Source organism: Hoplias malabaricus, chromosome 5 (assembly GCF_029633855.1).
Source record: "Hoplias malabaricus isolate fHopMal1 chromosome 5, fHopMal1.hap1, whole genome shotgun sequence".
NCBI lineage: Eukaryota > Metazoa > Chordata > Actinopteri > Characiformes > Erythrinidae > Hoplias > Hoplias malabaricus.
Window position 1 is genome coordinate 46,363,089 of NC_089804.1, and position 227,387 is coordinate 46,590,475.

The 227,387-nt window shown below is 38.6% G+C and overlaps 14 protein-coding genes, 1 long non-coding RNA gene and 3 other non-coding genes across 27 annotated transcripts; 7 read left to right on the forward strand and 11 right to left on the reverse strand.

Moving 5' to 3' along the window:
• Positions 1-1,885: 1,885 nt before the first annotated feature.
• On the forward strand, positions 1,886-6,571 carry emp3b (epithelial membrane protein 3b (MAM blood group)). Of its 2 annotated transcripts, none has more exons than XM_066672665.1 (5): positions 1,886-1,990; positions 3,763-3,865; positions 5,278-5,380; positions 5,498-5,638; positions 6,123-6,571. In XM_066672665.1, the coding sequence occupies exons 2-5, from the start codon at positions 3,788-3,790 to the stop codon at positions 6,296-6,298; spliced, it is 498 nt and encodes a 165-aa protein (XP_066528762.1). In that variant the 5' UTR covers positions 1,886-1,990; positions 3,763-3,787; the 3' UTR covers positions 6,299-6,571. The 2 variants fall into 2 exon arrangements, with proteins under 2 accessions (XP_066528762.1, XP_066528763.1); XM_066672666.1 differs by having other exon boundaries at positions 3,767-3,865.
• Positions 6,572-8,446: 1,875 nt separating this feature from the next.
• Positions 8,447-15,265, reverse strand: nsfl1c (NSFL1 (p97) cofactor (p47)). The gene is made up of 9 exons (XM_066672007.1): positions 15,097-15,265; positions 12,750-12,847; positions 12,580-12,651; positions 11,751-11,916; positions 11,204-11,299; positions 11,002-11,111; positions 10,624-10,761; positions 9,897-10,067; positions 8,447-9,409 (listed from the first exon to the last, which is right to left on the reverse strand). The coding sequence occupies exons 1-9, from the start codon at positions 15,196-15,198 to the stop codon at positions 9,247-9,249; spliced, it is 1,116 nt and encodes a 371-aa protein (XP_066528104.1). The 5' UTR covers positions 15,199-15,265; the 3' UTR covers positions 8,447-9,246.
• Positions 15,266-18,095: 2,830 nt separating this feature from the next.
• On the reverse strand, positions 18,096-20,358 carry LOC136697944 (uncharacterized). Of its 2 annotated transcripts, none has more exons than XR_010802770.1 (3): positions 20,121-20,358; positions 19,122-19,293; positions 18,096-18,901 (listed from the first exon to the last, which is right to left on the reverse strand). It is a non-coding gene; the product is annotated as an uncharacterized lncRNA (long non-coding RNA). The 2 variants fall into 2 exon arrangements; XR_010802771.1 differs by lacking the exon at positions 20,121-20,358 and adding an exon at positions 19,541-19,957.
• A 30,901-nt stretch (positions 20,359-51,259) lies between these two features.
• wu:fa11c10 (protein FAM110A) lies at positions 51,260-72,622 on the reverse strand. The gene is made up of 3 exons (XM_066672509.1): positions 72,512-72,622; positions 61,439-61,670; positions 51,260-53,394 (listed from the first exon to the last, which is right to left on the reverse strand). Exon 3 carries the CDS (start codon positions 52,835-52,837, stop codon positions 51,464-51,466), a length of 1,374 nt encoding a protein of 457 aa, XP_066528606.1. The 5' UTR covers positions 52,838-53,394; positions 61,439-61,670; positions 72,512-72,622; the 3' UTR covers positions 51,260-51,463.
• Positions 72,623-93,744: 21,122 nt separating this feature from the next.
• Positions 93,745-98,284, forward strand: cox4i2 (cytochrome c oxidase subunit 4I2). Its single transcript, XM_066671650.1, has 5 exons — positions 93,745-93,903; positions 95,535-95,634; positions 96,987-97,151; positions 97,508-97,639; positions 97,939-98,284. Exons 2-5 carry the CDS (start codon positions 95,535-95,537, stop codon positions 98,070-98,072), a joined length of 531 nt encoding a protein of 176 aa, XP_066527747.1. The 5' UTR covers positions 93,745-93,903; the 3' UTR covers positions 98,073-98,284.
• Positions 98,285-98,454: 170 nt separating this feature from the next.
• Positions 98,455-128,351, reverse strand: bcl2l1 (BCL2 like 1). Of its 4 annotated transcripts, none has more exons than XM_066671864.1 (3): positions 128,159-128,351; positions 123,077-123,879; positions 98,455-102,012 (listed from the first exon to the last, which is right to left on the reverse strand). In XM_066671864.1, exons 2-3 carry the CDS (start codon positions 123,647-123,649, stop codon positions 101,869-101,871), a joined length of 717 nt encoding a protein of 238 aa, XP_066527961.1. In that variant the 5' UTR covers positions 123,650-123,879; positions 128,159-128,351; the 3' UTR covers positions 98,455-101,868. The 4 variants fall into 4 exon arrangements, with proteins under 4 accessions (XP_066527961.1, XP_066527962.1, XP_066527960.1 ...); XM_066671865.1 differs by lacking the exon at positions 128,159-128,351 and adding an exon at positions 126,807-126,933; XM_066671863.1 differs by lacking the exon at positions 128,159-128,351 and adding an exon at positions 126,352-126,483.
• A 215-nt stretch (positions 128,352-128,566) lies between these two features.
• Positions 128,567-154,697, reverse strand: arfgef2 (ADP-ribosylation factor guanine nucleotide-exchange factor 2 (brefeldin A-inhibited)). Its single transcript, XM_066670463.1, has 39 exons — positions 154,343-154,697; positions 148,141-148,171; positions 147,647-147,770; positions 147,335-147,481; positions 146,469-146,648; positions 146,011-146,323; positions 145,681-145,824; positions 145,373-145,491; positions 144,202-144,335; positions 143,401-143,635; positions 143,179-143,278; positions 142,908-143,047; positions 142,310-142,418; positions 141,955-142,144; positions 141,757-141,868; positions 141,466-141,671; positions 140,966-141,050; positions 140,694-140,865; positions 140,365-140,516; positions 139,655-139,783; positions 139,336-139,494; positions 139,092-139,239; positions 138,827-138,923; positions 138,691-138,731; positions 138,218-138,387; positions 137,920-138,071; positions 137,633-137,805; positions 137,059-137,219; positions 136,788-136,918; positions 136,570-136,699; positions 135,888-136,023; positions 135,403-135,541; positions 134,713-134,770; positions 134,396-134,510; positions 133,907-134,046; positions 133,093-133,270; positions 132,790-132,928; positions 132,487-132,604; positions 128,567-130,381 (listed from the first exon to the last, which is right to left on the reverse strand). The coding sequence occupies exons 1-39, from the start codon at positions 154,506-154,508 to the stop codon at positions 130,217-130,219; spliced, it is 5,538 nt and encodes a 1,845-aa protein (XP_066526560.1). The 5' UTR covers positions 154,509-154,697; the 3' UTR covers positions 128,567-130,216.
• Positions 154,698-157,794: 3,097 nt separating this feature from the next.
• pard6b (par-6 partitioning defective 6 homolog beta (C. elegans)) lies at positions 157,795-179,114 on the reverse strand. Its single transcript, XM_066673370.1, has 3 exons — positions 178,752-179,114; positions 177,180-177,402; positions 157,795-161,893 (listed from the first exon to the last, which is right to left on the reverse strand). The coding sequence occupies exons 1-3, from the start codon at positions 178,812-178,814 to the stop codon at positions 160,998-161,000; spliced, it is 1,182 nt and encodes a 393-aa protein (XP_066529467.1). The 5' UTR covers positions 178,815-179,114; the 3' UTR covers positions 157,795-160,997.
• Positions 179,115-182,426: 3,312 nt separating this feature from the next.
• Positions 182,427-185,499, forward strand: fkbpl (FKBP prolyl isomerase like). Its single transcript, XM_066672563.1, has 3 exons — positions 182,427-182,555; positions 183,195-183,582; positions 183,763-185,499. Exons 2-3 carry the CDS (start codon positions 183,211-183,213, stop codon positions 184,489-184,491), a joined length of 1,101 nt encoding a protein of 366 aa, XP_066528660.1. The 5' UTR covers positions 182,427-182,555; positions 183,195-183,210; the 3' UTR covers positions 184,492-185,499.
• A 2,171-nt stretch (positions 185,500-187,670) lies between these two features.
• On the reverse strand, positions 187,671-187,743 carry trnaf-gaa (transfer RNA phenylalanine (anticodon GAA)). Its single transcript has one exon. It is a non-coding gene; the product is annotated as a tRNA-Phe (tRNA).
• Positions 187,744-189,231: 1,488 nt separating this feature from the next.
• Positions 189,232-192,659, reverse strand: ebp (EBP cholestenol delta-isomerase). The gene is made up of 6 exons (XM_066673151.1): positions 192,527-192,659; positions 192,164-192,222; positions 191,060-191,369; positions 190,407-190,443; positions 190,189-190,319; positions 189,232-189,785 (listed from the first exon to the last, which is right to left on the reverse strand). Exons 3-6 carry the CDS (start codon positions 191,367-191,369, stop codon positions 189,562-189,564), a joined length of 702 nt encoding a protein of 233 aa, XP_066529248.1. The 5' UTR covers positions 192,164-192,222; positions 192,527-192,659; the 3' UTR covers positions 189,232-189,561.
• A 1,026-nt stretch (positions 192,660-193,685) lies between these two features.
• trnah-gug (transfer RNA histidin (anticodon GUG)) lies at positions 193,686-193,757 on the reverse strand. The gene has a single exon. It is a non-coding gene; the product is annotated as a tRNA-His (tRNA).
• Positions 193,758-194,164: 407 nt separating this feature from the next.
• trnae-uuc (transfer RNA glutamic acid (anticodon UUC)) lies at positions 194,165-194,236 on the forward strand. The gene has a single exon. It is a non-coding gene; the product is annotated as a tRNA-Glu (tRNA).
• Positions 194,237-197,739: 3,503 nt separating this feature from the next.
• Positions 197,740-201,210, forward strand: ccdc115 (coiled-coil domain containing 115). Of its 3 annotated transcripts, XM_066672475.1 has the most exons (6): positions 197,760-197,809; positions 198,006-198,085; positions 198,202-198,305; positions 199,232-199,338; positions 199,438-199,632; positions 200,631-201,210. In XM_066672475.1, exons 2-6 carry the CDS (start codon positions 198,026-198,028, stop codon positions 200,744-200,746), a joined length of 582 nt encoding a protein of 193 aa, XP_066528572.1. In that variant the 5' UTR covers positions 197,760-197,809; positions 198,006-198,025; the 3' UTR covers positions 200,747-201,210. The 3 variants fall into 3 exon arrangements, with proteins under 3 accessions (XP_066528570.1, XP_066528571.1, XP_066528572.1); XM_066672473.1 differs by having other exon boundaries at positions 197,740-198,085; XM_066672474.1 differs by having other exon boundaries at positions 197,740-198,085; positions 199,441-199,632.
• Positions 201,211-201,344: 134 nt separating this feature from the next.
• Positions 201,345-205,845, forward strand: si:dkey-109j17.5 (zinc finger BED domain-containing protein 4). 2 transcript variants are annotated; one of them, XM_066670932.1, is made up of 2 exons: positions 201,345-201,605; positions 203,675-205,845. In XM_066670932.1, the coding sequence occupies exons 1-2, from the start codon at positions 201,414-201,416 to the stop codon at positions 205,448-205,450; spliced, it is 1,968 nt and encodes a 655-aa protein (XP_066527029.1). In that variant the 5' UTR covers positions 201,345-201,413; the 3' UTR covers positions 205,451-205,845. The 2 variants fall into 2 exon arrangements, with proteins under 2 accessions (XP_066527029.1, XP_066527030.1); XM_066670933.1 differs by lacking the exon at positions 201,345-201,605 and adding an exon at positions 202,267-202,786.
• Positions 205,846-206,124: 279 nt separating this feature from the next.
• Positions 206,125-210,560, forward strand: apobec2b (apolipoprotein B mRNA editing enzyme, catalytic polypeptide-like 2b). The gene is made up of 3 exons (XM_066670935.1): positions 206,125-208,241; positions 208,869-209,404; positions 210,448-210,560. Exons 1-2 carry the CDS (start codon positions 207,694-207,696, stop codon positions 209,401-209,403), a joined length of 1,083 nt encoding a protein of 360 aa, XP_066527032.1. The 5' UTR covers positions 206,125-207,693; the 3' UTR covers position 209,404; positions 210,448-210,560.
• An 856-nt stretch (positions 210,561-211,416) lies between these two features.
• On the reverse strand, positions 211,417-215,662 carry oard1 (O-acyl-ADP-ribose deacylase 1). 2 transcript variants are annotated; one of them, XM_066670936.1, is made up of 6 exons: positions 215,524-215,662; positions 214,806-214,847; positions 213,338-213,503; positions 212,964-213,022; positions 212,504-212,616; positions 211,418-212,286 (listed from the first exon to the last, which is right to left on the reverse strand). In XM_066670936.1, exons 1-6 carry the CDS (start codon positions 215,542-215,544, stop codon positions 212,184-212,186), a joined length of 504 nt encoding a protein of 167 aa, XP_066527033.1. In that variant the 5' UTR covers positions 215,545-215,662; the 3' UTR covers positions 211,418-212,183. The 2 variants fall into 2 exon arrangements, with proteins under 2 accessions (XP_066527034.1, XP_066527033.1); XM_066670937.1 differs by lacking the exon at positions 214,806-214,847 and having other exon boundaries at positions 211,417-212,286; positions 215,524-215,633.
• A 625-nt stretch (positions 215,663-216,287) lies between these two features.
• Positions 216,288-218,303, reverse strand: guca1b (guanylate cyclase activator 1B). The gene is made up of 4 exons (XM_066671262.1): positions 218,034-218,303; positions 217,700-217,849; positions 217,035-217,149; positions 216,288-216,645 (listed from the first exon to the last, which is right to left on the reverse strand). Exons 1-4 carry the CDS (start codon positions 218,232-218,234, stop codon positions 216,518-216,520), a joined length of 594 nt encoding a protein of 197 aa, XP_066527359.1. The 5' UTR covers positions 218,235-218,303; the 3' UTR covers positions 216,288-216,517.
• Positions 218,304-227,387: the final 9,084 nt, after the last annotated feature.

The window sequence follows — 227,387 nt, forward strand, 5'->3', positions numbered from 1 at the left end:
GTCCGTAGGTGTGAGTGTGTGAGTGAATGTGTGTGTGTCTGTGTTGCCCTGTGAAGGACTGGCGTCCCCTCCAGGGTGTATTCCCGTCTTGCGCCCAATGATTCCAGGTAGGCTCTGGACCCCCCGCGACCCTAAATTGGATAAGCGGTTATAGATAATGGATGAGTCTGGGACATGGAGGTTGTGGGTTCAAGTCCCGCTCTGAGTGACTCTCTGTGAGGAGTTTGGTGTGTTCTCCCTGTGTCTGCCTGGGTTTCCACTGGGTGCCCTGGTTTCCTCCCACTGTCCAAAAACACACGTTGGTAGGTGGATTGGCAACTCAAAAGTGTCCATAGGTGTGAGTGTGTGTGTCGCCCTGTGAAGGACTGACGCCCTCTCCAGGGTTCCTGTCTTGTGCCCAATGATTCCGGGTTTGCTCCAGACCCACTTCCACTTCAAAACTCAGTGGCTACTCTCTCACCTCCACTGACCAACACAAACTTTGTAGCAACAAATCAGCTATTTTCTCTGACTTTACAAAGTGGATCAACGAGGTATGTATGGACAGTGAGTTAACACAGGAGCACTGCTGTATCTGATTCACTCTCAATGCAATGCACAAACACTACCGTTGCTCATAAGAGGTAGCAAACAATATATGCAGTGATGAAGTCTGTAATTGTAGAACTACAAAGTGCTCCTGTATGGTCAGTGGAACTGAAGAAATGGACAATAGTGTAGAAACAAGGAGGTGGTCGTAGTATTAACATTAAATTTCTTGGAAAAGGTGCTGTTAATCAATAAATACTACTGATTGTTCCTGTATGTTCTTGTAATTCTATTCTGACATCTTTAAGGTCAATATACCAGAGTAGAACATACTTATTAAAAGTCTGGCACTATCACTTTTTCATTTCCGATGTATGATTTTTGTATTAGCCTGTACCACTCTGTTATTTTTTCTTTTAAAACTACAAAGCTGGTGTGGCCTGATGGTGCTGGCGGTAGTGTCACTGTCACACAGCTCAGGGTCCTGGGTGACTGCCTGTGAGAAGTTTGGTGTGTTCTTCCAGTGTCTGTGTGGGTTTCTTTCGGGTGCTGCGGTTTTCTCTCATGGTCCAAAAACACATAATGGTAGGTGGATTGGAGACTCAAAAGCGTCCATAGGTGTGAGTGAGTCAGTGAATGTGAATGTGTGAGTGTGTGTTGCCCTGCGAAGGACTGTTGCCCCCTCCAGGGTGTGTGATTCTGGGTAGGCTCTGGACCAACTATGACCCTGAACTGGATAAGTGCTTACAGACAATGAATGAATGAACTACAAAGCTTTATAATGTGCTATTTTTAATGTGTTCTTGAAGTGTATGTAAATCAAGTCTGTCATGCTCAAGTTGGCTATCATGAGGACTGTGATTTATTTTTTATATGAATTAAAAAAAATAAACAACAACAAAAAACACAGAAAAAAGAGAAAAGTGTGTGCTGTATTTTTTTCAAAAAACATATAGATATTTTCTGTGTAATACAGCATTTCAGTGCACCCCAGCACAAATAAACAGTGCAGTTAATGTAATTTTCCCCATTAAGGTGTTTACTTCCTCCCTATTCAATTATAACAATTTTATATGGTGAAGCCCACCCCATGACTCTAGGCTCTATTCACATGGCAAAGATGGCAGAGCGATATAGCAGGCCTATGAGATCTGGTGGGGTCAAAAGAGCCATGTTTGTAGATGCTTTAATGTGTTTTCATCCAGATGGGTGGGCCTAGTCATGGAGTATCTGTGCAGACGTGGGGGAGTGCAGGACAGCAAAGGGACTGTTGTTACAGCAAAAGGAAACAGCCATTTAGACAGTCAAGAAAAAAACAGCCCTTCCACCTACTGGAAACCTACAAATAAAGAGAAGGGGAAAAGGAGGAGCATAGAAAGAGGGGGAAAACGCTGAGGGATCAGAAGCAGAGAAGTGCAGTATAAGCTGGTGGTAGTTGTTTCATTGACTGAACTTATTTAAGGTAAGCAAATGTTTTTCTTTTCCCATTCATACTTTATTGGGTTGCTTACTTTTAATGCTGTACCACATAATTAGAGCATTGTTTATTTTACAGATGATGTAAAGTGCTTTATATGCAGGAAATTCTGTATGCGATTTAATTATAAAGTGGACATAGAGGAATATTTAATGTTTTGTCTAGGTTTTACTTGAAGAAATGAATTCTTTTAAGATTTTATGGAGATGTCACTATATCATTATTTAAGGTGTTCTTACTTGTGTTCTTTAAATATTAATATACTTTGGTTAAAAAGGATTTCTGGTCTTTACTCAGCATATGTGTCCATTTGCTTGGACATAAAAAATCTGGTTTCCCCTTAAGAAGCTTTAGCTCCCTTACTATCTGATGAACAAACTGAAATGGTCGTGTGGGCAATAATGTGATTTTGATTCACAGCTGATTGTATCGCTGCCTCTGATTATAATGAGAGCTAGCACACCCTAGAATCTCCAGAGGCTAAAAAGAATTTGAAAGAGCGCCTTCAGCTCTTGCTGGCCCAAACCCAGCCAGAGTTTACCCAGCTTTCCAGCCTGTCTCTTGGTGGCCCTCTTTCAGCTCCTGGATCTAGAACAGTGTATTTCAGTGTCATATTCAATTAAGCGCGGTGTTATACTGTAAAATAAATAAATAAATAAATAAATATAGTGGCAAGTACTAGTGTCTTGAATGCACTTAGTGTGTCAAATATTTGCCTTGCAGAATATGTAGTTACATTTTTCAACCTGTTTCTAGAATTTTTTCCCCCAATTGTTTATTTATAATTTTCAACTTTTAACTACAAAAATAAATAAATAAATAAATAAATAAAATTGGGGGAAGTGCTAAAAGGCTAAATGAATAAATAAACAAATAATACAATAAAATAAAATGGACTTACTGACTGACTGATAGAAAGTAAGAAACAAAGAAAGATCTAGTAAATGAAGGTAGTCCAGGGACAGAGAGTTTAACATAAATGACTTCCATGTACTCTGGTTTCTTCTTTTACTTTTAGCACAACTTGTTCCAACTGCTGTGTTTTGTTTAAAATGGTTTAACACAGATTGAATGTTGTGAGTCTTTGTTGATACCAGTTAAGCAAGATACATTTCTTCAATACATATGGCATTATGCCAAGTCTCCTAACAAGAATGGGTTCCAGAGTCCTGTCCTGTTTTTAGACTTTTTAATTATTTTATGCAATTTTGTCATGTAACATGATCATGCTGCAATGGCAAGAGATCATGAATGTGCAAAGGAACAATTCGATTTTCTTGAAGAGATTTATGTAAGCTTTATTTAAGAAAGGTTTGTAAAAATATGTTGAAACTTTATCTAACATGCGTATATCTTACAAGAAGAAATATTACATTTATTTCACCAAATGAATATGCTTTCACAGGTGCACAATATCTAGATTGTCAGCCAAAATGATTTAGTTCTATGCAGTATGGGAACACTTCACCACATATAATCTGCAGATTTCACTTCAAGACAACAACAAAGACTTTAACACTGTGTGAAACTTTTATAATGGCAAGACGAACAGAAATCGTTCCAAATAAAAAAGCCTTTTTACATTAACTTCTATTGTATGTTAAGAAAGGTTTGTTTTTCACTTCCTTTGTTTTTAACTGTTTAAACTTTGTTCAGAAAATAATAACATGCTGTACTTTTCTCAGCAGTATGTTGTATTCTGTGGCTTTTGAGGTAGTAGTACAACTGTGAATAGATTTTTTTGCTGATTTGTCCAGTAAGTCAGAGGGACTGTCCAGCACTATGGCCTACCTGCTGATGTTTGTGACTGTGCTGCATCTCATCACACTGGCTGTCCTTTTCATTGCTACCATGGAGAAGGTAATTTTGAGGACAATGAAGCACATCCACCGTCCCACTGTCCAGTCACTTTGACCAAGGCTGGCATTTTGAATACATTTTAGCTTCATGAAAGAACTGATATATCTCTAAACATACACAGTCAATCAGCCATAAAATTAAGACCACCTTCCTTGTTTCTACACTCACCGTCCATTCTCCCAGCTCCACTGACCATACAGGTGCACTTTGTAGTTCTACAGTTAAAGTCCATATGTTGCTCTGTATACCTTGTTTGCCCCATTTCACCTTGGTCTTTAAATATCAAGACTGGTCAGGACAGAGCAGGTATTTTTCAGGTGGTGGATCATTCTTAACTTTGCAGCGACACTGATGTGGCGATGTGTTAATGAATTGGTAAAGTGGATCAGACACAGAAGTGCTGTTGGAATTTTTACATTTCTTTTTACAATTCTTACTCTCACTGCTAGACAAGAATAGTCCACCAAAAAAAAAAATTAATAAAATAATAATAATAATTAAAATCCAGCCAGCAGAGGATGACCAAGACGAACTTAGCTTACATCTACAAGGTGAACCAATGAGGTAGGTGTGTCTAACAGTGAGTGGGCAGTATTTAAAATCTCAACAGCACTGCTGTGTCTGATCCATTCACACAAACGCAACACACAATAACATATCGTTGCTGTCCAATTAAAAATATGTATCACCACAATAGTAACTTTACAGGAGAAGAAAAATACCTTCTTAACTTTAAGTGGAAGTGAATGTAAAAATATTTTATTCCAAGTAATTTTGGAGCCTTTCTATTGGTCTATACATAATGAAATGTCACACAATGTGAAGAACAGCTGCTGTGTTGAAATGATGTTATAAGCTAAAAATCGACAAAAATTGAGACATGTTTTTAGTTGGATAACGCTGAGAATGATCCACCAACCAAAACATACCTTCTCTATGGTGGCCGTCTGGACTTCCTGACCATTGAGGAACGGTTAAAAGAGTACAAAGTAAGCATGCTGAACAACAGATAGTTCGACAATATTAATTTTAGACTACAAAGTGCTCCAGAAAAGCTGAGAGGATGGACAGTGAGTGTAGAAAAAAGGGGGTGGTTTTGATGTCATGGCTCATGACCCTTTAATCAAATCTAATAACTTATAATCAAATAAATTATTTAATAAAAATCAATCAATTATTTTAATATCTTCAAACAAATAACTTATGTTGGCTTTGGAATGTGTTTAATTCATTTTAATTTTATAATAAAAAATGAGAAACCTGTGTAATCCAGAATATGCTGTGAGTTTTGAGAGTTGATTACATTTGAAAGGGACTGTATAATTGCCTTGATAAGAGATTTGATTACTGTAACATCAGGAGAATCTGTCCCTAATAGTAATCTCATCCATCTTCCTCTCTTCCTGTCTCAGTCTTGGTGGGTGTGGAGTGGAACAGAGAGCACAGATCTCTGGTACAATTGCAAATTTGGCAGTGAAAAAGAGACATGGGAATGTGAATCATCAAAAGAGACAGGTAAGAATGTTTTTAATTGACCTTAGCTTAAAGACTTTGTCTCATATACTATGACGTCATTTCTCTTGCAGATGAATATTTAAAGTGACACTGTTTTTTTTTGTTTTTTTTTGTCAGAGTGGCTCCAAGCTGTTCAGGTTCTGATGGTCCTCTCTGTGGTCTTCTCCTGTATTTCATTTCTGGTTTTCCTCGGTCAGCTCTTCACCATGTCTAAAGGTGGACTCTTCTACCTCACTGGCGTCTGTCAGGCATTCGCAGGTAAAACTGAATGGCTGCCTGGATAACAGCAGCTGATCAGAATCAAGATAATCCCTCTTCTCACAATATAACTTTAGAAATTCAGTTAATTATTAATTAGTTTGTTCCCTTTTTACTGCAGTAACAGATTCTATAGTTTTCACGTCACTAACTGTAGAAATATTTCTGTGAGTATTCAACCAGAAGAGCATTAGTAAAATTAGGTACAATGACAGGAAAACTTATCTTATCTTATCTTATTTAGGATGATTAGTGATTGGTTTTTCATGGTGCTCCAACACTAAGGAGAATTTGACTTATCCACAACCCAGTGTTCAGAAGTAGACAGGCTGTGGGCTTTATACATTTCTAGCTGAAAGAGGATTTCATGCACTTTAATGCCATCTCCAGTTACTCCAGAGACATCTACATTGCATTTTGCTGATGTCATGCAGTCTGATGTATGCTGACTCTACTGGCCTCTTTCTCCACATCTGTATTTTAGGTCTAACAACCTTTACAGCAGCTCTCATCTACACCTTACACAACAAAGAAATCCTAGAGGATTCCAGAGAATTGGACCTGGGCCATTTCGGATACTGTTTCTATTTGGCATGGGTGTGTGCACCATTGTTAATATTGAGTGGAATCATGTACATCCACTTGCGCAAAAGGGAGTAGCTTTACAGCTGAGAAAAATGTTGAGGAACTTAATACAGTAATGTATATATTTATATATAAACTCACCCCATACAAGACTACATTAAAAATTTTCCTTAATCATATAGACAACAATCTAAGCAGAACTGTATACATTAACTGTGCAGAGGAGTAGTTGGCATTTCCTACATTCCTTTTATACATACAAAATAGGCTTTGTATTACTATGTATTTCTTGTGTGAGTGATATTTTTCTATATAATTGTATTAATCTTTATTAAAGCTGTAAAGAGATGCTGTATTTTCTATTAATAAAAATCTTTGAAAAATTTTGAGGCACTGGTGCATAGTCTCCAAATACCATTTACACAGACATTCAAAAAACATTCCAAGTAGATTTTTTTGTTAACTTCAATTTTAATTAATTTTTCTTTAATGTTTGAATAGCTTAACCTCTAACATGTATTAAGAAGAATTACTCAAGATAGATAGACAGATACAGTATTTTTTTTATTGGCAGGGTTAAGTGAGCAAATAATTAAAGGGCTATACCTACCTTGTAGACGTCTACTCACTGACCCAAACAAGGAGTCAGTGACTTTTCTCTATAGTACATCACATTATGTGCATCTGGGGCTCCCAAAATTGATTTTTACAGCACTGTATTGAAATCTATGGACCAGAGGAGGGAAGGGGGGAGGTGGTTTCCTACCCTCCTCCAAAAGTTACATGCTGCAGTTTCTGCAGTGTGGAGCGCAGAGTAGCAATGCTCAGAAGCTCTATTCTCCATATTAAAGGTCAGTGAAGCATCACAATGATTTTGAAGCTGTAATTTTAAGGTAAAACTATTACATAGTGGGGCGGCACGGTGGCGCAGCAGGTAGTGTCGCAGTCACACACCTCCAGGGACCTGTAGGTTCAAGTCCTGCTCCGGGTGTCCGTGAGGAGTTTGGTGTGTTCTCCCCGTGTCTGCCTGGGTTTCCTCCCATGTTCCAAAAGCACACGTCGGTTGGTGGATTGGCAGCTCAAGTGTCCATAGGTGTGAGTGTGTGAGTGAATATGTGTGAATGTGTTGCCCTGTGAAGGACTGACCTCCCCTTCCTGATTCCAGGTAGGCTCTGGACCCGCCGCAACCCTGAACTGGATAAGCGCTTACAGATATTGAATGAATATTACATAGTATTTTTTAAAAACTCTCTGAATTTGTTTAAATCTCTGACAGATTTTCTGAAACTTAAAGGGAATGTGTATGATTGTGGGAACCTGCAGTTCTAGTTTGTTTGATGAGAAATATGAATATTTGGCTGAAGTTTAACTTGTCTGTAGGTTTTCATTCACTGTTTTTAATGGCTGCAGAAGCTCATAACTACAGATGTTATTTTATTTTTTTGTAGCACTTTTGTTCTGTGTTTAATTTCATGCAGTTAGCGCTCTCCTGAATTTAGTGTGTTCCTACCTAAATAATCGGAACCTGCAAAAGTATGGGGTATGTTTGGGGGTCTCGTTGCTGTTTTTCTGCCATAAGCTAGGGTTAGGGTTATAGAGATAGGAAGCCTGGAATGTCTGAATGAGCCACTATGTTGTTGTTTTTATTTATTTAATTTTAATGGAAAAACACACTGGAAAGCTAGCAAATGGTGAGAAAAAAAGTGTGTTTTGATTACTTTCATGAACATCACCTTTAAAAGGGAATCCTGGTTTAAATAAAAACATTTAGAATTAGCTGTAGTTCCTCGCTACAGCTACTTCTAAATGTTTTCCAACTCAAAAATCTGTACCATGACATAAAAAAAGAGTGAAAATGCATCCTCTATAACAGCAAAACAGAGTAAGCTTCACAGTCAGCTGGAACACAAGGCTACAGTAAGGAGGATAATAAACTAGACTGACTTCTGAGACCTTGTGAGGCATGACAAACTCATGACTTGTGGTTCTGGGCTAATAGTTTCCATCACGTTGTCTAATAAGTGAGATATTTCTGAGAGCACAAACCTCACAAATACACCACTCAAAAGGCGAATGAAAAAAAACTCAGCCCTGCCTCACTTACTAGACTAGCTTTTCATTCATATCACTAGTAACTTCATGGTTCCACACCTAGATATTAACAAAGCCTTAAATAAATACCACAGAGGCGTGCCGCAAAAGAAAGCTCTTCTAGAACAGTAAACAGAAGGATTTTAATCACAGGTTTACCATAGCTCTACACAACCACGCAGTGTCTCCAGTTGTACAAGAAGTCGCTGCATGGAGTATGAGGTGGCTGCCAATCTGGTAACCAGCAGCACAGTCCAAATATAAGTGGTTATCTCACAACCAGCTGTTTAATTTCGTTGTTAATATATAATCAGGCAACAGAATCACTATAGTGTGACAGATATTAACTCAAAATAAACCACTTTAGTTTTAAAATGCACAACCCTCACAAGTTTCAAAGAAAGTGGAATAAAATCATTAGAAAAAAAAATACTCTTTTTACATCTTCAACATTTGCAGCTGAACATGGAGGACTCTTGGACTTAGTGTTGGGATGTAAGGCTACTGGCATTGGTACAAAGGATCTGGTGACAGTAGAGAGTAATCATACTGGGAAGAGAGAAAATTTAAAAGGTCAAGGAAGAGCAGCAGAAACATTTGACAAACACTGAGGTAAAACCATGTCAAAACTCTTTAGAAAGCTCTTTATTTTTAAATTGTTTAAGTGTTTGCCAAGTACGTTCAAACAGTAAAATTTGCTGTTAAACTTTCACTCCATTCCTGTCTCTTTCCCTTAATATTTATAACTAGTTTATTTTTTTCCCCAAAACTCCATTTAGTTAATCCAGAGGTAACCACCACAAACTGATGAAAAAGAAAAATGAAAAATGTCACTAAAGAAAAAAGTAATCAGAAGTCCTTTTGTCCATGCGTTTCCTGTTAGGGAGGAAACTCAGAGTGCCATAATAGAACCAGACAATTAGAGGGCACTATCACTTTAGCCGTTGAACAATGACAGCATTCAGCAGGTTGGCCTCCTTCAGTGTCAGGCTCTCATCCATTAGCTCCTTGTTGGGAAAAGTTGTCATGAGAACAAACTCTGCAGCAGCCATGGCCGGGCGAGCATTCACCACAAACTGACGCACGTCAGACACCCTGAGGGCAAAGGGGGGAAAAAAATTAAAAATATGAGGATGCTACAGGGCAAGAAGACTCTCCTTGTATCCAATTCTGGGACAACAAGTGTAATGTACTTTTGAAATGAAAAATAATAATGAGTGACAAATACGATATAATCAGTATTTGCGGATAACACCGGTAATCATGGATCATGATTATCTTTTTCACTGCCCGGACCAGAGCAATACCCAAGATAGTCGTTCAACTGAACAACTAAATATGAGGTACTCTGTGTTTAACTATGGTAACAATCCAGACTAAGCAGGTAAATCTGATCATATAAACAATTACAATTTTTTTAGTAACAAACTCAAACACTTAATATTTTATCAACACAGCATTATCCGCTATAAATAATTTTTGCTCACTAAAACTGGCATCCATGTCAGTCACAAGTTTCATAACAGTCACTGGGTGAATACTTTTAAAACGGAAAGTAGGTCCATTTTTTTCCCTTCTTTACCTGTGGGTGTGATTGAATTTCTGCACCAGTCGCCCTCCATCAGCCAATCTGATCTGGATATTGGTGACAGGCTGGGAGTCATCCACACTTATGGAAGCACTAGCCAGGGCCTCACTGGCAGCTTGTTCCTGCAGACCCATGCGTGGAGCAGATACCAACTCTGGTGTTGCACTAGAAGAGAAAATAAGGGAAGTAGAAAAACAGAATTTCTCATGATGCCCCACTGTGGTCAAACGCTAGAATCACATCTTAACTTTAAAATGAATGCATGCATGAATGAATGAATACACACACACACGTGTTAGATAAATTTGATTAAATTTGGGGCTGTTGAGGTGGAAGAGAACGGCTTCACAAAGACACACTGGAAGCTGTCTTTCGTTTGGTTGCTTAGTAACACAAGCATGAACAAAGCAGATGAATATTTATATAAATCAAGCATGTGTTTAAGGCAGTTAAAACAAATAGACACTAGCTTTTTCATTAACAATAATGTGGATGAAGTCACTATGGAGAAAATTTGTGTCTGCATCAGCTGAGGGGTCTGAACACAATGTGTATAAAATGGATTTTGCAACTGAAGGGAGATTATTTATTTTAATTAGTTTTAAAATAACAATTCAAGGAATTTATATTAAAAAACTTCCCCTTTAAAGCTACAACGTCCCAATTAGGCAATAAAGCTTTAGAATAAAAAAATCTAAACTGAGTACCAACGATTTCTCACCTGCCAAGTTTCTGTCCCTCTCCAGCAAAAGCTTTGAAAACAGGCTTGGGTCGGAAGAATTCCTCATCTCTGTGGTCCTCCATATCCAGATTCACCTGCCCTCCACGAGAGCGCTGCCTCAGCTCCAGGGGAATCTCCCTGAAAAATGAAGAGAGAGGAAGTTTTAATGTTTGAAATTTACTCAGCAATAGCCCTCTCTGAATCAAAAGAGGAAAAAAAAAAAATAATAAAAATAAATAAAATAAAAAAAATTTTTAAAAAAGGGGGTGCAGGCCAGTTTCATTTTCTAAATAAAGGCTTGTAATGTCACAAAACCCATTGTTTTATATTAATTTGTTTGAAATAAGAGTTTTGAAATCATCTTTATAACGAACTTACCCCCTGCGGATAGAATCCAGAAAAAGAGCATTGCCGGGGTCACTGTAATTTCTGAGGTCACCATCATCAAGGCTGAAACCAGTCTTCCACAACTTCAGCACCACATGCACCTGCATAATGACAACCATCACTCAGAGCACATCAATATTGTACTGTATTACTTCCTCCAAAATACTACTTGCTCATGAATGTGTTGACTCACATCTTGTGTACTACCGGAAGCTCTCCTCTCTCCAGATACATAGGCAGACTCTTCCTCTGGTGCAGCTCCCAGACGATAACCACCTCCTACAAATGGCTTTAGAGAGAAGCATGAATGTGAGATCCTATCAGTCAAAATATGAAAAGGTAAAATTTCAAAAACAATGTTGAAACAGAGTCATTAATTATAATTAGGGCAGCATAATAAATAATTTATTGATCCATTACAGAAGACAGCTATATGGAGAAGAACACTGTTCTGACTACAGAAATGTTATTATTGTGTACTGTGTACATCTGGACCAACCTCAGATGTTCCAGAATAGTCATATATGGATAGGTCAGGTCATACATAAACATAAAAATAAAAAATAGCAAAAACACTGTATCACATACAGAATATTGGCTTAGTTACAGTACAGTCTTCAGCCCTGTACTAATTAGGAACAGGTATTACATAGTCATGCTAATTTGACTTAATAACAGTGTGTTATAAACAGGTTTATAAAATAATAATAATAAATAAATAAACGTTTGGCATTTAATACCTTAGACTTGCTAGACTCTCCGGGTCCCCTGCCAGCTCTGTCTACTGGAACAGCCCCATGCTCCTTAGCACCCTTGAACAAGTCCTCAACCACCTCGTTCGTGCTCTTCTTCTTTGGAGGACCAACAATCTGCTGCCCGCTCCGTTCTGAACCACCAGCAAAGAACCTTTGGGAACAAATCAATACCTGTATTTGGCAACAAATCAATACCTGTATTTGCAGAGAATGTATAGACAGTGGCCAAGATTCAATGATGTGATGCAAAGACTCCCAATAAAGATTTCCCCTAGGATTTCCCCCAGCAGAATGTGCTTACATTGCCTGTTAAAAAATTTAGTCAGTCACTGCTGCCTTATTCTGTCAGCAGTTTTGTTGAGCAACTGCTAAAGTGCAGAAATGTTTTGCTGAATTTAAGCATTTGACACTAACCATTAATTAATCACTGTCCCTGGTACTGTTATAACATTTATATACACTGATATAAATAATGTAGCCTTAAATGCAAGATGATAATGATTGTCTTTCAAAATGAATAAGCTTTTATGTAAGAAATTATTAATAAAGTAATTTACATAAGATGCATTTAAAAGTACACGCTCATGCTAAAACAAATGAGAAAAATCTAATATTCAATCAATTCAATACACAAAAATGGTTACTGGATTGCAGCCCAAAAAAAGAAAGTAGTTTCCATTACTCTTTTTAAATACATTAAGTAGGTTTTGAGAACAAGGATACAACTAGAAAACTACTAAATTAACTTTTTCTGTTTGCCATGTAACAACAGCAGCTACTTTCAACCAACAACAATTCAAATACACATACTGACCTCTGTCCTTCATCATCACTCTCATCTTCATCTTCATGCTTCAGGTCTCTGAAGGATGTCACCCTGTGTTCACTGGATCAGCACAAAGTAAAGTCAGACATTAGATCTTGCACTGGGAAGACGGTAGGATAGGTTAGGAGCATCAGCTTTCATCCACACATTTAAATTACCTTGGCCCTGCTGATCGTGAGACCGAACCACTTTCTGATTGAGGGATAGTAATGATATCATCTTCTGCACCATCCTCATAGAAACTGGCAAGAGCAAGCTAAGAAGAAAAACATCAGTGACTCAGAATTCTGTTCACATGCCACTAAATTCTAGTCTAGATAATATTGAGAATGTACATGTGCACCCATGACCCTGTTGCTCTATAATTTAAATGTCATAAAAGAATTCCAGGATGTGTAATCCTTGTGAACTTTTCTCATTGAGATATGGATGTCTGAAATGTTCAAAACCTTAGAAGAATAAATTAGACAGAATTAAAAAAATAAATAAATAAAAAAATGACTCTCTCTCTCTCTCTCTCAAATGCACAATATATGTACTCACAATTTGATTATAGAGGAATTTATAGATATTGTTTTCTTAAATTTGATTGTTGACATGATTGTTATTAATGTAATATGATGAATAACATGTATTGTTCAGAGAAAGCAGAAATTGCACTGAAATCAGTGGTCAATCCATTTCTTCATTGTTAAGAGTATTGTTTTTGTGTGTCTATTAGAGTGTGTTCATATTTTTAAAATACCTAAATCATTTACCTCATCAATCACTCTACTACACTGTAAAAATGAATTTTAAAATGGTTTTAAACCAACTGACCCAATTAGAGATAAAACATTGATGTCTATAACATACTCACTTGCTCAGTACAACAAAAACCCATATTATCCAAGTTTAGAAATTAAATACTTTAAATGTACATTGAGATGACATTTCATATTAAATAACTTATTTTCATCAGTACAACGTCTAGAAGCGTGACTTATGTATTACTTGTCATGCTTTTGTCAATGGTTGCACCATTTGACAATTTAATGGGACTGATTCTTTAATTGCCATAAAATATCATAAAAAAACGAAAATGTCATAAAATACTATGACACCGACAGAAATGCAAACTATACATTTAAACAAACATCCAACATGGTGTTCTAACAGTTTTAAAGCATATTTTTGATCTGGACATCATACCAACCCTTATTTGACCAGAACTGATCTAGATTGTCATTATGGTAAAGCAGAACATACTTTTATTGGGCAAATATTAGCTAAATTCCTGTAGCTAGTTTCCTAAAACATACTACATTATTATTCTTCCAAAAATTATAAAGAAGAAGCATAAGGAGTTTAAACCAGCAAACAGGCATCAGTCAGCAGTAGCATAAGAACATTCTACACAGCAAGATTTCTCATTCATTCAGATACCTTCAACAGAAAGTGGAGCCTGTCCAATAATTTGGCACATTAGTAACTCTTATATGGTGCCTTTCTAGACTCCCAAATGGAAATAGAAATTAGATTAAAGTGCAATTAATTTTTATAGCACTGTACTTCAGTCAGTGGGGAGTGGGAGGGAGTTTCCTACACTCCTCCAAAAAATACAGTGTAGTTTCTGCAGTGCTGAGCCCAGAGTAGCAACAACAGAGGCTGTATCTTTAAGTTAATAATATTACGTAGTGTTCCTTTAAGGAACATTCCTGTTTGACAACACCAAACTTTGGGCTTATTTGTTTAAATAAAAATTATGATTTGTGGAATAAACCCCACATAAGCCGCACCAGGAAAACAGAAAGCAAAAGTATGGTTTATGTTTATTAACGGTGACTAAGGCAAGTCAACGCTGTGGCGAACTGTTAGGCTCTTTAACCAGGTAATGCAGGTTAGTAACAAACTGGTGGTTGTTCAGAGACATATATATCGCGTCCAAAGGCTCATGTTATTGCAAAGCTACAGACTTTAACTAGATACAGAGGAAACTACAGTGGCTGATAAAAAGCTAAGCTAAATATGCTAAACTACTTGGAGTCGTAGATGAACACAACTCATACATCGGAGCTGAATCTATACTGTTAAGCCAAAAAGCTTATAATAATGAAAAGAGCCGACCGATCTACTAAAGCTCTTTCCCACCAAGAGTGACTTGCACATTTGGTTAGCCGCTCCTGTGCTGTGCTAGTGGAAACCGGTTCAGTCCCAAATCGCCCCAAAACTCCTACATAGTGCACAATTCAGATCATGAGTCCATAGCTTCTACGCTTAAATAACGTTCAAACCGTTAAGTGAGGAGTTCTGAGAATTATTGATGAATATACACGGATTTATATTAGACATACAGTACACTTTACGAACGTTAAAACGGTTATTTGATGCCCTGAAACGTACACTTAATAGGGAACAAGGAGCCACATGAGCGTAATCCCGACAGTCTCATTATCCACAATAATTTCTCACACACCACACACGCACAAACACAGCAGGATCGCTACGTTTCTGTGTGTTGCTCACCTGTAAATCCCAGCCGGCAGACTCGAGGAAAAAGCGAGCTCTCTCCTCATCCACATCAGTCACCGCCACAAACTCTCTCACCGCTTCATCCCGCTGCGCCATTTTCAGAGTCAGAAAGTGCTCCGGCCGCTGAGCGGAAACAGCGGCCAAAACACCTTAGTTCCGCCCTCAGCAGACAGCGAGCGAGCAAGCGATATACTGTATTAACCTTTTCACCTTTAAGGCTTGTTTATACATTATTATTATTAGTATTATTATTATTATTATGTAATTAATACCACTGTGTTATTGTTAATGCATTATTTAAGATCTATTTTCTGTGTTTGTTATAATTTGAGAATAATCTATGTTCTCTTTACTTTAGATTTGTCAACACAAGTGTAATATTTGTCATGCCAATAAAGCACCTTTGAATTGAATTGCAAGAGAGAGAGAAAGAGAGAGAGAGAGAGAGAGAGAGTTGTAAAACACTTTATAGGGTTAACAAATCCAGCAAAGATTAAACACTTAATGCGCCACATATATGGAATGTTTGTAAAGACCACTTCAATTAAAAGATTTTTTTTACCTTGCTAGTGCTTTTGATTAGCTAGAAAACGTATCCTAAGTGAAATAAGCAGTCAGCGTTGTGGCAAAATTTTTTATGTGAATTAGTATCCGTAATTTAAAACGGGCAAATTCAGACAGCCAGTGATTCTTTCGTATTAAGGAACATAAGGAAACTTTCCTGTCAACTTGTGGGGCAAGGCTTTCCACATACTGGAAAAAAAGAGTTGTATTACCATTTTAAATCATTAATCAATGTAAATTGTTTAACAGGTATGAGTTTTTAATTGTTTAATTAAATACATGTTGGTAGGTGGATTGGCGACTAAAAAGTGTTCATAGGTGTGAGTGAAAGTGTGAGTGTGTGGCGCCCTGTGAAGGACTGGTGCCCCCTCCAGGGTGTGTTCCCACCTTGGTGATTCAGGGTAGGACCCACCGCAAACCTGAACTGGATAAGTGGTTACGGACAATAAATGAATGAGTTTGTTATCAGAACAAATCACAATCTTGCCGTGAACCTTAAGATTCTCTGTCAAATCCAAACCTCAATATCAGAATTGTAATTTTAGTTACCTAATATATAGCTAATACAACACACTTAATAACAAAAAAGAGTTACAAAATAATGAACTTTTCTTCGCTGTTGTTTGTGTAGTACCACAAGATGGAGACATACATCACAAAAAGGGGGAGAGAGAGAGAGAGAGAGAGAAAAAGAGAGAGAGAGAGAGAGAGAGAGAGAGAGTTTCATCTGAAAGAAACCTCAGCGTCGAGTAGTGTTGTATGTATTATGAAATCATTAGTCCCATAAACTTTTTCAGGAATTCTCCACCATGAAAGCTGTAAAACAATGATGAATTCGGAACTATTTTGAATAGGCTTAAAATACTCAGACATCTGATTCCTCTCAGCACCACTGTAAAAAATGTCTGATTCCATTACATTCTCAAGAATGGTGCATTTAATGTTGAACCAGTCTGAATTATTTGTTCACCTCTTAAGCGTTTAATTATGCAGACATTTTGAAAACAATATGAAATTTGCCTTTAATAAACTAAAGTCGATGCTTGCACATATGCAAAAGCACTGTAGAGAATAAATTAAATGTGCTTTAGAGGTCATTTTTTCCTTAGTCAGAAATATAACAGTAAAACAATAGCCAAGTGAGAAACACAATGGTGTTAATACCCACAGTATTTCTGAGAAAGTTGTGGAAACATTAATTTATTGAGGCACTGATGAATGGTTTTAAGAGGTGTTTTCCTACCACAGGCAAATTCTGAATGTTCCCTGGAGCTTTCTTTTCCAGAAATGGAAATGTTATCTTTCTTTCTTCCTTCCTTTTTTAAAAGAACATTCATTATGCTGTTTGTAAAAGTATGTGATTAATTTATTTAGTAGGATTGCTGAAGTGTTTTAATGATCAGCTCAAGCTGCAAATTGAAGGCCATATATTCAGCTTAAGGGAGCTTGTTGTAAAATTAGTGTCGATATTTGGAAAATAATATCTAAATGAAATATTATGACCAGTATTGCAGCTGAAATACAAATATATGTTTGTTAACATTTATGTTGTTTATGTGCTATCAATAAAGTTTCAGACATTTTGAATTTGTGCTGTCACAGTACATGGGTGATTGGTTGCGTCATGATTGTTTGAAATGTACATGCAGTTCATAAGGTGTGTTATTAAGTAAAGCATATATATAATCATACAATCTATGTGTAAAACTTACCAACTTCTATCTGTTCAGACAACAATGTACATAGGCTAAAAGTGCCAAACATGGCTTGCTGGCCAAATCCAGCCCGTTGAAGGTACTTGTCGGTGATATGAGTTTACAAATGAAAAGTAATAATTAATATGATGCTAAGTCAATGACTGCTTTGAAACTGTGTAGCAACCATGACCTGTTTCCGCAGCGTGGCATGGGTTCACATCATGTTCATTTCTTGGCTCTTATTAGCATTTTATAGTTTTCAAATGCTGTTCAGTATGATATATAGTCCATAAAGCCATTTTTTTCTTTGCAAGAATCAAAATCCAAATAAATAATAATATTGCACATAGTTGTCATTGGAACAAATGTAATTATGACTTCTCACCCAGAATACGTTTGCTACCCCTGTTGGAGGCCATTATAAATGACATGTTTTACAACTTGTGACAAGGAAACATAGTGTCAGTGATGCAAAGAACTGAACAGCATCTCTTCTGGATAATTTCCTAAATATGACTGAACATGTGAGTAAATTACAAGCCAGTTCCATGAGGTGCTTCACATCTAATAATGATAAATCATTCAACCCTAGTTGAACCCTAAATACAAGACAGAGACCAGTGTTGACAGAGGGGGCAGTAGTGAACATGGTTATTTATACTGGTTGAAGTGACCTTTGACACAGCAGCTAGCAGTGAATGTAGACGTTGCATGTAGTCATCCAGGGTGGTTTGATGTGAAATATTAATGCTTTACTAACTGATTTCAATATAATACCCTAAACCTAATGACCAGTGAATCTTTATGTGTTTTTTGAACTTCTTATGTGTCTATAATAATGACAAAATTAAAAAAAAAAAAAAAAAAAACACACACAAAATGTTTTGGGTGAAGATTCTGTTTGCCACACCTGACATGAACTGGTTAAAGATACATTTTACACAAAAAACATTATCTCAAAACAATCATAAAATAATATTTCAGACATCATACTTTGTAACCATCTAATGTAATAATGTTGGGTGAGATAGGCTGAAGACTTTACTATAATCACTGCTGTGATTAATTCTGACTCTGAGTTTTTCTAGAATGGACCATTTCATGTCAAACTAATCTCAATAAAAATGTCTTCATCCCAAAAATTACATTTTGCATAATTTGCAGAAAAAATGGTGGCATTTCCCTTTAATACAAATTATAAGGGAAAGATGCAGACTGTTTAATCTGGGGGCTGCAGAAGCTGATAAGATGCATTTGTCTGATGCTAACACAATGGGAAAGCCATGAGGAATCCCTCCTTCATCATCTCTTCTGAGCAGTGGGGGAGGAGTGTGTGATCTACTCATGAACCCTCACGCTCACAACACTCTGCTCGTAAAATAAAAAGCAGCTACAACTTTTATGACTACACACAGTTCGGACAAGACAATGTCCTCCTTCTCACCTTTCATGACATTTCTCTCCCCCCCCCCCCCTCCTTATTGCTTTTCTCCATCCTCCTTTTCCTGCACCATCCGTAGAGAGGTAGAGAGAGAGCACTAAAAGAGAGAAAGACAGAGAAAGTTAGAGTTAAAGTCCTAAGGAGGGTGAGAAAATAGAGACAAAGTGAGACAAAGGGGAGAAAAAGTGATACAGAAACTGAGAAAGGCATACGAACAAAATTATAGTCATAGTGACTTATACGAAAGCGAGAGTGAGTGAGTGAGTGAGAGAGAGAGAGTGAGAGAGAGATAGAGATGGGGGAAGCCGTGTTCACACCCTGGTCGTTTTTTGCTGCTGGAGCAGTGCCACAAAATCACAAAGTAGAGGAGCAGAAGCCCGTGGAAAGCTGGAACAGGAAAAGCAGTCAGACAGAGGATCTTGCATCCCAAACACAGAGTCTCTCTGCCAGCCTGGCCCACTGAGGATATCAGAGCAGTTTACAGTCCAGCTGAAATAACAACACAAACAGTTCACCACAGGTCTGAACACATTAAAATGCCCACTCTATTTATGCTGAGGTTTTGGAACTGCTCAATGATGTCTAAGATCCAAGACACTGCACAGTAATTACAGTTGTAAAATTCACCATCTAGTTAAGTATATAATGTATATAGTATATAAAGTGTGTATATGTTAAAAATAGCTCAGATTCATTATGCTGTAAATGTCTGATGTCTGTTTCTGCAGGAACCTACCACAGGTCAGAGAACACGCTCCTCTGTTCTTGCATAGCCCTGTTGTGGCTGGATTAGCCTTACTTAAGATATGTACTGCAATTAGTAAGGAATGACCAATTCTTACAAGATATCACTCACTATATGAAAAATATCGGGAAGAAGGGTGGTATCCTACCCTCCTCCAAAAGTTACATAGTGCAGTTTTTGTTGTACTGAGCCCAGAGAAGTAATTACAGAGGCCCTGTCTCCCTACTACACAGTGTTGATTTAATGCTGGATCTAACTTACAAACCAGTGATAACGTTTATCTCTTCATGAAATAATCCAGATCAAATGGCACTTTAGTCTCCATTTATAAGAAAAACCCTTTGACAAAAAGTAAAACGTACATCACTATTGGGCACAGAATTTGTGATGACAGTTTCAACACTTGGAATGACAGAAGTTATAGGAGTGAGAAGGACTAGCACAACCCTCTCCCTCTCCATTTCTCTCTCTCTCTCTCTCTCTCTCTCTCTAGCATAAAAGACACCACACTGGTATGTTAATAACTTACATATCATAACCATAACACACTAAAATTAACACACGTCTTCACCTTAAAATGCAATGATTTATACCGTGGAGAAAAGTTTGTGGTCCCCACAATGTGTGTGTAAACAAATGTTGGTCCCCACAACGAGTGAAACCTGGTACACACAGACGCACGCACGAACATCGCAAGGACAAGCAAACATGCGCGCAGAAGAAAGTGGGTAAATGTAATTGCCGGTTGGAAGGGTTTGTTGAACCATAAACATCCTACTCGTTTGTATTCCTCTCCCTTTACCAATTTTGTTTGGATAGCGAGGCTGTGGTTCACCCTGTCTAAACAGGAAGTAGCAAAACGTGTAGCGGAGGACAGATGGCGAATGGCAGAGAGAGGATCAGAGAGATATGGAGACGTCATTAAAGTGCATCCATATACAGATAAGGTGTGATATACATCCCACTGTCCCTGCTGGGATGGACTTTTATGGCACATGGATCAAAAGGTCAAGGTTCTTGAAAGCATTTCGCACCACCTAAACAGCTCACCGGAGAAAAATTAGTGCTGCGCAGGAGCCCATTACCCCTCTCTCTTTTGCTCATACCGTGTCCCAACTGTACACTAAACACTAGTAAACACTAGCAAAGCAATTTGTGAACATTTTCTCGTCCAACGGCTCTTCGGAAATCAATATTATTAAGTAGTTTTTAGCCAATTAGCAGTGACACATGCTGTATGGAGCTATATTAGGGTCAAAAGTTTTGTTCATTTGAAAAAAAAATTGAAACTGAAAGATCAAATCTTGAGATTGAACTTTGAAAAAATACAACAGTGCATTCAAAATTTTAAAAAGTGTAGGATGATTTTTTTCAATTTAAATAGAATTTCGATTAAATTATTTTATTTTTTTGGAATAAATAATTTTCAATGTTCACATTCCTGTATACCGCGACCCTGAAATGGAGAAGCGGAGAAGAAAATGATGATGATGATGACATTCCTGTATATTTTGATATTTGAAGTCTTATATTTTTCGATTGCAGATTTTATGTTTTCAGATTCAAACCTTAATTTATTCTAGTTTCATATCTTTTTTTCGGTCACATTTTATTTTCACTTTCAGATCCTTTTTTTTCCAGTTTCGGATCCTTTTTTTTCCAGTTTCGGATCCTTGTTTTTCAGTTTCAGACTTCTGACCCTTTTCTCGCGTGGGAGGCGGGACATCAGCGAAGAGGGGCGTGGTCTAACGACTGACTGCATAGCAGTGAAGGCGGAGGAGCTTTCTCTGTGTTGCCAATGAGAAATATCGCTGAACACTCACGTTATATGCAATATTCAGTGTAAAACATTGACTTCAGTGACAAAGTCCTTTATAGTGAGCTCTTTTAGACAACAGTTTGGTACCTATCGTAGTAAAAGAGCTATAAACTGTCAGAGTGTGTAGTTCCACAGCCACACTTTAGTTTCCACGCACTTTGCTGGCGATGGCGTCCGCCGCGTCAGGACAAAGATGCAGTGAGCCGGTAACGAATCTGGATAAGCTCCTTATTCCCCAGGTTCTTAGTCTGATGTTCAGTTCCACATTAAATCGTGCTTTAAATTAAGCTGATCCTATTGCTGTGCTTTTTCCTTTATATTTTACGTTTACACAGTGTTCTATTTCCTCCATAGGCATTGAGCACTGAGATCTCAAGCTAATGTGCAGGTTTGTGGTGTTGGTGTGTTAATGAGTGTGGTGCTACGAGTGGATCAGACACAGCAGTTCTCCTCAAGTTTTTAAACCCTGTGTCTACTCATTGTCCACGCTGTTAGACACATCTACCTCGTTGTAGACGTAAAGTCAGAATCAGTAGCTCATATGCTGCTGCACAGTTTGTGCTGGTAGTGCTATAGTTTTTCATCAGTGGACAAAAGATGCTGCCCACAGGACACTTGGCTGGATATTTTTGGTTCATGGACTATTTTCAGGTCATCAGTGACACTGGGATCTTTAAAACTTCATCAGCACTGCTGTGTCTGATCCAATCATACCAGCACAACATGCCGCCACGCAAATCATACTTGCTCTTTGGTGGTCTTCCTCTGAGGGTCCTGACCATTGAAGAACAGGATGAAAGAGAGCAAACAAAGTCTGCTGAGCAACAGATGGACTCCAATCAGTAATTGTAGAACTACAAAGTGCTCCTGTAGACAGTGGCGCTGAGAGCATGGACAATGAGTATAGAAACAAGGGGGAGGTCATAATGTTATGGTTGATCTGTGTTTACACAAAATAACTTACTATAACACTATACAAACAATATGCATACATTACTGCAAGGTTAAAATATACAAGGTATTAATGTTCAACTATGAAATATGTAGATGTTTACATAACTATTTTCATATAGTTCTAGATAAGATATGTAGTGTGCAATGAGATAAAAGTGAGAGGGGAGAAAAGTTTGAGCTCTTAGTCTCAATTCCAGTAAGTACATAATATAAAGCTGTGGAGAGTTTCGTGTGTTCTGCCTGTGTCTGTGTTGGTTTTCTCCAGATGCGCTAGTTTTCTTCGACACAGTTGGTAGGTGGACTGGCTCTTAGCTGTGAGCATGTGAGTGTGTGGTGCCCTGAGATGGACAGGCACTCCCTCCAGGGTGAGTTACTGCCCATTGATTCTGAGTAGGCTCCAGACCCACCACAACCTGGCAATAGATAAACGGTTACAGACACTGAAATTAAATAAAATATAAAGAGCAGGCTGCAGACTGAGTTATGATGAGATAAACTGAGGCAGATGGTGGACTGATGCTCTTGGCTGTAGCGTTCCTACAAACTGTTTGTCTCCAAGCTGTATTAAATACAGAAAAGTTACTACCGCTTCAGGTATGGGACTAGTGTTTACTAGTGTGTGTGCAAATGTGTGTTTCACTGCACAGATTGGGTTAAATGGGGAGAACAAATTCCTCTGTGTGCAATAGAGTGACCAATAAAGTGATTCTAATTCTAATGTTTGCTGCTCTATTTTGATAGTAATCTGCAGCTTCTGAAGCACTTTGTTGTTGGTCATTTAGTCATGGTCACTTGTCAAACAGCCCTTTCTGTCAAAGTAATAGTTCTTAACCACACTGAGTGTGAAACCCACCAAACCCAGCTGTCCACTAACGTCAATAAACATTAATATTCAGCCAAATATCTATTGATCTTGGTGGCCAGCTGGGAGATGTTCTTGTGGTAGAAAGGGTAGCAACATTGCTCATATATCAGCAATGAATGCTCCCTGGACATACCCGTGAGGCCCTAGTCAGGAAAGGAAGGCTCCGTTAAACTGAGCCTTCATGAGAGAATGGGTGCCAATGTTATGTTAGGAAGCACTGAATGAGCGCCACAAATTAAGATAAGGCTTCACCCACCAGCTCTTATCTTAATCAAGATCTGTGCACATGTCTGTTTATTCAGGAAGACCATGTTCCCCACGTATCTGCAGCTCTCTTGGGGCTTAACTGGTCCAGTGTGTGGCTCTTGAGGCCTACAAGTGTCCGATGGGTAGACTGGACTTGGATCAACAGGAAGAGGCCTGCTTACCCTGGCTTTATCTGTCTTCTCCCGCCTCTCATCTTATCTCTGCTGCTACTGTTCTCCTTTCCGCCACTGCTGCCCTGTTGACAAGCCAGCAATGTATCTAGTGCTATTCCCCCTCTGTCTCTTTCCATCTCTCTTCCCTCTGGGATTCCCTGCCTCTTTCTCATTCACGTTTTCCCTCTGCTTTCTTTCCTGGGCTTTCGGATGCTAGCTTCTCTCCCAGCCCACTTGCTCTGGCCTGTGTGGTCCTGTCATTTTTCACCCTGACACTTTAATCAGAGAGCTCAACCCAATGCCATCTCATCCCTCCCTCCATCCCCTCTGTTCTGTCTTACTCCTCCCTCCATAAATCAGCTTCCATGTCTCTGACTGTAGCTACCTTTCCTCCTGTAGGCCTGTGTGTTGAGCATGTGTGTCAAACTGGGTTCCCTCCAGGACACAGGTTTGTAGCGATTTGTTTTTTTCCTCTTCTGATACTACATATTCAACTCATCAAGCCAATGGTAACATAACACAAGAGCCCTCACATGATACTTTCATCTGCTTTAGCATAACATGTTAGGTAAAGACACATCTATATATAGATTTATTCTGTTTTACAGAATTGATTAAAAAAGTAAAAAAAAAAAAAAACATTAATAAAATTCAAAGAATATTGCCTAACCATTTGCTAGCTCTCTGGTCTGTGTGCGTGCCGGAAAAAAGCTCTGGTGTTTGTGCACAGCGCTGGCTCAATAAATCATTGGAGGTGTTTAGATGGTACAGAGACCACAGAACATTGAAAAGCATGAAAAGAGATGAGGGTATGTTCCTCTGCTCTGTTCCTGCTTCACACTCTTAAAATTAAGGTGATACTAAGGGTTCTTTAAGTGATGCCATAGAAGAACCATTTTTGTTCCATAAAAAAAAAACTATGTTTGTTTAAGAGTGTGAAGAACCTTTAAAAGAATTAGAAAATAACTTGATGCAAAGGTTCTTTACCAATTTAAAGTTTATTAACAGAATTGTGTAAAAAATTATGGAACCAAATGTCAGTGGCAGACTAGGCGACATGGGCAGCTGAACAGAGCATTGTAGTGGGGCAGCACTGGGCATTGACAAAATAAAAAAAAGGAATATGGACATTTGCATGTCAGGTAAATAAATTAATAGAATTAGGTGGCTCAGTTAAATTTTATTATTGGAATGGGCACTGTGTGTCATGTTTTCATGCAGCTTCCCCACGGTTTTGCTGTCAGTTCCATCATATGTTTCTGTTTACATTATAACCTCACCTTGGTTCATGCTGCCTTTGATTCAGAGTCTGATTTATCTCTTTCTCTGGTAATCTGAGTGTAGTGCTTTGATCATTGTAACTGTAAAGAAACACCAGAAGCGTATGTTTGTGCTGGGCATCAGACAGGCTAGGACCTCCACTGCCAAGGTTGGTTCTTCTATGGCATTGTTTGAAGAACCCTTGTTACACCTATAATTTCGAGAGTGCATATGTTGGTAATATTGACTTATTTTTGCTGTTACAGATTACTTAACAAGGAATTAACTCCAAAACCACTCTGCACTGATAAATCTCAGATACTTGATCTCATTCTTTCAAATGCTTTTCTAAACCTTGGTTTCACATTGCGTTCTGCTCACCCATAAAACATCAATAGAACTAAAGCCTTAGGGGTAACAAGAAGGGACTGATCCCTCCTTTGACAGGGAGGGAGTTGTAAATCTACTGCCGAGAGCAGAGCTAACAGTCACTCTGTCTGTTTTACAGTCAGATTTACCCAGCAGGAGACCACCTGCCACCAACATCTCCTCTTTGTTCCTGAAGGACAAGCTGGCCTTTCACTGCCTTAATTAAACAAACGGACAGAGAGTGGACACTGCTTCTGCTTGGATACTTCTGTTAATTGCTACAGAGGCTCAGAGAGGGAAGGGCCATCCACTGGATAAACATATTCACAGTGGCACCATAGAAGACAATGAAAGGGAAGAGTCATTCTCTGTGTCTATCAACTGATAAAGTGGATGTCTAAACACATAAAAGAGGCTCTTCAGAAACTGGGATGGGATGGGATGGGATGGTGGTTTAAGGTCCAGCAAAGTCATCTAGACACTCAAAAATATCTTCATTACACATATTCATTCAAACTTCATAACTTAAGTGAATTCAGCTTATTTAAGGTGCACCCATTGTGTAAATACATCCTACACTATATTCAAACAAATGCATGAAAAAAAAAATTAAATGCCCTGAAGGAGCAACACCTGAGTTTAAGGTCACCATGCAGCAGTTAGAGAGGTATAAAACCCCAGGAATCGCTGAGCTGTATTGCAGTGCATTCTTTGATTTATTTTGAATTATGGAGCACCATCCGATATCTATGAGATCAGTAAATGTTTGTGATCCAGAACTAATCATCCAACATCTCAACCTTACCTCACTAGTGTTGTCATAAAATCCTTACAGCACTGTTTCAGCATCAAATTTAAAACAGTCTTCCCAGAAGCTTAAAGCTTTTACTGCAGCAAAGGAAGTCAAAATCTCATATCCTTGATTTCAGAAGAAATGTTGTCTGAGCAGGTCTCCATATGGCAATATGGTGCATTTTAAAAAGGGGACTATACAGAAGAGACCCAAAACATCCTTTAGAATTTTATACCAAGCACATTCTGGTGAGCTTCTATTTAAAATCCTAAGTCAGTGCGCAATAAACATACCAACTTATGTGAGTTTTTGCAAACATATTTCTCTTGAAAGTTGTCCGTGGATGTTCTTTTAAAATCATTAAAACTATGACTTTTGTTGTCAGTGCTCAGTTACGTCTGTTTATTTTTCTTTATTAACACTGTTTTTTTAAAACCTGAGTTAGTCTTTTTTGCATGATTACTGACATAATTGATATTCATTAAAGGTCCTTTCTTTATTGATTAGATTCATTCTAATGAGACGGCATCTGGCAGACTTTATGCAATTACCAGCACAATAGAGCTCATAAAATGAAGTGACTTCTATACAATCAAATCAGCCAATGAAAATGCCTGGAAAACCACAGAAACAAATCACTGAGCCTTATGGCACAATTTAAAGCCTGTTGTCTCAACGGCACATGGCTTCGTCCCTCGTCCTATATCTCTCCCTTTATAAGCACGGATTCTCTGTGACCTTCCACTTGCCTTTTAAACACACTTTAATGGCCAAGGAGTGATGGTGTCTCCGTGACAACCGCGGTGGACCTCATCTGGCTGGCGTATGGCCTACGCCTGCAAACAAGCGCTGTAGATTTCAGCTGACACTGGCCTGTTTCGTGGCACAAAAGGCTGTGTGTGTGCATGTTAAATGATGTGTATAAGGGGGGATGGGACAACATAAAGGAACTGGCAGGGTTAATGTCTGCTAAGTATGGGCCATGTTGGAATTAATGGAAGTGTCCCGATTAAACAAAGGCCCTTAAAAAAGAGCTCATTCCACATTGCCACTAAAGTGTCCAGACAGGGCCAAGTGTACATTATCCTCCCTTCCATGTGATTTTGTGTGAAAGACATAGATTAATTAGATTTTTGCCATATAACATAAATTATTATCAGTGATTTTGGAAGTGGGAGATTTGTACATCATGCGTCCCAACAAATTTATATAACTTTACACCGTATTAAAGACAATGCCTATGACTGTTGGGAACTGCAGTTCTCCCTGGTTTGTTTACATTCAGATGCTCTGTGTCTTCATGTGGAACGGTATGTTTGAGTAGAAAAATGTTGTTTGTACGTGGCTGAAGTTTAACTTGTCTGTTTAGTTTTGTAGTATTTTCATGCAGCTAGCAGTCGCCTGAATTTACATTGGGTTCCTACATAAATAGCAAAAATGAAACAGCAAAAAAAGTCAGTATTACCCACCTATGGAGCAGGAATAAAGAAATATCCATCCCTTTTCATCTCTCTTTGTTATATATCTCATAGCAGCGAGAGAGAGAGGAATACTTGCATGCCTGACTGAGTCACTTTGTTTTTTACACTCATTCACTGACACTAGGGATTTGTAAACACATTAGACCAGTTTCCTATAACAGGTTTTTTTTATTATTATTACAATCATAGACATCATGAAAATATATATATATCATGTAGTATTCAAAAGTAGTACGATTTTTAGGGTGTGTATAATAATATTTCACTGAGTTAGATCTGGACACTGTGATCAGAACACTGAGACCTGAAAGACATGAATTAAAAAGAGCTGACTGATTCTTGTGTGCCATATGACTAAAAACGTCATGAACCTGTGAAACACTACACAACACTTGACCAGAACATCTCTGAAAGCAGCTGTGGGAATGAAAGGGCTTCTTGTGATGGTATATGGCCAGCATTGTGAGAAGCTCTGTGGAAAGCTTTATCTACATTTGGGCCACACAGCTGCCCTTTGGCTCTGGCTGCAGTGCAGGATGTACATTTGCGTTTAGACACAGAACTAGTCAGAGGAGGGAAGGAGCAAAAAACAGTTGTTCCAAAAAAAAAAAAAAAAAACCAACTTTGTAACCTTACTACAGCTGCACAACAGTGTCCTGCCAGTGGAGTGAAACAAACAGTATTCCCAGAAAGACTAATGTCTTAGTACTGTGCATTAACAAATATTCACAGTGAATATTCAAGCAGAGCAAATGCACCTAAGTCACACATAAACTGTTGGGCTGCAGTGCTGTATTTCAGCAGTCCAGATTTGCAGGCCAAGTGGACAGTGGGAAATTAGGACATACCAGAGGTTCAGATAAATATGAGGTGGTTAGTCCCTTATAGGCTTTGTGGCACTGGCCTAACCTTTATCAACAATAAATAATAATATTAAACAAACTAAAATGTATTTTATATTCAAAGCACCTCAAGGAACTGGCCTGTAACTCATTCACTCTCAGATGCTGATCTGTAAGCCTGTGTATATGTCATTGTTTTTGTCATACTCAGCCTTGCTCGTTCTCTTCCTCACTCTCTTTCACGTCACTGGCCTATATGATCAGGCTGGAAATGCCTTTGAGTGGCATGCTGTCCTAGATCCATGCTGAACGATGATAATGCACGGCAAGCAAGCGAGAGAGAAAGAGACAACTATTTATGAAATATTCAGCAGACACTGGGAAGGGCTCATCCCAACACGCCTTCAATTTTTCATTGAGCTTTTTACAGTACCAGCAAAACGTGCCATGCTTTGCCTTCTGCACTCGTTCATACAAATCAAATTCCCAATCAAACTTTAAACATCCTCGTTATTATTCTGAGATTTTAAGCAGACTATGTTCTACAGCTCTGCACTAAAGGCCAGAACACATCTACCTAATGGTTACCAAATGTGGAAAACACAATGATTACAATGATTGGAAAAGAGTGGATAAACATAGTAAACCAGTAAGTAATACATATTTTAGGTTGGTGATCTTTGGGTCATGTATTAGTGCTAGAATCATTGGAAGGCATGTTCACAGTAACACAGGTTTAAACTGCCAGTGGAAGTGCTATAGTGTTACCAAACAGAACAAGCATTTTTTATAATACACATGATGTGTCTTAGTGTTTTCTGCTTTCTTCTTCTTCTTTTGGCTGCTCCCTCCCATTATGGGGCGCCACAGTGGATCAACCACGATCCGCACCATTGATTTGGCACAGTTTTTATGCCGGATGCCCTTCCTGACGTAACCCTCCATTTTCATATAGGCTTTGGGATTGTCACTGCAACACAGTGGCTAGGTACACACACTCACACCTATGGGCAATCTTCCGAGTCACCTACCAACGTGTGTTTTTGGACCGTGGGAGGAAACCGGAGCACCTGGAAGAAACCCACACGGACACAGGGAGAACACGTGTTTTCAGCTTTCATTCATATACACACACATATATATATATATATATATATATATATATATATATATATGCACACACACACACACACACACACACACACACACACACACACATGCCCCCAATGTGTGTTTCTGTCAGCTAGCCTTTGCTTGCTTGGCCTTGGGGAGTGTTATTTCTTTGCTGTGTTGTAATGAATGTGGGAGAAGCAGGAAAAGTGGTCAGCAACACGCAATTTACAATCCTCTATCACCAGCTCAGTCACAAAGGCATCTGAGATATGCAGAACAGAAACATACAGACCAATCAGCTCCACACTTACAGAGAAAAATATTGTGTTACAAGTCATTTTTATTAACATTGTTGACATAAAATGAGGAGACCGCACCCAATAAAACTCCTGAATGTAAATAAGGATTAGTAAGTTAATGTTACTCATGATATAAAAGCTTTTGTTTCATTTTGAAATGAGCTTTTGTGTTGTTTGAAAAGATTTTCTAACATAAATACATAGGAGTATTGACAGTTGATAAGTTATATATGCTCAACATATATATAAATTTATTCTCCGCATTAAACCCAATCCGTGCAGTGAAAAATTTACACACACACTAGTGAACACTAAGGGGCAGTGGCCAGAGTGGTTGGCAGCCCTAGCCACAGCACCCGGGGAACAGTTGGGGTGTAAGTGCCTTGCTCAAGGGCAGTTCAGTCATGAAGCCCAGTTCCTTAACCAGCATCCCATAGCTGCACCATTTTTAATTAGCCTCCTTGAATGAATGTGTATGTAAATACCATCAAGACAAAAGGGAGCAATGCTGAATGTAAAGTACAGGATAATATGGATTTAACATTTATTGTCACTTGTGTTGCTTCATAGTTATAAGAATAAAACGAGGGGTAATACTTGCGACTAATTACTCCATAAGATTGAGATTTGACCTCATTATTTCATCATATTGTGAGAGAAGATAAGGATTCTTACCCTGTGGGGCTAGGGACCAGGGATGAAACTTCCACCAAGTTACCACAGCCTCTCTACTTCTGAGTATTACTGTATGAATAATGAACCAGACACCTCTGATTACAATTGCATAGTAACTCTAGACCTGTTTCTTTGTATTTGGTAAAATCTGTTCCAACACTAAGTCTAATTTTACATGTTCTGTATAGGGGACATGTGCTGATTCAGCAGCTCACTCCCTCCTCTACCATTGCACCAGCATTGCAAGAGCTGTGTGTGTTTAGTGTGTGGGATGATCACACTGTGTGTAAGCCAGTACAGGGGGTGTGGAGGTGTAGAGATAAAGGGGGGCTTTCATTATCAGTGCCCCAGAAACTCAACACCCTCAGTGGGGAAGAGCCAGCGTGGAGCAGGCGGAAGAGAGACAGAAAGACTGGGTCAGGCAAAACCCACAGTTTTACTCAATCAGTTTTAGTCCATGTCATTTTCACTCACTAGCCAGCTCTCCCCAACCATACAATGCTATAGCTCTGAGAGTGAAGGCTACCACACACCTCTTCTGAACGAAGCGCCACTGATTCTTTTCAAACTGCTGATGACACCAGATCATCAACATGCTGGCCATAATTGACTACACTACAAAAACTATTCTGTGATGTTAGTTAACAGTCACTGACACTGGCATTGACTCGCATAACACTGTATTGTGGGAGAAAGACAGAAAACGTAAAAATACCTTCCCAAATATCAACTTTAATAAAAGAACCAAAGTAGCTCAAAATATTTCAATATTCTGAAAGCTGTAGAACTGCCATAGAATGTCCAGCACCTGGAGTTTCTACGGCTGTTCTTCTGTTTAGATGCTTATTTTTTGGAATAAAATGCTTTACTCAGAAATCAGAGGTGCAGCCAATCACAAAGCAATACACCACCAACAAGAGCAATGTAGCTGACAGAAAGTTTCCATCACTAATAAACCCTTCTTTGTGCTCTTAACTGAAAATACTCAAGAACTTATTGATCCATTAGAAGTTTACACAAGGACGTGTTCCAGAGTTTATTTCCAGGATATAACCATAAGTTGAAAATGCTTGCTGCTTTGAACTTCTTGTTAAAATTTCATGATGAATGGCCCAATAAATATTGTCCAAAATTAGTTTGAAAACATTCATAACTCCAACTCAAAGTTAAGAATGGGTTTTCCTTATTTGGTTAAATTGCTATTTTGGAGTTTTGTTCAGTGAGTGTGTGTGTGTGTGTGTGTGTGTGTTGATGTCTGACCCCACCTAGAGAAAAAAACACATCACTCTTGTGCCTAGTATAAAATGATCCAAAGATACCATCATCTCGTCGTCATCTTGACGAAAGCCTTTGGATGAAGCTTCAGGCAGGTCATGTGCGTCACTAGGTGTGTGTGTGTGTGTGTGTGTGTGTGTGTGTGTTTGGATTGAACCAGTGAGGACTAGACTAGTGCAGGTTTCCTGAGGTATAGCATTAAATATGACAGAACAAGAAGCTCCCAGTAATGAAAAAGTCTCTGTGTGATTATTCTGCCACAGAAGATGAGTAATGCAGTAATCATCTGCACACACACACACACACACACACACACACACAGAGTCCTGGTGAAATTCCACACCTCTCCAATCTGCATGCTGCATGCCTCAGGTTACGTGGCTGTTCTCTGAGGCTCGTCTCTCATTCTCTGCCCATGAACAACAACAAAACCACAGGCCACTGAGCCAGCAGCAGTAAAGTAGACTTGGGTCTTTAGTATTACAGTTCTGAGTCCATATTACCCAAATATGTCAGCAACAACACACTATAACAACAGTTCTTCAGCATTTATACTGTTTCAAGGATAATAATAGGTAGTTGACCCCCCCCCCCACACACACACAAACAGCTGTCTATATAAAACTGGTCACTAACTCCACCCCGGGAGCACTGTCCAGTACCTGAATTAAAGATTCTAATTTTACCTTTGTGTATTGGTATTTTTTTTTCCACCTAACTTCCAACAAAACTTTGTCCTCCTCCCCAGCCTTAAAATAATATCCCAGTTATATTGTTTATAGTCACAGACAATAGACATCATAATCTAGGTCAATAATAAAAGAGAAACAGTCCAAACACAACCTTTTTCATACTGACTGCAACCTTCTACCCTTTAAAACAATGATGAGGAACTCATAGTGTATAAGTCCCACTGACCTATACACACACACACACACTCTCACACACACACACACTGCAGACTCAACACGCTGTTATGACGTCAGTGGAGTAGGGAGGTGAGTGAGATTGGTGACAGAAAACTGACCTTAAACACACACACACACACACACACACACACACACACACACATACACACAGAACTGATATTTTGTGCCAGAAGCAAAGCAGTAACACACACACATTTTGTTATTTCAGACTTTTCCGCCACTCTTTGCCATCCTCTCCAACAGTAGTTTTTACAGTGGCTTTGAGCTTCGGTACTTACAGTTATGTGAAGTTTGTTTCACAACAATGTGGAAGGGATTTGACTCTTCATTTGCCACTTCATCAGCACCTGTAACAATGTTATTAGAGCAGTTTTCTAAATAATAAATAAATAAATAAGTGAAGTAAATACAGAGTGGAAAGACACTATTGTGCAATAATCGTCAAATATTACAAATATAAAAAAAGCATATTTTCTAAAACCTCCAAGACTTGTAAAGCCAGTCACCATGATTATTAAAACTTAACACTGATGCAAAGTCATTGGACAGCTCAACATAGTTGGAGAACAACACTAACAAACGCATGTGCTGAGTAGCATTGAGGAAGAGTGGGAATAGAGCCAGGCTATTTACACTGTCTGGGAATAATGGATGACTGTGGCTTTTTGCTTGTTAGTAGATTTAGTAAAAGCTTCCAGTAATGTTACCTACATTAGCCTCCAGTGAAAAACCTAAATAAATAAACTTCTTACACCAAATATATTGGTTGATATTGTTGGTAAATAGAAACTACGTACAATTCATTTATGAAGACACCAACCAGCCATAAAATTAAAACAACCTTGTTTAATGTTGTGAGGGTCCCCCTTGTGCCACCAAAACTGACTTGACTCATAGAGACATGGAGTCCATGAGGCCCAAGGGCGTAGAATTAGCATGGATGGAAGTGACATGTCCCCACCAATATCCAGCGATTATCGAATTGTCCCCACCAATAATTTGATCTCCTCCAAAAACAAAAAAATAGATCTGTCAATGTCTCATTAAACTAGAGGTGCTGAAAGGGTTAAAAAGGGTCACATTCTCTACCTGAGTCCTACCTCCCCGTAACACATATGACCAGTGTGATTGGCTGTGCCTTTCCCTGGTGTCACATGAGACTCTGTAGATACGTTTGGTTGTTAGCAATGCCAAAACTGAAAAGAAACTTTCCAGTCACATACGAGTCTTACTGCAAAAATCAGGTGCAACGTGGGTGTCAAACGTGAGTGAGAATGGCAGCAAAAGAGAAGTAGGTGAACATAAGGAGCTATTTTTCAAAGAAACGTGTAATGATTTAAAGTCAAGTTTGCTAATGAAATGAGTCCATCATAATAACATTAATGGCAATACTAGGCTTAGGTGCACAGCATACAGCAGGCTACAAATTAATGTATTATAATTCCTCTTCTGTGAATTCAGATGGGCTAGCTTTTATTCTCCATAAACATCAAAGACTCAGGTGCCCATTAACTTGTCAGCAGTTCACTGGTTGTTCTATCTTGGGCACCCTTTGGTACGGACTAACCACTACATCACCCCACAAGACCTTCAGTTTTGGAGACACTTTTACCCAGTCACTTCACTGTTTTGCCCATGTGAGATCCTTATGCTTCCATCAATTAAATTCAAGAATGCACTATTCACTCTTCAACAACTGCAACAGTAAACAACAGCATCCCTCTGTGGGATGTGGGGTCTTCTGTGGACTGCGCGCTGGATAGAGTAAAGGCTTGGGCCCTGGAGCAGTCACTATTAGGCCAAAGGAAGGGGACTGGTCATTATGTTCTGCAGGACAAACAGGCAGCTGTAGAGAGAGTTCAGTTTTCCTTTAATCTGTTCCCCCAGTTCTCACTGATCCATTCAGTAATCCTCTTGTGGTCTTGGACAACAAAACAACAGATATGCCTAGTTCTCTACATAGAAGCAATGCAATGCCTGTGTTTCAAATGGATTACTTCAGTGGTGTACTAACCAGCATTTAAATTTAGTACAAGCTTTTTAACGTGTTCAACCAGGGATATAAATCAGTGGGGTAAAGAGCTGATTTTAACTACGGTTAACCCCACTTCCATTTACTTATCTTTAAGGAGGCACACGGTTTGAAGATGTGTGTGTACGTGATGAAGTCTAAGTGGTGGTCCAGTCCCACGTGTCACATTCAGGAACTAGAAGCTCTCCTCTATAATTCATGAACACTTGGCCAGGAGATGAGCAGCACTGACTAAGAGCTTCCAATACAAAGTTGTGTATTTTCCACCATTCACATAAATGTTTTTTCTTCTGAAGTCCAGGTACACTGAAGTACAGAATTACTGATGTATGACTATGAACCTCTAAATCAGACTAAATACAGTGCTACAGTATGTTCCAAGTAATGCAGTGTCATCCAAAGCAATGAAAGACATTTTGTAACAAGAAGTTGGCTCCTTAACTGAGCTTTCCATTCCATCTTAACTTGTGCAGAAGATACAGTTTGGCACTTTTATGTGCTTCACTTTACTGCAGATATTCTGGGGCATTTTGAATGTGCAGCAATGCAGCATTTACACTTCTGTGCTGTTTTTTGAATCCTTCATTCCACCATAAATTGTGCAGCAGTTAAATACACACACACACACACACACACACACACACACACACACACACACATACATACATACACACACACAGACACACACACATACACACACACACACAAATACACGCACACTCCATGCTGTAAAGTGCAAAACGTACAGTACAGTGAAGCAAAGTCGAGTCCATCAGTGTGGTCATGCACTCTCAAACTGACACACGCCTGGGGAACAGAGTCCAGGCCATGCGCTCATGCACTAACTCATGAGCTAACTCATGCATATGTGCAGTCATGCAGCTCCTGGAGGCAGAAACATGATTTTAAAGGGCCAGTTTGAGATTTACAAAGCAAAGCTGATCAAAGGCTTCTATTCCTCCACTAGTCCCTGCTTCTGACAGGGGTACTGCTATAAATAGTGTCTGAATTTCAAAAACCAAATCAAGGCAGATGGTAAGGTGGTGGTTAGAACTACAGGTAAGCTTCATTTTTTTACTTTATTAGCACAGATGAGGTAACTTTCATTCTATTTGAAAGGCATTTCATTCTATCTGATTAGACTATTTATGAGTAGTAATATAGTATTGAAAACCATTTTAGCATCAGGGAACATTCTGGGTCATTAACACCTTTAGGGCAAGAAATAAATATAAGTCATTTTTGTTTCATTTTAATGTAACAGAATCTTCTTTTTTATTGTATTTAAACACTGCAATTGTTTTTCACAGCTAACTTTTAGGAGCATCTACATGGATGCAGCCAAGCAAACCCTTCCATTGGTTAGGACATCAGGAGCTGAACCGAAGGCCTACTATCTGAGATCATCATCCATGGAAACAACCAAAGATATATTTGGTTTGAGCAGGGCCATTTTGTTTAAAAGAAAACGCTACTGTAAGTGTTCTGGAAGATCTATGTGTGTAACTGTCTGTCAGTGAGTGGAAGTATCAGCCTAAATGAATATGTTTCCACTAGCATCAAAACTAGGGTGACCATATTTGGGTTTTCAAAAAAGAGGACACATGGGGCAGGTTTGCAGCACAAATGTTTCCATAACCATGCAGCTATGCTGCTGAACTTTAATACATACCCTGTAACAAGATAAACAACAAATTACTTTTGGACAGATTCCTTTACATTCAAAATTTGACCCTAAACTAAAATAATAAACTAATATTTTTGTCATTTCTTGACAGTTTATTATCACTGGAAGCCTGTTGTTTTCTGTTCATACCAAACTACAGAACTGAAGCTCTGCATTAAAGAGACTTGTTTACACCAGAAAACGGACGAGTTTTAACTGTGTTTTTTAAATGTTACTAAAAGCATGCACACATCAACCAGAAATAATATATAAATGATCAGAGCATCGCTGGGATCCAGACATAATGTAAAAATTCTCATATTTCATATTTTATAAGGTCTGGCTGATAAAACATGCTGTACATGATATAATTCAGTCTCGCCCCTGTTCTGGCATTTATAATCTGGGGATTTGGCCTATTTTCCTGTAAAGTTAACTTTAATCAGAAAAACTGCGTAGATGTAACTCAATGAACTCGTCAGAAAGTCAGTAACATTTAAGTGTGTCCGTGTATTCATCTCATTATAGGGACAGGAGAGATGACTTTCAGATTTGTAAAATATAGGACAGAAAGTGAAAGCATTATGTGACACAGAAACACTTCCAAATACGAAGATGAGACTATGATAAATTACCTTAACAATTTTCAACACATTTCTGTTCGAGGCTCCAGTAAAAACTGTGAAACTCCTTAAACACTTGATCTCTCGTGCTCCACAGAGGGATCACACACAGAGCTGCTCACAAATAACAACGTCATCAAACGTCATTGAGGTGCACACTTCAAGGAAGGGATTATGGCTTATTGTAAGAATTAGGATGGGGAAGACAGCAAGTCCCGCATTTTTTAAATCCCGAAAAGAGGACATGTCCGGTGGAAAGAGGACGTCTGGTCACCCTAATCAGACCAGATGATGTTCATTTCTGGTTTCCGACAGAGTTTTGACATTCATGGCCCAAATAAATTCCTAGCAAATATTCATGATTTGCCATATTATTTTGAAGATTATCAGTCCTAAAAACCTTAGTGCTTACTTTGGTGTTTCATGTGTAATTAATGTGTACTTACACAGTTATTAAAAACACTTAATATAAGGTGGTAAATTTATGGCTCTATTGGCCTTGAGGGAGGCCCACCTGCTAGACCAACCCTAGACCTAAGCATTCAAACAGCATGCAGCAGTCTGAGTCATTACGGAGTTTTTTTTTTTCAGGCCAGGAATGTGTTCTTCTGCGTAAAAATCTCCTGCCTACTGGAGCGACCCAGTTTGGAGGCATTGCCTTTGAGACATTAACGTTTCCTTTTGAAGATGTGTCAGCTCGCGCAGCATGACACCCCCATTACAGAGAGAGAGAGAGAGAGAGAGAGAGAGAGAGAGAGAGAGAGAGAGAGAGAGAGAGAGAGAGAGAGAGAGAGAGAGAGAGGAAGAGGACGAAGAGAGATGTTTGATGAAGGCTGGAGAGGAACAACAAAATGTGCAGAAATATATCTGTGTTACAAGATGTAGACACAGAGCTCACAGTTTCGACCAGATTTGAATGTAATTTTTTATTTTCGGTTAGTCTGCAGGACCCAGTGGAATTGTTAGAACACATTAGCATGACATGTATCATGAATCTGAGCATCAAAGTCACTCCTTCATAAAACAAGATTCACCCTGCTGCTGCTGATGATGATGATTATGTTGATGTTGAAGACAAGAGATACTGAGAATACGAATATGCTGATATTGTAAACGAGACTCATAACCAGGATCCTCCAGTTCAGTGTTTTATAAAGACTTTACTAAAGGTTCTCCAAGCATGCCCGATTCCCTAAATAAAGAGGTTAGTGAATGTTTAGACGTTTTAAGGAAAACCTTGATGAAAAGTACATGTTCTACACCAATATTAAGCTTTTTTTTCAAGATCCTTTACATTATAAGATAAGATGAGATAACATAAGATTACACTTTATTGATCCCGAAGGGAATTGTAGTGTCACAGCACTGTACATAGTGCACAAGAGAAGACATTCAGAAATAAATAACAATAAATAGTGCAAGGATGTAGAAGTGGGTTACGGGGTAAAAACAGGTGTGGTACGACAATTTTAATATATTTTAATTGAAGAGGGTCTATATATATTTGAGTTCTGTATATGATACAAGAGCAGCCTTAGTGGGTATTGCACTAAGAAACATAAGTGAAAAATAATGTGGACTAGTAACAGATAAAAAGCACTGCCAACGTTATGCAACATTTTTTTAAACATTGAGAGGTCTATTCACATTCACACAACTCTTTTAAAAACTATAGATCCATGCAGTCCATGCACACATTGGTAGGTGGACTGGTGACTCAAAACTGTCCATAGGTATGAGTGTGTGACAGGATGTGTGTGTGTGTGTGTGTGTCGGCCTGTGAAGGACTGGCGCCCCCTCCAGGGTGTGTTCCTGCCTCAGTTTTACAACCGTTTTACAAAATATACATTACAACATTTTGCAACCTATTTAACCCTGAAGTTAAAAGAAGTGTTTCTGGCTCTGTGGCTTTTTAAATTAAAAGCCAGTTCATCTCAACAGTGATCATTTTTGTATGTCATTCTTAAAATGATTACAACTGCAAAGAACCTCAGGAAACAGGGTAACTTCCACACTCACTCCCTCCCTATGTGGAGGTGTGTCTAGGTGTAATCACATACACCCTCTATGATTATATACATTCTGTATATACATAATCACTGTATAATCACATACGGTATGAATCACTGTGTCGGTTACTAATGAAAAAGTTTTGTAAGCTTTTATATGCAGTCAAATAACACACTGCCCTCTCTCTCTCTCTCTCTCTCTCTCTCTCTCTCTCTCTCTCTCTCTCTCTCTGTGTGTGTGTGTGTGTGTGTGTGTAAAAGGCAGGGGTTTAGGGAAGCAGGATTGGGCTTCTGTGGCTGCAGAGTCCCGGCTCTTTTTTGCACGCATTAGCCGCAGCAGAAACTGGGCTAGATTCTGCATGTTTAATTAGAGAAGGGATTTACTCTGAAAGGATCCTCAGCAGTGAATAGTGTGTGTTTATGAGAGAGAGAGAGAAAGAGAGAGAGAGCAAGAGAGAGAGAGACTGTGTGTGTGTGTGAGAGAGAGAGAGAGAGAGAGAGAGAGAGAGAGAGGCACACACTCAGAGAAGGAGCTGTTTATGATGATGCTGTTGTTTATGCATCTCTCTCTCTCTCTCTCTCTCTCTCTCTCTCTCTCTCTTATGCTGCCTCCTCATTTTCAGTTTTTTCAACTGTGTCTAATGTGTCTCTGGATGTTCTCCTCTGGACATTCCCTTTCTCTCTCCATCTCTTCTTTTTCTTTCTCTTCTCTTCATCTCTCTTTCTCCTCTCCTCATCTTTTCTCTTCCCATCAATGTCTGCCTATTTTCTCTGATTGTTTTTATTCTTTTTCCTCTCTCCCTCTCTCATCTTCTTCTCCTTTCTCTCTCTCCCACTCTCTGTCTGTGTGTTTGGCTGTGTTAGTATTTTCTCACGCTGTGCAGACACACAGATCATAAGTGGAAGGGCTTAAAGGACAGCTGTCTGTGGTTGAGGCCAGAACATTCAGCTCGGTCCAGTCACGCTGCAGGACAAACAGTACTGCCACAGGAGCTGGGAAAAAGTGGTCCAAAGGCAGCCAAGTGTGAGCCTCACCACAGATAGCACAGGGTCCAGTTATTACACTGCTGTTTGCATGACTGTGTAACCACACATTAACTATATAGGCATTAACAATGTAACTAATGGTAATATATTCTCAACTGAAAAAATGCCCGAAAATTACTTGGAACAAATCATCTCTTTAATACTTTGCTACAGATTAATATTTTTGCCCTTCTCCCGTAAAGTTACAATTTTAGAGATAAAAGAATTCAGTCTCGATTTATAATGGCTTTCTGTGTAACATTATTTACATTTACTTAGCAGGTGCATATATGTGCAAATTATGGTTCTAGAAGAACACTTTGCATAATTGTAGGGTTCTTTTGCATCGTAAAGTGGTTCTTCAGACTGATGGAGAATGATAGAGGAGGGTCCCATACAGCACCAAAACGGTTCTCTGTTGTAACAAGCTTGATATTGCAACAATAGAAGAAACCTTTTTGGTGCTGTATAGAACCCTTCTCAAAATAGTGCTATATATAGAACCATTTATAATACTTTCTCCACCAGTCTAAAGAACCCCTTCACAATGCAAAGAAACCCTTAATCAGGCAAACCATTCTTCAATGGTCCTATATAGAAAAATAATCCTTTAATAAAGAACCTATGTAGAACCATAATTTTTAAGAGTATAGACATTACTCAGGAGAATATGGGGGAAACATATATACATTTAAAAATAAAAATACATTTATTACAAACTCAACTTCTAAAATGTAATAGAAATACCATAAAGTTATTATAATACTATTGTTCATTCATTCATTCATTGTCTATAACCACTTATCTACTTCAGGGTCCCAGTGGGTCCTCAAGGTGGGAATCACTGGGCGCAAGGCAGCAACACACCCTGGAGGGGGCACCAGTCCTTCACAGGCCAACACACACTCACACATTCAGTCACACACTCACACCTATGGACAATTTTGAGTCACCAATCCACCTACGACACATTACTACAGCACTGTTTTATATTAAAGGGAAATGTAATCACTTTACTGTAATGCATTATTTAATACAGGATTAAACTGAATATTTGTCTGAATAAGATTGTGTACTATTGCTCATATTCCTAAAACAAATAAATATACACACTACCTTTTCCCACACATTATTGTTTTTCATAAACTGTTTTAGTGATCTGTAATAATAATGTCATTGTAAAAATGGAATAATCTTTGAAATTTTGATCTTTCTAATTTTAATTCTGAATGACACTTAGCAGATTGTTGCCTTTTACACGGTGCACTGAATAATAAGGACTGACGTTTTCTTTTTTTAGAAATCCCAGTAAAGTGTTTCTGTGAAAAGTGACTGTGAAAATTATATGATCTTCCAAGAGTGTGTTTTTAACACATTCAGAGAAAGGCACAGCTAGTTTACTGACTAAACACACTCTCTTATTCTCACACTCACACACACTGATGTCTACATACTCTGTCATGTCTTATCTTCAAAACCACCTGCCATCAGTTTGGACTCAGTATCATTAGCCTGATAGACTGATCAAAGAGAATTTCTGTGAGTGTATTGTACACGTGAGAATCCGCGCAGCCCCATAACGTCTATATGGAGAGACTAGAGAGAGAGATATGGAGGCTCAAGGGGGAACCAAAAGAAAATGAAAAAAGTTAAAGACAAAGTAGGGCAGACAGAGTGTGAACTGAGCACAATAACAATGGCAGTAATTAGCAGAGAGACAGATCACAGCAGTAAATACACAAAATGAAAAAAGGAATGCTTCCCAATCAGCATTAATCCGCTAACAAACCAACCAAAAATAAACTTTCCCATCTCAAAAAATACACTAACACTAGCCAGGCCTCAAGTGCTCTCTCATATTCTGCTGACACCTCAGGAAGAGGAAGACTAAACAAATATGTCAATGTGCCTTAAAAGAAAGAAAAGCAGTGAGAATTGAGCTGCTTTGTTGCATTTACATCCATGAGGTTTGTCAGAGGTTCTTGTCCATAGTGACTTTCAGTGGAATTCTTCTGTCGTGATAGGGGTCTAGCTCAAGGACTCTAATTGGTGCAGTGTGGTTTTCCTGCCTGTGCTGGGAATCAAACCCTAGCTTGTGGGACAGTGATCTTACCCACTACTAGTTATTAGAGCAGTTCCTGATTCATGGTTCATGGGTTCTTCGCTGGAATATGTCATCATGTCATGTGATCTGGTTGAGGGATCCAAGTTTCAGTCTGCTGTCCCACTGCCAAACATTATAAGAGCATTGAGAATTAATTTGTTAAGTCTGGGCTCAATAAACAAATAAACAGGCACCCTGAAACAGCTCAGACCTGGACACGCTACTAAAAGCTGACTTTCTGGTAAACTTTATTTACATTACTGTGAGTCCCACAAGACCTCTTATCCATGGGTTGCAGCTGACATCAATATAGAGCAGGCCATGCTTGGACCTACTTATCACTCAGACACACAACTCAGATAAAAACTGTTTGAATTGTTTAAATTGTATGGATCCCTGACTCGTTTATCCAGGTCATGTTTGTGTGTGTCAGTCCCAAATAGTGTCATACTCCCTACATAATGCACATCACAGATAATTAAACTAATAATACAGACATTATATAGATGCTAATTCGACGGGAAAGCGTGAAACTAATAACTGATTAAGTGCAGAAACCATTATTTTATGACACAGATTGTACCCTATATAGGGTATAAAGAGATATTTGCAATTCAGCCTTGGATTCACTGAGGCATAGAAACATTTCTCACTGATCACTCATACTTTCAGACAAGGAGAACTACTTCATTAAATTTTAAGCCAAATCAGAGAAATAGTTAAGGTAAACAGTCTAAACAAAACATTACCCTCCAATAAGCTTTCTGCTCTCAGAGTACAGAGACAGGGGGATCAGATTATTTACCCCATTCCCAGGGGGAAATGGATGAGACAAAATGTCTTGTTTCTTACACAGTACAACAAAACAGGAGTGAAATAAGATGATTACTGGAGCTTGTATATGATCTGTGTATGAATAACTCATTCAGAGTCGGGAAGAAGTGCAGAAAAATGCATTAGCGTTAATATTTTTCCATTAGATCCTATGACAAATATGAGAATGTGGCTAGCAGACTATAACTGTCTTTGTCTCCAAAATGCAAATGACAAAAAGAAATTGATCCATATTTCCAATCTGTTTACATTAGCCCTGCGCTTTGAAACCAGATGGTCCAATGCAGTCCCCAGTAGGGCGCCAAGGCAAAAAAAACGTGACTACTCATGGACAGCAGACATAACAGAACAGTTAGTGTTCTCCTCTGAGTGTGCAGAGCTCTCCAATAATGTTTTAGCAGCAGCATTAGCGAGGACTAGCATTAGCGAGGTTAGGTACTGATGCTGGATAATGCCCTGGATCACAAACACCACTCCAGCTCATCCCAAATTATTTAAAAGGTGTTACATCACATTAGAGAACACGGTCCCAAAGCTCCACACCCAAAAATTGATGGAGGATTTATGCCCTTCCTAGCTAGGCATTGATTATATTAAGCAGGTTTTATTTCGTTCTGATAGTGAGGATAAAATATACTTGTGAGATTAGTTTTTAAAAGTATATAAAAAAATGTTAAAAGATAACAAAATTCTCTGTGCAACATTTGCTCTGTTGGGGCAGTGTCCTGTTTATAGTGAGCTGTAAGAGTAAATAGCCAATGGCTAGTGATCATTAGCATACAATAATGGCAAACAGCTGTCATATATCCTTAGCCTAAGAGTTAGTTGCTATGCTGTATTAAAATACATCATTGGATACTGAACAGAGCAGCAGTACAGCATGATTAAAATGAACATTATAAGTCCAAACGTTTGTAGACTCCCCTGGATACAGATGTTCTGATGTACACACACAGCTCTATAGACAATTTGAAATTAATTGCATTACTCTGGTGCAGCTGGAAATGAGCCTTAGATCAAGAAGTTCAATGCCAAGTGTCAGAGGGGTAGAAAAGCTTATCAACACCTGTGATTTGAGATTTTGGATAGGTGTTTACCAACTCTTGGAAAGATTGCAGTTTTAAGGCCAAAGTCCAGAAAAACAGAACACTCAGCTCACTGGCGCAAAAACCTAACATCTCACAATGTTAAGTCCCGAGCAGATTCCAAACACAAACCAAATACAAAAAATGTTCTACATTTCCTGAGGAACTTCCCGAAGTCAGGGATTGTGGCTTACTCTGAGGCTCGGAGCAGTGGACAGTTCTCAAACAATGAAGCTTAAGAATAGGTTTTTATAGCTCTGGCCAGAAGTAAGGCTCCTTGCTGTGAGAATGCAGCTTCAATCCCAAATTTACTCATTCCCACTACTTTTTAAACCCCTTTATCTCAGCCCCTACATTCGCAGACTGACTGTGGTTATGTGCATGTGGGTGTGAGGGATCTGACAAAGGTTCAGCCCTCATACACTCTCCCATGTGTCACATCTACTGTTACCACACACCTATTACTCACAGGTTGCTACTTTTCTCTAGTTTTGTTTTTGGTTTTATTTTTTTTTCCTGACATTTAAATTGTGGTGGTAAGGTAGATGCATAGACCTATCTGACTAAATCACTTTTATTTAGTCCTCCTCTAAAAATATGCTATATTTCCAAAGAATTGTGCTTGACCAACAGGCTTTCTGAAATGAATGGTATTAATAGTATGTTTGTCCTACTTTAATGAAGTGAATCTCATTATGTAGATGTGAGAATTAAATGCAATTAACCACGAGAGCATCAGTTAGGTCAGCTACTGATGTTGGATGATTTGTTCTAGATCATGAAACTCACTCATATTCATGCAAATGTATTGCCTTTTATAATGATAATAATAAAAAAAGTCATTAATTATTTGAGATAATATAGAAAACAGTTCCACTGCTCCACAGCTCAAAACTAGGAGGCTTTAAACCCTGCTTCAGAGCATCCCATTTAATTTCAAACTGTATGTCTGCAATTAAACACTAGTGACAACAAAGGGGATGCTTTAAAGTAGCAGAACACATTTATTATTAGTGAGTTATAATTACACACTTATTATTATGAATATTTACTATTTACTATTTATTATTATGAGTATTTACAAATTTTTGGCCAAGGCTTGTGTTGTTGACAATAATCCAGTCTATGGAGCTCAGATTTCATTCAGGTACTACAAAGAAATGTAATTAATTCTTCTTTATTGACAAGTGGTACTTCAAAGCAAAAGTAAAAAATGATCAATTATCACTGTCATAAAACCTGTTTGCCAAAATTCATAAATATTATTTTTGGTGGTAAAACTGACTAAAAGCACCTTTTAAATTAAACCACACATATGATAATATAGGACTCTTTATCTCAACATCCTGTAGGGAAGAGGGTTTACTAGAGGAGCTTCAAAATCCGTAAAATGATGATATCTCTGTCCCCATGTGGATGGACCGGACACAGCTTTATGTGGCTTAGTCAACTAATGGTGCCATGCTCTTCGTAAACAGATCAGCGATGAGAGCCTCCTGCACCAACCCATTACAGTGTGATGTTTGGGAGAGTGCACATGCATTAAACAACAGTCAGGGCACTTTCCTACACACACACACAATTCCACCAGGAGACACTGCACCCAGTTTAGCTTGCACACAAACACACAGGCCATCTGCCCCCATGCGTCTAATCAGCTTATCACCACATCCCTCTGGCCCACAGTGGGTGAGTGTGTCAGACTGTGACATACATTGACTGCTGCTGCTTCATTCTCCACTGCTCTCAGTGTCTCTGCTGTGGGACTTACATAAGTGCACCCTCACATTCATCCGCCTCCTCCAACCTTGCCACAAACGTCCCAAATGCCACAACTGTATTTTAACAAATAGTAGTGGAAAGTAATCATTTAATATTAAACATGTTCTGCCACTGGCCAGGTTTCAGAAGTTAATTAAACTGGGGTCCACATGGTGTCCACTTTACTGGAAATAGCTACCTTAGAGTATCACTATACATACACTACATATCAAAATGTTCATCATTTGCTCGTCAAACATAAGGCTGTGGTGACTGTGGAGTTGAACTGTGTGCTCTGAAGTGAACAAGCACAGTTCTGTACCTTTGGGATGAGTGACGTTTTTTATCCAGAAATAATCACCCATGATCAGCACCTGATCTTTCTCATGTTCTCATGGTTGAATGCCATCAAATCATTCCCAGAAGAGTAGTGACACTACTCACTACTCTTTGGGAAAGAGGAACAAGCTTCATATTAAGCCCCTTAATTTCAGAAGAAATGTTGGATTAGATGCTGTTCCCAAACTTTTGATATTATAGTGTGAGCACATAGGTATAGACATACTGACTAAAACTCATAACTGCATAACCTTTACAACAGCACTGGTCAGCTTCCAGACTACAGGACCAATGCTGACCATCTGATTACGTGTTTGCAGGGTTAAAGCCACACTTGGTGTGAGAGTGTTCCAGCACCCACAAAGTTATCCAGCTGAAGGCTGATGAAAAACAAGAAACAAGGGCTGCATTGAGTAAGAATAAAAATCAGTTATAATCTACCAAATGATGGAGCTACAAGGATGATTTATTAAATTTGCATCTATCCATCTATCTGTACATACATATAAAGGTGGTTTGACTAGACTGTTCACAGCTGATCTAAACATACCAGAACTTCAGAGGAGTGTAATAACTCCACTACTACAACTCCCTTCCTCCCTGTTCTTTTCCAACATATCTTCATCACCCTTTTTCCTCTCATGCACCAGTGAAATATTCCTGGATGACGAAACTCATTGGCATGCAAAGAATGACTCCTACTCTTTAATCACTCTCCTGCCGGCCCTTCTCTTGGGTGCATCACTCATACTTCCCTCATCCTCATTGGCTCTTCCATTTCCTCCTCTCATACCTTCTTTGCTCCCGCATGCACACCCCACCTCTCTTTTCCCGCTTTCTCTGTAATTCTCCCAGTGCTTGAGGCAGGACGTAACTCACGCGTGTCCATGGCGACAAGCCCACGCTGTCAAACACAGAAAACTTTGCTGAATCACCACAGCACACAACTAATTTGCTTACCTTCAAAATAAATACAGTATATGATTAAATTTAATATTACAGTTAACACATTCAACACTCCAATATTTCTTCTGAAACTAATGGTATTAATAGTTAGTTAGTCTCCCTTTACTGCAGCTACAGCCTCTACTTTTCTGGGTTGGGTTTACACTAGATGTCTGAACATTTCTAGGGGGATTTGATGGCATTAAGCCATGAGAGTATTAATGAGGTCAGATACTGATGTTGGATGATTAGTTGTTGATCTTTAAATACTTATGAAGGCGCACAATTACTCCAGAGGAAGAAGAAAAAAAAGATCTCCAGACAATTACAGAGCAACACACCAACAAAACACAATGACAGGAAACAGAAAGTAACTAATAGCAAAATATGAATGACTAAGTTTTCATGAGTAAAATGTATATTAGTCACTAAATATACTTGAGCAGAAGTCAATGAGATACAACTTGAAAATTCTTGGGAGTATACAAACCTGTAAACATTGTATTAAAGTACTTGTATGTAAATCCCCACCTCTACTTTGGTTAAGGGGGAAAGATGTTTTTTCACTTAATTATTTGTTAAAGAAAGATTTGTTTTCTTGCAACAAGTAGGTTGGCAGTCTCTCTGACATGTTCAGACAAATGTGTCTGTAATCATTCATGGTCCCAGTCAACCAGACAGACTCTGGTAGGCTAATGACCAGGTCCATTTAGGACACAAATGTATTACATCGCTTATTATATCTATAACCTTCGGGGGTAAGTTGGTTAATCTGAGAATTACATTAAAAACACACCGTGAGACACTGAAACACAGGCCAACAAAGAAGGCAGAATTGAACGTAAGGCCAAATCAGTACAATCAAATCAATGTCCAACGAAGATTCTACAGCACCTGCTTGAGCAGCTCACTGCAGCTGTGCTGGCATAAGGCCTCACCAGCCACTAGCCCTGGCACAGTGAAACCAACACAAGTGCCAGTGAGAAACTCTTTAAACTCATGAAGAGAATCCTTCCAAATCCCCACTCACAGAAAAGCCAGAACAGATGAGCGAGCTCTCCTTCTAACCTCAATGCAGTGGAGGACTTCACTCAGGGAATGCTGGGAATTGATGTCCACATCTGCAGGGATGTCTCTTTCTACAAATTAAATTCCCAAGAGTCAAAGAAAACACTCCTTAAATGAAGGCTGCTGATCAGGGTCATAGGTCACAGGCCTGTAGCTAGCTTTAGCCACCAAAGTTGTGTCTCAATTGGTTTATATCATATATCATCATGTATCTCCAAAACAGTAACTTTACTGGAGAAGGAAAAGCACTCTTAACTTTCAATGGAATCAATGTATTTTATTTAATCTTTTAATTAAATGTGGTTCATTTCTATTGGTCCATACATCATTTAAAGGACAGCTGCTGTGTTTACATGATGTAGTAAACTGAAAATCCACAATGGAGTTTTCTTTGGACAGTGATGATATATAACACATATATTTAATATGTTATGAAACATTATTTTATCCCGCAACCTCATCTTTTACTACAAAGCCCAACATTTAATTCACACATACCACATTCATGTAATTAAGAAATTATGATTGCTAGCATAGCTAACAGGCTAATGATATTTTCCCATGTAGCAGAAAAAAAACAACAAAAAAAAAAAACATCCCACCCTCAAGATTTCACCTCAGAGGGCTTTGCAGAGATTCCTTTTCCCTTAAACTACAATGTCAGATGGTGATTTCCTTAACCTTTTTGAAATTATTTTAGAAAGAGGGTCATAATTTTAACAGCAGATGGTACGCTCATTACATTTTTAATTTTAGCCATATTGTCACTTTAACACGTATTGACAAGGAGGTCTGAATATGAGTGTGAAAAAAGGACAGTTTTTTAGTTGTTGTCAAAAAAAATCTCTCTTTATTGACATCTTTAGAAGACATTTTGCATTAGAAATTCACTGCCTTTGATGTACGTCAAAGCTCTAACAGACTCACTACAGAACCCGACTCTTACTTCATTGTCCACAGAACATGGCTGAGTGTTTATCTTCATGTGTTTTCCACATTAGGTAGTGTTAGCGTGTGTTTATCTCTGCATCTCGGAAGTGTTTCACGGTTACTCCTGACAGCACAGGTGTTACAAAGGTTTGATTTCATGCTCAAAATCAGAGACTTCATGAATTGCTGCTGTGTCTGAACATCAAACTGTCAGAAAACACTTTTAAATAAATTGCAGGTTAAAAAAGCAGCTTAAGTATCCCTCTCTCTTTTCTCGGTCCTCCAAATTCCCACTGCAACATCTACTACCCCTTATTTTCTGTACTTCCTTCAAAATAACATTTCTTCTGCATGGCCTCATCCATCTCTGCAGTAAAGAGATGTTTTCCTCCCCTCAAGAGCTTTGCCCCAAACTGACCCCAGCTCTACCTCTCTCTCACAGGTTCTTCCATTTCCCTACCTCCTGCGTCCATCCTACACATGACGCAACCTCGCTTCCCGATTATATAACCTCCGCAGAGAGAGAGAGAGAGAAAGAGAGAAAATAACACTTTTGCTGCACAAAGTCAACTGAATGCCCTATCAAAACAACAAAATCCCCAGTGAACTCCATTCCTAAATTAGATGCAGAACACACATGTTCACGAGTGCTGGAATGTGCGGTTGGGGGTGGTAACTGTGCTTTTGCTGCAATGGCTTTCCACAAAATATAGCGGCGTATCACCTGTACAGAAATGTGTGCATGCTATCAGAAGCTGTCACATGCTGACATAAAGGTTCAACATTAACGGCCCACCTGCCGTGGTTCAAGAGAAGTGTATAAAGTGTATATGAGGAAGCTCTCGATTTCCTTCACAGTTTCAGAGTTACGCACCTCACTGGCGCCACGTTTCAACAAAACCCTTGTCCCTTTTGACATGTTCAAACACTCAACACAGACAGCTAAGATATGTTCACAGGGAGCAGAGGTCTGTGTGCAAGTGTTCATTGAGTGTATGCATGTTTATGTAACGGCATCAGAGCTGCACAATATACTTTCTGCAAACCATTGCTTTGATATCAGCTTTTAAAATACTGATGCTTTGGAAACCTCTAAGCAAATACTGTTGTCCAACAACACGTAGTCTTCCGGTTTTTGGATGAAATGAGGAATTTGCTTGAACCTACAAGACTCCTCAAAATAATAAAGGCAAGTCTTAAAAAGAATCAGATCAAGGTTTTACCAGTGTTTTTAATATACATTAAAATATACCGCAATATGTAGCAATATCATTGCAATGTGGTGCACTATTCATATTCTGCAGCCCTAGTGTGCATTCTTAGGCTAGACATATACTTGCTTTTGTTGGTGAATGTAACTGTTCACATACTTGCCTATCTGCTACGCTTATAACTGGAGGCTTCCACTAGAGGGCAGACCACAGAAACAAGTGGGTAATTGTGAATTAATTCCTCAATTGTGATGCTGCAACGCTCCCACAGTTTACGTATCGTTAATTTCTGAGGACATGCACAAGCGATGCCCCAGACGGACGCAGACAGCAAACGCAGAGTTAACAACAAATATACCTCTAGCCTTAGCGTCTGGATATTCCATATCCTGGTTGTGGCTTACTAAGCACAGGTCCCTGAGACCCTCCTACCAGCAACTGGTGGACTGTGGCCTTAAAGATCGTTCAACTGCACTTTTTCACCTGGAAGCTCAGCCATTACCTGATTCAAACTGAACAAAACAGGGATGATTCTACTGCTAAACTGTACCTTGCTGGTTATCATTACAAAGCCCTTTCTATTATATCAAAGCCACAGTTCCCATTATTACTACTTTTTATTATAAAGACTAAGTACCTGAACAGCACCATTGCAGCAGATCTACTGCTGTCTTCATCTTCATCATCGTCCTCCATTCAGTCACTCTCACAGCTATTAGCATCTATTCTTTAATTATTGCTTTAAATGACTTCATATAGAAGTCAATGTGCAGAGTCTAAAGCTTACGCCAGTCTACTCTTTCCTTCTCACTTCTTGAGGTAAATTGTCATTACAGCCAAAAGGAAAAAAAAAAAAAAAAAAAAAAAAAAAAAAAAGAACAAAAAAAAAAAAAACAAGAAAACAATCTACAACATAATATTTGCACTGATTTAACACATATGAGATGTATAAGAACCAAAGTCTTTGAACATATTGTAAGGCAAATAAGTTTACTCCGTATGAAACTCAAATATACAGTACAAAAAGTCAGTATCTCCAAGAGTTCCAAAAACATAAATATATTGTATAAAAAAGAAAGAAACAAATAAAGAAAAAAAAAAGAATATTAACACAGGGGTGTTTGACCCAGTCTCTATCCCCTTCATTTCAGTTCTCACTGCTGTTCCACAGAGCACAAGAGAGGGTGCCTACACGTTGGAAACATTTTGCGAGTCCCGTGCCTGCCGGATCCCGTAAAGCCACTTGATGACCCGTGCATTCCTCTCAATGACGGAGATTCCATAAGGAACGCGCTCGCTGGGCCTATGGGGTGCGTTGTCTTCGTCATCTTCATCCTCCTCTTCCCTTCTCCCTTCTTCTCCACACTCCGAGCTGGGTGTGCTGACGCTGCGGAGTTTGGAGATGGAGACAATATCGGAGGCAGCGCGGGCGAATCGCTCCACTCCACCCAGGTCCTCCAGCTCCTCTGGGTCCAGGCCGCAGTAGTTAAAAAAGCGCTCCATATCAGCGGTGGCACGCGACAGTCGGTCACTCAGATCTGACTTGGAGCGATGCAGGGACGGGTGTTTGCGACCCGAGCCCCGCGAACTGGCCGAAGAGAGACGGGTGAAGGCGGGCGAAGCCGGAGGTGGGACACCCGAGCGAAGGAGCAAGGGGCTGGATGGCAGGCAGGGTGAGGGAGAGCGGGCTGGGAGTGAAAGAGGCTTAGAAGATGGAGGAAGCGGGGGTGGTACCTGTGGCTGGGCGACCTGGGGCTGTGCAGTCTGTCTGGGCTTGGTCTGGGGCTTCAGGTGAATCCTCTGGGGTTTCCTGACCTCTGCTTGTGGCCGTACATCCACCCGCCGGACTGTCACAGAGTTGGGGCTGTTGTAGGCACTCTGTGCAGGGAGCCGAGGAACTCTGGCCGGGATGGGGGGAGGTCGGCAGCTAGGCTTCAGAAGCACAGGGCAAGGAGGCTGGATGTGGTTGTTGAGTGCAGAGGAAGTGCAGGAGTTGACAGAATCTGAGGTTGAGAGAACTTGTCCTTTAAAGGTGAAACCTTGCTGAGGCTCTGTTGCTGAGTGTCCACTCCCCATGCTCTTGCCTCCAGATGATGGTGATGAGGACATGGGCGAGGGAGAAGAAGGGGCAGGAGATGAGGGTTGGGGTCCGTCTGTGACGTTAATGAGGTTGTTAAGGATTTCCAGGTTGAGCGGTGGGCCCCGGCGAGTGCTCGGTCCTGGGCTTCCTCCATTGTCCCCAGAATCCGAGGGCCTGCGAGGAACCTTGCGTGCTGGCGGGGTGTTGATCCTGCACTGCAGCATCATGCTCGGGGACAGCAGAGGCTTGCGGATAATTGGTGGCTTGACAGGTTCCTGCCTAGTTAGCGCTACCTGCTGGCTCTTCACGTACTTGGCCTTATCAGCTTCCAGGCGCTCCACGGCACTCAGCTTCCGTGCCCCGGGCTCAGGAACCCTGCGGAAATAGTCTGGACCCTTGTTGAGAATGCGGAAAGGCATGGCCGAGGTAAAAGGTCCCCCTGCCAGACGTCCGTGCGAGGGACGGAGGGTCTCCACGGGCATGATTGGTTTGGTTAGTAACTGTGGAGGTGGGATAAATTCAAAAAGTGTGAATCCGAGGCTAATCGTCAGTTCCCCTTTGAGATCCAAACGTCCAGATCCTTAGAAAAAAACTTTTGTACTCACTCTTGCTTTCTTTTTCTAGTTGCAATGTCTTTTAAACTCCTCACCCACCCCACTGGGCCCCCTTTAACTTTACAAACCAGCTGAACGCTCCTGCTGCTCTTTCTTCTTCTTTTTGTTTTTTTTTGTTCAGGTCCTTGTCTTTTATCCACACTCCTCCTGGCTCTGCTCACTGAATGGAGACTTCTGCGAAGGGGTCACCAGAGGTTGCATTCCACATCAGTCCAACTGAGTGACCCACCAGGACAAGGGCAGTCTGTAAAGTCAGTGCTGAAGCTCTGCTCTTTCACGGCTCTCCCGCTAGCGAAATAACACAGTAAAGCTCCGAAAAACACAGCAAGTCTTCTATGTCTTCTCTTCTCCCATACACAGGCAGTGTCCCACACACTCCTCAAAGGATGGTAATCCTGTAGTCCTTCTCCTTCAGCAGCAGGGCTCTGAAAAGAAGAGAGGGACAGAGAGTAAGAAAAGAGGACAGGAGAAAGGAGAAGTAACTCCTCTCTGTTCCTCAGCCCCACACAACACTGTAGAGCAAATGGGGCAGACACTTGGTTTTAATGCGCTGTCTGGCTCCTCCTACTACACTCTCAGAGCCTCCAGATGCCGTTTCTCCTAGCAGCCAATCAGAGGAGAGGAAGGGGCACAGAGCACGAGATAGGAGAAAGGAGGAGAGACTGAATAGAGCCCTGATTGGCTGACACTAGAGGCTCCGACCAATTGTACCCTTCCCCCCACTCACAACAAACACGCCTACTGAATTTTCATTCAAATGATATTCTTTGAAAGACAACAAAAAAGAAATAGAGAGCAAAGAGGGAACAGCTGCAATCTTTTGTGTTCAGAGGCATCAAACACAACAGGCCTTTTTTTGGGCTGGAAAACAGTGAAAACTCCTTCACATGTGCAGTATTCTTGAGTAAATAAAAGAGCTGAGAGCACTGTCTATACACAGCATGTTACAGACAGATTATCATGTTTTATACGCTGGCCCCAGAGGCTGGATCTAAGCCATGGCTCATTTAAATCCTACTGAAAAACGCTCATGAGATGCACCTCAGCTAGACCCAGACAGGCCCTGGACTACAAACAGACTTGCTGCTGCTGAGGAATACATCACAGGAGATGCTCTGAGACTTCTTCCGTGTCCTCATCATCATAATATTCAAGCCCATATTTTTAATTAAACTTTTTATAGCCTAACTGTGACTCTGAAAGCATGTCCCCATTACACCCCCCCACTCAACCCTCTAATAAGATAAAGCAAATTCAATAGAAAGAGACAAATTTTCAAACCGAGCAAAGATGCACGGTCTAAAACCCTAAATACAGCCTCAGGCTTTAATTACTGGATCAAACGCAACAGTCTCGGAACAGAGACAGAAAGAAAAGTGTCCTGAATAAACATGGGGCATGTACTGGGTGATTTAATGGCCATAATGATGCACAACAGATACTTAAGCCTATTCAAATGGCCTGTGGGGGCAAATGACCTTGTGACTGGAGCACTAGAAGAAACAGAGGAACACTTTCACAGCAAATGTCATTTTAACTCCTAAATAGAAGCATATATATACCAGTAAACATATACAATATTCTCTCAGACAGTTCAAATGACACTGTTGAGTACGTTTATCTGAGTCGTTAATTTTAGTAAATGTATAGAATATGGTATTAGCGCACACGGGACTTCTATGACTGCTGTTACAGCCTTAAAGCAATGTATACACATAGTTATAACAAAACCAAATCCAGGTTAAATGCTGTGCTGCAATTAAAGTCACATACAGACACAAATGTTCAGCTGCTTCTAAGTGGCTGGGCTTTAAATAGAAGTCACAGTTGCCTGGGATCCAGCCAGGGAAGAAATGTGGAGAGGGATCAAACCCAAACAGGTCATTTGTCACTCCAATCCACAGGAACCCAGCCCCCTGTGCCCTTTACCAGGCACCCACATATCCATTCACTGTCTCAGGGTCAGTGTCATGGAGGAAATACACAGCCTGCTTGTATAGGCAGAAGGCAGAGCTCCAGGATAGATCTGTTTTGTAATCATAAATATGCAATCACGTGGAAACTCACCAATCTGTTTTTTTACAGACGCAAAACTAAACTACTAAACCAACATAGAGCTAACGTTCAAACTAATATAGGGTAGGTACCATTTAAGCTGCCAAAACAGCTCTGATCTGTCAACACATGGACCCTATAAGACATTCAAAAGGTGTCATGTGGTATCTGGCAGCAAGATGTTAGCAGGAGATCCTTATGCTTACACATTTTCCCTGCTTCCAATACATCAACTTCAAAATCTGACTGGAATCCTCTTGTCTAATATATCCCATGCCTTGACAGGTGCCAGTGTAATGATAATAATCAATAACATTCTTTACATCTCTCAGTGGTTTTAAAGTTGTGGCTGCTTGGAATTTGAGCTTGTTATTGAGTATGTGTTATTCACCAGTCTGTGGTTTACAGTTGCACAACTCTGTTGGGCTATTTCCCAGCTCGGATTGTCTCAATCATTCACTTTTTAATAGCAACACTTCTTAAAATGTGGGGAAATTTAGACATCACCACCCGTCTGCCTACTCATCTCATGTCCCAGATTTTGCAATATGTACCTTAGTCACTGCTTCAAAGCTCAGAGAGGCATGGCACAGGTAAGTCACAACATAATGAGCCAGACAAGTGCGCACACACACACAGTAGAATGTGCTGGGCGGAAGTGAACCATGACGTCAGGCCAACTTTGGCCATGATCAGAAGTGTGAACTGATCCAGATAACACAAGGGCTTCAGCACCGTGCCATCTGGGCAGAACACGGAGGACATGAGGAGAAGAAGCAACACACAGACACACATAAACAGCATAGATAAAAGCTGATTTAAGTGACGTTTGTCTCAATTTATTTTACTAATATTACATTTAAAATGTGGACCATAATCTACATAATAGAAAATGGTTTACAATGCCCTTTTCAGAATTGTGTCCATTGACAAATCTTTCTAGTGGTGCCAACACACTCATATTTTAGAGGTCTCACCTTTATTCTTGACTATTTCATTAAATAAACTCATTAAATTAAATGTGTGTCCATCTAAAAGACATAGCTGTTTTATTCAGTTCATGAACTAGCCTGTTACATTGTCTTGTTCATGAACTGATTTAAACAGCTAGGTTTTTAGATGGACATTTGGGGTTTGTTTTGTTTTTGTGCACTATAATGGTACAATATATAGTGTTCACTCACTGTAGCTGTATTTAGGAAATGCTTTATGGGTAAATCTGGACTAGGAAAATTTGACGCTACTTGCATTAATGCCTAAAACCACCATTAAATGTAGTTAGAGACTGTGGTTTAACCCCAGCTGTCTACAGCTACAGAGAGAGAGAGAGAAAAAAAAGAGAATGAGTTAGAAAGTGAGGTAAAGAGAGAGAGAGAAAGAGATAGTGTGAGTTAGTCAGAGTATATACCAGCACTCAAATTCCAACTGTGAGAAACTACATTCTGTAATTACAGGGGAATTTTGTGACTTGAAGCAATTTGGTGCTTTTACAGTATCTATCAATTACAGCCTTAAGCAAGTCAGACACACATAAGAAGGCAGCAGAAAAGAAACATAACCAATCAAATAAAAGCTTTTTTCCCCATTTCTTTTTCTGAGCTCTGGCTGGTTGTTTTTGCAATTCACAGAAAAATTCCTGGAGATAGCTGCCTAAATGATGAGGAGTAAAAATAAAACGTCTCTGGTCAGCAGAAGCTAGGCGTGGGCCTCTGATGAGAGGTTCCTAGAGGTAAAAGAGCACAAGAGGTTGTTTTGAAGTGGGGGTACAGACATTCAACTCTAGTTTTTCTGTACCCAGAAATCTCTCTCACTGACCACTGACCTCTCCCTGTTTGGCTCTGGACAACATACCTTACACCCCCCACCCCCAAACCATGAGAGATAAAACACATCCAGGACAGGTCACCGCTGCAGCGTAGTACATACACTTTTATATTTTACATTTCTAGTAGTAATGAAAATATTTTGGAAAAAAAGCAACCTTGGGGAAAAAAAAAACATGCTGATGAGGCTTTCTAATAAATGCTAGAGCAATGTGGGGGAGATGAGGAACGTGTAAATTAAACTCAGGTGGAGTCTGTGCCTGCCCTGCAGGAGCGAGATAATGGGACTTCACATGCAAACAAACTTTAAAAAGGTCATCTCTCTCTGTAAGTCCCAGCACTGCCAAAATCAGCGATAAGAAATGTCTGTGATAAGATCACCATCTACACACAATTCACCTTCGGGCCTTCATTTGACACGAAGGAGCACAGGATCATCTGTTATCTAGCAGCACTGTGAGGCCAATGAGCTAATCTATGACTTCAGGTGTAAACCATCTGTTGGTTTAGAAGTTGGAGAAAAGGCAGTGTGAAAGAGGTGGATTTGTGGAATTAATTGTTATTTCCAGTACTGGGGCCAAATTTCCCTGTCCTAAATTACTTGTTTCTATCATGTATCATTCAGTAGTTGAGGTATAAACATAGACATTGGTGCTTGATTAAGAACAGCACATTGTATACTAACTTGTATACAACCAGGATCAGCTCAGATTATTTACAGTAGTGTTAGCAACCACCACTTGAGTTTGTCGACAGAGAGTTTCACAAACCAATTTGAATGACTTTAGATGTCATTGTCTGTCTGTGTTTCTACTTCAAAAATTCACATTTAAAAGAGAAGCAAACATCGCTTTAAAGTAGCTTATATGTAACTCTGCACCTTCGCCTTCATTTAGTATGTGTGGATCTATGAATATGCAATTACTCACCACTTCTATCTCCACTTACCCCTCGCCCACTTGTCAGCAGCTCAAAGCCCTGCCCTGCAAAACTGGCGGAATTGGTTTCTTAAGTTTATGATGTGAGAAACCCTGGCTGTCTGAATTCATCCATTTGAAACACTATATATTTAAAATGTTCAACCAAGTAGTTGATTGTTACTAACATGTTAACAAGGTTATAAAAATGTTAAAAATGTATAAATATATAAATAATTTAAAAACCCTTGATTTGTTTTAACTGGAGGTGATGCGGTTTAAAAATATATCTTATTAAAGTGTAAAAGAAAGAAGGCAGTGAATAGGTGGCACCATACTGGATCATTGCTCTGTGGGAATAAATGTATTCCCACAATTTTGACTTCTACACATATTTCTGGAACCATGTAATAAAGCAAAAACAATGTGGCCGCTGACTACAATGGTCATACAATAGTATCCAAAAAAGAAAAAGAAAAAAAAAAATTGGCTGACTCACTATAACACCACCTCCTGTTTATCACCTCCACACATTTTGTCATTCCCAGGAAATCAAGGCCTTGTATGTGTAACCTCTGGAAGAAAGTTCTGACCTTAGCATTAAGCCCAGTCAAAATGTGTCTGCCTCATTCAGAGCTAGTCATACATTCTGCACTGTGGTGTCCTTCTGCTGCAAAGGTGGCTGCAAAGTTTCCAGACCCACAGTGCCACAAGAACTAATCCAGAAAGACTCCAGCAGACAACCTGATGAACTTTCTCATGGGCTCAGTCTTGTTCTTCTGCAGTGCTTTATCAGTGAAAGGGGTGTGGTGCAAAGACCCCCAAACGGCCCTATTCTCACATTCAAATATTTAGCACAGAACAATACAGCTGCTCCTTCCACCCACAGCAGGACAAAGTCAACTCTGAGCATGGAGCCATTATAGCGTCAAAGAGTTGTTATAGGGCAACCCCCCTCGCCCGGCAGCCCACACCCCACAGCCTCAGCAAAGCCCAACCCCACACTGACTGTCTGCGTCTACGCCTCCAGGACATTCTTAGTATTCATCGCTCCATTCATAATTACACCCACTACATGCGTCCTGCCATGAAAAAGAGCAAACATTAATCTCTCAGTGTGCAAAGCAAGGACACCAGCATCAATTGTTTGTGTATTAGAGCAACACAATATATCACTGCTAATCATTATCATGACACGGCCTTCAAATTTTTTATATTGCAGAAGTCTGCTGTATGCAAACGAGCTTCTAACCAATGACTGACTAAATATCTTTACTGTTTGCATTTATGTGTATGCTCAATCAATTAATTTGGTCTAAAACACATGTAAAATAATACAGTAAAAAAAAATAATGATGCACAATGTCATATCAGTAAGAGCAGGGATTTTTAAAAAACATGTCAGCACTGATATTTCAAATATCAAATGATATATTTATACAGCTTACTGCTTTTCTGCATAAGGATAATCCATGCAGAATTTTAGTTTCTCATTTTTATAAATTTGTATTTATCTGTATTTGACATGTACATGAAATCTGTATTTTATATGCAATAGCTAAAATCCACCTGTTATATGAATAATTCAACGGTATTAAGTTTTTCTGTCCATTTCACGCAGGCTGAATGTGCACACATTTCTAATAAGCCACTATTGCAAACACATTCTTACAAAAAATCGAGGACCATTTTCAATTGTTACTAAACATTATGCATGAAACTCTGATATATAAATAGAGGGAGTGTGAGTTCATGTGTCATGACTTGATTTTATTAAGTAAATCAAATAAGAGCAGGTGGTTCTGATGACCCCATGGCCTAAACAAGACACCATTTCGTAGACAAACTACCCTTGACAGGCATTCGTCCATATCAGTGCGGGAAAAACACATTACTCAGAAGCTTCACCTAAGGCCACAACAAAAGAACCCAAAATCCACATTTTCAATGAGTAATAAGACCATGATGAGTTTGCGTTCTTCTCCTGACTGTGCGGATATGAGCCAGCCCAAAACCCAGAAAGCTTCCCACAGCCTGGCCCAGTGCTCTGCAGCCAAACATTCTTCTCATGTCTTCCATTCTCTCCTATCACACACTGTAAAGCCCTCTGTTTAAGTGTTAAAGATAAGTCAACTGAATAAGGGTCTATGGGGCCAAATCCACCAGGGTCTCATTCTTCATTGGTGTAGTGACATAACCTAAAGGCTAACAAGAGAGGACAGTTCAATTCAAAGAGATGGATCAGACTTGAATAATACATTAGAGAGCTGTTTGTGAGTTAGCAATTCCTCAGGATCATGATCTATTTATTAGTGGTCTATTCATGGTAGGTCACTAGGGGCGTCTGAGGTCAGTCTGAATATAAACTAAAAGTAGTTTAACTATGAGTCCATTCTTTATCCCCTTAGCAGCACTCTCAGACCACTGCCATTAGGGGAAAAATGAGAACATCTGCAGCAAATTATTGATCAAGCAAGACAGCAGACAAATGGTCTACGCCGTCTATCCATTATAATCACCTTGCCATCTCTCTCAAGCTCTGTATAACACCAGTCAGTCATGGGAAAATGTTGAATAGACAGGGAACAGTAGAGACATACAAAGACATAATTACATCCTGAGTATTGGATCATCAAAAAAACAAGTGCTCACATGAATGTACACACACTTACGAACATAATGACACATGACTAGCTCTAGTCAGAGTATAATCAAAGAGCTATGGTGATGTTGCAAACCTCCCAACAGCCTCACTAAAATATCTACAGAACCTGCCAGTTGCTTGTACCCATTTCCAGCACCATTACCACAATCATGCTCCTATAGTCTTACTGAACAGGAGCAACTGTTCACAAACAATACTTCTAGTGTTCAGGTCTATACTTCATCATACCAGCAACAATGAAAAATCACTAACATGGATAATACAAACATTCAAAAATGACCTGCCCAAACCAGCTATTACTGGTGTTTAATCATCATCCAGTGACTGACCCTGGAATGTCAGCCTGAGTAAGTTTCTGACAAGGAACTTCTCAGAGACTAATGCCCTAGTGATAGAGAGGGTTTCTGTTTGTTTTCCTGTCCACGTGAGCTGAAGAATGTAAAAAAAAAATGAAAAAAGAAAAGAAAAGCCTCTCTCCTGACACTGGACACTGTTGACACTGATCTGTGACAACACTGATGGCCATAAAATATGTGCAAAACAACTCTAAAAGTGATAAGCCTAATCTAAAAAATGAAAGCCTCCATTGCCAACCTGCATGCTAAACTGTTATAACCAATGGCTAAGATAGGAAAATTCCAAGGGCAGATTACAGCCAAGGACAGAGGGCTTTTGTCACTTCTCATTTAGAGTACTGTGTAATGAGCAATAGCTTAAGCCCGCTCATCAAATGGTAATGAACCCTTCAGTGATCCTGCATAGACACTCATTAACATTCTGGGCATGACACTGATCTGTGAGGTAACTATGTGCTCTAGTCTAAATGACAACAGATCTTTTAAAACTAACACAAAGGAGTTTCTTTTTCTACCACTAACAAAACAAAGTTCATGGAGAAAAAGAAAACTTTCCGTTAAAAAGGTAGCAGTTTTATCTTAGAGCTGACTGCTTTAAATGAACACAGTTTTCAGACAAAAATCTGGCATAGCAATCTTGTGAAGCAACTTACCAAAAGAGGTGTAAAGAACCAACTTCTGAGCCAAAAAAGAAAGCTGTAAACGAGTGCAGACGTCTCGTTGAAGGAGATGCTGGTGGAGAAAGTAGCACTCTCCTGAAGAGGCACAGCGTATGTGAGAGAGTCTGTGTGTGTGAGAGAGCCAACAACTCAAATACTCCTCCCCTCGCTCCTGGCTCCACCCAGTCTGTCCAATCAGCACAGCAGACAGGAAGAACAACACTTCCTAGTAAGCACATGACAAAAAGGTTGCATTAATAGACAATAAAGTGTGTCAATATGTCTTAAATCTTGTGCCTATTCTTCTATTCTACTACTGATATCCTGTAGGCTCCCATATTTGTTTTTGGGTTAGTCTAAGTAATCATTTCCCAAAACACCTCTTAATACTTGTTTCCAGCTCTTCCAGCACCTCCACCTATTTCCACCCCTGTGTCACAGTTCAGGAAGTGATATAACAGCTTGGGTCTGCATCATCAAAGAGCCGAGGTTGAAGAATTATAGAAACAAAACACCAGCAGTGTTGCTATAAGGATGTCCTGTCATTAGGCCTGCTGGTTTCTCTGAGGAACTACCTGAACAGGACTGAGGGGTGTTCTTTTTTTATTCTTAGAAAAACCTCAATACTCATAAGGAATATCATACAACAAGGCTGTCCATCTTAGTGTTACAGAATGCCAAGCCTGACACTACTTTGAAGTCAGACATGTTAGAGCAACAGAAGAAGAGTGAAAGGATGGTAACTTGTAATGTTAAGTTATAAAATTCTGAATAAATGGCAGTTTTTTTTACACACAGCTGCAATCTAGAAATTAATTGTACTCTTCACTCTGGGTCATTAAATAGTGTTCACTTTTTTGCACCTAGACCTAGTTCACTGAAAGTACTTAGTACAAATGTAGCCAACTGCTAAATTAGAGATTAACACAAGTATATGCTTCATTATATGCAGCATTTGTCAAAACAAGAAACAGTTAGGAGGCCATTTTTATACTTGATTCAAAACAATTTCAAATCCTTTATATATGGACCCCATTTTCAGTACACTTGAAGCATTTAATAAAATGCAATTAAAAATAAGAATATGTGAAAATATGCGCAATATGTGTATCTCTAAAATGTGTGCTTCCACATTAATCGAAACCTCTCACACATGCAAGTCACTCATGCCATGGTCACTGATGTACCCCTAGGGTTGCAAAATTCTGTGAATTTTTAAAGTTGGGAAATTTACTATGGGAATTAACAGGAATTAATGGGAATAAAATGGGAATATTCTAAGCTAAAGGTGAGAAAAAATGAATTAATACTTATTAAATATTTATTTGCACATGGAGGATACAGAAGTTCAGGACGAAGCAAAAATGCAGAACATGCAGAAGCCAGACTTGAGAAGTTTGTGGGAAAATACTTTTATTTGATTTGATGTTAAATTTGATCTTTTTTTTAATAAGAAGGAAGGCAGCTTTGTTTTACATTTTGAATGGCATTTTTGAGGGGGTGGGTGGTGGTGGTCGGGCATTAATTCTTTTGCTTGCTTTTTTGATTTTTCAATGAAATAATTAAGAATTTTTAAAGTTCTGCTTGCAACTATGTGTCATAGTTATTATTTGTATTATTATGCCTTCCTGTATGCCATAAATTCCCAAAGTTCCCAAAATTTCCATGGAAAGTTTACATTTTGGAATATTTCCAAAGTTCCAGAGCTAAAGTTCCAATGGAAATTTACTGATATTTTATTGGACATTTTCCACCCCTTTGCAACCCTACCCCATACTACTGCATCCATTCATTTTTCATGAAACCTATCAAAAATATGGAATGTGTTTATGCACCATCAGAGATGAACCTGGGCCCATCTAAGACTTCCTACCTGTGTCAGTTTCTGGATGCATTTTTTGATGCAGTGGCAAGACTATTAAGTGACAACAGTCTTTTTAAGTACTCCCAAGCCCATGTGGTTTTATTTATCACTGTAACATGATTAATGCAGTGCCATCTGAGGGCTTGAAGGTCATGCTCATTCAACACTGGTGTGCAGCCTTTCCCTACAGGGATTGGTAATTTTCTAGATATCTTGATGACGATGATGATAAATCTAACGTCTTTTCAATCTTGCCTTAAATCATTTTCTGTTTGAACTATTTGACAATTCTCTCAAGATGTTTGGCATACATTTTTAAAAAACTACCAGAGCCTGTGGGTGAAGTGTGGAAACTCATCAAATGTATCAACTTGTTTGGTTTGTATAAAAAATGACTAAACAACAAACTATTTTATACAACTTTCATAGGAGGTTGGCAACCTTCCAGTTATAATATTGGATTACTTGATTACTCCTACATAATAAACAATGACAGCCTTACTAAGGATTATAGGTTCAAATACTATAGCACTGAGCTCAGTGGTACAATGGGTCCATCCAAAACCACTGTTGAGTGCAGGTGGTTATCATTTAATGCTCTTTTCTGACATAGAGCTTTTCAAACATAGGCTACGCTTTCAGTGCCAGGGGCCCATACCTGAGCAACACAATAAGCAACAATTCTACAGAACTGATACCATTAACTGCAGTGACAGATCCCTATGGAAACGGCTGTAATTCTGTCCACACTGAGGCTACTGGACCCGGGGCTTTCTGCTTCCACCTGTAGCATGAGCCAGAGAACAGAAAAAAAGTATAGAGCATTCCTAAGATGCCAAATAGCAATAGCAAGCTGTAAAGAAGAAGAATGAAATCTCTACAGGAATAGGCTATAAGATGAAATGTCTTAGAGTAAAATCAACACATCACATAAAAGCATAGTGAAAAATACTGCAGGACACCAGCTTTACAAGATCTGAGTTTTCTATAGTTCAGTGTATAGTTTCTGCTTACATAAAAGCAGGATTTTATCTAAAGTTTGTATGCAGTATGTACACCTGGAATTGTGAGAGTTCACAAATCAAATTTGTGCAGTCGGATTTCTTGAGAGTATGAGAGTATTTCAGACCACTTTATACATCCTCACGTATTAACAACAAAAGAACAGGCTCAAAAAGATGGTCAAATATTATGACCTGCGTATCCGAAACTTAATTAATTAGAAATACAATACAATCACTTCACTAAGTTTTGACCTAGGTCAATACATGTTTCAAATTAATAGTGTTAAGCAAAGGCAAAAAGCCATAGTTAAATACAATGTACAGAAGGATTTAATATATTTCACCTGTAATGCCCCCATAAATAGAAAATTATATTAAAAAAAACCCTCACTTTCCAAAATATTCCTCAGCATATTGAATACAATTACACATTTCCATGACAGATGTCTCCAAATGCCCAAAATGACAGAGAGCGCAGTCTTAATACAGTTATATTTACCAAGGCTTTATACTTCATAGTTAAGCATTATATTAACACTGAGATATAAAACACAATTTGTTTTAAGGATTTTTTCCCCTTCATTTACAGAGTCAGTGTCTCAGTGAAATGAATGAACGAAACTCACCTAAAGTAAAGGAGAACGCAAATGAAAACGTAAGACCAAAACACGTTTTATTCAAGGGCTACAGACTCACTTAGGTGTAACTCAAGTGCAAACTTTCTCTCAAACCAGGAGGTTAAGCTTCACTGACCCCTGAACTACCACCTCCTAGACTCCTAGAGTCCAGGCTGTAATTTCATCTCTCCACAAGCTGCTGAGAAGTTCACAGTTCTGATGCTAACACCATAGAGGTAGTCCTGCTGCAAGAATACTCGTCTGTCTCTGCCAGCTGCCCTCAGACCCAGCAGCAGTGAGCTGCCCTGCCATCCATCTGAGTCATTCAGGAGTGGCAGGCTCTTTGAATGAGGGGATTACAGCAGAAATTTTGTAGGTGCAGGATTACCTCTGGATCCCATCTTTCATATGGAAGATCATAGGTCTTGCTTTAGGCTCTGACAACACACACACACGTAAGTTCTGGCTGCTCACCAGCCTTGCTTCACACATGGACCTCTCAGTTTACAACTCAGATTCCACACAGACATGACCAAACAGGCTTTCACACGTCTAAATCAGCACCCACACACCCAGTTTCTCTGTGCAGGCACATGAGCCTGCAAATATAAACATGCTGGCTCATATGCACACAGTATACACTAAGAGTGAATCACACTAATATGAGTATTAATAGATGACTCACTTATACTGACAAGTTACAGCATTGGGATTGACAGCTATTAGGTGTGCACAATATAAATTGGGCAAGAATGAAACTGGACATTTGTAAAATGTTTATTAAAAGTGTAAAATAATTACAACAACTAACCAGAATTATTTGTATTTCGGTTTCTGCAGTTATTCAAATCAAATTCAATTGTTTTATTTGCTCATACTTCACTGTATAGGTTTTCTTATTTTAAATAAATGCATTTGGCTATAGACATAAAAGTGGAAACAAGCTTCATCAAAATGCATTTATTGCTTTCAGCAATTAAAATAATTTATAAATTAATAAATAAATAAAATGCATAATGTCCCCAAGAAATGAAACAGTCAGTTGCCTACACAGGCCATTTAGAAAAACTGTTTCCTTGTTGTCCTTTAGAAAACTGTTGAGGAAGTAAGTTTTTCAATGGAAACAAACAAGAACAACAAGAAAACACAATACAAACATTAAACGGTTTTCTTAAGAAAAGCCTACCACACCATCAGGTGTTTTAAACAGGAAATAGAATCAAATTACTTTTGCTACATGACATTCGTGATGCACTTTTTTTACCTCTCATAACACATAGACTCGAATGCAGTGTAGGCCTGTTGTGTGCCAATATATAAGCAAGGTAAGGCAAACACATTCAGGTCTAAATCTACAATTTAAAGTGAAATAAGTATGTTTTAAGCAGAGATTAATTGTTCTGCTGATGTAAATTATCAACACAAATTAAATATCAATGTTTACAAGCAAATGTCTTTAAAATTTAGAGCATAATTTAGCACATTTATTGAGATTTTCATTAAATAAAAAACAAAAGTATAAGCAGCCCATCATAAACTCAGTAAACACAGGCATTTCTTGTATTTTATACTGACAAACTATAGTATCATGACAGCTGTATTAAAAGCTAATCTTTTGCAGAGAAGCACATGCTGTCAGTAGATCTGTCCTATAAATGTTCATGGTTTGTATTACTTAAAACTAAACAGAATGGTTAACCAATCTGCTTGGTAAATTACTGAATATTACTGGGGTCAATCAAAATGTGAAGGAGGAAATACTGATGATAAGAAGGATAATAGAGATGGATATGCAGTAAAATATATTTGTTTATAAATACAAAAATGCTTTCCTGAAAGCTATAAACTGTTAACTTAATTAAAAGCAAGTTCATTTCACATCCTGCAATGTATGCCCACTCAAACAAATCCTCAATAAAGGAAATAGAGCAACCATCTTTAAATAACCATTTACTTCACAGGGCTTTTTAAACAATGTATAATAGTTGGTTTCATCTGCTGCTTTCTCTTGAACGTTCTTTGGTTATAATGTGTGCAAAACAGAATTGTAGGCAACCAAAGACTGTGAAGTACATTTCAGAAGCATCCTTGAAAATTCAGAATGAAGGCTGCATTTCTTGGCTGTATTTGAAGGATCCTTGTGTTTGGATGCGACCGTTGATGACACAGCAGTCTAGAAATGCAGCCTCTCTGGATCAGGGTCTAATTTAGAGACCACATATGTTCCAACAATAACACAAGATCAGTTTTTTAGGCTATTTAATGTGCTAATATAGTCTAATAATCTAATATAATTAAAAATCTAACATAATTACATTCGTGTAAAGTTAAATACAATTTGATCAACAAAGCCAAATATGAATCATCTTAATTCTTCTGTGACACTATAACCAGTGTACTAATATATTTAATAATTTTAACTGGGGTAAGAGACAAACAGGAAAGTTTCTGTTGAGATTCAGCAGCCTGCACGTTAGCTAGGGTTAGGGTTACACACACACACACACACACACAAAAAGGTCAACAGTTTCAACCTATGCCAGCTAAATGAGTACACAAATGAATGCATGGGGAAAGGGTCAGTGTGATTACAGTCACAGTGCTTTGGCTACAACAGATATGCTTGGACTTGCTAATATAAAAGAAGAAAGGCCTTCATGATCAGCCAGGTAATAACAGAGTGGAAAGGGCTGCTGGGATTTGGCTGTTTATCTTGGGAGGAGGACCTAGTCAGAAAAGAGGCATCCTGCTCACATTCCACAAATCCTGTCAAAGAAACCTCAAGGCTGCAGCCAGCACACAGTATGAGTGTGTGACATATAAAGGAAAGAATTGTGTGGTTAGCAGCCTATATGTTCCATGACTAAAAAAAGGTTCCCTGTGGCAGCTTCTGCAAAACCTGTGTGGTAGGAACAAGTAGAGTCAGCAACTGTATGAAGTAATTAAATGATATACGTCTGAGCCATGTCATACTGAACAGTAGCATTTAAGTGAGCAACGTGTGCAGGGCTGTGAAGAAGACAACACATCCTGTTATCACCAAGAGGCAATTTTCTGTGCATCCTTCAGAATTCACATCACATCTCTTCACCCTCTCAGCAGACGACAGTACACACCATTGCTCTTGGATTGAAGGCAAAATAATCCTATGCGATCTGGCCTGATAGCAAAATGACATCAGAACCGTTTACAGCTTGAAATAAATGCTGCCACACATTTGCAAATTATACAAAGCACTGAAACGGCTGAGAACAGAAGTTGGTGAGGTGGGAGGACACCTTTTTATAAAGGTGTTTTTCACAGAGCTATAACAGCCTACACACTAAAGCATTCCTCAGAAATTTGCTGCTGGTTTGAGCTTCTCTCTGATGGTGTGTAGGCAGTGAATTGCAAAGACTGGTTTCATGTGTTTTGTTGGAAGATACGTGTAAACTCACACTCACTCAGGATGGTTATGTGAGGGAAACTCATCCCAAACATAACTGCGGAATTAAAAGTTTTCCATATACCAAAACCATAACAAAGGACTGAATGAATCCCTTACAAGAAGGCATTCTTTCTAACTGTGTTGTTTAGGGACAGGCAAGGTGTCAATAGATCACAACACTAATCACAACACTGCATTTCCAGAGCAGTTATCACCATCTTTTGTGTTTGATTGGACCACATTCATGAAAAATTGTAGACACAAGCTTGCATATTAAAAAATGGCTTACAAATGCAAAAGGTGGATGCTGTTTTACACCCGTGACAGACAGTACACATCCTTTCCACACTCCTGGTAATAACATCTGACTGAAAAATGAACACAATTTGCTGTGTTTTCTTTCTCTGTATACAGCACAGCCTGTAGACTTCAACTATTCTGCTCTAGCACCACAACAGTTGGATTTAATATTTAAATACTGTATGGGAAAATGAGATCCAATCTGTATCTATCTGCAGAAGCTACATTTGAAAGGACAAGTGCAAACATGCTGTGTTTGATTGGATGATGTTCCAATCACACTTGGCATTGATATGCATGTACATTTACATTTATGGAATTTGTCAGACAATTCCATCAAGAGAGACTTACAAGTTTAATCTTGTTACAGACATATGGCTAACCACCTTCAAATTCAATGAGGGAGGCCTTTAACATTGTTGAGAATGCATCAGTACACGTTTTAGCATTCACATTAAAATGTCATTTGGTTAAAGGATTGCTTTAATCAGCTTGATCATCACAGCATTTCACCCGCTCATTTGTTTTTAAGTATCATCAACAACCCATGTGATATAGACTATTGGTGTATATACAAAAATAAGGACTCATGTGACATCCTTGTCAAACAAGTAGGCCTGTCAAGATCCTAACATTTTTCAGGTGATTAATAATAATTATGATTAACAACACAGTTTTTATTGTATGCAACTACAGGCCTAGAGTGGTCTGGTTGAGTAGCTATCTTGCGTCCTAGCAGACTAATAATAAGTAGTGCCCAAATGACAACAGAAATTGTGTTGTTTTTGTAATTTATGATGATATTCATATACTATTCTCATGTCATCCACCCCTAGCTGCAGTCAAACAGGGAGGTAAGTTTAGGAAGTAAGATGAATGTGGGTGTATTTATGCATTACAAACAAGAACATGTCCAGAAGGGTTTTTAAAAGAGAGAGAGGCTAAACTATAATCATGGGCTCCCCATGGGTGTTTATGTGCTGAGTCTGTACATTTGGTCCTAGCTAAAATACCCTGAGGAAACCCAAGCTGTAATGTAGCGAGGCGGCCTCTATCAGACACCACAAACAACAGTCATTTGAGACACAAAGAAAAGTGATGTCATGAAGAGTCTCTGAATAGAATTAGGATGTTTTCGGTTAATGGAACAGCAGAAGATCCGACATTTCACAAGATAGTGATATCGCTGGAGACTTTTCTCCAAAACAGTGACATCAGCAACAGCATCTATCTGCACAAGGCAAAGTCATCACCATGGTCATCTCTTTAGGCCCTGCTACAGAACGAGCAAAAGAATGAGACACAGAGAGATAAGAGTGTGACTAAAGGTCTGCTTTCGAAAGGCCTTCTCAGATAAAGTGAAATCACTGGAATATTCTAATGGATACTGAGTAACAGTAAAGTTATTGAAAAAAAAACTTTTTTTCACAGCTGTGATGGCTCAACATTTAAGTAAAGGCTGCATACATTGTGGAAACTGCCAAACAAAACACTAACAAGCTTGCCCTCTGAACACACACAAACCCTGCCTTTGAAGCAGCGGAATTCCCTTTGCAGCACACATGCTAAATATTTACTTCACCTTTTCTCGTCAAGTCCAAAACGTTGTGCCTTTCACAAAAAAAGCAGGTTAGAGGTTATACAATAGGCTAAAGATATTCTAAGCAAAAATGATCAAATTTCAGTTTTTTCATACTCAGAAATATCTTTTAACATCACAAATTAAGCAAGGGTACAATTGATTTCTTTACCCATCATTAAACAGGGTAAAAACATGTTTTTTGTTAGGTTATATTTCTAAACATTTAGGCTAAATACACTATATGATTAACTTTAAAGCATTTAATAATTATATAATCAGATAACCCAACAAAACAACCCTGTCCTGAAGGTATAGTCATTCTTGAACAACTCAAACTCAACCCAGCTTCAGTCCTGCAGAAACTAGTTTACACATCTAAAAGGCTTGTTTCCAATCTAAGGGTTAATCAGCTTAGAACTGCTTTGACTTGGTGTTGCCATTCAATACACAGGCTGCAATGCCACATCAAGACACCTAATAATATTAAACAATGAAGTCTGAGGAAGTGCCAGTCAGTTTGCTGTATTCAAAAAGCTACTTAGGGTTTTATCCAGGGCAACGAGGTCACAGTGATAGGAGAACAACACTCAACCAGATTATCTACCAAGTGAAAATGAAACAAAAACATTGTTGAATATAATCCCTTTTCACTACAAGCTGTTTGGTCTGGGTGGCAAAGCTTAATTCAAAGAGCACTGTGTATCACTGTTGAAATGGTGGGAAGTCTGTTGATAGCCTTAATTAAAATGGTTTAAATGGAAAGCAAAAACACACAGCCTGCGTACAGACCTCAACATTCACAACTGTCTCTGCAACAAAGACACGGGAGTATATTTGTGCCAATACCCAAAATGCAAGTCACATAATACAGCTATCTTTGCATATACAAGTTCATAAACCTGTACCCAAGTCAGGCTGAAGTAAAAATTTTGCATCTGCAAGTTTATTGATTATCTGAATGTGTGGTTTTGGTTGTCACTGGTTAGTTTATGAGCATGAAAGAGGAAAACCAAAAGGAAGTTCTCATGCCCTCTAGGGCAGTTTTCCTCATTAGTGAGGAAGACCGGAAGCAAGACGATTTCGTAAATGTAGAGCAACAAATCATTAACAGATGTGGTGTTAAGATGCATTTATCTCCAGGTCCCTGTTTTTAGCATGCCGTTTTAAAATTTTGTGACTATGCTAGCTTATGCTATGATTTTTAATATAATGTCATATCCAGTTACTTTAAAAAGCCAGTAAAATATTCTTGTTCTAAATCCAGTTGCTATAAAAGGTTCTACAAATGTCACAACAAATTTAGTTTGTTTCATTATTGATCAACTAAGACTTTCTTATTTAATATAGAGTCTGGTTTATGAACTTGAGAGGAAAACAAAGAGATAAATACAGGAAGTTATCATGCCCTCAAGGCCAGTGTTCCTCATTAGAGAGGAAGAACACTAGGAATTTGTTCCTCACTACACAGTTTATTTCAATGTAGAGTGATAAAACATATTTAGAAATATCAATGATGAGATGCATTTACCTGGTCACAGTTTGTAGATTGTTTCTATGTTGTATGCCGTTTGATTTGGGTGATAGGACAAATTATATAATCAGGTTTCTTAATGTTTGGGGTGCAACTAACAAATGGTAAAAGCAGAGCTGCTCAAAGCTGGCGGTGAGGACCTTTTGTATTATTAACAAAATATAGTATCATTATATAAAGAACACTGAAACATACCTCTTTTGTATATTTTTTGTATTTTTGGCCCATGGTTCACTACAATCATTACACTCTGGCCCCTGGGCTACAGAATGTTACTGTCTTAACATTTATTGCTTGCCTTATAAAACTATTTACTTATTTGATGGAAAAAGATGCATCTTCTACATGAAACACACTTTGTATTGCATAATTTATATTTAGGTATATATATATTCTATTTTGCAAATAAACATTCTCTGCACGTTCAAATGTGGAGAAATGTGTTCTTTGTAGAGGACTTTGCTACACTTTAATGTAACTAACAAAATCATCAGGGCATTCGACCACGAGCGCCCACACTTTGCATACGACTGTGCGTCTCAGGAGCTAACATTCAGCAGTGAGAGTAAAGGGTAAACATTTTTAGGATATTTTTGACCAGAAGTCTAACAGCAAAGTAAGACAGGAACCCAGGTAAAGAGATGTGCACTGAACAGAAATGTAGCTGACGCCACTCTGTTGCTGAACACTGAGAGAACGGGAGAAAAGTAAATAAATGAAATATAAACTTGGACACACTCACCTGGGCAACACTGCAATGGGTATAAGAACTTCAGCACTAAATATGTGTACTGAAATACACACACATATGTCTGATATTGGCGATAATATTTTCTTTAATAATCCCACCGGCGATGAAGGATTGTAGTTCAGTGATTCAATTTCTGCGGGGAACGTACTATTAGTGTGGGGACTGGGAAAAGTGTGAAAAACAGTTTAAGAGTTTAAATGAGGATCCTTTCCTCATCATAACACAAAGTTATATAATTTGTGCATACAAGGTGTTTACTGCAGTGTTTTACTGTGAGAAACATATAACCAAAACTTTACGGAACACCCCCATCATAGACATAGTATGACCCGAACCCCGCCATTGGTCCTCCCCCAGTTCAGAAGACGCAGGCGGGTTACCGGGGAAACCACAGACAGCTGCGCGTGGGACACTGAGCCGTTGTGAATGACGTCGAGTCCATGAGGCCCGGTTTCAGCCCACCGTGTCCTAATGGACTTTCACTGACATAAAACTTGCAAATACAGCAATGATAGACATTCATTAAATATTGTAGTTTAAATTACAAACAATGCAGTAGAATTAAAGAGGAATTCCACTGCTTTCTCTAAATGTCTGAATTACTGTAATGATAAAATAAAATACAGATAGTTTTCATGTGAGGTGATATATTATAGATAATGTTAACAGACTATGTTTTCTGTAGAGTGGCAGTGACAGGAACCATGGGTCAAGGGGTCTAAACATTATTTTAATTTTCATGATTTCTGTGTAATTATGGTAATGCTATTGATATACTTGTACATATATATATATATATATATATATATATATATATATATATATATATATATATATATATATGTTTTAGGCCAAAATCTTTTAACATTCCTCATAAAAAAGAAGGGAATTGATGCTGCTGCTATGCCCACCATAAATTTGTTTAAAAAGGGGGAAAAAACAACAAAAAGTAGCTAAAAAGCAAACCAAAAACAGCAGGATTCCTTAGAGCATAACTCCCATTGTGTATTGGAGAGGAGCCAGTGTGTGTGAAAGGGGTGTAATGGGGGTGGGGAGACAGGGTTAATTCACTGCTTGACACACTTTTGCTAAAGTGTTGTGTTTGTTTTATCAGGCACCGATTAAATGAAATGGTGGTCTCATTTTTTTTTTTTTTTACTTTAAAGAGTTTATAAATGAAGCATATTTCGTTGAGGATAGACGTGATGGTGAAGAACTCTTGCCTCTGTTTTTCAGAAAAATAATCATTGTACAAATCTAAGCCAGGAGAATGCCCTTCTCACTTTCATCACTGAATCAGAACTAGATTGGGTTAAGAGGGCTGAAGAGGGACTGCAGTAGGAGATAAGGTAATTAATTTGAGAAAAGGTTAGACTGGCTGCTAAGGTTTGAATATGCAGAGGACTATGTAACCATGTTAAGGATCTATTTATAAACATAATTAATTGGATAATAGCCATTTATTTACTCAAATAAACATTAAATCAATAGTGATTTCATTTCCAGACCTCATAATGAGATGGACAAGTGTTAATTGTAATTCAATATGTGGTTTAGCTAAACAATGCTTCATTAAGTTTACTGGTGGCAAAATGTAAAATATAAAATATATCCATGCAACGGCTTGAGAAACATGAGACAACAATTTCTTAAGTACTTTCTTAAAACCTAGAGGCCTGTAAATTAGAGTTTACCTTAGATAAATTTTAACTGTCCTCCTACTCTTAGCTTATCTCAGGTTCAGCTCTGTAAAACTGAATATGATTTAAAAAACAACAGATGAGAAGTGACATGACCTGAGTGAACACCAAAACTACCAAAAACTGCCAGCAGTCACATCTTTAAGCCCTCATTACCAAATCCCACTCTGAGATATTACAAAGACCTATTAGGACTTTACTCCCACTCAGAGCTTTGAGGGACCAAGCACTGTGAGCTCCATTGTCCTGCATCCAGGCTCAACTGTCAGCCCTGAGCATGACAGACGGAAACAGAGAACTCTGGGAAACAAAGGGACTCAGCTCTTTAGGCCATGAACCTCAACCGTTGATCCACTCAAATTACACATACGTACTGTTTATATTCACCACTGTATTTTTCCATAGAGCACAAACACATGCCAAGAGATGATTGCAGAAATGGAAAATAAAAGCTTATCTGGTAACATATATCTGGTTATAGCGGAATCTGTAAAGTCCATTTTTAATATATTCATGCAAAATATTGTCTTCAAAAGAAATTGCATGTTAGATAATCTTCACCCGTAACAGTGTTTGAAACAGAAGTGGATGCTGATGGAATAGAAGAAAGTCAGTGAAAGATATATGAATGCATTTGAGAATAAAAATTTTAAAGCCACAGACAACGTCTAAAAACTGTTGAGAAAAAACATTAGGTCATCTAAGAACATGACAATATACATTTGACATGGAATTTTCTCCTTCATCCAGTTATACTTCTAAGGCAGCAGCCAAAATAATGTTAATATGGTCATTTTCAAACCCTTTCAAACATTTTCCTGATGTGATTTCTTTAAAAAGTAGTCAAAGCTAAAACACCTTTTATAATGTCAGTGTGAAAGGCTGGAGTTTCTTTAAGGTAAATATGCAAACATTTACACGGGTACTGGTGAATATATGAGTGACTTGTTGGTGATGACATCACAATCATGATCAATTTAAATTCATGGCTTGGCCATTGTTGCATAGTTTTCACTGAAAGATTGTTAAAGTTAAATTGTATGTTTGGAAATGTTAAAAATGTTTACACACAAACATTAAACTTTGGTTCATAAGAATTTGCTTTTTTATCAAATTATTATAGAGTAATATGTGCACTTGTTTATCTTTGTATTACAGTGTAATCTAGAAGTTATAAATAAATAATTAAATAAATAAATAAATAATAAATAAATAAATAACATATTTACCAGACAAAACCAAATGTCAGTAACTTACTTGTCCTCTGACTTTAATTTCCCTCAGAAATTTAAATTGTCACCACATAAGAGTGTTTTTTCCGGTTCCAAAAACACCTCTTCCTAAGACTTCCGTAAGACTTAAGAGCTTATTTGGAAAGGGAATGACAGTGTTTGTCTGCTGACACAGAGGAAAAGGAGTTTATTTCTATCGATTCAACTTGAAGGTATCCAGGTTACTGTGTGTTTTCAATGACTTCCAGTCAAGTGAGGCAGGGCTCCATCCTCACTTTGAACTCACACTGATGATGGCCAATATTAAAGGGGAGGAAATTCTCCCAAGTTCCTCATAAACAAAATCATGACTTCCCCTGGTGTTGTGGGAAGGTCTCCTCCCTGAGGAGCTCAGCTTTCTCACAAAAGTACATAACACTATATCATTTATTTCTCTATATGGACTCCCCTGCTATGATTAGCCATCTCAGCTTGATTAAGGCAATCAGCTGCAGTAATAACTGGTTATGAATCAAACAAACTGGCAACAGTTTACAGTTCTTTTCTTCACGTGTTTATGAGACTGATGACTAGTCAGATGTTTAGTGGGAAAGTTGAGACTATATGCTTTATCTCACAGTTATAACATTTTTAAAGAAATTATCTTTGTGTTTTTATCACTTTTATATCCTAATTTACATGTTAACTGTGTCTTTGGACAGCTTAAAATAATATTCTAGTTCCACCACCACACATCACATTTCATTTATTGTTTTTATTCTATTCTTTTCTCAAAAAGTGTACTGCTTAGATAATTAGATTGACATTCTAAGTATGTATACTCTATTTGTGCACTGTTCCCATCTTCCAGGTGGGTTTAATATTATTTTAAATTCATGTCTGAGAAAAAACCTATAAGGTGCGTTTGTTTGATAAAGCACTTAACAAACACTGCTACAGCATCAGAGCTTTTTTATCCTTCTAACTTTTGTAACTGCATTTAATTTTAACTAGAGCTTCCTTTCCCCGTATTGAACAGACTGCAAGGCCTTGCCAGGACATTGATACTCAGTCATAGCTGGCAGACTCTTTTCCTTTCTCTCTCTCTCTCTCTCTCTCTCTCTCTCTCTCTCTCTCTCTCTCACTCTTTTTCTCTCAAACACACACACACACACAAACCTCTTATTTTCCCCGTCTTCTATTCATAGCAGCCTGACTCAGTCCCAGAAGTTAAAAATATGCTGCCACGTGGTTATTGTTTTTTGGCTTTCTTTCGTTCTATGCACTCCATTGCTGTTATGATGGATGGACAGTTATTAGGATGAATTATAAACAAAAAACAAAAACAAAGCCAGAATTTGGCCTTTAACCAAGTGAAGTGTCTAACACACACATACACACACACACACACACACATATATATACAACCCTATTTCCAGAAAAGTTGGGACGCTACACAAAATTTAAATTAAAACAGAATGTGATGATGTGCAAATCATTTAAATCCTATATTTAATTTTAAAATAGAACAAAGACAAATCTTCAAATGTTGTAACTGGGAAATGGTTATTGTTTACTAATAATATTTGCCTATTTTGAATATTTGCCAGCAACACGTTCCAAAAAACATGGGAACAGGGAACAAAACACTGGTAAATGTATGTAATGCTACAAAAAATATATGGTTTAAAAAGAGCTTCTCAGAGAGGCAGATTCTTTCAGAAGTGAAGATGGGGAGGGCAATGTGAAAGAATCCAAGAATAACTTAAAATCATACAGAACTTCATTCAGGATTTCATAATGTACGGCACATAATATCATTAAAGATATCTCTGTATGCAAGGGTCAAGGCCCAAAACCAGTACTGACCTTCTGTGGTCTTCAGGCCCTCAGACAGCACTGGAAATCACTGCGTGGGCTCACACAAAGGCAAGTTAAAACTCACAAAGAAGAAACCTGATCCAGAAATCAGGATCCAGAAACACTGCTGCTTCTCGGGGCCAGAGCTCATATAAGATGGACCGAGGCAAAGTGAAAAAGTGTCCTGTGTTCAGACAGTGCAAAAATTTTAATTATTTTTGAAAATCATGGCAAAAGAGGAGAGGGGTCATCAATCTTGTTATAAACACACAGTCCAAAAGCCAGCATCCATGACGATTTGAGACAGCATTACTGCACATGAGATCGGTGACCTGGGCATTTGTGAAGGAACTGTTAAAGCTGAAAGATAAATACAGGTTTTGGAGCAACATGTTGCCATCCAGACAATGTTTTTTAGGGGAAGGCCTTGTTTATTTCAGGAAGACAATGCCTATAGTCATACTGCATGCATTACAACTGCATGTTACCTTAGTATGAGTCCAGGAGCTAAACTAGTCCAGACCTGTCACACACTGAAAACAAATGAAAACAAATTCACAACACATTTAGCATTTTATTTGTAAGTAGCTGCTGCAGGAGACAGCCAGCTAGTTAGAGAACTGGATAAGTCTTTGGATTTATCATTGTGTTAACAGCATGTGAAATGTCTCAAACAATACAATGTTGGTAATTAATCTCAAAAAAGGCTTTCTAGTTTGTTACACTGTACTGTACTGTGCGACATTTACTTCACCTATATCTCTATTCCTATACAAACATTCAGCAACCACATCTAAATCTATACATCCCTGTAAGATCTCTTCCACCTGTCCCTTTTCTCTCTCTCTCTGCTTCTAATTGGACCCAACACCACCCCCCCACCCCTCCCTGAGGAGTCTATCCTCCAGGCCCACTGGGATCAGCAGATGCCAAGTAGCACTGATGCAGGCGCGCACACACACAGACACAGAATTAAACATAACCCCTCCCCTGGAAACACACAATCTAAAGAAAGATCTCAACACAGACAAAGCAGAACAATAGACTCTGGCTTTGTGTACAATTTCTAAGTTCTAAGCCTGATTATAAAAAAAAAAAAAAAAGGCTCAAGTCAAGACGATTTTCAATGCATCAGTCTTAAAGTAGCATGCTGTATTATTTCCTTAGATAGTGTTAGTGTGATTAAATATACTAGACCTCTTTTGGGAAAGTCCTAAAGGAGCTCCAGAATAAGCTGTGAACTCTACTGAACTGTACACCTTTAAGCACATTTAGAACTATACTTTGTGATTTATTTATAACCTACGTTTGCCCCCCCACCCATAGAAGCTTTGTTTACTGCTATCAGTTAGCTTGTCATGTTGCTAAAATTAGTACTTCAGACATAGGGAAGTCAAGGCAGAAGTATTTTGCATATTCGTTGCGGTAGAAGGAAGAAGTGTTCTCTTGACTGTTTGTGGTTCATGGAACACAAATGAAGCCATGCCTTGCACTGATCCATTGAATTTCAATGAATAAGCTAAAGAGCAGGGTCACAAATCACTCACATTTTTGCTATTAATAATGATGAGTATTGTTTGGCATCATTCATACGCAGCAATAAGCAACATAGAGTGTTTCCCAAAACGTGTTTCACAGGGGTTTAAATCAAAGACAACCTTAAACAAAAAAAAATTGCAAAAAATGCAGAAACAAAAGTGCATTATTATTTTTATCAAATTTTCTTTTCTACACTTTCTAGGTGTTAATTTAATGTGTATACTATATGCTATAAGTTATATTTATATTTGATGAAAAATAAAAAAACAGAACTTAAAGGTATTAGTTACCTTCCTTATCCACTTAATAAATGACGTGCTTGTGTGTGTGTGTGTGTGTGTGTGTGTGTGTGTGTGTGTGTGAGAGAGAGAGAGAGAGAGAGAGAGAGAGAGAGAGAGAGAGATATTAACCTACAATTTATGAAATATATTGTGAAACATCCATGTTTTGAGACATTGATTACAAAATTGAAAATTGTTGTGTGGGATTTTTGGGGTTATTTAAAGGCATTCAGTAAAAGGCCAGCAGGCATCTTCACAGGGGGTCATGAGGGTCAAGGCCTTGGAGTTGTTAGGGTCAGGCCCCGTCATAGAAGAGGACAGATGGAGATTTAAAGTGGGTTCACTGAGGACATACACTGACCACAGTGACAAAGTCTTATAAAGATGAGGAGCAAAATGTTATTGCTGTGTCACTAAAATAACAGTTAATGGTTCATGTAGGTTCATGGTCCTCCTCAATGATGTCAGTCCAACACCATTGAGTGAAATGCTGAAGCTCTGACATCACGAAATAATATCATTACTGCATTAAATCATTTAGTGCAACTGTCATTTTCAGTCTTATTTCACTTGTACTGTAACTGAACACAAGGGAAACCAACTAGAAGCACTGTTCCCTCTGTCAGTTCATTGGAACATTTTTACATTACATTATTTAAGCAGGGTTATTAGCAGAGGTACCAAGATAAGCAAGGTAGGTTCACCAGCTGAAGATAGTTGGAAATAGTCAAATATATGAGTAAACCTGTTCCCAAATAACTTTAAGCTTTCCTGCTCCTTCCAGACATTTTCCAAATGTCTGTGAGTGATATCATATAAACAGCAGCAGGACAAGGGTGGTACAGTGGTGCAGCAGGTAGTCTCGCAGTCACACAGCTCCAGGGACCTGGAGGTTGTGGGTTCAAGCTCCGCTCTGGGTGACTGTCTGTGAGGAGCTTGATGTGTTCTCCCCCTGTCCGCGTGGGGTTCCTTCGTGTGCTCCGGTTTCCTCCCACAGTCAAAAAAACACATGTTGGTAGGTGGATTGGCAATTCAAAAGTGTCCATGAATATGTGTGTGTGTGTCACCCTGTGAAGGATGTCCTCTCCAGGGTGTGTTCCTGCCTTGTGCCCAATGATTCCGGGTAGGCTCCGGACCCACTGTGTAACTGGATAAGCAGTTACAGATAATGAATGAGCTGCAGAATGAGGTAAAAACTGAAATATTTTACAGTGCTGGTGACAGGATCCAGAAGTTGATATTTACAACACATTTACAACTTTAATTTCAAATTTTTTATTTAAAAGTTTAGTTTTTTTTAAACAAACAATGTACATACAAGCTTTTATTTGTAATGTTCATAATGTGACAAAAACATTTGATCTCCAAACTGAAGCACAATATCTAAGGTATATTGTATTTATTGTTATTTAATGTAACCAGCTTTTAAAAGTATTAAGAGATTCAGACATGCGATTCCTATCACAACTACAGTGTTGAACTATTTAATATGCTGTAATTTAGAAGCTACAAAAATGGTCCACACAAATGTACTTTCCTCATTGAATAAACAATAATGGAGTCAGAATTTCAACAGTTCATTCACTCATACATTAATTGTCTGTAACCGCTTATCCACTTCAGGGTTATGGTGGGTCCAGGTGGGTGCAAAGCAGAAACATACCCTGCATGGGGCACCAGTTCATCATAGGGCAATACACTCATACATTTGCAAAGCCATTCCATATAACAACATGTTTTTGACTGCGAGAGGAAACCTGAGCACCCAGAGGAAACCCCTGCAGACAGTGGGGAACACTCTTCCCAGTCACCTGAGGTGGGGCTCGAACAAACAACACCAGAACCCTGAATCTGTGTGACAGTGAAACTACCTGTTACACCTCTAGTTTAGCAATTAAATAGCCCATTTTAGACACGTCTGAACCCCCACCATTTAAAGCACCCCGCCTTAGATAAGAGAGCTAAAGGCACCGAATTAATGTGGTTGACCTTACACATATATTTTGATTAACAGTAGTACAAACAAAGTCTGTCAGTAAAGTACTGTTTCTGAGCAGGTGCTTCCTTTTCAAGCAAATGGGCACAACAAGGTCAAGGAGATTAAAAAATGAGAACATTTGGTTGGTGCTTAATATATTTAATGTAATGACCAACCCATGACACTCCCATTTGATATGTTTCATACAGATTACTTAAATTCTTCTGGGAACTTTTTGGATCTGTGAATGCCTTAAAATAATAATACAATATATTTTTCATGATAGTCGAAAATATGGCTTGCTTTTCCTGTCTCCATGTCATGTACCCTACAAACCACACCCCTCCATCCCTATTGCATCCCATTCACTTCCCTTCTGTGTGTGTGTGTGTGTGTGTGCGTGGTGTGTGTGTGTGTGTGTGTGTGTGTGTGTGTGTGTGTGTGTGTGAGCAGCTGTTCTGCCTCTCCTGCTGAATGGTAAGCCCCAGGAGGGAGAGACAGTGAGGGAGGAAAGCCGGAGAGTGGATGAGAGCGACCAGACACTGAAGGTCAGGGTTAGGGCCTGCAGGCGCTGTCGATCTTTGTGTAAAATCACAGTAGGTTAAACACACACACCCTATACCCATCATCGAAACACAGATAATCAATGCAGTTTAAAGAACATCCACATAAGTTAATGTTCTTATTTAATAGTGTTACCTAGAACTTTACTTACCAAGCTAGTAGAAGAACTGTTTATTTTAAAAGTACACTGTGAAATTAGACATACGGTCATGGTTCGATTACATAATGTACTGAGGGGTCTGACCCTCGCATTTAAAAAGTTAAAAACATTATTTCAGGGGGGTTAAAACATGTACAGTACCATGCAGAAGTCTTAGGTACAAAAGATAATTATATATATTTAAACTAATGCCTTCTCAGTAAGCATGGTGCTTGTATAAACAAACAAGAAATATAAGATTTATATATATATATATATATATATATATATATATATATATATACACATTTATTATATATGTTACATGTATTGTTTATGATGCTATTTGAAATGCACTACATTTTTGATTTACCAGAAACATTAGGTGTATTTGCACTAAGTATTGTTATCGGATCAGTATCGCCGATACCAGACAGAATTTTACACAGTATCGAATCAGAAAGGAAATCAGTGGTATCGAACATCACTACTTCTGTCATTCTGAAAAAGTTTCAAATACATATGAATGTTATCATCAGCTGCTTTAATATAAGGATTTTAAGACTTAAGTTAAGACTTAAGTTACATGAGCAAGTGGAAGTCAAATCTGGAAATCAAACAAAGAATTAAATTCTTAAATGTTTGGTGGGAACATGCTGTTCTCTCTGGTGTGTTTATGTTCAGAAGCTATGCATAATTTAAGATGGAACGGTACGTTTGAGGGAAAAATGTGGCTGATGTTTAACTTATGTCTGTAGGTTTTTTTCCTCATGGTTTGAATTATCACAGAAACTATTTGTAACTCAAGTTGTTTAGTTTTGTAATGCTTTGCAGTAATACAGTTAGACTTCAGCAATAGAGCAAAATCGTCATCTCGGGTAGTGAGGAAACATCGTGAAACAACTTTAAGAGTTCACATCAGTCAATGTGTTTGGAATTTACTTTAATTTTGAGACTGAGATCTTGTGGGAAAACACTCAAGCAGCTGTCTTCTTTAAACTGTAAACGTCTTTCTCCATTTTCCTAAAAAGGAATATAGCCTGCAATGAAAAGGTACTAAATAAAGTAGATGTTTAAGACTATATTTACAGCCATATACAAAGCTAAAACTCCTGAAAATTCTTTAAGCAGCAAAGAGGCACAAGGCTCACCCTCATGTTCAGTACACAGCAGCAGTTTTGTGCTGGTGCACTTAGCTAAAGTATGAATTATGAAGTGATATGAATAATGCATGGAGGATAATGTTTTTGTCCTAGAGCCAAGCAAATACAGCTGAGATTCACAGACTCTCAGCACTGACCAGTGAGATGCGTGTTTGTGTTTGCACGTATCTGATTCTTAAAGGAGAATTCCTAATTTAATCAGTCTACAATATCATATATAAAAAGTATTTCTTGTATTACATATTGTACTGTATGTAACCTACAAACTCAGGATTCTTTACAGTTTCAGTGATAGGAGCCTGGGGTTATCAGAATAGACAGTACTCCCAGAGCCCCAGTCACCACACGTTAATTAATGAGTCTGGAATTGATTTGTGAGAAACAGAAAATGCAACAAGCTGCTAAGACAGATCACAGGACATCTTTTTATTTCTTTGATATACTACTTGTCCACCTTCCCACTGGAAAAACTTGCCCTTGATTTAATATGGAGGCTTTCAAGATGGCAGCAATATTCCAAACATAGCCAAAAAGATAGGCCCCCCTCACCCATTACTTGCTGGGGTATTTAGATAAAAGGGTGTCCTGTGAATTTTGTATTTCTATGAAAAAATGTATAAAAATTGATGTTTTAATGGACAAAGGGGGTGTGTAGATACAGACAAGTGTGACAAATGTTTTTTATTACAATTATTAAAACAGTTATAATAATGAAAGGACTTCATAATTAATTTATTGAATTGTATTGCACTATAGGTTGTAGAAAAATACCAGCTCAGATTTCTGTACCTATCTGTTAAATGTAACCATGGGTCAAAATGACTACAACATAAATATGATCACTGAACTTACGCAAGACTTCATATGTTTAAAAATGTAATGATAATATCGTTAAGATTGTGGTAATTATCACGTTTCACTGGGGAATATTTTGGTACCTGTTTTGGCACCATGCATTTAACTCCACTGCGTATTTGGATTTAAAAGATAAATAATTAATTTCGCATTTTATCTGATACACTTAAACGTTGTAGGTCTACAAATACAAATGTTCTGCATACTTTATTAGGCCTCTTTACGCTGTTTTTCAATTGTTAAGACCCATTCAGGAACACCAGAGAAGGTATTATTTGGGTGGTGAATCATTCTTAGTACTGATACTGAGGTTGTGTTAGCGGAGGTTGCATTGTATTAAACACAGCAGTGCTGCTGGAGATATTAAACCCATCAGTGTTAGTGCTAAACTGAGCGGTGCAGAAAAAAACATCTCAAAGCTATTCTAAACCATTGTGTGTCAGTCATTAAGCAGTATAGCTGTAATGGTTTTGTGTAATGTTTTCATGTGAGTTACCTTTATTGTTTAACATTTCATATCAAGGCTTACCCTCTATCCTGAGGTCCCTGGCTATCTTCAAATGCAGACTGAAGACTCTAGCAGTGTCTTACTTCAATGTTATTTGACTTTAATCATATTGGTACCAGCTAGGACATATTTTCGGAATAAGATGACAAAGCACTTTGGTATTTGATCTGGATATGAGTAAAATGCTAATGCTGTGAAAGTAAATGTGTACCACTCTGAATTTCTTTGTTTCTGTTTTAAGTTAATTACACAGACATTTTGATCAATTGTGGGACTCGAAGATTCAGACCAGAAACTCCTTGCTACAACCTGCTACATATGCTAATGCAGTGTTTCTCAACCCTGGTCCTGGAGGCACCTTGCATTGCATATTTATAGCTTTCCCTTCTCCAAACAAACCCCGTTCAACACATCAGTTAATGAACAAGTTCTTTCAAAGTTGCAGTGGGTGTGTTAAAGCAGGGAAACCACTTAAACAGGGCAGGGTGCCTCCAGATACAGAGTAGAGAAACACTGTGCTAATGTCTACAGAGGTAGCATGTCTAAGTCTATGATTGCTATAAACTGCTCCACACAGAGCATAGGAATGTGGATAAGCTTTAGAAATGTGTTTCCATAGTGCAGAGTCTGTTGCTATCAGTGCTAATGTCGTCACATTAACACATTGATAACCCTGAACTACTGAATCATTAGCATCTTTGTCAATAACACATAAACACAAACACACATTAAACCTGATGAACTGCAGACTAGTGGAAAACATGTCACAGGACTGTATCAGATAGAGAATAGGGTTATTGCTGACTCTGAGGGCAAAGCGCAAAATAATATCTCCATGCCTCTGATATTGCTTTACTATAAATACAATATCATACACTATATATTCAGATGTTTATGGATATCTGCTTATCCAACCAGAGCATCCCGATTCATGTCATTTTTTCTAAGGACACTACACAACCTGCTCATATAACTGAAATGTTAACAATTTAGGGTTATAAAGTACATTCAAGACTTATAGTCAACAGTAATATGCACGCATATTGGACAATGATGTTCAGCTGTATGTACAGCATGTGTATTCTCCATAGGAAAAATACAATCAATTGGAATATTCTGGAACAGCTCATCACTCCAGAATACACAGTTCCACTGTTCCAAAGCCAGTTGCTGTGGGTCTGTATAGGAGCTGCTCATTTATTATAATTGTTTCTAAGGAGACAACATAACTTGTGAATGTCAACTGAATATCACTGTCCACAAGTATAATAAGTATATCACTAATTATAAGGGGTCTCTACAAACCTTTGGGCATATGGACTTTATTTTAAGCATGATAGTCCATAGGGAATTCTGAAACCCTCATTATTATAACTATCATGATAGTCAAGCGACTATTTAAAAAAATGGAATATGTCAAACTCTCCCTGTTCATTCAGGACAAGTTGACCCGCACAGTCAGCAGGACAGCTCAGACACCACCAGACAGCAGATAGAGGAAGCGGACGGAGGGGTGAGAAAACAGGGAAAGGTATGATGTCACACGGGAGAGGCGAAAGGGCAGTGGTGATGGATGGAAAACCTAGACAATGGTTAACTCCCTGCACTTCCCAACAAGAGGAGAAGCACATAGATCAGCCGTAACAAACAAATCTGTGCAATTCAGCAGATGGGTAAAGACAGATACAGGCAGAAAAGAGAAGCGTAAGACATTTCATCATGGAGTCATGCAGAGTGAAGCAATAAGCCTGCAACACAGCTATTCTGAAAGGGAGTTTTCCCTCAGATGTACTCCTGAAGGAGCTGATTTACCCTTTGGCCCATAGTGTTTATGTCGCCTGTATAATCTGAAAGTGTTCTAATATATGCTTGTATATTTATGGTATGTTATCAACTTGGAAGTGTCTAAGAGGTATTTATAGGTCACTGATATAGCATATATGTGAGTACATTGGAGAATATATGGCATTTCTGTAGTTTTTATACATATGGGTAACACATTCACACTTGCACTTTGATACTTTGAGACCTGCTCTGTAGGTTCCAAGCTCCTGCGTCATGCTTAGGTAAAACGTACATGCACATGTGCAGGATCTGCAGATATATACTCACTGTTCAATCAAATAATAAATAAAGTTATTTGTTTCCTTACTCAGTATTTAGAAGGGTTTTCTTTTACTCAAACATTAGACCCCAAATGTTTTCATCAACTCTCATATGAATGTCTGGCCATAACCTTAACCATAAACAAAGAGTAAAATGGCAATAACTGAGCAATGGACAGTATGATTTAATAAAAATAAGAAAGAAAGAAACATTAATGCATTAATTAATTTAATTAGTCAAATGAAAGAATGAATGAATGATCAAACAAACAAATTAACTAACAAATGATCTTACACAGATAACATCAGCTAAATACCATCAAAAAATATTCATAGCCTGTAAAATGCTGTTTAGATGTACATCATTTTAAGGCATCAACTGCCTTAACAGTTAAAAATACTTGTGATAAAATTTTATTACATAAACCTACTTTAATCGCTATTAACATTTTTGCTTTTTGCTTCCATTTTGGAGATTTTTTTGTTGTTGTTTTTGGAACAACAAAAATCTGTTTGTGATCTGAGAAAAAGCAATCGTTCTTGCAACAATTAATAAGACAAGTCATCTGTATTGCAGATATCCACATCCTCATAATTGCTAATGCAATACATCAGCCTACACATACCTTCCTCGGAATTCTCAAAACATTATACATACCATTTCCTTGTTATAATGTACAAACCTCAGAATGTTTCATTTTCCCCAGAGGCAGCACCAAGGATCAAGTGAAAAAAACAAAGCTGACTCTCTTATTGCAGTATACAAATGTTTCTAAGTTCAGAAAGGTTGAACTCCTTAAGCTGCCGGCCTGATACTAAAGGTACAGTAAGTCATTTTTACGACTCAGTGGAGAAAACGATGGACAAATTTGAACAAAATTGTCTTAAGCAGTATCTTGTAGCTATTATCAAACAAAAATGTACATTGTGTAAAACAAAAATATTTAAAATTGCAAAATGATAACAAGCAAAAGTTCTGGAATTTTTTCTACTCTATGATCTTAAAAATGCTGATGCTCTCATGTGATGGCACAGTGATTTGCTGCAATTTGAAAAGAAGATTATATGTGCTTATTACATCAACAACTCCTGTATGAAGCTGAACTTGTTGACCAGGCTTTGACTGTGTCTACAGTGGGGGCAGGGCCCTTCTGATGTCCCTTGAGGCCAACAAGCTTAACCTAATTTGCTTCATTACATATCCTCACTGCAGATTAGAGAGAATATGCAAAAAAAAAAAAAAATTAAAATTAAGCAGCTCTGGCTAAATGATCTCTGTGCCAGGTGTGAGAAAATGCAAGTCATCATTATGGTCATTTATCCTCTGACTGTTTCTATAACAGAGTGGCAAATCTGATGCAAAAAATGGTGCTTTAATGAAGCTGTATGCTGTTGGCCACATATTGAGTTGGTCTATAAAAGAGATAACTCAGGGTCAAGTAAATCTCGTAAACAACGTGGGTCTGAAAGGATGTGTAGCTGTTAAAATAAAAACCTCACTGGACTGACCACATATAAGCTCTCTGTTAAGGTTCTGAGGATGTGTAAATTTATGAGGAAAAAGTGTCATGAAAAGAATGGAGGCTGTAGATAACATCACTTCAAGCCTGGTATTATATGTTATTGCAGCTTTTGAGGTTTGCTAATTATAAACTTTCTGCTTTTGCCCTTGGTTCTGGGAAACAAATAACTTTTACTTAATGGCCACTTGACATAAAATAATTTTATGTTCATCTGAACAATTTAACAACATTAAAAGAGACCAAAAAAAGAACAAATCCTAACATTTCCTAACATACAAACTCCATTGAAAGAGTAGGGAATGGCACTATCCCGCTCCGGACTGTCCTCTTATTAGAAGAGAGCCAGAGGAGGAGGAGGAGAAGAGGGTAGAGGTTTAGGAACAAAGCTGCAGTGAAATGAGCAACAAAAAGCTAAGTGAGTCTCTCAGCCCAGGCTAGAGAGAGAATGACCCATTTACCCAGCATGCCCTGGGGGAAGGCTGAATGGTAGAGCCTGCTTTGTGGTGCCAGGGTTCAAACAGGCTGAGCCGGAAAAGAGAAGAGGGACAGGAGTGTAGAGGGGAAGATGTAGGCTGTACTGCAAGCCTGGACCTGTCACAGCCATTGGTGACAGCAGCAGAGACAGGATGGGGTCACCCTGGGTAGAGGCATATGCCTACTGTCCTCTCCAAAATGTTTAGGAAACTAGCATTTGTCAGTCCCTCACACATGTCTCTTCTGGAAAACATGGAAATGCTGCTGTATCATATTTGTAGATTCTCTGGAATTCACAAAAAGCTGACAGGTTATGAAGGGAACAGGCTGTCATGGATTCCATTTGTAGCTTGTCTTGTTCATCTGAAATTCACTGAAATGTTTATTATATTCAGCCAAGTAAAATAAGGCCTGTCAATCAATGCATAGTTGTTTTATCACAATAAGTATTCAAGCGGACCACTGTTATTTCCCACAGTTTTTAGCATTCACAAAGATATGTTTATTCTACAGCTGCCAGGATGTGAACTAGGAGAATAAAAGCAGAAAACACATTTACTGAGACAGGTCATGCTCTTACAAACACATCAAAGACTGTTTTAACACCTTCAGGGTGCAGCAGTTAGTAACATTTGTATATTTGAGCTTTGGTTACATCTACTGGGAAATGCTATGTACACTATAAGGCTAGTTTCATTTCACCAGAGCCAAATACTAAGGGCTTCATACCCCTCTAGCCAATGCATGGCTTTGGGCATGTTCTGTATCTGCTTCAGAATGTCACATATAATGCCTTTTTCACAGAGATAAAACAAGCAGAGTGGGCTTTAAGGCACTATGCCGAAAGCCAAACTTGCCAAGTTTGATCACTTAAACCCTGTACTGTAATAACTGCATGTAATGGAAATAATAATAATAATAACATTTTAATGAAATTGTTCATCATAGTTATATATGTGGCTGATAATTTATTCATCTATAATGACTTGATCATGACAGTGATACCAACAGTTTTCCTAAACAGTTATCCACAATACCGAACACCCATGAATGCCAGTCTTTCATCTTATCTTGTATGTTGCACTTTATCCTGTACATTAACATGGTAAACTATGCATATGGAAATATGTGAACTAGCTGCAAATATCCTAATTTCCCACTGGGGTTTCATCGGGAGCCATCTAATATGAAAAGTATGTGTGAAAGCGTCTATTTATTATGCATATTAATTTTCTCAAGTCCTGATTTTGTAGCACCCACATTTCCCTTTTGTCTATCTACTAAATCTGTCTGTGTGTGTAATTGTTTGCAAGATCAGATTGCAAACAGAGAACTAAACAGTGCTTCTCTTACCAACGCTCAAACAGAGCTCTTACTCAGGCCTGCAAAGGCTTCCCCCTCATCTCACTGGGTACTGGTTAAAACCACACGTTTTCTTAAAATACTGCAGCATGTCTTCACATCAAACCAATGCCAGAAATAAACCATTACACACTGTTTCTTTTATTATAGTGTGTGATCAGTATGCCTTTTTTGAAACTTCTACATAAAGTGCATAAAGGATATACAGAAGTTATGGTTTTCAAAATTTCAGCATATGTAAATTAGTGGTAAAATATGATCTCAAATGCTCAATTCTAGGGAAATATACCAAACTTTTACCCAAAGAAAACCCACACTATTTTACCTTTAAAAAACTTACCTTTAAAGCTCAACGACTCAAGTATGTTCACTGACTATTTTGATATATTTTGAGGAGTAGACATTATGACAGATGGTTGCTATCATAATACTATGAATGATTTTGCTTACATTTCAACATTAAGTCATGCAGCAATTGTAATACAAATCAGTGGACTCCCTCTAGTTTTGGCATTACCATTAAAAAAAACCATTCTCTTCTTCAGAGCTATCAGATCTGAAGATTAAATATCTGTTCCAATTTTACAATTATTAAAATACCCTGTGCAAATAGGTGTCATCTAAGATATAAATGTTAAACCAGGTAATTTAAAAGGGAATGTTACAAACCTAAATGGGGCTTTTTGTGCATGATTTAACACCAATATGCCAAATTTCCTTGTGTGGTAATTCTAATGGCCACCTGTGTCAAGGCCAGAACATGTAGTGGCTGAGAGAAAGGTATCGGTTAAGAGTCGGTTGAATTCTCATTACATGCTTAAAACGGCTGTCAGATGCATTTGTGTGGGCAGTGTGTTGTTTGAGGGTTTCCCTGGCTGGAGGACTGGTTCTGTTTGGGGCTGAATACATAGACAGACACATCACTGAGGGCCAGATTGACTCCAAGCTCTCGGTCAAGGGGCTAATACCTCCTTCAATCTTCATCGTAGCACTTTTATTGTTGTGTAAAGAGACTGGACAATGTGAGAGGGTATGGAGAAGAAACCAAATGGCTTGAACGTTTCCCCCAGAGAGCCAAATGCTAAATCTGAGATTATAATAAGGCGGGATGGGAGGAAGGGTGAGCTGGGGGACAGACACATAACAATGGGGGTAACGACTGGAGGGAGGGCAGACGCTCTCGATTTAATCTGTGTTTGGGGGTAAATCAGCAGGGACACGTGCCAGGCCTGTTTGAATGTGTTGGGTTGGGGGGGTCTGTCATGTCTAAGGCGGCTCCTGGTTTTGTTCTGCCAGCTGTTAATGTCAGGGTCAGTAGCCTATGTGGCAACTACACATCAGTGATCTGATAAAACACCCGTTCTTTCCTGAGAGCCCCCCTAACAGAAAGAACAAATTTACACTGGCTATCCAACTCACCTCTTAATACAGAATTTAAAGAAATAAAAAGTTTAATTTGCTGTTTTATGCTTATATTGTCTCTCTTTCTAAATAAAAACACTGACTCCTATATCTATTAGTATCTAGATAACTCACCAAGAGTGAACTAATTAGTCTCAAAGACAACCCCAAATCTACTCAGCACTGAACTAGCTCAACAAACACTTCAGGTTTTCATTGCAAGAATGTAACGTTTTTGTACACTCCAGGTGCAAGTTAATCCGCAGTATCAGGAAAAACCAGTAATTCACACATCACCTCTCAGATCCTTCCTGTTAGATCATCTCATCCCAAGCATTATCCAGACCAAACCTAATTCTTTCCCTAAGCCCTTGTTGAAGTGCAAACTTTTATGATGCTGTCAGAAAGAGAACACCAGGGACCTGACTGTTCAAAACACTATAAGCCTCTAAACAGATCTGGGACACACTCAACTTATGCCCCATGATCTGTATCTGTTAACTTCATTAAAGAAACTCTATGTAAGAATTGTTTTTATTTTGCTCCTGGGGCTCCCCCTAGTGTAATTTTACAGCACTGTTCTGCAATCAATGGGGAGGTGATGGAGTTTCCTACACTCCTCCAAAAAATACACAGCGCAGTTTCTGCAGTGCTGAACCCAGAATAGCAACAACAGAGGCTCTATTCTCCATGTTACAGGTCAGTGAAGCATCACATTTATTACAAAGCTGTAATTTTAAGGTACAGTAATTATGTAGTGATTCTTTAAGGCTGAACAGTACTTTAGCCTTCAGCATTTTAAATACATGACCCTCAGAACTCAGTCTTGATACAAAAAATTAAAATGCTGCATATTCACAACTGTGTTGTTTTTTCTTAAGTGATTTTGGGAAAGGTTTACGAGTGAAACAACATGGGATTGCAGGAGATTGTGATTAATCGCATTCTCAAAGTGTGATCTGATGCAGACTTGGAAGAAGGGCACATTAAGTGTTCACAGGAAGTCCTCATGAGCACACTGCTTGGCCTAATTAAAAAAAAAACTGGACTCCATACACTGTCAGAAAAAGGATACCATACAGGTACATCATTGTCACTAAAGTTATAATTAAAGGTAGTGAATATGTAACCTTGAGGGTACCACTGCAGTGACAGTTGTTCTTTAGGGTGTACAGTTTTACAGACGAGGTACATGTAAAAGATGGCACAATTGTGTGTCGGCTTACCATCTATCTTATCTATTCTGTGTGGGGTTACGTTTTACATGTTGATCCTAACCGAATGTGCCCCCAGTGTCTCTCTTCATCTTGTATATGATTGTCAATCTCTTCTTGACATTTGTGCTATATTCCCACGTGTACAAATACGACTTGAAAGAGTGGTGATAAGACCTCTCACAACCTGAACTCCCTGCTGCCAGTCAGTGTGCCATAGAAAATAGCACTATATTTAAAGTTCAATGCTGCCGCATAGAGGTTATACGAGGTATCTGCAATCTGTGTGTTCTAAGTAAACAATCGTTGTTTAAATGTTACATAACATATCATTTAAATGTTTTAAAACTTATTTAAAATATACTGGGTAATTAGTGCGAGAGGAAATGCATAATCTATGAATAATCTAAGAAATCGTTATGTTATATATTTATATATATAAGGTATGACAGAAGACACAGAAACAATGGCATAATATAAGCAGCAATATTTATACTTGCTCTGAAACATGGGTCACATTGTCAGATAGAATTTGGGTTATTTTCCTGAAAAGGGAATAAATGCCTGTAACAATGCCATGAAGGTCAGGAAGCAACAGGATAATAATAATAATTATTTCCATATTTTTGTATTTGTTCTGTGGTTGCATGGTAGTGTGTGGGAATTTATATACAATGGTAAGTTAAGGATTGCCAAAAATATCCAGACAACAATGATCTGTGGTCAGGTGGTGACCACTGAAAAAAGGACAGACAATGGCTGTCTCAAACTGTACCAAAAAAAGAGCATATCCTCAGCCACAATGTAGATGCGTTAAAGTCAGTAACTTTATAAAGCGAATATTGTATATTGGTTTTCTCCACTGATGCCATCTCGATTTTTGTGATTTTTACCAAAGTACCACATGTATGATTTTGGAAACCATTTATTTTTTACTGTAATAATAAATAAAAATCAAATTTAGGCACAGCAATGTTATTTGCTTTATGGAAAATAAACAGACCTATTATTTTGATATTATATGTAATTCTGCTGTGCTTGAAAAAAACATTTAAAAAAGTAATTTCAGGAGTGTTAAAATCAATATAATGTTTTCCTTTTTTAATATATATATATATTTTTTTTACTTCTGAACAATACACCTCTAATCAGGGCACCAAAAGAAAATAAATCTCGGAAAATCGAATGAAATGAGACAGTAATATAAAACATTTATAATAGAAAATGTATCTTATATATTTTTAAAGTGTTGGAGACGAGATTTCATACACTTCCCCACTGTCATTTCGTTTTATATTATTTTATTTTTGGGGTTTTTTGTAGAAACGTTGCGGCAGGAGAGGAGTTAAAGCCGCCCTTACCCTCCCCTCCGACTTTCTCCTCAGCGGGACTCGGTTGGCTGCAACGTTTCAAAAGCAAAGCGGAGGAAAACTCTCTGTATCTTCCCTGTTTCGCTCACGAATATTTTTTGACCCCTGTCTCATCTCTTGGTCTCTCAGGCAAACAGTGAGTAGTACATTTACATTCAGCTTAAAGTCAGAGAAAATGGAGGGGGTTATGGGAAGCACTCCGCCTGCTTTTTGAGAAAGTAACGTTAGTGGCGTACATCAATCTACCGGTGACACAGACTGTGGTCCGTTAAACGCACACGGAGATGAAGTAAAGTACTTCAGATTCTAAGAACTGCAGCGAGGACATAAATATGTGTTAGCCCTAAAGTTTCTTTTATAAAGCATCAGGGATCGTGCATTTTTATTAAGTACTGGGTTTTAATGCGTTACGTGTATTATGTCTCACGTCACGCTTTGAGAATAAAATCCGTGAGACTTGTTGACTGTTTTTTCGACAGACAGGAAACAGGGTTCTGGATTTAAAAATGCACAATACCGTAAATTAAATCCAGAAATGTCCATGGGAAAGTGCTGGTAGGCGCGCGGTTGTTTATCTTTGTGCAGAGCTCCAGTCTTGAGCTTTTGCCAGATTTCCCCCATTTTAGTCGAGGCCGTGTTCAGCCTGGGCCTCGGAGACTCTGTGGAAAAGAAAGAAAACAAGCTTGCAGCTTTACGCCCATTTTCTCTCTTAAGAGTGTGTTCAGAATGTATGTTTTTACACAAAGGGAACGTTTTCAAAGAGAAATAAACAAAGTAATGAAAGAGTAATATAATGTGTTCTCTGCTCAAAATGTGCTTTGCATTACTTTAACTGCATTTGCGTTGACATACACGATATGTTTCTGTCATTTAAATAAGCAATAGGCTGTAATATAGAGAGCCTGGAAGTGTTTTAGTGGTGACCTGCAGTAGAAGGTGATTAGGTGGCCAGACTGAGCAAGCTGGGATTTAGAACTGATTCAGGACACGAGGGTTAATGCATTTGTACATATGTCAAGGGTCAGCACAGTAAACTGCTTCCGTCCATTAAGAATGCTAAGGCATGGACAGGGCAATATGACAAAAATGTATCATTATTGTAATAAATGGCATCACATTATGACCAAGAACAGTGACCTCTTGCATGCCTCATCATACAGAAAGCACCAAAAGTGCTATTTCAGTGGATTTAATGCAGTACAAGATGTGATGTTTAATAGTCTAGTCAATCCACTCATATCTTCATAATATTTTTTGTTCCAACTTAAGTCTAAATACAGTGATTCATTTTGTGCATTCAGAAACTACAAAGAAGTTTCATGGCATTACATTTTAACAGTATTGCCCAGCCAGAATGATTTCACTGTTTACATTAAGTGAAATATTTAGTCAGACTGATTTCTATCCAAGATATACTTTTTTCTTTAGATAAAGTTTTTATTATTTCAGGTTTTCAACACACTTCAGTAACCTGTTAATTTTCAAGCAAACACCATGCCATAATATATTCATGGAAACTCATTGAGTAAACATAAGAGGATAACCTAGTCACGCTGACTTAGCGCCATAGCAAGCGGTACAGCGAGTAAGAGTAATTAACAATACAGTAAGCACTGAACTTAGCAGGCTACTTTGGCCATGGCTTACCTGTATGTGCCAGGGCAGCTCAAATAATTTTTTTGTTGTCAATTCATTAAGTTGGCATACCTTGTCCACACACTTATTCATTACTAAACTTTGTATATGTGTTTTTTCTGTTTGTCCCAGATGCTGCGTCTGACTGCAGGACGAGTGAGCACACTGTTGTCCAAACGGGTTGTGGCAGCTCTCAGCACCAGCAGTGCCAGGATGGCCAGCCATGGGCATGGTAAAAAAAAAAAGTCATATACATGAATGCACAGGCAAACCAAGGAATAATTAAACCAAAATGTCTTAGTAAAAAGCCTGTCCACTACAAAGGTTTGGTGAATGCAAAGGCCATAGAATATGATGCAAAGTAACTGTTGACTTGCTGTAACCCCTCCCACTATCAGGAAAAGTGTAAGGAAAGGAAAGAAAGCATGGTGATGTCCACATTTTCAAAGACATTTTTTTAAACCCCTGCCCCATGTTTTTGAGCGTTATCTTGCCCATTGGAGCTGAATTACCAGTTGTAGTGGTTAAAATATTCTATGAACGGGGACAACTCTTCAAGAGCCTGATACATCATCACAATGTGCTTCATCACAAGCCTATTAGTGATGCTCTGTAGACAGCTCTGCTGATCTTCAGTGATATTAGAGGAGCGCTGCTGGAGTTAAATTTTGGGCATCTTGCGTTCAGAAGCATTCAAAAATCATATTACGACCCACTCCCAACGCTCATGAAAGTGAATTCAGCTTCTTATTTGACAGCTTTTTGTTTTAACCTTGCAGTTCCACCTTAAATTTTGCAATGGTTTCAGGGACTAGTATGTAATATCTTCACCATTTAAGGTGGAACTGGAATCTCACTAGCCAACAGCTGAGATATCAGCATACTGCTAGTGCTGTTTATGCTTGTTATGCAGTAAAGGGTCGTAATATATTAAAACAACATTATACTAAGATAATATAATGTGCGCTTGTTTTTGTTATACCTTTTATTTTACGTAAATAACCAGTAATCTGTGTTTTGGTTGTGATGAGCTGAGCAGGAGTGTCTGTGGGGTGGGGGGTGGCGCGAAAAGGGTCAGTTGTATTTTTGTGACTGGAGGTATTGTATTTTTCCAATAAAAAAAAAGAGAAAAACCATATTTATATATTACAATAGCAATTTCCAAATTCATTTTCTCAGATCTAAATGCAAATATTCGTTATCGTTATTTTTCCTACTGAAACACTAACCACTTGAACAGTCTTTTTGATGCTCCTGCTATACATGCTCCAATGAACAATTACATTAGTTATTTTTATACATGTTGCTGAGCATGGAAGAAGCTTAATTTTTTGGTTGCACACATGTCCTCCAGTCAGTGGAGGAACACACAAGTTTCTGTGTCTCTTCCTTCATTATCTATGTACATGCTCTTTGGATACAAATATAATGCTAAGTGATTGTGTCAGTGGACACCAGCTAACTAATGCCATTTGTTTAATGTAAACATAGTGATCTTGTGTCCAGTAGGGGGCCCTGTAGTATTATAAAAGTAAATCTTAAGTCATTGTTTTCTGATGATCTTTTTGCTCTGTAATCACTCAGAGGTGTCGCAGCAGGCTGACATGTCTCTGCCTCTGTACTGGGATCGACGGGACACCCCTCTGCCAGACAGACCTTACCAGGACAGCCTTGGTGCTGCTGAACAGAGCTTGAAACAGAAGGAGAAGGGACCTTGGAACAATCTTTCAAAGGAGGAGAAAATTGCCTGTTTGTATTTATGCTATATTTTGAGGATATATTCAGTACATTTTTAGGGGAAAAAAGATAGAACAGTAAACGCAATATTTTTTTTTTCCTGGATTAATTTACCTCTAATACACCTAGTGTGAAACCATATTTTTTTCTGTCCTCATCATCAATGCCAAGGGAACACGTCTTATATCTTTAAAAGATCTCTGTAATACTGCTTTTTTTCAAATTTTATCATTAAGTCATTTTTTTTAACAAAATATTAAAGATTTCCAGTGCTTAAATAGGAGGGAAGCCATAGGTAAAACTAGGAGGCTCATACATGTATGTAACTGAAGTGCTGATTAACATCTGTTGTCCGCTGTCTCTCTCAGTGTACAGGATTATGTTTAAAGAAACCTATGCAGAGATGAAGAAGCCTACCAATGAGTGGAAGACTGTGATAGGTGGAATTCTCTTCTTCATCGGTGTGACTGGCTTGGTGGTGCTCTGGCAGCGCATGTATGGTGAGAGCTATCTTTAAGTGACGGGAAATTTTAGTTTTGTGTATTTGCTGATTTATGACCAATAAAAGTACAGTACAGTAATGCAAAATGAAAATTATACTGTTTTCATCGAGCGTGTTAATATCAGGATGCTATACAGTAACTTAAGTTGTTGAATAATAAGGCTAAGAATTTAATTAACCCAGTGATTTTGAAGTCATTAATTAATCATTGACTCGATCAGATTTCAAAGCTTTATCTTCTGCTCCTCACTGCTCATAATTTAAGCTTTGTGCTAATGGTGATTTCCTTAATTATAGTGTATCCTCCTCATCCTCGTACTTTTGATAAAGAGTGGGAGGCCAAGCAGGTGAAGAGGATGTTGGACATGCGGGTGAGCCCAGTGCAAGGCTTCTCCTCCAAATGGGACTATGAGAAGGGCCAGTGGAAGTAAAAGTAGGGAGGACATAAACTGCTTAACCTCTTTAACTCTTTGCAGCACTTACAATGCCAACCATCCACGTCCATTCCAATAAAAAAGAAAACTGCCATAATTTATAATTTTGTTTAGAAGAGGCTTTCTTAGAAGGCACTTATTATAGAGAGAATGAATTGACATGACCACATACTGACTGTGACCAATCCTGTACTGAGACTTGTATGAAATAAAAAAAAAAAAAAATCAACATGATGCAAGTTCCTCCTCTGTTCATTCCTCATACTTGAGCATTAACCCGTCATACTTTCAAGTCTTTCCTTTGTGTTTGTTTATTTTTATTTATTCATTTCAGTCTCTCTCTCGCACACAAAAGGCCACAAGTGCAAACATTTTGGGTTGAAATTGGTCTTTATTCACTTTTTAATGATATCAGACACTTTAAAAAAAGTCCTAATACATAAAACAACTCATCCAGGGATGGTGTTGTTTAAATAAACCCAATGCCTTAAAAAAATAGTTTCTTTTTTGTTTTTCTATTTTCAGTTGAACTTGGCTAAATACAAACACAATGAATAACAAAACACTTTAAAGAAATGATGGAGTTTAAGGCCATAGGAAAGAACACTATGTGTTTACACCAAATATCATAAATATTTTCAAATCATCAAAAGGCTTTAAATATTTTCACTACGCTATTATGCTACTCTAAATGTCATTTTAAGTTATCTAGTTTACATAGTGTCGTGCCAAGGCTGGTCATTTCACTCTGAAAGCACACTGCCAAGCTGTACTCACACTATCAGTATCACTCCTGCAGGACTTACACATTCAACACACACATACACACACATACATACGGCATGCAAGCAGCAACGTTTCTTTATATGGAATGTTTTGTGTCATCAGTGTCTACAGAGCAGCGGAAATATACATTTGGGGACAGTTCCACTTTCCCCAGAGCTACGCCAGCTCTCTATTTATACATCCTTTTGAAATTTGGATTGTGACATTGAATAATTTTACCTGTATATGAAGAGCGACTCCACAATTTTTTTCAAAATCTCTGCCTTCCTCTACCTCACTGAAGGACGTAAACAGAACCATTGATTGTGGGTGGATGTAAAATGCACAGAAACATACGAATCATGTAGTAATTGTAGACATTACAACACACTCATTCCCATAACCATCATTGTAAAGACAGTCTGCACGTTTCTCTAATGTAACATACCTTCCTCAATGTTTACATCTCATCCTCTGAATTACACAAAAGTTTTGGCAAAAATCAGTGGAGTTATATTCACTTTAACAGGGCTGTCTCTAATTTAAAACAAAACAAGTATGTATTGGAAAGCAAGCCCAGGGTCATACACCTTAATGCGTCTTATTAACAGAGTGGGCATTTAGGCCAAAGTTACCTCCATTTCCTCTCACCTGGCTCCTTCATTCCTTCACCTTCAAGAACAAGAGTGAAGATAAAACACGTATTTGACTCGGCGCGTCTTATGAATTAAACATGGTTTGATGCCTAGAAATTGTTTTCTTATCTTCTCTTCAGTTTTTCACGCTTTGACAACACGAGTGTGCGAGCGGAACAGCGGGAGAGCAGCGCTGAATGACAAGCGGAGAGAGCCGTCATGACACCAACAGAGAGCAGTTTAACGGTTTGGTCTAAGACGAGACGGCAATGTGTCAGTGATGACAGATTTTAAGTTGGTCTTATAGGTGCACCTGTCTGTGAACATGAGATACAAGGTGGCATGGTGTGCAAACAACCAAACAATCCTTAAATAACTTTCATGAAAGCACACAATCAGGAATGTGAGTTTGGTGAAATACAGCGTTAGATTTTTAGAATAATTTCGGCTTCATTTTGAACAAGTGGGCATTTTGAAAGCCAGCTGCCCACATTAAAATGCTAGTGTTTGTTGGGTGGAATGCACTGGGATTAAGAGTGGCTTATTTTTTTTTAATGTAACTTAAAAATCATGTGAAAAGGCCTGAACATCCACCCTAAAAACCCAATATGCAAGACCATCTTTGGACTGGTTTCCTGACAAAGAATCAAGCTTAGTGTACTGGACTACACAGCATTCAAAGTGGGTAAAACTCACCCTTAAAGGAAATTAGGCTGACAGTTAAACTCACCCTTTGAGAGGTTAAAATTTGCAAATGCACCTACTGATTTGTACTGTCATCAGTAGCTACACAATAAACGAGAGTCATGGATTTTGATGAACAGCTCCTCAATATTAAAAATAATTTTAAGTTGAATGTGTGTTGCCTTGTGAAGGACTGGCGCCCCCTCCAGGGTGTATTCCCGCCTTGCGCCCATTGATTCCAGGTAGGCCCTGGACCCACCGTGGCCCTGAACTGGATAAGCACTTACAGATAATGAATGAATGAGAATATTAGTTGAATTAACACAGTGAGGACATGATATCCATGACAAAGACATGGACCTAAAACTAAAACAATCCCCAATCTCACACAAACACACACCTGAAAGAATTTCAACTTTTATCATACGTCAGTGACAAGTTAAATATGACTAAAGCAAATACAGTTTTACTACCTTTGCTGTATTCAACTTAAAATCTACAACCTGCTCTGATTGCATTCTGAGCTTTTTGAAGACATACATCACATACACCATCTCCAAACACCGGGGACTCTTCTAGCAATGTGGTTTATTCTAATTTCTGCCTGTTAAATGAGTTATTACATGTTCTGTGTGCAAGGTGCAGTGTATTGTGACAATAAACCCACAACACTGCACCTATTCTACCTCTCTTTACAATATCCCCAGTGGTGGAGAGAATATTTTAGGTGGTTAACACACTTCCAACAAAATTAGGTTTAATAATGCAACATTTAAAAAAGTCAAAAACAGACATACAGACACTTAACTTACTAGCGCTCATATCAGAACAATGTCACTCAAAGTGTGAGGGAGCACTTGGTCCATTCAAAAACTGAGATGCTTCAACAGGGCTTTTGAAGGGCTCCATGATTTATAACATAATACACAAATGTACTCTTCAATGTTTCAGGGCAGTTCTGGTCATAGGTGGAACATAAAACCTATCATGGGTCTAAGTTACAGGACTTAAGTGACCACTGCAAAGTTATAACACAGCCCAGATTTGCTTGAAAATATTACCACAACGGCTAAAGGAGCTTTATGCTTTACTGCCCCAAGGTTAAAAATCCTGCCAAGAAGCCTGTTAAGGTTTTACACATTAAGATCAAGAAAAGAAGCATTTGAACTGCAGTACAGGTTTTGACAATGTCTCTACACTTCAGTTAACTAGCCCATAATACTCCATCTAGACCCTGTGATTAGAAATATTATATTTAAGCATTCTCTGCATTAGAATAGTTTTGCTTCCTTGCTACTAGCCATTCTCTTTGAAAATGAGAGAATAATGTGCATTTTTAAATTAGGGCTACACAGACCAAAGCAAAGTCACCCTTCTGGGCACTTACTCTTTGACAAACAGCAATCATTTGTTTCTGCTGGACAGTGACTTATGTTTTATAAGTCTTATGATATTGACCCGGATTTGGACGGAGTGAAAGCAAATTCCCCTTCGTCAAACAGGCAAATGTTACAAGAGTGATTCAGCCACACACAGTCTACAGTGCAGCTACAGTGGGAGGGAGGGGTGTAAACATGAGAATTCTTGGCAAAGAAAACTAAACAAATAATCTTTAAATTTTAAAGAGGGTTTAAGATCCTTCTTTGTTTGCCCGAGGTCTGCACTAGGCGAAGAGTGAGGTTGTGCCTTCCATAAATCCTCTTCTTTTCTTACAGACGCTTTTGAGCGATGAGGGAGCCTACCACGACTCCGGTGAACAAGGTCACACCTGCCAGCAGCCACTTCTTAAAGCTTTCCTGTGACTTTCTGCTTTCGGCTGCTGCGTCCTTCCCAAAGATCTCTGCAAAGCGCTCCTGCAAAACAGAGAGAGTTGGGTTCAAAGATGGCCAAATCGGACACAGACGATATTGATATTCCATTACAGTGTTATAGAAACTCTTTAAAACCCTCTAAAGTAGCATTCCAACTTCCTTCACTTCTTTAAAAAAAAAAAAAAAGTCATTGGAAAAATGTGTTATATTATGCATGTTATTTCATGCAATAGATCATGCAGAGGATGAAGAATCCAAGTGCTTCTTTGTTGTTGAACACAAAACTCACTACAAACTACTGAGCACAGGGTAAGATGTCTGGGAGTCAACGGAAAATTCCATCAACACTCACAAATATCCAATTAATTTCAAAAGAGACAGGACAAATTCTACTGTGGTGAAGCTCAAACCTACAGACACTTACACTTACATACCTTCCTCCAATCATATTTATGAAATCATTCTGCAATCGCATAAACACCCTGACAGTCCCGCCCAACACAGGCCTTCATCTGGCCCTACCTCTTCTTCCAACAAAGCTTGTGTGCGCTTCGCATAACCACAAGGGGGCGCACATCCCCTACACTGGGCCAGGAGCCTAACTAACCTCATTTCACAGCAGGACTCTACAGCAAACCCAATTTTTTATCTGGAGTGCTGAAAGGGGATTTTAGGCTTAACGCTGTAACCTGTTTCCTAAGGGAAACAGCAAACAAAGTGGAGCATGTTTGCTAAGGCTGGGGCCTGTAATACCTCAGCTGAGCCAGGCAGTAAAACAGCACGTGAATTTACAGCATGGATGTGATTCAGCCCCATCCGTATGCATACTGTAATAAAGGTCGGCATCTGCTCTTTGTGATTCAAGCTGTTCCCTCCTAATCAAAGAGCTCTTGTGTTGTAAAATCTATGGTATTTCTTCAAACCTATGAGATGTAGCTTTTCAGCAAGATGAGGTGCATACGTTCAATGGTCCAAAAATTTTTGGAGCATGCAGGCTTGACTACATACACACACACACACACACACACACACACAACTCATGCAGACTGATGTAATCACCCTGCCTTGCCTTCTGCCCCAGATACTCCGAATATCTGCAATGACTTAAAAGGAAATTGCAAAAAAGCAGCAGTTTCAGGATGAGGTGACTAGACATGAATGAAAATTAAATGCCATTTCCAAGTTGAAATTACAAAGGCCAGTAATGAAATCATATTATAATCACTTCATGCACCGCAATGAATCCTTTATAATCCACAATCCTTCATAATTTAATTATGTCATTTTTAGATTTGGCCTAAAACAAAGGGCATAAATATTTGATACTGAACAAGAGCATCAAAGATTTGTGAAATGTGCTCTCCTGACCACTCAACACCATCTAATCCGCATGAAACCACAAACATACTTCACACAAGGAAATTAACCTTAGCCAAGCTTTTTTTTTAATGCATGTGTGCCTTAATCTGGTCCACAGTCATGGCAAACATTTGACTGATGTGACTGTGGAAGAGTAGCTTCACTATAATAAATATTATTATTACTTTTTACACGTATAGCATCTTAAAAAATTTGAGCCGATATTCGAAGATGGAAAGAGAGGAGGACAAGAAGATTGGGTAAGGAGTTTCAAATTGTGGGAGAATATGTGCAGCAATGTTGAAAGAGCTGCCACCCATAGCGGAAATCATATATTGAGGTATAGTCTAAAGACCAGAATCAGGGTTCTGGGTTTTCATTTCTTATGTTCTAAAGAGGACGGAGCGTATTAGAAGATAAGCCATAAAATAGAAAATTACTGTAATCTAACCATGATGTAATGAAAGAATGCACCAATAATAAAGATTTGATATGTGGGATAAAGCTGAGAGTAAGGTCAAACAGGGCACAGAGATATCTTACAAAAATGATGGGCTGACAATGATATAATCAACAATTAGGAAACAGTCTGAATAGGCTGAAAACAAAATTTGAACAGAAATTCAGCTTTTAAGGGTTACACTTGTGAAAGTCAGCTTTTAACCAATATCTCTGATGAATACTCCTGAATACAGGACAACACAGAAAGGTGGGAACGGTTCAGTGGGTTAAAGGCAAAGATAAATATGAATGTCATTGCCATAAAAACGACTTGTACTTTAATTTGTTTATGTCTGACTCTTCATTTATTTTGTCTGTCATTTTGTACTGTTTATTTTTTAATACTTTTTTTATTAGTGTTATGTGATGTAACAATAAACCTACTTAATTTTTATTTTGAAAATTATGGCTGTTGGAGCAAATAATATTTTCAAGCAGAAGTAAATAAAGAATAAAAAATAAATAAAAAAATAAAAAAAAAAAAAAGGGTGGCCCAGGACCGAACTCTGGGGTACTCAATCCAGTAACTGATCTGTGCTTTCCAATTGTTACAAACTGTGATCTTTCTGGTGTTGTGTTATATTGGCTCATTTCTTAGTTACAAGAAACCTCAACCTCAATGACGTGAAATGAGTATATTACAACCGATTGTGTCGAAGGTGGCAGTCAGGTCCAGCAAGAGTTTAACAGAAGGACAACAGGTCTAAATATATACCGTACAGTATCACCCCTTCCTTTCAATAGAACAAGAGGAAATTGCACCCTCTGTAAAGGGAGAAATGATGTGCTCAGTGTGGACACTTTATCTTTTGTGAGATAGAGTAGTCAACCTGAGTGTAAAAAAGTGACACAAATAGTGATTACAAACTCTGCGTTATTAGGTTATTTTCTGTGTTAGCTAAATATAAGCACCCCCCTAAATATATTCACGTATACTGATTTTAAAAATTGATTGTTTATGCACAGATCAACCATAAAATGATGACTACCTCCTTGTTTCTGCTTTCATTGTCCATTCTCTCAGCTCCACTGCCCACACAGGAGCACGTAGTTCTACATTTACATACTGGAGTCCATCTTTTGCTCTGCATACTCTGTTTGCCCCCTTTCACTCTGCTCTTGAACAGTCAGGGCCCCCGGATGACCTCCACAGAGCAGGTATGATTTTTTATTGTGGATCATTCTCGGTGCTGCAGTGTTTGAAATAGATATATTTTCAAATAAACCAATCAAACACATTGAAAAAATAATCCACAGATGAATCAGTTATAAAAATAATCACTGGTTGCAGTCTTGGATTTTTACCTGTGTAAGCATTAGCTTCTTCACACTGCCGTGGTCTTGTTAATGCACCATTCGAGATTTCAGTTAAGTTTATTTGTTTACGTTATCTATAAATAACTATCTAGTAGCTAACCAGTTAGCATTTGCTAGATGTTGCTTAGCAACCAGAAAAATGCAGCTCAAGGCCTCTGCTTTTGAGTAGATTTTAAAAAATGTTTCAGGCCTTAAACATTTCAATAGTGTGCTTGTATCAGTTTTAGAAAGTTTGGGCCTGATTTTCGGCATGCTGTTGTCATAAACATCAACAAGGTACAAAGCCTAGCTCCATCACTGAGATCAGAGAAGGAGAGACGTCTGCAGGAAAGTATATGCAATCCTGGAAACTGGCATATATTTACATGCAGACTGTGAATCTATGAAAGAAAGTATTTGTTCTGACATCTTGCAGGTGAAAAGGTCTGCACACAAAATGGAGAGAGCGCCAGAGTGAGAGGCAGGAGAGTGGAACCAAGCAAACTAGAGATGCAATTAGGCAGCAGCAAGAAGGTGATGGAACTGGAAGGAAAGGTGAAATGGTGTGAATGAAGCTGCTAGGCTGATGCAAGGTAGGGAATTGGGTGAAGGGTCTGTGAAAGGGAGAGAGAGAGAGAGAGAGAGAGAGAGAGAGAGAGAGAGAGAGAGAGAGAGAGAGAGAGAGAGAGAAATTCAAGGGAAATGACTGACGTGGTAGCTTCTGAAGAGATAGGAGTGGCGTGGGCTGATAACGAATAGAGTGTTGGAGTGGTGCAAGAGTGCCACTTTATCAGAACTAAATACGCAAAGAAACTGCCTTAAGTGGAGGAAAACACATCAAATTCATTAACATCTTAAACCATAAATTATCTGTTAATCGGTATCGTGACACTGGTCTCTGCTATACTGACATCACACTAGAGTGTGCTGTGAGCATTCTGAACAATCACAGTTCTAGTTTAGAGTTCCTGAACTTATTCTGATGAATCAATGTGTTCATGTGATTCAACAAAAGCACATTTTGTTGATCATAATAAAACAGGTCAATCTTTAACAGTGTTACATTGTTTGAGTGATTTTTAATATATATGCAGAGACATGACATAGCAAAAAAGTTACAATTCTAGTATTTTCCTTCTAAAGCTCTATACTCACACATTCCAAGCCATGCATTTTACAGGATATAGCTGAAATCATTCAAGCTTGAATTTCCTGAATGCTTTTGTAGCACCTCCTCAGCCACTCCTTGGCCAAGCTGTGAATAACCCAGACCAGTTCTAAGCTGCCTGAGAGGAGTATGTAATAAACATGTGACTGATCAGCAGCTTCACTTGGCAGAATCAAGTCTTTCAGAAAAATAAACTCAAATATTGACATAACACAAGCTAGGCTGTAATGAACAATAATCTCACAGTCACCCAAAGTACATCACTGCGTACATGCATTTCTCTTGAACTGTGTATACCAAGTGTGTGGATTTAACAAAGTGTGCAGCAATAAAGAGAATGTGGATGTTGTGAGAAAGTCAGGTGAAGTAATAAAGGCATGTCAAAACTTGCCTTAAGGCATTACAGCGACAAAGACATGAATCGTTCTTGTTACTGTTATAAAATTAACTGGTGAAATGCAGTACACACAAAAACAGACTTTATTACATAAGGTTTACAAGTATGTGATACATAAGAAGGGATTAGAAATGCTCAGCCTGCACGAGCTGTTACGTTTGCTAAAGAAGATGATCAAATTAAAAGCACTTTGGTATAGTCTGCAAGTCTTCCGGATGCTCAAAATTCCAAAAATCTCAGCACATCCTTGAACTACACAGTATTGTATGACAAGCCTTCTGCCTCTAGCTGTCCATGTGTGGCTTTTGGCCCAACTAAAAAATTTGGCCTATGAAGATGCTCTGTAACGTTGTTGCATCAGCAGAAAGCCCCAACATAATCTACCAATAATTTGTGTCTTGTTTTTGTTTTAACACATTGATATTTTTGATAAGAGCAAAATGTATAACTTGACAGATTATGTAATTTCATGTTGCATGACAGTCTTTACAGAGCTTACTGTTACCACCAACTCAGACTGAACTGAGATACCTGAACACAAAACATTATCATGGTTAAACAATAATAACTTGGAAACTGCAATCTAACTTTAGACCTGGGATAATCTAAAAGAAAGTGGTATTTTAAGGAAAGCTTTTTTTTAAAAAAAAAAACAGCTATTTAACCCCTAGAACCATAGCTATTTTGGATTTTGCTATTCCATTTTTTGTCAGTTGCATTTAAACAGTAATTGTGTGACATAGCCATATTCAATGTTTTTTTCCCCCCAAAGACCCTTGGCAAATCACTTGAGGTTTAATAGAAATCCACAAACTGGTAAAAGATCTGGGAAGCAGCAACACATTCTGCTTTATTTTATTCCTACTTCATTGATTTTGAATGGTAAGGTTATTATAATTATTTTTATATTAGTAGTAGTAGTAGTAGTAACAGTGATTGCTAGAAATTTAGGCTACCTGCACCAGACGCAGACAGATAAAACTCAACACACATGGTTAAAAACAATCCGTCTTTCAGCATCTCTCTAGTACCGAGCTATATTAAACTCAAAACCAAATCCATAAATGTCACCAAAACTTCCATAGTCCAAAACTTCCGGTCTGTCAGGCAGCTGGCCGTGTTTCTAAGCCTTTTCCGAAGCCAACGTTTCACATTCATTACCATGGAATTCCACACCAAACCTACTTAGTATCGATGGAATGAGAAAAGTCTCTAAAAAATGTAAATGTACACCTGTTGAAGCATTGCTTGCCATCTCCTTTATCTTTATCTGACATGCAACCACTATCAACTGAGTAGGGGAAATGTAACTGTATTATTCAGGCAGTCATCTATATGCTTTGTAAGGATGGCACCAGACGAACGTTCCACCATCATCTCCTTGTCTAATATAATTTTAATCCACAGTCCATAAATGCTTCTCATTAGCCCACTGTAACCTTGTTGTTTTCTGTTTAGGTTTCAGTCCTGGCTGTTGTTTGGCTTGTCTATTTGTAAATCAGATTTATTTTAGCTGATTTCTTACAACCCTGTCACAAACTCCGACTCCTGTTTGTGCCTATAGGATTTTTAATTATTTTACTGTATGAGTTTTTATACAGTATGTATTATTTTACTGAGTTTTCTGTCATGACACTTTGTTGTCTTCCTTGGTCTACTTGTATGTTTTCTTTTTATAAACGTTTCATATTGTTTAAACTTTCAGCAAATTTAGACACAGCTTCAGACACTCAACATTACCAATAACAATGCTCCCTACTGTGCTCAAGCTTCATACCGACTGGTCTTCACTCTAAATCCACACCTGTATAAACCCAAGGCCTCTTCCACTGGACTAAACCATATCAGGCTAGGGCATTACCAATGGTCATACATGCAACATGAACGCTGATTAGACACACAATGACACAACTAGTATTCTCACAGGTTTCAAATCAATTACCTTCAAGTGAGTAAATCACATTTATAGCTAGGCTAGTGTTGTACCAGTCCAGCTAATATCTTTGCACAATCCTTTCTGCACTGTTCCTAATGCCCTTTTCATGAACCCCACCAGCCTGACACTCTACAAGCCCAAACATGCCCCCATCAATACTGCCGAACACGCAGAACATCAATCAGTCGTACAAACACAGGAGCTAGTAGTGCAGAATTTACAACTTTGCTGTTGACAGATGACTGAATATCTCAACAATGTTTGCTGCATACCCATGTTCTCACTATCCTTAGGAACATGACCCTGAATACCAACAGCACAGAGATAGGCTGTGTAAGAAGAATGCGAGTGGGCAAAAATGCACATATGAATGTGCGCATCAGATCTGCCAGGCTCCCTCTTTACTGTCTACAAACACCCAGCAGGGGTTTTGGAAGCACAGTCCCCAGGGATGTTGGCTGCTAGGCAGCAATGCTGCTGCCAGGTGTTTTGCACAGGCCTCCTTTCAAAGCACAGATTATACAGACCTGGCTTGAATGATGAAGAGGTACAAGGCAGGAGGGCTTAACCTTCACATAATGATCAAGGGTTAGAGTATGCTACCCAAATTGAGCTCAACAAAACCCTACTTTGTTTTAGACTGACTTTGGGATGATTTGTCTCATACAATATAAGATTTGGGTTTGATTTCTTAGGTGAAAATTGTTATGCAAAAATCTACATGTCTGTCCAGTTTTTTGAAAGTAGTTAACCCCTAATAAAAGCATGATTTCCATATCATTGTGCATACGGTAGGGGATTGCAAGAACATCCAAGACAGCGTACATATTTTAAAATGTGCAACCTGAATGATCGTTTAGATTTGTATTAAAACAGAGCATCTCCTGATTGTACATGTGCTGAGAATATAAAGCTGGGGGTTTTGCCAATGTTCAGCTACTCCGCCTGGAAGATGTGTGTATTGGAGATTTACTTAAAGTCGACATTCACCATAATAAATCAAAAGACATGTTTTATGAATGTTTCTTGTGTTTCTTCACCATTTGCTAACTCTCCAGTCTGTTTGTGCACTGGAAGCCTGTCTAATGCGTTTTACGAAGCCCCAGTGTCAGTGGTTTGGTAGGCTAGGCTTTCTCTCTCTGCTCATGGCAGAGGGTTAGGTTTAGGGTAAGCATGAACTGAGATGAAGATATTGCTCTATTGCTGCTTCATAGGTGGGTAATACTTATTACTTATTCTTGATGTTTTGGATTACCTAAGGTGAATATTTTTCCAAATTTGGGAGACGGCTAACTGCATAAAAGTATTAATGAGTATCAAATGAGTTTCTGTGGTAATTCAATTAGTGAATAAAAACTTAGAGACAATTTAAACTTCATTCACATAAAAACATAGTTCCACCTAAAAAAAAACAAACAAAAAAAAAACAGCTGAGCTTCTGAATGTAAGCAAACCAGAGAGAACAGCGTTTCCCTACAATTGCTTCCTAAAACTGTTTAGATGCGCTTAACTGCTTATTATAGAAAAAGGTTTAAATAAAACATCTCCTGAAGTTTGACAGGAAGGATATACAGCATAGAATACACATGAGAAATCAGAAGATGAGGGAAGTTAATTCAAAAGACTCCAACACTACATTAACAAGGTTACAGTTTCTTCCAAGGTGTGTGTGCATAGTTTTACAATGAATGTAAATGTCACTTATGAGCATGTTTATGGGTGTGTGGTAGAAAGAGGAGAAATTCTAACATATTTTAAAACAGTATTTGATGTAGTGCTGTGTGTGAGGGTGCAGTGCTCTAAATATTAGCATGAGTAGCTCTGAGTCAGTCAGTCTGGATTTCGCTAGTGTTGCATGAGAAAGAGCCTTCACCTCTGTGTGACAAACCATGTCAGTGACCTCCCCTTGCTAGCTAGAACACAGCACCAAGACAGAAGCCAACATGACTGTGATAACACACTGAAAACTCAGAGTTGACTTCCATTTTATCCACAGATACAGGCTCTACTTTCTCAGCTTTGGGACAAACTCCTTGAAAATTCTTTTAGGAATTAGGCTAATCATGGAAGCCCTCAAAGTGCCAACCCTGGCAACTAAACAAAGCTATTCCAGCTCCATGAAACACACAAGCTGGAATGTTAAGGAGGCTTGAACCACTGGACAGCATCATAGTCCCTGAACACTCTTTGGTCCTCATTGAGGCACATGTGTGGTTGGAAAAATAAGGGGGTGAAAAAAAAAACACAAGTGGAGCACTATTCCACATTCATCCCCTTGAACAGGCCCCTGAACACTAATCCTTGCTGCCAGGAAGGGAAGGACTTCCTGACAAATCACTATGGAATGCTGTTTCCGAAAGTTTGAGGAAATCAGCTGATCTGCACCAAAAGAACTGCTTTTAGAGAAAACATGACCTAGGTCAGCTGTGAGATGGAGTCATTCCAGGATTTGTTCAGCTCCTAACAATCAGTAAATGACATAACATTAGCTGAGTCACTTGAACATCCAGAACACTGCATTGTACCAACGGAGGGATTTAAAAGCAGAAAAGTCAAGCATACTTTAACGTGAACTCATCAGGGCTTAACAGTCACACAACAGGATATGTGACAAGACAGAAATGCTCAAGAATTGCAAAGCTGTTGCAAAATCAAACAGAACATGCTGTTGTTGCCTATTTTGTGCAACTGTGCAATACTGTGTCTGACCGTAAGCTTTGCTCATTTTCTGATCAAAGAACCATCAATACATTTGACTGTGTTCACCAGGGTTACTTCATCTCAGATACTGCTGGTCATCATCTTTACCTCCACAGGTCAATGACATCATTGAGTGATTCAAGTCATTGTTAATGACTCAGAAGCTGATGACATGAAAGATAAAAGCATACAGATTGACACACCTTCATTAAAGAACAGAGGCACTGAGTTAGGAAGATAGGGGTGGGGTTGTGTGTGTGTGTGTGGGTGTGGTTAGGCATTTCACACAGCACATTCTGAAACTCCCGCAGACATTGGAAAATGCAATGTTGCTCCTACACACATGCCACACACCCACACCCACACACAAAAAGAAATAAAAACACAAGACACCTGAGAAAATGAGATTTAAAAAGCTATTTGTCTGAGCAGTAAGAGTTTATTTGCTCAAACAAAGCCACTCTAATTTTAGGACAAAAACAAAATGACATTATTACAGTAGGTAATGATATTCTGTTTGTGAATGTGTTGGTTTATGCCTTTCCCAATCTTTCCCATGGAAGTCCAGTATTATTTGAGGTTATTATCCAGACTTAGTTAAGAGGGTAATACATCTTTTATTATGTTAAATAAAGGGTCCTTTTGATTTAACAAATCCATACAATCAAGAAACACGCTTTGTTCTTCCCACCCCCCCACAACATGCCTACTTTTGTTTAAAAGGTTTTTACTTTTACTGATGTTATTGTATTTTTTGTTTTATAAAGAACCAATCTTAGAAACAACACATTATTCTAAATATTATTATTATTATAAGACGTTTATACATCAAGGAATAAAATCACTTTCCAAATTTATGTTCATATATGTACTCTAAACAAATGAAAGCTGCCATTCTCTAAATTTTTCTCTCAGTGGGTTTCTGATATTCTATGCATCAACACTGTTAGAAACACATATATAACTTCTGTGTGAATTAATAAAATTATATTTTTATATCACAATTACAAATGTCAGTCATCAAGTTACAAGAGCAGCTTTTTAATTATGGCTAAAATCAACAATGTGCATTTAATATCTAACCCTTTAACACACAGCTCAAGGACTGCATGCTGAGGATTTTGAACTAATGACTGTACAAAGCATTGACAGTGTGCCTCTTTTCACTTCTACTCTATAGAATTGAAGCAAAACCTTTCCACTATGTTGTCAGATTGGATGCCAGAGTCTTTGCAGCAGAGACCAGAGGCTGAGAAAGACACACCTCCTTATTTGGATAGACCTGCCCCCTTCTCACAGAGCTGAGAGAGTCTGTTTCTCAATACCAAGAACACATATTTGTTCAATAGAAGAATGTACTTAAGAAGAACATTCTTGACAAGTCACTTTGCAAAAGTGTTCGTAATGTCACAGGGAATGATGGGACTTGATATGGCAAGTCATCAATCGGTGCATCCTTATTATTTCTGTTATTATGGAAGATGGCATCAAGCAAACACACAAAAACGCATAATGAGAACCAGCCATATTGAGTCTCATGTTGGCATTGCAGAGTTTTAGTTCTCGTTATTTTCTTTTCCTCAAATTTTATTTGCTCCAGGTATGAACATTTCCTTTTTCAACCTTAAACAGTGCTGCATTTAAGGTGGAACTGATTATTCTACTTGGGCCACATTGCAATTTCTGCTCCATTTAAAGTGGAGATCTGTAGGCACCAGAAAGTAACTGCAGTACCATTTCATGTGGAACTGAACATTCTGCAAGTGACATAACACAACTGTTGCACAATTTAAAGTGGAGAGAAAAAAAGAAGAGCAAAAGATGACATGAGTGTCAACAAATTTAAATAATAAACAATGATTACAAGGTGCCTGACAGCTTCACAACCAAGCCACTCCAGGTAATGGACAGTTTGTGAGAAGTGTCAGGTCTTTTAGAGGGTCTCAGACCAGGCAAGACTGTCAATCACTTTGTTCATAAGTGTAACCAGGCCTTCTTATTTATAGCAGCACATAAAATAGCAGAGGTACATTCACTTTTGAGACACACTGTGTTGTCCATGTTTTCCTGTAGCAATTGGTTCGACCAATCAGAAGCTAACCCCCATATGCCTGGACATTCTATTCCTTTATAGTATTTTTTCACAATTTAAATCAAAGTTACAATACTGTTCCAAGAAATGCAATTAGACATTTCCCCAAATCATTGAGCCCTATTACATCGATACTATTTTTGATGATATGGTCTCTTTAAGGCCATGAAGTGTCTGAAAACCTTGTCCCCGATCCCTCTTACACAGTATCCACAAAAACACATCCCATTTTTATCTATTTTAGGTCATATCCCTAGAGGTTTGTCTAAGGGAACGCTCCTTTTTGTGTGTGTGCGCCTTGGTGCGTGTGTGGTTGTTTCGTAAATGAATTAAAGAGGAGATTAATGAGTCAGGATAGTGGGGCTCAGACTTCAATCTGTTCCCCATCTCACAGGGGAGATGTCACCATCAGTTGCCATTCTGTCAGGCAAACCCCAGAAAGGCCATTTACTAGACACACAAACACACACATATGCACGCAGGGCCAAATGTCCAGTTCTAAAGATACATGAATACACATGGCTAGACATATCAGATACAATCCAGACACGGACATATACACAGACCTCAAAGCAAGTCTAGCAGAAAACTCAGACTGCAGGACTTATGCATATTGAATGGTGTGCAAAAGCCAGTCTGAGACAGCGTGTGTGCATATGTGAGCGAGTGTGTATGTTCCAGGGTCATAGTCATGGTATGGCTCCTCACTGTGCTACCAGCAGCCTTTAACACCCCCCCCCCCCCTGTACAAAGAGTACAGACTTGCCATCTGTCTGGGGGAGGAAAAGAGAAAGACAAGAGATGTCTAATGTATAAAGATTTTGACCATGATGAACCAGGACAGAAAAATAACTGACAAAGATTATTAAAACTGACTGTCACGCTTCAACAAACAGTTGATTAATCATGCTGTTCTCGCTGTTTTAATAAATAGCTCTTAGATTTAAACATTAAAACATGCTGCCTATATATGTCCCTCTCTTTCTCCCACCCTCTCACACTAATCCTGTTGTAGGCTGAGAATTTCCCCCATAATCTGGTATCAGCTATAAACCATAGGGCAGTAACAGAAACAGTGTTTTAATGGGGTGCTGTGGGAAAGGGGTGATGACAGGACATATATAGCAGGTAAATAGCAGAGCTGTGAAAGAATGAGTATGGTAGCAACTGAAGGAGAAGAAATGAAGGTGGAAAACAGCACAGAGAGAGAGAACGGAAAAAGAATAAAGATGCAGCAGGCAAGAGATTTGCAGAGACACTGAGAGGAAGCGAGAGAAAGGGACTGAATAAATGACAGAAAGAGGGGGGGAACTGCTCATGACCTGATTTTCCAGACTAAGCCAGTTCAGGCAGACTAGAAAAGAAGTGCTGCGCTGTTTCCAGTTGATGTCCAGCTTATACTGAAAAAACTGGTTTGGCCCTGACCCTACCTTGATATTCTTAGGTGGGCCCAAAGTACTCATTTCAAATCTGCAGTGGTAAGACCCCCACTCACAATTCACATTTAACCCACAACCTCGAGGCTTGTATACACACACACACACACACAGAGCTGTTTAGTAGTCCTGACAGTCACTGTGCTGCATAGCCAGAGGGAGACTGGAGTCACATGATGTTACCAAATACAGTAGCTTGACTACAGTACACTTCCACAATACAGATCCACTGCTTTTTCAGGCAGCAAAACCTATACCATTTAGAAAATACACAAATATCTAGACTTATAAACCGATTATTTACCTTAGCCTGTTTGCATTATTACTACCAACATTTCAGTTTGGTGCGTATTATTATGTTTAAATACACAGTTACCATACTTGGTGCATACAGTCACATGGAGAACATGCACTATTCTGTGAGATTATGAAGCTATTAGGATAAATTCCCACGCATGCTACCTGGAAAACCTAAGCTGTAAGATGCTGGATTTGCATGGCTTTATGGGAACTGTAGTGGTTTAAAGGTTTTGCTATGGTAAATGTAGTCTCCTACTCCTCCCATGTGTTGACAGTGACACATACACTTTTAATCTCTCTTTGTATTTATTTTTCAGTGTTGTTTGGATTTAAAATGAATTAATATAAACAAGTATATCACTGATATTCTGGCTTTTAACATTAGAGTTCAACTCATGAAATCATGGTGGATTGGATGAGGACGTGTGTGTGTGTTTGTCTTATAAACACATTGAGTTTTAAGGGTTAACTTTTACTGCTAAATGAATACACTACAAGTTGTTAACTACCTCACTATATGGCATTTGATGGAACAAACTGTAACTTGCACAACTGTCTGTTAAATTGAAAAATTGTTAGTATTATTGTTTTAGCCTTAAACTATATATTTCCTCATTATCAACTGTACTGAGCAGTCTTCTACTCTCTGGAGGCAGGGAGATGTCAGGAGTGCTGGGCAGTGGTCGCTGTTCCTTGGTGCTGAGGGCTAATTGAAATGCGGTTCGATGATGTTGGCTAATCTCAGTATAAGTGCATTAGGAGAGCCAGGCTCAAAGCTGCAGATCACTCTTCCACATGACTAACTAAAACACACACAAACACACACAGGCGCAGAGACACACAGACGTCTGTGTGTATGTGTGTGTGCGAGCGACATGGTCTATTAATAGCAGAGAGGTGCTGAAGCAGTGGGCTGATCCACTGGGTTAGACCTGATCAAGCCCAGCAGAGCTTGAAAAATTCGTCAAAAGCTGCCAGAACTCTGTCAGGGTCAAATTTCATGTATGGGTTCTCACAGTCTTCCTCCTCACTGTATCACATTTTACTCTGAATATTGGCCTGCATTCCTCCTTTATTTCCACCCTATTTGGTCTAGCATGCTGAAGTCCAGCATATGTGGTGGTGAAAAAATTAATAGCCAATCAAACATCTAGTCAGAGGACAGGTGAGTGCGGTCAAAAGTCATTCAGCTTTTTATATCATTTTAAGAAATAAACATATGAACGCATCATATGAACCAATTCAATCATGTTTATTTAAAAGGTGACACATTCCATCCCATTTTCCACAAAACAATGTTTGTGACATGCTTTGCTTAAAATACAAGGATCAAACACAGCACTGTTATGCCCCCACTAAAGATCCTTGTTCAGAATGACTTATTTCAGCACCTGCTCCTTTAAATGATACTCAGCCACACACAGCAAGCAACATCATCAAGTGAGGCACACAGGAGCTCTTGTTTTAGCCGTTTTGCTCTGTTCTCTTTCATCTGTCTCTGGACTCACACATGGGTCCAGCATTGTGACTAGAGATATACTCAGATAAAGCAGTACAATTCTAAAATCTCTCCACTAGAAGTCATAAGTGGAGCAACATCAGAACCGCTCTGCAAATACACTGATAAATGTTATTCATTCATATGTCTCCTTCAGAAAATGGAAAAACTGGGAATTAATCCACTTATATTTGTATTACAGAGAAACATAATTTAGTTCTACGGGGTTGAAAAGGACTGAAACACATTTTAGCAAAGTATTTCCACTTAATTAAATAGTTAAGTTAAAAGGTCTGGCTTGGTTCTAACGTGTCAGGTTTGGATTTAAAAGATTATGAAGTGGGTTTGTCTCAGACAGAAGGTTATATTTGGGCTGCATCTGGATCCACACCAAACTTTCACGTTCCAATACACACACACACACGCTCTCTTTTTTATATATATACACACACACACACACACACACAAACAACACAGGAAGACGGGAGAGAGCACAAACACTCATTTGCACTATAATCCACAGAAGCTGAGCACACAGCACACATATCAAAGCAAGGGGAATGCGTGACTTATCTGATATGAGTAACAAACAGCAGTGTGTGACAAGCTAAAGGAGGCGCACCAGCGCGGACGTGTTCAGCCCAACCTCACCCACATGCAGTGCTTCAAATACACACACAGACACACAGCAGCTCCATATAACACTGTGCAAAACAAACAGGCCTTGTCACATGTGCTGATCGGCTGTATATCATAAAACCATCTCTGTCTCAGCATCTCTCAAAATCTCTCTCATCCTCTCTGCCTAGTTTCCTCTCACTCTGAAACATGTTTATGCCTGTTTAGACATTCGCTATCCTCCTCCTCCTCCCCATCCTAGAATGGACCAGTCCAACCTTTCCTGAAGGTGAGGCCACTCCCTACACTTCATTCCTTTATCATCCCCCTCAGTGTTGTGATCAAGCTAAGTCCACCCTTCCGGATGTCAAGCTACATTATTTCTTAGCCCAGCTTTACAATCCACCCTCATAAAGCACAAGGTCAGGGCAAGTTGTGACCTTGAGGACAGGGAGGTAGCAGAGAGAGAGAGAGGTGCCCTGCTGTAAAAGAAATATAGCTATAAATGAAGGAGTACAATTAAATGACTGTTTTGTTTAAAGCTTATGAAGATGCAGTGAGAGATCTACCATTGACAGAAGTATATTCCCATCATCCTCCCTTTTCAGCTCCCTAAGCTCTTGCCACAGCCTGTTCATAACACAGCACATCACCTGGACCACCGCAGGCTTTGTGTTTGTGTGTGTGTTTTTGCGTCTTTTCGTGCATGCGTGCACGTGTGTCCTCTGCGTCTTTGTTTAAATTGATGACGTGCACGGCTGGGCTGCACTCTCCAATAATGCAGACATAGGCTATAAATCAAATATAGCCCTCCCCTTTCTTATTCTTCTCTCTCCTCAATATTTCCCTCCACCCATCTGCACTCTTTCTCTCTCTCTCTCTCTCAAACACACACACACACAAAATCTCTATCCCACCTTTCCCCTTTCCCGCTTTACTGCTCAGCATTTCGCTCTTCACTTTTCTCTCCACCTCTTTTCACATCCTTGATATTGGCAATCTTTGAACAAATTCTAAATCACACGTACAAAGCCATGTAGGCAGTAAACAGACCCACAGACGTAAACACAGACACACACGGGGGGGCAGAGCTAACGATGTATAGCAATTTTACTAAGAGATGCAGCAAGTGGCACTTGAAGGCGTGTCATGGACACACTACAGTCCACCATGCTCTGCCATCACGTCAGACAGATCAATGGAGAAAAAGATCAGACAGAGAGATAAAAGGATGGACTGATGGAGAAAGAATGCAAGAGGAGGGACCTTGCGACGGTGACGCGCTGATGTTGTTGCACGTCTGATCTGCAACATGTTCAACCACGTGGGACAGAGAGATAGGCACACTGACAGAGAGAGAGAGAGAGAGAGAGAGAGAGAGAGAAAGAGAGAGAGAGAGAGAGAGAGAGATGAAGTGAAAGTGAAGGAAGATGGGGGATTACAGTAGGTGTAGATGTAGGGAGTCCCACAGGATCTCTGTCCAGAAATGTAACACACTGACAGATGTGCAGATGTGAGCAAGATGTGTGTTTGCCTGCGGATTACAGGATGGTGTTTGTGTGGAAGAGTCACAGGGAGCTTACACCGAACACAAAGCAGAGAGATGTGCAGCAGTGGTGACAGTAATTAAAAGGCTATAAAGCAGTTCTTTGTTTAAACGTATGGCTGAGTGAGTTTCAGCTCGTGTGTTACAGAGCTGAGCACTGTGTGTGTGTGTAATTAATGACATCGGCTGTGTTTGGATGCTACAGCTCTGGCAGAGAGGGGCAGGGACAGGCAGGGGGGACGCTGGGGTGAAGAAACCTCTCTGGACATAGTGCTAATGAGCGCTTTGGAGGCAAAGCCCCCCCCCCACCACACACACAGGCACACATAGAACGCACACTTGCACACACAGGCAATAAAGGAGAAATAAAGGACAAAGCAAAAAGAGTGCCAAGTGTGGAGTCTTTTTCTTCATCTCTTCAGCTTTCGTCTCTTCCTTACTCTTCTCTTTCCTTACTCTCTCCATTTATCTTTCTTTTGTGTTTTTCTATTGTCTTTTTTACTCTTCCCTTCAACAGTCCTTCTCTGTCCATTGCTCCTTTTCATCTATTTCTTTTCCACCTTCATCCATACAAACATTAGCTCTCCTTTCCCTTTTATTTATTTTCTCGTTTATTCCTCCTCTGTTTCTCTTTCAATCACTTTGAGCCATTTGTATTCTTTCTATCTGTTTATCTTTCTCTCTTCCTCACTCATCCTCTGCTGAGACAGAAATAGGAAGAAAAAGGAATATGAAAAAGTAAGAAGAGTGAGGGGGGAAAAGGGGGAAGGAAAAACAGAAATAGAATGTGAGCAAATGAAAGTAAGATCAAAATGAAAGAAAAAAAATAAAGAAATAGAAAGAGACCAGGCTCAGACACACTCAGGTAGCAAGACACCTGCAGCCAACAGCTGCCAACGGCTTTCCCTTCTGCCGTGTGTGGGTGAGGTTGTGTGTGTAAAGACGATGAGACTAACCTTAAAAAGTATTGACTGCTAGACAGAGGACGCATCACAAATATATAGAAGGAAGATAAGAGGAGGCAAATGAGCTCAGAGAAACGAGAGAGCGGTCAGTTTTGTGTTTGTGTGAAGCAGATATTTCCCATATTGGGGCCATCCCCATTTTCAGCTTAGACGTCACACTGGAGTGCGTTGGTGTGTTTCCTTTGTGACGTGACTTTTAAAATTTAGACTCATTTTCATAACGAAAGGTCATGCTGGAGAACAGTGCCAGGTGATAAATTGTTTTTATTATTACTGGTAATGACGTTATACTGAGTTTAAACTGAGACAAACATTGGCTAGGAAATAGAGATAGTTCTGAACAACTGTTTACAATACACAAAACAAACTATTTAATCAATGAATGGTTTAGCTAAATTGATGTCAGTAAGATCAACATTTAGAATATATAGCTACAGACAGGTTCTTTGGTAGCTATTTTTGCAGGACATTATTTAGAGCAGTGTTGCAGTACTTGAGAAGCTGCATTCTCATTGGTTTTATTAATGCACTTAACATTCTCACACTCCCAATATCATCCATCTCAAATTCTTCCCAGAATTAAAGGCCTTTACACATCGTGCGAAATGGACAAATAACAATAGTAGCCAAAATAATAAATTATTTGAACTTTTAGTGAAGTTACTGGTGTTTTCTGCCTCCTGTAAAGTTACAATTTTTGCAGATATATACTATATATATATATATATCACAGTACATATTCTGTGACAAAAAAATAGCCAGAATGTATTGAGGAATGTGACTATTTCATCTATACAGTCCCCCCTGCTTTTCTCTTTTTTTATGCGAGAAACCATTGCTTGAAACAGGGCATTCATTTGAGTGAACAGTGAGTATCAGAGCTGGTGATCAATAATCCAAATTTTACGAGCAATTAGGTGGAGGCCTGGCGTTAATAGGCAACCATTATCAAGTTTGTGTGTGTGATAATGGAGGTTGTGAGCCAGCCTCTGTGGAATGCTGGCCTACATTCAGTGTATTTGTGCACCATATTCATGACATCAGGCCCACAGACACGCTTAGCAGAGGAAGTAACATCAGAACCACAGTCTTGCTTCATTTAGCAGATGAAGAACTGAAAATAAACCTCTTTATCAAAACCCTGAAGAATTTAATTACTCTGTCCACCTGGTTGGGGGCTGTAGACAGCCCTGCTTTACCAAAAACAAACTTTTTTTTTTGAGGAATGGAAAGAACAGAACTTAAGTTAGATTTGAAAGATATTTATGGCTAAAGTTGGCCGTTTAATAAAGTAGGACACATTTTCCTCATCGTTTTGTTATGTTCGCCTTTGTTTTGGGATGATTGTCTATTATTATATGTTGCCTTTAAATTGCCCTTTAAATACAATTCAGTCTTCAATCAGCTCAAAAAGTAAAAGGACAATGTAACTAAAGTAAAAATAAACTAAAAAGTTTTAAAAATCAAAATAAAATAAAAAAAATATTATTTTTATTATTCCAATTAATAATAAAAACACTTTTTAATTGGTCAAGCATAAATCTGAGGTTAAATCATCTGCCTAAATGACAATTCCTGCTTTGTGAAACAGTCCCCTGATCTAGCTGTACGTGATGTGTTGATATTTGTTACTGAGTATGTTCCGAACATCATGTACTGTGAGGCATCAAGTAAGGACACTCTGGAAGGGAAGGTGGGGGAGTGTAACATGATTGTGTACAAAAGTTTCATGAAGAAAGAAGAAGAAAAAAAAAATAAAAAAATAAAAAATAAAACACATGACACAAAAATTTAATCTTGGCACAGCCCACACCGGTAACACAGCCAATTTGTCAGAAATAGACACTGAATGATCAAACAGCCTCAAAATGACCTTTCCAATTAGACAATGACATCCATACCACATCCCCTACAGAGCACCCAATCACCTAGAGGTCCTTGCCACAAAGAAAACAGTTGTTTTTCACAGCCCACCTCCATTTTCCCAACAGCTCGGCCTTAGTCGAACACAGCACAAAGCCTCCCTCACATGACCTTACTGACAACCATGTCTTTTGATGTACTGGCCAGCTGACCATAGAAGAAAAATCCAATGTAGGAAGCAAAAGTGAGAACAATAGAACATCGACAATGGAAAACAATGGACCATGAGCACAGTCTTCCACCCCCACCCCCCGCCATATGCACTCATCACCAATGACTCTCGTTGCTCAGTTCAGTTGAGTTTTAATTCAGCTGAACGGTAACATCGATGATCAATGCTCATCTGACCAGAGGCTGAACTGTTATCTGCCTGTCCTCTCCCCTCCACAGAGCTTAAAAATCCCCACCCAGACCCAAGAGATGACAGGCACTAAAAACAGCTCTCATCTCAACCCAGGGGAGCCACCAAATCAGGTAATGCAAAATAGACAAACACAGGCACTAAAAAAAAACAGCAGAAAATGATCAATAACACACTTCAGACCCTTTCAGATATACAAAGCAATCCTGAACCTTTCTGGACATTAGTCAGAAGAGTTTGAACGCAAATGTCTGAATCAGTTTTATTGGATATTACCCAAATTTTACCCCACCAGCCACCTAGTACAAATCCAGGTAATATCTGAGAGAGCCCATGTGAGAATAGAGCAGGCAACATTCTGGAGAATTGACAGAGAATTCATGGCTTGCGTCCTGCACACACTACACAGGCACAGCACCATGCCTAAATCACATGCAATACATACTCTGGTGAAAACAGTGCTGACACTGAACATCTCAGGCAGTATGCTACATGTATGTGAGGTTAACTCTGCGGAGTTCATATGAGAAAACAGCTTTAGACCACTTTCACTTTCTTTTAAGTAGACAATCAAAAGACCTAATCAAGAGGGCGGACACACAAGAACATTTCGGAAAACAAGATAAGGGTGGCACTAGATAGCTTTAAAAATGTCAAAAAAAAGCACAAAATATCACACCATGTTTTGCTAGAATAAAAATGAGTGTTATCCAATGTAAATAGATCAATCATTTTAGCCAAGGAAATTAGAATAATTTTCTTGTTTAAAAAGAAATTACGATAAACACCCAGGAGGGAAAGGAAACATTAATAATAGAACATTTTGCAATTATGGTATTATTTCACAAAGAAATTATTTCCTAGTTTAATCAGGTAACTTGCATCCAAAGTAAAGCCAATATTTGACGTAAGATATCCAACTATCTGAGAAATCCTATGAAACACCTCCCATGAGAGTTGTTTTAAAGTGTGATCTTCCATCAAATGTATCTAAGCACCAGTTCACCTACCCATCCTCCTTGTTCCTGTATCCAGGGCTGGATTTGGTTGTCCAAGTAGACGGTCATCCACTCAGCAATGCGTCCCACTAGAGGGCTCATCTCCTTTTCCACGCACTCCACACATAAAGCCCCACCGAAAGCAAACAGGCCCACAATGCGGCCCCAGTTGACACCGTCACGAAACACCTCGTCCATCACACTTTCAAAGCTCTGGTACGCCGTGGCTGGCGTGATGTGGAGCTGCGAGGAGAGGTCGCTGAAGGCGCGTGAATAGCGCAGCTCAAACTCATTGGCTGAGTCCCGCAGTGCTTCTTTAACAGCTTCTAGCCCGCCAGTCCCGTTGGACCTTCTCTGGGGGGACAAAGTGGGTGACCCCGCTGGACCGTGACTTGTTCCATTTACGGATCCATTGACAACCGCTGTGGGTGTTACAGCTGCCTCTTCTCCATCCCCTTCCGCCACCTGACTCCCTTCAGTCCGATTTGTGTCTTCCACAAGCCCAATGTGGTTACAGGGATAGTTCCTCTGGGAGAGTTTGTACTTGATAAAGTACACAACCAATTCTCTGTTGTAGTAAGACATAACTGAGTCCTGCTCAACGCTTCCTCACACTAGGTTCCTACTCTCCACTTGCTGCTCTTCAATGTCTGCAGAACAGCGTGAAGACCCTGGTGTCCCTTCTCAAGCTTGTGCTGACTCTGGCTCTCTCATCACGGACCTTAAACCAGGCTGATCTCTGATCTTCATTGATTTCTTCTGCTTGTTATCCAGGGTAAACAAACACAATCAAGAATGGTGCAATGGATCACAAGCTGCAATTAGAGAACAGCAAAGAGAAGAAATGATTAGTGCAAGCTTTCTCTCACACACATACACACACAAACTAACTGCGTCCAATAACAGGAGGAAGGAGTTAAACCTAAACTTAGGGCTATTGTAAATAACAAGCTTTTCTGTTGTTAAACCCCTTCTTACTTAATTGGATGTCTTTCACAAAGCAGCAGATGGTAGCCTCACATCACCTGCCTCTGATAAAGAATAGGGTGAATATCCCCCCTTTCCCCTCTTCATATGGCTCAGGAGAGTGAAGCAAAAGCTACACTGACCTTGACACTGTTGAATTTAAACAGCAGGGGGTATGAGTAGCCAGCGTGGCTAGAATTATGATTTACTCATTTGATCAAAGCTGGATAGGAGGCAATGGGAGCTGCAGTTATTAAAAAAAGACAAAGAAAATGATATCCTTCCTTCCCAATACTACTGAGATTATTATTTTACTCAGGACTTAATAGGTTTATGATTAATACCCACAAACTACATATTACATAACCTATCATACACTAAACAAATGTATGCTAATGTAATACCTTTTAATTATATTAGTCATTATGAAACTCGTAACCTTCTGAGGCTGTAAATTAAACGTATGTAATGACAAACACGACAGGATATTTAATTCAGCGATCAGCCATATATACACACACACAGACAACAGGAATATTCGACAGTTCTGTGTAAAATCCTTGGCAAACGACGCAACAAACACGTGGTGACCACTAACAACAGAGCCGAGGCATGAGCTGCGGTTTGTCTCTTTCAATAAAGAAAGTTAACACATCAGCAGCTACCGTAGCACATTTTCGATCTTCTGGTGGACAATTAATAGGTAAAATATTTAATATCCCAGGAGATTTAGTTATATGATTAACTACACGAAGTGTAGTCCCTGGACTAGAGAATGGTTGCCAGTCACCCATGGTCAAATGAGGTGTTTATTTTTGAAACGAAAATAAGTTAACAAGTGTCCAACAGGGAACAATCCTCTGTTTGGCATTTGTCTGCACATTTTAACCTGCATTTTCTATTCATGTGCTGACTAGAAGGCATATGACTGGCTTGAAAAAAAACCATACAGAATGTATCTTTCACACTGGCCACGTTTTATGTTTTATAAACGATGTCAAATTCCGCAAATAAGCTGCAGTCGTGCGTTACGTGTGTTCTCTGAAGGGGCTTGTATCTATTTTCACTTAGAAATCACCAGGCGCCCAGACTTAGCACACGTCTGTGAATAACCACTATCTGTTATTGTCACCAAGCCGCTTCACGGTCGGATTCCAGAAGCGTCTGTGCTATTTTAAAAAAACGCTGCTTTAAATAAAATCAATGTAACAGACTCTTGAGACCTTTGACTGATCAGACCGCATCAAAACAGTCACAGACTGCCAATGGAAAGCCAAGCTCAGTTAGAAATTAACCAATCTGTAACACGCATCACTCGGTGATGGTACACCACGATTAAAGATCACGTGTCAACAGCGGAGCTACAGGAGTCCCTAACTAGAAAGATTTGAATAATATCCCGCTTACCATTGAGCAGTACGCCCAGACTTTAAAGACTCTAGACACATCTAGAAAACTAGCCGTTGTTGTTGTTGTTGTTGCAATAGAGCTCAAACAGCGTCCTCGTGGTTCAGCTGGTGTATGATAAAACAGAAGGAATGAGCGAGAAACATCTTCTGCTCCGCTATTGGTTTACAGAACTGGGCTGAGCCCCGCCCACACACGCATTACGTAACAATAGGAGTTCTCTATCGCGATCAGCTGGAGCTGTTTCAGCTCCGCGTTCGGTTCCCAGACTCGAACCTCGGGCAGACCGCAGTCTGATGCTGCACGGTGGAGCCCTGGGATCAACACACAAGAGCTCTCGACGACCTAACGATAAAGGTGCTCAGCTAACGCCTTTCGCTGAGCTCATTTAAAGGATACTTCCTTTGGCTTCACAGCTCTGAAAAAAGAAGCAATAATGCAGATGTTTTGGAAACCAGATAGAATCGTAACTACCGTTGATCAAAAGAAACATCAGTACTTTAACTCCTATCTATCCACTCTACACTACGCCTTCCAATAAAACGAGCAGCCAGTGACAGCCTCCTTACTAGAACGCACCTTGGTTGGTTTGCAACATAATAGTTCAAAATCTACACGGACAATTTCGGCGACTCCCCTACAGCGCCTAAACGCACACCACAATCCGTACTACGTTAATTTATCAAGAGACTACCGTCATAAATCCCGTAATAATCTCCTGGTAAATTCGGATCCTGTCAAGAACGTATTCCCGTGCAGCTAAGCTACGTCAACGGCAGGCCAACACAGCCGAGCTAGCACCAGGAGCTTTAACAGAAACGGGCTTGCCTTTTTACGCTACCGACGAAATGCAGAATAAAACAATAAAAACAAAAACAAAAAAAAACACTCTTCATCCAGCGCCTGTTACTTACTCAGATGACTAACCGGGCTATGTCCCGGGCCCGCTCATGACCGAGGAATGTAGCACGGCTCCAGTCAGCAAGAGGGTGAGAGTCCGACATTTCTGTTGAGGCGCAGAGAATCTCTAACTACCGCTAGCGCTCCCAATCTACACTGCGCATGCGCCCCCGCCTCTGTACGATACTGCAGCCCCTCAGTCACTCCTACAGATCCCCCACCTCAGCAGCAACACGGACGATACGTTATAGTGTTTGTTACTCACTTTTGAAAGGTGGTTCCTAACTGTCTAAAACTGTCATGTAACTCGGCCTGTGTTTTGGTATGTTATATTTCTGGGCCCTGTATATAGTTCGATACAATTCCTAATATATGTTAATAAATATTAGCCTACATGTCAAGATACATAAATTAACAGGCTGAAAAAGTTGCACCATTATTTTTGTCTATGTCATTGTAGTTCACTTACCTTGCCGCCAGAGGTCACGAATCCCGACACCACAACAAGGACAGTTGCTTTATCCAGAATGCTCGTGATGATGACATTGCTAAAATAACTACTTTTAAATCATGTTCTTCGTATTTTACAGTTTCTGTATTTGTAAGAAAATGTCAACTTTCCTACGACACTTTTTAAACAGGTACTCTATTTAGTGAATCACTACCTCAATTTAACACTATTCCCTCAGTTGAATAAACTGGGGTAAACGGAGTATAAACGGAGTATTATCCCTCAATATAAGCGAAAATTGCTCTTTATAAATGTTAGCCCAAGTACATGTTTGGTTAATTAATTTCCTCAGTATAACCATTCGTTTGCTCTCGTATGGGACGTGACATTATTGTGGGACATCAACTGAACCCCATCATAACATTAAATCCCCAGAAGACCGTGGACCTGTCAGTGGTTGATGGCAAAAAAATAAATAAAAATATAGACAGCTACTTCAGAACTTCAGACTTTTGATTGGCGGATGCAAGAAATGATTTATAGAATCTCCGTTTACTCACTACGCCCATTTGTTCTCCGGGCCGCAACACACTTTGGAAATATGGACGAAATCTCAAATAGCAAAATCCTCGCTGTGTAGTGCACAATAAACGCTTTAAAATCACTCTCATTTACCCAAACAGAGCAATAATTAATAAACTACTTCCTTGATTTAGGTAACGGTGGATAACGGCTTTGTTCCTGTCACATATCACAATGTTTGAAAACTTGTTCTTGTTCACTATGCCCTTCTTAGGGCATATCAAAAAAGGGCAGTATGCCTGAGTCTCATTTGCCCACCTAGGGGTATTGCCTGGCTCGTGATAGTCCATGTAATTATGAATATCCAGATGTAAATTTTAAGTTTATGGAGAGTGGAGTTCACTTACAAAAGTGTTGTTAATCTCTAGCTAATAGCTCACATTAACAGAACGCTTAAACACTTAACCAAAATTTGTTAACAAAAAAGTTAGCACTTAGATAGCACATAAAAGATTTTAAGACCGAAACAAGCAGCACGACATTAAAAATTCACTTTAAAAATATCTGCTAACGGAGATGAGTTCATATAAGAACAAATATTTTCCACCTCACGTTCTAAATGTGAAAATATTGGGGGTTGAACGTAACAAGCCCTCATTTGATTGGCTTATGCAAAAAATAAATAAATAAATAAATAATAATAAAACTTAATAATAAAAAAAAACAAAATTCAAATCCGCGATTGGCCAATGAAAAATGTGATTGACGGCCAATAGCAGTTTTCAGTGGCTAATGCTAAAAAAAAACAACAAACAAATAAATAAAGAGGTTCCTCCCCAAAAACCCACCTTCTTGGTCTGGTCTCCGGTTTGCAGCGTTTTCACATATTTAAGCGAACTCGCCAGTCCGCAACTTTTGGATGACTTAAATCTTCCACCAGTGGTGTTTCATACGCTAGGTAATGTTTAACGTTGAAAGGTTTGGTTCTGAGCTGTGCCTTAGTTTTGTTAGTTTGGATCAAATCAGTGGAACCACAGGTCGCTCAAAATCACGGTCACACGTCTCTATGGTAACCATTTTTATTTATTTTACCCTGAAAAATGTCCTGGACTTCCATCGAGTCGAAATAGAGCGCCCACTATTGACAGCTCTCATCAGCACTGCTATTTAAAATGGTCCAATACGAGCAATGAAGAGATTAGGTTTATTAACAAGTGCTAACTGTAAATTCACTGGACCAATAAAATGAACTGTTCAGAATTGAATTTTATTGATTAATTCACCAAATGCCTGGAAGATTACATCACAATATGTAGAGCATCTTTTTACTTTATTTTACATGAAAACTTTACACTCTGTACTTCTTACTGTATATATATTTATATTTCCCCTTATTTGAGGGAGGCAAAGTAGACATATAGTTGCAAGGGAAGGAATGCTTTCAGAAAATATTTAAAAGCACTTCATAGATTTAAATACATCCGCATAAAAACGCATCCAGAATTACACAGGCTCCGGCTATACAGAGGCTCGATAATGCTAGATTTAAATACAAACATCTATGTCTGCATTGTACAGTATGTGTTTATCTTTGTTTTCTTGGTTTAGCTTGGTATTGGCATGACAACACTGGGTTTGGAAGATACTGACGTGCCCTGGCTGACTCATTCATACTCCAGATCAGCAACCAGCTCAGCCGAGGGTGGGTGTGAAAAGAAAGAATCTGCTTGCCAAACAAACATCTTAATATGCCTTAAAAAGCAGCTGTTCAGCATGTCTAGAGGTTTACCACAATTTAGAGAAAAAAATAAAAAATAAAATCAGGAATGCTTAAAGACCTCAATCTTTGCCTAATGGTAGACCTAGAGGAACTTCCATTTCATACATCTTTCAGAGGCCAAGCAAATTGTATGCACTTTCATGCCTGGTAGTGTGCACTGCAGAGTGAGTGGGAACTCCTGGAGGGAATGCTAAATGAAATCAACAAAAGTGTTTTTGAGAGCAGCCAATGTTACATCACCCATGTTCCCAGGCCAACACAAGACCAGCTACATTTCATTTTCAGAGTTCAGAAATACAATCAGTTTTCCCTCCATCTATACACATGTTCACCTGCATACAGAAGGAAAACATCCCCCTTCAGACTTAAAGTCATCCCCCTTCAGTTGCTGGAGTATAAAGGCCTGTATTAAATAATGTATAAGGGAAGTAGGGATCTGAACATTTGTTTTTACCACACGTTTTTTTTTAACCAGTCATTAAAGCTCCAACCAGTTAGTGCCCAAAATCACAGAATTCAAATTACTACAGTGTGATCAAAACTTCAATTTCAAGAATTTTTACAGTAGGATTTAAAAAAAAAAACTGAAGTGCCACCTGCCATGATTCTTGACTGGGGCTTTAATGATTAATATCTCTAATCTTCATAGGCACAGAAATGCAAACCTGTTGTTACAAGATTGTAACTAAGATACTTAAATTTTCTTTCAGCTCTGTGCATTTGGATATCGCTGTTTGTTCACTTATGAAAATGAGAACAAAATTAATTCAACAAATAAGACAACATAAAACACAATCAGGAACAGGACACAACAGAATTGTTAATAAATTAATATTGTCACCATAATGCCCCTCCCTTTCAGAATGTAGGACTAATATAATTTTATTTGAGCCACAATGTTGAACAGAAGAGAGCCCTGCTGGGTCACAGTGCTGTTCTCTCCTAAAGAGGAGCAGATGCTGTGGTAAGTGTCAGGATATCCAGACATGGAGGGTGACTTTGGGAAAGTAGTCTTAGCATAGACTCCAATCACTCCTTTGGATGAAAGGAGGGCCACTCACTCCAGCTCTCCTGGCTCTGGCACCCCATATTCTTAGTTCTTTTCTAACGCTGGCCCTACGGTGCTCTACGAAGCTGGGGCTTGTGCAACAGCCATCTCAGGGGCAGCGATGTGGAAGACTGAACCGATGCGCAAGAAGAAGCGACGCAGCACAGCACGCAGTTCAGGGATGAGGTCGAACTGCATCATCTCACACAGGTCGGGGTAATAACAGGAAGCGTGTGGCTTAAACTGAGAGAGAGAGAGAGAGAGAGAGAGAGAGAGATTTTCACTATGGTTACAAATTTGAATCATTCTATCAACTTTCCATTGTTAAATCAACTGGTGTCTTTTCACTATCATTAAAAGCTTTATATTTATGAATTAATTATTTAAGGCCATGAGTCATTTTGTAGCCATAAAAACACAACTTCCACACTTAACAGTTTGTTTAGGTATTGGATTACAATGTCTATTGAAACTATGAAGCATTGGGATGGCAGCATTATGTTGTGGGGTTGTTTTGTTGGGAAAGTAAATGGCAAATGGCATCATGAAGAATGAGAAATACTGAAGTAACGCCTCAGCATATTGGAGTGGTCACCTCAGTGTCCTGACCATTAAAATTTTATTTAATAATAAATATTATATTGTCTAATATTCTACAAATGTTACAATCTAGGAGTATGTAAAATCTGAAGCAATATTTATGAGTAATTATCTGAAAACTATAGTGTGACTTTGTTTAAAATGAAATTAAACCAAAGTTTTGATTATACTAAGCACCTCTGCCAATGCTGGCCCTGCTTACTTTTGAAATTAAAATGAGCTGTGTTCGAATGTTGTCTGCATGTGCATTAAGAACAGAAGAGTAAGCCTGTCTGCTCTGAATGTTTCAATTTTGCTGTCCCGAATTCAAGGTAGGCGAGCGTGAGCTGGGATCAGATCTGAATGTTAACATAATGCAGCAAGCTTGGTTACATTCCAAGTCCAAGTCACATGTGCTCCACCCACAACTTGCATGATTTAAAGTTGCCATATGTGCCATTGTCCTGCAATTTTGCCTTTTAATATTTAGATTTTTCTTCAGTATTTACTACTGAGCAAACACATTCACAATACATAACTCACTGTCTTTCATTTCATTCTTTAACTGAAAAGCCTAGAAATATATAGTACTTGCAATTAAAGTGGTCATAGCCTTCTACTTGATAATTAGATGCCAAACCTACATTTGTAAAGGGTATCTGAAAAAATGCTTTGTCTCATCTAACCATAATGCCTAATGTTAAAATATAAAGTGTATACTGATCCTAATTTACCAGTAGTTGGCTAGTAAAAATTTCCAGGTTCATCTTAAATAATTAAGCAAATAACTTGACACTACTGCAGCACTTAAGATGAAACTGGAATGTCCAAAGAAAATGCTGCTAAAAATGAAACTAAATTCTGCTTAGAATTAGGGAACATGGAGTTCGGAGTGGGCTTATCAAATACTTCTGAAGGAGTCTAATGACCTAAATTTAACTAAAGTCCACTAGTGCTCCTCTGATGTCAATGCCATCTAGCAGAGCACTGTTAGCAGACTAGTAATGAATCACTGTTCTTTTCTGTGTTCATACTTCAGTATGAAACTGAAGTGTTGTACCATTCTCACTTCCAAGGGACAGGATGACACTCAAAAACAAGTGGTAGGGCTAGAAATAAGAAATGTGATTGTGCCTTAGTATCAGATTTAAAACATCACTTGACGGAGTGCAGAAAAATTAATAAATTAATGCAAATGAAACAGCCAACATAAACATGCACTTCAAACAACCCAAAGGTCAATGCAGACAGAATAATGTTTAGTTTTTAATTTAAGGAGTTATCCAAATAAAAAACAGACCATCCTGGAAAAGGACGGGGAAATCCTGCATCGATTTTATCTGAGCACTTTAGTAAATGGAAAGGGTTAGTAAGGGAAGCCCAGGGCAGCAACCTGCATAAATCCTCTTCACTGCACTGACAAAATGACTTATCAGCTGGGTGCTTCCTGTAAGAGAGGTTTACCATACGTTCCTGAAGGATATAGAGATATACAAATAAGGATCGCTCATGCAGGAAAAAAAATTCTCATTAGAAAAAACATTACACTCACCTGCACAGCTTCACAAGAGAAAACACTTGTGCTTTGTTTTTCCAAACTTTAAAACAGGATGTAAGCTAATGGAGAATCTTTGGAAATGCCATTAGCCTACTCATGACTTACCCTACTCATGTGACACATTGAACTGAAACACATGTTCGAGAGGTTTTACCTTTCTTTTACTTGAGTGTACATGCACGCGTATGTGTCTGTGCATAGGTGAAATTACCTTGTCATCAGACAATCTGAGTGTTCTTGTGAGCAGGAGCAGCAGTAAGCTGGTCCAGGCTTCTCGGTGGCTTTCTGAAGTTAGGCTGATAAAATAGGTCAATGCTTCACTGCACACACTAAGGGGTAGAAAAAAAAACAAAAAAAAAAAACAAAAGATGAGGCATACAACTAGGCTGTTATTGAAATATCTTCTACAGCTCTCCTACGTTGCCTTCAGAAAAGGAGGTTAGCTCAGTAAACATGATCATGCACTTAAATATTGCTGCACTTGCTGGGCCCACAACCCTAAACCCACACTCACAGTAGCAGGCGTGTCTGGATGTCTGGCCAGGCTTCTTTTAACCTACTGTCCGAATACATCCGGAAGAGGATCCTCAGACTGCAGGCCAGGCTGCTCGTCTCCTGCTTCAGCAAATTGGGTTTGGACTTTCCTTTGAAACCTGTGTGAGCACAGATTTAAGAAACACATTTTCAACGCCCAGGGATTAAGAAATGTGCCATTAAAATGTCAAATGTAATAAAATACAACTCATAAAAGATCCGTTAATTTATTTAAATTCTGCTTATATGTCATGATGGCCTCTATACTGAGAATCAGACTAACCTGCCCTCCAGAGCGCAGTCCTCTGCTCATTGTTAGAGTTGAAGTCCTTAGCAAAAGTGTGGGACTCAAGCAAGCAGTCAAGTAATTTGAAGAGGTGCTGAGGAGAGAGGTGCTTGTACATGCCCTGCTCTGTCTCAGTCAGTGTTTCACTCTCCTCTGTGTTTTCCAGTGCATCTCTCTATTAGGAGATGCAGAACATAGGGTTAATTAAAATTGGAAGTCTTGCATCTGCTACAATAAATTCTACAAATAGAATCAATAACAATAAGTAAGACTAGTTCAATTAAATGGTCATGATGTATGCCCAAGGGATATTACAGGCAGGATTACAGTTATGAGATATATAAATTGAATAACAAAGGGAAATGTCAGATAAAATAAGTGACCTTTATAAAACTGTCACCATTAGATACTTTAGCTCTCAACTTCAAGAGATTGGATTTTGGGGGTGGATGAGAACATAGCTGAAATCCAGAGATGTGGAAAATGAACTATTATTTGACTACTCTATGCCCTTGATTAAACAGAACGCATCAAATAATAAAACTAATGAAAGTGTTATGGGGAAAAATATTTGATTTACATTTGTCTTATAATCATACATAACTACATGCAAACATACAAAAAGCACATTATTAAATGGGATTATTCATATGGTCAAATACAAAGACAAGTGTGTGTCGACCCTGCGAAGGACTGGCAACCCCACTTTGCGCCCAGTGATTCCTGGTAGGCTTCAGACTCACCGTGACCCTGAACTGCATAAGCGGTTACAGACAATGAATGAATTAATGAAACACAAAGAGAGACTGACCAGAGCTGCAGCCATGTTCTCGGCATCCTCCTTCTTGCTGGTGGCAGGGTAGAAGACAATATTGTCTATAGTCTGGATGAGCTCCAGCTGCACCACACACTTTATGAGCAACCCTGCAAACAACCTCTGGTCTGACACCCCTGTGACACAGAGCACATTGGCCTAATCCACATAGCGCACGGAAAATAGTAAGTGGAAAAAATAACATTCACCATAAACAACATACTCTTTTAGGAATAACGTCAGTAAATTTCACTTCCATTTTAGAGATGTTGCCTTGGAGACAAGGCATGGCTATGATGCCTGAAATAGAATTTGTGGAATCAAGCAGTGACAGCTAATAGAGTGCAGTCATAAAAATTGAAAAACGGATAACATGTAGTTGATGGAAACTCAATAGGAGGTTAGAGATTCTATGATACTAGTGAGAAGAGGAAAAGGTCAGTCAGTGTAAACAGAGTAGGTATATGGAAGGAGTGTACTGCTTACGTGCATGGGGCTTTCCCCTCCAGGCCTCATCACTGGCAGTTGACATCTGACTCTGTCCCCTCTCTGACAGTGTTCTCTCAAAGCTGCTTTGAGACTGAGAGTCTACCTCAACATCCTGAAAAATACAGAAAAACTGTACCATGTTCTTGATAGTGAAACCATAATCAAATGTGTTAGGTACTGTTTGCATTTAGGGTAAGACAGTGTTGAGTTTACTTTACTGGCATATAGATATGAAAGTGCCTTTTGGTTGGCAATTAACCATGTGTGCCCTATGTGGCTTTGTGCATGTTATTTACTCATGTTAGTCATCTCACCATGTGTTTCCCATCTCCCACCTCCTCTTCCTGCCCAGCCGGTCGCCATGTCAACAAGCTTTTAAGAGGGGAATAATCATGTCAACCCAAGAGCAGTTAATTAAGAATTTCATAAGGACAACCTCAGCTGCTTTAAAAACAGGCTTCATGAATATCACTGTTATTACAAACAACCAGTGTGATCTATTTAGATTTATTTATATACACAGATACAACATCAAACAAAGGTCAGAGAGTGCAGTTCATTTGTTTCATTTTCATTTGAAACTTTTTAAAGGTATTCAATATTTAAGCACGAGTAAGAAACCATTAAACACTGCAAGTAGTGAAAAATATTAATAATACTTTAAATGTTTCTGTATTCAGTATAGACATGGTTTGGCTTTATAACACGATCAATTCAGAGATGAAAACATTTCTTTCGTAACAACATTACTGGTGGCCTGCTATGCCTTGCATGTCGTCCATTTTATATGCATCTTTTAGAAACAAAATATTTCCTTTTTTTAATCTTTCCACTTCACTTATTATTTATCTAATCTCCCCAGAAATAACTTCTCAAAAATAAGTTTTGGCAGAGAACAAAACACATCACAAAAATCTTATAATTGCAATAAACCATAATTTAAATAAATATTTCAATACAGATCCATCTATAAGCTTTTCAAGTAGCATGTGAGACAGGCTTACACATGAGGGCTGGTTGACTGGAATATCTCCAGCATGCAGGCACAGGTGATGTCCCACACATCTGGGCTAAACTTCTCTCCGTTCTGAATCACCAGGTTTTCCAAACAGTTTGTGCCTGAACGTGCCAGCTGCTCATTATCTGTGGACAGGGAGAGAGCCACACCCACACACACACATATATATATAAACTCTTCCCCACTTTATTAACCTGTATGTCTTCCTGCTGGACCACACATGGCTTGTGCTGCGTACGGGTTTCATGCTTTTAATGCCCACCTGTGTTGGCAGCAGAGGCATGACTAACCTGACCATCCCTAAAACCTTACTGTCCACACCCAGCTCTCTGCACTGGGTGTTTGCTCTAACTGTATCATCTGACTTCTGTTAAAATACTAATAAAACATCTAATGTGCAATAAGCCTTGTCATTTGTGTGATACACATGTCTGTGTGAAAAGTGTGTTAGGTTAAGCAATAAAAACCCACCTTGTTTGACACACCACTGCAGCTGGGCAAAAACATCAGCAAGTAACACCTCACTGAGTGGCTCATAGAACTGAGTGAAGACGTCACAGATAGCATACAGAGCATGGTTACATGTAGTGGTCATCCATTCAGTTTTCTGTGGAAGAAAGTAACACATTTGAAGTGGTTACACATGTGCTGTTAGCTTTAAGTATGATTTGAAGTCATACAGGCACAAAAGGTTAATGAATAAGTAAACATTAATTAATTCAGATGCATGCTTGTGACCTCTTGTGTGATGCCATCCAAGCCACTAAAAACATAATCTTATAGGGGCATTTGTTATTAGGCAAGCACAATCTAAATAAATAAAGAAAACAATGTTAGAGATACTTTTCATCACAATGAAAAAGGTTTCAAAATATTGCTTGAGAGGTAGCCTCTCTGAGATCTGAGACATTTTTCTCTGGTAATCTGTGTAAGAACTGTAAGCAAATGCAGTTATACAATAGAGATAACTGCATAAACCAGAAAGAAATAAACATACCATTTTATTATGAGAATTTGCCAACTTGGGTGGCTTGGTAAAACAATTTTTTATTCCCCCTAAATCACTTCTTGTCACATATGAGTTAATGAGTTAATATTTGCCTGTTTTTAGTTTAAATATTTATATTAGGCTAGGATATGTTATACAATTCACCTCAGTCTGCTGTTCTGGAAGCTTCATGTTGTCAAAGATGCGGAAGACAATGCGGAAGAGGTCATGCCACCAGTGCTTCTCAAAAGTGTGTCCATAACTCTTCATTATTTCAAACATCACTGTCAGGCCTCTGAAATACACCCACAAAAACACAAAACTTTAAGGCTCCAAATGCACTAACAGTGTGAGGGACTGAGTACATGATCTAAAGCTCTTACCTGGTCCTGATGTCTAGCTTGCAGCGGTTGATTATGCAGGAGAGCTCAAACAAAATGGGGAACCAGCCTCTCACCCAAACCCGGTCACCTGGGGCAACATTCATGTCATCACTAGTGTACTCCCTCAAGGCCTGAACACCATGGCAGAGAGAAAGAGAGTGAGTACAGGAATAATAAAGTTTTAAGAAATAAGAAAATAAATAAGTTTCTTTTCACTTTTAAATGTCAGTGGCCATTAGCAAACTGTGGTTGCACACAAGCGAGTTCTAACCTGAGGTCTATCAGACACGTATTTGGCACAGTGGCGAATGAGGCGAATGGCTTCCATACTAGTGTCAGGAAACGCAGCATTGCACACAAACTCAGACAAACACTTCACTGCATCCTGGAATGAGTCAATGGCTGCTGCAAAGTGCTGTTGAAATGTGTGCACTGAAAAAAGAAAGAGCAAAAATTTTGTAACAATTTAGTAAAAAGTAAGATTTAGGGTAGACAATATGACAACATTTAATTGTATCATGATAAATGACTTTTCTGGACATACAATGTATATGGTCAGACCTTAAAGAACAGCATGTTTCATTGCAGGAGAATATGATTTGTTTTGTTTACCTAGATTTACCTCAACGCACTATGTGAAACTTTAACTGAGAAAAAGAATACAATTATTCATTAGAATTTAATGGTAGCATTTTTAATACTAGTCTGCTAGTAAAGTTTGCCCATTCCAATGTTTAGTGTATGTGTAAAGTACTGTGAGACTGTACTGTTTCCATATTGCCAATACTTAAATTAACTAGGTTACAGGTTAAAATGTCCCTCTCTCTGGAATTTGCTGTACTCACTGACTATATGACCAGTGGTCTGAAAGGCCAGCTCCACAATGGTCTCATCGTGATCTGATGCTGCCTGGTGGAAGACAGAAAAGATATTCTTCCAGCCAGAGCGAATGTTAGAAGCTTGAGAGTTCACCATCTGAGCTACACAGCGAATCACCATGTCACGGATAGTGGGAGACCTTCAAGAGAAAAACAGGTAAGATATCATGACTTTCATTACCTTTTTTAACTTTTTTTTCTCCTCTCTCATACTATTCAGCCCTTCATTTCTTAATTCATAAATGGCCCCTAACCTATTCTTTTTCATGATGTGCTCAAATGGCCTGAGGAAGTCCTTCTGGAAGCGGAAGTTGGCCAACTCCCCCTTCTCCAAGAACTTCATAGAAAGCTGTCTCAGAGAGTCCACAGCAAAGATAGCCACGTCCTCATTTGGGTTGCAGCCCACCTAATGGAATAGCATAAATTAAAACTCTTAAATAACTAGCCATTACAGGAAACAGAATGCTAAATGTTACAGTACTACAATGCCGAAAACTCAGAAGATTTATTGATCAGTCTAATCATCTATTTAAAAATGAATCTACTCCTTACCTTATTAAAGTGGTCTCCTATGACTTGCCAAATGCGTGACCATTGCAGGCGGATACGGTTCATGTTGTAGTAAGAGATTTCAACAATCTTCTGAAGGCTGAACATACGTGGCTGGTGGGCAGAGGCCAGTTCATCCATTGACACTGCACACAGCCAGCGCACAAAGTCCACTGGAAAAGAAGAGCTCATCATTAATATACAAAAAACATATTTTCTAATGCAAGTAAGTGCATCATAACTGTTTTAAATGATTTTAACTAATTTAAAAAATACATCAGGATATATAGAGTATATGGAATAAAATTTACTTGAGCATTATAGAGATTGAAACATGTCTATGCATGAACAAATTTGGGTCAATATACTATTTTACAAAATGAGGCAATGTGTCTCAAAGTGCCAGAAATGGGAACACAACTACACTTGCAGCTAGATATATATTTACACACATACACAAATATTTAAGCCCATACCAATTGCATTTCCATCAAGCCTGGTAGATCCAGTGAAAATTCTAGCAGACAAAGTAGAGAAACCAGTTAAACCCAGAAAGGACAACACAACATATACGACATTCAGTGTGCTTTGTTTTTGCCTTTGTTCTCATACCTGTCTACAGCTACTACCACACTCTGAGAGCTGGTCTCACCCACTGATTCCTGGATATGAGCCATCTGACGCCTGTCTGGACCCCCAACTAGTGTGCCTGTGATAGGTTAAGAATACAGTTAGAGACAGTAAGTCCAATAAGCTACAAGGACAAACATATTGTTTAATGTCCTGCTGTGAAAACAACACAAAATTGGTTGAAATCTGCTCCATTGTGGTTCTTTTCTTCATGGAAAGAATTAAACATATTCATAGCATGCCTTACCAAAGCCAAGAGGTATAAACTCATCCCCTCCAGATGGAAAGCCCTTCATTCCACCGCCTTGTTCTCGGGCTACACCAGAGATATAACGTGTCTTTACCCCTGTGCCAATCAGCTGAGCCAACTCCAATTGACTGATACAACGCAGAATCTACAGAAATTAAAAGAAAATACATAAGCATAAAAACATCACGTCAGCTAAAAACTGCAGAGAATGGTGTGAATATAAAAAAGCTAAAATGCCCACCTCATGCCAAGAGTTGCCCAGGTAATTTCCATCAGTATGTGCCACAGTGATGAGTGTTTTTATGGTGTCAATGTTCTTCTGCTTCATCTCTGTTATACTGGAGCTGGCTGTGAGCAAAGTGAATCTGGCTAAGGCCTGGATATATGCATCGCGCTCCAACTATACAGAAAAACACATACCAAAGGTACAGGTGTAAAGTAGACAAGAAGAAGAGGGGGAAAAAAAAGACAAAAGTTAGAAATTAATGAGTCAGGACAAATTTTGGTTACTCATCTAGATCAGACAATTTGAAGGGCATTGGAATATCTCATGCACTTACTTGCATGCCAAAGATACAGGCAATCCTGATGGCACAGCGGATTCCCTCTAGACACAAAGACGCCACCTCCTGGTCATCACAGTCTTGCAGGCCTACACTAAATGCTGCCAGAAGTGGTGTCCAAGCCAACTATGCGCACACACACACACACACAAAAAGATACAGTGAAATTGGTCCTACTTTTGTTCCATATCTCCCCCAGTGTAAATAAACCAAGCCTAAAATTTCACATTTACAGGACCCATGTTGAAATGTAACATTTTCTCTAAACATAGATTTTTTTTCCCTTCTACTGCAGTAGATCTATAGTAGAGCTTATGTGACACTTCAATTTCATTCACTTATTCATTTTCTGTAACCGTTTATCCAGTTCAGTGTCATGGTGGGTCCGGAGCCTACCCGAAATCATTGGGTGCAAGGCAGGAATAAACCCTGGAGACTTTCACAGGGTAACAAACCCTCACACACTCACACCTATGGATACATTTGAGTAGCCAATCCACCCACCAACGTGCGTTTTTGGACCGTGGGAGGAAACTGGAGCACCCGGAGGAAACCCACGCAGACACGGGGAGAACACAGCAAACTCCTCATAGACAACCACCCGGAGCAGGACTTGAACCCACAACCTCCAGATCCCTGGAGCTGTGTGACTCAGACACTACACTGTGCCGCCCTACTCATCAATTTCTCATATCAAAATTTGATACCTTGAACATTGGCCGGACATGCTCTAGGTGGGTTGCACTAAAGAAAGGGGCCTGAGCATGGCTCACTGCTTCCATCAGAGCTTTAGCTGTCTTAGCCATCTGTTCCATCTCCATATTATAAAGCAATCGCCTCTGCTTCTCATTGGCTACACCTGCCCACAAAAGAGCACTTAATTTAGTCCAACAAACCCATGCAATTTACACTCAAAATGAGATAAAATGTAAAATATTTTACTTAAAAAAATGACATTATTACTACAAGTATAAAACTTTGAGCAAAATATTGATCACTTTTCACTCTTTCACACTTTGATGGGGAAAGAACCTACTTTGCTTGCTGGATTTGGGGGTAATTGAGTATTCTTTGCTCTCTTTCATGGCAATCTTCTTCCCTGCAATCTCATCATATATGGAAGATAGGTACTCTTCAGGCAAGTCCTTACTGTCATTAATGCCACGGTTCATCTTAATGTATTGCTCTTTTGTCATTTTGTTTTTCACCTGATAAGAAAATAAAATATTGATTAAGATTAAGACAATAGTCAACAAGAAGACTCAAAAGTCATGGCTTAAATATCTTTTTCAGGTTGAGCAGACTGACCTGGGGGCTGTGCAGGTCGGTGGTCAACATAATGATGGAATAGGCCAGAACATAGGCAGTGTCCGCACTAGCAAACAATGTCTGCCTGTAAACAAACAGCAAAAAGTCTGTTTCAGAAGACAAGCAAATTCTCCATACACCATAGGATAAAGTTTGGAATTATTATACAACTCTAAAACAATTTGTTGCCAATATATGTACAAAACATGTCCAAAATAATTCAACTGTGATGCTACAACTATATAATTTCATAGGGATTTAAAGTCACCAAAGTTTTGATATTTACATAGAAGCAAAGCTGTAGATTATTGCTTAATAACAGATGAAACCATATAGAACTGACCAGAAAATCCTATAATATCATCTACTACAACTAACATCCTTAAAATAACATCTACTAATATGAAAAAAGCCTCCAGACTTCTAAATTGCAATGTATGTATTTTATTATTTATGCATATTGTATGTATTTTCCTTAAATCTCAGGACTGAGGACTCACCCCTGATTGCACTCCAAATAGCGAGCTGCAAATTTCTCCATGAGCCGGTCTATTTTCTGTGCCTCTCCAGGCAATCTGAAACCTTCCAGGAAAGTTCGCAGTGCTGACACAAAGTCCTTGCCACAGAAGTCAAGCTGATCCACGTAGGAGTACATCACCTCCTTATTAAACTTAGCATTCTCACCGAGGAACTCCCCAACCTGAGTCTATGTAAAGAGCGGGAGGAGAGGAGGACAGCTGAGACACTGTGGACAAGAAGACAGCAAAGAAAGGTGAACTGACTGTACCTACTGTGTCAAGTCTCTCCTCCTGGTGCAGGAACTGAGCAATGTCCTCCGCAGAGGTTCCCAGCATGCCTTGCTCCTGCAGGTATTGCACTCCCCTCTTGGGTTTTTTATTAAATCTTTCCAAAATAGAGAAAAAAAAAATATTAGCACAAATAGAGAAAAAGGAAAAACAAAGGTAAAAAAAAATGTTGGATAGACTCACAGCTCAATGCCATGCTCAATAATTTCTTTCTGCTGTTTGATGACCTCATATTGTTCAGGGTGGTCAGGCTGGTTTGACTGAACACTGGAGGAAATAGCAGAATCCTGTGAGCTGACACTATCCCTGCGAGAGGATAGGTGCTCAGGAAGCTTTGTCTCAGCTCCATCACCTTCAGCTTGACGTTCCTGACCTACAATTACACCCCAGCCATTTAAAACCAAATTTACAGACTACGACATGCATTCCATTTATTTGCAGCAGTTTGTAATGGTGTAAAGTGATGAAAGAATTACTTAGGAAATACAGAATCACAAGAGGCATATCAATGCATAGTCTTCAGAGAAAGCCCTCTTACCAAGGTTGGTCTGTAGGTTTGGGTTGACGTAAAGGTCTTTGCTCCACTCCACCATGCATTTCAGAATGGACACCAGACACTCCAGGCCTTTCTTACGCAAACTCAGCTCCTACACAAGTCCACAGAATGTCAAAATTGCTCAATGAGCAAACAGCAACATTTGTTAGGGTAGTTTCCGTTTTGAGAACTGAAAGCTTTACTACCCCAGTCAGCTGCCAGAACTTTATGAGAGCTTTCATAAAGCTTGTTGGTCTATAACACAGGTTAAAACCCATTTGAGCTGGGTATGGAGATGCTAATACCATCCATGACAATGTAAAATGAATACTAATCCTTTTTGACATTTGTAGAAAAAGTCCAGGTTGCTAGAATAAAATCAAGCTGTATTCATCTCGGCTGCTGCCATGTCAACGAGAGCAGCAAGTGCAAGCTGTAAGTTAAGCTTCAAATAATTGTATTGAGGGCAAATAAAAGATGTGCTTTCTTTTGCAAGATTTCATTAGCTTTACTTGTTCCACTTAATTTATTGACATTTGAATAAGTTTGATAAAGCAAATTTAACTTGAGGTTTATACCAAGGAGAATATAAAATAGACACCTGCAACAGAGTCATGCCCAGCTCTTGCCCACTCCGACCCTGAGCAATTTTTGAAAGGTCATTCACCAGCCGTTCAAATATATTTGCAGCATTCAGGTCACAGTCATAGTTCACATAGATATCCACCACACACTGGGCATCTGTGAAAGAAGAGTATGAGATTTACATTTAATATTACACTGTTCAGGTCTATAATCAGGTCAGGCAGATATAACAGGTGTTGTTTGTGAATGAAATAAACAGGTAAGGTTAGAAAGGATATTGGTAGCACCTGCGCAAATTCGAGTCAGAGTCTGGATGACCATCCACTTGTGCTCAAAGGAGCTGGAAGATGTCTCTAGAATGGTCAGAAAAATCTCCCTGAAGAACACCTAAGAGAAGACAAAAGAAAGCACGTTGGGATTTGGAGAAAGGCAGAGACAAGCTATAATAAGACAATGCAAAAAAACCTTATAATGATGTAATAAAGATGTCCACATAAACCTATCTTTACCTCAATCTGCATCTTAAGGTGCACTTTAAAATGAGACAGAAGGGTGAGGAAGATTGCCAGTGAGAGTTCAAAAACTTCAGGCACAGAGGATACACCGTTCTTAGACAGTGCCACACACAGGTACTGCTTTATAGCATTCACAAACATCTCATGTGTCCGGAACACAGGCCCAGCTCCCTGAAGGACTGACAGCAACAGCTGGAGGGAAACCACCTTAGAGCGCAGTTCATGAGACCTGAGTCGGAAAACAAAACAAGGCACAACTGAAAACAACAATTCAAAGATTTTCAGTTTACAGAGTTCACGGTTTTTCAGGAGTCACCATTCTGGCATAAAAAGGCATTCAACTTCCCCGAAACACATGCAATCTTGAGATTTAATGATAACATTAACTGAGGCAGGCTACCATTTACTGGTCTGCTTAACTATGCTCATGGAAATCATAAACAGGGGTAAATACGCAGGATTAAAGCAATATAACATGTTTTAATTTCATTTTCTCAACATTTCTTGATTATCTTTGATGAAATTTTGAGGGTAACATCTTCATGCCAATCTCTATCTCAGGCCTGCTACGCAACGTTAAGCTGTTGCTTAATTAGATGAATAGCACATATAATTACATACTTATATAATTACAATAAACCTGAAACTGTTAACCAAAAGAAAGCTAAATATCAAGCAATGGGTTTTTGATTCAGAATTCCGTGATTCAGAGATACTACACATCTACATGAAACAATGTAATTGCAAGTGTTGGAATGTGTCCTTAAATTAGATGCAAGTGTGAAAATCTCTCACTTTGGGTCTGGTGGGCCATCAGCCAGAGGCTTCATAGAAAGTTTGCAGAGGGAGCGGAACACCAAGAAGGCATCTTTTTGCAGGATGTGGGAGAAGCGGGCAGCTGTCTGAGTGTTGTGCATCACCTCTGCATCCTGCACACATTTGAAGACAACAAATATCTTATTCATTATCTGTAAGCGCTTTTCCAGTTCAGGGTTGCGGTGTGTCCAGAGCCTACCTGGAGTCATTGGGCGCAAGGCGGATTACACCCTGGAGGGGGCACCAGTCCTTCACAGGGCAACACACACACACACACACCTACGGACACTTTTGAGTCATCAATCCACCTACCAACGTGTGTTTTTGGACTGTGGGAGGAAATCAGAGCACCCAGAGGAAACCCACGCGGACACAGGGAGAACACGACAACAAATATGACTGCCTAATTTAATTTTAAAAGCCTTTTCCGGTTCTACATTATACAAGGAAGAGTTTCTAACAACTATTCACACAGCTCTATGTTCATATTCTGGAGTAAGGAAAATTTTTATTTTAGTATTTGCAAACATATTTTTAGTTGCCTTATTTAAAGGCTGGAATTTTTTTAAAAACAGTTAAAGCATATACTGGGTCCTCAGCTTAACCATAGAACACAGTGAAGACTGGACACTGAAGTTTTAATAGAGAACAATGGAGCTCACAGCTCAAACAATAAAACACCTCCATTTTCCAGTTCCAACAACATTTTAAGAGGTGAGTGAGTGCATGTGTGTGAATGAGTGAGACAGAGTGTGTTAGAGTGTTATAATGACTGAGCTAAAGAGAGAGAGAGTGTATGTATCTCAAACAGTAAAACACCTCCATATTCCAGTTCCTAACAAAATTTTAAAAGATACATGAGTGATGTGTGTTTGTGAGAGAGAGAGACAGAGAGAGATATATTTCTGCTATAAAATCTCAAGGTGAAAAATCAAACACTGCAATGCTCTGACACCTGCTCCTCAATTATGTGGCTGGAATTACAATGTTATTCCCACTTGGTAAACAGCAAGATAACATTTCAGAGACAAAATGCCACCTTGACTTATTAAAGAAACAAAAGGTTTAATAAAGGTTAATAAATTAGAAAATATCCAAACTTGTTGTAATACACATCAGTTATGAAGGCATTAATGTATTTTGTACATACCAAAATGTCTGTGGAGGACACAGAGGCTCTGTCATCCACAACACCATTCATGTGCTGAGTGTCTGCCCGGATAACATGGGGTGCTACTTTGGACTCAGAGTCAGACTGTGGGTCCAGTCCTATCATATTAGAAAGAGTAAATGCAAATTCCATAACATTTCAAATGTTTTTTCATTTCAAATGCTCTCCTTTTGGAGCACATTTTCATTACAACCTTCATATTTGTATTATGAAAGGGTAAATTTGTACTAGTTACAGGTTTAACTAATATGTGTTAAAAAGACTGTTTAGGCAGGAGTATGCCTTACCTCCCTCCACAGAGCTCTCCCCCAGGCCACTGTCTGGCTCTGCCTCTTCATGAGCCTCTGAGGTCTGCTCGGCCTCTGCCTCTAGCTGGCGTTCATCTCCATCTGGTTCTTGTGTATTAGGAGTGGAGGTACCAGAGTCTAGACCTTTAAATACATAAAACATAACCCAGGAAACACACATATGCTTTGCACACATTAGGACATTAGGGTTTTTAATATATAGGATTATGTGCAGAGGTAGAAACTGGTCTATTTTACCCCGTTTTTCAGTTACCATGCATTTTCACTGCTCAGATAATAAACCCTAAAGTATTTGAGCTTCTTCAATACCTGGTATTGAGCTTTCCACTGCAATCTGTTGTTGAGAAGCCACTCCCTCAGTCTTTGCCTCATCTGGTTCTGACCGCACAGAGGATTCATCCTGAGAAATAGGGGGTGTGGAGGAGGGTTCTGTGGAACTAGGGGTGGGTGAAGGTGGACCGTTTTGCTCTGAAGGGGCACATCTAGGTTGTGGGGACCCACATACTTGCCCTGGGGTAGGGGAAAGGTTTTGGGGGACAGGTGAGGGGTTTCGAGGTGCTGAGACAGGGTTTGGGAGCTGAAGACGCTGTCTCTCCTTCTCTGCCTCTTGGGCTTCAAGAGCCTAAACATATAAATAATCACAAATAAAAGCATTTTACCAGAAACCTGACCTTATCTACAAAGCCAAACATAAAAAAAAAACATTTTATATAGTATCTGGCACCCAGGGTGATATCACTAAGGGAACAACAGGAGTTCAAACTGACTGCTTGGTTCTCCATGCGTGTGAAGATAACATTCAGCATTTGAGTCAGAGTGGCTTTGGCTGTGGTCTGGTTGATCAGGTTGCGGCTAGCCAGGTAGATGTTGTAGCAGGTACGAACAGTGAGAAGAATGGTGCCCTCGTGAATCTCTATATGAGGAGAAGTCACCGCAGTCAGTAGAGCCTGAGAAATCAAAAAAAAGTTTTTATGAATCTGAAAAAAGCTTTATAAAGATATAGATGACACAATGATAGGGACCCATTTCCTAAATTCTCTTTTTCCCCTGATCTCCACTGTTGGAACTTTTGTGGCTTTTATTTAACACAAATAAACCATGATTCAGTCAGTTAAAATGTTTTCTGATTAGAGGTCCTATATTCTGTCTGATTTAAAAAGAAATTCACACTGAACCACTTTTTATAACTTCAACATGAATGTGCAGATCTAAACAGAACAGGCAGTTCAATGTAAATGCAGACATTTTTGTTCCAACACAATTTAAAACAGGTCATTTTGCAGCCAAGCTTCATTAAATGGACTGTGCAAACTGGGCATTGTATTATAGCAATTTTTCCATGACATAAACATCTTTAAGAAATTGTGAGTAACGAAAAATATAGGGGCCCTCAACAAAAACTACACAGGCTATGGACAAAAGCACAGGCATCAATTAAGTCATGATTAAAAAACGATCCATAATCCATCTAACTGAGTTAGATGATAAACAGTCAATAACAGTGGAATGATTTTACTTATTTAATATTTTTCTGCTTTCAGTGTAAACATGTCAATCGCTTCAGCTTTAGCAATATTCTCTGGCGTCCCTCTGGAAAGCAACATACAAAATACATGATTGGGAGTCATCAAACCTTGATTATCTGTAGTTGCACACCCTCATCGGTCTGTGGGCCTTGAAAGCAGTTGCAAATTGTCTCCACCAATCGGTCAATCAGCCGTTTCCCTGGTGCTCCACTGTCTGGTGCGTTCCCCGTGATGTGGCCATAAGCAATGAGTTTCTGTGGTGAACAGAGTGCAAGTTTACAACAGTCCGATTTTATTACTCTGATATAAATACTGCATGAAATGGCCAGCTACAATACACCTTGTGAGTCTTATCCGTAAGATAATCAAATCAGTGATAAAAGAAATATTATTGAAATAGGTGTATGAATGCATGATACCTGTAAACAGTCCAGAGAGGTACTGACAATTCGGGGAGATTTTGACTGGCATGCCAACTCAAATGGCAGAACATACTTGTCTGCTTCGATGTAATTTGCTTTTGGTGGAACTATAGTGCCATCCCTGGTAGGTTAAGAAGATATTAAAATAATATTAAAGATGGCTCCCTAGTCCAGTGATACAAAACCTAATGTTAGTATTCAACTCTAAAAAATGTCAAAATATTATATTATAGACAATAAATAGCTCCTGACTAAAGGCCAGTAAGCAATTATTAGTGAGTTCTTTCTCTATAAATGGCCCCAAGGCCAGCATCCAAAATAAAAGTCTATATTGCTATTACACATCTGCTAGATCTGTGCTTTAAGGCTGCATCATATGCTCCAGAAAAACACTGAGACATTGCAGCTTTAAGTCCACTACCAGTGAATATGTTCAGCTAAGAGGTATTTGAAAGAGAAGCAAGATGATAAAGAAAAAAAAATAAACTCACTTCTGCTTTTCCAGCTCAAGTTTGATCTCCTCTGAAACACAGTAGGAAATGAAACAAATTAGAAATGCATTCATAGAAATATATAAACCACACCAGCAAATTTTCAAGGCAGAACAGAGTAGATGAAGATTTGAACTACACTAGAAAAAAAGGTTCTTCAACAGCTCTTTCGTAAAGACAGCAGTTACATGGAGCACCATACAAGACCTAAAAACAAATTTCAATGTTTAAGTCTTGCAAATCCTTTTGTAAATTGTTCTTTAAGTAACTTTAAAAATGGTTTCATATAGCTACAAAACAATATACACACACACTACGGTTATCGGTTTAAACGTAAAGTACTGCTTAAAATCAGAGCGTAAACTATTATTATACACACTTAAATGATGGTTTTAAAACGTTTCTTTTAGCAACAAAAAAAATTATATATATTGTATATATAACTCTGAATATTTGAAGAACTTTACTATGATTAAAGGGTTCTTCACATCATTTATGATGCAAAGAACCCTTTAATCATGCAAAAGGTTCTTCATTTGTTCAGGGCTTTATACAGAAGCATTTTTACACCAAAAAAACCCTTGTAAAACCATCATTTTTAAGTGTGTAAGTGTACAGTTAGAAACTTACTGATGTAGCATGAAACAAAGTGTACATTCATTTGTCTGAAACCGCTTATCCAATTCAAGGTCGTGGTGGGTCTGGAGCCTACCCGGAATCACTGGGCTCAAGGCGGATACAACAAACCCACAAACAAGCGGGACTCAAACCCACAACCTCCAGGTTCCTGGAGCTGTGTGACTGCGACACTACATGCTGCGCCACCATGCCGACCTGACTTCCAGGAGAACAGGTAAATACAATATTTTGGATAGTCAAAGGACCCCAACTGGCAAAAAACACAGTTACAAGGGTTATTCTCCCATTTTGTACCTGTCTGAAATGGTTTGCACCACCATTGTAACAATGTCTATTTAGCTGTCAAATCCAATGTCCACAACTAAGCATTTCTGTTGACTGGTCTTAGGAAGATCAACACAGTTGTATGTATAGGTGCTAATTAATTATTTATTATACACATAATTACTCATTATTATTTACAGGTCTACTTTGCAGTAAAAATAACAAAAACATACCAGCTTATGTTTGATATTTAGTGGGCTAAATGTCTATTTGTCTTGAACAGAGAGAAAAGGCAACAAAATGTGTTTTTACTTTGGGGGCTCCAAGTAATATATGTTGGGAACTACTGGTGTAATGTGATTGGGATAAATATAAACCAAAGTGTCTGCAGGCATCATTCATCATTCAATGTAATAAATAGCCTTTGTTTAAATGTAGTAATCTGTTTAATGCTACTTTTCAACAGATTTCACAGACGTATTCTCAGACAATATAGGCTGGTTTCCCACACAGGGGTTAAGCCTAGCTCTAGACTATGTTCTCCTTTCAATGGAAAAATCACAATTCAAAATGCAGAGTAGTTCAAGACTAGGCTTTAACCCTGTCTGGGAAACCACACTTAAATTTAACACAAAACACTTCTTAAACTCACTCACTCACAACTCTGCTCCACCAACACTCCCACACACTACTTATACACTGCGGCACCCCTAGCCAGTTCCTTATAGGCTTGTTCCTATAAGAAAAACACCAAACATTTCAACATCCCTGCCAAACATGATGTAATAATCCTATTAATAGTTTTCACCAAATTGCCGTATAGGAGCACAACTTGCTCTGTATCATTTAGCACTGCCCTGTACCATCCGCCAAAACTCTTCACGTGTCTCTCCGGTACAGAAAGAATCAGTTCTCCATCCATTCTCAAACACGCTTTAACAACTGATAAATGTCTAGACTTGCTTGGTTTAACTTTCAGCCTATCCCGCCTAAGATTATAATTAACCTTCCACAGCAACTGCCATGTGCAAGACATCATGCAACCTCTCCCCACCCACGACTCACTTAGAGACCCTAATTATCACCTCCAATTGCTATTGTAAACACAAATGATGAAATGGTACATCCAGCCATAATACCCATTTCTAATCACTGCTGTGACGTAACAAATTATCCTGTACTAAAACAAAATCTTCAAAATAAGCTTTAACAAGGCTTGTAATATGATCCACTACCTAAAAGAATTCAAAGACATTCCACATAATGTTAGGATGCTAATGATAACTGAGTGAATAATCTGAACGTTATGGAATCCAATTGTCTTTAAAAGGGGATGTATTAGGAAAACATATGCTTATTCTGTGCTTTTGCACATAAATGTATGTATCTGGAGTTCCTATCAACCCAGAAACTGGGTGAAATAAGTTATTGCTCAGTTATTGTGGGCTGCCTAAGTCAGTAAAAATGCAATAAAATGAGCCACGCCTATATTAAGTTCAGGCGCATTAGAATTATACTGCACCATCTGACCATTTCAATGGCAGGTCCAAACAGTGTAAAATAGACATGGGCAGAGTGGAGAAATGAGAAAATCAAGCAAAAACAAGAGTGGACATAAAGACGAGAAATTAGCTAAATTAGAGATTGTGTGTCTTGCCTCGCATTGGTTGATACCGTGTGAGAACTGTGTGCATCTCATTCTCATTTAAAGGAACAGGTAGTGAAACAATTTGTCCTGCACAGGGCTGTTCAGGCAGGTGGAGAAAAGGTTGTGGTGCTTGATTGCAGTGGTATTTAGAACAAAGCAATTCACAAACATTTTATTAAGACCCCAAGGGACTGGTTAGCTTGTGAGATACATATAAATAACATAACATATTAAAAATAATAAATTAGCATTTTGCATTTTCTGCTTATTTCTCCCCAAGTTGGTGGAGAAATAAAAAGAAACTTTGCATTAGAATGTGGACACACATTTTAAACATGAAAAAAGATGGACTAAATAACTAAATGAAGTTAGACTAGCATTAAAGTGAAATATAATATTTACTTGTGCAGGGTTACAATTGCAGTAAATCTTATTCAAATTATTTCATTACAGTACCCAAACAAGTCTTACAGACAAAATAAACATGTCATTATATTTCAGTTTTAAAAACCGGCAGAATTTAATGTCTTTTTAGGCCAAAAAGTGAAAAGAGGGCAGTGAACACACACACAACCAGAGGGACTCGGGGAGCAGTTTGAGGGTTAGGTGCTTTGATCAAGGGCACTTCAGCTGTGAATGAATTATTCTCTTGCCAGTCCTGGGAACTGTCCCGCGACCCTCCAGCCTCAAGATTGTTTCTCTTTCTTCACCTTAAGGCTAGGGCTGTCCCCATGATAAACTCATCAAACAATATCAAGTCTTTGATTATCAACACACCTTAAAAACTATTAACAATCTCCCGTCCATCTTTAAAGTATTGTGTCTCAGGTTCATAATCATGACCATTATCAAACAGTCATCTACATGCAACAGGATGCTTAAGCAATGCCACATTTCACAACCATTTCAGGGCAAACCAATTCTATGCTGAACCACATTTCTAGCTCAAAACACTCGATTTCCTTTTTTGCAAACTGTACTGCTGAGCATAAAATTAAAAATTAATATTTTAGTAGTATTTTCCACATGTATTTCACAAAACAAATGTCATGAACCTCCTGAATAGTAAAGGGCAGTTTTCCTGTCAGAGATTAAGCCTAGTCCTGAGTGTGTATTCATGAACTTCTCAGAACACGAGTGCTGATCTGAGAGACCCCATGAATACATGTCCTGGACTTTACTCTTCTTTCAATGTAGGAAACCATTAATGACCTAGGAACAGGCTTTAATCCCTCTCCAGGAAACTGACCCAAAGTGTCCAAAGTGCCACTCACTTTTGAAACTGATATCTATCACTGATTAAAGCATAGTTTGTGGTCAGAGTACATTCTCATAGCACAGTACAATTTACTGCAGTCACCAAGGTCAATAATTTCAAGAAATATATATGGAGAGCAAGCAGAATTGATCAACTATTCAATTCCCTAAATACAGACTCTGGGATCAATTTTCCATAATACAGATTCAGAATTCTGATACAGAAGTCAATTCAGCATGTTAATGTTATCTGAACTAGTAAGTTCTCTTTCTCATATCAAACATATCACATCTATCGCTCATAAATACAAATGATTTCAGTCTCAGTTACTATTTAACTATTTTAGTTTCAGTTTACTATTTCACTTTAGTCTTGTAACCTCACGTGCGTAGCCTAATTTCCAAAGCATAAAGCAAAATAATCAACAAAGATGTGGACTGTGTGCATAAGTCTTACGCTGTGAATCCGGGACTCTGCTGTACAAACATAAGTTGTGGCCAGTTAAACGTACAGCTTGACACAGCAAACCGCCATGCAGATTAAAAGAAAAGGCGTATCTTAGTCTGGCAGGTTAATTTATGAAGGTTTTTTTATTAAATTGAAATTTAACCTGAAGAACAAAACAGATGTGGTTAGACCTTATGTGGGACATACTGAAATTTGAATTTGTTTTGCTCTTAAGTTAACTCCAGAACAATGATTACAAGGCCTAGAAAAAGCACCAGGAAATAAGATCCACCCACCTCCACAGGTGTTTGTTAAGTTCATAAATATTTAATGAAGTGTTCTGAGGTGAAAGTGCCTAAAGGACATTTTAAGCTACCAATAAACCACATGGCAAAAACTCCTAAAATGCTTATACAACCGGAATTACAAGTGAGGAGGCATGATTTCCAGTCTGACTGAGATACATTATCCTTGAAAAATGTTTATCATTCTTGTCCTTGCTAATACTTATTTAAAATATCTAATGATTTTATAATGTGTTCAGACCATTTCTGTTAAGGACATTCAAGCCCAGCTAGCACAAATGTAAATTCCACTGTTTTTTCTGTTTAGTTAAATGCCTAAGATGGAAGCCAGGTATTTTAGAGTGGTTCGATGTGAAATGCTCTATTCTAGATCAACATACAGAAATTTAAAACAATGCCAGTTCACTCAGCATGTCTGTATTTACACTGTGAACACAGAACCCACTGGTTTCTTTCACAATCCCTGTAAAGGAAACATGAGTTTGTAAGTTTCTATACAATTTACCATTACTCAGACTATTCTAAATAACTGTGTCTACATATCAACAACTAAATAATGTGAAGCTTTTGAATATCTGGTGGAATTCCCCTTTAATACGTTTAGAAATAACATGAATGACAGCAGGCCTGCCACCGAGTAACGTTAATTAACTCAACCAAACGCAAGAAACGCCAGAAATATTACACCAAAAATGTTGGTGTAATGGACAAGATCTGGAAATCCTGCTAATAGACGCAGACAATCGAGTAAATCTAGTCCAACCTGAAGAGTTTAAGGTTAGCAAATTCAGCTTCTGAAACAACTGAAGCCTGCGTATTCTCACATGACTGGCCCAACAGCTGAGCAACACTGGCTCTATTACTAGCAATACTAGCAATGTGTAAATCGAGGATAATCTGTTAGTGTTTATACAATACTGATTACCGGCAGATAACTAACGTAAATTATCTCAACAACCTGCGGAGACAATAAGAAATAAAACGGTAAAAACACATCTCTGTTTTTACATTAGCCTGCTTGCTAATGAGGTAACCAGAATTTGGTTACTTATTCAACAGCTCCTTATCCATCTTTCCCGTTCGACCTTAACTAGCTAACTGTCAGCAGACAAACGACAACAGAAATAAAACGACCAAAACACCTTCGCTTTGACGTTAGCTCGGAGGTTAATGTGGACGAAGCAGACTAAGTCTGAATGTCCTATCCGCCAGCCCCTTACAGGACTGTTCCACTCCACCTTAAAATATTGTCAACATACTGACGTATATCATAAATAACATGTAAACATAAAAATACCTAAACGCGTCTAGTCTGACAGTAGCTTGACGACTAACTGGGCTTGGAGAAGAGGGCTGAATCTTATCCGAATTCTCCGTTCCACCTTAAATGGTACTGTAGTTAACGTAACACGACTGATACTCTGACACTTCAGAATGAACTGCTGCACCGTTTAAGGTGGAACGGAAAATTGAAGAAGTAGCCGAGCAGCTGTTAGAGCTAATTAAACACCAGCCTTTGAAAGAATAACGTTGTTTCTGTGGTTAGAGCGTGTTAAATACAGTCGGCCGTGCTTTCCACAGAGAAGTAGCTAGCTAGTGTACTCAGGGAGGAACGGGTAAATGATCGGCGGGGATCCTCACCGAGCGCCACCTGACAGGCTTTGCGGAGCTGGCTGTGCTGGGAACGCTTGAGCTCCTTGTCGGAGAGGATCCGCTCCAGCGCCCGGGACAGGAACATGCTCTTGGTTCTGCTGCTCTCGGAGCTCAGCGGCTGCGTTGGTGTGTCGGGGAATTGCTGTTCTCTCATGTCTCGGTCCTCCCCGCGCGTTCAGGCCGTCATCCCCGGCGCGGAGAAGGCCTAACACTCCGCACTCTCTTAATGTTGAGTTGAAACCACAGTCCGCGAGTTTACAATCGGACTCAGCTCGGGCCCTATGGACGCCGCTCAGTTCAGCGCTCCGTCGCCCATGTTGCTGACGCGTGGCGTCACGTGACTGTGGTGTGTCTGTTGAACTGACGTGTGAAGAACTTTGGATTGAAAGGCCCATGAAGCAGCGATAATCAGATTTCAAGTCCCACCTACCACAGACTGTACAAATATATGTATATAAGTTCTGTCAAGCCCCAACCATTATCATTTAAGTTTAAGGTAATAATGTAAGAAACCCTGACTGTCTAAAGCCCCCTGTCTGAGACTCTTCAGAACACAGCTGTTTCAAATCAGAAATGCTCAGCCAGTGTTCACTACTTGTTTCATGAAAGGTCTTCTAACACCACATGGACGTGTTAACATGCAAAAAAACTAGATTTTTTGAATGGAAGGCCTCTTTTGAAAAGCACTGTGTTCTCCAAAAGTTTGTTTATACTCCTTTTGCACTGTGTAAAACATTGTAGCAGTCAGTAGTAATAGGGTATATGGTAATAGTATGGTAATAACTATTACTGATTGAGTGTCATTTTCTCACTTGTTACAAAACAAATAATTCAGTAATTGTATATGCAAATAAATGTATAATATTAGAGGTGTTATAAAAAAAATGCATAGCATTAATCAGGATCGACTGGCCTCACTGGTGGAAATATAATTTTGTCTTTTCTAGATTAAAGATTTTTATAAAAATCATTCATTCATTCATTATCTGTAACCGCTTATCCAGTTCAGGGTCGCGGTGGGTCCAGAGCCTACCTGGAATCATTGGGCGCAAGGAGGGAACACACCCTGGAGGGGGTGCCAGTCCTTCACAGGGCAACACACACCCACTCACATTCACTCACACACTCGCAAGATTCTGGGCGTCCATCATGTCCAGATGAATGTCAGGAGCACAGTCAAACAAAAACCAGTTCTGAGAGAAAATACACAACATAGCAACATAAATTTAGCCTTCCTCATAAATTTAATCTTCTGCCTGTCATCCTAATGCAGGGACAATGCAGACAGTTAATTGTGATTATCAGGGTACAGGATTTCAGCAGGGTCCACATTCAACTATATCTCTCTCTTCTCTAGGATCCGTCTGAAGCAAGACTTTGGTGAAGGAACTACAGGTCACAGAGCCAGTTTTGTTGTCCTGCCATACATGTTCAATTGTACTGGGATGACATAAGTTGACAGTGTGGCACAAACAGCCCCACTTATAATAATAACTTTTATCAGCCACCATTAATGATATAATGCTAATTCACATTCACTTATTTTGCCTCTTACATGTTATTTCTTTAAATGTGAGGTGTAGTTGTGTATACAGACTGAAATTGCAGTGAAATGAATTGGTGTTTGAGCTATAAAATATAAATATTCCTTTCCATCTTGTCTCTCAGTCTCAAATCAGGTAATATCATCAGATCTTTAGTATAATGTGTTGAGTGTTTGAAGAAGTAAGTAAAACCACTACCTGAAACTTTAAAGATAAATCAAGTGAGGAATGTGTGAATTTGAATTTTACAGAATGTCACATTTTTTAACAAAAATACTGTTTTGATATTGTTTTTGGGGTAATAATCCAAATATATTCTACAATGTGTTACAAGTTGCAATTACCAATGTATCAATAAGTAACAACCAGAAGACATTTTTTCATTCATTCACTGTCCACAACCGCTTGTCCAACTGATATATAATTACTGGCTATCCATAACTTCTCATGATCGAGAGTCTCTAGCTAGCACCAGGAAGTAGCAGACAATGGCAGCTGCCCATTAGACAGTGATGGCAGTAACTGAGCTGCTACTTAGCCATTAACTGAGAAGGGCAGCTAGCTGATATTAGCAGACTGGCATCTGCAAAAAAATCTGACCAAATCTGAACAACGATTGATTGGAAGCTGCTACTATTGGCTGGCAGTCATTACTTGGTCCTACCCTGATAGCCGCCGCAGACTGCTCTGTGCCTCTGCCAGTGCCAATTCGAGATTAAACTCCATTTCTCTGCTATCATAGCTGTAACCACATTGCACCTTAAAATATAGCCAGAGAGTTATAGAGTTCAGAAATATGATTGCCTTTAATCTCTAGTTGAAATTAGTCAAAAATTACAGCTTAAGTGTACATGACAATGCTGTCAATTTCACTTCAACACATAACCCAGAATTTTCCAGATATTTCCCAGAGGAGCTGTTTGTGTAAACACCAATGTCCATAACAGTTATACCAGACATTACTCAGATTTTATCCTGTTAGTTTTATCCTTGTACCAATCCAGATAATGCCCAAGTGAGAATATATGTGAATAGAGCTAGTGTAATGTTCTAGACAATTCAAAGTAAATTCATGCCATGCCTCCTGCATAGGCACCGTAACATGCATAAACCATGAGGAACATTTTCAGCTATAAGAACGCATCTGACACAGAAAATTTCCAGCTGTATGTATGCCAGACATGTGAAAGCACAGCACTAGAAAGTGTCAGGACCTGTCACTCAATTAAGCCACTATTAGCAATATATTTTTTTTTTTTGGCTGTTGTTGTTCTTGAGCCGCATTGACACACACTAAGTGTTTAATGCTTTCTTATTTTATATGCTGAAAAAAACACATAAAGTTCAAATTTTAATAGCCACATGGCCTACACATTTATTATATGCTTAGGATATAAATATATATTTTTCTGAATAGCCAATGACATACATAGTTAAATCTCTAATAGCCCCCTAGTGGTTACATAGTGCACAAGATATGTAATGAAATTGCTTTCTAACCAAAGTGCATATTATCATAAACGTATCGTTTAATTTCCATAGCATCGCCACTACAATGGAAAGCTCTGTAGCAGCTGCACATGTTCACCATATCCAGAGCCAAGTGATGTCGAGTGGGTTATAAAGCTCAAGCATTGGTCTGTGGCGAGTATGATCAACAACGGGTTAGTGATCGCCAGTGTTGTTATAGCATCTCAACACTAGGAGGCAGCATTAAATCATTATCCACAATTAACACTGCCTCGTCTCAGATGACCTCATCCATAAAAGTTGAGACTTTAAAAATGGCAACAATTTTTACGGTTTAATTTCAAAGAGCAGGTTAGATCAAATGATCCCTCGCTTCAGCCTTTGACAGGTAATGATACATGAACAGAGAAACACAAACAAGCGAAATTATTTTTATTTAATTATAAATGTGAAAGTAGGCAATATTTGGATAATCACTAACTTATCAAACATTCAAAAAATGCTTTACAGACAAAATGAAAAGGGAGCTAAAAGTTTTTTTCTACATATTAGTTTATTTCATCCAGCTTAAAGACGTGCACCTATGTCTTAATACAGTATTTATCTTTTTAAAACAGTTTTATTAAATGCAATATACATTTACATCATATAGCGTTTATAAGAAAATACTGATCATTTCTTTACAAATCTATACCTTAGGATTTATCTAGCAAGCAAATAAAAAAATCATTGCTCATTTTCAAATAAAAAGAAAAGTATTTGATATATATAAAAAAGAAAAAGTTTAAAAGCCCATTATTGTTGTGGTCTCTGATACATACAGGTCTTTAGATCTCCTCCAGAAATAAAATTCACAGTATGGAAAACAGCATGTTATAAACTTCATTTTATACATCCCAACAAATCGCAATAGCAATAACTCCTGTTAAAATGAAGTGGCTACAAATTGCTTCAAGACCTCAGTTTGTATGGATGATCCGCTATATTAAAAAAAAATCATGAGAAGTGTAGAAGCTTAATGAAAAAAGTAAAAATACATTTTGCGTCGATTAGAAAATAAATACATATGCTGTGGTTACAATCCCCAAGTTGTGTGTAGTGGTTAGTATAATAATAAATTATCAATGCTTTTCTTTTTTTTATTTAAACAGCATTCATAAAGTCACTCGTACCAGCAAAAAGCAAGTTGTGAGAATGTGAGTTCATTAAAGTGTCTGAGTATTAGGGAAGAAAGTGGAAAAATATGGGCTCTTGTCTTCCAGTGTTTGTGATTCTCATCATGTGTCTCTGCAGGTAAGTCTACAGACACAGCAGTACAAGAACATGAACAAGAGAGGAATGGAAAGTGAGAGGTCAAACTACCTTTGCTACAACATATCAAACAGTTCTGTCACATTCTAGCTTTACTGCCTCATTAAGTCCATTCGGTAAATTTGATATTTGCACTTCTAAGGGTGCTGTCCTAACAATTATGAGGCAGATATATAAGCAGGAGTAGTTTGTAATCCCATCAGAAATGTTGAGTGATTGGTAGTGGTAACATAAAGGAATGCACTGTAGCAGTAAGGCCTTTCCTTGTTTATGCAGAGGTTGAATGTCATTATGCTGCAGTGCCATTTATTTATGGATAAACAGCCATACACCTTCTCAGAGGCATTACAGGAAATATACTCAGTCATCATTATCCACCCAGAGGTAGGCAGACTCCACCCCACACTAAAAAGTGCAGTATCAAGAAGGTGTGTGATTCAGAGATGGAGAGGAAGTACAGGTGTGGGAGTGTTTTGGTATGAGAGTGAGAAGGTGCATTTGTTGAGTGTATCATTATCAGATAAGGCTAATGCATTTGGTCAGCAACACGCCCACATGCACATAGGCCTAGATAATGCTGCCCATGATCACATCTACGCCACATCAATTATGCAACTACTGAAAGGCTCATGGTGATCTGCTGAGGGTCAGGGTTCACACTTCAGGGTCTGACACATCACAGCAATTAACCCCCTAAATATATTAAAACAAAAGGGTTTGCATTGGCGTTAAAATACCATTGTGCAGAATTCAGAGCCCTCCCTTCATGTATATTCTTTCAGTCAACAAGACAATTTAATGTTTTTCATTTGTTAGGAGTTATGTCTGAGAATAAAAATAAGACATTCCACTAAAAATGAAGGAGAATGTCTTTTTAAAAATGAGTTTCAAAAACTATAAATGGTGATACCCAAGAACTCTTTATATAATAAAAAAAAAAAAATAAAATAAAATAAAAAAATTATATATATACACAATCTTTTTTAACCCCCACTGTGGACAACAGATCAATATTTTTGCAGTATGCAGAGTAAGTATGCAGAATCCTTTGGGGGGCTTTTGACTGAAAACTACATAACAGAAGGGTGGTCTCTTTTACAATGTTATACAATGATTTAAATCTTACAAAGTAATTTCTGTAATTCACACTATGCATTTTAAGAGTAGAAGCACTCCTCATACATGAAATTGTCTTTCCACGTCAGAGCACACAATAAAACGTGGCAAATGTGTTCAAAAGACAAGAAAGATGGATGAAATGTACACTTTAAAAAAGGTCACATAAATCAGATGCCACAGGTCAATGTGACAGCCCTTGTCATATGGATTATTTAAAAAAAAAAAAAAGATCCCAAAAAAAAATTACTTGGTTCTTAAAGGTTCTTGGCAATGACTTAAAAGCATCAGCACATGGACACTGTCCTAATTTGTGCAGCATGCTAGAATATAGCTCTTAATGAAACCTACGTGAAAGATCACATCCCTGTACACAAGAGTTTAGAAGCATTATAAATTTAGTTTACACTTGATATATAAAAACGTTTTCTGGAGAAATACTACAAACAAATACACCGGAAAGCAATGTGACTGTTGAATTAGCCTCATATATTAGGAAATAAGTTTTCCACAATTCTCTCCCACTTTAAACAGTATAATCTCAGAAGCCTGGCCATCAGCAGTTACTATGGAAACCACAAAGAGCGGAAGTCACAGTAATTTGTTCTTGTTTTGGACACTAGGGTCACAGGACTCCTGAGGGAGTTATTTGTCTAGGTGAAACAGGATTGTCATCATTGATAATGTGCCCAGGAGAACAGTTCTCCTCCATGGTTCCATAAGTAGGAGGATCCCATAGACCTGTGCAATAATTCATTCATTCATTCATTTACTCATACTCATCAAGTCCATTATTACTCATTTTTGTGCCCACAGATGTGGAGGGAAGTGTACAGACACTGACCTCACATGGAAAATTTCAGGGACTAACCCACTGGGTAAAGACAAGTGCTATATTATGCAGCTATTATGGAGGTTTTTCCACAAAGGATCCTCAGACTAGGCTTTGATTTTCTAGTTCACACGGAGTAGAGACAAGCATCATTAGTCCTATGGCACAAGAGATGGGGTTGGTATGTGATTTTTTTTTTTGGTGTGCATATCTGTTACATATTGTGCTTATGAAGAATATGACTGGGAGTTTCTTATATACTGCATATGCAGTATATGTAGTGGATGTATTATATTTATGCACACTGTTACATATCTGCTGTATTGTATGCATGTTGCTTATGGTTCGTGCCTCCATGTCTTGGTCATCTCTACAATGTGATTACTGTGCCATCCTCCTCTAGGTTCCTCCTCTCTAAGCTCCTCTCCAAGCCCTTGTCAGGACCACTCAAAGACCCCACACTAGCACTGGTCGCCATGGCACCATTTGAATGCCGAAGGTTGAGGTGGGGCTCATACCTGGGCAAGCTCGGCATGCTATAGCTAGCTGTAGCCCCTGCTGCTGGCCGTGGGGCATGCCGTGCATCTCCACCAGCCTCAATTACCAAGTCCTCATCCTCATCGTCACTCTCCACTTCCTCCGGCCTGAAGTTCTGGATGATATGTGATGGGGTGATCGCCGTAGCACCCGGCATGGAGTAGCTATAGAAACTAGCACCACTGTCAGACGATCGTCCTGAGCTGCCTGAAGCAGCCCCACCCCCACTGTTGCTGTTACGCACCACATTGTTGCGCTGGTTAGCTGGCTTTACAGTGATTATGAGGTTGTGGCTGTTGGCGATCATCATATCCGTAACCTGGTCAAGAGATTTGCCGGCCACTTCAATTCCATTGACCTCCAGCACCTCATCATTGACGGCCAGGAGGCCCGTACTCTCTGCCAGGCCTCCAGGCACCAGACGAGATATAAAGATGCCCGGAACCTTCTCCAGTCCCTGGGGAGTGACCCGCACACTGGAGCCATCACGGATGTAGAAGCCCAGTGGTTTTTCTTGACCGTGTTTGTAGAGGCGAACACGCCGGTGTGTCTCCGGGAGGATGTCTACATCAATGATGGAAGAGACAGGCCGGAAGTCTTTTGGCAGGCTGATTATAACAGGAGGCTTCTTCCTGTTGGCGTCAGGGCGCAAGAGAACTGCCGCCAGGGCCGCTGGACTCTTCTTACGAGTCAAGGAGTCAGTACCAAATGCAGAGTAGTCCGCCTCCTCTGTGGAAACAGAGTAGATAAAGAAAAACAAGCAGTTAGAATTGGTTAAGGATTAAAATTTGATTAGGGGTCATAGTAAAGCCAGTTATGGATGTTGACATGTGGATATGTTGTCTGCTCAACAGTAAATACACTTCACAGTGTTCTGTTATGTTCATCTGAATACAATACACCATAGGCCAGTTTTGCAGCTATTCTATCTGAAAAATAATACAAAAAGTGGCCTGTGTAAACATTGTGACACATTCTATTTAGGTTAATCAAAATAGAGCATTTGCTCTAGAATTAATATAAATCTGTGTAGGGAAAGTTTTAATGTCACTTATTAAATCAATAAATCATGTAATTTTATCTGTGGTTTTTGGACTTTTGCATGTGCCTCTAGCTTCTGTTTAATTGCATTATAAAATAAGAACCTGCTGATAAAACAGAATATTGTGGCTGTTGTATGGTAGGGTAATAAACCAGAGAAAGGCACAATAATGAAACATTTATATTGAAAATCAATGTATAACAGCATATAACTGGTGCTAGATTCTTGTTCATTAAACCCATTCCTGTTTGCAAGTTAAACCCAGCACAGTTATTCCCCAAATTGCTTTCCAAGTTTCCTACAGCTTTGTTTTAAGGAGAGGCCTAAAGGGAATCCCGAGGCGAAAAAATGCCTGCCTCGTTTGTTTTGTCTCTGATCTGAAATGTAATGTACTGTAAACCCAGGCCAAGTCTCCTGCCTGCCTCCCGCCTCTTTACAATGGATCTCCCTCTGCCATTTTTCTTTCTCTCTGTCAGCAGCCATTCGCAAATTCCTCAAAGGCTTACTCACAGGGCTGTGCTGCCTGGACTTTCACCTGTGAGAAAATCAAACTCAGGATTAAAGGACTAAGGAAGGTGGCAGAGAGCGTGAGTTCGAGCAAGAGTGCACGCGAGAGAAAGGGAGGGGCGTGAATATAAAAACTCTGGAGAGGAAAAGCAAATGCACAGAAGAGTACAGTTGTTAAAGTGAAATTATATTGGAAAATATAAGAAAACACTAACAGACAGTGCATTGTCACCATTGTCCCATGAAAAAGGTAATGGTTAACCTGAGCTTCTAATCATTAACACCAAAATATTAACACCCCTGTTTTGAAAGTAAACTACTTTCTATCCCAGTCTCTGGTCAAAAGACAAAAGCCCTTCTAACATTTCTCTTTTCTAATGACACAAATACAATTTTTGATAAATCATCTGACAGTAAAGTCTGAAATATTACAAACCACAGAATGTCCCTGTAAATGAGTGCCTCCCATGGCCAAACTTTATTACAAGGTTTTATATGGGAAAATATTCCATCAAATTAATGAACTCTTCATTGTAAGAACCCACATAAAACCCAAATAATCACTCTGACACAAATTACTGGAGTCAAATCGACATTGTGAACAAAATAATGAAGAGGGTAACAACCCCTCTGCCCACTTTCTCCACCATTCAGGCTGCCAAATACTATTTTTCCTGTAGGAATCCTTTGGTAACACTGCTAACTACATTTTACTATATCATAATTAATACTCTGTAATAATGGCAGATTTTATATTATTGAACAGACATTTATATTTGTACTCTACAAGAGCAGAACACTGATGTCATTTTACTGCATTTACAAGCCTATCCATATGTTACAATACTGTGTAATGCTAGTTCACATTGAAGTAGTTTCGGTTTGTACACTTAATAAATGTATATGTAATGGGATCAGTTTTAGCAGATATATAAAACGAAACATATCAGATACCAGTATCAGTCCACAGTTCCTATATCAGTGCATCCTTGCACACAAAGCATTGATTGTTCTCCAATTGTAACAGTCTCCCTTTTTATTCCCATGAGATAAAAGTAAACTACCTGGAGCTGGTCTGTGTTTTAACTTGCAGCCAAAGCTTCACTCATTTATTTACTGAAGTACACTTAATGAAACCCGCAGGCATGAATTAAAAAGATAATTTCTTAAGACCACAGTTATGCATTCATGCACACAGTTAGAGAGGACGAGCAGTGTAACCATCCTCTCTGAGACATGCGTGCACATGCAGATCTCTGGTGTGTTTGGCCTGTGCAGCCAAGCATGCTAACTCATCGCTTATCTCTTTATCTCCTCCATTGCCTGTCTTCTGCACCATCCTTCCAGCTCCTATATGCCAGAACACAGAGCTAACACAATGGGGTCATAGTTGAAGGACAGAATCTTAAAGCCTTGAAGGCCACTCATACAAACCCCGACTATCAAGAATAAAAAAAAAAATAAAAAAAAAACTAACGAGAGAAGAAGTGTGCAAAAATAAAATGTGTGTTAATTTGCTTTGGAATCAAGCACTTAAACATGTTCATTCTCAAATGGTTCTTGGCTTGGACAAATAGTTCTGGGACTCCAAAAGAATGTTTCTTTAAAGGGGACACATTACACCCGTTTTTCCACAGGTTAACACAGTTCCCTGGGGTCTTAATAAAACATTTGTTTTATGCTTAATTAAAATACCACAGCATCGTTCCTCCCTGTCTAAAACAGCCCTGTTCATAATAACTGGTTTCAGCCCCAGCTGGGAACAAGACTGTGTCTAAACCAAAAGTGTAGTGCCCAGGAGTCAAACATGAGAAGCTGAAGTGCTAGCTTTTTAGTCTCTTTCGCTTTGTTCTCTTGATTCACTGTTCTCGTTTTGCCACATTTAATCTGTACATTACTTTATCCACAACCCGTGTTTGTTTTGCTCTACATAAACTTGGCCTCTCACACTCACGTGCATAGAGGTGTGTGTTTTTTTTTTTTATTTAACCTAATACAGACCCACAAAATAACTAAACACACGCACACACACACACACACAAACACACCTGAACTCCTGAGAGTCTCTCCAACACAAAGAAGTGCTGCTTTCTCTTTGTGAAACCTGAGGCCTTCACCACGGAAACCAATCCAGTCATCACCATGTCTCATTACCAACATTACAAAGGGAACCCTAAGTTCTAATTCCCTAACGGCCATTTCTTGACCTAAAAACACACCCACTGTGGTTATCCTGATCGATAAAAAGAAAAACCATCAATAATGCGCGTATTGATGCAGGACCACACGAGCTGTATGCAACCCAAAGAATTCAATTATCTGTGGCCAACTTAAAGAAAATTCCCATTCCATTTCAGCACTTCAAAGCCCAGCTACGTAACACATACTCATTTCCACTCTACATCTGAGTCACGACTTGCTTATCATGAAATTTATGTCAAGACAAATCCCTATCTCCATCACAGACCTCAGTAGGCTTCCTCTCAGAGAGACCAAGAAGCAACCCCTGGTGTCAGTTGGTCAACCATGCCTGTGTGAGAGAGATTACAGGGGTTCACACAAATGAAAAACTACACCATTATTGATCTTGCTATCCTTTTACAAAGTTGAATCCATTCATTCATGGCAACTCCCTAATCAATACTTCCTTTAAACTCATACAGCCCTCCTTAGAGGTTTGTTGACATGAATAAACACACTACTGGGAGCATTTTGGAGAATGTTTATAGTCTTTAGTTTTAAATATGCAATACAAAATACCTCAGACAAAACTGCAAAACTATGCGTTAAATTCATGTGTGTAATGATAGACACTGAACAGTGTCTCTGGTAATAAGATTTAAGAATCAAAAAAAGAAAGTTTTACTCTTATATCATCACCATCCAAAAACACCCCCAGGAATCTCCATAATTCTTACTTCACAGGAGAAGGGAAAAACATTATCTTTCAATGGGAATCAATGTAAAATTTTAATTCCACACCAATACGAAGCATTTCTATTGATCCCATCATCAAGGAATTTTCACACAATGTGAAGGAGAGCTGCTGTGCTCAAATGATGTAGTAAACTAAAAAACCACAAAAATAAAGATACATGTTTTCCTTTGGATAACATTGATAAGTACAGTGAATAGTCAGTTACACCAAACAATGAAATAATTGTTCTGCATTACTTCTACTCCAGCTAAAAATAAATATAAGTAGAAAATAAAAGGAAAAAAAATAAATAAATAAAAAATTGAATGTGCACACTAGACATGAACCAATTTAGACAAATTTAGAATTTGAATTCTACATCACACTCAAAACATTTAGGACAGAGGCATGTTTACCACTGAGTCATATCACCTTCCCTTTTAATTACACACAACTGTCTGAAGTCACACCACTGTAGTATTTGCAAAATGAGGCCTGGTATTGTCTTGCTGAAAAAGCCAAGGACATCCCAGGAAAAGACATCACCTTGATCATAGCATATTTCTTTAAAAATCCTATTTTACCCTTCCACATAAATTGTACCTTCGCATATATACACAAGTCATCAATACTGTAGGCTTTGATGCAACCCTCAAAATCATGTTGACTTTTCACCTACCATGGAAAACAGTGTGGATGGTCATTTTGGGCTATGGCACAGAGTGCTCTATCACAACAAATTTCCACTGACCACTGGACCATCTGAGATGAGCTTGGGCCCAGAGCACTCAGCAGCATTTCTGCACAGAACTGATATGTAGCTTTTTTTTTCTTTTATTTATTGATTTTTTTTTGTGTAATAGTGTTTTAGGATGCATTCGTTGTTGTAAAGCTTCATGTGCAAATAGAGAGAACATGCATGTCCCACTACTCTAAAATCTGGAACCAACATTATGTATGAAATACAAGTGTATGTTACTATTGTTGACATAAAGATATCTGGTTGTTTCTGTAGTTTAGCTTCCACATTTTTCATAATACAATGTGTGTGTCATGTTTGACTGAAAAAGCTGTACAGTGCTGAGATGTTAACATGTATATTAACAATTTTGAAAAAGGCAGGTCATATTATAATAATAATAATAATGGATGTATTTTATGAAAAATTAAACACCAGCTAATAAATACCTCATAAAACATTATTTAATAAAAATTATTGAATGAAAATACCCTTTGTTTCATGTTTATATAAAACTGATTTTGCTAGGTGTTACTGAAGAAAATCTCAAGAATGTTACATATGAGAATCTATTTAAAATGAACATGGGTGTATAAGCAAACGAGTGCCATGTCACTGCCTGTCACAGCCTGAGACACAGACTCACCTCATTCAATATTCAGCTGTTCTGTGGCAGGCCATATGATGGACGTGATGCCTCATGTCTGGCTTTAGAGAATGGCTCTATTCAGGAAATTCGGTGGCAAGCTGTTCTCTTGGCCTGTGTTTACTGTTCAGCGTGGACGAGTGCTGCTCTAACTGGGCCTGTGTTTACTCTCTTACTGTGACTGTGCTCAGCCTTGCACATCTACGTGACAACTCTGGAAGTGCTCCTGTTCCTTTAAGGTCCAGGGGCGCATATCTCCTGCATAGTGTGTGTGTGTGTGCCACTGTGTTCCAGTTACAGAGTGATAGGGGGAGAAACAGAGGAGGGGGGCATAATGAGTGCTTATTAAGGAACAGAGAAAGATGGAGAGTGAGACAAGGGGGAAATGGGTGAAAAAATCCTTTCAATGGGGAAAAATTCCTGAGGTGTTGCTATTCTGGGCTCGCTATACGCATAACTCATTGGCACAACCAGGATAAAGCGAGCCTTCAACTATTAACGTGCAGAGAAATGGCAAGAGAGAGACAGAAAGATGACAAAGAACAATTTCAAAAGAGAGTGATGCCAAGAACAGAATCACAGCGAAGTCCATGTCATGGCAACTGAACAGTGAGGCGTGCCAAAGGAGTGGCCGACTTAAAGTCTAAATAAAGACTACATCAATACTTCTACGTTGGTACTGATAACTGATATTTGAGTAAACATTATGTTTTGGCTGATCAAAACCTATCATTTGATTTTTCATTTCTCACTTTGAAACAAATACCTTTCAGTTCAGTAAGGATAAGAAGAGTTATTTTAAACATCCAAATATAACAGGATGTTCACACACACACACACACACACACACACACACACACACACACATTACCACTTATGTAGTAAAATACCACCAATATCAATGATAACAAATGTGTTAATACATGATAAATGTTAAACGTTGCATGGTTTTGTGGTAAATGACAAAATAAGATCTTTATTTGTGTTGAGTTTCCTCCCTCGCTGTCTCACACTCTCTTGCTCACTCTTGTTCTGTGTGTGTGTGTAATTAATAAAAGTGTGGGAGTATGTCTCCTCTCCCCCCTGTTTCATGCATCAGCTAAGAACTTGCTGACTAGGCGCCTCTCTCTCACTCACTCTCTCACACCTGGCCAGCGCAACCTGTGAGAGGGCCCTCTGACTTGCCTGCCTTATGCTTTCCTGGACTTACCCATAACAGCGGCCATGTTTGCACCCACTGTTTGTGTCATCGTCTTGGTGTGACCCCCCAAATAATCCAAATGACTAACCAAAGATGATGTTTTGGGACCTTTCCCTTCCCTGCCCACTTGCTGGATCACTCAGTGCTCACTTGTTCCCTTATCCTTGTTTTACAAATTTAGCACTGACTGAGATATGTAGACTAAACAATCCAATACAGTGCCAAAATACTTCCTCCCTCTGGGCTCATTTGATTCTCATTTATGTGCACGGCACAGGTGGGCCTCTTCATTGCAGAATGTGACATGTCATGCATTGGTACGGCAACACATCTGCATGTATTGCAGAGATGAACCAGAGTGGAACTGTAGAGGCAGCACTGACCACAATAAAAATCTTGCTTCAATTTTAAGCAGAGCAGGTATATTTTATTACAGAGTAACACATTTCAACTGTTCTGTAATGTTTTTAAACTGAGCAGATGTTATATCACCAAGCCCTACTGATGAATTCTACAAAATATCAAGAACTGTTTGCATTGTGGAAACATCTGTTTCACGGGTTACCTGTCTAGATGAAAAATAATTTTTAGAAAAAAAAAAATCAAGCACAGCATTGTCCTATATTTGCACAAAACAGGACAACAGGTTTTGGCATTAAAATGAACATGCTGAAATGCCCTATTCTATCACAGTTACACTTTCTCTGTATGTTCATGTGCTTTCTACTCCATACTCATACCCCCACCCCCTCTCCAAGCCTTCTCTGCATGTTCAGTGAGTGGTTCATTCCTTGCACTCATGTGCATGGCTCGCTGTCCTCTCTAATCTGGCCAGTTGAGGTGATCAGAGTCTGGCCACATTCCACACAGCACAACCCCCATTCTTTTTTCCTCATCCCCTCTTTTCCCTTCCAGATCACAGCCCCTTGCCTCTACACAACAGGCCTGCACAGCTCCTCTCTACCTCCACTTCTCCGACTCCTTATCCTTCTTCCTCTCCTTCTCCCATTCTTTAAAATCTACAGCTGCTCTCATTCAACCCCTTCACCTTTATCTGCTTCAAGAAACAATGATACATTTTATAGTATGCAAGTATACAGGGTAAGAATTACGTAGGAATACCAGAATATTCTTTGATACAGATATTGACACAACAAATGAAGAGCAATTGTCCCAAGATTTGAATATAAAATTAGGCTACTACCTCAAATTACAACATCAACATCACAAAAAATATATGTGCAATTTCAGGACTGATTTGTTACCAGATTGCAAACAAACTGTTTTTTTTTCCTGTGATATTTGATCTATATCATCCTGCTGTCAATCTTACACTGATACTACCTTAATACTCACAGGACATCTTTGATATACAGGTGCATCTTAGTAAATTGCAATATAATGAAAAACATTGATAACAATTGAAGAATGGTAAAACTGCTTCAATAAATTCATTACACAAGATTATATATTTCAAGCCTTTTTTGTTTTACTTATGTTCTGTATAGTTTGTGGCTCATGAATATCGGAATTCCAGTGCCTTAAATTATAAGAATATTTCAAACAATTGAACAGAAAAGATTTACAATACAGAAGTGTCCAACATCTGACAAGTATGTTCACATTTCTACACTCAGTAACTGGTTGGGGCTCGACGTACTATGTCAGTGAGGTGTGGCATGGAGACAATCATCTTATGGCACTGCTGAGATATTATTGATGCCCAAGTTGTTTTGATAGTGGCCATCTTCTCATAATCCATAAATTCTCTATGGGGTTCAGGTCTAGAGGGTTGGCTCTCAAGCACAGAAATAGCATGGTCAACCAACCATTTTGGTAGAAAGCTGCACTGGACATTTGGACAACGGAAACCTGTTGAAACTTCACACTGAACTTCAGAAACCTTGGAAACTATGCCTCTCCATGCCATCTCCAGACTCAAGGACCTTGATTTACAAATGAGGTGTAAAATGTACTTTATTTTGAAAAGTTGCAGTCCTGAGCCCAGATAAGACACTTCTGACCTTGTCTTTAGGTCAGGGTAGTTTCACTGTGTTGTAGCCCTTTTCTTGGAGACATCTGAAAGTGATGGCTCTTGATGCACTAACACCAGCCTCAGTTCACACCTGTGAAGTTTTTCTATTTTCTTGTATAGATTTTTCTTGACAATGCTCTCAAAGCTGTGGTTATCTTTGCCTGGGTGCATTTCCTATCACAATTTCCCCTTTAATCAACGTTCCAATAATATGCTTTCAACAGCCAGCTTTTTGAGCAATGAGCTTGTGTGGCTTACACACCTTGGGAGAGTGTTGATGATCACCTTCTGGACAACGTCAAGTCAGCTGTCTTCCCTATTTTTATGGTTGCATGTGATGAACTAGAGAGGTACTCTGTTGATACTGTTTAAATAGTAATAGGATACTGGGATTTTAATTTTCACAATCTATAGGCCATACAGAACAAAAGTGGGGGGAAAAAAAGGTATGACATATGTCACTTCGTGTGTAATGAGTATAAAATACAGTTTCTTGAGAAGCACTGTATACAAGTAAACAACTATAGCCTATTTAATAAAAATATTTTAAGTATAAGTCGAACGGTAACCTTGGTACCAATAAAAAATATGGTGTACTCATTCAGCTGTAAACTGACACAAGACACACAATTCTCACCACATCAGAGTTATCAGTATCAGTGTATAATTCCTTTAAAACTAAGAAATGATTAGCATGGTAGAAATGCTTCCGTTTTTGTAATGATTTAAGCAGATATTTGACGATGTTTTTACCCATCTGACTATGTAGTAGTACTAATTGCTAATATTAGTACAATTAATCATTGTACAGCATTTGTAAGCCTAAGCTTGTCAATGCTGTTAATTTTTAACCTTAAAATGTATTAAAGCAAATGTACACATAGCCGGGATGGGAAATAAAGCCAATAAATGATATAATGATAGTAAATAACTTCTAAAGTACTGGCTCTGGTGCCACTACAGTGTTGCAGCATATTTAAAAAAAAAAGGATCTGGGGGGAAATAAATAAATAACTTTTCATCCTACAGATCAATCTAACCCTGAAATTTCACTCATTCATTGAGTGACTCATCTGTAGATCACAGTGTTTCTTCAAAACTGAAACTGAAATGACAGCATGAAGACGTCACAGGTATCATGACACAAAGTAGCAAACACACACCTATGTGTTCAGAAACATCCAGGTCGAGCAGTACATGGAAAAGTAAACAAATCCCTGAATTCAGCAGGGAGAGAGAGCAAGGCGGTTATGTTACACAACTCTGTGAGAAGAGGAAAAATATCCAGCCAAAACAGTTAAAATCCTCCAAATCTACTAACTAAACTTTTTCCATCAGACCAGATTGACCACAAGACCACATACCACTATGTGTTTGAGGTGCAAAAAACTTTAATATTTCACTGGTCTGAAACATTGTACTGGAACCTGTAAGATCTGAACTACCTTGATCTAATAACTGAAATCAAGTGATAAATAAAGGTGACATTTCTCTGTTCAATAAATAGCTCAGATAATATTTATAGTCTATAATAACTAGAGTGTTCAGTTAATCTTTGCTGTAACATAACTGCAGGCTATATTTAGATAATTAGCAGCAGAAAACCTGCTGTTTGAGGGGGTGACTTTGAATGGGATCATACAGAAAAGAGCAGCCTTCTCAGATTACAGTCTTGGGTTGGATATCATTAGGCTGGAAAGATACATGTGTAAATCTTTTTTATTTTATTGATTACAAAAATAATGGCACAAGGTTCTTTCAATCCACCACAGTTTCACTGACAGTTGGATATACAAAAAAAGGACAGTGGTAACTGATTTATCAATTAGTCAAGTTCTCATACTAGGCAGGGGTCTTACTTATAAATCCTGTGGCAATGGTGCCATTTATAAGAAACAAGACTTTGAAGGTTATATTGGGAGCTCTTTGAAATTTTTGCAGTCTCTCAGATGTAAAGTAGTGGCTATTTTTGTGTCTAGTGGATAGAGGGATTGCAAGTGAAGAACAAGAGATCAAACTTCAAATGCACTCAGTAATAGAAAACAAATCCTGCCTACTGCTGAACAGATATGACCTAATCATTTTTAGCATTGAGATATATGTCACAAACATGTTGACTATCAAACCTTTTATATGGTTTAATGGTCATTAATAAAGGTTAAGTAATAGTCATTAATAAAGGTTTAATGACTATCAAACCATTTATATCAAAGAAGATTTTAACTAATTCGTAAATAAATTACTAAACTGACACAGTTCCTCATATTAAATAGCAGACTGGCGTTGTAAACAAATGTTATGAAAGATGAAGTAACAGATGAATGTATGCTGTGAACAAGGGGGCAGAAAGGAAATGAATTAAGGCTAACCACAGTTAGGCATAGTGCCTCAGCATTTAACTGGATCAGCAGAAAAGCAGGAGGAAAGCTGTGAGGGATAGTAAGAAGAGGAGGAGTAGGAGAGAAGAGCTAATTTCCTGGACTCATTCAAGAATTAATTGGAAAAGAGATGACTGTAGATTAAGGAGGGAAAGTCACAGTCTGAAAAGCTACAGCATTGCATTTCTCTATACAGATACAAACAACTGTGTACATCTACATCCTGACCTATAAATGTCTCAGATAATTGTTTTCTTGAGCAAATTACACATCATAGGATTTCCCTTTAAATTTGATGGTATCAACTTGGAATAATGGATTTTTGGAAGCCACACAAAGTGTCAATCTGCCTTGAACATGTCCAATCAAGCATTTTTCTGTGTTCCATCATTTTAAATGCGTTTTTAACAGCAGTCTCAAATGAATATTAAACATGTTATATCCACTGTGAAACTGAAAAAAATATTTTTTCCTCTTTACCAAAACCATGGGAGATGATAGTTAAAACTGGCAACTACATTTTAAATTTACTAAACATAAATGTGTCAAAAGGTAGAATGGGTCATTAGGGACTTAACACGACTCGTAAAGAAACAACTGCTCAGGTAAACTGGACCATACTGAACAATAAAGTAGTATAAAAGATTTGTCTTTTATGTTTAAACTTTTAAGGGCCAGGGAAGATTTTAAATGTCTGCTTAAAGTTGTAGAACAATAACTCAAACTGTATGGGAACATTGACAAAATATTTTAACATAGCATCATGGGATATGTCACTAAAGTGAAACACAATATCACACTATCTGAATCATGTTATACAGATTAGACTGTACTAATAGTATGTAAAAGCTAGAATTCCACCTTCTGCAAAAACATTTTGATCTCAACAAGTAAATGTGAATGTAAACATAGACTATGAGTCACTAAGAAACCAAGAAACAATTAGTCTTATCAGGTGAAGCAGGCCTATGGACACACTGAAGTATGCACCACCACACCTTAACTAAACAAAAGATCCATGACTCAAGGATAATAATATTTCTCAACATGCATGTTAGTGGTGTGTAACAGGCATATGTGGTTTGATGGATATTTAACCAACCATGCCTTAGTGCTTCCATCACTGCTGTAGAATCTCTCATCATTGAGCGCAAAGGGCTCAGGCCTCTTCACTGCTACCATGGCAACAGGTAAACAAGTGAGTGACTGATGGTATTGCAACCATCCACACATTGTGCAAGAGAGCATGCGTGGGTGTGGATGTGTGTGACTGGCGAGGGCAGTAGGGGGGGTGGCACATAGACAATACACACTAAACCTCCAAGTGGTTTGACGTAAGAATATCATTAAGGCAATACAACATACCAACATAAAAGATTCAGTAAACTGACTTCATTCCAAGCCACTTGCATATGCAAAATAGTTTCTGCTGAATGAAAACAAAACTCAAAAACACAAAAAAGAAAAAAGCTACAAGCAGACTTAAACTGAAGACCATCTCTCAGCCTAGAACCAAACAATCCTCGACCCTACAACACCAGCAAACTACACACTAACACTGAACAACTACATGCCATGCTAATCTTATTCTGTAGATAATTCATCCAGCTATGACAACAAGACCAGAAAAACAGGGCTGTTACACATTTACAGACTGTTACTGATTCAACATACATCAAAGATGAACTGTGTACGGAAATATGAAACACACAGCAGAATGAGTTTCAAATTACACCAGTGGTTTACCACTCACTCAGAATGCACGATTCACCATTCTCTGACCAAAAGCACTTTCTGTTAATTATACCCAACCCACTAAAAAGAAAATAATCACATTTAAAATCACATTAGTGAGGAAATACGAATACCTGTTATATCACCACATATTCACTCTGAAGTGCAGACTGCAGACTACTTATATCAGGTCTGAACCATGTATATTTTGTTTGTAATTTAAGGGATAAAAAATCCTTTAGGTATCAATAATGAAGTCAAATAATATTGGAAAAACCTGACAAATCATCAGCCCTACTCTGGAGTGACCTATACATTAGTACTTCAGTAGTATCATGTCTGTTTAAAAGCTTTGAAATATTTTAATCAAATTGTTAGCATATGTGCCACTATTTTTGCTGTAGAGGTGCACTGTGCCCTATCTTGGTGAAAAGTAGAGACAGAAACGTTTAACTAGCTATTCAATTAACAGCTGATCTCATAAATTTAAAAATTGTAATGTAAATCAAAATTAAGACCCTATGACTAATGTCTTAAACCTAAACATAAGACTGAAAAAACACATGAAACATTGGGCTAAACAATAAAATTAATTAATGTAACTTTGCTCAACTCTGTCCTTTACACAGAGATTCAGAAATTAAGTTTAAGAACGTTATTCTGTGCCGTGCTGCAAAGAATTGCTAGAAAGAAATTTTCCAAATTCAGACTGTATTAGGGTGAACTGTGCCATTCTAGAGAATCTTACCAAGTCAGATGCTTTTACAGCAATGGAACAATACATCTGAAAAATGTAACGTCTCTATACACCTATTGTCATAGATTGTTTAATAGTCCAAGATTTTAAGTATTGCTGCTACTATTTTACTACATTTACAATTACCTATGAATACACAGATGAAACATGTAGGTTCACTGGTTGCTTTGAATAATATATACAACTTTGATATATCTGTAATTTCCTTCAGGATCAATAAAGTGTTATACAACCTTATTGAGTTTGAAAAAGTAGCATGGGGACAAAAAGATTAAAGTCAGGGAGTGGAGCTCGGCACCAAAGTTCACTTTGAATTATAAGCCCCAGTGTCAAAACTACACCCAGGAAGAAACAGGAAGCAGATGAATGGAAATATTCAATAGGGTAAACGTATGCAGTCATTTAAATCAGACACTTTTTTGTACAGGAAATAAATAGTAGCTTCCTATTAACAACAAGACCTGAGGGCCAATGTGTGGTGAAAACAGAGCCAAACACAGGCTGGTCATGTCCTGACTTGTGGCAGTCCGTAAAAAAGTTGGCACTTAGAGACAAGTGTCAGTATGTTCTCACTAACACGTACAGACACTGCATAAACTACAAATCTTAGACATACTCCCACAGCTGACAGTCCCCAACAGGACATCCCCCACTCTTAAAGTGTGCTCTGAGTGTGTGTGTATGTGTGTGTGTGTGTGTGTGTGTGTGTCACTCACTCTACTACAGCCAGCGACCGGGCACAGCAGGATGCTAACGTTGAGCGTGTAATTGAAACACAGGCCCATGCAGTGCTACACTGTGACCCCTTTAATCTCCTCCTAACAAAGTGGCTTAGCATCTATAGGTCATATGGCACACAGACACAGCTTAGACTGGGTCGCCCCAATAACAGAGCCACTCTACCGGGACTACACCAGAGACAAAACATGGCCAAAAACCATTCCCTACAGAGTACATAAAACAGAAAATGAGAAGTCAACTTGTCAGCGTTGCAAAATGCAACACAATTAAGCATAATACAAAATATAATGCTTATCCGCATCTTACCGGTATCAACAAGAGGCAGATAAGCATAATATTTTGTAATGTAATTATAATGATAAAAGATTTTGTTATAAGGTCCACTCCTAGAGCAAACATATTTTACAAACACTATGATGTCTAAAACAAAATACCACAAATTGCTGTAGAAAGACAAATAACATTAAGAGATCAACTCAGCCCAGAGCATCAAACGACCCCAGCAAGAAATTCAATCAAACTCAATAATGTAAGTAATAGATCATATTTCAACATTCTGCTAGAGATTGAAAAAGAAATAAAGGGAATAACTTTAGACAAGCACAGAAGACCAGGCTTGTTGCAAATTCCCATTTTAATGAGAAGTGCCCTGTTGTTAGGTGACAAAAGTGAAAAAAAAAATTGTTGTTAATGTTTAGAGTTTCCTGCAATGACTGCCGACAGAGACAACCCAATCTGATAACACCAGTAAAACACAAATACCACTTTGTCTCTAGACTACTTGTTTGGGAAACACTCAAAATAAATAATCACCCCAGGTATTATTAGCACTGCTAATTTCATTAAATGTATCTTGTAGCTTTATTGAAATGGTTCTGGAATGGTTCATGTTGCACAAAACAGGACAGACATATCCATGGCACACACACTTATATGCTTTTTTCAGAATCACTGCTGCAAATTTGGAAGAGTTTTACAGAATACTGGTAAAAATGCAGTTAAACTAAATGAGACACTGCAGCAGACAGCACAGATTTTATGCTATGACACATTTTGTATATGTCTGACAGAGCATACCATTTAGACAGACTGGTGTAATCAAAAGCACAGCACATCTTGACCATTCTGCACTTTAAAATGTTACATTTAAAATGCTTGCACAAAAATTAAATGTGAATACGTTTTATTTATATGGGGTTTTGCCACTCAAATTTGTTTAACCTTGTCAAGTCTGCTGAAAAACTAAACTGTGTCTGAGATATACACAGGTCAAGTATAACTTCATAAATAAACAACAATGATCAAAAACAACCCTCACCTTTCCTCTGCAGAAAGAGGCGGAGAAGGGGTGCTGCTGTAGAAATGGCCTTGTGGTAGTTGTCATCATTATTGATAGGCAGTAGGTCTCCATGTACATCAGCGTAGCCCACCAGCAAGTCCACATTGGGAATGCGGTGAACATGCTGCAGCAAACCATAGAACTCGTCAAAGCGGCCGGGCTTGGAGCGGTCCAGAGAGAAGCGCCTGAATTCTGCTCCAAACTGACAACACAGCACACTCATATTTTAGTGTACAAACCAGAAACCAACAGAGGCACATACAAGAAGATAATGTGGTATGTACGACGTAAACAAGGTGTTGGTTATAAAGAATTGATGATGAAATATATATACTCATGTCCTAGATATCAGTAAAAATAAGTAAGCATTATTAAAGAAAGTGTAATTTTCTCAACAATTAGTCAATTTTTTTTATGCAGCAATGTCGGATTTAAGGAATAAAACAGCTAAGGATAGATTACAGGCCTAAAAAGGGTCAATGGAACCTTCCAAAAACCTTAAAGGAATCCTTTCAACAAAGGTTTAACAGTAGAAAGGCACAAATTAGATGGTAAAGTCATTACTATATACTAATGTATTCTGTTCTGTTCCTTTGTCATAAATAATGTACTCTGACATGATGAGAAGTAGGGAAGCAATTTTATTAATTAATTCTGGAAGTTTCATCAACTGTGCAGAGTGAAACTGAAAAAAGGCTGTAGTTATAAGTCCAATCCATCCGATCATCCATTTACTTCACCAAGAGTAAACAAACTGTCAGCAAACGACAGGTGAACTCACAATCTTTCGGTTAAAAAAAACACGCTTTTGCCTGTCGTTACAACATCCACAAGTGAATGGTACCTAAGGAACCTAAAACAATTCACGTTAAGTCATGTAAACTACACACGGAGAAAGGAGTCTAGGTTAGGTGAGGCTGAAACAGGTTTCTTCCTCGAATTCATCGTTCCACCTTAAATCACCCAAGTTTCCCAGAGTTTTACATGCTGTCGAGGTTCGGTCTTATGTTGTATCAAAAACACAGGAGTCATCCCCAAAACAAACGCAAATAACATTTGTAATCGTAAAAATACTTTACAAGACTGTCGGGTTGTCTCTATCGCCAGACGTTAACTCCTGCACTATTTAAGGTGGAACTGAAAATTCCAACTTCATCTCTTCCAGAATTAACGTAATGTTATTCGGAATTACTAAAAGGAGTCTACGCTTGGTTTCAGTCTCACTTATAAAAACAGGACATGTATCACAAAAACAAACTTGTAGCCCTTAGAAGAAGTCTGTGGCCTTTTTCATATTAGCTAATTATCTATTTATTTAATAGACCTGGCGAGCTTTGCTAACCGCGCTAGAAGATCTACGGGAACGTTAAATTACAATAATATTTTTTCTAAAGGTAACCTAGACAGTGCAAAAGGGCTGAAAAAAAGAAGGGGCTAATCCTAGTCATAGCGTTACTCCGCCGCCGAAGCCCAGAGTCTATAGTTAATCCGCCGCGGTGGTAGCTGTGTGTGTGTGTAAAGAAGTAAAGGAGATTTTCTGCTGCTGCGCACCTTGCTCTTCACCTCCACGGCGCTCAGACTCCGGCTGCTCGGCACTCGGTGGTTTTTGTTCATGTTTCGCTAACTGTGCCCCGCCGCCGCTCTCTTCTCCCTCCTCCCGCCGCACTTCATTCGCCTCAGACCCGCTCCCTCTCCCCCTCTCCGCCTTTCCACACTCTCTCGCTCCAGGTGAAGGCGGGGAAGTCTGTGTCTCCGGGGCTACTTCTCTGTTTCAGCCCTCTTCTGTGTCGACGACAGTCAACAGAATCGGCTCCAAAACTGTTACCTTCTCCTCCTCCCCTCGCCTGTCCTCCTCTCCTCTCTCAGAAACACAGTTTAACACACTCGCAGTCCTCTTAGGGACCCTGCTCCGCTCCGCCGCGCTCACTCTCTCACTGACTGTGATGACGCTGCTGCCTGCGCGCACCCAGGAAACTGCTCCACGATCTGTGCGCGTTCCCGCTAAGCGCGCCCCCGCTGGACATTTCTCACCTATCATATTGCAGTTATTCATTAACGAAAAAAACCCTGAAAAAATATATATTTATTTAACGTGTCCTATGCATTCACAATACCCTTCACACGATCTAGAGATCTGAAAATGTCAAGGATTTTGTTTCAGAAATATTTTGCAGTTTGCAAATGTAAAAAAGCACACTAGTTTTTACACTAGTTAGAAGAGATTATTTGAGAAAAAAACAACAGATTTCTCAATTTTTATGAATGCCCATAAAACTATTATTATTATTATTATTATTATTATTATTATTATTATTATTATTATGCATTCCAGGTAAAATCAATCAAACTGCCATTGTTTTGATGACATATTTTTTTAGGTAAAAAACACTAAACACTGACTTCTGGAAATAACTCAAGTGTACATATTGAAGTACCTGTATGCAGAGAGAGAGAGAGAGAGAGAGAGAGAGAGAGAGAGAGATTCCTTGAAGGAGGTGATGACAACACAAACATACATACACACACCCACAAACACAGCTCAAGTGCTACTCTACAAAAAGCGATATGCAACAAAGAACATGGCCTCCTAATCCTAAATTCCTCATTGGAGGTGCTCTTCATTACCACAACTTTTTGAACCCTCACTGAAGTTGGGGACAGGTTGGAGACTACGTGGCTCATAGTGACATTCCATAAATGTTCCAGAGTTTACGTGTCTGAATTTACATGGTCTCCTCTCCAACACTGCCAGCTCAGCTTATTACCTATTTAACGGCACATCCAGGCTGGGTCCCCATCTACTATCTGCAGCATGGGCTCAGAATTGTTAGCAATGTTTTCCAACTGTACACTCTCCTGCGCTTGCAGTGACAAAGAATATTGCCCTGTTCTACTGTCACTGATTTCTCCCAAGGACATATGATGCTTGTTGTTTAGCATTCACCATCCATCACCAGAGCAAGAGGAACACACTCTGTTTGACCTAAGTAATGGGTGTGCTTGGGAATATTGGTAACAGCCAGCACATCTGCAAGCACGTCCAGCTCTACAATGCAGGCACCCTGAATGGACACTAATCAGACCTTATCCTCCAAGGTCTTATTTAAACATACATGTGAAACAACCTGTCATTGCTACACTTTCTCCAGTAACTGACTTCAGGTGTCAGTTGGCTCTCTAAAATCTGGCATAACTCCAGCCATACCAGGAAGCCAGAGGTGATTGCTCTAAGACTGCAAGGGAAGCCCAGCTTCCCCTAAAATTAAAAAAAAATAAGTGATCAAATATATACTGTTGTGTGTACATGTCATTGAATAAATATGCACTACAACGCGCTCAACTTTTGTTCAGAATCAGCTTCTTATCACTGGTAAAGATGTGGCTTTCCTCTCAATCATTCGCGCAGATTCACAGTGCTTTAAACAGTGCGGACGCTGAGCGTCCACAGGGTTCAATAGCGAAGCAGCGAGACGAGTCATTGGATAAAGGCTGGGCTTTGTCCCGCCCATCGGACGCTCAGCGTCTCTGGGGGTCTATGGGGCAGTGGGTTGGCCTCGGCTGGCCTGGACGCTCAGCTTCTGCATGATGATTGGATGATCTGTCTGAGGCTGAATCCCTTTTTGATTGACAGCGAAATGAGCGAATCAACGATCCTTTGGTGTAAAGATTCGTGGGAGCATTACATTTTCATTCTGTTCAATTGAACCAGAGAATCTCTTAATCCTCTTAGCGGCATTTTCTTTGTTAAAAACGACTAGCGACAAATCGAGCTTCTGTTTCTGGTGGGGTTTTTTTTTGTAGCTGCTTGTGTTTGGAGACTGACTTCTATCACTCTTTCTGACTTCTATCGCAGTTTCTGTCCAGCGGGTGCCGCTGAGCCCCTCCACCGTCACAAAGCACTCACAGGCGGACACACTTCACATGGGCCAAGACCGTTTAAGCAGCCTAGCTCTGCTGGGCATTGAGAGAACACTAGTCAAGTCCCTGGAAAAGACGCCTTGTTGGTACGACAGGGTCACAGATCATTTTCTTGAAAAGAAGGGTAGAATTTACGTATAAATAAACCGACACATTTTATGATGTAGGCCAAAATTAAGCTTCCCTTCCTTGAAAGACCAGCATGCGCCAGTGCAGGAAGCATTGTAGGCAGAGGCCGTGACACTGTGAAATAGTTATCCAACACTGTAGTTACGTGGATGCTACTGATGACATAAGTGGATGGCCCAGCCTTCCCACCAATGACATGGGTGCATTGGGTCCTCTAATGTGCCAGTTACTTACAACATTGGCAGATGGAGCAAGGTGACAACTGTTGTCAGCCAGCAGTTTGACACACAGTTTTAAACTCAGCTCCTTCTAGACTCTAACACTGGCCTGTGTGCTGTGGAGGCATTTTGCTCAGGAAAGGCTCCATTCTCTCTTCTTCTGTGTTTACCCTCCAGTCCCTAATGTGCATTTTAAAAAATCTTAGAGAGGGCAAGGCCCAGTTCGAATTCAAGGGTGTACATACACTTTTAAAAAACAGGGGATTGTCCCACCCAGAATCAAAACACACCAAATAAGCTGGAAATAACAGTTTAGGGAAAGTACAAGGATAGTGTTTTAGTGAAAATACAACAGCATCTGTTTTACTGGAGGAACAAGGCATGCTGGGAGTTGTACTGTACCCCACACTCACCATTGGACGTAGAGCTCCTGCTGTCATGACGGATGCCATAGTGTTATAAATTAAGAACCTGATTCTGTATTTTTCAAATTTGATTATTGCGACTGTGTAAATATATTTCAAACGCACATATATATATAAAACCTAGTGGCTCCCAACATGAGTGAAGTGGGTGCAGAGCTATTGCAGGGGGAGCATAGCAAAGCAAATATATACATAACTTATGCAAGTCACTTGTAATTATTCCACTGTGAACGTTATTTCTCACTTTGTTACATTTAATAACAAGTTACAATGTTGTATGACTTGCAGTGTTTAGATGTTTTTAAATTGAATATGGCAGCAAAAGACGTGTACGCGTTTACTGGAATGTGGGAGCTGGAAAACATTCTTATCTACAAAAGGAGGGCACTACAGCAAAAGTTTGGTAAACCGGTGACAGTAAATGTATCAGAAAGTAATTTGTACACGCACGCCACCATGTGGCCAAGCGAGGCGGCGCAGGCGCAGTAGCTCCGCTCCAGATAGGCAGAGGGAGCAGGAGAGCCGCGCCCAGCAAAATTCCCCGCAGTAACAGAGAGAGAGAGACACAACAACATGACAAATCACACCGAGAGGGTACAGCTGTACACTGTCTCTTGTCCAGGGTTAAAGACGGAGATATAACTACTATCTTATTACTCACACAGGTAAATACTGCATTCTGAATGAGGCCAGATTCTTACTCCAATAAAGTGCTTTGAAGGAGCTGCGAATAAGCTTCTTGTATTTGACTTAAGTATACAAACCAAACAACTTGACTATTTACCAGAATGTCTTGGTAATTTTTTTTTAGGTCAGCTCCTTTAAAAATGTTGGTTTGTGTATCTTTATTTACATGTTTTACTTACTATAGAAACAGTAACTTAAACCATATCTTTAACTCCTGTATTCTTGAAGGGCCACTCTGGCCAAAATTAAAGGTAACTTATATGATGTAAAGAAGGCTCAGAATAATGCAGTGATATCCAGAATTGTTTATTCTGCTTTAAAGATTAGTAAATTGCTTTCTGATACTGTATTTTGAAGGCTGACAATGCTTTTAGGTGGTTATCTGAAGGTGGGATGTTCTAAATATCACAATCTAAATCTGTTGTGAATACGGGCAGGGAAATAACAACATAGAATAAGTAATGCTTCATTTTGGATGTTTATTTGAGAGAACTGTCAAAAATAAACTAAACATCATCACTTTGAATATACTAAGCCTAGTTGTGTATTAACATATTTAACTCTTAGCATTACAAATCCTTGTCTACTGTATGTTTGTTTTTTTCTTTTCCCCCTAGTTTTAGGGAGTTGTCTATGGCCACGAAAACAGATAAAGTAGGTGAATTCACCACTGGAGCTTCTTGGATATCAGTAAGCCCTGCTGGGTTATGGGAAGTGCAGAGGAGATGGGTTGGAGAGAGAAAACTAGGAGATGACACACCATTAATGGGCTCTGTATGCAAAATCAGGGTGTGCCTCAAGAACCCAGCAGAAAAGAACAACCAAACTGAGAACGAGCTGGCAAACTGTGATGAATCTGACATTCAGGGCACACAGTATCCTCGCTCCCAGGACTCAGTCCTGCAGGTTCCACTGAACAGATGGGTCCTGTTGCGTATGGGAGAGGGACAGTGTGACATTATAGAGAGCTGCCTGGAGGGAATGAGGGCTGGAGAGGATTGTGAGGTAAGGAAAGCACAAAGCAAACCACATTCAATATTTAACAGATAAATGTCAAAAATAGATGATTGCTTATAGTGAAGCATTAATTAATCAATTTAAAAATGCTTGTTTCAGTTGAGTTTTCATGTACTATATATGTAAAATACTAGTAAAAACATTAGCTTTTTTTGCTTTTAATTTCAGTTTACTGTAAAGGCCTGCCAAAAGGATTCCAAACCAGTGTCTGCTGTTGTTAATGGTACCCAGTCACAGAAAACAGATGAAGAAGTACACTGTTTTTCTCTGCATCTCCACTCTTTTACTCCTGGGCAGGAGACATGGCAGATGAGCCCAGCAGAGAAATGGGCCTGGGTTAAGTCTCATAAGCAAATGGGCAGTCAGAGGTTTGGGAAAGGGGACATCTTGGGGGCAGCACAGTGCTACTGTTGTGCTGTAAAACTAGTCATCACTCTAAAAGGATATACCAGAGGAAAAGGTGATGTCCAGAAAGAGGTAGATGAAGGTGAGCACCAAGAAAATGAAACTGATCTAACACCACAAGAGGCTCAAGTAGAGGAAGATGGAGGCACAGAATGCTCCCACACCCCAACGGATGAGGAGTATAGAACTATGAAAGCAGAACTCCATTCTAACCTCTCACTGTGTCAGCTTAAGTTAGACCAGTCTGAAAAGGCCAAGGCCAGCAGCTCCAAAGCCACTTTGCTGGACCCTACAAGTGTTAAGGCCTGGTACCGTCTTGGACAAGCCAGTCTACAGCTGGGGGACTTTGGAGAAGCCCGTCAGGCCTTTGGAAAGGTTCTAGAACTGCAGCCAGATTCTGCCTCTGCACGCAATGCCTTAAAAAATGTAAATGCAAAAGCGAAAGAAGTTGACAGTAAGCTAGGTCAAAGGCTAAGCAAAATGTTCAATTAGGAATAGTATGCACTACACAGTTTAGGTCTGTCATGCTCATGACCTTTTATCTTTTATTTGACAATTAACTTCAAAGTTTATAACTGCAAGTAGCAGTTTAGTTTGAGTTTTTATTTTGGTTGTTTGCAACCGTGAAAGTACAAGATTGCAGTGAGCTGATTTAGCTATTTTATTAGCTAACTTCTGACACGTAGTATCTCAACTGAAGATGAAAAACTGTTGGAGCACAAATAAATAACAAAATATGCACTGCTGCCCTCTGAAAGTGCACCAATACCAGTCAAACATTAAATAAAACTTTTGTTATTCTTGTAAGACCTGTAATATGTTCCAATAAATGCTTTTAAAAATAATTCTCAATAATTGTTTTGATAAGTAATTTAAGCATTATTAATAAATTTAACATGAATAATGCTCAAATAATTTACCAGTTATGTAAACACTTGTGACAGACCTAGAAGAGGACTTTGGTGAATGGTAATAAATGTGCCTAAGGAGATATGTGACTCAGAATCCTGGACTTGTGAGAATATTTACAAATATATACATAAATATGGCTATAAACTGTCATTACGTGGGGCAAAAAGTCTGAGGTTGTAACCAGAATAGCATGCTGATAAACAAATGTACGTTGTGTGTGTAGTTGATGTTTGCTGCTGAAGTAAAGTTCTACTTGATGCTGGTGGCTTTCGCTGAATGTGTAAAATAATATTGTTACATGTGTTTTTATTACTGTTAAAAACGTGTGATTAAAATTAAATTATTGGCAAAACTATTTCATACATGTCATTAACAGCTTTATTAACAAATACCAATATGAGATTTGAATCAGCACATTTGGTGTGCTCTGGGCATCTTACAGCGGAACAGAATTTTAATAAATGTACACAATCTTTAAAATTTTTTTTTTTTTTACCTGGTTTAATGATTTTCTTTTTATATTCTTGCTCAATTAATTTAAATAGTTTTTTTCCCTTATATTTAGAAAATGTGTTATTTTAACTTTACCATTATTTTAGCATTAACACAACAGATTGACTTTTTTTTTTTTAAACTTTTGTCCAGATTATGGTTGTTTGCTTTGTATGCAAAACAGTCGTAAGGCATTTATCAACAACTAGCAACGAGAATTTCGTCTGAAAATGTGATAGAGGACATGGGAGCTTTTCATGAGATACAATAAAACCAGTGACTTGACTCTGTGTGTTTGTGTGTGTGTGTTTGTCTATGGTGAAGGTACTAATGGCTACTGAATGGCCTCATGCGTGTGGCAGTGTTCTAATAGTAAATGTACTAGAGAATAGTAGAGTCCATTCTTCATCTTTGTTAGACCGTTAAAACATTTTTTTTCACAACAGAGCATACACGTATAATAATGAAATGTATCACGTCATAAAGCTGTGCACATTCAATTTGAATCTATCCAGAACATAACGACATGTCTCTGTGGCGCAATCGGTTAGCGCGTTCGGCTGTTAACCGAAAGGTTGGTGGTTCGAGCCCACCCAGGGACGGAAACCTTTTCTTTTTTTTATTGTGTTCCATAATTGGTTAAAATTGAATTAATTTTCTAATTATTAACTGCTTCGGAATACTTTGCTTATGGTAGAAATGTCATAAGAGACAGTTAACTGCACTGTAAAGTGCTCCAAAACTAAACAACTTAAAAATGAGTTTCTTACAGACAAGTCAATACTCCGCCATGTTCAAACAACAGTTATTTTTTTTTCCTCAACCGTGCTCCAACAAACAGTTTCCCAATCGTAAACATCCCTTTTAAAGGTGAGGTTTTACAATTTTAATTAAAAATATATATTAATTAATTCCTTAATTTATTGTCTAACTGTTCATCTATATCATGGATGTGTCCAAAAATGGCAGAGAAATGGGAAAGAGAATGGGAATATTGACTTACATTTGTTGTTTCAGATTATTTAGGTAGGAACCCACTCTAAATTCAGGAGACCGAAATGAGACATGTAAGTATACATAAATTCATTCATTGTCTGTCACCGCTTATCCAGTCCAGGGCCGCGGTCCGAAGGTAATACAAAACTAAAATTAGTTTTTAAAAAATGGGGTTCCGTGGTAGTTCAAACAATGAATAAAACTTTTCTCCTCAAATTGTTCCCCCTAAAGATGCAGAGCTTCTGGAGGTAATTAAAACAAAGAGAACTGCAGGCCCTCCACATTTGTAGACATTTTAAATGAGAAACATTTTGTAGACCTTGTAACGCAGTTCTATTTAAGCACACTGACTTTTTTTTCCACAAGGGGCGCTATTCGAGAAACTGTTGGACATCATATATGTGGTGTTTAGCAAAATGAATGTCTATTGTTCTGTAAATTTAACAGGCCTTTTTTATGTGCCAAGTTTATTAACTCTGGGTGAGCAATCCGTGCATTTTCTTCAACAAAATAGCTGTTGTGAACTGATGCAATCACTGAAAGAAATTTTGCTATTGGAGGAATGATATAAAAAGGGAAATGCTCGTATACACTGGAGGGGCTTAATCACATAAACTCACCAGCCATTTTTAAGTACACCTCATATTGTTTCGAATTTGCATATCCATTCTATCAGCTCAGTTTACCATATAGGAGCACTTTCATACTAATTTCACACATAAATCCATCTGTTTCTCTCTGTAAATTGTTATGCCCCTTTCATCCTGCTCTTCAATCATCAGGGCACCCTCTCTTGATTCTGATTTTACACAAACCAGAGATTTTTTGGAAATAAAGTATGGTTTAATAGAGGAGAGGGGATTCATTTTTAATACAACAGTGAACAATTGTCTAGAGGAAGGGTACAGAAATCTGATGGTAATTGGATCTTCATGTTTATCGAGCTCTCGGTTATCCTGATATTCATTACCTTAAGGAGGGATATTTTTAAGAATAGCAAGCATTTGTCATTTTATGCACTTTTGAATATCAATATTTTTATGTGATTTTAGAATCAAAATATATTTACTTTGATTAGTTTTTAAGGTTTTTGGACAGTTTAAACCCAACCTTTATCACAACTGTCAGGTTGGAAATAATAATAAAAAAACGCTTCTTCTTAATTTCTTTTAATGAATGAATGAAGAAACGAGCGACGTAAAAACATAACGTTACAGGCTGTAAAAAGGTGAACTAATCCTTTTACCGGTAAATAGCACAAAGGTACAAAATGCCGAAACCCGGGATCGAACCAGGGACCTTTAGATCTTCAGTCTAACGCTCTCCCAACTGAGCTATTTCGGCTGTGAGAGTGTAGGGCCAGGCCACGTCTCTAGTCTCTAGTCACACGTCTCAAATTTCAGTCCTAGGAGCAGGCGAGTCATTGAGTGGCGGCATATACATTTCTTTTTCATTTTATTGTCTCTATTTCATGTTTTGTGTTGGTGTGTATTGAAATTTTTCTAGTCAGTGGAACGATATAGAGAAATAAGCTTGTATAAAAGATTGTTCATCAAATGCACCCAAGACCGAAGGGCTATCAACAGTTTACTAAAAGGGTAAGTTTATTTGGCGGTGGACAGGCAAGTAGGAGACTAAAGATAAAAGTAAAAATCATCTTAAAATGTATATGACCAGACAAATCATTAAAACTACCCTATTGTTTTTACAGGCATTGTCCATTTTTCTAGCTTTACTCACCATATTCAGATTGAAGCCCATCTCTGCAGCTACTCGGGTGGTGGAGCATCTGGCTGGGTTTGTTGGTGAGTGTGTTTCGCTGGAGCAGACAGCAGTGCTGAAGTTACTTGATGAAAAACAAGACAACAAGCCAATACTGTGCAGCAACAGATGACTTATTGTCTCTGATTATACATTTGTACGAAACCTGTGTTGAATAGAGTCGACAATAAACGGGCAATATTTAAAAACTCAAAAAGCATTGCTGTATCTGATCCACTTATATTAGTGCAGCAAACTAATACACAACGGGTGGAACTTGTTACAGTAATGTGATTACGCTTTTAATGTATCGAAGTAGTCTAACAAAATACTGTTAAATATTTTGTAATCACATTGGCTTATAATTAAATTTACTTTACGTTCGTTTTCACATTTTTCTCACATTGAGTTTTTTTCTGAGCAGATTTATGCAGCGCCTGAGCCCCTTTAATATTTTGTAACATTTAATTCAGGAAGATTTTCAGTTGTAATACTTGGGAACGTGCTTTAGAATTTTTTTAACCACTTTATTTTTATTGTATTATTTTATATTTTTTATATACATTTAGGCTTTTTAAGAGAAAATAGCAACATCAAATATAGTGAAAGTAATTTTATACATATTTAATGTTGCTGCTACTGCTATATGTTCCTAAATAAACTGTGGAAAAAACTTGTCCTTTCCAGATTTGTTCATTGATTTTATTCATGTTTTTGTATGGGTTTTTTAGGATGTGTCTTAAAAGTAAAATAATGAGGTTTGAGATTACATTTTCCAGGATGCAAAAAGTAAAGCAATCCCATTACATTTTTAGGTAAGTAGTGAGTAATCAGTATGTGATCATTTGTTTTGAGTAACTACTCCAACACAGGGAGTGATAGCGAACCCTACAATACCTTTGAGATCAGTTGGTCACAGCAAAGTTCAAGCATCTTGTCTAAAACCTTCCCAAAAGAGTAGAAACTTGCAAATAGGGACAAAACCCACAAATAATATGCTTAATTTTAGAATGAATATTGGTTGAGCAAGGGTCTACAAATGTTTCAATATATATTGTATATTATGTTGGATAGTTCACTGACTGTAATGCTTTAATATTGTTTTAAATCAGAGGCTAGAGAGGGAGAGACTGATTTATACAACAGATCTGAGAGACAGTGGACATATAGGAGAGCACTGACAGTAGAAAATAACAGTACAGGTGGCAAAATGTTATCCAAGTTATTCTACCTGGACTGAAAGTGCAGGTGCATCACAGTACCTCACTCAGGTAAAAGTACATTTTAATTTATTAATGAAAATATAAAATGGCCAAACAGTGTGTTTTAACAGTTAGCAAAATTCCCCAGATATCACAGAGGACAGTGTACAACACATCCACTCCCATTCCTTCTGGAAAACTATTTGGACTTGGGCTTGTGTTTGGACCCTGATTTGTCTGAGAAAGCTTGCGTGGAAGACAGTTGACACCATGAGTCCACAATAAGAATGAAAGGGATCACAATCCATAGGACGTTCATAAAGACAAAGTAGAACCAGAAATAGATGGGGTGGCCATATTCGCTGTGGATGTACCCATCTCTGTGCTCAGTGTAGAAGTACAGCACTGCTCCGTACAGCTGCCCTGTGGACAGAAGAGGATGCCATAGATATTTAATGTATTGCCTTATGTTATCATATCCTTTATTCAATAATTTCTATTCCTGTTAGAAGAGATTATGTTTATGCTTTTCAGATGGTTAAGGGCAGGTTAAAGCTTTGGATTGACTTGAAGCCAACTTTCCTTTCCTGTTATGTACATTTTGTTCAAATTGCCCTGATGCCTATAAACCCTCTGAAGTGTTGTGCTGAATGAGATTGATATGGAGTAAAGATCACTTTATCTGCATACAATAGAGCAACAACAGATCTTCACTATTCCATTCAACATTAAAACTAGGAATGATGATATATTACCTGCTTATGCAACGTTTAAAACATAGATGATTATGAAAGTTTTATTGGTTGACTGTGAGAAATCTTCTCACCTAGGGATACAATTAGCTGCAAGACAAATCTGTAGGAACGATTAAACAGAAAGGCCATCACAATCCAAAGGCTAAAAGGTCCCCATAGACATGCTGTCACTGTCTCCATGCACACAGTGAAATTATCCGCTCTAGAAAAGATCCACAAACAAAAGAGCATGTAAGATATACTGGAGCGCATTAACAAACCAGTGTACAAATATATGTGTATAACTTACATGACATATCTGCTGTCACCTTTAGAATATTCCTTCCCTGGATGGGAAAAAGGAAAATAGTATCATGAGCCATAGGTAAAAATTCCAGGTGTTATAACATTGTGAAAATCAACAGACGAGTCACATGACACTAGTCCCTGTTACCTGAGGGATAACAGTGGTGTTTTTCCTTAGAAATTACAGCCACAGAAATGTGACTGATAGCATGTCAGGGATTCAAACAGAAATTCATGCAGTCTTTTTGATGACATGCATGGTGACTGCCTATCTGCTGGAATGTTTTATAGTTAGAATAATTTGTCAGTCTGAATGGCAAGTGAAATACCTGACCATACCCGCAGGGCAACTTGAATTTTATGCATTCATTCCTGTTCTTCTGTTAGTCCCAGACAACATCTAATTTAGCAGCTGTGTAGACTTTGATTCCAAAATAAAATTACAAACATTTTGCTTGGTTAATATTTAAACTAATTGCATATTATATGATGTTTGCTTGTGCTTGGGGGGGACAGCTAAATGTCTTCTGTGAATAAGACTGGTAACCCCAGATCTGGTTGCCTTTAAGAACAGGGTTGAGAAACACTGCCCTAGAACATGACAGTATTCTGCCATATTCTATAAAACATAAGAAAGACAAATGTATTTTAACTTACAGAGCTGGGAGAGGAAGCTCTGGTCCGATGGAATGATGGGGTAATAAAGAGCAAACCAGCCCTCAATTACACTGTGGATGAAGCCACTAACTGTGAACCAGCACAGAGCTAACCTTCTCCATCCACTCAGCTGTCCTCCAGACACCTTTTGCCCGGTCAGAGCCCAGGCCACAAGCAGCAACACCCCAGAGACAGAGAACAGGAAGGTAATGATCTCAGACATGGAACGGTCATTTTGTATGTAGTTTGGGATGGACAAGTCCCTGGGCCAGAATGGATGATTTGTGGCTTGACTTGCACCCTTTGACATCTGACAGAGAAAGAAGAATGTTTCTCAAAAGCTTATTGGAATGGGAACTGTAAAATATGGGATGGGAAACAATACTGAAAAATCCTTATTATTTCTTTGAAAATCAGTCATCACAGGACAGTATTGATAATGTTTTTCTTAAGCAGGAAGCAGATATTAGCAGATTATATATAATTATATATATAAATGAGTAGTAAAATATTACTGGAACAAGTACATGTGTAGTATCATTCCACACCCACTTCTCCTCTGACTTTCAGACCCAGAAACATGAATAAATGCTGTATAATGGCAGATAATTTTGGAGCTATTTTCAGTATATGGTAATTTATTCGACTGTCGCTAATACTTTCAGATGTTTTTATGTCTACATTTATAATGATTTTCACTGTAGTGATAAAAACTAATTTCCCATCACATGTACAAAGACTTTAAAAAGTTTGTTAATTGAGATATCGTTAGACTTAGGTTTACTTTTAAACTGGATCAAAATAAAACTGTATATCTCATTCCTGTGGAAAAAAAAAATAATGTGATGTAAGAAAAACAGGACAATAACACAAATGATAGAGTAAATTGTAGATAATATGCAGTATAAAATATAACATTCATTATTGTAGTTCATAGAGTACACTCATAAGAAGTTGCACCTATTATCCACTAATACATGCAGAATATGTAAAATAACTGATATATATTAAAATCTTTAATGAGTTTGTCTCTCCTATAAGAGCAACAGTAACAATGCCTTATTTGTGCTTTGTAATTGCCAAAGGTGGAGATTATGTGCTTACCTTGAATGATAACCAGGGAGATCGTGTAAAGGGAGAGGTGTAATACCCGTTGGGAAATGCTGCAAATAGAAATATGAGAGAAAAGACTGAAGACCTGCTGAGAACTTTTCTGAGGCACTGTAAGAATCACTTCAGTCATAAATGACATCAAATATGCAATCTACACATGGCGCCACGAGTTGTGACATTGCTACCCAATAGCTTTTCACAGCAGAAAGCTTTCAGAGTTTTTCTCCTCCCTCTCGATTAAAAGAACAAATAGAGTAGTCCCACCTGAGACCTGCGCGGATTTCAATTGGACACTCGTCTCGAAACATGCCTGACGTCACGAGCAATAGAGAAATTTGATTGGCTATAACTCACAGTATATTGTACCGAGGCAGCTCTGTGATCCAGATGATCTATCGGTTTACGAAACCGATTCTTTTCTTTTCAAGTACCAGGTTAATTTATTCGTTTTATTCACATACCGGTTTATAAAAACAATAAATTTGCATTTACATTATGTGAAATGGGACTCCCTAGGCAGCTATAAAGCTTTTTTTTAAAGGGGCCCAGGTTCAGTCAATCCAATACAATCCAATGATTCAGTGATCTCTGCAAACACTCAAGGTACCTCCTAGTCTAGTGGGAGGTACAAAAATAAGCCTATCCCTAACCCTAAAAATAACAACCCACTTGCTGGTCAAGTAATCGATTACTAATTACTCACTACTTAACTAAAATTCTAATGGGATTTCTCTTCATTACACCCTGGAAAATGTACTCTGTTTTCTCTGAAAATGCATATACACATTTAAGCAATATAAAAATAGTCCAATAAGGCTTAAGTCGTAAAAAAGAAGAAAGAAAAAACATCTAAAGCATGTTCCCCACTTTAGATGGGAATTACAAATGAATTTACTAAAATTTCAATGGAGCTGCCTAAATATATGCTCAGAAAAAACAAACAAACAAAACAAAAAAACCTCCTCAGAATCCGCTACTGAAGAACTCACTCACCTGGGTAATAGAGGTTATAAATATATGTATATTTGGTTTCACACACACACATTCCAACATACAACGTGCTGGTACCCAGTTAAGAAATAAACTAATAACTTCTAGAAATGCAGTGGAACATGCATTAGCGTCTGTCCTTGTAGGAAATGTCCTGTAGTCAATTTGTCTCTGATGCGACTGTAGTGTAAAACGAGTCGGGGGTTGATCAGTTTCACGTGTTGCAAAATAAAATCAAATAAACCCATGCTAATGCCAAAAAGTACATGAGGTATGAGTGTATTAGTTTGCACATTAACATATTTGAGTAGAAGTAAAGGTTTTGTTATTTTTATAAAAATATCAAGACAGTAAATCCATTAAAATAAAATACCTAAATATGTGCTTGAGTATGTATTACTCACTATTTGCCGCACATTTTATACAACAGAGACTGTGCTCGGTCATTATTAAATAAATACTTAATGCTTTATAGTAAAATGAGGATGTGTAATGTTAAAATATTTTCTCGCTCTCATTTCTTTGCCGTGACCCGGATTCGAACCGGGGTTGCTGCGGCCACAACGCAGAGTACTAACCACTATACGATCACGGCACGCTATCAGAGCACTGGGAACACGCTCAGAAAACTAGTCCTAAGAACGATACACACAGAGCGGCGTTCAAAGTCGACTACTATTTTTTGTTTAGAGTAATGTTAAATGTATTCGATATTTCAGTTTTAATAAGACATACTGATAAACTATACTTCGAATCGCTTTATTGAATCAGCTTTACTACCTGATATTTAAACATATTTAAAGAATAAAGTAGATATATTAGTCGGGTAATCTCGCCTGGTCCCCAGACTGTAATATTAATGCTAGCTACATTTTACACTGACTAACTGAGATAACAAACCATGCCTCTAATTAATTCAGATATTAGTAAAGTTATATATAATAGAATTCATAACCACCTAGTCACTCATTCAAAAGACTTACTATGTTGTAGTGTATCAAGTCCCATATGGTCTAGCGGTTAGGATTCCTGGTTTTCACCCAGGCGGCCCGGGTTCGACTCCCGGTATGGGAACGGCTGTTTTGTTTCTTTCAGGTAATTGTTTCAAATGCTGTATTCTAACTATGAAGATTTTGTTAGCATCAATATTGATTGATATATTCTGGACCCTCTAAGCAATATAGAGTATTACAGGGTATTTTACTTACTCCCCGAACCTGTCAAATTGCACGGTCTCACTTCCCTTTTGTGCACTTTGTATATGGTTGAAATGATAATTAAAAAACACCTGACTTGACTTAAACAAAGTGTTCTTTTAAACACACTCAGTGCTCTGACCTTTTCTGCAGCTTAATCATCACGAAGCATTTTAGTAATTTCAAATCAGTCTCTCACGTTTCAACCTTATGAATTATGAAAAAAATAAATTCTTTAAATTTAAATGTAATGAGAAAGAATTCTGAAAATTTCAGCATCCTATGAAGGCAGGAGGTAAACAGAAATATGATATTGATGACAGAAACAACAGTTCAGGAAGTTCTGTCATTTCTTTAGTTGGCACTAGAACATTGGCATTTCATTCATTCATTCATTGTCTGTAACCACTTATCCAGTTCACTGTGGGTCCGGGGCCTACCTGAGGTCACTAGGCGCAAGGCAGGAACACACCTTGGACTGGTCCTTCGCAGGGTGAACATTAACATTTGATTGATTTAAATGAAGAATCTGAAAGACCACAAGAATATCCATTTTTTCAGGCATCTAAGATCAGTCAAACTGGATTTCAGAACCATCATCGGGAACATAGACGTGAACGTTTATATATATATATATATATATATATATATATATATATATATATATATATATATATATATATATATATGTGTGAGAAAGGAAATGAAAAACGGAACAGAAAAATCATAGTTACACTGTAAAACCCAAAAATACATAAATAAATAAATGTGCATCAATTATACATATATATATATATTCAGTATAACTGATGCACATTTATTTATTTATGTATTTTTGGGTTTTACAGTGTAACAATATGATTTTTCTGTTCCGTTTTTCATTTCCTTTCTCATTTATGTTCATTTCTCTGAGCATGTGTGCAATTCGGCTAGTAGAAAATCATGAGACATGACATGACCAAGTTTGTCTCCTGTGTGCGTGTGAGTGTACTGATGGACAGTGCCAAAGCAGGCAGGGGCCAGGTAGCAGTGGCATTAGATGCTGGCTGTGTCCCAAACTTCACACTGCTGCACTAAATTGTATGTATAAAAAAATATACCACCCTTAACACATTGCTTTCTGTAGTGCGGTACGTAAAGTTCCACATTATGTGATTGAGACACAGCCTCACTTTCTAACTCGATCAAGCTCAAATTATGTTAGTGTTAATAAATTGTTTTGTAATCTGATTTCAGCATAATGCCAAGAAAGGAACCATCACAGGACTCAACTTTATTGAAGCTTTTTTTTTTAGTAGTGTTAGTGTAAGTGACAATAGATTTTACAAGATCACATCATTATCAGTAATTAACCCTAGCCTAGTTTTAAATATTTTTTTAAAATTTCATGTCTTATTTGGAGAATGCTGGTGCTGACATGGGAGAGGCAGAGAAAGAAAGTGAGGTGAGGTCCAAAATGGATTAGTGATGAAAAAGATTGTCCAGTATTGCTTTGTTTGAAATATAATATATTTTATCAGAAGAACCCTGATGCAGAATTAGAAGAGAAAAGAGATGTATCTCTGTGTGAGGTGAGGTTCTAAAATTGACACATGAATGTAATGGAATGAATCCAGAAATGAGCAGAAATAATGCAATATGCTTAATTTCTTATGAGCCTCGAGTCTTTTTGCAGAATTATTTTCAAGTGGCTACAAAGTTCTGTGACCTCATTGGCAGGGACAATATCTCTGACTTCCAACTGACTAAATGTGAACATAAATTTATTTAAATGTGTATTGCATTCATCGGTTGAACATGCTAGAATGTGATGTGATGAATGTGTGAATTTTTTTATGCCATAGTTTTAAATGGACTATCTTAAGGTAAAAATTCTTCACAGCAGTCTTATCCTACTTCAGGAGCAAAAATACAGCATTTTACTGCTTCATATAGGAATCGGCTTATAGCTAGCTAATATTTTGGGTATGGGGTGGGCTTTGCCTCAGCAACTGTGTCCCCCCCAACATCAAACTTCCTCCTACGCCCTTGCCACTGTCTATGTAAATCCACCATTTTAAGAGAAGGTGAAGGGCTTGACTAAGGTCTGCACTGTTTATGTCAAGATGGCATCATTGATTTTTTTTTTTTTTAACAGACAAATTGTGTGGGTATTTGTGTTTTTACATTTACATTGTATATTTTGTATATTGTTAAGATTTGAAATTGGCAGTTTATTATGTCCTGTGTGCTTATGATGCACTTGAAATGATGAAAACATTATTACATTTACAGATTTTGATTGCAATGAATTGTATTTCATGAATATTCATTGTCCTAGAGGGTTGGCTACCCTCTGGCCACTCAACGATAAAACTCTAGCTGAGTGTACTGAAGAATATATAGGCTGTGTATGTGTATTTGAGTAGTTTAATCACAATACTCTATATTCATAAGCAAATAACTTGTGTCAGATTGGTATGAGCTGATAGTAAAGCTTTCATCTGATATCAGAAACTAAAAATTGAATTGTTCTTTAGCTGAAAAATTAACATTTCTGACACATGGTTTTTCAGACCAGTCTCCAAAATGAGAACAGTCCATAAATTTCTATGCTCTCTCCACCACATCAATCTCATTTGACATCTGCTACATGTCAAATAGTGTTGCAGGAAGAGCATATAATATAAAATATATTCTCCCCTAATGGGAGATGGTTCCCACATTCTCTTAGTAAACAGTTAGAAATGCAAAACATAGTCAGGAAGCATGTCTGTAAAGGAAATAGAGTAATAAAATTACACGTCTGGACAAAGTCTGATTTAGTTTTATATTCTGCACTGAGTTTATCAGCATTAGTCACCCACCATTGCTGATTAGAAAAAAAGCTGGTTGATTGACAGCTGTCAGTAAAAAGGTAACAGATTTTTTCTAAACTAAAATGGAAAGATTAATAAAATTAACGTGTGCAAGGAGAAAGTAAATGGGAAAATATTTTGGAAATTGAAAATAAAATTAAAATAAAACTGAAAAGGGAAATACTAAATATTCGTTTGAGTTTCCATTTCCACACGTATCACCCATTTTACTTCTCCATTTCCAGGGTTCGAGTTGTATCTTCTGGTTTATATTAAAGACCAGTGGAGATATCATTTTGAAGAGCAAACAGCGACATGGGCCTGTACATCATGTAACACCTGCACAGACTTGGACCACAGCGGGTCACAAATTACTCACCGTGCACGAGGAAGGACAAGCGGTACGGCCTCTAAACTTTAAAGGCTCGTTAACATTTATACTTAAAAATAACTACCATTACTTTCTGCTAAGCATTTATTGCATTATTTGAGTAATAAATATCATATTTTAGTGTCACGTGCAGTGCATTTAGGACACGGCCATGGTTGGTGTTTCACCATCAGCTGACCCGGGTGGTCATGTGACCTGTAATGGCGGCGGATAGTGAAAACAGGTTGGACTCAGTATCTAAGCCGTAGAAATATTAAGGACTGTTTCTGAGTATAAATATTAAAAGTCCAGCTTGTTTTTTTAATACTACAGGAAGTTATTTGTCGAGTTCGGCAGTAAATAGATTTTGATTGTGTTTAAACCTGGTGTGCGAGTTGAAACTGTAGAAATGGGTCTCGATCCTGTTTCTCTGAAAATAGATCAGCAGCTACTTCAGTTTATGGAGCAGCTCGAGATTCTGGAGGAGAAAAGACAGAAGTTAAACTCACTCATAGAAGAGGTATGAAGCCTGACATTAACAGCGATCCTCGGTATTTCATATAGTATCTGTGTGTGTGTGTGTGTGTGTTTTGAGAGGCTAACATTAACAAACGACCGATAATTCTTTCTCTGCAGGGATGGTTTAACATATCCAAGGCTCGCTACTCGATGGGAAATAAACAGGTCTCTGCTCTACAGTACGCAAGCGAGATGAAACCACTCATCTGTGTTCAGTCCAGGTCAAAACAAATCACCTTTTCATAAAACTACCTCAGGAAAAACCTTGTCCCATAGCCTATTTTAACCCATATATACATTGAATGTGCTATTAAAAACAAAATATGATACATCAAATCCTTCTGATATGTGAAATTAACTTCCAAATTTGTAGCAAGAATTAAAAAAAAGAATAGGTTTATAGTATACCATATTAAATACACCATTACTTGTGGTGATATACCAATATATATGATATATACCAATGATATATATATATATATATATATATATATATATATATATACACACACACACACACACACACACCATAGTATTAAATTAACCAGTAAAGAATGTATCAGATTTTATTTGCACCAAACTGTCACTGTATGGGTGTCATGGTTTGTCACCTGAAACATTTATGCTGTAACCTTGCATTTAGTCTTAATTTTTCCCCATTGTTCCATACACATACCACATTGTGCGATACAAATTATGCAGCAAACCAAATTGTCAATAGATTTTTTTTATACTTTTACACACCTAAAAGTATTTTTATTCTTGTCGCATCATGAAATAAATCAATCTGGACCAATTAAGCCCCATTTTGGTAATACAATATCCTGTTGTCCAGTGTACTTTTAAGTATTAAAATTGTACATAGTAAGTTTTTAAAAACATACTGTGATGTAATTCTAAATAGTTTGTCACACAAATCAAGTAAATATTGAGCTATTACCCAAATAAAAACACCAAAATAGTATTATTTTGTATTATTAGTATATTCTTAGAAAGAATTCTGACTACATTTATTAAATTATCCAAGGATCTGTTGAGGCAAACACTTTTGTGTACAAGAAAATTACTGATTAGAGTTAAAACCTTCGATATCCACAGTAATTCCAGCATATATAATTGTTTCTAACTACATTTTACTGAAATACAGCATTTCAGAAAAGGGTGAAGTGGCATTCAAATGTGAACCAACAGAATTCAAAAGTGAAGAACTGAAAGCTAGTGGCACAGCAGAAGACATAGGACCCAAAGATGGAGGTATAGCTCATACATAACAAATATTCATTATACTATTGAAATAATTATTTTATTAAATGTAAATGAAACATAATTTGAAATCAATTTGAACTGTTCTAGTAGGCCTCAGGAGGAGAATGAAGATCAAACAGAAAGAAAGTACAGAGGAGGATACCTCTAAGGTGCAACATGAACAGGAACCTCAGCATAGCTTAAAGAGTGAGAAATCCCCATGTCAGCATCAAGATCCACTAAAATGGTTTGGAATCCTTGTTCCACAGAATCTCAAACAAGCTCAGGCTGCTTTTAAAGAAGGTGAGTTTAACACGAGGGTAAATCCAAGTAAATAGTGGGTGGATTTACTGAATTTAATTATGCATTTATGAGATGCCTTTTACTCAGTACTCAAGTTCAGGCATTTTAATCACCTGCTATTGGGCTTAAAGAATATGCCACTTATCCACCTGTCATATTAGCATGCTTTTTTGAAATTCAATCATAGCTTTTAACTTATATTGAATATAACAGTTTATTCAAATGTTTAAAGCTGAATAAATTAAAATAATGCATGAAAACCCTGGGTCACAAGCTGAAGAACAGAGATGAGAGAAATCAAGGAGGTATAAATTAGTGTTGATATCCACCCCCAAAATAATCCAATTTAAAATGAGTGAGAAAGGCTAAATCTGGGTGCCCAATCTTATCTGCAAAGAGCCTGTGTGGCTGCTTGTTTTCATATCAAACAAAATAAAGGTGAGCTGACTGTACTGGTTCAGTCAGTATTTAAAATGTTTAAAAATATTTTAATTAATTGCTTTGTAAAAATAAAAACCAGCAGCCACACAAGCCCTTTCTTGGTAAGAATGTAAACCCTTACACTAATTTATCCCACATCATCCTCATGATGGTGGGTTTATTGCCTGTTTGAAAATATATTCACCACATTTAAAATGCTTATTTCAAACGTTCTAGCAGCATTGTACAGAAAGCTTGAATAAAGAACTTTAATGTGTAACATGTAACTTTACCACAGGACAAATGTGTAAAGGGGGTTAACGTTTTACATCTTACTGAATTTGAACTTTGGTCACGGGTGGCAGTGATGGTTTGTTGAGTCAGTAGTAGGTGCCAGATTACAGCTTTATAAAGCTTGCACTTGGGTAACAAATTTTAGTATGTACTTTATTTATTATTATTGGAAATATAATCCATGCTTAATGTATTATTGTGTCCAAATATGGAAACATTGTGCATGAAACTTGTCTTTGAATATAATTCCAATGCAGCTTTTTTCCCCCTTTCATTATTTGCAGTCATCATGCTTTCAGCAGAGATTGCAACCCTGCAGAATGTGATTTCAGCTACTAGAATGGAGATGCAGACCCAAATGAAGGACAAACACAAGAGTTGCCTGGAACTGAGAGAATAATACATACACACATACACAGTTTACTGTTTTTTTTTTTTTTGTAATGTATTTTGGTGATTTTGTCACAACTATATTGTTGTCCATACCTTTGGAATAAACATATGTATTTTATTCAACTATTATTTTTCAAGAGAATATTTGATAAACTTGAATGCGTTTTAAATGTAGCCTTTTTAGAACTTTAAAGTTGTTACATATTTCTTGTTTAAGATTTTTCTAAAGTGAAAATATTTAACAGTTCATTATTTTCACATGGTCATTTACTCCAGAGACAGTACAAATTACACACAATGCAAGACATAGACGGTTAATAAAAGTAAACAAGACGATATAATAATGACTCGTGTAGACTAATAAGAAGACAAGCGTACAGACTCAAGACCCAGAATTAGTCAATCTCAGGACGAGGCAGAAAGACGTAAATATGTACAATAACGTGGAAATCTTAACAGCTGAAATATCAATAAACCTTTTCTTTTGAATCTAGATTTCGGCGAAATGTGATTTTTTATTTCAATAAAGTTTAAGGTGGCGGGAGTTATTTTAAATAATGTCCACCAGGGGGTACAGGGGGCGTATCAAACTGTTTAGCCAACTTACCAGCCATTTCTGTTAGTGGCTAAGTGTTTCTCAAACTTTAGCTTGGCGGTGTTATCCGAGCCTTTCGATGGATGCGTGCTCGGTTACATTAGGGAGAAAGGGGAAGGTTGGGTTTTATGCATGGCGCTTTAGACGACACTTCACTATTCAAGAGGAGCGTGGAAATAATCTCTATGTTCAGTGCAATTTATGTCTACCTACAAAGAACGTACTGTCGACACCGAAAACGTCCTGCTCTAACCTGAAGAAACACCTGGATGTGAGTTGCCAGGGGCAGTGAATACACTGGGGAGTTGAACAGTTCTGTTTTTTTGGTTATTAACTGCCTTGAGTGAGCGCCTTATTATTTGTTTACAGTTAGCCAGCTAGCTAGCAGGCTGCTGTATCTGTCCAGCACAGTCTGCCTCTTAACAGTTCACGCTATTTAACGTGCAATTGGTCGCTTTAACCGTGCTAAACTGCTTGTGCACGAAGTTGATTTGGCACGTTAAACATCACATCCATCCCATCAGCATTACACTAGTAATCTGCTAGTGAGTTGTCGTGTAGTGTTTTTAACCACACAGAGAACTGAGTGTGGCACACATTTGTTTCAGCTTCACACGCTACCGCACCAAATGAAGTTAAATGCATGTTGTGTTTGAATGAAATTATCCACCAAACATCGCGGTGTTTTACTTAACAGTGATGGATAAGGGTGCGCAATCTGAACGCAACATAAATCCAAATAATCCGATAGAGGACGAGAAAACCCACGAGTGAACCCAAGCGATAAACCCAGTAAACAGGGGCCGCCGTAACGCCGCGGTAGTTGAATGCATTATCCGCTTGAATGCATATTATTTCAACCAATTGTGGATGGGAACCGTCAAAATGGTCGAGGGTAGAAGGGGAAGCCCTCCCCTTTACGGTCTACTTCCTGGAGTCCGAAGCGCTATCGGCGAGATAGGGCTGTTTACAGTGGGGGGCGAAAGCAAATGACCACACCGTCTTGGTCTGTATGTCTGCGGGGAGTTTCGAGCCGGAGAGACAAACCCAGCTCTCTGGACGCCGTGTGTACCCACTCCGCCATAATGCGCCAGCGATGCGATCGGCGTCGTTTCAGATGAATGCGCTCTCTCTCAGACAGGGAGACTGTTATCATGAACAGCAGCTATCGGCGCAGCGCTGCTCAACACTAACGCTATCTAGATCGCGGAATCGTTTGAAGAGGAGCACATCAGTCGATTCGGGAGAGTAGTTTATTGGGCGTTTTGTTCCTCTCGTCCTAGAGGACCCCGAGAATCACCCATGGCGTCAAATTCTCGAGTCTCCATTCTGGATTACTTCAATATTGTATTTGAGGGGGAAAATGGAAAAATCGAATCGAACTGCAAAGCCTGTGGCACACGGATTCAGGCCAAGCGGACAGTTACCTCTAACTTCGTTACACATTTAAAGGTAATGGCGATGGACAGATAATAATACGCTCAGAACAGTTCTAATGGCGTCGAGAAATTAACGCAGGCAAACACCTAAATATTAATGTAGGAGAATACTGAAGGAAACGTTCAAAACTTGGTACGTCCCGTCTTTCGGCTTATTGTAACTCACCCCGAAAAATGTAGTCCGGGACTAGGATTTGTCCATGACTGCGAACCCGAACAGAAATTAAGGCTAGTCCCACACTACATTTTCATTTAGGTCTCCTTCCAAACTGCCATGTAGTGCTGGACAAGATCTAAATCCTGTCAGGGAAACGGACTCCTAATGATGCCCAGAAAATGTATAATATATATATATATTTTCCACTTTATTTGTTAAATGACATAAAACAGCATCTTATACAGCAAGAGATTTTTTTAAAAGTACTTGGGGAGGAAAAATCATTACAAATACATTGTTTTTAAGGATGCACTGATATGGGAATTGTGGGTTGATGCCCATATCTGATATGTACTTGTACATACATAAAATTGATACATGAACATATTTAAAATATAGGACTAAATTGGGACTAGATGTTGCTAGAAATGTAATATTTGTAGATTACAGGTGCAGTAAATACAATACAATCATTTTGATAAAGTGGCCCAATGTCGCGTAACCTTGTGCTATTCTGGAGTACAATAAAAATAAATTCTATATATTTAAAGCCAATATCTCCTGTTACTGATATGATTAAAATATCACTGAATGTCCCAAAAAGGTTTTCAAATGTTTTAACATGTATTTCATAAGTACACTACCTTTTTATTTTATAAATAAGACCATAGCAGGGAGTAACAAACATTTTAGAAGTGCTTGTTATTAATATCAAGCATCTTTTTCCCCCTCATCTTCACACAGCGTAAACATCAAGAAATGTATGATGAGTTTCTGAGGAAGAAAGATGTGAAAAGAGAGGCTTATGCTTCTGGGACAGTGCAGGCCTACGCTCCTATGAGAGAAGCCGGCAGAACAGCTACTCACAGTGGATCGGGGACAGGAAAATTTGACCGCAATGATCCACGACAGTCCCTCATTTCTGAGACCATCGCTAAGATGATCATTCGAGACTTGCAGCCTGTACAGATTGTGGAGAATGAGGGCTTCCGTGAGCTGCTTCAGCTCCTTGAGCCCCGCTATGTCCCGGAACCAAGCCATTACATACAGCAGCAGCTCCTTCCAGCTTATGCCTACCAAGTGCAAGTAGCAACAAAGCTGGCTCTGTCAGGTGCAGAGTCCTGCAGTGTGACCCTGGACATTTGGAGGACTAATGCATTATCTTTCAGTACAGCTTCTGGCTACATGGGAATAACATGCCATTTTATAACCACAGACTGGCAGATCAAATCTGCACTGTTGGCATGTTTACCTCTGCCTAGTCAAATGGACACCCAACGCATGCTCAATGACTTTGACGAAATCTCCCAAGCTAACGGCATCTCAGGTAAGGTGTTTCGGATTGTTCTTGATCCCTCTCCCTGTGAAAGCCGATCTGCCTTCCGCTTGCCTGGCTTCTATGTTCATGGTTTAGGGGATGTGGATGATGAGGATGAAGAAGATAGCAGTGATGAAGAGAATAGTCCAGGGGTAAGTAAAGAAGATGGTAGTGGAACAGAGGAGGACAACTCTGTAAATCAGTTTATGGCTTGGTGTAGGATAGACTGTTTTGCCCGCTCACTGGGTCAGTGCGTCAGAGAAGGAATCCGTTCCTCCCCTCACTTATCAATAACTCTCACAAAAGCAGCTTGCTTCTACAACTACATTGTTGCTACGGTGACTCCTGAAAAACTTGCACAAGTGTTTGGCCCTGGAAATGGACAGGCCCCATCAGCTTCCGATAGGCACTGGAATGCCCAACTTAAGACAGTGAGACAAATGCTGGAGTCTATGGATTTCTTGGAGGATATTGTGGACAGAAACGACCTGGCCCTTAACAATGTGGAAAAAGCCATGTTGCGGGAATTGGTTGAAGTGATGGAGCCTTTTGAGGAGGCCACTGATATGGTCAAGGGAGACAAGCATGTATCCATCAGCCTTGCCCTCCCCAGTGTGCTGGGATTGCGTAAGCACCTGGCAGAGATTGTAACCCACCAGTGCACTGGGATTGTGACAGGATTATCACAGGCTTTGGATCGAAGGCTAGCGGGCATCCTGGAGGATCCTCTGTATGTGACAGCCACTACCTTGGACCCTCAGTTCAAGCTTTCTTGGAGCAGTGACCGTGACTGGCACAAGCAGGTTCTTCTGGAGGAAGTGGGAAAGCACACTCAGGCGGTGAGTTCACCAGAGACAAGTTCAGATGCTCAGCCATCACCATCTAAACGCAGCAGGCTCTTCTCCTTCATAAAGCAGAGACCAAACACACAGGCCAAGAGTATGGAACAGGAGCTGTCTGCTTACCTCCTTGAGGAGCCCACAGATGAGGATCCATTGCAGTACTGGAAGCGCAAGTCTATTGATTTTCCTCAGCTTTCACAAGTGGCCAAGAAAGTGTTTACAGTGCCAGCCACAGCTACAACGGTGGAAAGGATATTTAGTCTGGTGGGCAAAACTCTAAGGCCAGAACGCTGCCGACCCCTTCCAAAGAACTTAGAGACTCTGATTTACTTAAAGGCCAATTATAGTATACTATGGTAACAGAATTAAAAGGCATCTGTAAGAGATACTGACAATAGCTTTATAGAAATTGGGATTTTTTTTTAATTGAAGGATGCCTCATATCCCAAAAGCAGCTTGTGCCTGTAATATCTGAGTATACGAACTGTAGAATTACCCAAAGGAACATCAAACAGTCTTTTTGTCTGGGTATATTTACACACAGTACATTTATTTATAGATACATATATTTACACAATTGCAAAGTAGTTTAGATTTTTTTGGTTGTACTAGCTGATACTTTTACTGATTTAGTTATGTGGCATGTTTTACACATAAAAAATGATCATGTTCTTTCTACTTGCTCTTCACCTCAATGTTGTGAAATCAAAATAAATAATTAAGACCTTCACAACAAAAGTGCTGTTCCCTTTTATTTTCTTATCAGGCATGAAAGAGGAGCCAAGAGCAGGAAGATGTTTACAACTAAACTGATTTCTTTAAAATTGTGTATTATTGCTTATGACTTTAAGGCAAAAAAAATAAATAAAAAATTATAAACTGAACCACATCTCTGTCAAAATGACCTTCATAACCATGAAGGATATCGGAGCTAATGACAGTATGGCAGATAAATGTTTTGTGTGTTTGTACTTTGCTTACAAATCCAGCCTACCGGAAAGCTGCAGGCAGGCTGGGTAATTGGAAATAATTACATTTCATTCCTGTAGGGAATTGAACAGAGTCTCCAGCTGGCATGGTTGAATAGCAAGAGCATTAAACCATGAAGGAAATGAAGGCCTGTAATGTATTGTTTGGCAGTTGGTGTGTAAATAGAAGATTTGAAAAATTCTCAGTCAAACATATCAGCTGCCAGGAAACAACAGCTTTTTTTGTTCTCTTTGTCACAACACAGAGAAGGCAGAATCCCATAGCAACCAGATAATTATCATTTTTAATAAAAAAATCATTGCCACAGAGTTTGTCAGAAAATGGTGAAATCTGCCATGGTACAGATCAGGGGACATTGCATGTACATATCAGTCAAAAAATGTATATTTATATATATACACACAAATATATATATATATATAATGTTCAGGTAGCTTTTTTCCTGGTCATTATCATGAAGCACCTACACATCTATAAATGCAATTTCAGATGGATTTAGATATGAGAGTGTAGGGAGTAGTGGCGCAGTGCAGATGTAATGAATATTTAGAGTGAATGGAAGAAGGGGAGCAGCACCTCAATTTCAATTTCCCTCTCTGCTGAGTAATTCTTTTCAGAGGTAATTACCAGGCTAGTAGCAGTGTGCCGACAGGCCATTTTCAACTTAGATGAAATGGATGGTCTGTCACTACATTACTCTGGGAATACAAGAGAAATAATAAGCGCAATCTGTTATATTACACCCAAAAGGCAAATCCAAGGCGAAGAATGCATTATGTAAAGAATGCAGTGTACACAAACCAATATCATAGCTCATAAATGAAACATCCCCAGGTTAGCATAATAATCTACACCCCATATATGTATAAAACACCAAAAGAGGCAATCTTGCTGCAATTTAGAAATGAAATTTTCTTGCATATTGTTTGAACTCAAACATGCATATGGGGTAGCTATTCACTAGATCTCATTCAAAATATGTCACTGCTTAATTTAACTTGTTGCACAGCAGCAGTAGATTGTCTCTAATTAACACCCTATTATGAAATACCATGGTGATCCCCCAATAGGCCATGTGCATTGAAACTGAACCACAGTGTTTATCCTGTTTATATTCAATATTTTCTAGTTTAAACTCTGGTGTCCTCCCAGAGTGAGACTGAGGATCTCATAAGGATTAAGTCAGTTTCAGTGTTTCTATGAAAAAATGTAACATCAGGACTGAAAGCATTTCTATTTGGTTTCTATCTAGCTGTCTGGCTCATTTGACTACTTTTTAATGCCAGAGCTGAAGTGACCTTTAGCTGGCCCTGGTGTGGGGCATTATGGCCTTGAGCTGGTCAGGGACAGTATCTGAAGAGAATGACTCACTCTAGAGCCTCTGCCAAAAAAAAAAAAAAAAAAAGGTTATTAATAAACTGCCTGTCATTGGTGTGCAGACAACTTCAATAACCAGGCAAACACCTAGATTTACCTTTGTCACTCTGTTATAATCTACCAGTGTTGTTTCTGAGTTTAAACTGGAAAATGTAAAGTGCTGAGAAAGACACCTATTTACAGAACTAAGATCACTGGTGTTAACCTCATTGATGTAACAGGTCTGAAATAACAAAATGTATCCCCCCCCCCAACATCCACACCAAAAAAAAAAAAAAAACCCTGCATTATCCTTGGGGCTTTTTATAGCATGGAAACAGGAGAGAGCAGCTGCCCTCATATCTCCCAATGCCATTCTCTGCCAACTTGCTACATATTCTACTGAGACTGCAATCGTCACTTCAGACACACTCCCTGACTTCAGGAACAAACACAGGCTTCAGTCATATGCTAAATCACTCTGCTGTACTCTCCAGCAAATACAGCTCAGCTCGATCATGGCAGATAAAAAGACCACCAGCAGAGTAAGTCTGGTAAAAAAGAAAGAAAAGAAAGTAGAGGCCAAGGCTACTGAAAAGGAGAAGGTGGAGGACCAGGCCGAGAAGGAAAAAGAAAAAGATGAAAATACGAAAAAGAAGCCAGAGAAGGCCCCAGAAAAACCCAAGGTAGAGGATGAGAAGGCAAATGGGAATGGGGAGACAGCTGAAGGGGCACAGGGGGGTTCTGAGGATGGAGAATTCAAGTTTGAGCCTATAGAGTTACCTCCATTTGAGATCATCGTCGGGTAAGGAATATACATAACATTGTGTACTGTGGGTTCTTTAAGGACTGATAAACTAATACAAAGCTTCCATAACTGCTATTTCAACAGATACCCGCAGTACTTGAATGTGGTGTATTTAACATTTAGCTACTAATAATATGTGAAGGCCAGTGCCTATGTTGATGTATACAGTGAGGACTGACTGGTAACATGGAACGTCAAAGAAACTCAATATTTTAAGAATCACAGATGGTGGGGTGGACATGTGACACTTAGGACATTTGATTTACATTTAAGCATGTTTTATTTCAGGTGCTGCTAATGCCATAACTAAAAGAGCACCAGTGACAATTCTGTAAGAAAAGTGTTATATATTAACAAGCCTGTAAATACAATATGAACTTTCACATCCCAACATAAATTTAGTCCAGGGGTGGGCAACTTCAGTCTGAAGTTAAGCACTACTAATAACTATAATCCTGATAACTAGTTGACTGAATGTGTTGAATTAGAATTGTCTGGGCACGAATATTGCAACTGTGTTGGACTCCATCCCTCCGGGACTAGAGTTGCCCACCCTTGGTTGAGACAAATGCTTGTAAGTCTACATGGGGGTCTTCTATTCAGTTACTGTCTGTACCTTCCCAGAGACCGGCTCAATCCCTTCTTCTTCAAGTTTCAATTCAAAAATGTGGAGTACTCCTCTGGTCGAAACAAGACCTTCCTTTGCTATCAGGTGGACATACAGGGCAGCACAGGGGAGCCCGACAGTCTCCGTGGTTACCTGGAGGATGAGCACTCAGGCATTCATGCTGAGGAGGCATTCTTCCAGCAGGTGTTGCCCCAGTATGACAAATCTCTGCGCTACACAGTCACCTGGTACACATCGTCCAGTCCCTGTGCAGCATGTGCCGCTAAGCTGGGAGAGATACTGAGAGTCCGCAAGACACTCCGCCTCAACATCCATTGCTCCCGCCTCTTCCTGTGGGAGGAGCCTGAGGTGCAGTTGGGGTTAAAGGCACTGGCACAGACAGGGTGCAAAATGAGGATGATGAGGCCTGTGGACTTTACCTATGTTTGGTCCACTTTTGTAGAGAATGAAGAGGAAAATTTTACTCCCTGGGAGGATTGTCAAGATAGCTACGAGTACTACGATGAGAAGCTCACAAACATTCTGCAGTAGGGTATGTACAACACTTCACCCCCTCTAAGTAATCAGGTGTTGTTCCTGGTATATGACCAGGAAAAGCACTACATCAGTTTCAAATGTCCTCAGGGTAATTTAAGTATTTTGGCTTAAGGAAACCTAGAATGCACAGATTCAACTTCCCAATGTCAGTTCTGAAATCAGAACACAGAGCACTAGCAGATGCAAAATAATGATCCTCTATAAGTTTTCTGTGAAGTAGGTTATTCAGAGTAGTAGATTAGGGGCACATTTAAAGGAATACAATGTAAGATTTGGACTTTTGTTTTTGGGGCTCCCCTTAATTTAATTCATTTTTATTACACTGTACAGAAATCAATGGGGAGAGGGAAGAAGGTGGTGTCCTACAATCCTCCAAAAGTTACATATTGCAGTTTCTGCAATGCAATGATGTATCAATGGCAGGTGTTCTGTTCTCCCTGTTACAGCTCAGTGGAGCGTCACAATGATTTTGAAGCGTATACCTTCAAAATAAAATAAAAATACTACCTACAGTTTCTTTAATGTTGTCCTTTTACAGAGTCTGTTAAACCTGTAAAACTTTTGTGCAGAAATGAACAGCAGCAGCTCAGCAGAATCCAGGTCATATGCACCATGGAAATAAGCTTGTGTCTATAGGACATTTCTTATATAATAAATACCGGCCCTGGCCTTGCCTGTGGAATATCAAAATAATTTTGAAGCAATAATTTTAATAAAAATATTACACAGTGTTCCTTTAAAATTGTATAAACAGCTGCATGAGATTAAAAAAGTTATTTAACATTGTTCTTCAAACTCACACCTACTTTTATACCTAATAATATTAGTTTAAGTATATATAATTATCTTAAGTGCCTAAGACACAGTACTGTGTGAGTCTCTCTCTCATATATAAATATAAACTCTATCTATATATAAGGTCTAGTAGGATGTAGTTGGTTAACGTAAACTATTCAAGTTTCTTCTACTGAAACCTACAATATTGTCCGTACACTGTGACTTAAAAATACTACATCAATCCTTCTTTTTCCTTTCCAGGATTTGTCCAAAACGGATACAGTTCTCTTCAAATGGTACATGCTATTATTTTTTAATTCTTGTAAAATTATATTTCTTTCTTTTAAACTATTTCTCACTTGTGTTCCTAGACTGTATACGTATTTAATGTATGACCAAGTGACAGAAAAGAAAATGTTTTTTTTTACACCATAATTACCTGTGCATAAATAGATCAATGTTGTCTTTATCCACTGTCACATCTGGATATGTGGATCATGCAAATGATGTTACTGATTTTGGAAAAAAAAAAAAAAAAGTGCATGCAGGTTCTTGCAGGCCAGGTCTAGTCACACTAATGACAGATACAAGTCACTTTGCATAAACCAATCAATATATATCTGTAATTTGTATTGTTTATGTCACAGCAATAGTTTTTAAGTATACATGTTTGCCAACACTCAACCCTGTACCTCTGTATGATGATCATTTTTGACCAAGGGCTTATATTCCCAGGCAGAAATTGAGCTTTGAACTGAACAAAAAAAAATCACACTGCCAAGACACCATCTATTAATATCTCTTAGTAGACTAAATTGGATTTGGTCCAAAAAGTAACTCAAGAGAGAGAGAACTATTAAAAGATTGCAAACTGAGTAAAGAAATACTGACTGTTACTGCTTCAAGGCAAACTCCACCAAGCTTCTAGAATTTCTGTATTCAATTGCTAACATATAAACATTTTTAAGGGTAGATATGTAAAACTTACCGTTTAAGATTTTCTTTAAGTATGTTGTTGAACCATGTGACGTCTATGACGTCTACGGGAGACATACAGGCATTGTATTGATTAACAACATGTGAGCCTGCACATGTTTTGTTTTTATATGTAATGATGAGAATGATACCAATATGATAAATCTAAAAAACTTTCTTTCTGTATTATTCACCTTTAAAAAAACCTTGCATGAACTTCTCTTGAATTTCATATTTATTTAATTTAAAATTGTCATAGAATTTCAGGCATCGGGCTGTGTAAATGTGTAAAACATTGTAAAGTATATCCTAGAGGCATTAAACATATGTCTGCTCACATAGTTATGATTTAATTATGCAGAAATCTAGAAATATTTGTCATTTTTCCCCTTATATCTTAGGTTCCTTTAAATACAAGGCAAACTCTTAAACTGAAACACACCATTTATGCAAGAGATATTAATGCCCAGTGTAATGTCAAAATTGCAGAATATAATTAACTGGACATCTAAAACTCAATATAATTAGTAGTTATGGTTAAGAAACCATTTGGAAATATCACCATACACTTTTGCACCATATCCACCTGCAGTCATTACTGCTGAAAATCAATGCTATTTGTGATTAAAATTTGTAATGCAATAAAGACCTGTATTTGTGTGTAAAATACCCTGAACAACACACTTTGAGTGTAATGGAGTATAAATACTGCCACAAAATCCATTTCTGAATAAACAACATTGATTAAAATGACACTTAAATGGAAAGACAAAAAAACTTGTCACAGCACTGACACCATCTAGTGGTGGACAGTATCTCCATCAGTCTCTCAACAAACCCTCTAAACAAAGTACGCTGTTTAGACAGGGATTTAGGGATTGTTTCATTTGGTCTTTACCTTTGCATGTTATGCTTTTCACAGCCCTGTAGTGACATCCCCAAAACATCCATACTGGAATTTCCAGCAGAACATCAAACCACAAAATGTGCAAGTGTGAGCCTTCTACCTGTATTACAGCAGGTTACAGTCTATATACAGAAATGGAAACATCTGTGTTTTGGAAGACGTCTTCAATAATTACAGATACTAGTTTCCACTTTAGCTGATCCAAGCCACAGCCAATCCTGTGGTAGATTAGATAGACAGAGAGATAGACAGACAGACAGACAGACAGACAGACAGGTAGATAGATTTTTATAAATTAATCCACTAAAAATGAACGTGATTCTGAATTTATTTTAAAATTAACATAAGTGAGAAAATAAAACTCTTCCCAATTGCAAAAATGCACTACAAAAACAAGGGTTAAATGTGAATGTATGTAATATGAAAGTTTCATACAGAGGCATTGATATCCTGGTCACGCCATTATCCACGCAATGTGTCTTCATGGCTTCCAAGCTTTCTTTGATACTTTCATAGGTGGGTTTGTGATTGTATTTCTTCTTTGTAATCTGAAAGAGTGATGGGGAAAAAATGCAGTGTCAATAAAACTTGCAAACATCCCTTTAGCAAAACAGTCATTTATTTGTGTTTCAAGTCTATTCTAAGACCTCTAGAACAGGGGTGCCCAAACTTTTTATTTTGTAGGTCAAAGTGATATGTGTATAGAATGAGAGAACATAGAGGAAGAGTTTACAAATATATTTGTTTCCCATTGGTTAAGGGATGCACTGATTTTCTGACCAAATCAACATATTCATGGGCCAACTTTGGGCAGTCCAGCTCTAGTGAAACATCACAGGGTTTTTTAGCAAAGAAACAATTTTGAGCCGTGATATCACCATGACACTTATCTCACCAGGTAGTAAACAAATCGGCCCGACCTCTTAAGTACAGCACATTGCCCAGGTTTCTTCTCTGTAAAAATAGGGGATGTAGAGTTGAAATAGGTTAATGCGCTGTTAAATGTCTGTTAATCATCATTGAATTATCTAAGTTTTTTTTGTTATGTGCCCTGAGCAAGTTGTGGACATCGTGAGTGATCAAAAATGTCCTTTGGTGTTGTATAACCAAACATAAACCCCAAATAAAAGTTTAATTAATTAATTGTCTGTAAACACTTCATCCTGTTGAGGGTCCTGTTAGAACGCATAGACCTAGAGCTGAGAGATAGTAGCCTGTTTATTTAATGAGTAATTGAAGCATTAAATTAATTTAATGAGTAAAACTCACGTTGTTGGATGAGTTCATCCACTCCTTTGAATTTCCTTTTAAATGATACAGCGATTCCAGCTCCCATGTGGCAGTCTTCGCTGATGCAGTGAGCCAGAGAATCTGTTGCAGGGCAGGAAAACAGATCCCCCTTCACATAAGTCAGCTTTCTGCCCACTACTGCCCACTGACCAGGAGAGAAAGACATCCAAACTTACTCACAAACATTCTATACGGTAACTCTTACAGACAAAACATAATAATGCAGGCTACCTACATTTATATCTATTTAATATACACTATTTGGCCAACATTTTGGGGACTCAATCTTACATATTTCTTGTGAAGTGAAAAGGTGTTAACTTGTTCCCCTTTTCTGCAGTAACTGCTTTTAAAAGTCTGGGGAAACTTAAGAGCAAATGTTACAAGGTTTAATTTGTGGTTCTGTTTCATTCAGACACAAAAACTATAGTGAAGTCAGACACAGATACTGGATGTAATTTTAACAAAAAAATACCATTGTGTCATGTTCAAAAGGATATTCAATGGTGGTCTTTCACTTCAGAGAACACAATTTTATGCTCTAAAGCCCTGAAACTCCTACATCATTCAGCTGAATTTTTGCAGTTCTATCAGAAAACGTCACTCTTGTTTCAGCCCATTTATTTTGTTCTGCATTTTCTATTTATAAGGCAAACTCCCCTTAGTTTTTTTATCCTGATAATCTGACCTCTCCATTTGTCTATCTGTAGGTTTTCTTTTTATAACTTTATGATTCATTCCATTTTTGTAACTGACTACTCTTATGTTGGAGCCATGTTTTTTCAATTAATCCAACAGTTTGTTAAAGGGGATGTCTACACATGTAGGGAAACACAGTTCTCTGGTTTGTTTACATTCAGAAGCTCAGAACAGAAGCCATTTACAGACACTGTGCTTTCGTAAACACATTAAAGCACAAGAACAGACTGGAGAGCTAGTGAATGAGGAGGAAACATTCTCAGGATTTCAAAAAAAGTTTTTTTTTTTTTTTTGTTAAAATTTTGAATCACCTTTAAGGTGTGTAAGCATTCTCTTTTGACTGCAGACTAATTTGCATTTTTAAACCTGTGCCAGTATTTGCTTTAGAAATGCAAATAACAAAATTTTCCCTACATTGAAGAAAGTTTATTTTTGTTCTGTACTTAAACTTTGAAATAACAAAACAATATTTGAGGCTTGTCCCCTCCAGGGTGTATTCCCGCCTTGTGCCCAATGATTCCAGGTAGGCTCTGGACCCCCCGCGACCCTAAATTGGATAAGCGGTTACAGATAATGGATGGATGGATGGATGGATATTTGAGGCTTCGGCTATTTAACCAACATGGTATTGTTTTCCATCTGTAATGTGTTCATTTGCTTTGGATTCATTTAATTGAATTTAATATTTGCTAGGTGTATCAATTTTAAATACATGTTGACTACGGATTACAGCATTTATTTCACTTACATCTTCTTTCCCACCAAGTTTCCTGTTGCCATTTTTTAACATCTGACAAACAAACCAGAATAATATATTAGACAAACTAGAAAGCAACAAATTGAAACGAAACAAAACATTAAAATGAAAGGAAAAGCAGCTAATATTATTCAGCTAAACATAACCAGCCAAGAATGTGACAGTGACAACACCTTTAGCATTAAATAATCCACCATTTACAGTTATTTAATGAGTAAATCAGCCCTTTCTATAAGGGAAGTAGAATTTCTTCATCTTCAGGATATTAATAGTCTGTTATATTGTATCTCCAGTGAGCCTTTCAGATTTTTGACACACTTTGAAAATAAAGAGATAATATCCACGGAATGAAGCTAAACGTGTAATTTTTCCACGGTGTGGAAGTTGTGTTCGTACTTTGCCATCTAGCGGCGACAGAATGCAACTACTGCACCATTTAAGGAGGAACAAAATATATCCGAACAAAAAATGGCGAATAATTAGCCAACGTCAGCGTCGTAAACTCAGCTCCCTCCCTTGGTAAACCCACCCCAACAAACCAAGCTCTCTCTATCGAACACCATTATCTAAACCCAGCTCTTTAAACGAAGACCTTTAAACCCAGTTCTTCAAACCAAGACCTCTAAACCCAGCTCTGTATCAAACCCAGCTAAAAGCTCACCACAGAATAATTTTATCCACCTGATAAAAACACAAAGAAAGCGCTTACTTTCTCGTCTCTTGAACACATACTCTACTTATTTTACTATTAACGTCTTTGGATTCAAGCAGCGCTGTGATAAGAGTACGCGAGGTTTCTGTTTATCTTCCGGATTGGCGCACGGCTGCCACCAGGCGGTAGAATAAATTCAGACCGAAGAACATAATGGGCGGGTTCTTGGAGGAGAAACCTGTCAATCATGTTTTGCATCAGCCACTGATAAACTGCTATTGGCAGTAAATCATATTTTGCATTGGCCAATTACTCCACATGACAAAAGTATCCAGACACCTCTTAAAGGCAACGTCGACAATTTTGGAGATCTACTGTCCTGAATATATGCTTATTTTTAATATTTCTACCCTTGTCTCTGTGAGTCATCAAAGAGTGAAGATGAAGTCTATGATGGCTTCAGTGAGAATTTATCTTTTTTATTATTTACCTTCTATAACTCAGACAATGTAAGACACATGTTATTGAACATATCAAGTTTATTTATCAGTTTTTATGTTGGCATACAGTCTTCTTAATACTGCACTCTTACTGTTTTTTATTTGTGTAAATATATATAATATAATATACACAGACAGTATGTACATATTTCATGTCAAGAGTCTCCAGCTTACTGTTATATCTATTTGAGATCAGACGTTAGCATGTATCTCAGCTGAGTAGCACTGTTTTCCATTCTTGGCCAGAAAGAGTGGAATTAAAGAGAAGATTTATACCAAGTTAAAAAGGAGAGAAGGAGGGACATTGCAGTTGAAGCACTACTGATGAGAAGAGGGGATAAGGGATATGAAAGTTCATTTTCTTTTATCATTTCCCCTGTGTCTCTTGCGGTAAGTCAATGTGTGCTGAAGGAAAATGCTTAAGGTTCCCTCTGTGTACTCTTTTACCGGCGCTCTTCATCCCCTGAACAGGTGAGGTTTTTGGTCAACTGTAAAATGTGGACAGATAAATGGGTGGGAATTTGGGAGATTGAGGGCTATTGGGAGGAGCTTCAGAAGTTGGCACCCCTCTGCCTATGCTCATTGATCCATTCTCCGGGGTTCACATCCATCTGCAGCATCTTCATGACCCACTTGTCACGCCGAGCGCCATCAACAAACTCGTCCAGTGACAGTTCCCCTGTGAACACAGGAAACAAACTCACAGTCACTCACTTCTGTAAACTGCACTGGTGCTTCAATGAGGCTTTGAAGTGCTTGTGAAAGCATTCCCGTGGCCTGGAAATGTGGGGAAATCGTTGTTCCTTGTTATAGAAAATACACTGCAGTCTTAGCAAGTTCAGATGAACAGAACTTCTGCATTTGTTTACATTTTAGGCATTTGGCAGATTATAATGTAAAGAAATTGTAATTTGGCTGTAATGATGTTACAGAGACTGCAGCTGATGTAGTGCTTGTAGTCTTGCCAAAGTTACCTGGGCAGGGAACTGAACACTAGAATCCTGCATAGAAGACCCCTACATTACCCATAATGTTACACCAACCATCATAAAAACATAATGAGCTCACCATCTCCATTCTCATCCACTAGCTCAAATATCCGGTCCACCACCTGGTCCGGTGTAAGGAGGTTACACTCTTCATCTAACTCCCCATGACAGGCCTTCTTCATTCTGTATATTGACTGAAAAACAGGCCAGATATACATAAAAAATATGAAAAAATCAGATTTTCTGAAGGACTGCATGGTTATTGATTTTTTATCTCATTATATATATTATATATTATATATTTTTAAATATTAGTTCCAGAGTAGTTACAGAAAAATAAGTGATTCAGTAACTAGAATATTGTCTGCAGATCAATGACTCATTATAATACAATTATACAAATCATCATGTAGTTAGCAAAGACATCTAATCTGTGTTGAATCAATTGCTTTGTCTTGATTGTGTGTGACACTAGTCATGTGTGGCATAACAGCTACACATAACACGTCTGGCAATCATAGAGGTCAAACACATAATCATCCCGTGCCATTCTTCCTCGTTAAAATGTCAGTGTCATTGTGTCTCTTTCATGAGTACAGTCGTGACATTAATCCTGTCTCACCGCGCAATCACGTCTTCAGAATTTGTCATTATTTTGCACATAAACACAGCTACGGTGAGATCTCAAGGAACATCTGAATCAGTGCGATTAAATAAATGATAAGGAAGCAGGAAAGTGATTACCTCCACAATCTCCTTCAGCTCTGTTTTGTCGATGCAGCCACTTCCATCCTTATCATACATTTTAAAAGTCCATTTCAGTTTATGCTCCAGCTTGCCTCGCAAGACCAGATTCAAGGCTGCAACATATTCCAGAAAATCAATAGTGTTGTCCTATGGATAAAAAGGAGAAAAAGAAAGACTGCCAATCATACACAAAGCTGAATGTTGTACAATCTTGTTTGGGGCATAGAGACAATTAATTAACTCCATAATTCATACTAAAATCACCGCTGGGTTTTTATAATTAAAATGCAATCAGTGGGTTGTTGGCAGAAGAAAAGACTGCATCACTCACCCCATTTTTATCAAAGGCCCGGAACATGTTCTCGATGTAGTCCGCAGCCTCTTGGTTGTCAGTTACACCAAAGAAACTCTTGAATTCATGCTTGAAGAGGGTTCCACTTGGGCATTCTACAACAAACTTCTTATACCACTCCTGCAGTTCAGCAACATCGATCTCCTTATCGTCTGAATCGTCACTGAGCCGCTGACCCATCACGCCAGTGGGTTTCAAACACTCAGATTGTGCTTTTTAGCCAAAAATGGTTAAGCTCATATTTGAGAGCCTTCTGCTACTTCAAATGTCTTCAGTTAAAACATTCCATATGGTCAGGGGTTGGTAATAAAAGATCTTAGAAATGCCTGAAAAGTTGCTCTTTGAAAGAAGGTACCATTGGCAAAAGTGAAAAAGTTCCCCTAACCTTGTAGTGTCTGTGCCCTACTGGATTTAGGATCCAGTACAAGGACTGTTTAGATCACATGGCTGCAGGGATTATTCATATCAACATGTCTCCCGCGGTTAGTCCTCAGGCCGATGAAGAGAAGCTTTACTACAGTTCTTGGATTAGAGTGCAGAACACTGTATTCCCCTAGAGCACATGCACAAACTTCTAAGGGCACAGCTAAGTGATTCAGTTTGCATGCTTACTATAAAACTGCCTGCTTTAATTACTTTATTTTATATGTTTCACCTCATGGTCTTTGGCCTGAAAGATGTTTTTCTTTCTGGAGACAGAGCAGAGCACTTACATATCTAACTGCTTAGATATGCATCAACAAATATGAAAATATTAATCAAAAGCAGAATCCCACTTGTAACCAGCCAATCAGATGAGTCGTTTAGGCTACTCATTTCCCCGTTGACTACTAATTATAGTGTTCTTCAAAGATAAGATCTGGGGCAGTGTTCCCAAGTCCTGTTCCTCTAGTATCAGTGATGTAACTGCTGGTGGTGGAGGAGGGGCTGTCAAATCCAGCACCATATCATAACTAACTCCCTATGAAAATATTGACACCCCTAAAATTGCTACTTACATAATGTTACTCCATGTTTCATGGGTAACTTTGATATGGTAATAGCACACTTCAGCTATTAGCTTATATTGAAGCACAGACTTGGCAGCCAGACTTAGACAAGCATAAGCAAGTAAGTGATGTGATGATGAAGATGAACACTGATTGTTAGATCAGAGAAAACATTAATACTTCAGCAGAACTTCAAAGTTTGACATTTCCATCGATTTTACCCATTCCGCAAACATTTATTCAGAGCAAATTGCACTGTGTTATAAATGACATTAAGAAGTCTTAGGTGTGGTTTCCCAGACAGTGATTAAGCCTAGTCCTGAAATACACAGCATTCTGAATGGTAATATTCCATTGAAAGAAAGATATAGTCCAAGACTAGTATTAATCCCTCTCTGGGAAATACCCATTAGACACCTTACTGAAGAGCTGGATGTGGGGTGAGTGGGTTGAGAGAGGTTTTGAGGATGTATTTAGAGAAAGGCTTGTGACTGTTGACTTCTAGTGTTTGTTAACAAGTTAGCCTTATAGCTCACTTTTAAAAATATGAATGATTAACTGACTATGTCTGAGGTAGGAGGAGCTAAGAAACTAACCCACCCTGAGAAGCCTACCTCACTCTGCTGTCTTCCACAAGAAATGAATTGCATTTATGAGCTTTTGCAATGCATCACAGTGGACAGAGAAGCATTGTATTGATAAGTTATGTGGAAAATGCATGGCTGATGTAACACACTGCAAAACATTGGTATGCCATTACAGGCTGTAAGATTGCCTTCATAAGTAATATATTTACTGCAAAAAAACTTTTTGTAAATGTGCATGTCATTTGAATTCCAGAGATTTGTAGGCATCGATTAAGAAGAATTAATTAATTAAACAAATTTAGGGTCCTGGGGTTGTGGGTTCGAGCCCCACTCCAGGGGACTGTTTGTGAGGAGTTTGCGTGTTGTCCCTGTGTGTTACTTCCAGGCGCTCTGGTTTCCTTCCACGGTCCAAAAACACATGTTGGTGTTGGTGTTGGCTACTCAGCAGTGTTCATAAGTCTTAGTGTGTGAGTGAATGTGTGAGTGTGTGTCGCCCTGTGAAGGACTATAGCCCCCTCCAGGGTGTGTTCTCACCTTGCGCCCAGTGATTCCGGACCCACCGAGACCCTGAACTGGATAAGTGGTTACAGACAATGAATGACAACGAATAAACTTCACCCACTAGTTACACAGATGTGTAGTTGTAAACACAAAGATAAAAGTATGATTTAATGAGACACTTTAAATTCCAATCAAGGACAGTGATGGGAATGCCATCAAATTCTCACAGCAATGTTCCAACATTCATGTAAAGCCTTAACATAACACATAACACAAGCCAGACTTTGTGTTAAGTGAAGACTTCAGGAAAAATGGGTCAATAGAACAGCACAGTTTTAAAGGTTGTCATGGTACATCAAGAGGTATTAACCATCATTTTCCTTCTTTCTCCTCAAACATTTCAGCGAATTAAGGTTTTCCTGAGAGTGTCAGGCTGGTGACAGTTGTGCAATTATGAGGAGATGTGTGCACTTCAGAGACCTACTCCAATATGCTGACTGCATGTTTCATGGGGATAAGCTCTCTTACCCTAGAAGTGTCAAGGCCATCCACAAGGCATCATTAAGTAATGTCCTAATTGGATTATGATTCAGTACCATGGAAGAATATGGAGGCCTCAGTTGCTTACATTAGAAATAACATGTCTCATTGTGTGAATGTCAGATGATACGGTACTAAAATTAATACAGTCACTAAAGTTTACTAATGCTTTTGTAGTGTGATTAGCTTCAATTAGAATGCCCTTCAAACAAAGCAAAAAAAAAAAAAAAAAAAATTAAGTGATTTTTAAAGCAACCATGAGGGGCACCCAGTGGTAATCAGATCACACTGATAAATAATAAATAATGGTAAATAATAATTCAGTGCATTTCTCCTTGGAAACAATCCTGATTAGTTCACACTTTCAAGGGGATTTTTAATAGATGCACTCTTAGGAGCATTGGAGACGCTTAATAGCACCAATCCTAAATCGGTTATTTTTTTTTAACTGATTGACAATTATCTCACAAAGTTTGACACAAAGCATATACGGTGAATACTGATCCATATATGCTTTCATCCCTGAGATCCCTGAGCTGGATGCTCCTTTTATAACTTTAGTAACTTTCATATTCCTATATATTCACACACACACAAACAAATCTTCCAATATTGCACTTTTGCCACTTAAATAACCATTCAATAGAATAAATAAATCATGGTTTCAATTTTTTTAATTGGGTTTGTAAATGCAGGCTGTTGTGATGTGAACATTGCTTAAACCTTTAAGGTCACTGATGGTTAAAGAGCGTATCTGGTGCCAGGATTTCCAGTCAGTGAAGCTGAGTTTGATATTTGATGTATCCTGCCTTGGAAAAAATACATTGTTGTGTATCTTTTTAAACTACAAACTTCAATCAAATCACATTAAAGACTCATCTACAGCTTTTACAGAAAAGCTTTTTAGGCTCGTACGACACATATAAGGTGTAAAATATAAAGTAATTTTATAAGTTGTCTTATAATATTTGAAAAATACTTACAGCTGTATTTAAAACTACAGGCAAATGGGAAAGAAATCTGTTACCCATGCTGCTATGGACAGTTTTCATCCCCCCCACTATGGTGTAATATTTGAACATTTCCCTAGATGTCAGTGCTTCATAGAGTATGTTGTGACACAGTATGTTGTTGGCTGGTGGTTTTGATTCAGGTTTTGTGTGGTTCTTTTGTCTTTCATTGTGAATGTATAATAGCTGTAATTAGTTCCAAATACAGGTTTAATGGAAGACACACTTTTAAATATATATATATATATATAATATAATTAATATAAATAAAAATAAATATATAATATAATTGAGATTAAAAGATCTATAATCGTTTGCAATGCTGTAACACTTCAAGTGTGGGTTGGCATTAAACAGTGCATTGATATCTAAGATTTGCCCTGCCTTCTTTAAAGAAAATCTGACCACCTTAAACTTCACATTTCAGTGTACATAAGTGTGCATTCAGTCATGACAAAAGCACAGTGGTCCATTGCTCCGGATTTTGAAATCTCCCAAAAATGCCAGTTGCCACGGTAGCGAACAAAACGGTTTCTCTCACACACTCAGGAGGAGGGATATGACAGTGTTAAGGGCTGCACTTAAACTTCACTGCGGTGAGATATACGTAGGTGTCATATAAGACTACATGACACCTACATAAATTTTATATGACAACAGTAAAATGTAAAAATGTAAAAAATGTAAATGTAAAACAACAGACATAAACCTGCAAATGTAAAGACTTATTCCATATAGCTTCAGTTGTCCTTTCGACACAAATGATACCATGAAGGATGTTTGAATGTCAGCAGTCTACAAGTATTTATATACTAAAAGGTTTCATTATTTAGGAGATGATATGAAAGGCTTACAAAGAGGGCGTATCGCTGTAAAGAGAACACAATGACTCAGATCAAACAGCCTGTCCCTTGTTAATGAGGATAGAAATTGAGGTGGAAAAACAAAAGGAGGAGATCGATCTGGATATCACATTAATTAACTGCCCTTTGTTAGTGAGATGCAGCTAATATCCCTAAAAGGTCAATGTCTGACAACGCAAATAAGGGGGTAAAAAACCCTGTCAACAACCACAGTTCATCTGTGATTATATGCTGGATTAAACAATGGTCAAGAAAACCTTCCATTGGCTCAGTGCCAGGCTGTGCATTTAATGACATAACACAGCAGGGCCACAGTGTAAGCATTTGACATTTCCGGCCTTATGCTCAGTGGACCAGCACATCTGTCCTCTAAAATGATGCTAAATAACAAAGACATAGAAAATACCAGCTTTTATGTCACTCCCCCATCCATTTGGACCACTGCTAGACCACAGAGTCATAAATCAAAGGTCTAACAGGCAAAGCAACAAAGCAAGAAAATAATTTTGCCTGCAAGGCCCTACTGCGACATTTGAAGATGTTTTGGTGGCATCTACTTCATCTATAATGAATGGAGGTGACATTTGAGTGGGATCCATTTGTCACTTTTCTGTGAGCTGGCCAGATGCATTCATTCATGGTCCAGGGTGCACTGGAGGGCTTCTGACACATTCCAGATTGGAGAGAAAAAGATGAGGCATTGATAAAGACAGTGAAACAAGATTAGACAGCAATGCTCAAATCTTTTTATTAGAGAAATCATAGTAGAGGCACTACCTCACATATATAGGCACTGAACTACTGGACTGGAGCCGCTGGCACAAACCTGCATGAACCTGTGTTATCCCAGAGCGCTGTCAGCAACCATGCCAGTCTGAGTGAAGGTTTCCATGTGATATGCTGATATAATCTGCACTTAAGAATAGAGGGGGCTTTTTAGGTGCAATGGTGGTCCATTACTGTAACATCACATTTCACAACTTCAGTACAATGCTGTTCTTGTGTCTTACATTCATACTTTCTAATGTCACTGTTCAACACTCTTTGACAAGCAACACTCCATGAAAATGAATCCATGTTAGTTTATGTAAAGCAATCTACTGGATGAACAAATCTCTCACACTTTGACATTTCTCTACAACGTGGGTTTGCTACACAAGCTTACCCTCCTTACTAATGATGAAATTCTTGACATCATTATGAAGCTATGTCGGTCTGTTATAGCTCCTACACATGCTTTAAATGGGAACACTGTTGGTGTGCTTGTATACTGTGATGTCTTATCAACCATGCGTGCCACAGCCCCGAAAATGGTGATGTTCATAAATTGATCCAGCATAGAAAGGCTGTAAAATGTTGTTTTTATACAAGTACAAATCAATGCCTCTGGCTACATAAATTCTTAGGTCTTGAAAAAGTCAAGAGACACTATTTAGTTTGCTTTGTTTAAAAATTGCTTCAAATTGATTGTCAGAGGAGCATGCGCAGAGGTGGTGGAGAGAATCATAACATGGTAGTCAGCTCACTCACCTTCAAGCCTAGTTCTTTTCAAAATTTGTGTTAGAAAAGCTAGCCGAGGAACACCTTGCTATTTTTAGGTCTGCTGCGATGAATTTCGTTCAGCACATAGTGGTTACTGGCTTAACCTACAGAACGAACAGCTCTTGCTCTGCCCATGGGAGTAGAATAACGCTAAAGGACATGGTTGGCTCCCCACGGCTGGCTGTGGCCAAGCACACTGTCTCTGCTGATTCTCTTCAAGTAATTCTGTTGTGTACCATAGCCTCCAATATTATTGTGATGTGAGGGATGTCAACATGGCAAAAACCTGCCACAGGCACAAATCTGAGAATATAAAACTGTCCTCTACTGTGAGATTGCAGTGGCATGTTTCATATACGTTATCACACAGGAGATTCCGTTCGGGGTTGAGCCAGTATTCATGTGTCCTCTGGACACTAGCTTTAACAGTGCTGCTTTTTTTTTTCTTTCCTTTGTTCTTCGACTAAGCTCCTCTTTGGCAGGTTTTTCTAAAGTAGAGGCACAGACTCTTTGCTATGCTCTGGAACATAGGACCAGCCCTGTGTGTCGAACACCATCAGCTAGCACAATCTGCACTTACACACCAATCACAAAGGTCAAAACACAGCATCATAGAGAAAGGACAGACCCAGCTTCTTTGCATTTAAGAAAGAAAGGGTGAACAATGACAATCTGTCACCTTACATATGGACAAAAAACTAACAAATAGACCAACCAAACACAAAAGCACAGGGGAATAGCTGGGTTAATTCACTGATCCAAACTAGAGATTCACCACAGGTAAATATCCATGACACAGAGAAACATGATCAAAATCACAGTAACACAACTGCTACTGAAAGTCCAGGTGTTCTATACACTCTGTGTTCCTTATTGAAAATGCACAAAACAAACTGGGGGAATCTATTCTACTTTGGTGAAGTAAAATAAATACGATATATACTTTGGTGAAGTAAAATAAAAAACTTGCTTGGTAAGATTTGTATTAGTGCCAGTTATGAAATTCTCTGGCTCTCTACAACCTGAAATTCAGAAAATATTTCATATTGCTCCCACTCCTAATGTCTCTTATTTGTCTAAAATTTCTCTTCCAAGAACATATTGTTGGCAGATGAAAAGAAATGGCCTTGGATAGGGGCGTCTAAGCAGTGACTGCAGGATTTATGCATGGTTAGAACAGTTTACTATAGTGCACTGCACTCAAGAGCCTTATCGCGCTGCAGAATACATATAGAAAAAGAGGTATATTGTTTTTAGAATCATCTCAGCTAATCTCCTCAGACATCACCAGCTCCTGCAAAGCCTGGAGGCTGTTACCGACTGTCACATGTCTTCGAAAATTCAAGCCACACACAATGCCAGAAACATGCTTTGCGTTTGTAGTGCAGCAAAACTTGTGTTTCCTCACAGCAGGATAACAAAAATAATCTTTTTTTGAGAAGGTGGAAAGAATAGCACTCATTCCTCATCCTCTTGAGCTTTCCCCTCTTTCTGGGTTGTCTCTGAGCAAGCAAACCTTGTCACAGCTGCACACAGCCATGAACCTCTATCTATCATCAGCTAACATTTTTACCATGACATGCTGCAAAAGACTGCTGGCAGCCAGCGGAGTATCACAGTTGTATCATTAGGGAGGTGTTAATCTAAACAAACAAGACATACTGAATGTGAGTGGGTGTGTGGATGTGTTTGAATGCAGGACTGTATGTAAGCGCTTCTTTGATGATTGTGTTTGCGGGCACGGCATGTGTCACTCAGTTGCTGGAGGTACATGAATGTCTTTGCCATCAACACAGCATTCATCAGATAGAGGCACACCCTGGAAACTAAATATGAGAGAGTGAATATGTATAAGTGTCATATTACAAAGTCAAACACTGGGCCTTCTGATAATGGCAAGATATGAGATCATCAGAGACCAGGCCAGAATATAATCAGAATGACCAACATGCTTTGTGTCGCACACCCTCTCCGCACATAAGCAGTACCTCAAACATCTTTCCAACCACACTAATTCTTCTGGAGTTCCACTGCACTTATCAACTACAGTGATGGGCAAAAGTGAAAGACCACCCTTCATTTATGTAACTCTTTGTCAAAACTGCCCTTCTGTAAAAGTGTCAGTGGATTATTAAAACATATTGAGAAAATAAAACATTATGATCTATTAAAAATAATCTCTTTCTTGATGTAATTTGAAATCCATGTATTTCTGTCTATTATTCCACTGTAAAAGGACAACTCAACACTGTGGGTCTGTATGACATGTACAGTGGATATAAGCACTATACACACCTGTTAAAATTCAAGGTCTTTGTGATGTAAAAGATGAGAGCAATTTGAATTATTTCAGAAATCCTGAAATGTGACATAATCAGTACAAATAAACTTTTTTAACAAACAAACAGTCTTTTAGGGTGGAAATACAAAAATATAAATGTTAATATAACATGTCCGCATTCATATATGTCACATCCTGGCACTTTCTTGTTTGTTTTCCCCTTCCTTGTGGCTCTTTCTGTCTATCATTGTTCATATCTCCGCCCTCGTTCCACCCTAGCTCCACCTTTGTTCCGCCTCTTTGTCATTTTCCTTCGTTATCTGTGTCAGGTGTTTCTTGTTAGTTCTTGTATTTAAGTCCTCTTCACTCACTTCCTGTGATCGGTCGTTTGTGTTTGTATTGTGTTGTTGTTTTGCTCTGTTCTAGTCAAGTCTGAGTTTCTCTAGCTCGTTTCTCGTTCGATCTCTTGCCTGTTTCCTGCCCCAGTCCTGTAGTGTTGTTTCGTGCTCTTTCCTATGTTTATAAGTAATGTTATTTCGTGTTTCTCGTCAAGTTCGTTTGTTGTGTTATCTCTTTATTAAATTATCTGTGTTGTAGCGAGTGTGTCCGCCTCCGTAAGTCCACTCTTCCCGTCCCCGTGACAATATATGCACACCTTTAAACTGATACTTGACTGAAGCACCTTTTGATTTTATAACAGCATTCAATCTTTATGGGTGGGAATCTATTAGAATGGCATACCTCCACCATCAACAAAAGAATGGCTCCTTTAAAAAATGATCAGGGTTTTGGTATGGCCCACCCAGAGCCTAGACCTGAATCCAAATCTGTGTGGTGACCTGAAGAACACCTGAAGGCCTGAAGGTTTTGGGCAACAACACACTGATATTCACTGATTGTTCATAATTCCCTCCAACATGACTTAAGAGCCAGTTCCACCTAAAGAAAAACAGCTCCTGTTGGTATGGTGAGCTTTTAGTAACACACCATGTTTTGTTTTTTACTTTTGTACCAAACATA

What these genes read in the sequence shown, in the direction of transcription:
- pard6b (XM_066673370.1), bottom strand. Translation starts at nt 178,814, where the DNA reads ATGAACAAAAACCACCGAGTGCCGAGCAGCCGGAGTCTGAGCGCCGTG. An exon ending in CCGTGGAGGTGAAGAGCAAG is followed by an intron (nt 177,403 to 178,751) that starts GTGCGCAGCAGC and finishes CTGTGTTGTCAG; the next exon opens with TTTGGAGCAGAATTCAGGCG. An exon ending in CCTCTTTCTGCAGAGGAAAG is followed by an intron (nt 161,894 to 177,179) that starts GTGAGGGTTGTT and finishes CTGTTTCCACAG; the next exon opens with AGGAGGCGGACTACTCTGCA.
- ccdc115 (XM_066672473.1), top strand. Translation starts at nt 197,975, where the DNA reads ATGGGTCTCGATCCTGTTTCTCTGAAAATAGATCAGCAGCTACTTCAG. An exon ending in TAAACTCACTCATAGAAGAG is followed by an intron (nt 198,086 to 198,201) that starts GTATGAAGCCTG and finishes CTTTCTCTGCAG; the next exon opens with GGATGGTTTAACATATCCAA. An exon ending in CATAGGACCCAAAGATGGAG is followed by an intron (nt 199,339 to 199,437) that starts GTATAGCTCATA and finishes GAACTGTTCTAG; the next exon opens with TAGGCCTCAGGAGGAGAATG.
- wu:fa11c10 (XM_066672509.1), bottom strand. Translation starts at nt 52,837, where the DNA reads ATGCCCGTGGAGACCCTCCGTCCCTCGCACGGACGTCTGGCAGGGGGA.
- cox4i2 (XM_066671650.1), top strand. Translation starts at nt 95,535, where the DNA reads ATGCTGCGTCTGACTGCAGGACGAGTGAGCACACTGTTGTCCAAACGG. An exon ending in AAAGGAGGAGAAAATTGCCT is followed by an intron (nt 97,152 to 97,507) that starts GTTTGTATTTAT and finishes TGTCTCTCTCAG; the next exon opens with TGTACAGGATTATGTTTAAA. An exon ending in GCTCTGGCAGCGCATGTATG is followed by an intron (nt 97,640 to 97,938) that starts GTGAGAGCTATC and finishes CCTTAATTATAG; the next exon opens with TGTATCCTCCTCATCCTCGT.
- si:dkey-109j17.5 (XM_066670932.1), top strand. Translation starts at nt 201,414, where the DNA reads ATGGATGCGTGCTCGGTTACATTAGGGAGAAAGGGGAAGGTTGGGTTT. An exon ending in ACCTGAAGAAACACCTGGAT is followed by an intron (nt 201,606 to 203,674) that starts GTGAGTTGCCAG and finishes ATCTTCACACAG; the next exon opens with CGTAAACATCAAGAAATGTA.
- nsfl1c (XM_066672007.1), bottom strand. Translation starts at nt 15,198, where the DNA reads ATGGCGCAGCGGGATGAAGCGGTGAGAGAGTTTGTGGCGGTGACTGAT. An exon ending in CTTCCGGTAGTACACAAGAT is followed by an intron (nt 11,112 to 11,203) that starts GTGAGTCAACAC and finishes GTCATTATGCAG; the next exon opens with GTGCATGTGGTGCTGAAGTT. An exon ending in AAATTCAATCACACCCACAG is followed by an intron (nt 9,410 to 9,896) that starts GTAAAGAAGGGA and finishes CTTTGCCCTCAG; the next exon opens with GGTGTCTGACGTGCGTCAGT.
- emp3b (XM_066672665.1), top strand. Translation starts at nt 3,788, where the DNA reads ATGGCCTACCTGCTGATGTTTGTGACTGTGCTGCATCTCATCACACTG. An exon ending in TCATTGCTACCATGGAGAAG is followed by an intron (nt 3,866 to 5,277) that starts GTAATTTTGAGG and finishes TTCCTGTCTCAG; the next exon opens with TCTTGGTGGGTGTGGAGTGG. An exon ending in TGAATCATCAAAAGAGACAG is followed by an intron (nt 5,381 to 5,497) that starts GTAAGAATGTTT and finishes TTTTTTTGTCAG; the next exon opens with AGTGGCTCCAAGCTGTTCAG.
- ebp (XM_066673151.1), bottom strand. Translation starts at nt 191,369, where the DNA reads ATGTCAAAGGGTGCAAGTCAAGCCACAAATCATCCATTCTGGCCCAGG. An exon ending in GGTGACAGCAGATATGTCAT is followed by an intron (nt 190,320 to 190,406) that starts GTAAGTTATACA and finishes GATCTTTTCTAG; the next exon opens with AGCGGATAATTTCACTGTGT. An exon ending in GCAGCTAATTGTATCCCTAG is followed by an intron (nt 189,786 to 190,188) that starts GTGAGAAGATTT and finishes TTCTGTCCACAG; the next exon opens with GGCAGCTGTACGGAGCAGTG.
- guca1b (XM_066671262.1), bottom strand. Translation starts at nt 218,234, where the DNA reads ATGGGTCAGCGGCTCAGTGACGATTCAGACGATAAGGAGATCGATGTT. An exon ending in GGGCCTTTGATAAAAATGGG is followed by an intron (nt 217,850 to 218,033) that starts GTGAGTGATGCA and finishes TTTTATCCATAG; the next exon opens with GACAACACTATTGATTTTCT. An exon ending in AGCTGAAGGAGATTGTGGAG is followed by an intron (nt 217,150 to 217,699) that starts GTAATCACTTTC and finishes CCTGTTTTTCAG; the next exon opens with TCAATATACAGAATGAAGAA.
- bcl2l1 (XM_066671864.1), bottom strand. Translation starts at nt 123,649, where the DNA reads ATGTCTTACTACAACAGAGAATTGGTTGTGTACTTTATCAAGTACAAA. An exon ending in TACAGGAACAAGGAGGATGG is followed by an intron (nt 102,013 to 123,076) that starts GTAGGTGAACTG and finishes TCTGTTTTGCAG; the next exon opens with GAGCGCTTTGCAGAGATCTT.
- fkbpl (XM_066672563.1), top strand. Translation starts at nt 183,211, where the DNA reads ATGGCCACGAAAACAGATAAAGTAGGTGAATTCACCACTGGAGCTTCT. An exon ending in GGGCTGGAGAGGATTGTGAG is followed by an intron (nt 183,583 to 183,762) that starts GTAAGGAAAGCA and finishes TTTTAATTTCAG; the next exon opens with TTTACTGTAAAGGCCTGCCA.
- oard1 (XM_066670936.1), bottom strand. Translation starts at nt 215,544, where the DNA reads ATGTGTTCAAGAGACGAGAAA. An exon ending in TGTGTTCAAGAGACGAGAAA is followed by an intron (nt 214,848 to 215,523) that starts GTAAGCGCTTTC and finishes TTTGTTTGTCAG; the next exon opens with ATGTTAAAAAATGGCAACAG. An exon ending in GGATGAACTCATCCAACAAC is followed by an intron (nt 213,023 to 213,337) that starts GTGAGTTTTACT and finishes CTATTTTTACAG; the next exon opens with AGAAGAAACCTGGGCAATGT.
- arfgef2 (XM_066670463.1), bottom strand. Translation starts at nt 154,508, where the DNA reads ATGAGAGAACAGCAATTCCCCGACACACCAACGCAGCCGCTGAGCTCC. An exon ending in CCGACCTGCACAGCCCCCAG is followed by an intron (nt 140,866 to 140,965) that starts GTCAGTCTGCTC and finishes TTTTCTTATCAG; the next exon opens with GTGAAAAACAAAATGACAAA. An exon ending in ATCCAGACACGCCTGCTACT is followed by an intron (nt 132,605 to 132,789) that starts GTGAGTGTGGGT and finishes TCTACCCCTTAG; the next exon opens with TGTGTGCAGTGAAGCATTGA.
- apobec2b (XM_066670935.1), top strand. Translation starts at nt 207,694, where the DNA reads ATGTATCCCCCCCCCCAACATCCACACCAAAAAAAAAAAAAAAACCCT. An exon ending in CCATTTGAGATCATCGTCGG is followed by an intron (nt 208,242 to 208,868) that starts GTAAGGAATATA and finishes GTACCTTCCCAG; the next exon opens with AGACCGGCTCAATCCCTTCT.